Consider the following 254,369-nt stretch of genomic DNA (forward strand, 5'->3'; position numbering starts at 1 on the left):
ATGGTCTTTGTAATATTTCTCCACAATGAGCCTTGTTTATTACATGCGTTTTCTCAGTCTGTCTGGTACTAGTTGGACTAAAATACCAAAATCTATGTATCTATGCCCAAAAATTATACAATTCCTATTCGTGCTAATTTCAGTCATTTATAGTTCCTCTCCACTATGATACCTTTTAACCACTTTCATTATGGTAGAGAAACTACTTGGACTACTCTGTTTTTCCTTCCTCTGAACCAAATACGTCCATCTGAATAAGGTTTAACTTGAAGGACCAGTGTCTTGTTTTTAACCTACGTCAGGGATATCAGAAAGGTAATAGTAGAAATTAGCGGCAGGGTGGACAGTGTTCTCCGCTCCATGTCTATAAATGTATCATTCAGGCAACATCGGATGATATCTTAAAATCCTGTGCAGTTTTCTTGCTCATATAAATATCCGCGAAGAAATATATTATTACAGATGGTAAACTTAATATGTCACATTTGAGATCAGGCATTGGACTGATTGGCCTCCTAGAAAGGAAGATTCTCATATCAGAAATGCAGTACTCACAAAATGTTCAGTATAGATTGATAGTATGTCAATTGTTGGGTATTGCTGCAAATTTCTCAGTAAACGTCTATCGGTGGTAGTCGGTATCTGAGTAATCTATCTCCTGTAGTAACCTTCTAGTCATTCTCTATCTATGAATGAAATAACCTACATTGCAGGATTATCTTACGTCACTGGGCTCAGTTCATGAAACTCTACGTGTTGTTTCTACGGGTTTATAGTATTAGTAGTCACATGTGGTGCAGGATTTTCTGTACTTTTGTAGTTGTTTTGATACACTATTGTCAAAATAACAAAGAAACAAATAACAGAAATGACATCAAAAGCAAAACGAAGCTGAAGTAAAACCTGCACGTGTGAATAAAACCTTAATATTTTCATTTTTTCTTTATTCACTTTGCCCTTTTTGTTTAGTTCGAGTCCAACTTGCATCTTCTTCCCCATTCAAAAGTTATAGTGTAGCACATTTACATCTAACATTACTAATATTACTGCTACTACTAATTATTATTATTATTATTAATAATATTATTATCTCAAAATTGTATTATTGTATGTAATGCCTTGTTTTTAGCTTTCCCAGAACTATCATGATCTACTTACCCATACTAGACATCATCTTCCCCCACCCTACGTCATGTCTATGTATGCAAAGAAACTTCCATGCACATTCACTGTTATCCTAGTGATATTTATTTCTCTCAGATAACCACATATTGTAATAATTCACAGAAAGTTGATGGACAGGATTCTGAATAATGAGGTTTCTACTTATCACAGTTCAAGGTGTCAAGAGAAGAAACTCTATATGTCTATGTACGGAACTGATTTTCAGTCGCAGAAGTTTCTGCAACATAATTTGCCTTGTGTGACTGCACCCGTACTTGGTCTGATATATACGGCAACCAATGGAGTCTGCTGCATTTTCTTCTATATGCATAAAAAGAAGTCTCTGTATACGGATGTATTTTTGTATGGTGATATGCATGGCTCCATTGAAAAGCAATAAAATTCTTTTCGAGATCTGTTTTATACAGATCCCAAATTTGCACATGTGCACGAGGCCTTAGGCAAACCTTGGCTGGCATTAAAGCATAATATTCAATTTAGTAGAGTTGGGGGTGGGGAGGGGGGGGGGTTAAGAGAAAGTATTAACTATTATATTCATCAATGGGCCCATGCACACTTATGTTGCTTTCATAGAACACCAATTATTTATCACCACATAAATCGTTTCCTAAAGTACAAGAATAGATTATTTCTATTTGTAGTAAATGAAATATGGTTGTGCCAGAATGAAGTAAATGTGTAATAATAATCTGCGGAGAGCTGGCTGTTGTGCAGTTAGTGGCCGGCTGTGCTTCTTATTACCTATCAGTTTTGCTCCATCATTTCCTTTTGATTGTGGAAAAAACTTTGAATATTAATAGTAACTTTGCAAACTCAAGGAAAACACTTATGTTTTCTATTTTACAGGGTTTTTGGAAGCTAAGAAATATAAAAGATTGCCAATATGTAAATTTACTTAACTGTTACAGGGAAGTTTCATGATGATAAGTAGTAATAACAGTCATTTATTTTCTTCTTCAATGTTGTATTCTCCACGTCCAAAATGAACGGCATGATGGTTTTGGGCAGCCTGTTACTCTGTCCAAACAATATTTAGTATATTATTATTTTTTACAATACTGAAAGTAAATAATATATTATTGTAATCATCATCATTGCTATGTATTTATTTACAATATCTTGTCTTATTATTATTATTACTTCAATATTCAGTGTAATATAATATTGTATTATAATTAATATGATTATTCATTCATTTATTTTACAATATCAGCTCTATTATTATTACTACAATATTCAATGTATAATAATAGTAATAGTAATAATAATAATGATGATCTCTATTAATTTATTTATTTTACAATATTAGGTCTATTATTATTATTACTACAATATTCAATGTATTATAATAATAATAACAATAATATGAATAATAATCATAATAGTAATAATGATGATGTCTATTAGTTTATTTATTTTACAATATCAGGTCTATTATTGTTACTATTATTATTATTATTATTATTATTATTACCATATTCAATGTATAATAATAATAGTAATAATGATGTCTATTAATTTATTTATTTTACAATACCAGGTCTTTTATTGTTGTTATTAACATTATTATTAATAATATTTTGCTATATTAGGTGTACTATACTACTAATAATAATAATAATAATAACTTATTATTATTTATTTTATAATATCATATATATTGTTGTTTTATAAAAATGATTACAACATCAGGTCTATTATTATCATCATTATTATTATTATTATTATTATTATAACTGAATTCATTATTTTAACATATCAGAAGTAAATAATGTATTATTATTTATTTTACAATATTAAGAGTATTATTATTATTATCCTTCTTATTACTAATGTATTTAATTTACAATATCAAGAGTATTATTATTAGCATTATTTTTCTATATCATAATTACTTATAATATATTATTATTATTACTATCATTAATATTATATCTCTGTTGGCGTTAACCAACTAGAAAATGATCCAAGTATCAGCTGGTGGAACTGTGCGTAAACTAAAAATCACTTGTGCTGTGGGAATGTGGTTGTGATCCTGCTGAGATGAAGACCACATGTTCTTGATCCTTCACAACCATTACTGATCTACAGTTGTCACTAGAGGTAGGCATCCTGTGGTTTTCCAGCTGTGCCCCAGGCTGGCAGTGTATTGTTACCTTTACTACATGTCCTGTACTGCGCCTTCATTAACTCTAGTGGAAAATCAGTAACTTCTCATTGTCCCGCTTCAGTCCATGTACTTTCATTTTCTTTATTTTCCTTGTGATATCACTTATTCCAACCTCCAATACATACAAATATGTCACCAAAGACTATACTGAGAAGAAAACTAAAATCAATATATTTATAGAATGTCAATAGTAACATTTTCACTGGTTTGTAAGCATATTTCTAAATCACAAATCCGAAATAAAATACTAAATGTCTGATGTAGGTTTTTTTTTTTTTTAAGGATTTTCCCATTTTAAACTATGTGTCCCTTTTTGAATGTGAAGTTAGTTAAAATGCAGTGGGCAGTGTCTCTCTTTTTGTCATTGTACTACTTATATGTGAGTAATGTCTGTAGAATTTATCTTTGGAGATTAGATTTCTATCTATCTATCTATCTATCTATCTATCTATCTATCTATCTATCTATCTATCTATCTATCTATCCATCTATCTATCTCAAATAACAAATACTGTATATTAAGATTCTTAACAGTTCTATATGCCTGAAATATATCCTTAATATTTCATGCTTCCTATCATACATATGTGAAGTAGTCTTTGTTACACTTGTATCTTTAACATTGTAAGTATATTTTGTTAAATAATAATAATGTTCTGTAAGTAATGTATAAAATCTCAATTACTACTTATGTCTAAAATTCCCTCTATTTCCAATTTAATTCACTATAAATCAGTGTGGCAATAACATATTTGAGGCAGTTGTAATACGGCCCCCTTTTAGGATCTATTTTATGGACACAAAATCCCTGGAGATTCTGTTGATCTGAACTTTAGATCACGGAGGTCTGGGTATTGGGGATATAATAAAGACCCTAAAATGTGAGCAGAATCTGAACACCTGAAGTTGGCCTTAGTCTAGGTTCACAGTTGCATTTGTTTTTAAAAAATTTGATACTGTATTTTTTTTTTTTTTAAACTGACCCTTTGATGGATTTATTATTTTCTATGGGATATAAACAAATGTAAGAAATAATTCAGCCTGCATCAGTTCAATCAGGGTCTTGTCTGCTTTGAAGAATGGTATAGTGCATACACAGAAGATATTTTGATAAGCCTCTTCTAGACATCCCTACTTGTAACAGACCATGACATGTAGCATTCTGTATAGCTTGCAGTTTTATAGGTTGACTTTTGTGAGGGACTATGTTAGGCCCTGTTATTGCAGAGCCAGCAAAGAGTTAAGAGAACTGTGTATTTTAGATTTTAGGGATTATTGGGGAATGAAAAGCAGCTTTTTACCAAAATCCCGTTAATGGTTTGGCAGTGCGTGTGTTTGGACAAGGTGTTTACCTCCTGCTCTAGTGCTTCTCTGACAGTCCCAATCATTAACCCCTGCACTGCAATGTAGTATAAATGTACTGTACTGTAAATGTGGGAGCTTAAGGGTGTGTTCACATCAGCGTCGGGCTTCTGTTCATCGGTTCTGTTCCACCTTTCCATCAGAGGAACTGAGGAACAGAAATCCAAATGGAAACCATAGCTTCCGTTTGCATTACCATTGAGTTCAATGGTAATGCTTCCATTGCAGTTTGTTTCCATTTGTTTATGTTCCTAAGGGCACGTTCAGACGTGGCAGAATTTTTCCGCTGCAAATGTTGGTGCAGATTCGGGGCAATTATGCAACGAATCTGCACCAACATTTGCATATTTGATAGGTAATTCAGACGTTGCAGAAATCACAGCGGGCTTACCACAGATTTCAATTTTTGCATTGCAAAGCCTGAAATCCGCAGTGAAATTCCACTTCTTCTCCGCAATGTAATTTGCATGCTGTGGAGGGAAAATTCTGCACCGCAGCCTGATTTCTGCACAGTTAGGGCGGGTTCACACATGGCGGAATTGCACTTAAATTCCGCTGCGGACACTCCGCAGCGTTAATCCGCAGCGGAGCCGTTTCTACATTGACTTTCACTTTAATTTAGCAGTGTTCGTTTACACGATGCGTACAATTCCGCTGCGGAGCATAGGCTGCGGAGCGGAATTTGGTGTCCGCAGCATGCTCTGTCTGTTGCGGAGCAGTGGCGGACTCATGGCGGAATTTCTCCATTGACTTCAATGGAGATTCAAAGTTCCGCAATGAAGTCCGCAGCTGTCATGCACATGTCATGTGTGCTGCGGATGCGTCTTGCTTTTTTTACTTGACATTTCTTCATTCTGGCTGGACCTATGTATTTCTAGGTCTACAGCCAGACTGAGGAAGTCAATGGGGCTCCCGTAATGACGGGAGCGTTGCTAGGAGACGTCAGTAAATAGTCACTGTCCAGGGTGCTGAAAGAGTTAAGCGATCGGCAGTAACTGTTTCTGCACCCGGGACAGTGACTACCGATCCCAATATACATGTATCTGTAAAAAAAAATGAAGTTCGTACTTACCGAGAACTCCCTGTTTCTGTCTCCAGTCCGGCCTCCCAGGATGACGTTTCAGTGTAAGTGACGGCTGCAGCCAATCACAGGCCAAGCACAGGCTGCAGCGGTCACATGGACTGGCGCGTCATCCAGGGAGGTCGGGCTGGATGCCGAAGGAGGGACGCGTCATAAAGACAACGGGCGGTAAGTATGAATTTCTTTTACTTTCACTAGGGAAAGTGCTGTCCCTTCTCTCTATCCTGCACTGATAGGGAGAAGGGAAGCACTTTTCCCGCAGTCCGCAGCAGCTAGTCCGCATCAATTTTCTGCACATTTTGTGCAGATCCGCAGCCGTAATCCGCAACCCGGATTAGGTGCGGCATTGATGCGGACAGTTGCGGAGGAATTCCGCCATGTGTGGTCATGCCCTTATTTTCTTCAACGTCTGAACTAAGTTTCCTAAAAATGTATAGAAACAAATGTAAAAAACGGCTGCTGCAAAATTTCACTGCGGACTGTCCGCAACGTCTGAATGTGCCCTTAAAGTTTCCGTTTTTTTTGCGGAAATAATAGCGTAGTCGACTAAGTCTAAAAATGTGTTTGACACTTTAGTTTGTACAATTATTTTTGTCACATCATTTTTGATAGTATTATGAATTAGAGTTTTACAAACTGTAGTTATTTTTGGAATGGGCTGTGAAATGGAATTGTCAGATCATGACATCGTTATACTCTGAATTGTTACAGTCTCTATTTGATTGAAAGCTTTAGGCCGGGTTCTCACGTAGCGTAAACACTGCAGAATTTGTGTAACAGAATTCTGTGCGAAAATTCCCCAGCGTTTACAGTAGCAGCAAAGTGGATGAGAATCTCAGCCACACGCTGCGGAAATAAATCCCAGAAAAGTTGTGCAGAAAGTGTTCTGCGGTGTGACTTTCAAATCCACAGCACGTTAATTTATGCTGCGTATTCTGTGCGGAGATGCTGCGCGTTTGGCTCATAGACTTTCAGTAGGGAGCATAAATTCTGCACTAAAAATCACAAGTTGAGTTGTGTTGCAGTCTGTAAAGCTATTCTGCAGAGGAATCGCAGTGAATACCGCAGACAATCCGCAGAAAAACCGCACTATTTACTAGGTATTTCTGTGACTGATTTATCTGCAGTTGATTTGAGATTCCGCTGCAGATTTTCTGTTGTGTATAATGTGTGCGGGAATATACCCTAAAGATAAGGCATTCTAATATAGAATCTTCATGTCTTTGTATTCTGAAACGTTAAGGTGAATTGATTTGTTACAGGTCAATAAAAGTCTTATTAATATAGAATAAAGCTGTGCGCAACTACAAACATTGCAATATATATGCATTTGTCAACTCAGTAGAGTTGAGTTTGTCATTAGGCATAATGTGCTTTATATCATGATGTTCAGTGGTTTTCTGGTTTTCCATAAAATGACAGGTAAATCATAGAAACTTATTATGTGAACAGAGCCTATCAGGAGTACAGTTATTTTTTACTACAAAAATAGTGAAGTCTGCAACGCTATTCTTGACATAAAAAATAGTAGAAACCTAGCAGACTTCAATTCATGTCAAATGGCCTTATGAAAAAGAAAACGTCATCGTTGTCATGGCTCCATTATGAACAGAAGCAACTACACTAATGTGAACAGAGCCTTGTGAGTTATCATGATGAACATTCACATGCTTACAAACTTAACACATTTCAATTGAATAGGGAAATTCACATGTAAATGCACATACAAAAATGAGCATAGATCTATGATGAAAAAATCATGTGGATACCTGGTGCCATTTTTCTGCAAACATCAGCATCATCTGAACATAGCCTAAAAAAGGTAAATTCAGATCTGTAACAACCATATATCTTAATATACATTTATAATATATATTAAAAAAATCCTCTTTAGATTTGTGAGATATACCAGCTCTTGCTACAGCCAGCTCTAGTGTGATGTTTCAGTACTTACTCCCTCTCGATCTTTTAAATTGGTTGGCATAGATGCGGCATATTAGTAAGTAGATGGGTTCATGGTTGTATAAACAAATACCATATTGCTGCATACAGAATTTCTGACTTTATCAGTCTTCCCCATCCAAAATAAAAAACAATTGTGAGGAACATGACATTTTCTGCTTGCTTAGACAAAAAATGTGCAACAATGTTATAATGAGATACAAAATATCTGCAAAATACAAGTATCAATCGCATCGTGGAGAGGTGTTTTTATAATAGAGATCTGTGTAAATTAAAATAGAAATACACAGTCCCCTAGTGGTAAAAATGAAGAACTACAGATGGTTGCTGTCATTACGAATAACAGACGAAAACTAATGATTGTTACAAGATGAATGATAAAACAGCTCAGAGAAGGACAAAACCAGCTAATCTCATACTATATAATACACTCCGTAGTAGCGTAAAGAAGCTCACTCACTAAATTTTACCTGATAACAATAACTTTCCATATAACAAGTACGAGAGATATTTAAAGTGCACTTCCAGAGAGAAATTAATCTTTCCTGTGCTCCTAAACCTTACATTTAGGGCAGGTTTGGAAGTGGCGTATTTCTGTAGATAGTGTCTGCATCAATGCCGCACATAATCTGCATTGCAGATTCCTTTGCGCCTTTGCCTAAAATGTGAAGCAAAATGCGGTGGATTAGTCGTTGCACAATCAGGGGGAAGAGTACATCCTGCTCTCTTTTAAAACATTCCATCTCAGTCTGGCTATAGACCTCGAAACACATAGGTCCAGCCAGAATGATGAAAGATCCTGTTCGTGAAAGCAATCCGCAACGCAACACACATAACATCTGCGGATTTCATTGCATAATTTTGCAACTCCATTGAAGTCAATGGCGAAATTAGGCCACAAGTACGCATCAAGTCCGCAACAGCCAGTGTATGCTGCGGACACAGAATTCCGCACCGCAGCCTATGGTCCGCAGCGGAGTTGTCCGCAATGTCTGCAAGAAGATAACTAAAAAGGTGTGGAAACCAATGGACAGACTGTCTGCTGCGGATTTCCAGTACGGACTGTCCGCAGCGGAATTCCACCACGTGTGAACATTCCCTTAAGCTACGTTCACACAGCTGCGTAAAGGTATTGTGGGCAGTTGGGGTGACGTTTCATCCCATGTGACCCCTGCAGCCTGTGATTTAATGCAGCCTGTGATTTGCTGCAGCGGTCACATGGGTTGAAACGTCATCACTGGAGGCAGGCCTGGACGAAGTAGCACAGAATTCTGGGTAAGTATAATTTTTTTTTTTTCCTGAGTTGCGATTTTTGCGGCGGAATTTGTTCAAATCTCATCCACTCTGCTGCTACTGTATTATGCTGCAGATTTTTTGCAACGTAATCAGCAGTATATACGTTATGTGTGAACTCACCCTAACTATGTGCAGACTTTTTCTTGTCAGATTAGCTGTTCATGTTAGTGACATCTCATACTTTCAAAACCTGATACAAGACAAAACTATCAGCCATATTAGTCTCTTATGTTGCTTACATCTCTGTCCTACAGTCCAAAGTGTGTGTGTGTGTGTGTGTGTGTGTGTGTGTGTGTGTGTGCACGCGCGCGCACGCGTCCCCTATTACTAATATCAGCTCTCCCTGGCAATCAATCACTATGAGACACCATTTCCATCCCATCCTTCTCATTGAGCAAAGACATGCCTGATGTGATCATGTAAGTAGCTGCATAGTATTAAAAAGTCCCTACTAATTTCTAGAGGTAAGATTTTGCTTATTGTAATTTTCTCAATGTTTGTAATAAGCCTAAACTTTGTGCCAAAGCAAGACACCATAAATATGAATGCAAAAAACAAACAAAGGATGCAGACACAGGTGCTGCTGCCCATAGAAGTCTATAGAGAGGTGAAGGGGGACTGGAGGAGGGAGTAGAGAGAGAAGACACAGATTATGATGCCCATATAAGTCTATGGAGAGGGGAGGGAGAGCAGGAGCAGAGAGGGGAGACACAGATGCTGCTGCCCATAGAAGTCTATGGAGGGGGGAGCATCGGCAGAAGGATGAGACACAGGCTGCTGGTAAGAGTGTGTGTGTGTGTGTGTGTGTGTGTGTGTGTGTGTGTGTGTGTGTGTGTGTGTGTGTATATATATATATAATGATAGAGATAGTTAAGCAGAATCGTCTCTTCTCTATGTGTGCAGTGTTTAGAAGACATGATAGCATTTAGGTTCCGCCCACTAGCTCAGAGACCACTGAGTATAAGAAATAGAGCCTGTAGAGGGGAAAACTGCTAAAAAAAAAATGCAGAATACAAGTCATATAATGGCCAGAAATAGTGTTAACCTTATGTACACACACAACAGCTTATTCTGAAAAGTCACCTGAAAAGTTAGGTACATTTTAAACACATAATCATCTTGACGTAAGTTGTATACGCCAGTTTATTTGCGCAAATTGAGCCAGAAATCTAACACTTTTAGCTTATTAAATCTCCCCCAATGTTTTTATAAATGAATAGAATGTAATTGTTTTGACTGTATTTCTATATTTTAGGCTATTTGAGCCAAGGTCTCATGCACACAGTAGAGCCATATGCATGGTTACTGTATTGAGGAACACAGAGCCCCTGTGTCTCCATACTATGGAGATGCAAGCACTTTTATTTGCCACCAAGTGGAGGAATATGGACGGTCAAAATGGCCATTAAGTAATTTATTTTTCTTTCTCAAAAAACACCCCAGAAAACACGATTGTCATAAAATTTGCCAATAGCCTCCAACCCTGTACATTACTGTTCAATTTTTCTTTTTATTCTATACTTTTGTGCACCATACAGACACTTTAAATTTTACATCTTTCCTTTGTTAAAACCAACAAGCCGTTTTGGAAGGTATAACAGCATCTGGAGTTGGTAGCTTGTCTCCGATTGAAGGCATTATGAATGCTGGTTAGTACAATTGATTTTAACCCCTTCCCTCTTTGGCCACTTTTGACCTTCCTGACAGAGCCTCATTTTTCAAATCTGACATGTTTCACTTTATGTGGTAATAACTTAGGAATTATTTTACCCATCCAAGTGATTCTGAGATTGTTTTCTCGACGAAATGTTCCCCTCTGATCTGCACAACTACATTTTTTTTATTTCCTGACATATGGAAGCCTTAACAAATTTTATTTTTTCATAGACGTAGTGGTACGAGGGCTGTTTTTCTTTTGCGGGACGAGCTGTACTTATTATTCGTACCATTTTGGGGTACATGCGACTTTTTGATCACTTTTTATCCTATTTTTTGAGAGGCCAGGTGACCAAAAAACTGCAATTCTGGCATAGTATTTTTAGGGTTTTATAGGGGTTCACCACACGTTGTAAACTGCATGTTAACTTTATTGTGCGAGTCAGTACGATTCCGGCGATACCTAATTTATAGAACTTTTTTATGTTTTACAACTTTTTGCACAATACAATTACTTTTGTAAAAATAATGTATTTTTTCTGTCGCCATGTTGTGATACCATAACTTTTACATTTTTTCGTCTACGGAGCTGTATGAGGGCTTGGTTTTTTGCTATAGTTTTTATAGGCACCATTTTTGGATACATGCAACTTTTTTATCACTTTTTCTTTTAATTTTTGTAGGGCAAAGTGACCAAAAAACAGAAACTTTGGCATTATTTTTTACAGGCTTTTTTTTTACGCCGTTCACCGCGTGGAATAAATAACATAATAATTTTATCGTTTAGGCCGTTACGGTCGCGGCGATACCAAATATGTATGGTTTATTTATTTTTTTCAATAATAAAGGACTTGATAAGGGAAAAAGGGCGATTGTGTATTATTTTATTATTTAAAACTTTTATTATATTTTTTACAACTTTTTTTTTCACTTTTTTTTAACTTTACTTTAGTCCCACTAGGGGACTTGAAGGTCCAACTGACAGATTTTTTTTTCTAACACATTGCACTATCTACATAGTATTAGATATGTTAGTCATCCTCTGACAGCAAGCCGATTAGGCTTCGCCTCCAAGCGGGGCCTAATCGGCTTCCGTAATGGCAAACAGAAGGCCATTGTTAGGTCTCCTGGTGTCATAATAGCAGTCGGCAGTCGTGTGATTGCAGGGCACAGCTGGCAATCTGCTAGCAACCACAAAGATGCAGCGATCGCTGCATCTGAGGGGTTAATGGAAGGATCGGAGCTAGCTCCAGTTCCTGCCGTTACAAGTGGATGTCAGCTGTAACATACAGCTGATATTCACCGCTGATGATGCCGGCTCATCTCCTGAGCCGGCGCCATCTTGCAGGGAGCTACGGAAGCCTTTCAGGCCCCCCGCCTCCGGGCCAGGGCTGGAAGTTTTCCGTGCTAGGCACACCAGGAGGCCAGTATTAGTCCTCCGGTTGCCTTTACCGCCACCGACACCCCAGCGATTTCATTGCTGCAAACACCTTAAATGTAGCGATCTCTTTTGATGGCTGCATTTAAGGGGTTAATGGCAGGGATCGAAACTAACTTCGGTCCCCGCCGTTACAGCAGGATGTCAGCTGTCAGACACAGCTGACATCCGGGGACGATGGCACCGACTCCGCTTCTGAGCCGGTGCCATGCATTTGTCGTAAGTATACGTCATTTTGCGGGAAGCACTGGCTTTCCATGTCGTATACTTACGACAAATGTCGGGAAGGGGTTAATGATAGTCTATAGACACAATGGACATATACATCAGGATAATTCTCCTATGTATAAGCCGAAGGTAGAGCCCAAACCTAATGTATGTGAACCATGCTTTAGGCCCCATGCACACGACCGTAGATTTGGTCCATAATTGCGGACCATGATTACAATCGGCAATTATGGACCGATTAATTTCTATTCACCACGGACACCTTCCCGTATATTTGCGGTAGGGAATCCGGGCCGTAGAAAGCCTCCGCAAAAGATAGGACATGTCCTATCTTCTGCTTTTTACGGACCATGCTCCCATACTTCATAGGGGAGCACGGGATGAAAATGCGGGTGGCTGTCCGCAAAATCTTCCTAAGTAACAAGCAAAGTGAGTTTGACTTATTTTAGGACACTTCAGTCAACATCTGGCCATTAATTGGCAATCAGCATCAGGAGATTATTTTAACCCAGTTCCACTTCTCTTTGTGTCCCAGCGTCACATCGTTTAATGTTAAGAAGTTGGATGGGTTGGTGGTGAATGACCTTTGGGTACACTGATGGCTATGGGAGAATTTTTGGGTTGGTGCATGTTTGTTTGACGTAAAGTTGCTGAGTGAGATCCAGGCCACATCTGATGAACTTTCCAAGAATCTTTTGTTCTTAGAGACTTGTGGAAGTTCCTTAAAATTAACTTCCTGCTTCCGGAAGAACAAGAGTAAATGGACAAGAAAAAAAGAAGAGAGGATGTGGGGATGCAAAGGGGGGTGGAGAGAAGACAATGACGAAGAAAGAACACATGCAAAGATAACAACATTTTACAGCAAAAAGCAATTATTGCTCATTGAGAGTCTAAAATAAGGTTTGTCACAGCATGGCTAATGCTCCAGCACGGAGTAATTCAATGAAGGCTGCGGTGTCCCCTCCACAAATATTTATATTTTACATCACATTCTGCTGCCCAGCAAAGGACCATAAATGGATGTCAAACAATACATCAGTATGAGAGTACGATGAGTTTCTGCCACTGAAAAGCAGCAAAAGACACATGGAACGAGAACTGTTGAGTTCTTACATAACATAATAATATTGGGGGGTCATATATAAAAAGTGTTTTCATGTCAAATATGGAAACAGATAAAAAAAAAAAAAAAGCAGAAACATCTTAAATGTGTGACACATACACAAAGATCTATCACCAGGGGAGTATAGCGGGTGACAGAGGTGTAACCAGGGCCGTATTTGCCACTAGGCACTGGGGTGCAGTGCCTAGGGCATCCAGCAGGGGGACCCCCAGCGATAAGGAGAACAGGGGATCAAAAGTCCCCCGAAGTGCTCCATGAGAAGCAAGGGACATCCGGGGCCTGTGTCCGGGTGGTCCATAGAAATTAAGGGAGCGCCGGTCGCGCTTGTGCGCATGCGTAACCGGTGCTCCATTTATTTCTATGGAGCTGCCGGACACATAAGCCGGACACACACCCTGGATGTCCCTTGCTTCTCATGGAGAACTTAGGGGGACTTTCGGTTCCCTGTTCTCCTTATCGCTGGATATCCCAGCGGTCGGACCCCCAGCAATCACACATGAATTCCCTATCCTGTGGATAGGGATACATGTGCTTTGTGGGACAACCCCTTTAAGTTAACTTGTGACCTGACCGACCAGCGGTTAGGTCACTCAAACGGCAGAGGGGGTGCGCTTCACCAGCGCTCCTCAGGCTGTAAGACACGCCATCTGTTAATTGATTAGCCAGAGCTGCTCACGTGAGCAGCTGTGGCCAATGTGAGAACAGTGGGCATGTCTTAGACAGGAAAGGAAATGTTCTGTCTAATGTAATGTACTGTCTTCAATTGTATCCACATCCTAAGGAAGCGGAAACAATTGAAAGCGGTGATGAGGCACAGGAACCATTAGTTCCCTTCTTCACCATTTGCCGTCGTTCCGCTGGAGCAGGCCTGATCAGAAACGAAATCCTTCAGAAGGCCTTCATCAACTGAAACTTTATTCCTGAGCCCGCCGACGCTAGTAACTCCTAGCGCGGGGACTCCTTTGTATCTGAAGGAGTCCCCGCATTAGGTTTATAGTGGCGGACGCACCCGAGATGCGCCAAAATTCTTGGGTGATCCTGCGCCACTTACAAGGCTCAGTAAACTAAGCAGTGACAGCTGTCATTGGTTAGTTTACACTGTCACTGGATACTGGACACTGTCAGACAGCCGCCATTACTAAGGCAGTAGTAATAAAGTAAAAAAAAACACACACAAAAAAAAAATATATTATTGAAATAAAAACCCCCCACACAACCCTCGTTAACCAATTTATTGAAAAATAAAAACGCAGTCATCTAAGTAGTCCTCGAATCCAACGTAGTCCAATGACCGAACCTGTAAAAAACAATAGTAACACTAATAAGTTAAAAAGCAAAACCATTATTACACTTATCTTCCTGGGTCTGTGACAGTAAACTAAGCAGTGACAGCTCTAAGCTGTCATTGGCTGTTTATATCACATGGTCCCAGGTTACCTCAGTTCATTGGCCTACTTTTAAAATTAGGACTATGTACTGATGTAACCGGCGGGGCGTAATTTGCTCCAGTCGGGAAGGGGGGGGCCGATGCAGGGGTGTTTTGGTTTTTGCACAGTGACCTGATCAATAATAGGGGAAATGGGCCCCAGTGTTCATGTGGGGGGCAGGAGAGGGAATGTTAATGGGGTAGCAATGAGCATTTATTTTAGGGTAAGTTCACACGTAGAGTAAACACTCCGGATTTTAAAATCTGCAGTGTAACAGCAAAGTGGATGAGTTTTGAACAAATCTCATCCACACGCTGCATAAAAAACCCACCGATAAACCGTTCATAAATTGACCAGCGGTGCGTTTTTTTAATCTGCAGCATTTCAATTTATGCTGCGGGATCGCCAGTTTTCTGTTGCAGGTTTTCCCCATTGAATTAATTTGGGGGAATACCCGCAACAATTAGCACATGTTATGATGTTTGCAGTGGAAAAGTTGCTTTATCAGGGTCGTCAGCACTAAAAGTGCGTAGGGCAGCACCAACTCCAAATACGGCCTAGTGTGTAACTCAAGCTCCTGGACCCCAATGTATAATTTGTATCAGGGCCCTCTACCTACCAGGTGCCATTTATAAGACTGGTGTAGCAGAATGACCTTTGGGTCCCGTCAGACACCACGGCCCGGTGTGTGACTGCTAACTCTGCACCTTTTAAGGTACAGTCTCACACGGCAGATTTTGTTGCAGAAATTTCTGCCACTGAAGATCAATTTCATTCCTTTAAGTGGAACTTGAAAAAATCCCTAAATTTGCTGTAGAAATATCCTCATTCAGATAAATAAAAATGATTTTCAGTGGCAGAAATTTCTGCAACAAAATCTGACTTAAGTCCCTGACAGGTGCAGCGGGTGCAAATATTCCCCCGATGCCTCAGGCACCTCGGCTACTAAACGAGACACCAGTGCTATAAATGAAACGTAATAATTGAGGGACCCTGTTATAGGAATGAGTATAGCCAGAAAAGACCCCACTGGTTGACAGCACGGGTAGAGGCAAGAGGTGAGTGTTCTATTTTGGGGTAGCGGGAGCTTCTTTTGTTTATTCAGGGGGCACAGCATGGGACAATCTTTTATTCAAAGGCACAGTGTGGGGCATATTTTTCTAATCAGGGGGCACAGTGTGGGGTATTTTCTTATTTAGGGGACATAGTTTGTTGGACATTATTTTATTCAGAGGGCACAGTGTGTGGAAGAATTATATTTAGGGAGTACAGAGTGTAGCACTATTATTTTCAAGGGCACAGTGTGTGGAGCTCTATATTTATGGGGCACAACATGTGGAGCTATTATATTTAGGGGTACAGTGAGGGAAGCTACTATATTTAGGAGGCACAGTTGTAGCACTATTATATTTAGGGGGCACAGTGTGTGGCACAATTATATTCAGGGGGAAGTGTAAGGTATGTGCAGCAAAAGAAATGAACCGAAGACATCTGGATGGAAAGCTTTGCAGAGATGCGTTGTGGTTGGGAGAAGTTGTAATGGTGGTCTTGGTTAAATGGAGAAGAAAAGAATAGAGAATGACTCCAATCAGAGAAGACGCCACCTGTAAGTCAAAGGATGTAATGTTTATTCTTCTTCTGACTGTGTCTGATCAATACTCAAGTCATTTGTATGGTTTGCAGTGAGATGAAAAGTGCAACTGCACATTTAAAAAACTTTTAATATGTCATAGAGACATAAAACAAGTTTTGATCAATGAGGGTCTGGGTGCTGAGATCCCCACAATCGCTGAAGAGAAGGTGCAAAAAAACTCCTTGACAGGCTGAAGATGGGTTCACATAGAACGTCTATGAGCCCATCTTCAGCCTTACGAGGAGCGCTGATTACAGACGAAGTTGCAGGGCGCTCAGCTGAGCACTTCTGCACCTTCCTTTCAGTGACGGTAGTGGTCTCAGAACCCGGACCCTCACTGATCAAAACATCTGATATGTCTCCGTGACATATCAAAAGTTTTTTTATAGTGCAGATACGCTTTAAGGTCATACTGGGAGGTGTCGTTTCACAGGTTGCAAACTTATATGGCAGGGGTTAACCTGACTTTGATCTCTGTACTATAGGGTTGTGTATATACATAATGAGCTAGATTTTGGTACTGTATTTATGTTATAAGCTAGGTTCTGGCACATTATCTATGATTTAAGCTTGATTCTGAGACTGCATCTGTACTTTAGACTCTTGTATTTGGGGTGGGCAGGTGGCACACATCTGTGGTACTGAATGTGCACATATAAGTCTATAAATAGCCTAGAAGGGGGCACACAAGTGTGAAGAATTTATAGAAAATGACTGTTAAATACATATATAATTATTTACATTCCACGCTAATATATAGAGTATTTGGAATATTGTAATTATTTTATTTAGTACTGATGTAGGACTTTGATGGGCATTTTTTCTTTTTCTTTTTAAATAAACAGGTCAGTCAGTTTGTTTGGTGTAACTTTATTAAAAATTTGTTTTACTTTTTTAAATACAGCTGCTTTGTATTCTGCATACAGAGCAGCAGTATGTAGCGCCAAATCTTGTTCACGTCAGGTCTCCGGGACTGAAAGGTTCAGTGACAGTGGGTCCTGCTTGTCTCTGACACACAGGATCCACCTGATATCCATCACATCTAAGTTATCCATCACATCCGCGGGACTGACGGATTCAGGTCATAGTGAAAGATACAGCTGCTCTGTATAGAGAATACAGAGCAGCCGTATCTCAAAAAGTAAAACTCATTTTTAATAAAAACGAATTATAGTCACACCAAACACACTGACTGGCCTGTTTATTAGAAAAAAAAATGCCCCTCAAAGGTGTACATAGCCTTTAAGTAATAAGGCCAATAAAAAAAGTGATGAGAAATTTACATACATATGCTCAAAGTGAGAATTTCATTTAGCCACAGTAGGACTATGCCTGTCACATTCTTGTGCGTTATTTTAATGTGCAATCTTAATTGGTTTTCTACTGTAAATAAATAAAAAGATACATAAAAATATACACTCTTTTATTAACTCCAGTGAATGACATACGATCAAGGTTTCTTCCTACATCATTTTTTCATTTTACTGCTCAATTTATCCTAAAATCATGGATAATCAACATTTTCAAGGTCATATTGGAAAACAGATAAATTTTTTTTTTTATGAACACTAGAAAAAAGTCCCCTATTTTTACGGACTGTCCAGGAATTTACGGTTGGTAAATATAAAGTACAGGACCGGTTCCAATCCCGAACAATTTCTAACCATGCAGTGACATTATATTATTAGTCACTAGAGGGCAGCAGACACCATACACTTACTTTGTGAGGAGTTGTCATACTAACAAGTATTACCTGGTCATCTGCCACCTCGTGGACTCAAGTACACAGTACAGTACTGGTTAAAACGAAAAATGACTTCAAGTAAGAACATTTCTGTCATACCTGCAATAAATAATGATGTATCATTGTAAAATCTTTCCCATCAGCCTCTGATTGTTCTGTGGAGAAGTAGAGACATAAATCAAAGCTGTAATTGTCGTAGACATTGTTGTAATATCAGGAATAAAATACATTAGTTATAAATAGGATTAACATGAACATAACAAATAATAGACTTCGTATAAGAATAGTATCATAATAGTGTCAAATACTGAAAGTAGTTTCCTGTCACATCAAAGTACCCATTTCACATTGAGGCGATGTCCACACGTTGAGGATTCTGTCAAAATTTACTCCAATTGTAAGTGAATGGGGTATTTTATGCCCCACTCACGAGCTCCAGAAAAAAACGTACATAATAATCAATAAATTATTTTAAAATCCACAGCATATTTATTATTGATAATTTATTCCGGGTTGAAATGGCCCAGATTAGTTTAATTGAATTATAATGGAGTTAATTCGCATGCCAATCCAGGCCAAAAATCCGCATTTCAGCTGCAGATTTATGTCGCAGATCATTGTGAAAATCCAAAGCGGATTTGCCTAGTGCAAATCAGTGCCATGTGAACATACCCTAAGGATTGCGCACCATGTTTAGGACATTGAAATCCTTTGGCAAGAAACTGCAGCAAGAAGCTAACTATATAGTTTTTGTCTATACAGAGCAGCCTGTATGATATACATTATACCATTCTTAGTTTGGGCATACAGCAGACCCTGGGGTGAGCACTTGGGTACTGTATCACCATAGCACTGTATATGGTAACCATAAAACCAAATACATCCACATACAGTGCCTTGCAAATGTATTCACCCCTTTGGAGTTTTTCCTGTTTTGTTGCATTGCAACCTGGATTTAAGGGGAACACTGAAAAGTTGTGTGTGCATATTTGATTTAATCAGGCCCTTCGAGTGGAATTTACATTGGCATATGATGTGTCACATGATATCAGTATAAATACACCTGTTCTGAAAGACACCTGAGTATACAACACCAGTAAGCAACATGAAGACCAAGGAGCTCTCCAAACAGGTCAGAGATAAAGATGTGGAGAAGTATAGATCAGGGTTGTTACAACAGCAGCCGGTTTGCAGAACCAGGGAGAAGAGTGATGCCGACCCATTTCATCCTGTGTTCAATTGTAGGACTTGGATAAAATTGAGTATGCTGTCGGGTGCCATACCACTCAACAACTTCTCTGTGATCCAGAAGACATGATAACATCATTGCACTGCCTGTGTAGTGCCACAGGGACCTGACAAGAAGAGGCCAGGCCTGGCCGGCATCAGTAGAAGACAACATAGCAACAGGACACAGGAAAAGATTCCACAGCACTGGACCACAGAAGGGGTGCACGCCTCCACTGGACCTGGTCCACGGTCCTCAATATCGGGCAAACAGAAATAGACAGTGAGGCAGCACTTCCAAAAATATCAGCTTTTAATCACCCGTGCAACGTTTCAGTCCAGCATGCTTGAGAAAGGTCCTGCTGGACTGAAACGTCGCACGGGTGATTAAAAGCTGATATTTTTGGAAGTGCTGCCTCACTGTCTATTTCTGTTTGCAACATAGCAACAGGGACTGGTGAGTATTATTTACTGTGGGGATGAGCGGCACTCTTATTTTCAGGAATATGTGTGGTTCGATTGTCAGGAAGCACTATATATGGCATTAATTTTCTCAGGGGGCACAATGGGCAGCACTCTTATTTTAAGGATGCAATATCTGTTGAACTATTTACAGGAGCACTATGTGTGGCACAAATATTTCCGGGGCAGTATGGGTGTCACTGTTTTCATTGGACACAGTATGCGCCATTATTATATTAAGGGGCATAGCGTGTGGCGATATTAGATTTAGGGGTACAGGGTGTAGTACTATGATGATATTGTATAGCTATAGAGGGAAAGGATGTGCTGCAAGAGAAAGGAGCTAAAAACTTCTCAGGTAGGTAAATTCTGAAGAGAAGGGTCGTGGCCACGAGAAGTTGTCATAACACTTTTAACTGCGTCTGATCAGTAATGTAATCACTCGTACGTCTGAAGCAAAATAACACATGGTACCATTCTTGTTCGTGAAACAACCCCCAGCATGCTCTTACCATTGCCCAGGTCATGCATGGAGCTGTAGTTTCACATGGTACAAACTAGGGCTGGGCAATTAATAACAAAATAATCGAAATCGAAATTCAGCGCAATAAGGCCCCATGCACACGAACGTGCTTTTGCGGCCGCATTTCCCCCGAAAATCCACAAAATTGCGGCCCCATTCATTCCTATGGGCCCATGCACACGACTGTGGTTTCCACGGTCCGTGCATGGCCCAGGAGCCTGGACCGTAGAGAGAACGGACATGTCTTATTACGGCCATGTTCTGCGGTCTAGGCTCATAGGAAATAATGCGGGCGGCTCGCGGGTGTCACTCCGCGGTTGGCCGACCCGAAAATCACGGCCGTGCACATGGCTACGGTCGTGTGCATGAGGCCTTAATCTACGTCATCTTGCGAATTTCGGTTTTATCAATTATTTTCTCCTTCTTCAGGACACAGATACAGTTTAACCCAATGGGAGAGCAGGGGACTGTAAGGTCCCTGCTCTCCCATTCACTATGTATCGCCGGACGTAAGGCAGTGACATCATCGAACCTGTCTGCGCCGAGCTGCACAGACCAGAGGAGCAGAGGGATCTCCTCCACTCGTCGTTAGAACGGGGTTAGGTGAGTATATATATTATTATTTTTATCAAGCACTATTGGGGGCAGCTGTGGGGGGCATTATACAGCATGGGTGCAGCTATGGGGGACTATATACTGTGTGGGGTGCAACTATGGGGGCAGTTATGGGGGCATTATACTGTGTGAGGGCAGCTATAGGGGCATTATACTGTGTGGAAGTCAGTTATGGGGGCATTATACTATGCAGAGGCAGCTATGGGGGCATTATACTATGCAGAGGCAGCTATGGGGGCATTATACTGTGGGGAGGGCAGTTATGGGGGCATTATACTGTGGGGAGGGCAGTTTTGGGGGGCATTATACAGTGTGGAGGACAGTTATGGGGGCATTATATAGTCTGTGGGGGCAGCTATGGGGGCATTATACTCTGTGGGGGCAGCTATGGGGGCATTATAATGTGTGGGGGCAACTATATGGGTATTATACTGTGTGGAGGCTGTTATAGGGGCATTATACTGTGTGGGGAGCACTATGGAGGCAATATACTGTGTAAGGGCAGTGTCAGGAGGTATATTATATACAGTAGTATACAGCAGGCTCAGGGGATAAATATTAATTGAATGGCGTAGGATGCAAATAGGGGGCGTGCCATGCAAAAGGGTGTGTGGCCTAAATAATTGTTAAATAATCGTAATCGAGGATACATATTCAATTAATCGTGGTTTTGATTTAGGTCATAATTGCCCAGCCCTAGTACAAACTTATTTGCCATGGTTTCACCTGACGGCAATTTATCTCTGCACTACGCTTAGTACTAGTTCTGTATTTATGTACTTAGCTTGGTTCTGATTCTAATGATCTTAGAAAACGTATAGGATATTACTGCTACATACAATAATATTAGTGGGGAACTTGAATCCCACCCCTGGACCCCCCCCCCCACCCCCATTTAAGTCTGTGGAGAGAAACAGCACATGCTCATCCTGTTCCCCATATGAGAATGGGGACTAACTGGCTCTGGTTATAAGACAAGTTTAACTGTCGTTATATGGAGTTATGATCTGTACTTATGGACGAGGTTTACACTTATTTTTTTTTCCCAAAATGCAAAATACGCCACATCTCAAGTCTCCCTGAAATTGATTCATAGAAGTAGGCAAACATGATTTGAATTAGACCAAGTCTGTGCCCCGCTATTAAATTACTTTAATTTGCTTAATAAATGACTCTTTTGAATATTTGTATCTTTTTTTGCCTAAATTAAGAAAAAAAAATCATTATTAAGCATCCCCCGCAACTTTACAGAATTAATGAGATTAACTAATTATATGTATTCTTAGCCATATTGATAGGACCCTAACAATCCCAAAAATTAAGGCGTTCAGTGTCCCTTTCCCATTGGAGAATTGTGTCCATATATACTGGGTTACCCTTCATTATTGCCAGGTTGAGAGGGTAGGCAGTGCAGGCACCTGCCTTGGGTACCGTTAAACTTTAAGCATAGAGCAGGCAGCATTTATTTAACAAAAATGTATTAATTCAAAAATATATGAAATAAAAAATCTTTGTGATATTTTCTGTATATATATTCATGGCTAATCATATCAACATGCTAATATATATCTATAATGGAGAAAAAAAAACTTTAATAGTGGAGTCTGATAGTGATTACTGCAGCCTACAGGATACTAGGAGACACAGCAATAGTCACATGTACATTCCAGGATGAAGAATGGGGAGATGAACTGCGGAATGATCTGCACTTAGGTATATACAAAAATATACCAACAAGTCAGAAGGACTGAAAATAAAGAAAAATTGTGTGTCCGTGGCCGTATGCAGCATGCTTCACACATGGGTGAACTGAAGAATAATCTGCACTAAGATATGTGCAAAAATACAAAAAAAAGTAAAATCAGTTATAGAAGAACTTTGTAAATAAGGAAAAATTGTGTACCCCTGTCCATACAGTATACAGCCTGCGTCACACATGATGGACCTGTCACACTTTGTGGGGCTCTGGACTTGAACTTTGGCCTTATACACTCCAATATTATATAAAAGAATACATGCTATAAAATGAATAACGCACTCCCAACTTTTTTTTTTTTAAATTGATCCTCCTTGGCAGCAAGGAGAAAAATGTGCACACTCCTGGTGGAAACCAGTAGTCCTTCCCAGGGAGGTCAAAACTTGTCTAGGGGGTTTTCACATTAATTAAATGTAAAAAAATTCTGAACCACACGTACCCAAAGTTGTTAAACATTTAGAGACCTTGGATGGAATATTCCCACTGCTAATCGTCTTCTACATTCATAAGGGAATGTTCAGACGTGGCGCAATTTTTCCACTGCAAACGTTGCTGCAAATACGCAACGAATCTGCAGCAACATTTGCATATTTGACAGGTAATTCAGACGTTGCAGAAAACACAGCGGACTTGCCGCAGATTTCTGTTTTTGCATTGCAAAGGCTGAAATCCGCAGTGAAGTTCCGCTTCTTCTCCGCAACGTCATGAGCATGCTGCGGAGAGAAAATTCTGCACCGCAGCCTAAATTCCGCACTGTTATTTTCCGCAATGTCTGAACTAACTTTCCTAAAAATGTATAGGAACCAATGTAAAAAACGGCTGCTGCGGATTTCCACTGCGGACGGTCCGCAGCGGAAATCCACAGCAGTTCTAACCATGTCTGTATGTGCCCTAAGGCTATAACAAGTCAAGCAGCTTGTTTTGCTTACACTGGTAGATTTTTCCACATGGCAATGTTTATATAGAAATGATGGCTACATGTTTGCAATTTTTTCTTTCTTCACACAGAAGTGACCGAAACAGTGATCTCCGAGCCAAGGCAGACGATGCCCCCAAACTAGGAGATATTTGCATTACATATCGGACTCACAGTAAACGGCTATTCCAGTTTCCACAAATAAAGGTTATTCTTTGTATAATCGAAGGTTATCCAATCGTCAAATATACTTTCTGTATAAATTCCTCAGTGTTCAAGATTTCTACTTGCCGTAATTTAACCCCTTCAGGATCGAGCCTATTTTGGTCTTCAGGACCACAGGATTTTTTTTTTTTTTTTTTTAGTTTTTGCATCGCTGCATTTTAAGAGCCAAAACTTGTTTCTTTTTCCGTCTACCCATTGGTATGAGGGCTTGTTTTTTGCAGAATAATAGCACCAATGGCACCATTTTGGGGTACATATAACTTATTGACTAACTCTTATTAACTCTTTCTGGGTAAAATGAAAGGATGGTGGGAAGAAAAACGGATCTATTACGGCGCTGCTGTGTGGTCCAAGTCAGTGGAGAAACGAGTAGTCTCTTGTAATATTAATGAATATTTATTGCGGTAGCAACGCGTTTCGACACCGAACTGGCGTCTTCATCAGGCATAAAATTGTTTTAAAACAAGTCAGTATAAATACACAACACTGAGTAGTGATTGGCCCAATTCAGATGGAGCAGAAGTTGAAAAAACCGCCAAAAACTTTGGGGGACAAAGTTCAAGATGAGAATAGGTAAATAACAGAGAAGACAATGTGTAATGAGGTTAAGCAATAAAAACAAATGGTACGTGAGTAAATACACAGTTAAAATGTACAGCGTGGAATATGCTAAAAAATGCTAAAAAGTAATAGGTGTCACATCTGGATTAGCGGCACTAATGGGAGCGCACCCCTTTATTGAAAAATAGGGATGGACATAACAACGGTATAATAACATTAGGACGGCCGGTGTTGTGTGTTTTTTGTTATTTTTTGTTATTTTTCTCTCTCTGATTTGAATATTGTGATAGTGTGTCAGTTTCAGTTTTTTAATGTGTGAGTCGTTGCCAAGGAGATCGTGTAAACTACGGTGGCCGGGAAGGACCAAAATTAGGAGGTGAGGCGCAAGTGGTGGAACGCATGGTGGCCCGCACGTTGACACGCAAAACACGGGGGTTCGCGTGGATGTACATAGGAAGGAGATAAGATCCGTTGCTGAGGACATGTAGGTAAGGCAAAGCATGTATAATAATACAGTAATATATATATATGTATTTAGAAGGATAATTTGGTGGGTGTTGTGAAGATATGTTACTTCAGTTGTTTGATTTTTAAAAGACGAGATCATCGTACGTTTCACTGATAATGTGTTTGCATCAAGTAAATTGGCTAGAGGATCAAGAATGCATGAGGGATGGTTGATGTTGGTAGGGTTAGTCCAAAGCTGACTCCGAAATGTCGTTCAGGCCCCTTGGATGTAGTGTATCCATTTTGAAGATCCAAAAATTTCCCCGTTGTTTTAGTTTGTTGAACCTATTTGGAACATCTGGATGGATATGTTCTATTGGAGTAATACTGATTAAATTAAATTGGCATTTGTGCATCTGAGCAAAGTGGCGGGATACACTGTGTTTCAAGAAGCCGGTGTTAACATTGAAACGGTGGTTATTGACCCGGGTTCGCAGGCATTGGGGGGTCCTGCCAATGTATTGTAGTTGGCATGGGCATTCAATAAGATAAATGACGTATGAACTGCCGCAATTGAGGAATGTTCTGATTGGGAAAGATTCGTTGGTGGCTGTGGATGTGTATGTGTGTTTTTTGTTACCAATGATATTACAGCATAGGCAACGCGAGCGACCACATTTATAGGACCCTTTCAGATCGGAGAGGAAATGTGTATTTGATGCTACTTGTTTCTTGATTCTACTGGGGGCTAGAATGTTTTTAAGGGTTAGGGACCGCCTAAAAGTGATACTGGGTTTGGCCGGAATCACGTCTTTCAGAAAGGGGTCACTCTTGATGATGTGCCAATGTTTAGCTAAAATCGCCCTGATAGTTTTGTTTCCTTTGTTATACGTGGTGATGAAATTGGTGTTGAAGTTTTTAACGGGCCCGGAGTTTTTGGGGGGCGGATTTAAGCAGGAGTTTTGTGTTAATTCAGTGGCCTTAATTCTTGCACCTTCTATTAGTTTTACAGGGAAGTGTTTGTCGATGAAACGTTTTTCTAGTACATTGCACTCTTTTTGATAGAGGTTATCTGTGCTGCAGTTTTTCCTGATTCTCCTAAACTGGCCAAAAGGTATGTTTATAAGCCACGGGCGGTAGTGGGCGCTTCTAAAATCGATATAGCTATTAACATCTACTTGTTTGAAGTGGGTTTGTGTAATGAATTGGTTGCTATCACTGTCATGGCTGATTGTGATTATATCGATTTTAGAAGCGCCCACTACCGCTCGTGGCTTATGTACTAGAAAAACGTTTCATCGACAAACACTTCCCTGTAAAACTAATAGAAGGTGCAAGAATTAAGGCCAGTATCACTTTTAGGCGGTCCCTAACCCTTAAAAACATTCTAGCCCCCAGTAGAATCAAGAAACAAGTAGCATCAAATACACATTTCCTCTCCGATCTGAAAGGGTCCTATAAATGTGGTCGCTCGCGTTGCCCATGCTGTAATATCATTGGTAACAAAAAACACACATACACATCCACAGCCACCAACGAATCTTTCCCAATCAGAACATTCCTCAATTGCGGTAGTTCATACGTCATTTATCTTATTGAATGCCCATGCCAACTACAATACATTGGCAGGACCACCCAATGCCTGCGAACCCGGGCCAATTTAATTTAATCAGTATTACTCCAATAGAACATATCCATCCAGATGTTCCAAATAGGTTCAACAAACTAAAACAACGGGAAAATTTTTGGATCTTCAAAATGGATACACTACATCCAAGGGGCCTGAACGACATTTCGGAGTCAGCTTTGGACTAACCCTACCAACATCAACCATCCCTCATGCATTCTTGATCCTCTAGCCAATTTACTTGATGCAAACACATTATCAGTGAAACGTACGATGATCTCGTCTTTTAAAAATCAAACAACTGAAGTAACATATCTTCACAACACCCACCAAATTATCCTTCTAAATACATATATATATATTACTGTATTATTATACATGCTTTCCCTTACCTACATGTCCTCAGCAACGGATCTTATCTCCTTCCTATGTACATCCACGCGAACCCCCGTGTTTTGCGTGTCAACGTGCGGGCCACCATGCGTTCCACCACTTGCGCCTCACCTCCTAATTTTGGTCCTTCCCGGCCACCGTAGTTTACACGATCTCCTTGGCAACGACTCACACATTAAAAAACTGAAACTGACACACTATCACAATATTCAAATCAGAGAGAGAAAAATAACAAAAAATAACAAAAAACACACAACACCGGCCGTCCTAATGTTATTATACCGTTGTTATGTCCATCCCTATTTTTCAATAAAGGGGTGCGCTCCCATTAGTGCCGCTAATCCAGATGTGACACCTATTACCTTTTAGCATTTTTTAGCATATTCCACGCTGTACATTTTAACTGTGTATTTACTCACGTACCATTTGTTTTTATTGCTTAACCTCATTACACATTGTCTTCTCTGTTATTTACCTATTCTCATCTTGAACTTTGACCCCCAAAGTTTTTGGCGGTTTTTTCAACTTCTGCTCCATCTGAATTGGGCCAATCACTACTCAGTGTTGTGTATTTATATTGACTTGTTTTAAAACAATTTTATGCCTGATGAAGACGCTAGTTCGGCGTCGAAACGCGTTGCTACCGCAATAAATATTCATTAATATTACAAGAGACTACTCGTTTCTCCACTGACTTGGACCACACAGCAGCGCCGTAATAGATCCGTTTTTCTTCCCACCATCCTACTACACATCAGCGGTTACCCTTGGAAACCGGTTTGGATCTGGCAGCAGCACCCGTGGTTATATCCGCTTTTACCCTACGGCAATCTGGTGAGCATGGTCTTTTATTCCTCCATCAGCCTACCATACTGAATTACACTATGTGGCGCCGTGGTCTTTTCTCTATACCCCGCCCTGGGTAAAATGAAAGCAATTTTTTGAATTATAAATTTTGCGCAGTTCACCATGTGGGATAAATAAGATGTTACCTTTCTTCTATGGCTCGATACATTTTTTATGTTTTACTGCTTTCGCCCAATAAAAGCTCATTTAATGAAGAAAAATTTGTTTTTATATCACTGCATTCCAAGACCTTTTTAGCCATATAAGGGCTTGTTTCTCTGAGTCATATTTTTTAATAGAACAATTTTGGGGTAACATAGTTTTTGGGGAGAAAAAGAAAAAAAGCAACTTCACCATTGTTTGTTGTGCGTACTTTTATACTGTTCACCGGTTTAAATAATGTAATAACTCTCTTGAGTTATTACGATTCTGGCAAAGCCATAAAAATTTATTTTTTCTTTCCTTTTTTACACTTTTGCAAAATAAAACTAATGGTTTGTCTGTAGCAAACTAACAGGCAGGGCCGGCTCCAGGTTTATGTGGGCCCTTGGGCGACACAGACTTAGCGGGCCCCTTTACGGGGAAGTCATGGCGGCAGTAAAATGCCAAAAATCGTCAATTTGTGTCCCCATGTAATTGCAGTATATCGTGATTTTCACAGGCTTCTGTTAAGCCGTGCCAGGGACACGGCTTAACAGAGGCAGACAAAAGTCAGCCCTTGGGGCCCTCATTAGGCCCCCGGGCTGCGATGACAACCATTGGCACCCCCCGATCGCGGTGTGGGGGCGCTGATCAGCTGTCAGAGGGGGGCCGCCCCCCTCTCTATAATGCCTCAGGTGCTGCGGTCACAATTGACAACAGCATTTGAGGGGTTAAACGGCCAAGAACAGCACGATCGCTGTTCCCGGCTGTTAGTCTGGGCTGTCAGCTGGAAAACACAGCTGACACCCGCAAGGTATGGAGGACGCTCAGCCGATGAGAACCCTCCATACTTCCTTATGACACTTATCACGTACATGTACGTGTACGTGATAATGCGTCAAGGGGTTAAATAGGCCACACCCATCTGCCAGCGGAAAATGGAAGAGATCATCAGGAAATTAACTCCTGTGTTCTCTGCAAGATTTCAAAATTTTTTGACATCTTGGCTTCAGGAACATGGTAAAAATTCCTGCAGATTGACAAACATGTGAGTAAGATTATCTCCTGTTTACTTTCATCATTCATTTTTCGGTTTAGTGTTCCTTTAAGGGCTTATTCAGATGAACGGGATATACGTCCGTGCAACGCGCGTGATTTTCACGCGCGTCGCACGGACCTATATTAGTCTATGGGGCAGTGCAGACAGTTGCGTGATTTTTCCGCAGCGTGAGTCCGCTGCAAAAAAGTCACGACATGTCCGTTCTTTGGGAGTTTTTCGCGCATCACGCACCCATTGAAGTCAATGGGTGCGTGAAAACCACGCATGGCACACGGAAGCACGTTTGTGATTCACACAACAGCAGTGAAAAGTATGAATGAAAACAGAAAAGCACCACTTGCTTTTCTGTTTACAAACATACAGAGTGTCATAATGATGGCGGCTGTGCGAAAATCACGCAGCCGCGAATCATATGGTGATGACACACAGAGCTGTTAAGTGCCTTTTGCGCACGCAAAACGCCGCGTTTTTTGCGTGCGCAAAACGCACACGCTCGTGTGAATCCGGCCTCACTATGGTGCCTATACTGGATTAGTGGAGTTTACAGTTTAGGTAGTTTATATATACTTCTTTATAATTCTCCCTTTGGGACCCACTACTGTTTTTTATAAAAAAAAAAAAAAAAAGGAGTACAAACTGCATCAAAGAGCCCTTTGTAAACCTGGTCTAAATGAGAGAAGGGGAAAAATAAAAGCAAAACTATTGTAGCCCTTTGAAAATAGTAGAAAATATAAGTAAATATTTGGTAAACAGCGTTTATTCAGCAGCCATCATTGAGTCTACAAGGGACATTCCTGATGAAATCTGTCACTTTTTCATTTCCAAGTCATGTTTTTACAGCTGTTCCTACATTAAAATAGACGTATGTCATCATCTTCCAAAAGACAAGCTGAATTCAGTCATGGGCAGTAAATTGCAAAATAATTAGAAATAAACTGTATTTGTGTTAGAGCCAAGTGATTGAGCTAAGACTGATATAAATATACATGATAGATATGTTATGAATGTTTTCAACCTTTGATTAACATAATAACATACCTCCCAACTGTCCCGGTCTTCAAAATGTCCCGCTGGGCGCTGCATCAAAACAGCTGATCGCTGCGGACTGCAGCATCGATCAGAAGAAGGCAGGAGTCTTGCGGCGGTGTTCTCACTGGGATCGATGCCGGCCCGGGAGTGGACCAGTCCAGTCACCTGACCTCACCGGTCAGGTGACTGGACTGGTCCACTCCCGGGCTGGCATCGACACCAGTGCGAACGCTGCTGCAAGACTCCTGCCTTCTTCTGACGGTGAGTGCATGTGAGGAGGAGGAGGAGGGTCTTTTTTTGCTCCCTGTAGGAGTCGGAATCCCCAATCCCCGGCCGGGGATGGGGATTCCGCTACAGGAGAAGTGAGTGACTACAGGGGCGTAGCTAAAGGCTCATTGGCCCCGATGCAAAAATTCTTACTGGGCCCCCCCCCCTGCAAACTTCTCATGGCCGACGGTCCACAGCTTTCAGCTGCATCGCTGGGTCTCCTAAGTGACCCAACAATGCAGCACTAGCAGCCGGGGGCGTCACTAAGGCTGGGTTCACACACCCTATTTACGGACGTAATTCGGGCGTTTTAGCATTGAATTACGTCCGAAAATGCGGCTCAAAAGCGTTGGCAAACATCTGCCCATTCATTTGAATGGGTCTTACGATGTTCTGTGCCGACGGTCATTTTTTTTTACGCGCCGCTGTCAAAAGGCGGCGCGTAAAAAAGACGCCCGCGTCAAAGAAGTGCCTGTCACTTCTTCAGACGTAAATGGAGCCGTTTTCCATGGACTCCATAGAGAAACAGCTCCAATTACGTCCGTAATGGACGCAGCGAAAGACGCCTGCACATGCAATTACGGCTGAAATTACGGTGCTGTTTTCTCCTGAAAACAGCACTGTAATTTCAGCCGTAACAGACGCTGCCGTGTGAACATACCCTCAGGGCTTAAAATGTCAGGGGAAATAGCCCCAATACATATGTGTCCACCCCCAAAAAAAATGTGTGTATAAGAGACAGCATAGCATATCTATAGCACTACGACCCTATAAACTATGGATAGGATTAGATACAGTGGCTCAGCAGACAGTATCACACATGATAGAATTAGATACAGTGGCCCAGCAGACAGTATCACACATGATAGGATTAGATACAGTGGCTCAGCAGACAGTACCACACATGATAGGATTAGATACAGTGGCTCAGAAGGCAGTATCACACATGATAGGATTAGATACAGTGGCTCAGCAGACAGTATCACACATGATCGGATTAGATATAGGGCCCAGCAGACAGTATTACACAAGATACGATTAGATGCAGGGCCCAGCAGACAGTATCACACATGATTGGATTAGATACAGGGCCCAGCTCGCTGACATTGCGGCTCCAGCGCTGGACCCAGGATAGGTAAGAATAATAATTTTGCTTCTTTATGTATTAATGATTATTTTTGTGTGTTTGTGTTTTTTTTACAGGTTCGGTTGTTGGACTTCGGATTCGAGGACTTCAATGATGGCGTTTTTTTTATTCTCAATAAAATGGTTAATGAGGGTTGTGTTTTTATATTTCAATAAAATATATTTTCTATGTGCTTGTATCTTTTTAAACTTTATTATCACCGCCTTAGTAATGGCCGCTGGCTGATTGACAACCTCCATTACTAAGGCGAGGCTTAATGTTAGCCGGTGCAGATGCTACACTTACCCCCATTATTACCCCGGTACCCACCGCCACCAGGAGTACTGGGAAGAGCCGGGTACGAACCAGTACCCGACCATCTGTAGTGACGGGCAGGCACCAGGGTGGCCGCAGGCTGGTAGTATTAGGCTGGGGAAGGCCAAAAACAGTGGCCCTTCCCACCCTTGTAATGCTGCCTGCTGCTGCTGTGTTGTATCTGGCTGGTTATGAAAATTATTATTATTTTTTTTAAATGACGTGGGGTCCCCCCCATTTTTCATAACCAGCCAGATACAATAAAGCAGCAGCAGCCTAGCATCACCAGGGTAGGAAGGGCCACTGTTTTTGGCCTTTCCCCTCCTGATAATACCAGCCTGCGGCCACCCCAGTGGCCGACCATCACTACAGATGGTCAGGTACTGGATCGTACCCGGCTCTTCCCAGCACCCCTGGTGGCGGTGGGTACCGGGGTAATAAAGGGTGTTAGTGTTAGCCTCTGCATCGGCTAACACTAAGCCCCGCCTTAGCAATGGATGCTGTCAATCAGCCGGCGGCCATTACTAAGGCGGTAGTAATATAGTTTAAAAAAAAACACAAAGACATAGAAAAAATATTTTATTGAAATAAAAAAAAAAAACACACAGCCCTCATTAACCGTTTTATTGATAATAAAAAAAAAGCTGTCATCGAAGTAGTCCTGGAATCCGATGTAGTCCAACGACCGAACCTGTAAGAAAACACACAAAAAATGATTAGTAACACGTGTGTTAGGCTTAGATACAGGGCCCATGTGTGATACTGTCTGTGGGACCCTGTATCTAAGCCTACCACAACGTAGGCTTAGATACAGGGTCCAGCAGACAGTAATCTTATACAGTATAAGATTACTGTGTGCTGGGGCCCTGATTGGCTTAGATACAGGGCCCAGCAGACAGGATCACGCATGGGCCATGTATCTAAGCCTACCATGTGATTGGCTTAGATACAGGGCCCAGCAGACAGGATCACGCATGGGCCATGTATCTAAGCCTACCATGTGATTGGCACAGGGCCCAGCAGACAGGATCACACAATCTGTGATCCTGTCTCATGGGCCCCCTAAGCCTGCTACATCGTAGGCTTAGGGGTTGTGCAGTCCCTAAACATTGATGGCCTATCCTCAGGATAGGCCATCAATAGCTGATGTGTCTCTCGGGACCTGCAAATCAGCTGTTTTGAAGGGGCCGCAGCACTCGTACGAGAGCTGCTTCCCCTTCATTTCACTACTCGCCCACACTGTGAATCGCCGACACGGATTCACAGTGTGACCGGAATGAAGTGACAGGAATGAAGGGGTATAACAAAGAAACAAACACGGCGCCACATAGTGTGAGTAAGCCCAATCAGACAGTCAGAGTGTAACGAATGGATGCTTACCACAGCTGGATATGTCAATCACTTTGAAATGGATGTAAATCGTAGAGAGTGCTGCTGCCGAAATCCCAAACGGTTACACCAATGGGTAACCGTGCAATATTGGTAATTTTGAGGTAGAAAGAAGAGGGATGTAACCACGGCGCTGCTACTCAATAAGGATGCAGAAATTGGTATGGCCTGAGGAAGATGCCGGTGCGGCATTGAAACGCGTAGCCTTCTTACTAATAAATACTATTACCAATTTCTGCATCCTTATTGAGTAGCAGCGCCGTGGTTACATCCCTCTTCTTTCTACCTCAAAATTACCAGGAATGAAGGGGAGCAGCTCTCGTACGAGTGCTGCGGCCCCTTCAAAACAGCTGATTGGCGGGTCCCGGGAGTCGGACCCCGCCAGTCAGGGCTAACCTTACCTTCCTCTTCGGCCGCGGTGGGAGTTCTGTCGTCTCGATGCTGTGCGCGGCGCACAGCGCTTGACGTCAGGACCTCCGCTGCGATCCGGAACCAGGAAGGTAAGTAAAGTATGTTACTATAGTAACAGGGGCCCGCGGCCCGAGTTACTATAGTAACTTTTTATTGATGTGGTGCGGGGGGCCGTGGGCCCCCCTGGCTTCGGGGCCCGGTCGCAATTGCGACCGCTGCGACCCCTATAGCTACGCCAGTGAGTGACTACACTATCCATATATGGACACAGCGACGTCACTCACTTCTGAAGCGGAATCCCCGACCCTATGGCCGGGAATTCCGCTACAGAAGTGAGTGACTACACTGTCCATATATGGATACAGTGACGTCACTCACTTCTGAAGCGGAATCCCCGACCCTGTGTCCATATATGGACATTGAAGTCAGTGACTTCTCCTGGAAGGGGGGGGGGTGCAATTTACAGGGGGCTGTGTGGCATTACCTTCAGTGGGCTGGGTGGCATTACCTGAAGAGGGCAGCGTGGCATTACCTGCAGAGGGCTGGGTGGCATTACCTGCAGAGGGCTGGGTGGCATTACATACAGGGGGCTGGGTGGCATTACCTGCAGAGGACTGGGTGGCATTACATACAGGGGGCTGAGTGGCATTACCTGCAGAGGGCTGGGTGGCATTACCTGCCGGGGGCAGGGTGGCATTACCTGCAGAGGGCTGGTTGGCATTACATACAGGGGGCTGGGTAGCATTACCTGCAGGGGGCTGGGTGGCAATACATACAGGGGGCTGGGTGGCATTACCTTCAGGGGGCTGGGTGGCATTACCTACAGAGGGCTGGGTGGCATTACCTACCAGGGGGGCTGTGGCATTATCGTCAGAGGGAAGTGTGTGGCAACAAATTTAAATGAAATTCATCCGATTTTAAAACGGACAGGGAAAAAAACGGATGCAAAACGGGTCAAAAACGGCCGTTAAAAACGGCCCGGAACGACACTCGGACCCTGTCGTGTGAATAAGGCCTATGGGGCTGTGTGTTGCGCTACGTACAGGGGGGCTGTGTCTGGAGCTATCTACAGGGGGGCTGTGTGTGGAGCTATCTACAGGGGGCTGTATCAGGCGCTATCTACAGGGGGGCTGTGTCTGGAACTACAGTGAAGGAAATAAGTATTTGATCCCTTGCTGATTTTGTACGTTTGCCCACTGTCAAAGACATGAACAGTCCCGGACCGAACTCAGTGCAGGGAGCGGGGCTCCTAGCATCATAGTTATGTACGATGCTAGGAGTCCCTGCCTCTCCGTGGAACTACTGTCCCGTACTGAAAACATGATTACAGTACGGGACTCCTAGCATCGTACATAACTATGATGCTAGGAGCCCGGCTCCCTGCACTGAGTTCGGTCCGGGACTTCCGGCCGAAATACGTCTGTCCATTACGGACGTTAATGTGCTCGTGTGAACCCAGCCTAAGAGTTCAGCCTCCTCCAGACCAGTTACACGCTCCAAATCAACTTGGTGCCTGCATTAAAGACAGCTGTCTTAAATGGTCACCTGTATAAAAGACTCCTGTCCACAGACTCAATTAATCAGACTGACTCTAACCTCTACAACATGAGCTTTCTAAGGATGTCAGGGACAAGATCATAGACCTGCACAAGGCTGGAATGGGCTACAAAACCATAAGTAAGACGCTGGGTGAGAAGGAGACAACTGTTGGTGCAATAGTAAGAAAATGGAAGATATACAAAATGCCTGTCAATCGACATCGATCTGGGGCTCCATGCAAAATCTCATCTCGTGGGGTATCCTTGATCCTGAGGAAGGTGAGAGCTCAGCCGAAAACAACACTTGGGGAACTTGTTAATGATCTCAAGGCAGCTGGGAGCACAGTCACCAAGAAAACCATTGGTAACACATTACGCCGTAATGGATTAAAATCCTACAGTGCCCGCAAGGTCCCCCTGCTCAAGAAGGCACATGTAGAGGCCCGTCTGAAGTTTGCAAATGAACATCTAGATGATTCTGAGAGTGATTGGGAGAAGGTGCTGTGGTCAGATGAGACTAAAATTGAGCTCTTTGGCATTAACTCAACTCGCCGTGTTTGGAGGAAGAGAAATGCTGCCTATGACCCAAAGAACACCGTCCCCACTGTCAAGCATGGAGGTGGAAACATTATGTTTTGGGGGTGTTTCTCTGCTAAGGGCACATGACTACATCACCGCATCAATGGGAGAATGGATGGAGCCATGTACCGTCAAATCCTGAGTGACAACCTCCTTCCCTCCACCAGGACATTAAAAATGTCTCGTGGCTGGGTCTTCCCGCACGACAATGACCCGAAACATACAGCCAAGGCAACAAAGGAGTGGCTCAAAAAGAAGCACATTAAGGTCATGGAGTGGCCTAGCCAGTCTCCAGACCTTAATCCCATCGAAAACTTATGGAGGGAGCTGAAGATCCGAGTTGCCAAGCGACAGCCTCGAAATCGTAATGATTTACAGATGATCTGCAAAGAAGAGTGGGCCAAAATTCCATCTAACATGTGTGCAAACCTCATCATCAACTACAAAAAACGTCTGACTGCTGTGCTTGCCAACAAGGGTTTTGCCACCAAGTATTAAGACTTGTTTGCAAAAGGGAACAAATACTTATTTCTCTGTGCACAATGCAAATAAATATATATAATTTTGAAAATGTGATTTTCTGTTTTTTTTTAAATATAATCTATCTCTCAATGGTAAAATTAACCTAGCCTAAAAATTCTAGACTGTTCATGTCTTTGACAGTGGGCAAACTTACAAAATCAGCAAGGGATCAAATACTTATTTCCTTCAATGTATCTACAGGGGGGCTGTATCTGGAGCTATGTACAGGGGGGGCTGTATCTGGAGCTATCTACAGGGGGTCTGTATCTGGCGCTATCTACAGGGGTGCTGTATTTGGAGATATCTACAGGGGGGCTGTGTGTCGCACTATCTACAGGTGGGCTGTGTGTGGCGCTATCTACAGGGGTGCTGTGTCTGCGCTATCTACAGGGGGGCTGTATCTGGAGCTATCTACAGGGGGGCTGTATCTGGAGCTATCTACAGGGGGGCTGTATCTGGAACTATCTACAGGGCGGCTGTGTGTCGCGCTATGTACGAGGGGGCTGTGTGTGGAGCAATCTACAGGGGGGCTGTGTGTGGCGCTATGTACAGAAGGGCTGTATCTGGAGCTATCTACAGGGGAGCTGTGTGTGGCACTATCTACAGGGGGCTGTGTGTGGAGCTATGTACAGTGGGGCTGTGTGTGGAGCTATGTACAGGGGGACTGTGTGTGGAGCAATCTACAGGGGGGCTGTGTGTGTGGAGCTATGTATAGGGGGCTGTGTGTGGAGCGATCTACAGGGGGGCTGTATCTAGAGCTATCTACAGGGGGGCTGTATCTGGCGCTATGTACAGGGGGGCTGTGTGTGGCGCTATGTAAAGGGGGGCTGTGTCTGGCGCTATGTACAGGGGGCTGTGTGTGGAGCTATCTACAGGGGGCTGTATCTGGCACTATGTATAGGGGAGATGTATCTGGAGCTATCTACAGGGGGGCTGTGTCTGGAGCTATCTACAGGGGGCTGTGTCTGGCGCTATCTACAGGGAGGGATGTGTGTGGAGCTATGTACAGGGGGGCTGTATTTGGAGATATCTACAGGGGGGCTGTGTGTCGCACTATCTACAGGGGGGCTGTGTCTGCGCTATCTACAGGGGGGCTGTATCTGGAGCTATCTACAGGGGGGCTGTATCTGGAACTATCTACAGGGCGGCTGTGTGTGGCGCTATGTACAGGGGGGCTGTGTGTGGAGCAATCTACAGGGGGGCTGTGTGTGGCGCTATGTACAGGGGGGCTGTATCTGGAGCTATCTACAGGGGAGCTGTGTGTGGCACTATCTACAGGGGGGCTGTGTGTGGAGCTATGTACAGTGGGGCTGTGTGTGGAGCTATGTACAGGGGGACTGTGTGTGGAGCTATCTATAGGGGGGCTGTGTGTGGAGCTATCTACAGGGGAGGCTATATCTGGCGCTATGTACAGGGGGATGTGTGTGGAGCTATCTACAGGGGGGCTGTGTGTGTGGAGCTATGTATAGGGGGCTGTGTGTGGAGCGATCTACAGGGGGGGCTGTATCTAGAGCTATCTACAGGGGGGCTGTATCTGGCGCTATGTACAGGGGGGCTGTGTGTGGCGCTATGTAAAGGGGGGCTTTGTCTGGCGCTATGTACAGGGGGCTGTGTGTGGAGCTATCTACAGGGGGGCTGTATCTGGCACTATGTATAGGGGAGCTGTATCTGGAGCTATCTACAGGGGGGCTGTGTCTGGAGCTATCTACAGGGGGCTGTGTCTGGCGCTATCTACAGGGAGGGATGTGTGTGGAGCTATGTACAGGGGGGCTGTATTTGGAGATATCTACAGGGGGGCTGTGTGTCGCACTATCTACAGGGGGGCTGTGTCTGCGCTATCTACAGGGGGGCTGTATCTGGAGCTATCTACAGGGGGGCTGTATCTGGAGCTATCTACAGGGGGGCTGTATCTGGAACTATCTACAGGGTGGCTGTGTGTGGCGCTATGTACGAGGGGGCTGTGTGTGGAGCAATCTACAGGGGGGCTGTGTGTGGGGCTATGTACAGGGGGGCTGTATCTGGAGCTATCTACAGGGGAGCTGTGTGTGGCACTATCTACAGGGGGGCTGTGTGTGGAGCTATGTACAGTGGGGCTGTGTGTGGAGCTATGTACAGGGGGACTGTGTGTGGAGCTATCTACAGGGGGGCTGTGTGTGGAGCTATCTACAGGGGAGGCTATATCTGGCGCTATGTACAGGGGGCTGTGTGTGGAGCAATCTACAGGGGGGCTGTGTGTGTGGAGCTATGTATAGGGGGCTGTGTGTGGAGCGATTTACAGGGGGGCTGTATCTAGAACTATCTACAGGGGGCTGTATCTGGCGCTATGTACAGGGGGCTGTGTGTGGAGCTATCTACAGGGGGGCTGTGTGTGGAGCTATCTACAGGGGAGGCTATATCTGGCGCTATGTACAGGGGGCTGTGTGTGGAGCAATCTACAGGGGGGCTGTGTGTGTGGAGCTATGTATAGGGGGCTGTGTGTGGAGCGATTTACAGGGGGGCTGTATCTAGAGCTATCTACAGGGGGCTGTATCTGGCGCTATGTACAGGGGGCTGTGTGTGGCGCTATGTACAGGGGGGCTGTGTCTGGCGCTATGTACAGGGGGCTGTGTGTGGAGCCATCTACAGGGGGGCTGTATCTGGCACTATGTATAGGGGAGCTGTATCTGGAGCTATCTACAGGGGGGCTGTGTCTGGAGCTATCTACAGGGGGCTGTGTCTGGCGCTATCTACAGGGAGGGATGTGTGTGGAGCTATGTACAGGGGGGCTGTGTGTGGAGCTATGTACAGGGGGGCTGTATCTGGCGCTATGTAAAGGGGGGCTGTATCTGGAGCTATCTACAGGGGGGCTGTGTGTGGCACTATCTACAGGGGGGCTGTGTGTGGAGCAATCTACAGGGGGGCTCTGGTGGATGATTTTTCCATTGACCGGTAGCAGAGTTACACAACTGAAAGAAAAAAAAATCCCCATCATGTAACTCTTCTACCTGTCAATTGAAAAGTCATCCACCACAGGGTCTCCCTCTTTCATTGTTCTCAGCCTTTTGGTTTGTCCTGCAGTTGCTGCCGCCGTGATGAGCAAATATTATACCCAAGACAGGAAAAGTAAGATAAAGACGACATAACCGGATCCATAATATCTGTGATATCCAGACAGTCTAGAGATCCGCAGTGAGAATGTGCGCGCGTTATTTGCAGAAGGATCTGGCCGCGATTTGATGTGTTGATGCCGGATATTGGGCGTGGTTAGGGGCGTGGCTTAAAATGTCCCTCTTTTCCGAATTCAAAAGTTGGGAGGTATGATAATAATCTTTATTTATATAGCACCAACATATTCCGCAGCACTTTACAATTCAGAGGGAACATGTACAGACAAAATCAGACGTGACAAAACTAACAATTCAAACAAGAGGAGGGAGGGCCCTGCTCGCAAGAGCTTACAATCGATAAGCATAGCTATTATTAGTTACCCTGCCCGGCTCCAGTGTCATTCTCTCTATAGTGCTCTGTATATGGCGCTCACTTAATAGCAGGGGATTTGAACCCCACATACTCACTGCCTAGGTCTTATTCTGCCTTGTGCCGGCCTCTTGCCCTGAGGTACTGTATTTCTGAATAACCTGACTGATCTATTGCTTTATTCCAGGTTCCTGTAATCTCCCTGGGCATGACGCTACAGCTGTCAATCCCATCATTTGGCTACATTTGTGACTTTAGCTTTTGTCTACTCCCTGGTACTGCTGTTTTCTGACCTTTGGCTTTGACCTCTAGCTATGCAGTGATCTTTGCCTTCACCTGCTGGTTCTTGTAGTGGAGTTACCAATCAGACTGTTTTACTGTGTGATCTATATTAAGATCTGCTCTTTATATATGGAAACAGTCAACAAGTAGTAGCTGCTGATGACAGATCTTATTATGTTTATTAGGGCATGTCCATATGTAATGGAATTGCTGCGTATTTTCCGTCCGGAATTGCGGATGGAAAATACGCAGCAGAATACAGTAGCAGCAAAGTGGGTGAGATTTAATATATCTCATTCACACACTGCGTAAAATTTCTGAGCAGAAATTCACCTGTGGTGCGTATTTTTTGTACCGCAGCATGTCAACTCCCATAGAACTGAATAGTAGTTACGGAAACAGTGTAGCTCACATGCTACGCTGGTCCGTAACTGCCATTCACCACTATGGGAGTTACAGAAACAGCGTAGCTCAGCGAGTTACGCTGTTTCTGTAACTCCCGACCACGTAATCAGGAAGTGTCCAGGAGTTAGCATGAGCACAAAAAGCTAGAACGGGGTTTTGGGTGCACCATTCTAGAGATAGGTGGCAGTTATGGAGCAGCGTAGCGTAGGGTGGGACCCACATCTATCTGACATTTATGACATATCCTGTGGATATACAGCAGAAAAAGAAATGGCGACAGCACACTGCGAACACTAATGCCACCTAAACCACTAAATAAATATGCATTACTGCTAAATCTACTTATAATAGGGAGGTTCTTAGTGCACATTTTGATCAAAAAGTGTTTGCCCACCTGCCACGACAAGGCGACTTCTGTAAGGTGGGGACCTACTCTGCACATACACCAAGAACTGGGACTAAGCCTACATATATACAGGGGCGTAGCTATGGGGGCAGGTGGGGCATGTGCCCCGAGCGCAACTTAGAGGGGGCGCCAGCGCCACCTCCTCCTGCACTATAATTGTACCTGTGTCTATAGGACACAGGTTCAATTAGAAGCAATGAATGACCGGGTACGTTCTGTGCCCGGCTATTCAGCGCTTTTGTACCAGTGAAGCGACTGGTACCTTTTGTACCAGTGAAGCTTCCGTCGCTGAAAGGTGCTGAATGACAGGCAAAGTCATCCTGCCCAGCCAATCAGCGCCTTTCATAGACGCTTCGTTCAACCCCCAGGAGACCTGCGCAGAAGAGAGCAGGTCTCCATTGCTGTCGGCCGGCGTGGGAAAGAGATTAAGGTGAGTTTGAATATTTTATTTTTTTATTGTAATAAAAAAGTGTGTGGCTGTATCTACAGGGGAGACTTTATCTATGGGGGGGTGTCTATCTACAGGGGGGGCTATATACTGGGGTGGGCTATCTATAGAGCACCATATACAGGGGTGGGCTATATCTACAGGGGGGCTATATACAGGGGTGGGCTATATCTACAGGGGGACTTTAGACAGGGGTGGGTTATCTGTGAAACACTATATACAGGGGTGGACTATATGTGGAACACTATATACAGGGGTGGGCTATATCTACAGGGGGGCTATATACAGGGGTGGGCTTTCTGTGGAGCACTATAGGGGGAGCTATTTGTGGGATACTATATACAGGGGTGGGCTATATCTACAGGGGGACTATATACAGGGGTGGGCTATATCTACTGGGGTGAGCGATCTATGAAGCACTATATACAGGGGTGGGCTATATCTACAGGGGGGCTATATACAGGGGTGGGCTATCTGTGGAGCACTATATACAGGGGTGGGCTATATCTACAGGGGGGCTATATACAGGGGTGGGCTATCTGTTCAGCACTATATACAGGGGTGGGCTATATCTACAGGGGGGCTATATACAGGGGTGGGCTATATGTGGAGCACTATATACAGGGGTAGGCTATATCTACAGGGGGCTATATACAGGGTTGGGCTATACGTGGAGCACTATGTACAGGGCTGGGCTATATCTACAGGGGCTATATACAGGGGTGGGCTATCTGTAGAGCACTATAGGGGGAGCTATTTATGGGACACTATATACAGGGGTGGGCTATATGGGGGCGCTATCTACAGGGGGCTCTATGGTGGCACTATCTACAGGGGGCTCTATGGCAGACACTATCTACAGGGGGCACAGTGTGTGTGTGTGTGTGTGTGGGACACGGTGTATGGTGCTATTATAATTAGAGGTGCAGTGTATGGCGCTATTATATTTAGGGGCGTAGTGTGTGGTATAATGATAACTTTATCTTTATTTATAGGTTTAGAAATGTTGGAAAAGTGAGAAGCTGAAGACATCTGAGCGGCAAACTGCAGAAATGGGCTGTGACCGAGAGAAGTCATCATAGAGGTCTGGACCGGATGGAGAAATAGAACTAGAATCTGAGACGTCACCGGTGAGTCACTTAATGTAAATGTTCATTCTGCCTCTAATCAGCACTGTAGTCACTGTATGATCTGCAGCGAGATGATGGGTGGTATGATTATGATATGATTTATTTTTTGTAAAACAGCAACACCCAGCATATCCTTACCATTGTTCGGGCCATGCTGGGAGCTGTAGTTTTACGCCGTACAAACATGCACAGCAGGGGTTGCACTAAATTGAGCTGTATTTGTGCTGGTGCTGTATATATGTATTGAGCTTGGTTCTGGGGCTGTATTTATATACTGAGCTTGGCTCTGGTGTTGTATTTATGTACTGAGCACTATTCTGGTGTTGTGTATAGAACTATATTGCTTGTAAAATGTACAAATGTTTTTATGCTCGAGTTACATAAAAAGAAATGTGGAAAAGAAATGACACGTTATTGATTGGTAGAGAAAACAAACACGGCGAGGGGGAAGGAGATGTCGGGAAAGAGGTTGGGGGGGGGGGGGCGCCAAACTGAATCTTTGCCCCAGGTGCTGGAGAACCTATCTACGCCTCTGCATATATATCTGGGGATGGTAGGAACCAGCATTAAACTAATTAAAATCACCCAGGGCAGAATGGGAGGAGTGCAAGAACAAAAATGGAGGCAGTCACTAACCCCACATATATGGATCACATAAACACAACAAAAATTTGAACAGCACATTCCAACAAAATGATACAAAACGTGTATGCAGGTGCAAGAACACCTGTGACTGCAAATATACAGCAGAAAAAGAAATGGCGACATAAATGTACCTCATGGGAAAACCCCTTTAACCCCTTCCCACACCTTGACATAACCACACGTCAAGGTGAGCAGTAACTTTGCGCACCTTGACGTGCAGCTACGTCTGTACTTTGACAGTTAACCGCCGCGCGGCGCTTCACCGCAGCGGCGGTTAACCATGCACGGTGTCTGCGCTGAATTCCTTGTTGCCGATCGGCGGCCCATCAATGCTGATTTCGGCAGTTAACCCCTTAGATACGGCGGTGGATTGCGATCGCCGCATTTAAGGATTTAGAGCAAATCGTCATCCTCCACATGAAATCATGGGGGCTGACGATGGTTGCCATGGCAACCGGAAGCCAGACAATGGCCTTCGGGCTGCCATGTACCCTAAAATGGTACCAATGAAAACTACAGATTGTCCCGCAACAAATAAGCCCTCTCACAGCTCCGGTGGAGAAAAAATAAAGAAGTTCTGGCTCCCAGAATATGGGGATGCAAAATGTGCAGTGTTCCAAAAGCGGATAAGATCGGGCGCCATTTATCAGTGCGACACTGGCCACACATCTGCGGATTATTATTTATTTACCCCATTATTATACCCTCTTATTATACCCTGATGTACTCCGCACAGATTACATATGCCCCCACATTATAAACTGAAATACAAGTAAAACCCCAAACAGAACAACTACCAAGCAAAATCTGCGCTCCAAAAGCCAAATGGCGCTCCCTCCCTTCTGAGCCCTACAGCGTGCCCAAACAGCAGTTTACGTCCACAGATATGGCATCGCCATACCCGGGAGAACCCGCTTAATATTTTATGAGGTATTTGTCTTCAGTGTCACAAACTGAGCACAACATATTATGCACTAAAATGGCATATCAGTGGAATAATTGTATGGAGTCGCAGAAAATATTTAAGTTGTTGTTTTTACTGCACGGTGAAAGAAGTAAAAACAAAACCCAAAAAACAATGTAGGAATCGCAGTTTTTCCCAGTTTCAGCCAGCTAAGAATTTTATTTCAGTTTCCCAGTACATTAAATGGAACTTTAAATGGTATCAATAGAAAATACAACTCCTCCCGCAAGAAATAAGCACTCACACGGCTCTATTGACGGAAAAATAAAAGTTATGTCTCTTGGAAAGCGGGGAGTGAAAAACGAAAATAAAAAAAGCAAAAAATGGATCAGTCCAGAAAGGGTTAATTCATTTCTAATAAAAAAAAATTATGACCACATGTGGGGTGTTACCGTACTCGGGAGAAATTGCTTTAAAAATGTTGGGGTGCTTTTTCCTCCTTTATGAAAATTAAAAAATGCAACATTTTAGTGGAAATAATGTTGATATTCATTTTCACGGCCTAATTGTAATAAATTCTGCAAAAGACCTGTGGGGTCTAAATGCTCACTATACCTCTAGATCAGGGGTCTCAAGCACGCGGCTCTGCTCCGGGACTCTGTCGAATTCCCTGACATCGCTGTCCATATATGGACAGTGTTCTCAGGGTCTTCCCCAGAGCAGAGTCCCGGGCAGAGCGCTAGTGCGGGCTCTGCTCCGGGACTCTGTGGAATCCCCTGACATCGCTGTCCACATATGGACATTGTTGTCAGGGTCTTCCCCAGAGCGAAGTTCCGGGCTGAGCGCTAGTGCAGACTGTGCTCCGGGGCTCTGTGGAATCCCCTGACATCGCTGTCCTCATATGGACAGTGTTGTCAGGGTCTTCCCCAGAGCAGAGCGCTAGTATAGGCTCTGCTCCGGGACTCTGTGGAATCTTCTGACATCGCTGTGCACATATGAACAGCGATGTCTGGGGCTTCCCCAGAGCCGGAGTCCTGTGCAGAGCGCTAGTATAGACTCTGCTCCGGGACTCTGGTGAAGCCTCTGACATCGTTGTCCATACATCAAGAGTGATGTCAGGGGCTTCCCCAGAGCAGGAGTCCCAGTGATGTCAGGAGCACAGCTGGAGTCCCAGGAAGAGCCTACTAGGGCTCTGCCCGGGACTCCAACTCTGGGGTTGCCCCTGACATGCATGTCCATATATGGACAGTGATGTCAGGAGCAGAGCTGGAATCCCAGGCAAAGTGCTAGAAGTGGCTCTGCTCCGGGACCCCAGCTCTGGGCAAGCCACCGACATCACTGTCCATATATGGACACTGATGTCAGTGGCATCCCCAGAGTTCCGGCGCAGAGCCTATACTACTGCTCTGTTCTGGGACACCGGCTCTGGGGTTGCCCCTGATATCACATTCCGGTCCAGGAGGATCCCCTGACGTCACTGTGTATGGACAGTGCCGTCAGGGGCTCCAACAGCAGAGGAATCCCGGCAACACTCTGGCTGGGGATTCCACTCCTAGAGGGAGCCCCAATGGAGCTATCTACTTGGGGTGTGTGTGGCATTATCTGCAGAGGGCACTGTGGTAGCATCTACAGAGGGCACTGTGGCAGCATCTACAGAGGGCACTATGGCATTATCTACAAGTGGGTGTGTGGCAGTATCTACAGAGGACACTGTGGCATTATCTAGGGGTGTTGCATTATCTACAGAGGGCACTGTGGCATTATCTACAGAGGGCACTGTGGCAGTATCTACAGACGGCACTGTGGCAGTATCTACAGACGGCACTGTGGCAGTATCTACAGACGGCACTGTGGCATTATCTACAGAGGGCACAGTGGCAGTATCTACAGAGGGAACTGGCATTATCTACAGAGGGCACTGTGGCAGTATCTACAGAGGGCACTGTGGCATTATCTACAGAGGGCACAGTGGCAGTATCTACAGAGGGAACTGGCATTATCTACAGAGGGCACTGTAGCAGTATCTACAGAGGGCACTGGCATTATCTACAGAGGGCACTGTGGCAGTATCTACAGAGGGCACTGTGGCATTATCTACAGAGGGCACTGGCATTATCTACAGAGGGCACTGTGGCAGTATCTATAGAGGGCATTGTGACATTATCTACAAAGGACTCTGTGGAACTATCGAAAAAGGGGCAGCCCAATGTTGACGTGTGTCTGCCAAATGCTGCCAACTGAGCCGCCGGACTGCATTTAGCGAAACTTAAACTGGAAAACTGGATTGTTTTTTCCAAATCCTTTTATTTTTCCGTTTTCCAAAACACAAATATAATGGTGCAGACATATGCAGCACTGACATCGGCCCACAGGCCAGTATATGTAGTTGCAATGAGTGCAAAGAAACACAAAAAACAAGAACGTACAGCTGAAATCGATATTGATGAAGAAGATCTTGTATGTATCCTGAACCAGCAGCCATGCATAATGACCCATATGAGAACAGGATAGAGATAGAGAGAAGCGAAAGAGAAGAGGGGACAGAAGGGAAAAAGGAAGGAGAGAGAACTGACCTTACACATTGAGCCTAGGGATTATGCTCAGGAGGCCATGATGGTCCTGTACTCCACAGACGATTGAAATCGAATCCAATCATGCCATGTTTTGCGGAATTTAGCGTGGGACCCTCTGATCCATGCCGTGAGGTCCTCCATTCTCATAATCTCCTGGATCTTGCTGAACCACATGCCCACCGACGGAGGGCAAGATTGTCTCCACAGCGCGGGGATGCATGCTCTAGCTGCATTCACCAGATGGCGAACCACTGAGCGTCGGTACGTAGATAATGGAACATCACACAGATGCAGCAGGAAAAGGGCCGGAGAGCGCGGACGGGGGAAATCGGTAAATTTGGAGGAGATGCGCCACACCTCAGACCAGAAATCTGTCAACTGCGGGCAATCCCAAAAGATGCGTAAAATTGTACCCACATCGTCTCCACATCTCCGAAAACTGGATTGTTGAAATAAGCACGTGGAGAATTCTCTCAAATTTTAAACCTAGCGGTATTATTATAGTAATGACTGGCGTAGCTATAGGGGTCGCAGCCGTCGCAATTGCGACCGGGCCCCGAAGCCAGGGGGGCCCACAGCTCCCCCTCACCACATCAATAAAAAGTTACTATAGTAAATCGGGCCGCGGGCCCCTGTTACTATAGTAACAGACTGTACTTACCTTCCTGGTTCCGGATCGCAGCGCAGGTCCTGACGTCAAGCGCTGTGCATCGAGAGGACAGAAGTTCCGCCGCGGCTGAAGAGGAAGGTAAGATTAGTTGCCCTGACTGGCGGGGTCCGACTCCCGGGACCCGCCAATCAGCTGTTTTGAAGGGGCCGCAGCACTCGTTCGAGAGCTGCATTCCCTTCATTCCGGTCACACTGTGAATCGGTGTCGGCGATTCACAGTGTGAGCGAGTAGTTAATGAGGGCTGTGTGGGTTTTTTTTATTTCAATAAAATATTTTTTCTATGTCTTTGTGGTTTTTTTAAACTATATCACTACCGCCTTAGTAATGGCCGCCGGCTGATTGACAGCGTCCATTACTAAGGCGGGGCTTAGTGTTAGCCGCTGCAGAGGCTAACACTAACCCCCTTTATTACCCCGTTACCCACCGCCACCAGGGGTGCTGGGAAGAGCCGGGTAACATCCAGTACTTGACCATCTGTAGTGATGGTCGGCCACTGGGGTGGCCACAGGCTAGTATTATCAGGAGAGGAAAGGCCAAAAACAGTGGCCTTTCCCACCCTGGTGATGCTAGGCTGCTGCTGCTTTATTGTATCTGGCTGGTTATGAAAAATGGGGGGGACCCCACGTCATTTAAAAAAAATGAAATAAAAAATAATCGGAAAGAACGATGTCGGGTCCCCCCCCAATTTTCATAACCAGCCAGATACAACACAGCAGTAGCAGGCAGCATTACCAGGGTGGTAGGGGCCACTGTTTTGGCCTTCCCCAGCCTAATACTACCAGCCTGCGGCCACCCCGGTGCCTGCCCGTCACTGCAGATGGTCGGGTCCTGGTTCGTACCCGGCTCTTCCCAGTACCCCTGGCGGCGGTGGGTACCGGGTAATAATGGGGGTTAGTGTTGGCCTCTGCACCGGCTAACACTAAGCCCCGCCTTAGTAATGGAGGTTGTCAATCAGCCAGCGGCCATTACTAAGGCGGTGATAATAAAGTTTAAAAAGATACAAGCACATATAAAAAATATTTTATTGAAATAAAAAAACACAATCCTCATTAACCATTTTATTGAGAATAAAAAAAAACGCCGTCATTGAAGTCCTCGTATCCGAAGTCCAACAACCGAACCTGTAAAAAAACACAAACACACAAAAATAATCCGTAACACATAAAGAAGCAAAATTATTATTCTTACCTTTCCTGGGTCCAGCGCTGGAGCCGCAATGTCAGCGAGCTGAGTCCTGTATCTAATCCTATCATGTGTGATACTGTCTGCTGAGTCCTGTATCTAATCCGATCATGTGTGATACTGTCTGCTGGGCCCTATATCTAATCAAATCATGTGTGATACTGCCTGCTGAGCCACTGTATCTAATCCTATCATGTGTGATACTGTCTGCTGGGCCACTGCATCTAATCCTATCATGTGTGATACTGTCTGCTCAGCCACTGTATCTAATCCTATCATGTGTGATACTGTCTGCTGAGCTACTGTATCTAATCCTATCATGTGTGATACTGTCTGCTGAGCCAATGTATCTAATCCTATCCATAGTTTATAGGGTCGTAGTGCTATAGATATGCTATGCTGTCTCCTATATACACATTTTTTTTTGGGCGGACACATATGTATTGGGGCTATTTCCCCTGACATTTTAAGCCCTTAGTGACGCCCCCGGCTGCTATTGCTGCATTGTGGGGTCACTTAGGAGACCCAGCGATGCAGCTGAAAGCTGCGGACCGTCGGCCATGAGAAGTTTGCGGGGCGGGGGGGGGGGGCCCAATAAGAACTTTTGTATCGGGGCCCATGAGCCTTTAGCTACGCCCCTGATAGTAATGTATTATTATTATTATTATAGTAATATAGTGTTATAGTAGTTCAAATAACTAATTGATTAACAATAATTTTGTATTGTATAAAATTTGAAAGTAATGCGGCCCGTCAACTTCCCATTTTTTCTATATGTGGCCCACTTACCTGGCCGAGTTTGAGACCCCTGCTCTAGATAGATCCCTTAAAGGGAATGTGTTGCCAGAAAAACATGTTGTTTTTTTTTAAATTAAACATTTAGTGTGTGGGTGATTAAACATTGTTCAAATTTTTTTTATTTTTTTCACGAGTCAGGAAATATTATAAATTAATTCTAATTTATAATACTACCCATTTTTGGTCACTAGATGGAGCTATTCCCAAAATTGCAGCATTGCAACATTGGGTTAAAAGCCCTCGCTCTAGTGAGCTCTCAGCATCCCCCCCTCCTTTATCCTGGCTAGTGCCGGGATAAACGAGGGGTTTGAACGGTGTAACCTCCTACACTGTGTGTCGCCATTTTTTTAGCTAACACACCGTGTAGTAGGTTTACATACAGTAGTAAACACACACAAACACGAACATACATTGAAATCTCTTACCTGCTCCTGCCGCCGCGGCTCCCTCCGGCCCGTCCGCTCCGTTTGCTGCCGCTGGTCCAAGTGCACAAATCCGGAAGCCGCGACCGGAAGTAGTAATATTACTGTCCGGCCGCGACTTCCGGTCCACAGGAAAATGGCGCCGGACGGCGCCAATTTCGAATTGGACTGTGTGGGAGCGGCGCATGCGCAGTTCCCACACAGACGCCGTACACTGAAGTCAATGGGACGGGAGCCGTTCGCAGTGCCTGTGGGACTGTGGCTGCCGTATTCCATGTCTGTATGTGTCGTTAATCGACACAGACAGAAATGGAACAAAAAATGGCAGCCCCCATAGGGAAGAAAAAGTGTAAAAATAAGAAAAAGTAAAACACAAACACACAAATGAATATAAACGTTTTTAATAAAGCACTAACATCTTTAACATATAAAAAAATAATTTGTGATGACACTGTTCCTTTAAGTGGTGTAGTTTCCCAAATGGGGTCACTTTGGGGGTTTCCACTGTTTTGGTCCCTCAGGGACTTTGCAAATGAGAGATGACACCATTTCAGCTAAATTTGAGCTCCAAAAGCCAAATTGCACTCCTTCCCTTCTATGCCCTACCGTGTGTCCAAACAGCAGTTTATTACCACATATGGAGTATTTCCAAAATTGGGAGAAATTGCTTTACAAATGCTGGGGTGTTTTTTCTCCTTTATTCCTTGTAAAAATTTAACATTTCTATGTTTTTTCAGAAAAAAAGAAAATTTTCATCTTCACAGACTAATTCAAATACATTTAGCATTTTTGGGGTAAAAATGCTAACTATACCCCTAGATAAATCCCCGGAGGGTTGTAGTTTTCAAGATGGGGGTCATTTTTGGGGGGCTTCCATTGTTTTGGCACCACAAGACCTCTTCAAACCTGTCATGGTGCCTAAAATATATTTTAAAAAAAAGGAGGCCCCAAAATCCAATAGGTTCTCCTTTGATTCTGGGGCTTGTGTTTCAGACCATTAGGACACTAGAGCCACATGTGGGATATTTCTAAAAACTGCAGAATCTGGGCAATATATATTGAATTGCATTTCTCGGGTAAAACCTTTAAAAATTATTACAAATGAATTTTGGCAAAAAAAAAAATAGACATTTGTAAATTCCCCCTCTACTTTGCTTTAATTCCTGAGAAACGCCTATGGGATTAAAACACTTTCTGAATGTTGTTTTGAATACTTTGAGGGGTGCAGTTTTCAAATGGGGTGATTTATGGGGGCTTTCTAATATATAAGGCCCTCAAAGCCGGAAAAAATGGCCTTTTGAAATTTTCTTGAAAATATGAGAAATTGCTGCTAAAGTTCTAAGCCTTGTAACTTCCTAGAAAAATAAAAGAATGTTCAAAAAATGATACAAACATAAAGTACACATATGGGATATATGAAATAGTGACTATTTTTGTGTGGTATTACTGTCTGACTTACAAGCAGATACATTTAAATTTAGAAAAACGAAAATTTTTGCAAATTTTCTCTCAATTTTGGTGTTTTTCACACATAAATATTGAATTTATCGACCACATTTTTTTTACTAACATAAAGTATAATATGTCATGAGAAAACAGTCCCAGAATCACTTGAATAGGTAAAAGCATTCCCAAGTTATTACTCCATGTCAGATTTGAAAAAATCGGCTTCGTCCTCAAAGCCAAAACAGGCTCAGTCTTGAAGGGGTTAATAATACCACCATACAGTGACTGAAATAACACCAACAAACAGTGATTGAATAATACCACCATACAGCAACAGAATACTACTGCCATAGGGTATGTCCACACGTAGTGTAAACACTGCAGATTTTCCACAACGGATTACATTGCGGAAAATCCACAGTGTAATACAGTGTAATACAGTAGCAGCAGAGTGGATGAGCACACGCTGTCAATTTATGCCTCAGAATCGCTTCTCTTCTGATGTCGGTTTTCGACTGCGCTTTTGATTCCTTCAAAAACTACGGAACCCTGTCACAACGGTTACAAACGGAAACCTTTAGCAACGTTTCCGTCACCATTGATATCAATGGTGATGCAAACAGAAGCTTTGGTTTGAGTTTGCCTTTCCGTTGAGGGGTTAACCCAACGGAAACCTTCGACGGAAGGGCAACGGTGATGTGAACACAGCCTAAGGCCTGATTTACACGAGCGTGTGCGTTTTGCGCACGCAAAAAACGCAGCGTTTTGCGTGCGCAAAAGGCACTTAACAGCTGCGTGTGTCATCAGCGCATGATGCGCAGCTGCGAGATTTTCGCGCAGCCGCCATCATTATAACACTCCGTTTGGATGTTTGTAAACAGAAAAGCACGTGGTGCTTTTCTGTTTACATTCAGAGAATGACAGCTGTTGCGCGAACCACGCAGTTCGCACGGAAGTGCTTCCGTGCGACCTGCGTGGTTTTCACGCACCCATTGACTTCAATGGGTGCGTGATGCGCAAAAAACGCAGAAATATAGAACATGTCGTGAGTTTTACGCAGCAGAGTCACGCTGCGCAAAACCCACGGACTGTCTGCACTGCCCCATAGCCTAATATAGGTGCGTACGATGCATTTTTTTCATGCGTTTTGGCTGCGTTTGTTTTATTTTGTGTCATTCGGTACATGTTTTTTCGTGTTTATGAAGTCCTATAGAGAAGCTTATGGGAAAAAACTTCAAAAAAACACACCCAAGGCATGCTTGCCGCGTTTTAAAAAAAAACCATTACTGACCATAAAAATGGCACAAACCAAAACGCTTTGTATGTAGTGCATTTTATATTTTACTATAGACTTTAACACAATAACGACCGCCAATACACCTTTTCACGGCGCTGTGACATAAGCCTGGCACTGGTGTCCTGTGTCGGCTAAAGCAGCTGTCGAGCTGTCTAAAGGCAGCCGGGCACCTGCTCTAACGGGCGGGATCGATTTCAACATCGATCTCACCCGTTTAACCCCTTAGATGCTGCGCTCAATAGTATTGCAGTGTATTATAAAAGCGATCAGAGGATCGAATAGTGAGGTCGCCTAGTGGGACTAAAAAATAAAGTTATCAAAAAGTTTAATAAAGTTAATAGTAAATAAAAATCCCAAATAAAAAAAATATGAAAACTCACTTTTTCCCTTATAAAAACTCTTTAACCCCTTAGTGACCAGCCTCTTTTAGGCCTTAATGACCAAGCTATTTTATTCGTTTTTCTATAGTCGCATTCAAAGAGCTATAACTTTTTTATTTTTTCGTATACATAGCTGTATGAGGACTTGTTTTTTGCGGGATTAGTTGTGCTTTTTAATAGCACCATTTTTGGGTACATATAAGTTTTTTATTAACTTTTATTAACTTTTTTTGGGGGGATTATAAAAAAAAACTGAAATTCCGCCATTGTTCTATGCGTTTTTAAATTGATGCCGTTCACTGTGCAGCGTAAATAACATGTTATCTTTATTCTATGGGTCGGTACGATTACGACGATACCACATATGTAGAGGTTTTTTATGTTTTACGACTTTTGCACAATAAAAACACTTTTGAACTAAAATGATTTGTTTTTGCATCGTCGCTTTCCAAGAGCCGTAACTTTTTTATTTTTCCATCAATGTAGTGATTTTTTGGGCTTGTTTTCTGCGGGACAAGACGTAGTTTGGATTGGTACTGTTTTGGGGTGCATGGCACTTATTGATTCATTTTTATTATGACTTTTTTGGGGGGCAATAGAAAAAAATTGCAATTTCGCCATTGTTTATTGCGTTTTTTTTTACGGTGTTCACCTTGCCGTTTAAATTACATATTAACTTTATTAATGGAGTCATTACGGTCGCGGCGATACCACATATGTGTACTTTTATTTATTTTTTACACTTTTACTAAATAAAACAACTTTTTATGTAAAAAAATGGTTTTATTTATTTTTTTACTGTACTTTTTATTAATCATCTTTATTTCACATTTATGACTTATTTCACTAGTCCCACTTGGGGACTTTACTGTGCGATCTTCAGATCGCTGCTATAATGCTTTGGTATACTTCGTATACCAGAGCATTATTGCCTGTCCGTGTAAGGCTGGGTTCACACGACCTATTTTCAGACGTAAACGAAGCATATTATGCCTCGTTTTACCCCTGAAAATAGGGCTACAATACGTCGGCAAACATCTGCCAATTCATTTGAATGGGTTTGCCGACGTACTGTGCAGACGACCTGTCAGTTACGCGTCGTCGTTTGACGGCTGTCAAACGACGACGCGCAAAATGACTGCCTCGGCAAAGAAGTGCAGGACACTTCTTTGCAACGTAATTTGAGCCGTTCTTTATTGAATTCAATGAAGAGCAGCTCAAGATTAGGGGCGTCAAATACGCCTCGCAAAATGCGAGGAGGAGCTTTTACGTCTGAAACGACGCAGCTGTTTTCTACTGAAAACAGTCTGTCTTTTCAGACGTAAAGGCCACTTCTCGTGTGCACATACCCTAAATCTGACAGCCAATCTATTAGGATGTGCCTCCGGAGCGTCCTAACAGGCATATGTCCAGGGCAGACCTAGGGGCTTTTATCAAGCCCCCAGCTCCCATGACACCCCATCGGAGACCCGCGATTGCATTTGCGGGCCGCCGATGGGTGACAGAGGGAGCGCACTCCCTCTCTAAACAAGTTAAATGGCGCGGTCGCTATTGACTTCGATCGCGGGCGACAGCTGAGCCCCGGCTCCAGCCTGCACGGGAAACCCGTGCAGGACTTAGACTAGGCGAACGTGAAAAGGCGTCAGTTAATAACAGTTAATCAATTGATTCTATGTACTCAAAATGGTGCTATTAAAAATTACAACTTGTCCCACAAAAAACAAGACCTTATATAGCTATGTCGATGCAAAAATAAAAAAGTTATAGCTCTTGGAATGTGACGATGGAAAAAACGTAAAAAAATGGCTTGGTCAGTAAGGTTTAAAATAGGCTGGTCATTAAAGGGTTAATGTAACATCTGGACGCACCAAAAAAGGCTGCAAATAAAAACAAAAAAAGTGACAAAACACTGTCTGTGAATACAGCCTAAGGCTGGGTTCACACGAGCACATTAACGTCCGTAATGGACGGACGTATTTCGGCCGCAAGTCCCGGACCGAACTCAGTGCAGGGAGCCGGACTCCTAGCATCATAGTGATGTACGATGCTAGGAGTCCCTGTCTCGTTGCGGGACAACCGTCCCGTACTGTAATCATGTTTTCAGTACGGGACAGTACTTCCACGCAGAGGCAGGGACTCCTAGCGTCGTACATAACTATGATGCTAGGAGCCCGGCTCCCTGCCGTGTGTTCGGTCCGGGACTTCCGGCCGAAATACGTCCGTCCATTACGGACGTTAATGTGCTCATGTGAACCCAGCCTTAGGCCTCATGCACATGACCGTGCATTACAGTCCGCACACTATCCGCAATTACGGAGCCACAATTGCGGATAGTATAGGACACATTCTATTCTTTGGGCCAACGCACACGACAGTGGTTTCCACGGTTCAGGCATTGGCCGGAAGCCCGGACCGCGAAACCATAGGACAAGTCATTTTATGAGCTGCATTTGCGGTCCGGGGTACTTAAAGTCAATGCACATCTTGTATGTGCGCGGTCTGTGATTGCGGACGGCCCGCCTATGACAATTCTGCAGCCGTCCGTGCCTATGACAATTCTGCAGCCGTCCGTGCCTATGACAATTCTGCAGCCGTCCGTGCCTATGACAAGTCTGCAGCCGTCCGTGCCTATGACAATTCTGCAGCCGTCCGTTCCTATGACAAGTCTGCAGCCGTCCGTGCCTATGACAATTCTGCAGCCGTCCGTGCCTATGACAATTCTGCAGCCGTCCGTGCCCGTAATCACGCATCCCCGCGCACGGCCGTGTGCATGAAGCCTTAGTGTTATTTTGTGCCAAAAAAGGCACAAATACGTTGATAAATACGGGCCTAATCTTCTGGGAAAGCGGAGCGTCAGAAAAACGGCAGTGAATTACAGCGTCACTCGAGTCCAGCTTTCCCACAGCCCTGAGCTGACTCTCCTCATGTATTTTACAGCTTCACTCGAGTCCAGCTTCCCCACAGCCCTGAGCTGACTCTCCTCATGTATGCATTGATATGGGAGCGGTGGAAGGTGTCACTGATTACTCCATTCAGGAGTCTGGGACAGCTGAGTGAACCCCTGTGATAATGGCCTTATTAACATATTAATTCTCACCAAACTTTTTGAGAGAGAGAAAGTCACTAAAAATACAAACTGGACACCTGAAGCTTTACTGTAGCAGCGTTTTGACTATTTACTCCTCCGTGACAAGAAGTGACGAGCTGCACGCGCCATGGAGTGACTATGGAGGCTGCTGAAAGAAGAAGTGCCGCACCACAGCAGGAAGAGGAACAATGGTGGAGCAGGAAGAAATAGCCTGACAAGACCGGAGCAAAGAGGGTGAGAAGGGGAGGGGCGGGGGCGCGCAGTTTGGAGTGTGAGCGGGGGCGCGCATTTCGAAGAAGGTGTGAAGGAGCGCGCATGGCGAGGAGAATGGGCGGCGCGCGGGGTGGGGGACGCGCATAGACGCTTGAGCTCCGGTCTCCGCAGCTGCCGGTAAGTACATAGCCGGGATCACCGCAGTACGAGGCTCCCGGGCTTTCTGCATGTTCATGGTTAGGAATGTGTGAATTATCAGTCGGGAAGTAATGTCTATATTTCACGCCCCTTCATGTGGGTCAGTGTCCGACTCTTTCTATCAGCACCTTTATCTGTGATTGTAAGAGCCAACCAGTGCCAAGCTGCCCTGCCGTCATGTGATCCGAGCTGCTGGGACTTGTAGTTCCTGGCAGGGTCTGTCAGCTATACTTGTCATGGACTTCTATTACATTGCAGCTATAGATCTGTTTACACATGTCCTATAGGGATCTACATTCCTCCTGCCTCCCGTGTACTGGGAATGATCACTCCTATCATTGTGTCTGAATTCTAGGATAAGGGTTTGTCCAGAGATTTCCGCTGATATTGATGTGTCTCTAGAGACATTGTATATTCTACCATCATAAGCTGTCAGCATCAGCCACACTTATGGGTTGGTTACTTTGTAACCAGTGAGAATTGATGATAATAAAAAAAAAAAAAAATCTTTTTTTTTTTTTTAATGATAAAACCATTTCTGTCCTGGCCGGCATTGGGGTACGTGACACTTCAGCGCTCTCCATATATATTTAGTGCTTACTTTATTTTCAGAGGGCACAACGTTTCCCCCTTATTACCCCTAATACTCTTAGGCTGTGTTCACACGCTTAATAAAATACAGAGCTGCTTTCAAGGGGTAACCGCTCCTGATTTTCAGCCGTTTTTTAAGCAACTAGCTTTTTTTGCGTTTTTTTTTTTTTACGGCCGTTTTTGGAGCTGTTGTATAGAGTCCATGAAAAATGGCTCCAAAAACGGCTCAAGAAGTGACATGCACTTCTTTTTACTCGGCCGTTTTTAAAAACTGCGGCGCAAAAAACGCTCCGTGGGAACGGAATGTAGTTTTTCCCATTGAAATCAATGGGCAGATGTTTAGAGGCGTTCAGCCCTCGCGTTTTTAGCCTCTTTTCGGGGCGTTTACGGCTTGAAAATAGGTCGTGTGAACATAGCCTTAGAGTGGCAGGACGGGCATGTTGGAGATCTGCAGGCAGACCTCCTGTGGTTCACGCTGTATACTGTGGCGCTCTGGCTGTATACTGTGGCGCTCTGGCTGTATACTGTGGCGCTCTGGCTGTATACTGTGGCGCTCTGGCTGTATACTGTGGCGCTCTGGCTGTATACTGTGGCGCTCTGGCTGTATACTGTGGCGCTCTGGCTGTATACTGTGGCGCTCTGGCTGTATACTGTGGCGCTCTGGCTGTATACTGTGGCGCTCTGGCTGTATACTGTGGCGCTCTGGCTGTATACTGTGGCGCTCTGGCTGTATACTGTGGCCCTCTGGCTGTATACTTTTACACGTGTAACTTTTTTTTATATATCTATAGTCTATTCCCCTGTCGCTGATCCTGGTTGACATGCGGCACTCCTTGTCGTGGCATTCGCAAAGAAGTCACATATGACCACAGCAGCCAATTATGGCCAGGCCCAGTGACGTCCTGTCCGCGCCGCTGCGGTCATGTGACCTCTTAGCCTACCAGCACATCTCTAAGGCTGAATGCCCACGTAGCGCAAACTCTGTGGCATTTCCGTGAGGGAGTTCTGTTCGGTAATTCCACAGCATTGACAGTAGCAGCAAAGTGAATGATTTAGCAAATCTCAGCCACATTCTGTGGGGGAAAAAAAGCAGAAAAATCGTTCAACTGTTCTGTGGTGCGACTTTCAGTTCCGCAGCGTGACAATTCTGAGCGGCGATGCTGCGTTTTTGGCCCACAGGCATGAATAGGGAGCATGGATTCCATGCTAAAATGAGCAAGTTAAGAATTGTACGGTGTTTACGTAGTAAAAAACGCAGGAAATCCAGAGGTGCACATACAGCATGTTGTGTTTTTTGCAGTGGAAAAGCAGCAATTCCACTCAGAAAAAAAGTCTATAGTTACCCGGATCCCTCTGCGTCCAGTCCGGCCTTCGTTAATGACGTTTCATCCCACGTGACTTCTGCAGCCAATCACAGGCTGCACTGGTCACATGTTATGAAAAGTAATTCCAGGAGACCGGGCTGCAGGACGTCAGAGGGACGCGTCACCGTGGCTGCGGGTAAGGGTATGTTCACACGGCCTATTTACTGACGTAATTAACGCCTCTAATTACGCCTGAAAAGACGGCTCCAATACGTCTGCAAAAATCTGCCCATTGATTTCAATGGGTTTTACGATGTTCTGTTCAGACAAGGTGTAATTTTACATGTCGCTATCAAAAGACGGCGTGTAAAAAGACGCCCGCCTCAAAGAAGTGCATATCACTTCTTGGGACGTAATTGGAGCCGTTTTTCATTGACTCCATTGAAAAACAGCTTCAATTACGTCTGTAAAAGATGCCGCGAAAAACGCGAGTACTTGCAAAAACGTCTGAAATTCAGGAGCTGTTTTCTCTTGAAAACAGCCCCGTAATGTCAGACGTATTTTGCGCTGTCGTGTGAACATACCCTAAGTATAAGCATTTTTTTTTCCACTTCTGTTTTCTGCAGTGGAAATTACGGCCGGAAAACTGCGCCACAATTTGGTGCGGTTTTTCGGCCGGAATTCCGTGTGGCTGCCAGGCAGGATACCCTGTGTACTTGTACGAAAAAATGTCATGCTTACCCGTAGCCATGGCGATACGTCCCTCTGACGTCCTGCAGCCCGGCCTCCTGGGATGACGTTACATCCCATGTCATATGTGGTGTAACGTTATCCCAGGAGGCCGGCCTGGATGAAGAAGCACAGAATCCTGGGTAAGTATAAGGTTTTTTTTTTTTCTAAATTGCGATTTTTGCGGTGAAACATCTGCTATTTTTTGCGGGTTATATCTCCTCATTGAATGCAATGGGTAAAACCCGCAACTAGAAAGCTTATTTACGCAGCATCTGTTCAAATCTCATCCACTCTGCTGGTACTGTATTGTGCTGCAGATTTCCCTGCAACGAAATCCATCGCGGAAAATCCGCAGTATTTACGCTATGGCCTATGGGTGTATTCACACGGTGTGGTTTTGTTGTGTTTATTTGCTGCGTGGCGGAAAACTGCCCCGAAAAAATGCACGTGTTTTACCATAATTTGCCGCAGTTTTGCAGTTAGCACAGAAACCACAGGAAATCGCGGTAAAAATGCATGCGGTTTTTGGTTCGGCCCTCGGCCGCGTGCAAATAACGTTGCAAAACCGCAACATGTGAATACACCCTAACTGAGTATTTCTTTCTAAAATAATAATAGTTCGGACAACATAGATTTCTGGGAGTTAAAGAGCCGGCCGTGCAATCACCACCCACACAGACACAGGATAATGGTCAGTCATTGTTTTGGGCCTGCCCAGATCCTGGCAGTGGTCTTTGTCAGTAATAAATCCTGTGTCACACAGGATGAGGTGGTGTTACCAAGTGCTTGTCATCCTCCTCCCTTCCTCTGCTCGCTCCTGCCGTCTTACTTCCTCTTCACACTTCTTCTTTTTCAATAAACACAAGTCCTGGTGTCATTTGTGGAAAGAGATCATTGAAGAAAGTGTCGCTTTGCCAGTATAGTAACAAAAACGAATACGAATTGTGCAGAAATAGACCAAAAGTCAAATTGCCCACGGTGGATACTGCTTTCCAGTATAATGGGGTACACCTCCGGGCAAGACCCCCCCCCCCTTCTATTTGCCACAGCAATGAGCCACTGCCTCAGTGTCTCCCTCTGGAGGGCTGCTGGCATAATGATTTTTAGCGGGCATCTTGCAGCGGTTCAGTGGTGTGGCTAGCTGATCGTGGATAGCCCACGTGGACCTGCTCAAGAAAAAGAATAACCGATTAAAACTTCTTCATACATAAATATTTGGCATTTTAAAATACATGAAAAAAGCTCATTTTAAAATGCTGGTTATTCAGATGTCACATTTGGCTGCACAAAACGCAAATAAAATTGGCATGAAAAACGCTTCGTGTGAAATCAGCCTTTAAGCCACACCACCTTTTCACTGAGGTTGAGTTCACACAGGGCGGATGTGCTGCGTAAAGGTGCACAGCGTAACCGCCCTGGTGGCCGCAGGAAATTCCGGGCGAAAAACCACACTAAATTGTGGTACAGTTTTTCTTCCGGAATGTCCGCTTCGTAAAACTGCTGCATTTAGCAGGCCGGCCTCCTGGGAAGAAGTTTTATCCCAGCAGACCGCTACAGCCTGTGATTGGCTGCGGCAGTCTCTTGGGATGAAACGTCATCCCAGGAGGCTTGCTTGGCGGAAGAAACACAGATTTATGGGTAAGTACAATGTTTTTTTCTCTTCTGAGTTGCGTTTTTTTTGTGGCGGAAGCACTGCGATTCCGCCGCAAAAGAAAAGCAACAACTGCAATTTGTTGTGGGCTTTACCTTCCCATTGAATTCAATGGGGAAAATCCGCAACAAATAAGCAACGTTTACGCTAATAAAATTGACATGCTGCAGAATAAAATTCCGCACCACATGTTAATTTCTGAGCGTTTTTTTCTGCCCGGCATTTAGGCAGTGGGTGGATGAGATTTTTTCTATCTCATCCACTTTGCTGCTACTGTATAATGCTGCGGATTTACACAACGTGTGAACTGACCCAAAATGTGCCAACGTGTGCCAAATTGTGGTGCAAAATACTTCCATAAGGGTATGGCCACACAGAGCGGCCCTGACACGGTCAACGACCGCGCTGGCACTATGTAGGAGCGGCTGTCAAATACCTCGTTAAGGATATTCCGGTTACAGGCGCTTGCGCACTGCCGTTCCATTAGTTCTCTATGGGAGCGCCGGAGATAGCCGATTGCAGTGTTCGGCTTTTTCCAGCGCTGCTATAGAGAATGAATAGGGGGTAAGTTGTTGTAATTTGCAAAACCGTGCGGCCATAAAGTGTGTATTAATTCATGGCATATACAAAATTGCACCGGCAAAAAAAATAAAATAATTCCCAACTACCCTTAGATAATTATTTTAAACTTTTATTATGCTATTAAAGCGGACAAACGAACCACATATGTTTAAAAGATAAACGTGCATGCTCCTGCAAGGGTGACACCGTGGGACAATGCCCACATAGTGTGTGTTGCACAGTATTCAAGATGGCCGGCGGCTGCAGAACGCCAAGCCCGATCACAAGCCCTTGATTGCAGAAGCTAGTAGCAAAGCATGCAATTTAAAAAGTTGTTCAGAGCCCCCCATTAATTCATGGCCGCACGATTTTGCAGATAAAGGGACGGTTTACCCGCGTTAACATGCGGCCACTAACGGGCTGTTTGACAGCCGCACCGAACATGGTGCCGGCGCGGTTGTTAGCCATGTTGTGACCGTGTCAGGGCCGCTCCGTGTGGCCCTACCCTTAAACTTAGCTAACCGAGAGGTGGTATAAGGAAGAGAGGTGTGTCTAAGGCTTCGTTCACATCTGCGTCAGGGCTCCGTTCACGCGTTCCGTTGGAGCCTTCCGTCAGAACGGAACCCTGACTGAAACAAACAGAAACCATAGGTTTCCGTTTGCATCACCATTGATTTCAAGAGTGACGGAACCGGTTTCCGTTTGTTTCAGTCAGGGTTCCGTTCTGACGGAAAGCTCCAACGGAACGCGTGAACGAAGCCCTGACACAAATGTGAACGAAGCCTAATGTGTCTTGCAATGTGTTCCAAATTTATCATACAGCATTCACCACTGTGATACATTTGCCGCATCTGCTGACTGCCTGGTCTAAGTTTACGCCGTCTAAATGTTAGCAATATTAGCGGGTAATGGTGGGGGTTTGAGCACTGTGACCCCCACCAATCGCTAAAACGAAGCAGCAGAAGAGCTCGTGTGAGCGCTGAGCCGCTTTGTTCTGTTCGGCTTTTTCCGTAAATCGAAGTATCGGAGTACAGACTCAATAGAAAGTACACCGCTATATCTGATTTCTGGAAAAAGCCGAACAAAACGAAGCGGCTCAGCGCTCACGAGTGCTTCTGCCGCTTCGGTTTAATGATTGGTGGGGGTTTGTGCTCAAAACTTCTGACATGTCAGAAGTTTGTTGAACATTTAGTTACCCTTTAAATCTTCCCTAATGTGATGCAATGCTATCTTATGTGTGATATGTTAGCCACAATAGGAGTAAGTAGAGGGAGGGTCTTCAATTGTGCGATAATCGCCAACAATTCAACATTGTTAGGTTTTTTTTAAACATTTGTGTAGTTGCGGAGAGAGTTCTAATAAAAGATGCTCCAGAATTGTTATTTTATGGGAAATGCAAGTATTTATTGGCCCTGTTCACACAGAATTTTTTTGCTGGCAGGCAAAAAATACAGAGAAAAACGCTCATAAACGAGCGCCCCGGGTTTTTTCTGCCTCCCATTGATTTTAATGGGAGGTCAGAGGCGGAAACCGCGGCGAGAGAGAACATGCTGCATTTTTTTTTATCCATGAGCGACCAAAAGCCGCCTGGGTAAAGAAACGCCTCTGCCTCCCATTGAAATCAATGGGGGCGATTTCGGCTGTATTTTGGAGCTGATTCAGATGCAGTTTCCGCATCAAATCAGCACCAAAATACTCTGTGAACTGATGCTTCAGGTCAGTTCACACAGAGTTTTTGACGCGGAAACTGCGTTTGAAAACACGCTAAAAAAACAGCCCAAAATGCCTCCCATTGATTTCAATGGCAATCGAAGAAGTTTTTTTTCCCCGCAAGTGGAAAAAAACGTCCTGCGGGAAAAAGAAGCGACATGCCATATCTTCTGGCGTTTACATCTCTGACCTCCCTTTGACATCAGTGGGAGGCAGAGAAAGCGTACTTCGCAGCGTTTTTGCCCACCGGCGCTCAATGGCCGCGGGCAAAAAAGGCCACGAAAAACGCGGCAAACGCCGTGCAGGTAGATCAAAATTTTCTGCCTGCAAAAAACTCTGTGAACCCAGCGTTAGGCCCCATGCACACAAACGTATTTTTTTCCTCGCGTAAATACTGGCATAAATACGGGTCCTTGGTCACACGTATTCGACCCGTATTCCATCAGTATTTACGGACCCCTGCCCGTAAATACGGGTCCGTTGTCACCAGTATTCCATCCGTATTTACTGGCCCGTTTTCTCTGCACTAATCGGCAGCCCCTTCTCTCTATCAGTGATGGATAGAGAAAAGGGGCAGCCCTTTCGGGCAGAGTTTCCGCAGCGATTGAAAGTAAAAGAAGTTCATACGTACCCCGGCCGTTGTCTTGGTGACGCGTCCCTCTTTTGACATCCAGTCCGACCTCCCTGGATGACGCGGCAGTCCATGTGGCCGCTGCAGCCTGTGATTGGCTGCAGCGATCACATGGGATGAAACGTCATCCCGGGAGGCCGGACTGGAGGAAGAAGCAGGGAGTTCTGGGTAAGTTAACTTTTAATACTGTTCACTCCAGCGGTAGTCACTGTCCTGGGTGCTGAAAGAGTTACTGCCGATCAGTTAACTCTTTCAGCACCCTGGACAGTGACTATCCCCTGACATCGCCTAGCAACGCTCCCGTAATTATGGGTGCACACACGTAGCTACCCGTAATTACGGGAGCCCCATAGACTTCTATGGGCCTGTCCGTACCGTAATTACGGCCTGAAATAGGACATGTTCCATATTTTTAACGGCCCGGGCACCTTCCCGTAAGCAAACGCGAAGGCAGCCGTGGCCAATAGAAGTCTATGGGCCCGTAATTACCACCCGTAATTCCGGACGTTGTTACGTTCGTGTGCATGGGGACTTAGCTGGGGGAGGAGTGTCGCCCGCATATCGCGGGTCGTGCACATGGCCGCGGCCATTATTGGCTATGAGCCTGGGCCATGCACGGACCGTGGAAACCACGGTCGCGTGCATGGCCCCATAGGAATGAATGGGGCCGCAAATCTCCCGTAGATTTTCGGGGGAATTGCGGCCACAAAAGCACGTTCGTGTGCATGGGGCCTTATACAATCAGGATTGCAGTGCCCTGTTTCCTTACGTCTTTCATTCCCTATTATTTATTCTTACAGATTTGTTTTCATTATTCAATAATAGACCTGCCATTACTAATGATTTTTACCAGTGTATTCTTATGATGTTGCTGTGATAATACTGGTTATACAGGCATGTAAAGCTCTTATAAAATAGTGGTTCACCTGGTGCATGATGTGCCCGATAAGCAGTGTACACAAGTAGCCAGTGCTAGGAGATTAGTGGCCGCTTATCTTTGCTCTGCTTGTGTGGTTGGGTTGTTTGTTTGCCTCCTAGATGATGGAAAGGTTTTGTGTACAGTGCCAACTGGCTGCATGAGTCAGGCGGGTATTAATTATCAGTGTGGCAGCATTCGTCAAGGGTGGCATGTAGTACTTTATTGTTTCCATTTTATGTCCTTTAGTCTAGGTTCACACTGTGCATTTTTGTAGCGTTTTTAGCATGCGGTAGATAAACTTCCATGTCTCTCAATGGGATTTAATCAACCAAATCAAAAAAATGCATGCTAAAAACGCACACAGTGTGAACCCAGCCTAAAGGTTTCATTCAGATGTTGCAGTTAAAACTGCATGCGATTTGGTGTGTTTTTCAGCGCTCCTGCACCTCAACGGCAACATCTGGATTCACATTGTGCATTTTTGTTTTTTCTTGCACTATCTATAAGTTCCAAAGAACGCATTTTTTTAAAATTGCGATAACTTCCTGCGTGTTTTTATGAAGCGCATTAGCTGTAAGACTATGACCAATTAATTGTAAACCAGGTTACAGCTGAAACGCTCTGTAAAAACGCACGGGTAGTTACTCCAATGTATAAATTATCAGACTTCCTGGCGGAACAGAATATATGAAAACACATGGACTTGCTGCACGATATACCGTTAGGCCTCTGCTCACGTAGCGCAGTTGCTGTGGCTTTTCTGTCTGTATTTGCGGGCAGCAAATCCCCAACGTATAAGGCGATGTTCAAATACTAAAGTAAAAATGGCTGTAAAATACGGAGCTGTTTTCAAGGGAAAAACCGCCTCTGATTCTCAGCCATTTTTTAAGCAACTAGCGTTTTGATGCGTTTTCTACAGCCGTTTTTTGGAGCTGTTTTTCTATTGACCCAATAAAAAACGGCTCCAAAAACGGCTCAAGAAGTGACATGCACTTCTTTTTACAAGGCTTTTTTTACGGGCAGTTTTTAAAAACGGCTGCATAAAAAAAACGCCCCGTCGGAGCGAACCTCCATTTTTTCCCATTGAAATCAATGGGCAGATGTTTGGAGGTGTTTAGCTTCCGTATTATTTAACCGTTTTGTTTCAAGCGGATCCGTGTATCCGTTGTGACATTCGTGTGGTTTCCGTTGTCCCTCAGCGTCCGCTCCGTCGCCAAGCAACAGCAGGGTGTGCTAAAGTTCCTTGCATTTAACACATAAGATGGGGTTTAATGGACCGTTCTCCCGTTTTATATGATACGTTAAAACCCATCTTATGTGTTAAATGCAGGGAACTTTAGCACGCCCTGCTGTTGCTTGGCGACGGATCCGTGAAAATTGGACGGCACACATATGCCTTCCGTGTGCCATCCGTTTTTTGGATGGAGCCACAGACTTCAATGGGCCCCACGGTCACTGAATGACGGACAAAAGTAGGACGTGCTCTACTTTTGACGGAACGGATGAACAAAACCGGCAAAACAACGGAAGTGTGCATGGCCCCATAGAAATGAATGTGTCAGTTAAAAAAACGGATGGCACCCTGAAGAAAATAACTGAAGTGGGCGTTACAGTAGCAGCAAAGTGAATGAGATTTTAAAAAATCTCATCTACGCTGAGGAAAATGTATGTGCAATAATGTAGCTTTTAATCCGCAGTGTGTCACTTTATGCGCAAGAAAGATTGCGTACTTGTTGCAGATTTTCCCCATTGAGTTCAATTGGTAAGTAAAAATCTGCAGCAAATGTCGCAATTATCACTGCTGAATTACTGTGTATTTGCAGCAAAAATTTTCAAGTAGAAAATAAACAAAAAATCATTTTTCATTGAAAAATATGGTTGTTTTTTTTGTATTTTTTAAATCCTTGCTGCTGTCCACATTGGCAAATCCGGATGAAAATCAGTATGTATGTCAAACATAGGCAAAAAACCATAATGTGAATATAGCCTAACTTTTATGACCTGCCAAAATGATGCTCCATAAAAGTTAGAGGGGCTGTCGTGGTACAACCCCTTTAAACATTTGCAGTCTAAAATAAGGACTCTGTCCAGATGTATAGAACGTGTGCTTGACATGTCATCCTATAAATGGGCAGGACTGATGATCGTGGACTTTTGGATTGACAGGGATAAGGTTTGCCACTCCACAAGGGGCGGATACGCTGCATAAAAGCCTGCAGCGTATCCGCCCTGTGCACCACCTGGCATTCCGGACGAAAAACCGCAACAAACTATGGTGTCGATTTCCGCCCGGGAATGTCCGCTGTGGAAAACTGCAGAACTTAGCCGGCCTGCTAGCGGCGGTCATCCCAGGAGGCCGGCCCTCTGACATCATCCAGGCCGGCCTCCTGGGATGACGTTTCATTCCATCTGACTGCCGCTGCAGCCTGTGATTGGCTGCAGCAGTCACATGGGATGATACATCCTCAAAGGAGGTTGGCCTGTAGGAAGAAACACAGACTCCTGGGCAAGTATAAGGGTATGTTCACATGGCTTATTTTCAGCTCCTATTTTCAGACGTTTTTTGCTAAGCGTGTGAACATACCCTTCGATTAATTTTTTTTGTGGCAGAGTCGCTGCGAACCCGCTGCAAAAACCACAATAACTTCTATTTGTTGGAGGTGTTACCTCCCCATTGAATTCAATGGGGAAAACCTGCAACAAATAAGCAGCGTTTACACTAATACAATTGTCATGCTGCAGAATAAAATTCCAACTGCGGGTCAATTTCTGAGTCTTTTTTTCCACTATTTTATCTCATCCACTTTGCTGCTACTGTATTTTCTGGAGATTATCCGCAACTAATTCCGTTGCGGAAAATCCACATTATTTACGCAACGTTTGAACTGACTCAAACTGAGTTTTGTATAAGGGACATAATGAGTTTTCGGAGGCCACATATGTTTGTGCACAGCTACAAGCTCCCGAAATGCACAACACTTTGTGGTTTATGATGTGCACTGGTTTAATGTTACTGTGTCTTCCCAGTTCTTGTTATAAAATGATTACCGTCATCTTGTAGTTTGTCAGCCCACGCGGGCATTCATAAAGTTAATGTTTATTGTATTTCATATGTACATTGCCCTGGAATTAATGGCTTTAACCCCATGGCGACATCCAACCTACAGTTACGTCAGTGCATCCAAGTTGTTAGCGCATTTCAAAGTAACTGTATCAGAAGCTGAGCCCGCACCTTCACCAGCCGGGGTCCGCTGTATACTACAGCTGACACTCTGCTGTAATGGCTGGTATCGGAGCTTCTATCCCAACCGTTTAAACCCTTAGATTCCGCGGTCAACCGGGTTAGAACGTCATCGCCCCCACCTCCCCCCACAACGCGATCGCGGTGTGCCAAATTGCCTCCGCTTCTCCAATCTACGGCAGCCTAGTGGGATAAAAAGAAAAAAAAAGTAGGAAAACAAGTTCTAGAAAAATAAGAACATTTTAATTTCAAGATCAAAAATCGCCTTTTTTCTCATAAGTTTTTATTATAGGATAAAAATAAAAACCATAAAAAAAACACATATTTAGTAGTGTCTATAACAACCTGAACTATAAGGCCTCATGCCCACTTCAGTTATTTTCTTCAGGGTGCCATTTGTTTTTTTTAATGGGTATCACGTTCATTTTTATGGGGCCATGCACATTTCCGTTGTTTTAATGGAACCGTGTGGCCGTTCCGACAAAAATATAACAGGCTCTACTTTTGTCAGTTTTTGACAGAACAAACCCGGGCATTCCATTCATTTGGTCTGTTGAAACAATGGACTGTTGTTTCAGTCAGGGTTCCGTTCTTTCGGCTAGCTCCGACGGAACGCCAGAACGGAGCCCTGACACGGATGTGAACGAAGCCTTACTTTAATAAAATCTATGAAACAGCTGTAGGTCAAAATGCTCACAATACTCCCTAGATCAGGGGTCTCAAGCCCGCGGGCCGCTGGCGGCCCCTGGGGCAGTCATCTGTGGCCCGCGGGACACAGAGCCGCTAGTACAGGCTCTGCTCCGGGACTATGTGGAATTCCCTGACATCGGTGTCCACATACAGTGAAGGAAATAAGTATTTGATCCCTTGCTGATTTTGTACGTTTGCCCACTGTCAAAGTCATGAACAGTCTAGAATTTTTAGGCTAGGTTAATTTTACCAGTGAGAGATTGATTTTCAGTTTTTTTTTTTTTTAATATAATCTATCTCTCACTGGTAAAATTAACCTAGCCTAAAAATTCTAGACTGTTCATGTCTTTGACAGTGGGCAAACTTACAAAATCAGCAAGGGATCAAATACTTATTTCCTTCACTGTATGGACAGCGATGTCTGGGGCTTCCTCAGAGCTGGAGTCCCATGCAGAGCGCTAGTATCGGCTCTGCTTCGGCACTCTGGGGAATACCCTGACATCGCTGTCCTCATCTTGACAGCGATGTCTGGGGCTTCCCCAGAGCCTGAGTCCCGTGCAGAGCACTAGTATAGGCTCTGCTCTGGGACTCTGTGGAATTCCCTGACATCGCTGTCCATACAGACAGGAGTCCCAGTGATGTCAGGAGCACAGCTGGAGTCCCAGGAAGAGCCTACTAGCGCTCTGCCCGGGACTTCAGCTCTGGGGTTGCCCCTGATATCACATTCCCGTCCAGGAGAATCCCCTGACGTCACAGTGTATGGACAGTGACGTCAGGGGCTCCAACAGCAGAGGAATCCCCAGCCAAAGCGTCGGCAACGCTCTGGTTGGGGATTCCACTCCTAGAGGGAGCGCCAATGTAGCTAGCTACTTGGGGTGTTTGTGGCAGCATCTGCGAAGGGCACTGTGGCAGCATATCTACAGAGGGCACTGTGGCAGCATCTACAAGTGGGTGTGCGGCAGTATCTAGGGGTGTGTTGCATTATCTGCAGAGGGCACTGTGGCACTTTCTACAGAGGGCAGTGAACTGAAAATCGACAATGTTACAAGTAGAGTGAAGAATTTTTTCATTTTCCCAAAAGATCAAGGAGAAAAAGGACTAACATTTGTAAAGCAGTTTCTCCTGAGTAAGACAATACCCCATATGTGGTCATAAACTGCTTAGACCGTTATTAACACCAATTATAGGCATCAATGAAAGAATCCATCTTACACCGCTGTCCCTGCAGATGGCGCCACGCAGCCCCCCTGCAGATGGCGCCACGCAGCCCCCCTGCAGATGGCGCCACGCAGCCCCCCTGCAGATGGCGCCACGCAGCCCCCCTGCAGATGGCGCCACGCAGCCCCCCTGCAGATGGCGCCACGCAGCCCCCCTGCAGATGGCGCCACGCAGCCCCCCTGCAGATGGCGCCACGCAGCCCCCCTGCAGATGGCGCCACGCAGCCCCCCTGCAGATGGCGCCACGCAGCCCCCCTGCAGATGGCGCCACGCAGCCCCCCTGCAGATGGCGCCACGCAGCCCCCCTGCAGATGGCGCCACGCAGCCCCCCTGCAGATGGCGCCACGCAGCCCCCTGCAGATGGCGCCACGCAGCCCCCCTGCAGATGGCGCCACACAGCAATTCCCTGTATATTACCACACAGCCCCCTCAAAAAAAAAAAAGATTGTGCTTACCTTGCCCTGCTCCAGCGACGGACGTAGTACTACACTGCCTCTCGGGCGGGACACATGCGCGGACCGGTGTGATGACTCCTGCCCACGCAGGGAGTCCTCACAGTGCCTTATAGGCTGCAGGCCTAATGTGGCCTGCAGCCAATAGTATTCATTTGTATCTGCGTCCTGAGGACGCACATTCAAGTGAATGTGGCTGTAGCTAGCACCGGAGCCCCCTCCGGTGTTAGCGACGCCACTGCATCCGCTCGGGACAGTGTCTGGGCTTTAAACGTTAGTGATCGGGCGTACTGTGGAAGGTGCGCGGCCACGCAGCTACTCGCATTATAGGGAACACTGGTCACCAGTAGTTTCCTTTTCCTGACTGATAACTCAGCAGCTCTGCAGTGTCAGTTAGGGTCTGTTCACATCTGGGTTGGGGTGACGTTCCATCGGTGGTTTCTGTCAGAACGGGACCCTGAGCAGACACAAACTGACACCGACGGAAACCAGAGGTTTCCGTTTCAATCATCATTGATTTCAATGGTGACTGAGCCGGTGCCCGTGGTTTCCGTTGGTCTCTTTTGTGCACTGGACCCGTCGTTTTGCCGGAAGCAGTAGTATAGTCGACTACGCTATTGCTTCCAGCAAAACGACAGGTCCGGTGCACAACAGACACAAACGGAAACCATGGGCACCGGATCCGTCACCATTGAAATCAATAGTGACGGAAACCAGTTTGTGTCTACTCAGGGTCCCGTTCTGACGGAAATCTCCAACGGAACGTCAGAACGGGACCCCAATGCAGATGTGAACAGATTTGTTTATTTTTTTCTGCTTGCTTACAGAAAGGAAACCACTTGTGACCGCTAAGAACCTGTTCACCTCTCTCTTTTTCCTTCCGTCAGAAGTATATGTCGGGAGGAGTCCTGACTTATACCTCCGACGGAAGGCACCGATGTATCCCACTGTATAGGAATAATGTGGGATATGTCACCCACACTCTCCGGGCACAGCGCTACTTTAACCCCTTAATGGCCAGCCTGTTTTGGACCTTAATGACCAAGCTATTTTTTACGTTTTTCAATAGTCGCATTCCAAGAGCTATAACCTTTTTATTTTTGCGTCGACATAGCTGTATAAGGTCTTGTTTTTTGCGGGACAAGTTGTATTTTTTAATAGCACCATTTTTAGGTACATATTATTTATTGATTAACTTTTTTTTGGGGGGGGAATAGAAAAAAAACAGAAATTTCGCCACTCTTTTTTTCGTCCTAAATCTACGCCGTTTACCGTGTGGTATAAATAACACAATAACTTTATTCAGCGGGTTGTTACGATTGCAACGATACCAAATTTGTATAGTTTTTGTATGTTTTACTACTTTTACACAGTAAAAACGCTTTTTTTTCAAAATTATTTGTTTTTGTGTCTCCATATTTGAAGAGCCGTAACGTTTTTATTTTTTCGCCGATGCGGTTGTATGAGGGCTTTTTTTTTGCGGGACGACTTGTAGTTTTTATTGGTACCATTTTGGAGTAGATGCGACTTTTTGATCACGTTTTATCACATTTTTTTAAAGTCAGTATTCACAGAAAACAGCAGTTTTTCCATAGTTTTTTATTACATTTTTTACGCCGTTCACCGTGCGGGTTAAATAATGTAATAGATTTATAGTCGGGGTCGTTACGGACGCGGCGATACCAAATATGTGTAACTTTGTAACTTTATTTTGTTTTTTTAATAGTAAAGCATTTTGTAAGGGGAAAAGCTGGGTTTTTCATTTTTTTCACATTTTTTTTTTTTTAATTAACTTAATTAAACTTTTTTTTCACTTTTTTACTAGTCCCACTAGGGGACTATAATATGCGATTCTGCGATCGCATTTATAATACACTGCAATACTTTTGTATTGCAGTGTATTACTGCCTGTCCGTTTAACACGGACAGGCATCTGCTAGGTCATGCCTGCGGCATGATCTAGCAGGCATTCACTCCAGGCAGACCTGGGGGCCTTTTATTAGACCCCCGGCTGCCATTAGAGACACAGACACTCGGCGATCGTATCGCCGGGTGTCGGTGGGGGAGAGAGGGAGCTCCCTCCCTCTCTCCAAAACCACTCAGATGCGGTGCTCGCTATTGAGCACCGCATCTGAGGGGTTAAACGTGTGAGATCGATACTAATATCGATCTCACACGGCAGAGCAGGGACGCTCCCAGCCCTCAGCTACCTCTGGCAGCCGAGAGCAGGGAGATTTGACATCTCCCTGCTCTGTAAACTTATTCCGATGCCGCGACGTAAAAAGTCTATAGCATCGGAATAAGGCCCGTTAGTGACCGACGTAGAAACACGATGGGCCGGTCACTAATGGGTTAAGCTTATATGGACAGTGATGTCAGGGGCTTTCAGCTATGGAGTCCCGGAGCTTTCATCTATGGAGTTCCCGGCCTGACCATCGGCAACACTCTGCCTGGTGATTCCGCTCCTGGAGGAGCCCATGACGCCGCTGTCCATATATGGACCGTGACGTTAGGGGCTTTCAGATGCTGGAATCTAGATACTGGATTTTATTTCAGATTACTATCATTGGATAACTATGGCAGTACTAGTTGATATTGAGACTTCTATACAGAACAGTAATACCCTGTGGTACTGAATGTATTCAGTACCATCTCAGGTTTGTATCTTGGGGGTGCTTGAGGGGTATATGGCCACCAACAAATCCCTCTGCCTTGTCCAGGGTATTTAGATACAGGGAAGCAAAAATAAATATAAACAAACCCTTTGTCGCTGGTGGAGGAAAGCCTAGTTACGACTATGACCAGTATATGCATGTTTTCTGTGAAGTCAGCAGAGCATTCACCTCATCTACATGTTGAGACTTCTATATACATGGGACGTGTACCGTATATATCATGTGCACACTGCCGGCTCTGCACTGCCACTGCAGATCATTCTAACTAAATTTAACCCCTTGCTGAGCTCTGAGTGTGTGGTATGGAGATTAGGAAAGATCATAAACCCCGGATTGTATGTAATGGGTTATAATGCGTTATAACCTGTGTGTGACTGGAGCTTTCTAAATGTGGCAATCCTTGTTGGTTTCTCTAGGCAGGAAGAGTGTGAAGATTTGGCAAACACTACTGATGACAACATAGTAGAAACTGCGGGGGGGAATTTTATAGTTTCAGCCTCTCACCTACAGTTCATTGGCGGAATAGTAGTTAAACTGTTTCCATGTTACCTGGAGCAGCGATGTAGACAAAATGATGTTATCTGGGAACGTTGTGAAAAGCTGCAAATTCCTCACATTCCAGTTTTCTCTGCCAGGTTCTGTGTAAAGAAATCACAGACAGGCGTCTCCTCCACCCAGGGCCCAGATCAGTGTGAAGCTGACTGAAATAACATCATGGTTTATCTGTAGCGGGCTTGAAGAGTCTGTCATTTATGTAGCACCAACATATTCCGCACTGCTGCGCTGCTTTGTGGCGACTGTTGGGGTATGTTCACACGCAGTGACCAAAAACGTCAGAAAATACGGAGCGGTTTTCAAGCGAAAACAGCTCTTGATTTTCAGACGTTTTTGTAGCAACTCGCGTTTTTCACAGAGTTTTTTTACGGACGTTTTTGGAGCTGTTTTTCAATGGAGTCAATGAAAAACGCCTCCAGAAGCGTCCCAAGAAGTGTCCTGCACTTCTTTTGATGAGCCGTCATTTTACGCGCCGTATTTTGACAGACGTGTATAATAAAGGCTTGTAAAACGCCCGAATTACGTCTGAAAACAGTGAGTGTGAACTTACCCTAAAAGAGGTTATCTGGGATGTGAATTTTCTTTATTAGGGGCTGGAATTGAAATAAACTAAAAAAGCAATACTTACCTATCCTTGCCCCCATCACTACAGCAGCACCCCTCACGTAGCATGTAACCACTGTAGCCAATCAGAGGGCTCAGCAGGGCTCACTGGTGACGAATCGTATTTCTGGCACAATGCCAGAAATACAACATATGCGTGTAAACAACTATCGGGAATACCGCCGGAGCATCCGCACTGGGTCGCCAGGGCAAGGATAGGTAAGTATTGATTTTTTTGTTTGTTTATTTATTTCATTTCCAGTGGGTATGTTAGTGTAGCGATTGATAACAGATTGAGGGTGTGTTCCTTGGTCAGAGACCAAATAAAATTGTGTGTGTGTGTGTGTATATATATATATATATATATATATATATATATATATATATATATATATATATATATATATATATATATATATATATATATATATATATATATATTTGTGTAACTCCAGCAGACTTTGTCATGGATTTTCTTGTGCATTTCCAGGCTGATCGAGCAGCATATTAGGCCCCCTTCACATCAGGAAAGATTCCGACGTACTTGCTAAACGTATCTAGGGCTCCATTACCCCAGCTGAGCCTAAAAGAGTGTCCATCGGGCTGGTATATGTAGTTATACCTTCTTTTTAGGTATGGAATAGCATAGTACTACACTATTTCATCTCACAAAAACAAAAAAAGTATACCACGTGGTATACTATGGGTGGTGTATTGCATACGTCACCGACATCTGTTTAACGTGTATGTTTTGCGCTTTTCAATACTTTTTTCATGACGTATATGTTTGACGGATGCCATAATAGTGTATAGGTGACAGATGCCTGTGACGGACTCTTTACTGTGGCTTTGGTCACCCATAGACTATGATGGTATCAGTTTAACGGATAGTCATGAACTCTCATGACCCTTTTCATGCCTTAGCCGTTAAACCATACCATTATAGTTAATTAGGGACAGTTGCCACTGTTAGGCATGCCTCACAGCCTACATTTAACACATTGGGATGTTTTCCCGACATATATGTTAAATGTTGGCCAAAAAGTGATGTGAATCGGGCCTTATTTATGTTGTGTGTTTACCCAGCCTAATACATCTATGACTTATGGGTTATGTTAGGCAAGTTTTCACCCTTTTTGGTGTTTTTCCTGATTTTGTTTCATTACAACCTTGAATTAAAATAGATTTTTGGGTGGTTTGTACCATTTGATTTACATAACATCATGACTACCACTTTGAAAGTGCAAAATATTTTTTATTGTGACACAAACAATAATTAATAAAAAGAAAATGTTCAACGTGCATAAGTATTCACCCCATAAAGACAATATTTTGTAGAGTCACCTTTTGCTGCAATTACAGATACAAGTCTCTTGGGGTCCTGCATGTCCCTATAAGGGCCTGTTGACTGCGCTATTGATTCTGTCAATAAAACGGAACCCTTTTACAACGATGAAAAATCGAAACCATTAGCAAAGTATCCGTCACCATTGAGATCAATGGGGATGCAAATGGAAGCTATGGTTTCAGTTTGCCTTTCCGTTGAGCGGTTCCCCCGATGGAAAGCTCAGATGGAACCCCTCGACGGAAAAACAACGCTGATGTGAACAGGCGGTAAGTTTAGTTCATCTACACACTGGGATTTTTGCCCATTCTTCCAGACAAAACTGCTCCAACTCCTTTAAGTTAGATGGCTGCGTTGGTGTACAGCGTCTTTAAGTCATGCCACGGATTCTCAAGTGGATTGAGGTCTGGACTTTGACTAGGTCTTTCTAAGACATGTAAATGTTTCCCCTTTTAAACCTCTCCAGTGTAGCTTTATCCATATGTTTAGGGTCATTGTCCAGCTAGGTGAACCTCCATCCCAGTCTTAAATCTATGGAAACAAGCGGGTTTTCCTCAAGAATTGCCCTGTATCTACTGCCATCCATCTTTCCCTCAATCCTGACCAGTTTTCCAGTCCTTGCCAATGAAATGCATGATGCTGCCACCACCATGCTTCACTGCGGCAATGGTGATCTTGGGGTGTTGGGTTTGTGCCACACATAGCATTTCCTGTGATGACCAAAAAGTAAAATTTTGGTCTCCTCTTACTAGAGAACCTTCTTCCATGTGTTTGGTGAGTCTGGCACATGCTGTTTGGCAAACTCAAAATGTGTTCTCTTATGTTAATCCTTAAGCAATGGCTTTTTCTGACCACTCTTCCATAAAGCCCCATTTTGGGGATTATATGGCTTATAGTGATACTGTGGACAGATACTTCCATCTCTGCTGTGGATCTTTGGAGCTTTTTCAGTGTTATTCTTGGTGTCTTTGTCTCTGATTAATGCCCTCCATGCTCGGTCTATGAGTTTCGGTGGGTGATCTTCTCTCGTCAGGTCTGTAGTTGTACCATATTCTTTCCGTTTTGTTATAATGGATTTAATGCTGCTCCGTGGAAAGTTCAAAGTTTGGGATATTTTTGATAACCCAACCCTGATCTATACTTCTCCACATCTTTGTCTCTGACCAGTTTGGAGAGCTCCTTGGTCTTCATGTTGCTTATTGGTGTTGTAGATTCGGGGGGCCTCTCAGGACAGGCCTATTTATACTGATATCATGGGACTGACTTAGTGACGCTTATTCAACGAATTGTCACTTCTGAAGTTCATTGGTTTGACCAGAGCTTATTTAGAGGTTTCTTAACAAAGGGGGTGAATACATATGCACTCGGAACTTTTCAAGTTTTTTGTTTTATTTTTTTATATTTTTAAACCAGGTATATTTTTTTTCATTTTACTGTAACAATTTGGACTATTTTGTCAGGTCCATTACATAAACAAATTTAAAATCCATTTTAATTCCAGTTTGTAATGCAACAAAACAGTGAAAATACAGAGTGGGAAGAATACTTTTGCAAGTCGCTGTATATCCCTTACTCCATAGCTCTGCATAGCCGGGCAGGTACTCTGCTCATCCACCTCTATGGGACTTGTGATGGTAGCCGGCATTATCATGAACGTATAGAACTAAAAATGGATGTAAATAATATTTGCTTGACAGAGGAGCTCACTTACATACTTCTGGTAATAGGTGAGGCCTCGGTGGTCTTCAGAGATCAGACCCTTATGATTTGGAGTTCAGATCTTTCCCCTCATGAGTTGACGCTGCGGTAATGGTGGCTGTAGACCTGTGTATGAGACATGGGACTGATATTAAGGATTGTTGCTTTTGTAAAATATTCACTTCTTTTCTCCAGCAGCTGAAAAGACAATGCAGCCTTTAAATATCCTGTCTGTCCACTGACCTCTGCCAGCGCTGCCACCTGCTCCGCCTGCTGCTCCTCACACTGTCACACTGACCTAGTGACTATGTGAGAATGATCTGTCCGCCTGCCATCCTTTATAACCTAAGCCCCGAGTGGTGTCATAATACCATTACAACAAAAGGCGATCGCTTAGTTGGCAGAGTGGCAAAGTACAAGGCTGCGGAGCAACGGGCTCTCCCCATTCAGGTGAGAGGTTCATGTATGATTGGGGTTCAGTCTGGTAACCACTATTTCTTACTAATTGCTCAGATGTTCTATGAAGATGAAGAAATGACTGTTTCTGACTTTTTCACTTGGTTTTGCTGCTGCTCTAAGATAAGTTTCCTATAAGTGCTTCTATGCACCAGGGCACTGCATGCATAAGGCTTTGTTCACATCCGCATAAGGACTCCGCTTTCAGTCTGAGCTGATCCCTGACTGACACAAACTGAAACCAAAGGTTTCCGTTTCCATCACCATTGATTTCAATGGTGACGGATCCGGTGCCAATGGTTTCAGTTTGTCTCCGTTGTGCAAGGGTTGACGGGATGAATAGCGTAGTCTACTATTCATATAATTTATTTTTATTTTCTTACGGCAAAACCGCAGCGTATTACAGTACTAGCATAGTCAATGAGATTCCAGGGAATCTCATGTCCATGCTGCAGTATTTTTCGGGACGTGAATTGACCCGCGTATTTTCGAAACCGCAGCATGTCAAATTATCTCACAATTCCGCTTGCCAATTCTATCTATAGTTCTACAGGAATTCGCAGCATCAAAACGGAGAACCGCACTGAAAAACGCACCTTCAGGTGTGGTTTTTTTTCCTGAGAATTTCTTGCGGTTTTGCTGCGTATTTTCCGTAGCAACATACGCAACTTGTTCACGTAGACTTAGGCTTTGCTCTTGCTTTTGGCTAAAAAATAATATGTGAAAACTCCCAGGCTGTGTCCCTGTGGGTGCATGGTTACCTTCCTTTGAATTTGATGTAATCCTGGAATTTTATGGGAGTTTTCACTCTGCCCTGGAGCCAACACGGATCTCCCTTTATGGCAGGTTTGATTGACAGGTCGTAAAGTGTACTGTAGGAAAACACCTTGAGGCGCAGAATAAAGAATCTGCGTGTATCTATTGTATCATCCCTGCTGAATGTGGAAATACACCATTGGATATCTAGTTCTTGACAACCAAACTGAATATGCTGGAAACAATGCTTGGTGATTACTGTTGACATCTTGCTTGAGATTTTACATCGAAGGCTTCATTCACACCACGTTTGATGTGTATGTTCTCCAAATGTATCCATAGACTGTAATGGGCCTGACATATGGGACAAGTATCCTCTTAGCATAGGTTTATGTGGCATGTAGTTTTTTTTAAACACACACACACACACACACACACACACACACACACACACACACACACACACACACACACCCACCCCTCGTGAATATTTTTTTTTCTTTTACAATGGGTGGAGTATACAGCTGCATCGGTCGGGTTTGAATGATCGGAATATGTATCGATAGATTTTCCTTAGGATATATGCCAAATGTGTGAACATAGTCTCTAAGGTTGACCATACACTTTAGACAGCTGTCGACTTCCCCCATACTCATGCACGTTCGGTTCGACCAAGCGTGCATGTGTTATTCAGTGGGGAGGAGGGAACAAAAGGATCGGGCATGTTAAAAATTAACCCTTCTCTCCCCTGACATCAGAGGAGAGTTAGGATGCTGCCATACACATTGGATGGTCCGCCCGTCCCGCCAAAATCGGCAGATTCGCCGACGTACGTCTAATATGTATCAAAGTTGTAGACCAAGATTTATTACACAAATGATGTTGCTCTATGTATTTATTAACCAGTAGTCTAATGAATATGTTGTCCGGGCATCCAGTCTGCTTGCAGGGTGGTTTCATGGGTCCATTTTGCATACCCTGTGTCATTGGTCATCTGGTATGTTTTGGCACAGCCCTGGGTTAGGGTAACAGGAAATTTAAGTTTTAGTACCTTATACTGTAGATTTTTGTCACACTGTTTATAACTTCTTGTAATAGATTTCACAATGAGTATAGTGGAATATATAAGAATTTCTCTATTGGTTTATAACCACAACATATTTTCCTTCGACCTCCTCCTCCCTATGTATGTGGGAAAAAAGGATGTTTTATAAAATGAATTCACACCGCGCTCCATCTCTGTCAAACGAGATTAGATAGAAGCGGAATTTGTGGTTGGCCAATGACTGTGAACACAGGTGGAAAAGCCAGTTTCACGTAAGTTTATTTGTAAATGTGCATATTATGGGTCCGCAAATCTACTGTATTAGACCCTGTTCACATCTGCGTTGGAGGCCCTATTATTGCCCTTCATCGTAGATCCGGCAAAGATTACCAGAAACAATAGCGCGGCATGCTGTACTATTTCAGATAAAACCATGGACACCCCAACAAAGTCGATGGAATTCATTAAAGTCAATGGGTTCCGTCATCGGCCGCTGGTGGTATCCGTGGTGCAACGGAACCGTTGCTTACGTTTATCCCTTGTTCTGCTCCTCTGATGGAGCAGAACAACGGAAACCCACGATACAGATGTGGACAGAGCCTTACAGATCATGTTGTACCCATATGTCATCAGTATTAGGGTATGTGCACACGTAGTGTTTTCAGGCATATTTTGGGGCGTTTATGCCTTGAAAAACGCCTGAAAAAACGGAAGCAGAACACCTACAAACATCTGCCCATTGTTTTCAATGGGAAATACAGCGTTCTGTTCCGACAGGGCATTTTTTTTTTACGACTCGTTTTCTAAAAACGGCACGTAAAACGACGCCTGCGAAAAAGAAGTGCATGTCACTTCTTGGGACGTTTGACTCTATAGAAAAACAGCTCCTAAAACTGCCGTAAAAAACTCAGTGAAAATCGCGAGTGGCTTAAAAAACGTCTGAAAATCAGGAGCCGTTTTCCCTTGAAAACGGCTCCGTATTTTCAGAAGTTTTTTAATTTGGGTGCGCACATATCCTTATTACTGGTGTGTATTTGAAATACGGATGCAATACTGATGACCTACTATAACTTACGCTTCCAGATTTCGAACACCCTCCATAAAGTGCAATGGAAGTTTTCCATCTGTAAAACAAATGACAGGGGGGCATGTTTTGTTTTTAAAATACATTTCTATTTTACACTCCCATATGGGAATTAACCCATAGAATAACATTGGCTCCGTATAACGCACCAAAATATATGGATGTAATGCTAAAGCAATAGGCTCCTATGTTTGTGCATGTGGCATATATTGTCTGCAGATTCCCATCCCCCATTAGTCAGGGGCTTTATTTGCACATGAATACAGAGGAATGAAGTGATCTCAGGGAGAATCCTCAGGCCGCTCGGTGTGAAATGTTTTCTTGACATATGTCCACCACCTACTTCAAAAATGATCCAGATGGCGTATACGTAGCAGGCTCACATGGATTCATAGGGTCAGCCACATTCCTTGATCAGTCACAAGCCACACCAAAATAATGAAGCAGTTCACAAAGGACAAGGGGGCATTTGTTGCATATGGAGGAAAGCTGGTTTTATCATCAGGGGAAGGGGTTCTTTACAGTAATTGTGGGAAAGCTATTGCAAGGCTCTATTCATGCTTCCGATATACAGTGGACGTGTCCATAGGGTCCCGTTGACTCGACGCATGATAAAAGCGTGTCCTCTTGGTATGCGCCGGGTGGTATTTATCAGCATACACTGTTATTTGTTTTTTACTGTAATAAACCGCATAGTCGACTAAGTTATTCAATACAAAGGCGTCCCGCAAAAAAGTGTAATGTGCAGTATTTGCTTCTTTCAAAAATAGGAGTCCTACAGGGGCATACGTCGGAGGTTTCCGGCAAGAGTATTTCCTGACTCCTACTCAGATCTGTGAAAACGGACGAAAATAGGACGTCCTATACATGCGTTCATGTGACGGTCGATAAAAAAGTCAGTGACACGGACGATTTGAACGTTTGTGTGAATAAAGCCTGGCATACAATGGACAGCGTAGGTTTTTGCAATTCAGTCTGTTGTTGCAAAGTTGCTGATTTGACTTTTTTTCTACTTCCTTTCAGAAATATCGTGTCCTTTGCATTTTTACTGCTTACTTTATGAATATTGGATCAGACGTCACACCAGTCGTCACTGCTCACGTGTGGTTGGTTTATTTAAGATAGAGGCACCCAAGTGTTGACATACTAGAAGAGCGCTAATGGGGATAGATGTTAACCGCTCGGCAGCAGGGACTCCATCACTTTCCCCTTTACACAAGGAAATCAATGCAAGGCTGTCCGAGCAGAATTGTCCCTTTTACTTATCGTTCCTCCTCCTCCTCCTGTGTCTCTAATTCCTCTTACAGTAAACATTTTAACATGGATGATCTACACAGGGGAAATATCAATAAAATTATTTTTTCCCCTTTTAAGTGCTGTCTTCATAATAGTAGTAGTAATAAAAAAAATTGGAGTCCCCCCTACTCATCTCCTTCTATATGGCCACGTTTTATTGAAGTTTCCAAAACGACGCTCCCTTCTCTTCTAGGCAGAGATCTCTCCTTTAGGCCTAATGCACGCGAACGTGTTTTTTTGTTCGTGTGCTAGCCATTCATTTTATGGTCCGTATTTGACTCACGGAGGACACACAGATGCACTACTGAAGGTTTTTGTGGACAAATGGACCACAACGGAATCCGTGGTTTTGCAGACCGCAAAATCACCACGGTCGAGTACTTGTTTGTTACTTCCCCAATTAAAATGCGCTGCGGAATATGTTGGCGCTACATGATTAAAGTTTCATTATTATGGACCAATGTGAATGACCAGCCTTCTTAAATCTGATATAGTTTGTCTGTGATCTGACCTGTCCTGCATAGATTTTGTTTATTTCTATTTTTTGTTCCCATCATTTTTATTCAGACCTGCATTGCTTTTTCTCATGGCCACAAACAGGAAACAGCGTAGCCGTCCCTCAATATAAACATTTATATTACTTATTTTAGCGCTCTATATCTTGTAGCTGAATCGCCTGTTACTTTTTGTAGCTTTGAACAAACAGACACTTTGATATTATTCATTTTGCAGTGTGCCTTGTATGTCATTTTTACATGTAAGTCTGCAGGAAATATTGCTGTGCGCATTTTTGTTTCTGCGTCTGTGGCACATTGTGGAATAGGATAAGGATTGCGTCACCTCTTAGGGAAAAATCCGAACTATGCAGAATCCGATCAGGATCGCTGTATACAGAGATTCCATTTACACTGATGACATCATAGACCACCCCCTTTAATCTTAAGAGCTATTGCGGCGATCAGCTGGTTGGCACAGGTTCGGCTCCCAAGCGCCCCCGATTAAGTGCTGATTTTGCTTGAAGATAATTCTGCCGGCTATGTATCTTCTCTGCAGCAAAAATGTAGTATTACATGGTGGCCATTCAGATGAATGCCATTCATGTAATACTTAAGCAGCTTGAGCCCACAAGAGCGCTGTGGCCCATAGTCTGGGGTCCCGAGTAGTAAACCGCCCTCTATAATGTTCATATGCCACATTAAGTGCAATTTGAGCAAAGGCAAATGATTTCTTTTAATAACATCTCACCCCTGGGCTTAATAGCTCGTGGTGAAGACCCCCTAGCCATAATGTTGTACGTGCGCCGTACTGTTAAAGTTGTGGGCACACGCTGGGGGGTAGCCTGAAATCCATGGCATAAACCACATTCATTATGCTATACTTAAATTAAAATCGTGACAATCCCTCTCCTGAGACCTGAGTAATGATTGACCATGGTCGTGAGATGTTTGTTGGCGGGATCTACTGACAATCTAATGTCTATGGGCACAGCCTGACTGTCTTCTCCAGGATAAGCAATGCCCAAGGTCTGTGAACCACTTATCTCCCTCCCTCCATTCTTAGGAAAAACATGCTCATTGTCAAGCTTTTTTTTTTTTTTTCCAATCTACCAATGAGCTGCTAATGTTAGGGACTGGTTAACTCTGTGATCCCTGCACGTTGCCCACGTGGCTTGGCAGCATGGCGCAGGCCTTCTTCATTATAGTTCTAGCACAGAGCCTTTAGGTTTATACATGCACCGATGCAATGGATCAATTGCCCAAAATAACTAGTCAGATCACCTCTTTCATGTTCCTACACAGGCTAGAAAATTGGGAGCAGGATTCTGATAGAGTAGACTTTAGTATCTCTCCATTATTTTCCTGATATATCTTCGGCGTCATCGTGTGTATGGCAGAAATAAATGTACATTTTGATCATACTATTTTATTATCTTATAAATTGATATCACCCGCATTACATGAAGCACAGGAATCTGCTGCTATTCTCTGGAAGATTTTGTGGGTCAGACACCCTGCACGAGAGAAGCATGTAAAGAGAATTTATCTATTCACTGCGTTGTCTCTGACTGCAGCATGCTGGCAAGAGGACAGGGTGGCACAGACACCGCACCATGCAAAGTGCCTGGCACCTGCCATGAAATCTTGTCATTCAACCTTTTTACCCCAAGCAGATGTTCAGCCCAGCGAGCTGATTTTTATATTTTTTTCATAGAACTTGCTTTCATTTTTTTTCTAGTTTAGAATTTCTTCATTCTTTTAAACCAATTAAAAATTAATAAGAGACACTACAGAGGGCTGTATAGCGCCCACTATTTCATACGTGCCCCCACTACAGATGTCAGGGAGGGGTGAGGGGGTCATTTCATTCTTGTGCCCAAAAAGTATACCAGGTATATATTGTGTGAAGGAAATATTGCCACACACACACGTCATACTTGCCGAAATGTTAATTTGATAGCTTTTCCTAATTTTATAATTCAATTTTTTTTTTTTAAATGCACCATTTCACATTCAATAAAATGTCCTGTTTATTTAGTCGTCCTCTCTAGATTCACTAATCCTTTAATAAATAAAACCCTCGTATTTCCTGTTTATGGAGTTGACTTTGTTTGCCATTTACAAACTACAGTGATGACTGTCAAATAATATTTTTTGGGGACATCCACACAAGGCAGAATACTGCACCAACTCCACAATTGCAGTAAGGCTACGTGCATGCGTTGCAGACTTTGATTAAGAAAATTCACATAAAACCCGTAGGTAAACGCAGGTTATTTCTGCAGGTAAAATCCCCCTAATACAGTAGCAGCATAGTGGATGAGGTTTAACAAATCTCATCCACGCGCTGCGTACAAATTCAGAGCCGAAATTGACTTGGAAACTTATCTCCAAGTGTACCCTTTAAAGGTTTTGTGCCGCCATTAAATATGTTCATTGTATAGAATATAAAAAATGAACCATGTTTGCCATTTACATGCTGTAATAAAAATAACCCAGAGAAGAATTATGAAATCTACTTGCACAGTATATCGCCATCTGGTGCTCAAAGTGTATAGCCGTGTGCACATCCACCTAATGAGAAAAATCCTGGTGGACACGCATGATCAGTTACTCTCCCCGCAGCCCATTCTCTTTGCTCATTGCAGAGAAGCCAATAGAAATCTCATTTGGCCCTGCTTGTCAGGGAAGGAGCAGGAGCCCAGACAGTAGTATGGCAGAATAGCAGAGGAGACTTTTTCAGCAGGGAAAGTAAGAAGTGACTATATTGTCAGCCTCCAGAGGGGAAGGTGACTGATTCTGCTTAGAACCCCTCCCCCAGCAGCACAGATTAGCATCAGCACCAAGTGGGACACCGGGAAGCAAACAATTCTGAAAAGGTATTTTTTTTTTTAATGCTAGAAACACTGCAAATCACTTTCAATCTGCTATTAACAGCATTTCATGACGTTTGGTGTGAAATTGATTGATGGTATAACCCCTTTAAGCGGACACATTGTCTAGAAATATTGGTTCAATTGGCCATTTACACATACAAATTTAAATTGATATTGGTCAAATATTAGGCCAAAATCTGTGTGTATTCTCAGCTGTAAATACGTTTTAGGCCTCATGCACACTGTAGAGCGTTGTGCAGGGGGCTGTATGGAGGCGCACTGATTCCCTTCGGCTCCGTTCTTGCTTTTTAGGGGAGAACAGCTCTGTAATAGTGTTGAATGGTGCATGCCATGATTAATCTGTCGGATTTATATGGAGGTACAGAAGGGCCCCACAAAAGTTCTTGAGCCATACTGCAGCTCCATACAAGTGGAATGTCTTGCAGATATGTTCATGTGCATGGTTATTTATAGACAGCGTTCAGTATTTTCCCTACTGTACAATGTCCGTTTTGGTTTTTTTTTAGTGGAGAAAAGTCTGTGGCATTCTTTTGCTTTTTTTTTTTTTTTTTTTTTACTCTGATGGCAGTAGGTGCCTCCAGCTGTCTGAATGGTTCCCTCCCAAAACTGCCTGGTCTTAGCCTGTGCCGGAGACGACAGTACTTGGACATCAGCCAAGAAAAGCGCAGTCTTCCAGCGTGAACTTGTATTCTACACCTTGAAGAGCAGAACTGCAGAACAAAATCTAGTGGGGACAATTTACTAAAATAGACCCGAATTCTAGCACAAATTGCACCAAAAATAAAATGACGTAAATGGGGTCTGCCAAACGAATTCTGCGTCTCAGACTCCCTTATGCTGACCTCAACAGATTTGAAATAGTCAAAGTGGGCTGACAGGTGTGTAATGTGTGTAAATTTATTACAGACGTGCTCAATTCTTTGGCAAAAAATGTTGGTGTATATGTGCAAAAGCCATATGGCAACGTAATGCGTCTAACATGGCTAGTGAACTGCGCCAAATATTATGCCACGTCTCATCTTGATACATTTTGCATAATTTAAAGACTTGACGTTCATTCATCCTATGATACGATTGTACATCTCCCCAATTGTCTTCAAGAGTTGTAGGGTGACACCCGTGACAGCATTTTCTCCCCCGTGTATTGTTTGGCAAGGTAACTGCAGTTCAGGTCCCATTATGTCGCTTTGTTCACACATTGTGGTCATATTCTGTGTTTGTTTGTTTTGTTTTTTTAAATGTATTATTTGACACAAGTCACAAAACTGCGTTCCTTCTTTTTTTATTTTTTTTTCTATTGCTGCAGTTTACACAAAATGGAAGCAAAAAAAAGGCAATATGACCGCAACATTTAAATACACCATTGGAGAGCGCGTTTAATAGCCACTAACCTATATGTACATGTCTTTCTGTGGTTATGGCTTACCCACAGACATATACAGTCTACTATTAGTCCCTAAGGTGTTAAACACAGACGACTTTGACGTTTATGGTAGGATTACTGTTATAGTATAGTGTGTGTGTGTGTATGTATGTGTGTGTGTATGTATATATATATATATATATATGTGTGTGTCAGCAGATGTAACACGTTTTCATGTTTACATTCAATAGTTGACGAGGAATACTGACCGCACTGCTTGGTCTCTCGGATTAACACAAGTCCCACCACCATGCACGAGCCTCTGTTGATGCAGCTGTATTGATAGACAACGGGTGGTGCCCTGTGGTATATAGGGGCAGATCCTTTAAAATGAATGTGTGAAGAGAAAAATGCACGGCACTCGCCACTTAGTAAAGTAATTTCTTCTTCTTTATTGGCATAAATCTGTAATGGGATATGGAGTTCTAGGCTAACACAACACATCCCATTACTGATTCATGCCAATAAAGAAGAAGAAATCATTTTACTAAGTGGCGAGGGCCGTGGATTTTTCTCTTCGACAGTCATGTATATATTGTCAGGACTCTGATCCTGATAGAGGTATGGTGACTCTTGCAGTTTGTATAACCGCTGCATTCCCTTCCCGTTCTAGCCGTTTTATGGGTAACTGGAACTTTTAACTCATTTTTGTGCCTATACGTCTAACATAGACTCAAAAACAGGGTGCAATAGTATCTGATGTTACTGAATTAGTGTGACATATTCATGTCTGGTCGCCATGAAATCCATTATTACAAAGGCTTCGTTCACATCTGTGTTGTGTTCTGCTCCATTACTGAAAATACAGGAAACACCAGATCCGGCGCCTGACTTAGAAGGGATTTTGCCATCTCGGACATTAATGACCTCTCCACAAAATATGCCATAAATGTCCGATAGATGCAGGTCCCACCTCTGGGTCCTGCACCGATCTCTAGAACAGGGCCCCTGGAATCCTATTCTACCTTGCTCGGCTCCCGCTCCCTCCCGTCCACTTCCTGGTGAGGTGGTCGGGAGTTCCAGAAACAGCCCAATTTGCTGACCTACAAGGTCTCCATAACTCCCAGAGAAGAGAATGGATGTTTTGGAAACATTGTAGTACGGCGAACTACGCTGTTTCCATAACTCTGGACCCCTTCATGAGTAAGTGGCTGGGGAGCAGCGGGAGCCGAGCAAGATAGAGCGGGGTTCAGGGGACCCCATCCCAGAGATTAGGTGCAGGTCCTATGCATATGCCATAAATGTCCAAGATGGGAAAACCGCTCTAATGGATTCCATTAGGTTTTCGTTATGGTGTCCATTTTTTCACCTGATAAAATAGCGTAGCATGCTGTGCTATTTTGTCTGCGTTTTTATGACTGGATCTGTAAATGAGGCTCCTAACAGGGCTCTGGCGCAGATGTGAACACCGCCCTACAGGTGTGTTTATATGACCGCACCAGGCGACTATTTACTGGTCATATTATAATAAAAGCAGCAACATTACTCATGCGTTGTCGTCCAGATTTGTGATTCTTGTTTTTTGCACAGCAGCGGGCCAGCAGCTGGCAGGAGACATCTGAATTGCTGCAGTCAGACTCCTAATAATCTAATGTTTGTTTTTAATGAACGTAGACGACTTGTTTCCTCCAAAACCGAATATACGGAAGTGACAGATGAAAACATTGTGGTGACTGCGTCTCTGCGGTGTTAGGTGATAACACAATCTGTGCTGTTCTAATCTGTTGGGTACGTTTTGCACATAACAGATCACTTGCACCTGCCCATTATTTTTAGGGCTCATTCAGACGAGCGTGTTCCTCGTCCGTGTGCTGTGCGTTGAAATCCCTCTCAGCACACGGACCCATGCAATTCAATGGGGCCATGCACATGTGTGTTGTTTTTCACACAGTGTGTGTTCGTTGCGTGAAACTCACTGCATGTCCTATATTAATGCGTTTTCAAGCACCTAGTCGCCTAATGAAGTCTATGGGTGCGTGAAAACCAGGGACAGCACACAGACGACATCCATGTGCTGTCCGTGTTTCACGCATCATATACACTGAAAAGCAGAGAAATAAAGAATTAAAAGAAAAAAGTGCTGGCAACAGATGTGAAAAACGCATGACACGCTTATGCCAATGCGCAACGCACAAGGACAAGAAATGTAGGAAAAAACGCTGCGTTTTTTTAAGTGCGCAAATCGGACACGCTTGTCCAAATGTAGCCTTACTATTTCCAACAAAGGGGAGTTTAGCAAAAGTGGCCAAAAGTCGCAAATTATGTTGAAAATAAACATAGGTACATGCAAGTAAAATCCGCACTTTATAGTGCATTTTTAGGTGCGTTTTTTAGATTTTGATGCGGAAACAGGTGCAGATTTTGTGCTGCGGATTTTGCTGCTTTTTTTTTTTTTTTTAAGTTGTCAAATACAATTCCGAGGTGGAAACGCAAGATAAATTTACGTACTGCAGATTTTAAAATCTGCACCGCAGGTCAATTTACATGCGGAAAAATTCTGAAACGTTTATATGACAGTATTTGATGTCTCATTTACTTTGCTGATACTGTATTAGGTCTTGTTCACACGGCGCTAAAAAAAAAAAACAACGTGTAAACGTGTAAAAAAAACAAAACCGCTAGCGTTCTTGTAAAGCACTTTTTAAAATACAGGTGTTTTTTGTCGCATTTTTATGCGGTTCCTGCATGTTTTTTGGCGCATAATTAGGGCTCCCATTGACTATGGGAATTAGGCGTGTTTTTTTTAAACGCGTAAAAAAAAGCATCGTATGCAATAACAATGCGCTTTCCTAGTGATGTCAACTGAAAATCGCTGCATTATCCGTTATATTACAGAGGTCTTCTCTAAAAAGCATTCCTTCTGGGGGAGAATGTTTTTTAATATGGTGCTGTCTAGAGCCCCACATGGCGGCACACGGAGTGACCACCTCTTCGTAGTATGGAGCCGTAGGGACTCCATGTCCACTGTGCAGGTTATGTGCACGTGGCTCTGTGCCTAAGGCCTTATGCACATGGTAAAGCCCAATGGAGTCCTTGCAGTACCCCTTAGGGTGCAGTCACACGTGGAGTCAAAATGCAACAGTAATTCTGCAGTAAATTCTGCAGCGGAATTTTGTGGCGTATTTGCTGCCTATGTGGGTTGCAGATTTTCCTGCAGAATTTCATATCGCATGGAAGTCCATTCATGAAATATCACACCCAATTTCTGAAACCCACACAAACGCTGCAGAAGTCATTTCCGAAGTGAAAAAATTCTGCAGAGAAATTTTAAACCATTCATGTATTTCTGATTCTGTCTCTACACCTAGGAATACATGGTATAAATTACAGCAGATTTTTTTCTGCTACAAAAATTTCACCAGATGTGACTGCAGACTCAAAGGGTAACTAAACGTTCAATAAACTTCTGACGTGTCATAGTGACCTGTCAGAAGTTTTGATCGCTGGGGGTCTGAGCACTGACACCCGCACCGATCGCTAAAATGAAGCGGCAGAAGCGCTTGTGTGAGCGATGAGCCGCTTTAGTTTCTGTTCGGCTTTTCCCCAAAAGCCGATGTAGCGGTGTACGGGCTCATAGACTTTCTATTGAGTCCATACACTCGACTTTCCGAGAGAAGCCGAACAGAAAGCAAGCGGCTCAGCGCTCACACGAGAGCTCCTCCCACTTCGGTTTAGTGATTGGGGGGGTCTCAGTGCTTGGACCCCTGCGATCAAAACTTCTGACGTGTCACTATGACACGTCAGAAGTTTATTGAACGTTTAGTTACCCGTTAAAGAGCATTAGGACCTCCATGTGCTGCACTAATGAGTTTTAAAAATGTTTATTTTCTCATACATTTTTAGAAGAAACAAATCTGTTATTGACTTTAATGGAGAAAAAAACCATGAAGTGAAGTGGAAACCTATTCTTGGGGTCTATTCACAAGGTATGGTCAAATCTTGGTTTATTGGTGTGATTACCACAATATTGCGTTGAAATTCAGCGATTTTGCCAAAACACTACGATAATTGCAGCAATAAACTGCAATTCGAGCGTGCCGTAGGAATAGACTCTTAGGCTATGTTCACACGTTTAGCAAAAAAAGTCTGAAAATGCGGAGCTGTTTTCAAGGGAAAACAGCCCCTGATTTTCAGACGTTTTTTAAGCAGCTCTCGTTTTTTACGACCGTTTGTGGAGCTGTTTTTTTTATAGAGTCCATGAAAACGGCTGAAGAAGTGACATGCGCTTCTTTTTCGCCATGGAACAGAATGCTGTTTTATCCATTGAAATCAATGGGCGGATGTTTGAAGGTGTTCTGCTTCCGATTTTTCGGCCCGAAAAACTTCCGAAAATAAGCTTTGTGAACATGCCCTTACTGTGATCCTCATGTCTGTATGTGTTTATACGTGTACATACATATTAATCTAGAGAGGGAAAGGAGGTGGAACGATTAGTTTGTGAGCTTTATGTTAAATAGTATTCGGTATCTTCCAAAAAATTATTGTATTTTTTTTTGTCGTCTGGTTCTATCAAATGTTTCTACACGTTAATGATGTCATTGCAGCATACTGTGAAGCGTGCAATTCTCAATCTGAATGGATCCATTAACTTTGATGGGTGACGGCTTGTTTACTGCGGAGTGCCTATGTGGAGAGGATGCTTTCTTTACAGGACTATGACATTGTCACTGTTTATGAATCGTGTCCTTGGAGTTTGACCAGAGCATAGGGTGTTTTTTTGTTTTCTTATTAAGTCAGCTCTTTTTCTGCTGTAAAAACTCCGTAGGACAAATTTTGTGTCATTTCGAGGCCGGTTTTGGCACCGATATTGGATTTGTACCACATTCTCCGCACATAGATGTTTGTGAAATTGGTGTTAGTACTAAATATGAGGGTACAATACACCTAGCAGTGGTGCATTATAACTGAATGACTATACTAGATCAGGGGAGGAATATATGTCCGTCTGCGAGACTTTCTGCAAGATCCTCTGGTAAATGCGGCCGAGAAATATTTTTCTGAGTGGGTCTTCTATATCTGATTCTAATGGTGTTTGGGATTTTTTTTTTCTGCAGGCGAGCAAGCCATGTTGCTATAATTTCTGTATTTTTTTTCCTTTTATAATGCTTTATGTACAGGGTATGTAGTTATCCTCTGCTTATAAGCCTATAGATCAGTTGAGGCACATATATCAATGTGCGTTAGGAAAATGGGACATGCTCCATATTTATAAAAACGGAAAACCTCACGGAACAGAAACAAATGGAAACCCAATTGCAGCGGAAGCATTACCCTTAAGATCAATGGTAATGCAAACGGGAGGTATGGTTCCTCTGGCGGAAAGGTCTATCGGAACCCATGAACGGAAGCCAGACGCTGATGTGAACAGGCCCTTATTACATCACACTATTTATGTACAAAATCCTGGCGTACATGTATGACAACCGTGAAGTGGTGTAAGAAGAAGTGTGTCTAGGGTGCTGTGAGTTGTTCCAAATGTACAATTTAATGTGCACTAGGAAATGCGCCAAATGACCCAAGCGGTTAGATTTTAGTTTTCTATGTTCTGAATGCAAAGCTGAACACTGAACTGGATCCTCTGATAATGTCCGGATTTCCAGACCATAAAAAAGTACTTGACTTGGAACATTCCATCCTCTCTCATTTTTAATGGCAGGAAGCCCTCCTGAGTCACTGTGCGTTGCCTCTATCTTCCAGGATGGTAGCCATTCATATTGCAGTCGTTTAGAAATGTTTGATATCCCATTTAGCAGTTTATAAATGCCATGTTTAATATTAAAATAGTATTTTTAACTTTTTTTTATTTTTTTTCTTCTCCAATATCAGCATCCAGTGGTGGGGACATCACTGTCTTGGTGATGTTAATAACTGGTTTCCTTTAGGGCACAATTTGCTGTGACAGGGGAAATGATTTCATAATGGGCAATGTCAGTGACATTTCCGTATGTGTCCCCATTAAGGCCTTAGAATGGGTGGTGACATCATAGGGGGGGGGGTTGTGATGTCACAAGGGGTGCGGTCCAAACAATTGAGTTCCAGGATCCACAGCTGTGCTGTCTGCACTCAGGGGCAACCTTGGTAACATCAACATTGATGACCCATTTGAGGGAGGTTTTCAGGGGCATGGACTGGTGGGTCCTCTGTACGGCACTAATTCATGTGAAATCACAAGGGTAGTGACATCCTAGGTGTTATGATGTCACTGTTGTGATGAAAGTCAGAGGTTGTAATGTGTAATGTCAGTGACCTTGCCAGACATGTCCCCCAGCAATGATGGAGCATCCCCTTTAAAGGGGTATTTCTACTTTAGCAAATGTTATTCTTTGTATAATGAAAAGTTCTACCACTTTCCAATATACTTTCTGTATCAATCCTTCATGGTGTTCAAGATCTCGGCTTGCTGTCATTTTATGAGAAGTAAACCGTCAAGGTTCTCCTACAGTGATGGCAAGCAGAGATCTAAACAACAGTAAGGAATTAATACAAAAAAAGCATATTGGGAAGTCGGGACAGAATCTACAAGCATTCTGCTGGCATGTGGTGTTTTAATGCCCCGTTCACATGCTCTGGAAAAAACCAGCGCAGAATAATTACTGCACCGTAGTCGTGTTTTTACTCTGCAGCATGTTCACTATTGACGCAGATTCTCCACTGAAAAGCAGCGGATTAGCTCCTTTTGAAGTTCAGTGGCGCTAATCCTTGTGTGGATTCGCATGTCAGTACATTGCAGAAATCCGAGTTTCAGCTGCGGATCATCTTTAAAATCCATGGCGGATTTGCTTAGTGCAAATCCTCACCGTGTGAACACGTCCTTTCCCTGCCTGTAAATGTTCAGAAACCTCCTAGTCCCCCATAAACTTACCGATATTACTTCAGTAAATAATACACCGGGCGGAGGGGCTGCATTTCTTTATCTCGTGTCTCTGAGACTGCATGCTGTGAGAGGGGAGGGGGAGGGCAGATGCCTGAAGACATTGAATTGCCTTTGGCTATCCGCAGGCATGGAGAGAGAGAGAATATGCGTTTTCAAAAGCCATGTAGAAGGATACAAAAAGACCCAAAAACTGCATTCACTGCAGCTGATGGAGATATTTCTAACAATAGATGCACGTTAATGAAAACGCATGCTGAATAAAGTATAAATATATACATTACATGAATAAATAGAATTAAAAAAATTATAAAGTTACGTCTTCATTCTGTATGTCAAGTAGTGTGAACCGTTGGCATGAAACGTGTGTAACTCCCTAAATATGGAGAACCCACCTATTGGTCGTTTCCCAGTTTACAGCAGCATGTAAATATTCGCACATGGTTAAACTTTCCATGACCAATTATATCAGCACAGGAAATTATAACGTTCTCTGTAGAGAAACAAATTCCAGGCTTTCCTTATTTAAACACGTGCGGACCGACATGGTTTATGCACGGTATTTACAGATTCCGCATTGAATCTGATCTTAAGTAAACTTGACCCTATTTTCTGTGATTTGTCCGCTTCAGCATTGCTAAAACATGGACTTATACACTTTGAAAATAATTAATATTATTAAATTGGTGCACTGCTACCCATAGACTGGTATAGGCCAATACTGGGCCTCCATGTTTCCTCGATATCGTATAGAGGTTTCTTCTCACAGATGTCGTGGCATATTCCAATGTACGCTTTCTAACAGAAGTATTGTTTCTCCTGCACTAAACAGCAGAGCATGTAGTGCCTATGAGTTGTTAATATGGATCTGTAGGGAATATGGACCACATGGTCCATTCACGCTTTGCTATGGTCCCTTATGGCACGGCTGGCAGGCAATGTGCCAAGAAACTCGCTTCTGCCACCTAACGGGGTTGTTTTAAAATGTTTTTATGGCCAGGCCACCAAAAAAACAAAACTTGACTTCTGGACTTCTCTAATTGGCACATCAAGGCAAGTACTTTTGTCTATCCCTTTATTCAAACGACTGTCAAGCAGGTGGAGAGGCATAAGAAAAGGAAGGGGTAGATCTTGGCTCAAATACGCGTTGACACTTCCTTCCTAACTTCCGATTTAGGAGCGATCTAAAAAGGTGACACTTGTTCATAGAGACCTGTAGATTGGACATCGGCTGCTTATTTAATAAGGGCCTCTTCTTCTTTTTTTTTTTTTTTTCTTTGATTCTCTAAAAATCCTCCTCGTTTTTCAGCTGGCATGTACGATCTGTGCAGACACAGCAAAACGAAGCGACAGATTGTGTGGGGAACAGAGCAGCATCTAGAAATGACGACTTTATAATGTATAATTTGACCATTTGTTTCTCGATCTTTTGAAAGTAGGTCAACAAGACTAGTGCCGGCACATTGTAGACTGTAAAGCTGCAAAGTCTTGGTATGGCCACGACCATTCAAACAAGATTGCCCGCTCTATGCTAATTTAATGATCAGCACAAGCCATGGATTGCTCAGAAAGCTAAACCAGCTGGCAGCCCAGCACCGACATGTGGGAGAATGTGATAAGGACATAAGCTGCTCTCTGTAAATATTTCCTAGTGTATTTTTTTTATTCGGCTGGCACAGATTGATAGAAAGCTGAGATTAGGACCTCTGTAAAAAACCTTTGCCATTTTTGGGTCACAATACTCTAGGACTCCCGTTTTCCAGGCTCTGGAGAATAAAATAAATAAAAATTAAAAAAAGGTCCTACTGGACCGTGTTGAGGAAGCAAATATTTTGACAAAATTTTTCTCTTCCCGGGACCCAGCTTGTGTCCTTGCTTTTCATCTTGACTTCCTGAAAGGGTGAGGGCCTCCTTCCCCGCTGCTTTGCTCAGTGTAGGACCACCCCATGAGCGGTACATGGGGAAGGGGAGGGCTTTGCGGTTATGTTTACTGAGTTAGCATGCATTGGTCCTAGCCCTGATTAATGACATGGCGTACATTAGGGGAGTGATTTACCGAGTGGGGACACGTGTTGGATGTATGTCCATCACAGAAAAAAACACAGGCCCCTGCGATTATGTGGCCGCTCACAGTACACTGCAAGTTAGGCCCCATGCACACGACCGTGCCCGCAATCACGGCCCGCCGCTGACTTGACAGCCGCATTTTCGGGCCGTGCTCCCATACAAAGTGCTCCCATACAAAGTGCTCCCATACAAAGAACGGACATGTTCCATAATTCCCGGAACATTTCCACGGCACCGACACCCTTCCGTAGTGCTACGGAAAGGTGTCAGTGTTCAATGAAAGTGAATGGCTCAGTTTTTGCGGACCGCAATTGTGGTCCGCAGAAACAGAGGCTTTTTGCTGTCGTGTGCATGGGGCCTTAGAGTGTATTTTCTGGTGGCATCTGCCAAGGTTTGCCAGGTGCTGATCTCCCTTCTGTTTTCCTGTTATCTTGACACATCATTTCAACCAATGTTGTCCTTTCCACTTTCCTCCCACAGTCTAAAACATACTGATGGCATTTGAACTGAAAATGTATCTAATGTAATACTATAGGAGAGATTTACCTCCATAATACAGCACTGGGTACACAATGGGCCCATCAATTTCTCTGGGTATCTTATTTGAGATGCATGTGGCACAGGTCCATGAGCTTATAAAGATTTAAAGGGCTTGTTTCCTCAGGTGCAACCCCTTTTAATATAAGGTGGCAACCAGGCTACTACAGGGAAGATGTAAAATTACATGTGGCCATTCAGATGAATGGACTTCCATATAATACACGTATGGCCCAAATCTGCTCGAGTGAGAGCTGCTCTCCCCTCTGGTTCATAGAGAGAGGCCATCTGTCCTAATAGGTCAAACACCGAAGACCTTTTCTACTTTATGCCTCTTAATAATTGTTTTTGTGTTTAAATAGGTCGGAAAATAATCTCGTTTAGAGACTGTAATAAATCCAGGAACATTTTCCAGTGGTTGATCTGTCTTTAAGTGGTGGTCTTTGCCAGACATAGACATGTTGTACTTAGAGTATTGATCATTTCACAGATCTATTGGGAACTGCGGGATGAAAGTGATTCCAATCAATGCTGTTTGTCCTAATAGGAAGTCATTTGGGCTCCTCAATAAAACAAGCTTCAGTGTTCGCTGCGCGACTAATGGAGCGGAAGCATTTGTACTAGAAGATATGCCACAGATCAGCTGTTTATTGTACAGAAATGAACAGTGAGATGCTGTGCGGAGCCCCAAGAAAGAGGAGTTCATTAGAGAAATCCTCGGCCTTATTGATGCTTGTGTTACTGAGCCATTAAGAAACTATTAAGGATATTTCGGTTAATAGTTGGCTATAAACCTGCTTTGTGTTAACTCCTTGAATGTTACATAGTTGATCTAGTAATGTCTGTGCATTTTGCTTCTGGCTTGTGCGCCAATGTATACAAGGAAAGAGCTTGAGAAATGAGTGGCGTAGCTGATATGGCATAGACTATAGCTATATAGTGCCACATAATTTCGTAATATTGCACCATTGGCATGAATGGCTTTAATCTTTACAAAAATTATCCTAATTTTATGGATATTGGTCTTTTTGCTTGTCTATGGAATGTGGTAACGGAGGCATAAGTTATGTTGGTCAAGGATTACATCTAAATATTGTGACGAATATTGGTAGGGGAATAGCTGCTGGGGCAAAACTGACTCCAAAAAATTAATTGTTTTAGATTTGTCTTGCAATAGAGTGGGGAACCTGCATGTGCGGTAACTCCATTGAATTCAATTGGAGTTATGATAACCTATTATGTAGATTTCAATTCATTACAATGGAGGGTGACTGCACATACATATCCTGTACACATTGGGAAAAGGGCAAAATTATTCTTATAGGGAACTTGTCAGGTCAAGCATGCAGTCCAATCTGCAGGCATTAAGTTATAAAGCAGGAGGAGCTGAGCAGTTTGACATATTTTTTGCGCCAAATGGTTCGGAATAACCTGTCATTAAATCCCTGCACAAAGTTGGCTAAAGCGTTCAGTGGGCGGTCTCAACCGTTGATTGACCGTTTTCCCTGCATTAGAGTGCATACAGGAATAGCTGCCAATCACTGATTAAGACCGCCCACTGGACTCTCACTACCACAGTGAGCAGGAATGTAAATCAATAAATGACAGGTTATCCTAAACCCTTTCCAACAAAACTATATATTAATTTTCTCCACTCTTTCTGCTCCCGCAGATAGGACTGCATATTTGATGTGACCGGTTCCTTTTAAGATCGATGAGTGTTCCAGTTACTTTTTGTTGCAACTGTAACCCTTTGGAATTACCTGGTTTTCTACATTTAATTGTACAATTCTACAATAAATGTGGTCTGATTGTTATCTTAGGCCTCATGCACACGACAGGGTTTCCCGGCCGTATGACAGCCGTTCAAAAAACGTCCGTCGCACGGCCACAGTAGGAATAATAGACCCCAAATGGGGCTATTCACACGACCATTTTCGTCCGTTCTCCCGGCTACCATAGAAGTCTATGTGCTCCAAGTGACGGCCGTGTCTTCCTTCGCTCGCTCTCTCCTTCTCCTCACAGTGCGAAGTGCATGTAAGGAGGAGGAGGGTATTTTTTTGCTCCCTGTAGGTGTGGAATCCCCAATCCCCGGCCACTGCTTCGGCAACGCTGTAGCCGGGGATTGTGGATTCCGCTTCAGGAGAAGTCCCTGACTTCACCGTGTCCATATATGGACACAGTGACGTCAGGGACTTCTGAAGCGGAATCGCTGGCGATGTGGCAGGGGATTCTGATCCAGGAGAAGTCCTTCACTTCACTGTCCATATATGGACTGTGAAGTGAGGGACTTCTCCTGGAGCTGTCATTACAGCAAAGTAGAGGGGTGGTGCCATCTATAGGGGGTGACTATGCACAAGGGGGCTGTGTGGCACTACCTACAGGGGTGCTTTGTGGCACTACCTACAGGGGTGCTTTGTGGCACTACCTACAGGGGGGCTGTGTGGCACTACCTACAGGAGGGCTGTGTGGCATTATGTTTTTATCGGCCGACACTCGGACCCTGTCGTGTGAATAGAGCCGAAGTTGCATTTATAGACAAACGCAATTTAACTAAATTAATAACTTACAAATAGTTGTACTGTTCATGTCTTTTTATTGAGCAAACATCCACAGGGCAGGGAGAAAGTTAGTGAATCCTTGAAATCCCCCTTTAGTGTTTTTGCATCACCAAACGTCTCCTCAGCTTGAGGTCATGTCTGCTGTCCTTACATGTTTGGATACAACTCTGAATTCATTCTTTTCTCAATGATCACTAGACCTCCAGGCCCTGAGTCAGGAAAGCAGCCCCAAACTATGATGCTCCCTCCACCAAGCTTCACAGTTGGGATGAGGTTTTGGTGTTGGTGTGCAGTGTTCTTTTTTTCCTCTACACATAGCGTTGTGTATTTGTCCTAAAAAGTTCCACTTTTGTCTCGTCTGTCCATACAATGTGTTCGCAGTAGCATTGTGGAACATCCAGGTGGTCTCGGGCAAACTTGAGATGAGCGGCAATGTTTATTTTTTCAGACAGCAGTGGCTTCCTTCATGGTGTTCTTCCATGAATGCCATACTTTGATAGTGTTTTTCTAATAGTGAACACATAAACAGAGGTTTTTGAAGTTTGTAGAGTTTTCAGTAGGTCTTTTGCTATTACCCTTCGGTTCTTTCTCATCTCTTTCAGAACTGCCCGTTGTGCTCTTGTAGTGATTTTAACAGGATACCCAGTCCTAGTGAGAGCAGCAAAAGTCCTGAATTTTCCTAATTTGTAGAGAATTTGTCTAACCGTGGATTGATGTACATCCAGGTCTCTAGCAATGCTTTGTAGTCTTTCCTATCTTCATGAATCTCTGTAGCACTTCTCGTGAGGTCTTCTGAAAGTTGTTTGCCTCGAGTCATCGTTCACACATGCCTCACATGTCTCGAGAAGAACAGATTGGTCAGTAACCAGGCTTTGAGTGCCTTTATTAAATTGGCAAAGTACCTGTGTAACCCACACTTAAAATCTTATATCCCTAACTGAAACACAGATTAGATCTTGGAGAAGTTAACACAAACATTCACTTAATTAATCTCCCTACATTATGGATGTTTATTCAATGTGCTAAAAAAATATCTATAAACAGTACAACTGTCGATGTGTTACTAGTTTATTTGGATTGTCTTTGTCTGTAATTGTTACTTTAGTTAAGAATCCGATCACAATTTATTAGTAATGAATGCAGAAATCCAGCTAAGGCCTTGTTCACATCTGCGTTGGAGGCTCCTTTAGGGGCCTCCGTCTCCGATCCGGCGGAGATTACCGGAGACTATAACGCAGCATGCTGCGCTATCGTCTCCGGTAAAATCACAGACACTCCGATGGAAAGCCTACGGAACCTACTAAAGTCAATGGGTTTCGTCGGCCGCCGGCGGTGTCCATTGTGTAACGGAACCATTTCTTCAATTATAGCCTTATTCCACTGAATTTTTCTTGCAACTGTATACCACCTGCATGATTCTGACCTCTCTAAGGCCTTACTCACATGAGTGTATTTCACGTCCGTGTTTCGTGCGTTAAACCAACGGATGGGACATATGCCTATGCAATTCAATGGGGCCTTTCAGACATTCAGTGTTTTTCACGCAGCGTGTCTGCTCTGTGAAACTCACTGCATGTCCTATTCTTGTGACGTTTTTTGTACATCACGCACCCATTGAAGTCAATGGGTGTGTAAAAAAAACCGGACAGCATGCAGACGTCATCCATGTGCTGTCCGTGTTTTTCACGCATCCGTTGCTAAAGAAATGATGAGGAAAAAATAAAACACCTACTTCTGGTTATTTTTGCGGACGTAAAAAACACATGACATACGTGCGTAAAAAAAAACGCAGACGTGCACCATACTAGGATGCCACACGGAACTGCAACGCAGGGAAAACGTGAGTTTTTTTACGTGCGCAAAACGGACACGTTCGTATGAAGAATGCCTAAAGGGAGCCTATCGTGAAAGTAAGCTCCTCTTTCAAATGACTTTACTTGTAACAATTACAGGAGTTGTCCAGAATTTAGAAAAACCAAATTTCGCATTGCAGCTCTGCCCCGTTAGCTTGAATTCAATTCAGACTTTTCTTTTTCGCACTTATTCACACATTTACCTCCGTGCAAAACCACTGAATTTTGTTGTCCACTACAAGGACATCTATTTGTAAAATGTTTGAGTTGAGTAATGTAGTAATAATCTAAAAGTCTAAAAAAACACAATTAATACCTGTGAATATTGTTTTTTTTATTAAATAAATAAATGCATATTGTAGTGTCCTTTTTAGGGGGGATTCACACGAGCGTGTATTCGGTCCGTGCGGGCCGCGTGGTTTTCACGCGCCACGCATCGACCAATACAAGTTTATAGGGCAGTACAGACAGTCCGTGCTTTTTGCGTAGCGTTTGTTCGCTGCGTACAAAACGCGACAGGTTCAATAACTCTGCGTATTTTGCGCATCACGCACCCATTGAAGTCAATGGGTGCGTGAAAACCACGCAGGTTGCACGGAAGCACTTCCGTGCGAACCGACTGAAACAGCGCACCAGCTGTCAAAAGGATGAATGTAAACAGAAAAGCACCACGTGCTTTTCTGTTTCCGAACATCCAAACGGAGTGTCTTTGAGATGAGCGAACCGAACTTCACCGTGTTCGGCCGAACTTGTTTTGACCGAACCTCACCGGGTTCGGCCGAACTTGTTTTGGCCGAACCCGGCAAAAAAATGTCCGGTACGCGACTTCAGGACATAGTCACTGTCCAAGGTGCTGAAAGAGTTAAACTGTTTCAGCACCATGGACAGTGACTACCGATCCCAAAAAACAAGAACCTGTAAAAAAAAAAAAACGAAGTTCTGACTTACCGATAACTTCCGGCTTCTTCCTCCAGTCTGACCTCCCGGGATGACAATTCAGTCCAAGTGACAGCTGCAGCCAATCACAGGCCAAGCACAGGCTGCAGCGGTCACATGGACTGCCGCGTCATCCAGGGAGGTGGGGCCCGATGTCAAGAGAGGCGCGTCACCAAGGACGCGTCACCAAGGCAACGGCCGGGAGGGCAGATCTCGGTAAGTACGAACTTTTTTCTTTTTTTTTTACAGGTTGCTGTATATTGTGTTCGGCATTCACTGTCGAGGGTGCTGAAAGAGTTAACTGCCGATCAGTTAGCTCTTTCAGCACCTTGGACAGTGACGGGCGTCGACTAGCCTCATCTCTATGATGGCGGCTGCGCGAAAATCACGCAGCCGCGCATCATACACGGATGACACACGCAGCTGTCAAATGTTTTTTGCGCGCGCAAAACGCTGCGTTGTTTGCGCGCGCAAAAACGCAACGTCCGTCTGTATCTGCCCTTAGAATTGAATCCGGTATTTCCCTTCATTGTTCAATTTGCTTTAAAAGAGCTGATCTAGTGTCAGGGTGTCGTGGGTTACTGCAAATTTGTACTTTATTTGTTCTAAGTAAACATTATTTTTCTGATGGTTTTATCCGTGGAAACAAATATTTGAGGAGATGTATTGTATATTGAGTGTACGAGTCGGCCTATTGGCTCAGTGAGACCTCATAACTGCATCCATGGTGGAATTTATAGGTCGTCTTGCAGCATTTGTTAGCCTAACCTGACTTTTAATTGCTCACTAAAAAAAAAAAATAGCTGTCCATGAAAAGGCATTTGATAGTGCTGTATTTTTTATTTTTCGTTGTTCACAGCATACTGGTATTTCTGAGCGGTTTTAAAAAGTAGTAGCCACTTTTTTTTATATATATATATATATATATATATATACAGTAACACGAAAATTGCTTGTTAAAGAGGCTCTGTCACCAGATTATAAGTGGCCTATCCCCTACATAATCTGATTGGCGCTGTAATGTAGATAACAGTGGTTTTTATTTTGAAAAACAATAATTTTTGAGCAAGTTATGAGCAATTTTAGATTTATGCTAATGAGTTTCTTAATGACCAACTGGGCGTGTTTTTACTTTGGTCAGCGTCATACCCTCCTTTGTACAACGCCCACTTGGTCAAAAGTAAAAACACGCCGAGTTGGTCATTTAAGAAATTTATTAGCATAAATCTAAAATGCTCGCTGTGACGTCACTTCCTGCCCCAGGTCCTGCATCGTGTCGGACGAGCGAGGACACATCGGCACCAGAGGCTACAGTTGATTCTGCAGCAGCATCAGCGTTTGCAGGAAAGTCGATGTAGCTACTTACCTGCAAACGCTGATGCTGCTGCAGAATCAACTGTAGCCTCTGGTGCCGATGTGGCCGACACGATGCAGGACCTGGGGCAGGAAGTGAGTGACGTCACAGCGTGATCTCGAGAAGAGAACACGGCTGTGTCTGCACTGCCAGAAGCTGGGCGTTCTGAAGAGAAGTGGATGATACTTCTCGTCAGAACGCCCAGCTAGTAAAAGTAGTAAACACGCCCCGATGTACGCACATAATACACGCCCAGTTGGACTTTTACTTTAAACACGCCCACTTGGACTTTTGCAAGCCTCATTTGCATAAATACAAAAATGGTCATAACTTGGCCAAAAATGCTCGTTTAAAAAAAATAACGTTACTGTAATCTACATTGCAGCGCCTATCTGCTGCAATAGCAGATAGGGGTTGCAAAATCTGGTGACAGAGCATCTTTAAGCAGTCAAATCACTAAAAATGTGGAAAAAATAAACTTTTTTTGTATTTTTTTTTAACATATTTATCTATATTATATATATATATATGTGTGTGTGTGTGTGTACATATATATATATATATATATATATATATATATATATATATATATATATATATATATATATATATATATATAAAATTAGTATGTATGTGTGAAGAAATGATTGCAGCCCTCCAATAGGTTGTCAAACAAGAATGTGGTTTATTGTTCCATGTAGGAGCGGAATTCCTCTGGCCAGGGATTCCGCTCCTATGGGGAGATCCTGATGTCTCTGTCCATATATATGGACAGTGATGCCAGTGGTTAACTCTAAAAGCGGTATCCCCTGCCACTGTTCATATATGGATAGTGATCCCAGGGGCTTCTCCAGTAGCGGAATCCCCGGCCAGAGGGGATTCCGATCCTAAAGTGAGCTTAGGTGGCACTATGTACAGAGGGTTTTGCGCTACCTACAGGGGGTTGTGTGTGGCATTATCTACAGTGGGGGGTGTATTCCAGGGCTCTCAAAGCCCTGGCAGACCTGAGTGTAGCACTGCTCACACTGAAGCAGCACTGCACTCATTAAACCCCGTTCCAGGCTGTCAACGTCTATATATGTGATTTACTGAACGGGGCACCAGCAGTTGGAAAGTATATATCCATATGGCAGTCATGAAGGGGTTAAGGTACGGTTAAAACCGCATAAAAAAATTGCATCAAAAACTACATGCGTTTTTTCTGCTCTTTGTGCATTTTTCAATGTGGTTGTGTTTTGTTTGTTTACCACAACAAAATTGAAAAATGCACGAAATCGTGGAAAAAACGCATACGGTTTTTGGTATGTGGTTTTAACCTCAACGGCAATGTCTGAAATTCATTGTTCACACACAGAGCGATTTGTGCTGCGTAAAAGCACACCGGTACCTACCCTGGTTCCCGCAGGGTATTCCGTCCGAAAAACCGCACCAAATTGTGGTGCAGTATTTCAGGTCGGATTATCTGCTGCGGAAACCACATGTAAAAAAAAAGTCTATACTTAGCCGTGGCGAGGCGTCTCTGTGATGTGCTACAGCCCGGCCTCCTGGGATGACGTTTCAACCTATGTGACCGCTGCAGCCTGTGATTGGCTGCAGCAGTAACGTGGGATGACACGTCATCCCTGGAGGCCGGGCTGGGCGCAGAGATTGAGACATCTGGGTAAGTATAATATATATTTTTTTTCATTAGGTGCGATTTTTGCAGTGGAATCGCAGCTTTACCGCCGCATCAATCGCAGCATCTGCTATTTGTTGGGATTATCCCCCTTGAATTCAATGGGGAAAACCAGCAACATAAAAGCAGAGATTTCACAGAATAAATTGACATGCTGCGAATTAAAAACCGCACCATCCACTCTCTTACTGTATTATGGTGCAGATTTTCCGCAATGAAATACGTTACGGAAAATCGGCCGTATTTATGCAACGTGTGAACCCGGCCTTAGGGTTAGATTGTGTGTCGGAGCCACTCAGCCGACCAGTCAGTCCAGCTCCCTGACAGATTTTGGACAGCGGCGTTCTACAGTTTCCATGTGAAGTGATAACATAGAAGCTGCAGCGCTAATACAAAGTAACATTTTTTTACGTATATTCAAAAAGTGCTTAGAATTAACATACACATACTTTACAATAAAAATAATTTTCTCTAAACGTTTTCATAGCCTCTAAGGGAGATTTAAAACATTTTCGAATGCGGAATTGCCTCGTTTTTTTCGGCAGGAAATAACGCAGCAGAATACAGTAGCAGCATAGTGGATGAGAGTAACAAATGTCATCCACACTCTGCGTAAAAATTCTGAGCAGAAATTGACCTGTGGTGCGTATTTTTGGGACTGCAGCATGTCCATTGCTGCTGTGGAAAGTGGCCAGAATTGCTACGTTTTCCAGAGGAGATGTCTCCATCTCCTAACATTGTGAAAAACGCTTCAAAATACGCAACATTTTCTGCCGTAAAAACCGCAGGAAATGGGGCGTTTTTGCCGCAGCAGAATGTCTGTTATTTCGCAGAACGTCACCCTAATTCACCTTTAAGGGGACTTGTGCTGTTCCTCTAGTTGCTGTCTGAAATGCTAGTACTGATTTGTCGTCTTCATCACTCAACAGTCCCTTTTTGTTCTTTCTATGTTGTCACAAGATCATAAGAGTAAGCGAACGGTCAAAAAACAATAATTAATTTTGTACCTGTTCATCCTGTCTTGTTATGGGAAACTTCTTGCTGTCAGTTTGTTCTGCCTATAGGACAGAAAAGAAGAGCAATAGCTCCTTAACCCCTTCAGGACCAAGCTCATTTTGGCCTTCAGGACCAGACCCATTTTTTCAAATCTGACATATTTCACTTTATGTGGTAATAACTCCGGAACGCTTTTACCTATCAAAGTGATTCTGAGATTGTTTTCTCGTGACACATTGGACTTTATGATAGTGGAAAAATGTGGTCGATAAATTCAATATTTACCAGTGAAAAACACCAAAATTTGGTGAAAAATTGCAAAAATTTGCATTTTTCTAAATGTAAATGTATCTGCTTGTAAGACAGGCAGTTATACCACACAAAATTGTTGCTAATTAACATCCCCCATATGTCTACTTTAGATTGGCATCGTTTTTTGAACATCCTTTTATTTTTCTAGGACGTTACAAGGCTTAGAACTTTAGCAGCAATTTCTCACATTTTCAAGAAAATTTCAAAAGGCTATTTTTACAGGGGCCAGTTCAGTTGTGAAGCGGCTTTTAGGGCCTTATATATTAGAAACCGCCAAAAAGTCACCCCATTTTAAAATCTTCACCCCTCAAAGTATTCAAAACAGCATTTAGAAAGTTTCTTAACCCTTTAAACGTTTCACAGGAATTAAAGCAACGTAGAGGTGAAATTTTCAAATTTCATTTTTTTTTTGCAGAAATTAATTTTTATTCTATTTTTTTTGTAACACAGAAGGTTTTACCAGAGAAATGCAACTCAATATCTATTGCCCAGATTCTGCAGTTTTTAGAAATATCCCACATGTGGCCCTAGTGTGGTAATGAACTGAAGCACCGGCCTCAGAAGCAAAGGAGCACCCAGTGGATTTTGGGCCTCCTTTTTATTAGAAAATATTTTAGGCTCCATGTCAGGTTTCAAGGGCTCTTTCAGTGCCAAAACAGTGGAAATCCACCAAAAGTGACCCCATTTTGGAAACTACACCCCTTGAGGAAATTATCTAGGGGTATAGTGAGCATTTTGACCCCGCAGGTTTTTTGCAGAAATTATTGGAAGTAGGCCGTGAAAATAAAAATCGTCATTCTTTCAAAGATTATGTAGGTTTAGCTAATTTTTTCTAATTTCCACGAGGACTAAAGGAGAAAAAGCACCACAACATTTGTAAAGCAATTTCTCCCGAGTAAAACAATACCCCACATGTGGTTATAAACGGATGTTTGGACACACGGCGGAGCTTAGAAGGGAAAGAGCGCCATTTGGCTTTTGGAGCTCAAATTTAGCAGGAATGGTTTGTGGAGGCCATGTCGCATTTGCAAAGCCCCTGAGGTACCAAAACAGTGAAAACGCCAAAAAAGTGACTCCATTGAGAAAACTACACCCCTTGAGGAATCCATCTAGGGGTGTAGTGAGCATTTTGCCCCCACAGGTGTTTCATAGATTTTATTAGAATTGGGCAGTGAAAATAAAAAAAATCCTTTTTCTTCAATAAGACGTAGCTTTAGCTCCAAATTTTTAATTTTCTCAACAAATAAAGGAAAAAAAGAACCCCAACGCTTGTAAAGCAACTTCTCTGGAGTACGGCAATACCCCACACGTGGTCGTAAAATGCTGTTTGGGCACACGGCAGGGCTCAGAAGGGAAGGAGCGCCATTTGCTTTTGGTGTACAGATTTTGCTGCATTTGGTTTCTGGTCGCTATGTTGCATTTGCAAAGTCCATGTGGGACCAAAACAGTGGATCCCCCCCAGAAGTGACGCCATTTTGGAAACAACACCCTCAAGGTATTCACCTAGGGGTGTAGTGAGCATGTTAACCCCACAGGTGTTTTGCAGAAATTCGTGTGCACACGATGTGGGAGAATGAAAATGGGAATTTTTCCTTAGATACGCCAATATGTGGTGCCCGGCTTGTGCCACCATAACAAGACAGCTCTCAATTATTATGCGGTGTTTCCCTGTTTTAGAATCACCCTACATGTGGCCCTAATCTTTTGCCTGGACATTCGACAGGGCTCAGGAGTGAAAGAGTACCATGTAAAATTGAGGCCTAATTTGGCGACTTATAAAGTATTGGTTCACAATTGCAGAGGCTTTGATGTGAAATAATAAATGAAACCCCTGAGAAGTGACCCCATTTTGGAAACTGCACCCCTCAAGGCATTTATTAAGAGGTGTAGTGAGCATTTTCACCCCACGTGTCTTTTCCATAAATGATTGCGCTGCGGAAGGTACAAATTAAATAGTTTCCCTAGATATGCCAATTCAGTGTCAAATGTCATGCCCAGCTTGTGCCACTTTTTTTTTTATATACACCGTTCACCGTACGTTATAAACTACATGTTACCTTTATTCTGCGGGTCAGTACGATTCCGGCGATACCTAATTTATAGAACTTTTTTATAACTTTTTGCACAATAAAATTACTTTTGGAAAGAGAATGTATTTTTTCTGTCGCCAAGTTGTGAGAGCCATAACTTTTACATTTTTTCGTCGATGGAGCTGTGTGAGGGCTTGTTTTTTTTGCGAGACGAGGTATAGATTTTATCGGTACCATTTTTGGATACATGCGACTTTTTGATCACTTTTTATTTCAATTTTTGGAAGACAGTGACCAAAAAAACAGTAATTATGGCAGTGTTTTTGAGGTTTTTTTTTACGGCGTTCACTGCGCTGGATAAATAACATAATATTTTTATAGTTCAGGTCGTTACGATCGCTGCGATACCAAATATGTATGGCTTTATTATTTTTTTCAATAATAAATGACTTATAAGGGAAAAAGGGCGATTGTGTTTTGTGTTATTATTTGAAACTTTTATTGTATGTTTTCCAACTTTTATTTTTACTTTTTTTACACTTTTTTTTACACTTTTCTTTAGTCCCACTAGGGGACTTGAATGTCCAACTATTTGTTTGATGTTCTAATACATTGCACTACCTATGTAGTGCAATGTATTGGAACTGTCAGTTGTTCACTGACAGCAAGCCGATTAGGCTCCGCCTCTGGGCGGGGCCTAATCAGCTTACGTAATGGCAGACAGGAGTCCATTGTTAGGGCTCCTGTTGCCATGGTAGCAGTCGCCAGCCTTGCCATCGCATGGCAAGGCTGCCGATTTTCTACAAACCTCTAGGATGCAGCGATCACAATGGATCGCTGCATCGAAGGGGTTAATGCCAGGAATCGGAGCTAGCTCCGGTTCCTGGCGATAGATCGGGGTGTCCGCTGTAACATACAGCGGACACCCACTGCTGATGACGCCGGCTCAGCTTCTGAGCCGGAAGCTGAGCCGGCGCCATCTTGCCGATGTTACCGGAAGCCTCCTGGGCCCCGCCGACGACGGGGCATAGGTGGATTCCGTTACAGGCTGATCGGGAGGTAAGCATTAGCCCTCCGATCGCCTTTGCAGCCACCGGCAACCCAGCGATCACGTTGCTGGGGTGCCGGTGGCTATAAACTCCTCACATGCTGCGATCTCTATTGAACGCAGCATGTGAGGGGTTAATCGGTCGGATCGGAGGCTAGCTCCGGTCCTGGCCGATACCTTAGGGTGCCAGCTGTAACATACAGCTGTCACCCGGTGGTGATGTCGCTGGCTCAGCTCCTGAGCCAGCTTCATCTCCATGACGTATATTTACGTGAAAAGGCGGTAAGCCACCGATTTTAATGACGTATATATACGTGATCCGGCGGGAAGGGGTTAACCAGCGCTTAAAAAGCCAGTATGCCGTCGCTTTTTATTTGTACCCTGGCAAATAGTGGAGGAAATGCACTGCAATGGCCCAATTAACTAAGTATATATAAACATACACCTAATTGCTTAATAGTTATGGAAATGTCACTCACGTATTTGCATGTATGCTTGTTTACCTTCCTTATAGGGCCCAATAATTTACCTGCTGAACCCCTCTCTCTCTGGAGCTGGACTTGCTGCTATGCGTAGTTGACCACAAGATGTTGAGAAGAATGGAGACCAGGAGCTCTATGTCCTGAAGAGAAGAGCCAGAAACAAATGCAAACTGTAAGTCTGATTATTGACTCTAATGCTTTTCTGTGATATGCAAAGATATTTAAAGGGACTGCTTTAGATACAACCTCCATATGCCCTAATGAAGAATATGCTGAAAGAGGGGGGTCATCTGCTCAAAACCCTATTTGTGAGCAAAGGGAACACGTCCAGAGCAGCTCTCCGATTTTGAGAACTGCTGCGTCCAATTAGTTTTATGACCACTGTATATTTCCTAATTTTCCATTTAACGAAGCTGCAGGGAAAATAGGCAGCTAGATAGCATCTACCGCCACAATAATATCTCATCACAGGGCTCCACCTCATAATCCGTTGAATTTAGGAGGACCCAAAAGCTAAGAGGGGTTTGTCCAAAACCAGACATCTTAAACAGGACACGGACCTCCATTGATGACATCTTCTGACATGTGATCCCCACTGATCGCTATAAGGAACCCCTTCCTTATAGCGATCAGTGGAGATCACATTTCAGAAGATGTTATCAATGGAGGTCTGTGTCTAAAGATGTTTAAAAGCGAAGTGGTGCACCTCTGATTGCTTTACCCCTTTGTCTTCTGACTTGGAGATCAGAAGACAAAGGGCAACATTTCTTGGGCTAGTGCTGTTGCCCTTTGTTCTAGCGATCAATGGGGGTCACAGGGCACAGACCTTCATCAATGACATCCTCTGGCGTGTCTCCGTGACATATCAGAAGATTTTTTAAAGTCTTTGTACTTTGATGTTGATGTGTATAGCTATCTGTGTTGTTTTATTAGGTGCTTTTTATCTGTTTTGTATGATTTGGCTAAATGTTTGCAGAACGTCACCTTTAAACACTTGAGGCAGTCATTTTGTTAACATTAAATGGGTCATCCAGAAGCTTGTCCATGTAATGACTCTTTGGAGCATGCTCCGTTCTAAAACAGAAGAAAGTAGTCAACTGCATATAACCAAAGATTCAGAGAAACACTGCAGAGGATTGACAGCAAATATATTAGTAAGTCCTCTAACTGATTGGTAGGCCGTGTTTGGTGTAAACCAGAAACCCCTTTTAACCCCTTCCCGCTCCTGGACGTACTATTACGTCATGGCAGCTGTATCGTTCGCGCTCCATGACGGAATAGTACGTCTCGGGAGTAACGGCCGTTTCGGCCGTCCTCCCGACACATACGGGAGCTGTGACAGCTGCTGTCTTGTTCAGCAGCTGTCACAGCTCCTACAGCGGGGACAGATCGCTGTGTCCCCGCTGATTAACCCCTTAAAAGCCGCGTTCTATAGAGATCTCGGCTTTTTAGGGGTTAAGCTGCCGATAGCGGCCGGCGATGGTGACTATGGCAACCGGACACCAAACAATGGCGTCCGGCTATGCCATAGACGGAAGCCTAGTGGGTCCTGACAACGTCAGGACCCACTATTCTTGCTGTGAGTGAGTAGCTGACAGTTCTAATACACTGCACTACGCATGTAGTGCAGTGTATTAGAATTGCGATCAGGGCCTCCTGCCCTCAAGTCCCCTAGTGGGACAAAGTAATACAGTAAAAAAAAAGTTAAAAGAAGTTGTGTAAAAATAAGAAAATAAAAGTTGTAAAAGTAAAAATCCCCCTTTTTCCCTTATCAGTCATTTATTATTAATAAAAATATATAAACAAACAAATAAACTATACATAATTGGTATCGCCGCGTCCGTAACGGCCTGAACTACAAAATTATTTCGTTATTTATCCCGCACGGTGAACGCCGTAAAGGAAAATAATAATAAACCGAACCACAATCACAATTGTTTGGTCACTTCACCTCCCAAAAAATGGAATAAAAAGAGATCAAAAAGTCGCATGTACCGAAAAATGGTACTGATCGAAACTACAGTTCGTTACGCAAAAAATAAGTCCTCGCACGGCTTTATTGATTGAAAAATAAAAACGTTATGCCTCTTAGAATAAGGTAACACAAAAAGTGAATGATTGTTTACAAAATGTATTTTATTGTGCAAACGCCATAAGACATAAAAAAAAACTATAAACATCTGGTATCGCCGTAATCGTATCGCCCCGCAGAATAAAGTGAATATGTCATTTATAGCGCACGGTGCACGCAGTAAAAAAAAAAGAATAAAATAAGAATAGTAGAATTGCTGTTTATTAGTCACCACGCCACCTAAAAATAGAATAAAAACTGATCAAAAAGCAGCATGCACCCCAAGAAAACTGCAATGCATTCCTCAAGGGGTCTAGTTTCCAAATTGGGGTCACTATTGGGGGGTTCCCAATGTTTTGGCACCACAAGACCTCTTCAAACCGGACATGGTGCCTAATAAAAGAGGCCTCAAAATCCACTAGGCGCTCCTTTGCTTCTGAGGCCGGTGCTTCAGTCCATTAGCACACTAGGGCCACATGTGGGATATTTCTCAAAACTGCAGAATCTGGGCAATAAATATTAAGTTGCTTTTCTCTGATAAATCCTTTTGTGTTATAAAAAAAATTATATCAAGAGGATTTTCTGACAAAAAAAAAAATGTAAATTTCACCTCTACTTTGCTCTAAATTTCTGTGAAACACCTAAAGGGTTCATAAACTTTCTACATGCTGTTGTGAATACTTTGAGGGGTCTAGTTTCTAAAATGGGGTGTTTGATAGGGGTTTCTAATATATGGGCCCCTCAAAGCAACTTCAGAACTGAACTGGAACCTAAAAAAATACATAAATGAGGCAATACTTCGCTTGTTACATTATACTGATAATGAGCCGTGCCCACCCCGAGATGACCCCAGTTTTGACCGTTTGTATAAACGGAGACCCCTATTAGACCGTTCCAGTGCCCGGTTTTCCCAAGCATTCACCCCCGAGAATTGTATTTCTATTGATGAGTCCCTGGTACATTTTAAAGGGAGGGTTCAATTCCGCGAGTACCTGCCGGGTAAGAGGGCAAGGTATGGCGTGAAGATGTATAAGCTGCGAGAGGGCATCCGTTTATACCTACAGGTTTAGGCTGTATAAAGGAAAGGCCACCCCCAAACCAGACTGCATCCTGGACTACAATAGGTACATGGGAGGTGTGGACTTGTCAGATCAAATCCTGAAGCCCTACAGCGCCATGCAGTGTGGTATAAGAAGCTGGCCGGGCACATCATACAGATGGCTTTGTACAATGCGTACGTGCTACGTCGATGTGCAGGCCAGACGGGAACTTTCCTGGAATTTCAAGAGGTGATTATCAAGAACCTAATCTTTAGGGACCAAGAAGGGGGGGCACCCAGTACTTCTGGAAGCGGGGCCACACGCATCGTACCAAGGCGGCAACACTTTCCAGGAGAAGTTCCCCAAACTGGCAAGAAGGGAAAAAGTCAAAAGAGGTGCAAAGTATAAGGGATGACACAATATATCAATGTGACACGTGCCCCGAATAACCAGAGCTCTGTATGAAAGTCAGTTTTAAAATTTATCATACATCCCTTGGTTTATAATTTACCCCAATTTTACTTACCCTGATGCACTCCGCACAGCTTATCCCCCCTCGTCTTTCCCCTCTGAGCCCTGCTGTGTGTCCAGGCAGCTGATAACAGCCACATGTAGGGTATTGCCATACCCGGGAGAACCCACATTACAGTTTATGGGGTGTAGGTCTCTGGTCAAAATGCTCACTACACCTCTAGATGAATGCCTTAAGGGTGTAGTTATTAAAACGGGGTCAGTTCTTACGGGTTTCAACTGTACTGGTACCTCAGGTGCTTCTGCATACATGACTTCGCACTAGAAAATCCCCAGTAGGCCAAATGGTGGTCCTTTCCTTCTGAGCCCTCCCATGGGCCCAAACGGCAGTTTATCACAACAAATGGGGTATTGCGGCACTCAGAACAAATTGCGCAACAGAATGGGGTATTTTGTTTCTTGTGAAAATAAGAAATTTTCAGCCAAAACTACATATTATTTGAAAAAAATAATTTTTGTTTTCATTCCCAGCCCAATTCAAATAAGTTCTGTGAAGAAACTATGGGGTCTAAAAGGTCACATTACCCATAAATGAATTCCTTGAGGGGTATAGTTTCCAAAATGGGGTCACTTCTGATGGGTTTCCGTTGCTTTGATACCTCTGGGGCTCTGCAAATGCGACATGGCACCCGAAAACCAAACCAGCAAAATCTGTACTCCAAAGAACACACAGCGCTCCTTCCCTTCTGAGGCCTACCATGGGCCCAAACGGCAGTTTATTGCCACAAATGGGGTATTGCTGCACTCAGGAGAAATTGGGCAACAAAATGGGTTATTTTGTTCCCTGTGAAAATAAGAAATTTTGATAAAAAAAATTACACCTTATTGGGAAAAATTTCATTTTTTAAATTGAAATACGTGCTGTGAAAAAACTGTGCGGTCAAAATGGTAACAACAACCATAAATGAATTCCTTGAGGGGTGTAGTTTCCAAAATGGGGTCACTATTGGGGGATTCCTACTGTTTTGGCACCTCAACACCTCTTCAAACCTGGCATGCTGCCTAAAATATATTCTAATAAAAAAGAGGACTTAAAATGCACTAGGTGCTTCTTTGCTTCTAGGGCTTGTGTTTTAGTCCACGAGCGCAGTAGGGCCACATGTGGGACATTTCTAACAACTGCAGAATCTGGACAATACATATTTAGTAGTGTTTCTCTGGTAAAACCTTCTGTGTTACAGAAAAAAAATGAATAAAATTGAAATTCAGCAAGAAAAATGAAATTTGCAAATTTCACCTCCACTGTGCTTTAATTCCTGTGAAATGCCTGAAGGGTTAAAAAACTTTCTAAATGCTGTTTTGAATACTTTGAGGGGTCTAGTTTTTAAAATGGGGTGTTTTATCAGTGTTTCTAATACATAGGCCCCACAAAGCCACTTCAGAACTCAAGAGGTACCTTAAAAAAAAGGCTTTTGAAATTTTCTTAAAAATATGAGAAATTGCTGTTTATGTTCTAAGCCTTGTAACGTCCAAGAAAAATAAAAGAATGTTCAAAAAACGATGCCAATCTAAAGTAGACATATGGGAAATGTGAACTAGTAACTATTTTGGGTGGTATAACCGTCTGTTTTACAAGCAAATGCATTTCAATTCTGAAAAATGCTATTTTTTTCAAAATTTTCTCTAAATTTTGCAATTTTTCACCAATAAACACTGAATATATCGACCAAATTTTACCACGAACATGAAGCCCAATGTGTCACGAGAAAACAGTCTCAGAATCGCTTTGGGTAGGTTTAAGCATTCCGACGTTATTACCACATAAAGTGAAATATGTCAGATTTGAAAAATGGGCTCTGAGCCTTAAGGCCAAAACTAGGCTGCGTCCTTAAGGGGTTAATCATCTTCTTGACAAGGGCGTGGATGCCATAGAGAAGCCGATGTAGCTGCTGTTGGGGCTCCTGCAAAGTGGGATTCAGGAGCAGCAGCAGCAGAGGGTCCCGTTTTGATTTCATAATATAAATAATTACTAACAAATGAATGGTTGGTAAAACAATAAAATTCCATGGAGCGTCTATGATTAAGAATATTGTCATTAAGTGACTAAGAAATGTTTTGCGTGCCGAGCTTTATTACATAAGATTATCAGGTATTCCTCAGACATTCTGTATCTTTTGTTTCCTCATGGCTCTGACAGGTAGGCAATGTCATGCCCTGTTTGTGTGTTCTGTCTGATGCTGATAAACTCTTCAGGTTCATGCACATTTACAATACATAGAAACAAGAATAAAATAAAATAATCTAGCTGTAATCCTTATCAGTTGTAAAGCAAATACAGCTCCATGCAACGGAGAATCATTTCCTGCAACTTTGACACCACTTGACACATTTCATAATATTGACCAATAACCAAAATATGATGGACATTTTCTATGCTATATTAAAGTGTCAGCTCTTCTGACATTTCTGTTTTGTAAATATTTGGATTTCCTACAAAATAGTAATTCTGGCGCATCCTTTCTTAGAACTCTGCACTGTGCCGTTCCTCTATTATTCCTCTTAGAAATGTATGAATAAATTGACAACAGGGAGTTATAAGTTGAGGGTGTGTCCTTAAACAGGCTGACACTGTCCAATCAGTGCTCACAGTCTGACTGTGAAGGGACACACCCCTTTGACAAGGAAAATGGTTATACCTAGTTGTCAATTTATTAATACATTTCTAGGAGGATTAACAGAAGAATGGCACAATGCAGAGTTCTAAGAAAAGACATCCCACGATTGTTGATTTATGGGGAATACAAGTTTTTTTTAGTAAAACGGATATGTCTCAATTTTTTTTCTACCAGCGTTACGGTTCTTGACACCTGACCACATGAAAACAATAATGTGGCTAAGCAGTAGATAAATGCCGCCATATGTATGAACATACAGTATGCATGCCAGTTATGTGTTCACATGTAGGTCAGACTGGAGTTGTCAGAGTCTTTTCTGCACTTTATCTTGTTTTACATCCTTTCAGCTGCTTGGTTTATGATTGTGGGTGTCCGGCTGCCCCGTGCTTCAGCTAGTGATTGGCCGCATTCCCTGTGAGTGACAGTCCTCCTGGTATTCAATCACTAGCTGGGGAGGGGGTTGCTGGAAGATCTATACAGTCCTGCTCCCGATCTCCTTCGTCAGATAGGACAACGCATGACAGGTGACCGATCCGTTTTAATACAATAGCGTTGTACGAACTGCTGAATGAAAACGTGACCGTGATTGTATTTGAGTAAATACACTGCCATATAAAGATTGATATTGATCGTGCCGTGCTTGCTACAAGCGGGTCTGAGATGGACTGATCAGTGGACTTGTTGGAAGGATTAGTAAAGCTAAGACATAACCAGCAGTAATGTCTTGGGGGTAGAAAAGGTGAGATTGATCCTGTATTTTCTGGCTGTGATAGAAGATCATAAAAGCTGTGTGTGCACCTTGAACAAATAATAGTGAGAATCGCATAGAAATAGTGTTGTGTAATGAGCTCAGAACTTCTGCCAAATCTGAGGGGCCCCTGCACTCATAGGTATGCTTGAAAACATGTTACCCCAAGTCTATTCCATGCACATCTAGAGGGACATGCTCAATTCTTACTGCAAGCAAAACCTATGCCTGTATGGATTCCTGCCTTCAGCCAGTTTTCCTAGCAGTGATGGATATAAAATGCCGTTTTATTTACATAAGGCTGTGATGTCACATATTAGATTTTCTTTAGAAAGGACAGATGTGGTCGTTCTTCTTTCACCGACAAGAATTCTATTTCCGAAATTTTTCTATGACCTGACCGTCCATTTGTGTTCATTCTGCGTCTGGCATAGAGAATATTTAGAGATATAACCGAGAGTAAAATCAACTTTCTTTTTTTTTTAAATTATAAAATTCTGGGAAATGAGGGTAGATATGATGGGATAATGCAGCGATCTGTGAACAGTGTAGTGTCTATTTCCAAGAACAGTTTTCATGGGCCAAATACAGGCCCGTATAGCAAAATACCAACATTTATATAGAGTTAAAAACAAAATAAAGATCCTCTTTAAGTAAGGCTTCTTTCACACTAGCGTTACTATCCGTTTACCTCTCTTCCGTTAGAGGAAGAGCAGATCGATACATTAAACGAAAAGCAATGGTTCCGTTAGAATTACCATTGGTTCAGTTTGTCTCCGTTCACTAGGTTTCCGTTTTTTTGAACGGAAACAAAAGTACAGTCTGCATAACTTTGTTTCCGCTCAAAAAAACGGAAACCTAGCGAACGGAGACAAACGGAACCAATGGTAATTCTATTACAACTGATACAAAAGAATTACTATTGAAATCAATGGTCATTCTAACGGAACCGTTGCTTTCCGTTTTTAATGTATCAATCTCTGATGGAAGAGAGGTAAACTGATAAGCTACGTTCACACTACCGTTACTAACTAAAAAGGGTAGTCCCTTCCTACTCTCCTATTAATACAAATGTTTTCTACTCCATTCCAAGCCTAGGAGTTTGAGTTTTGCTACTGTATTATACCAAATACTAATGCTGTAATATGAATTTCGAGGCGTTCCTTTCCAGTAAACCTTGTAATTGTGTATGGCTATGTTCACACGGAGTATTTTGCCGAGTTTTTTGACGCTGAAACCGCGTCGCAAAAACGGCCCGAGAACGCCTCCCATTGATTTCAATGGGAGGCGTCGGCGTCTTTTTCCCGCGAGCAGTAAAACTGCCTCGCGGGAAAAAGAAGCGACTTCAATGGGAGGCAGAGAAAGCGTATTTCGCGCTGTTTTATGCCCGCGGCGCTCAATGGCCGCGGGCGAAAAACGGCGTGAAAATCGGCGTGCAGGGAGAGGAAAATCTGCCTCAAAGTTCCAAACGGAATTTTGAGGCAGATATTCCTCCCCCAAAATACTCCATGTGAACATAGCCTTAGTTCGGTTTCCCGCGAGCATTGACTCTTTCAGCTAGTACCGTGTGGTGGCACGGAGCACAATTCTGCCTGTACCATATCTGTGTGTTCTGTAACGTGACCCGCAGGGATAAGTAGTTAATCATTAGCTCTACATATATGGAGAGCGTCACATCTCTCTTTATTTGCAGTGTTCCGGCCATTCTTGTCTTCCAGGACGGCACGTAATGTTCGGTGGACCTCCAGCTATTCATTTTAATGCTCTCATTTATTTTATATGGCAACTAAGCATTTTCAGTCTTTATAGATATCCAAAGGAGCTGCACACAAACCTTCTAGTGATGACTATAGGGACTGCAAATGTCGTAGTCCCCTAGCTGAGCGGCGAGGACCGCATTCTAACATGGTTACATGGTCGTGAAATCCCTAGTGAAATTATCTGGCCAATCATATAAAAACCCCAGTATGTATGAAAAAAATAAATATAACGATTTTGGGATTCACGAATATAAACATAAATCCTTTTGGAGGATAATCACCAGTAATAATAGCAGACCACCTCGCTTCTATTGAGCAGGTAAGGCAGTGCCAACACTCTACTGAGATATTTGGCACCCCTCTTGACATATTTTCATATGCTTTGATTTTTTTTAAGCCCTTAACCCCTTAATGACCTGCCTATTTCAGACCTTCATGACCAAGCTATTTTTTAAGTTTTTCCTTCATCGCATTCCAAGAGCTATAACTTTGTTATTTTTGCGTCGACATAGCTGTATAAGGTCTTGTTTTTTGCGGGACAAGTTGTATTTTTTAATAGCATCATTTTTGGGTACATATTATTTATTGATGAACTTTTATTAACTTTTTTTTTTTGGGGGGAACAGAAAAAAAACAAATTTCGCCACTCTTTTTTGCGTCCTAAATCTACGCCATTTACTGTGTGGTATAAATAGCACTAACTTTATTCAGCGTGTTGTTACGATTGCAACGATACCAAATTTGTATAGATTTTGTATGTTCCTACTTTTATTCAGCAAACACACTTTTTTTGCGCTCCATATTTGAAGAGCAATAACTTTTTTTATTGTTCCGCCGATGCAATTGTATGAGGGCTTTTTTTTTGAGGGACGACTTGTAGTTTTTATTGGTATCATTTTGGAGTAGATGTGACTTTTTGATCACTTTTTATCACATTTTTTTTAAGGCAGGATTCACAGAAAACAGCAATTTTGCCATTTGTTTTTTATATTGTTTTTTTACGGCGTTCACCGTGCGGGTTAAAATATTTGAAAAAAATGAAAAACACACTTTTTCCCCTTACAAAATGCATTACTATTAAAAAAACAAAATAAAGCAAAAAAGTTACACATACTTGGTATCGCCACGTCCGTATTGACCCAGACTATAAAGCTTTATAGTCGGGGTCCCTACGGACGCGGCGATACCAAGTATGTGTAACTTTTTTGCTTTATTTTGTTTTTTTTAATAGTAAAGCATTTTGTAAGGGGAAAAAGCGGGTTTTTCATTTTTTTTAATTAACTTTTATTAAACTTTTTTTTTCTACTTTTTTACTAGTCCCACTAGGGGACTTTCATATGTGATCCTCCGATCGCTTTTATAATTCACTGCAATACTTTTGTATTGCAGTGTATTACTGCTTGCCCGTTTAAAACGGACAGGCATCTGCTAGGCCATGCCTCTGGCATAGCCTAGCAGGCATTCACTACAGACAGACCTGGGGGCCTTTATTAGGCCCCCCAGCTGCCATCGGAGACACAGACACTCGGCGATCTTATCGCTGGGTGCCGGTGGGATGAGGGGGCTCCCTCCCACTCTCCAAAACCATTCAGATGTGGCGCTCGCTATTGAGCGCCGCATCTGAGGGGTTAAACGGGTGAGATTGATACTGATCTCGATCTCACCTGTTCGAGCAGGGACGCTCCCAGCCCTCAGCTACCTCTGGCAGCTGAGAGCAGGGACATTTAACGGCTCCCTGCTCTGTTTATTTAATCTTATGCAGCGCCGTGAAAAGGCGTATTGGCGGTCCCTTAACGGGTTAAATGACAATTGCTCTTCTGTTTCATTATTTTTATTAGAGTGAATCCACAAAATCCTTCAGAAATAACATAATCCAGTCAGCTTCTCCGCAGCCTGAAGTGGTTGATAACAGGGAACAGCAGATTCCGTGTAACTGCCCATCAAATGGAGAAAAGTCTATGAATGACGCACGATTATACTCCAAAATGGAAGTGTTGTCGTTCACTCACAGACTGCGGGTGTCAGTCACAGTGTGCCCCTAGACAACCTCGTCCTCAAAATGCATTCAGTATATTTTTCTATATTGCCATGGGCCCCAGTTTTGCCAGCCCTGGACTAAGTAGGAAAAAAATCTCATACGGCTAAGACACCATTCACATCATGTTTTGGCCTTCCATTGGAGGTATATGTCCGGAAGACTCCTGACATCTACCTCAGATGATAGGCCAAAAGGTATCCCAGTGTATGGCATACAGTGGGATAAATCACCTGTGGACCAGCGCTGGGGAAGTTACTGGAGTCACTGTCCATATATGAACAGGAACTTCCCTAGTGCTGGAGTCACTGGGCAGAGCAGAGACAACTACGTTATTCCATAATTTAAATAAATAATAATATACGGACGCATACCAGCCGGTACCATTCGCATATACCATACTTTTTTGTTTTTTTTTTGATGATAAAAAATAATTTTATTTCTTGGAGATGCCTGATGAAGACCTAGGTCCTAGGTTGAAACGTGTCGCTAGTTGATGTGTTGTATTATTTATTTAATTTGGTAAATTTTATCTCCAAGAAATTTATTTTTTTTCATTAAAAAAACTGTGAGTATTGTGGGGTTACTCTCCAACAACGGAACACTAAAGCTTTCTACAAGCCTCAGCGGAGCGCCACGAGAAGGAGTGATCCCCTTTTTTCCGAAACCCATTGGATTGTGTATGTCAGGAGCTTTCCCGACATATACACTAAACGTAGGGCTATAACGTGATGTGAAGGGGGCCTTAGGCCTCTCGCTGGCTTTTAATTTAGAGGTATTACCGTATTTATGACATAGAAATCTATATCTTTATGCCAAGGTAAAGCCTTTTTATTTTTGATGCTGAGCAGTACCATCATAGTGTACATACAGAAATAATACAGAACACAGAGGTGAAGACATTGTTATCCTTATGTCATGCAGGACTTTAAACAAAATCCTACTGCAGAAATGTCTGATCAGCTGCTGCCAGGTCATGTCTCACACCATCTCCAGAAAGGCGTTTGCTGTATTAGTATCTCCACAATGTCCTGCTGTTAATACCTCTGCTGTTTGTGTGTATAGCATGTCCCGGAGGAGGTGCCACACTCTGTACATTGTGCCGTTCCCATACATACCCCACCGCAGGGACTGCCGCTCACACTGAGCCGTATCTGTCTTGTCTCTGTATAACTGCAGTGTTATGCAGAAATGCTTTATTTCTAGGTTGTTTTTCTTAACCTCTTGACTGCCACATGACCCCTTCACAGTGAGAAGGACACCCTTGAAGTTACACAACCCTTTAAATGGCCATTCAGTTCTACGGCGTTTACTCTGTGCACACAGGGCCTCTTTGTTACCGCAAGGCCCACTGAAAAGGATATATAAAGAACCTAAAATATGCTCCGCAACTCTGTAATTCCCCTTGTCCTGTTGTTGTATATTCAGCTGGAATACTCCATTTAGCTCCGTCCTCTTAAACGCTGCGGAGGTGACTACCACCCATTCCATGCGGAGATAATTATAAGTTACATGGTACAAAACTGACTTTTCCAGTTCGGGAAATGGGGAAAAACATCATAGAAGAAATGACGGCTTTCTACATAGCTCCACTAAGTGCTTCGTACTGAGCGCTGGGAACTACTGGAGCAGAATGCACTATGGCAGCGGGCGCCCAGAAATGGCTTATTGATCTGTTGTGAAGTCTTTTTCCTTTTGTTTGTTTTTCTGCACTATGGATCGCAGCGTTAATAATAAATGAAGAACTCTCACATTGCTCATCTGCCAATTGTTATTTGGATTGAGTTTTTTCATCCTCCGTTCTAAGTTGTTTTATATGAAGGATTTATACTGTGCTTCCTGTATTTCTAAGGGACTTTCAACTGCTTCAAGTACTTCCTTTTTCGTTGGTTGTTGGCCTTTATTTTAGGAGTGAAGCGTGTGATCACTGCGGAGCAGAATTCTGCTCCAAATCTGAAATTTCATGATGAAAGTTTTTTTGTTTTTCTGCGGTATGCCTCTGCATAGAAAAGCGTAGTAGACTACGCTTTTTTTATACAGCAAAAAAAAAAAAAGTATACTGACCTATTCCAGCCCAGTGGAGGCCAAAAGGGCACTCTCTTGGCCTCAGTTGTGTGAATGTAGCCCTATGGATATATTTGGCATATATGCCATGGTTTTTTCCCGCTTTGTATATACCAACGTGATGTGAACAGAGTCTAATATCTTAAGCATAATATATTTCTGGGAACTCTGGCTGTAGCATGGTTATTATTACAAGTGCTTTAGCGGTTGCTACCTGGCTTTCCTAGACTTGTATATGGGAAATCTGCCAAGCTATGTATTATTGCTTTCCCTATTCCCACATAACTGCATAACTAGGCAGAAATGTTGAAGGTTAGTGTCAGCCATAATAATTATCACGCTTCTTTTCCAGATAGACCTACAAAACGACTGAATATATTTTTAACAGAAGATAAGTAGGAAACGTTCTTTTCGAAATGTTGTCTAAAACTTAAATTAAAGGGGTTTTTCCCACCATAGCTAATGATGGTATGTTGCTAGTATATGCCGTCACTTTCTGATTGGGGGGTACGACTGCCCCAACCCTTAGGGTATGTTCACACGGAGAAAATTTTGCAGAGGACCCCGTTGCAAAATTCCGCCTCCCATTCATTTTAATTGAATTCGGATGCTTCTTTTTCTCGCTAGCTGATATCTTCAATTAGCGGGAAAAAGAAGAGTCCTGCTCGATCTTCGGGGCAGATTCTGCCTGAACCTCCCATTGATGTCAATGGGAGGGAGGAATAGTCTTGCCAACGGCAAGAATAGTTCCTTGGCAGATTTTGCGGCAGGACCCACCACGCAAAATCCACCTTGTGAACTAGCCCTAACGATCCATAGTATGAAAGCGCAGCAACACTAGTTCCGTTTTTGGGAATGGAGCTATGTTATGCTTCCCTGCTCAGTTGGTGTACGGGAAAAATGTGAACCATGGTCCCGCCTTTTTCCAGGGATGGCGGGGTCCCGTATCCTAGCGATATGCCATAACATTATATAATAGGAATACCTCTTTAAGCACTATAAAACTACTGTTCACTCAAAAGGAACAATATTTTACTTATATGGGATATTTGATGTTCAGAATATGTCTGTATATGTTTATTTTATTTAGTTGCTATGAGACTTCTTGTTCACTGTTCATTGTTCATTTACAGAAGTTGCATAATTCCTATACTATTCCTCTATTTCTGGGTCTCTTAGGCTAGATTCACACTAGCGTTGCAAACCTCGGACGTGAAACCCTGCAGACTAGAGTCTATGGAGGGATGCGTGAAGTGCAAAAAAAATAGGGCATGGACCCTTCACGCGCTCCTTTGAAACAACGGCCGTGTAAATGGCCACATTGAATTACATAGGTCCGTGTGACGGCCAATCTGTCAACGTCAGTCACACGGACGTATTCAACGCTCATGTCAATAAAGCCTTAGGCCAGGGTTTTTAACACCACATTTTTATATCCTGTTTAAAAGTTACTGTTTTTCTTTGTTTTTTGGGGGGAAAAATTTACCATTAAAACCGGATACGTCAAGACACAAAAATGATTCAGGCGCCTTTTTTTTTCTGTCCTGTTGAAGAACTGGATCAACACTGATCCTGAAGAAGTACTGAATAAGTCAATGGCAACAGCATAGGAATCCTGTTTTATAAGTACCTTTTAATGTAATGTTGGAAAAAAACAAAACAAAAAATCCCCCCCAATAAACAGTACCTTTCAACTGGATGCAAAAGTGTGGTGTGACTGGGGCTTTATTATGGAGCTGTCCAATATATTCCAGTATTTGAGGATTCATGAGCATGTTTTCTGATTTGTGAAGGTCACACACTGGCTTTGTAATAGCTGACTCAATGCAGACAGAGGAGATTATATGTTCACCCTTTGCACATACTGTTCCTTTGAGAAATCATATGCATGGGCAGCAACCGGCAGAGGTTATTAACAGGCCTCTTTTCCTCTATGCACACCGCGTTTTGTACTCTCTTTAATAGCATCTGTTATTTTTTCTAAAAAAACACATATATTTAAAAACCAAATACAAATCTCATTTACATTCACATTTATGTAATATCTGGATGCTACCGTTTCAATCTGCGCAAAAAATATACTGAAAAAACTGGTTTGGCCTTTTAACCCCCAGCGATCATCTGTTTTGACAGCCACTGCAGGGAAAATGTAGTATCACATGGAGCCCATTCCAGTACATGGTCGCGTTAAAGAGGACCTGTCGCCACTCCGGACATGTCTGATTTAGTAAATAATTATACGCCCCATAATATAACACGAGTGTGGGAACGAATTTCTATTGTTAGAACAGCCCAAAATGCGCCACATTTATTAAGAGGCATTTGGTGCAACTTCAATGCACAAAAGTTTAGGACTGGCGTATAAAACGTGAGTCTTAAATCTCCCCTACAGTGTATTACTATCCTCGTCTATCTGCTTTTTTATATATTTTACACACGTTCCCATGCTTTGCCATGCCACTAGATTGTGTGGAGGGCGGTTCTCTGCAGCATCCCCTACTGGTTGGAAGCTATATTGCAGTGCTGTGCAATCACACCTGGTTTTCCATTTTTCTGATCTTTAATATAGAAAATAATTTGCCAGTTTAATAATATCCCTGTGAGCATTTCCTCAGGCCACACTATAACCTCTTCCCCATTATGTATCTTTATCTACATCCTAATTGCTGCACACAGTTCAGTTTCATCTGCATTTGGGTTTACCATTGTTCTACTCCGTCATAGGATCAGAACAATTCAAAATTTGATCCATCGCATGATGGAAACCAACGGCGTCCGACAGGACCCATTGACTTTTTTTTGTTAAAAGGTTTTCTTTATTAACTTTTTCTCAAAATACAAATGTACAGAAGCGCAACGATTGCGCACAAAAACATACATAGCATACTGACCAACCACACTAGTTGGCAATAACAATCATCATAGATAAAAATACAGTTACAATGCAAAAGCCAGCATGAAAACTTAACGGATCACAGGTACATATAAGTGTATTGCGAAGAAAGCAGGATCTACATTTGACCGTCGTCATTGCCAAGACATACAAAACAGACAACCAGGCACACTTCACTCACACCTGTCTATCAGACAGCAGTGTCCGAAATCTCCATCCATCTGGCCCATATCTTCCCGAATTTGTCAGGACACCTCTGCTAATGTTTAACTTCTGATATAATTGTATATACTTATTTATCAATTGCAACCAATGTTCTATACTAGGACACACCGTGGCCTTCCATTCCATAATTATAACCTTCCGCGCACAGAACAAAACAAATCGGAAAAAGATTTTGTCATAATAGCCTTGTACTAACTCATTCATAATGCCCAAAAGGCACACCTAAGGGGAGAGAACCTGGGGAAACTCAAAGTTATCATGCAGAAACTCTACAACCCTTGACCAGAATTGTGAAATCCTAGGGCAGGACCAGACACAGTGGAGGTACGTGCCAACATCCGACTGACACCTAAAACAACTGTCCGACCCAGAGGCCCCAATTCTCTTGAGGCTCTGTCACCAGATTTTCAAACCCCTATCTCCTATTGCAGCAGATCGGCGCTGCAATGTAGATAATAGTAACGTTTTTGTTTTTTCAAAAGCGAGCATTTTTGGCCAAGTTATGACCATTTTTATATTTATGCAAATGAGCCTTTCTTATGTCCAACTGGGCGTGTATTGTGTTCGTTACATCTGGGCGTTTTTACTTGTTTTACTAGCTGGGCGTTGTGAATAGAAGTGTATGATGCTGACGAATCAGCATCATCCACTTCTCTTCGTTATCACCCGGCTTCTGGCAGTGCAGACACACAGCGTGTTCTCGCGAGATCACGCTGTGATGTCACTCACTTCCTCCCACAGGAACGTCATCGCGTCGGATGAGCGAGGACACGCTGTGTGTCTGTGCACTGCCAGAAGCTGGGTGGTAACGAAGAGAAATGGATGATGCTGATTCGTCAGCATCATACACTTCTATTCACAACGCCCAGCTAGTAAAACAAGTAAAATCGCCCAGATGTAACGAACACAATACACGCCCAGTTGGACATAAAGGCTCATTTGCATAAATATAAAAATGGTCATAACTTGGCCAAAAATGCTCGTTTTTGAAAAAAAACAAAACGTTACTGTTATCTACATTGCAGCGCCGATCTGCTGCAATAGGAGATAGGGGTTTGAAAATCTGGTGACAGAGCCTCTTTAAGTCTAACTGGAGTATAGTAAATTCTGTGTAGAAACCGCGATTGTATTAAAAAGTCTCGAACTAACTACGGAATCAAAGAAGGAAAGCTCCTCCGACAAATCAGGGATATCTCTCTTCCACCCCAGGTACGCCCTATCAAAGGGGCATTTTACAGAGGACAGCAACAGGGCATACGTCTGAGTAAGGGTCTTAGGAAGGTCTGGGGTGCCGAGCAGGTCCTCCAATCCGGAAAACCCCAAAGCTGGCGTGACAGATCCAAACTGAGCCGAGCAGGCATGTCTCAACTGGAGATAATGATAAAAAACCTTCCTCGAGACCCCAAACCCCTCCTCTAGTTCAGAAAAGGAGACAAACCCACTGTCCACAGAGTATATTTGGCCTAAAAATCGAACCCCCACCTCAGCCCACATCATCGCTTCCGGCAGGGACACCAGGTGAGGCAGCCATGGATTGTTCCATAACGGAGTCCTAGGGGAAACAGAAGAATCCGTAGTATCTTTTAGTAAGAGTTGTGCCTTCTTCCCGACACAAAGTTTTAAACCTATATAAGAGATTGGTAAGACTCTCATAGGAAGTCATGAGTGCTCCAGCCAGTGCCGTGGCCGCATTACTTAAGTCGTTGTCAATCCACCAGTGAGCCAGTACCAGCTGCGAAGCCAAATAATATAAGTAAAGGTTGGGCACCGCCATCCCCCCCCACACTCCTTGGGGCCTGCAGAAGGCTGAGACTAAACTGGGGTGTGCCGCCTTGCCAGTAAAACCCACATTTTATAAGTGGTCAGAAACTTGTAAATAACTCATGAAAGAATAAAGTAACGTTAAAACCAAGCACACCATTGTTTTTCTTGTGAAATTCTCGATAAGTTTGATGTGTCACATGACCCTCTTCCCATTGAAAAAACTAAAGTTGGATACAAAATGGCTGACTTCAAAATGGCCGCCATGGTCAACACCCAGCTTGAAAAGTTTCCCCCCTCCCATATACTAATGTGCCACAAACAGGAAGTTAATATCACCAACCATTCCCATTTTATTTAGGTGTATCCATATAAATGGCCCACCCTGTATATGGAACAGAGGCACACGGGCGTTCTGACCTAGCCAAGTACGCAAGAAGCTTGCCATTTTTGTCACCAAACTCAAACACCCTTGCCTCCGTATGAAGCACCTGCTTTTTAGTTTGTTCGACCTGTATACGGTTTAGTTCCCTCTGGACCCCAGCCCACCGACTCTTCGTACCTGGACAAGGATCTGCAATATAGTCTCTCTCAGCTCTCTGACTCTCTTCTATCAGCGACCTCTCCTTCTCTCTGGACACTGCTCAACACCTTGCAACCCCTGCCATAAACGCACCCCTAAGAGTGGCTTTATATGCATCCCACACTACCAAAGGGTCTGGAAATGAGGAATTATGATCCCAATATGAGTCACGAGAGGCCGCCACCTCTGATCGAACCTCAGGAGAGGACAGCCAGGCCGGATGCAGTCTCCATATTTTGGAGTCAGCTGGGGGACCAACCGTAAATGACAAAATGAGAGCTGAGTGATCTGAGATGCCTCGTGGAGTGATAGCTATAGCCGTTACTGCGGGCAAAAGGTCCTGTGACACCAGAGCGAGGTCAATTCTAGAAAAGGTTTTATGGGCAGAGGAGTAATAGGAATATTTTTTTTCTAGCGGGTATTTCCAGCGCCACACATCTGTCAGATGTAGCATTGAGGACCAGGACTTGAGTTGAACAGAGGACTGATCTGGACCCCCAGTACGGTCCATAGATATGTCAGGGACTGCATTGAAGTCACCCATACACAACACTGGGCCAGCAGGGAACTCTGAGAGTTTCTGGGCTATCAAGTCCAATAGGGTGGGATCAAGGGGCGGGGGAACATACACATTTACTAAGGTAAAACAGGACCCGGGTGATAAACAGTGTATAGAACAGACACCCCCCTAGAATATGAGGAATGATATCCTCTAGCTATCCAGGCCGGTTTAAGGGCCAAATTTTTTTGTCCAGTTAAATGCGTCTCTTGTAAGCAGATAACATGAGGCGAGTGTTTCTAAAGGAAGTTGAACACAAGAGACCGTTTAAATTTTGAGTTAAGCCCACGGACATTCCAGCTCAAGACCTTAATTACAGCCATGGTACGCCTGAAGAGCAGAAAACAGCAGGATACCCATAGCTATTATATGATTGGAATGGAGAGGAGAAGAATACATACACATTCACACACACACACTCATGACACACCACATATAACACATAACCGTACATTGAAATGCAGTAAAACAAACCCCAACCGTCCCTGTCAAGCACCCGACGTCTAGTGCAGACCTGTACCCACTAACTGAACTACAACTGAGAACAGTGGTCCCTGACTAAGCTAACAGCTACAACAGCAGCACAGCCCTGAGACCTGACCCCACTAAGCGGGGAAAAGGAACAAAAGAAATAAAAATTAAACCGTGAAAGACAAGTGACAAAATGGTTAAGCAGTACATCAGTCATATCACATCATCTCTCCTAAGTAACAGTGTAAGTACAGCAGGTAATCAGCAACCCAATACCCATTGACTTTTTTTTTTTAAACTCGTTTTATTAAAAGTAACTGTCAGAGTCAAACCATCACATACATCAGTAGAACATTACACATTCAATAGTACATATGTCAGAAGAATCAATTTATACAAAGGGAATACTCGCAGGTATTCATCATAATAACCCATGGTTCGCAGACCACTCACACATACTACAGGATTCTCAATTCCAACCAACCCGGCTTTTATTACATTACATCATGAGAATAGAAATACTCCCACACTTCAATATTCTATCACCTCGCTCCAATCTTCTTATATTTCCTACCCTGGAGCACCTGGACATGTCATTCTTCCTAGTCTTTTACCCTCTCCCACCCCCCGCTTGTGCCAGATCAGCTGTCAGCCCTTGGACTGTGCAGTGAGTGAGACTCGATGAGCACCAACCATCCCAGATCAAATTAAATTTGGCCGCCTTGCCCCGGTGTTTGTACACTATTTTCTCAAATGGAAGCATGTCATTAACCATTTTGCGCCATTGCGCTACTGTCGGGGATCTATCCGCCATCCATCTCATGGCCACCGCCTTTCTTGCCATAAACAGTGTTTCTCTGAGGAAAATCTTCTCATATAATGACCATTGCTCCTCATTTAACAGTCCCAGTAAACACACCTCAGGCCTGCAAGTTATCGTCCTCCCCATCACTGCCATTAATAATGTAACCACCTCCTCCCAAAAGCAACGTATCCGATGACAACCCCACATTAAGTGTATAAAGTCTGCCCTCATCTCTCCACACCTATGACATTGTGAGGACTCCATTCTTCCCATACGATGCAGCTTTACAGGTGTTAAATAACATTGGTGTATGATGTACAGTTGCACTAGTTTATTATTTGCAGCTGGTGAAACCAGCAGATGGGAGCCCTGCGCTTCCCTCCATTCCTCTGCTGTGAGTTGTGGAATTAACGCACGCCACTTATCCTCCACCCCCAGGGGCTCCATTCGCATCTTAGCCTCCATTAGATAAGAATAAATTTGGGAGACAACGCCCCTTGTAAACGGCGTGTTCAGCCTCACCACTAGGTCACAGCTGGAATGAGTCACGGAGTTCACTGGGAATTGTGCTAATAGAGCATGGTACAGCTGTATGCAGTATAATTCATCCCCTGGCGGTATATTAAATGCCGCCCGAATCTCACTCACCGTCATTACCACCCCTTCTTCCGTTAGCAATTGTGATAGAGCGACTACCTCTCTAGCTGACCAGTAACTCTTCCCTACCAATCCGTGCAAATGGGAAAAGCTCGGATTATCCCATAGCGGGCTCTCCGCCACCACCCCCACATATCCCAGTATATCTTTAGCCTGTTGCCAGACTCGTCTCGCCAGCTTATGTAAGGGTAACAGGGAGCGGTGTCTAAAATCATGCGGCTCCAGTATCGGCCACAGATTTTTCAAACCCAGTACCCGAGCGAGATGATTCTCCGCATTAGTCTCTAGGGGGGGGGAGATCCATGAAATCAAGTATCTGAGCTGCCCCGCCAAATAATATAGAAAAACATCCGGTAACGCAGCCCCAGCCTCGTCTTTAGGTCTTTGTAAAATCGACAGCTTGAGCTTAGATCTCCCCCCCCCCCCACACAAACGGCGCGATCATTGAATTTATTAGTTTAAAGAGCTTTTTAGGCACCAACACATCCATGTGCTCCAACACATACAAGAACTTTGGCATCACTATCATTTTTATTAAATTAACGCGCCCTGCTACTGATAAAGGCAGGCCCTTCCACACCTGTAGTTTGTCCCTTAGATACGTGACCAAGGGTGCCACATTTATCCCATACGATTTAGAGCTATCTCTAGCAATATTAATCCCTAGGTATTTGAACTCTGATCTTACCGGCAGTCCGCCAAACTGGGTGCCCCATCCACAATTATCCTGTCTCAATGGCATCAGATACGATTTAGACCAGTTAATTAGTAGCCCTGAGTACCTTCCAAAATCGTTAATGAGGGAAATAGCCCTGGGTAGGGTTGCATTGGGGTTCGCCATGAACAACGCCATATCGTCCGCATATAATCCTATCCGGTCCTCTCTGTCTCCTATTCTAATTCCCATATATGCAGGATCCTTCCTGATGTTAATAGCCAATGGCTCAATGGCCAAAGCGAAGAGAAGTGGTGAAAGTGGGCACCCCTGCCTCGTGCCCCTATGGAGGCCAAAGGAAGGGGACAGGGCCCCATTCACCAACACCTGCGCTCGAGGAGCTTTATACAACAAGGAGACCCATTTAATAAATCTCTCCCCAAACCCAAATCTTCGCAACACTGCCAGCAGATAAGGCCATTCTACCGAGTCAAATGCTTTCGCCGCATCCAGAGATGCCACCGCCCAGTCCTGCTGCTCCTCCCATCCAATCTGCGTCACCACCTGTACCCGCCTAATATTTTCTGAGGTGGACTTGCCAGGTATAAAACCGCACTGGTCTGAATGGATGATCTCTTTTATCACTCTGCATAGTCTACTAGCTAACATCTTAGTCAAGATTTTGTAATCTACTGTCAGCAGCGAGATCGGTCTATATGAACTACATTCTTCCGGCTTTTTGTCTGGTTTTAGCAACACTATTATGGTGGCGTCACACATGGATTCCGGGAGAGCGGAATTCCTATAGCTGTGTTCAAGCAGGGCCAGTAATTGGGGGGCCAGCAGCTCTCCATATTGTAAATATACCTCCAGAGGAATACCATCCGGCCCTGAAGCCTTCCCCTTGGCCAACGAAGCCATTCCTTCCATAATCTCATCTAACGTAAATGGAGCCTCAAGCGATGCCATCCCCTCCGTTGTCAATGTGGGGAACCTCGTTCCATCCAAGTATCTCTCCATCTCCTCCATTCTATAATCAACTTTTGATGCATACAGCTGATCATAAAACTGTGTAAATTGCTCGAGAATCTCTCCCGGGGAGGTGTACATCTCATCTCCAGGCCCCGCAATGCCCATCACCGGGGGGGATCTAGAACTGTTCCGTACCATTTGTGCCAGGATTTTACCCGACTGGTTGCCCAATTCAAAATGTGATTGTTTGCTAAAAAATAAGCTACGCGATGTCTTATCCCTCAGGATCTGTAAATATTGCCTACCCAGATTCAGCCAAGCATTTCGGTTAACCGGCGTGGGATCCTGAACAAATACCCCTTCCGCCTGTGAACATTGATATGCCATATTCTCCTCCTGCATGGCGGCTGCCCGTTTTACATAGGATATGGAGGATCGGAGACACCCCCTTAAATAGGCCTTAAGAGTATCCCACACCAATGACCGATTCTCCATCTGAGCATGTGCTTCTATAAATATTGATAACTGATCCGGTATGCGATCATTCTGTTGGATGAGCTGAAGCCAAAACGGGTGTATCTTACCCATTCCCCTTCTGCCCACCTGCGGCCTTTTTAATGTCAATAAGATCGGACTATGATCCGAGATCCCCCTCGGTAAATGATCCACTGTTTCTATCTCCAGGAAAACCGCATGTGATCCAAATATATAGTCGATTCTGGACAATGCATTGTACTGCAGGGTGTGACATGTAAATTCTCTAACCCCTTCATGTGTCGCCCTCCATAGGTCTATCCATCCCATTTCTTTTGCCAACATGCTCAACTGAGTGGGTCTACACGGGCCTCTACTCCCATTCCCCTGCAGTCTATCCATATCTGGGTCCATAACCAAGTTGAGGTCCCCCATCATGATCACTCGAACCCCCGGGTATGCTGCTACAAATCGGACTGCCTCCTGAATTACTGCCAATGAGGCTGGTGGAGGATTATACACCCCCAGAATCACATATGGGCATTCATCCATAACCGCATGTAGAAAAATGTACCGCCCCTCCGGGTCTACATTGGATTGCAGCAATTTCCATCGAAGCTCTGCATGTACTAAGATGGCCACCCCTCTGGAGTGCGAAGTGTGCGAAGCATGACCCGCCCATTGTACCCAGGGCTTATTCAACTGCGCCACAGTGTCCGGTGTCATGTGTGTTTCCTGTAGACACGTTATATGTGGACGTTGTCCCCGAACAGCAGCAAATATCATATGTCTCTTTTCAGCAGACCCCATTCCCCGGACATTCCAGGACATTAACCGTAATCCTGCCATTTCATGTTGTTAACACTCATTGAAGCCCCATTGTCCTTGATTCTATCAACCATCTCCTGAGTAGCAATTATCCCATTCCCGTATGCATTCCCCTCCATGTCTCGTATGTGTGCAATATCAAAGCCTTGTTCTGTAGCAATGTGAGTTGACTCAATATCCTCCATAACATTTCCATAAACAAACATTGCTCAACAGGAGCTAACCTTTGTAGCCTATACTCTAGGGGGTAGTTTCTACGGCTAGCGTGTTTCTGCCGCAAATACACTATCTGTATGAGTGTAGCGCCCCCCCGAGCCAGCATCCCCAGGTACTTATAGACACATTCTTAATACCTGACGTATAATATCAGTCCCCCATATCTTCCAATTAGAACATATACGGATGTTACTATGGGGCTTGAACTGCCAACCTTATAACATGGGCCCCATGCCCCCCATAACAATTTGCAGATAATACAGTACATCATCACATCATTATCTTAGAAGGATACTTTCAGCTGGAACGTCTGTACTATAAGCAATATGGGGTATCCATGAGTTCCATATGTCAGACATAACTTCCATCCTGCACAGCCACAGCCCTCATCTTCGGGGAGATTGCCTATGCTTTCTCGTAATCCATTCTTCCGCCTCATTTGGATTCGTAAAAAATATGGCTCTGTCTCCATCCACAACCCGCAATCTAGCCGGATATGCCATCGAATAAGGAATCTGCAAGTCTCGTAGTCGGCGCTTGATAGGGACATAGGATGCCCTCTGTCTCTGCAAATCAGGAGAAAAATCCGGATATATGGACACAGAAGCATTTCCAAATCGAATCCCTCCGGCCTTCCGCGCTTCCATCAGCACCGTATCCCGATCTTTACAGTTCAGCATCCGAGCAAGCAGAGGTCTTGGGGGAGCACCCGGAGGTGGTAATCGTGCCGGGACCCTGTGCGCCCTTTCTACCGCATACGCCAGCGAGAATGGTGCATCCGGGAAGATTTCCTTCAGCCATTTTTCCACAAACTCTCCCGATCTCTGCCCCTCTGCCCTCTCCGGCAGCCCCACAATGCGGAGATTATTACGGCGCGATCTATTTTCCAGATCGTCGGCTTTCTGGCGCCACAAATCCACTTTACGGTGCAGATCCTGTATAGCCGCCGGCATATTAGCAGTGAGATCTTCCAAGGCCGAAATCCTGCCCTCTGTCTCCGTCACTCTTTCCCGCACATTTTGCAGGTCCTGCCTCAATAGGCCCACGTCCACTCTCACCTCATCTATCTTCGCCGTGAGTCTCGTACGTGTCTCAAGGATGGCTGTCAGGAGCTTATCCGATGCCTCCTGCAACGTGAGTCCCGCATCCCGTTCAGAGGGAGCTGATGTGGATGTCCCTGCCATTGCCGCGGCCTGCCCAGCAGAGCACTCGCCGGCGCCATCTTGGATTACCACGCGGGCATAGGATTTCAGTTTTTCCGCCGCATTCATCGCTTTAGGCGGGCTCATCTTTTTTTTGGAAGATGTCCTTCCCTTCCGACGTAGCTGGTAAGGAATTTTGGCAACTTTCACGGATTACAGTACCGTCAGGAGGATATAATGCAGGATGCCAGCCCGGAGCTATCGCCACACACGTCCTCTCACATCAGTAGCTGGCCACGCCCCCTCACCCATTGACTTTTTAATGGGTTTCATTGCCAGACCAAATTGAATATGCGACAGAGGCCCCCAATGGAGCCTCTGCTGCAGATGTGAACAGAACCTGATCGTTATATACCTGGGAAAAAAACAATTTTAATCCTTTTATGACCACCAATACACCTTTTCACAGCGATCATTAAGGGGCCTTATTCCAGGCTGCCGCCTTTTCACGGCAGCCTAATCTTACTCCTGCATGGTTGTCCCATGCAGGCTGGAGCAGGTGCTCGGCTGTCCGGTGACTACCGTTGGAGCAGGTGCCTGGCTGAGATCAAAATTTCCTTGAATTGCAACTGTTCAACCCTTTAGATGCCGCAGTCATTAGCGACCGCTGCATCTAAGAAGTTTACAGAGGGAGGGGGCTCTCCCTGTCACCCATCGGTGGCCTGCAAATGTGATCACGGGCCGCCAATGTGTTGCCATGGCAGCCGGGGGCCTGACAAAGGCTCCCAGGCCTGCCCTGGCTATATTCCTATTAGGCTGTGCCAGAGGCATGGCCTGATGGATGCCTGTCTGTTTTCTACTAACAGGCAGTAGTACTTTGGTGTATTAAGTATATGAAGCATTATATAAGAGATCGCACAGTGAAGTCCCTAGTGGGACTGAAAATATTTTTTAAATAAAAATTATTGCTAAATGCTACAATGAGAAGTGCAGGATGCTGATTGGTCACTGATTGGTCAGTGTCATACCCTCCTCTGTACAAGGCCCAGTTTGTAAAAAGTAAAAACACGCCCAGTTGTCTTTTGAGAAACTCATTAGCATAAATCTAAACTAGCTCATAACTTGCTCAAAAATGATCGTTTTTCAAAATAAAAACCACTGTTGTTATCTACATTACAGCACCGATCACATTATGTAGGAGACAGGGCACTTATAATCTGGTGACAGAGTCTCTTTAAAGAACAGGCTAAAACCATTTCCAGTGCAGTCCCAGCAATCTGTGACAATCTATAGTGTTTTGTAAGGAATGCAGTAATTCTTCTCTATTCCGGTGCTGAACGCAGGATGGAAATGCTTGCACAGATTTTGCTTTGAGCACCACTCATTAGGCACTTGGCAGTTGCAAATTCGACTCTTTCTTATAAAAAAAAATGTCATTATACGGAGGCCCAAGGTTCGTGTAATGCAGGAATTTTCAGCCTTCGGCTCTTCTAAACTGGCAGGTCATGTTGAGAGTTGTAGTTCCACAAGGGCTGGGGAGGCATACCACTGCTGACCCCTATCAGGAACGACCTCATGCCCGGGTACAGGCTCTCTGATGTCTCCTGGCTTCCTCTCCTTCAGTGACTCATTTCACACCAGCGGCTCGTGACTGCCCTCATTCTAGATAGAGTAGATTTCTTATTCAGCTTTTCTGCTCCCAAAAAAACATCCCTGTGAGTCACGTCTATTTTTGGTGCCTGGAAATCGTGTTCAGCAAAGATCTGCCCCTGCAAAATGCAATGACTGCATAGTGTTAAGGTCATGGGAGTCACTGTGCACCCCCAGTCCCCGTGGATGGATATCATTTATGTTTTATGGTACAGTCCGTGTCCGTTCTAGTGGAGAGACGTGATGGACTTGATGTTTTCAGGAAACTATTATAGATGCATAACAGAAGATCATATTGGTTGGTTCCATGAGTTCGGACCGTTACTATTTTTAAGGCTATGTTCACATGTTGTGTAAGTACTGCAGATTTTTTGCAACTGATTTCATTGCAGAAATTGCGCAGCGCATTGCAACATCAGCAGAGAGTCTCTTCCACATACTGCGTTAATAATCTGCCTAAAAAAACCTACATCAATTGACCTGCGGTGAGTTTTTTTAAAAAAATCTGCAGCATGTACATTTTTGCTTTGGAATTGCTGCTTATCTGTTTTGGGTTTTCCCCATTGAATTCAATGGGGAGATCAAACCCATAACAAACCGCAAATGTTGCAATTTTTGCGGCCGAAAAGCTGCGATTCCGTTGCAGAAATCGCAACAAACGCTTAACCCTACCCCGTTTTCTATACTTCTTCATCCAGTCCGTCCTCCCCAATCACAGGCTGCAGCGGTCACATGGGATGAAATGTCATCCCAGGAGGCCGGGCTGCACAGACAACCGAGGGATGCGTCGCCATGACTATGGAGAACCGGGTAAGCTTTTATTTTGTTTTTAACTGTTGTTTTCCGCAGTGGATAAATATAATGGTACCTAGACTAGTCACAACTGCTGACCTGACGCGTGTTTTACCCCCTGACGAAGCCTCAGAGAAACGCGTGTCGGGTCAGCAGTGGTGGTCCGGTCTTGGTCTCGTTTGTTATTCCGATCTACGTGTGTATATTCATTCCATGTCAGTCTTGTGTTTTACACTATATGATTGCAATGTGTATTTATTATTAACCGCTCACTATCATACTTTAGATATCAATTGTATATTTGCTGACTAGTCTAGTTAAGGTATGTTCACACGACTTATTTTCGGACGTTTTTCGGGCCGTAAACGTCCGAAAAATCTGAAACTGAACGCCTCCAAACATTTGGCCATTGATTTCAATGGGAAAAACGGCGTTCTATTGCAACAAGGCGTTTTTTTTCGACCCCCAGACGAAGGCTTCCGGGCCGAAACGCGCGTCGGGGTGGACACCAGTCACGTCATTATGGGTAAGAGATATGCATTCACTGTCTGTATAGTGTTACAACCATTCGTATCATGACATTCATGGAGCTGTAGTCTCTTAATTGTACCATTCATGGGCTTTTGTCCCAGTTACTTACATTGAGACATCTTACAGCATACTCCTCATTACTGCATACATTACCCAGCGGTTTTTAGTGTTTGATATTCGGCTGCTTGCACATTGATTATTATCAATACATTGTATTACAGCTGTGCCTTAGCCTATGTACACAGTGCCGCTCTCTACTCTTTTATTTCTGGTTGTCCATTTTTTTCATGTGGTAATCATCTCTATGTTATATATATCTGTTCATTTTAATTGATCTAATAAACTTTCATTGTTTTACTCATTGTTCTTGTGCTAGACTCCAATTTATAGGTTGTATTGTTCATTCAGCGGGTGCACCGTTATAACCATGTCCTTCTACGGGCCTGTGGCCCGGCTCCCTATAGAGCCCGCATATTCATTATTGAAAGGTCATAATCAAATTATCTTCTAGGGAGCCCTTTGGTGTCCTCCATTCAGGTATAGTAAGGCGTTTTTTTTACACGGCCGTTCTTTAAAACGGCCGCGTGAAAAAAGCCCTCGAATAAGAAGTGCAGGTCACTTCTTGAGCCGTTTTTGGAGCCGTTTTTCATTGACTTTGTAGATAAACCGCTCCAAAAACTGCTGAGAAAAACGAGATTAGGAGCTGCTTTCCCTTGAAAACCGCTCCGTATTTTCAGACGTTTTTTATTAAGTGTGTGAACATAGTGTTACTATTCTATTTATGTAGGACCTTGACACTGTACTTATTTGGATCATCCATTGCTCCATTGTTCTGACTTCATTTATTTCCTACGAGGGTTTTGTATCTCTTGTTATATCTATGTATTTTTATGGTATATCAATAAACCGTTTTTTGTATTTTTTCAATATATGGTCGTGATCTCTCCTGCGTTGGTTTATTATCTATTTCACTAGGACCATGTTACAATAAGGGGCTTTTGCTTGGTTTTTCTTTGTGTAGTATTGCGATACTCGATGCCAAAACGATACTTTGCCAACAATAATAAAAAAAAAAAGTCCTTCCGTTTTCTGATATAAAAATAAAATCTGCTTTTTCACTTATTAACGTGATGCACGAGGTATAATGAATTTTGAACCTCCATGTACCTCACATTAATAGTAATAAACCCCCTCCTGTTCCTCACAGTCAAAATTGGGTTAATGTGTGAGGTACATGATGGGGTTAGTTACTATCAATGTGAGGTACATGGAGGTTCAAAATTCATTATGCCTCACGTTAATAAGTGAAAGAAAACAGATTTTATTTTATAACCGCGTAAACATCATAAATTACGCTATAAATTTATTACTGTCACGACGATACAGAATATGTGTATTTTATGTATTGACTTTTATTTTAATATTTATTGTAAAAAAATGTTTTTTTTTAAATTTAACATTACTTTATTTTTTTTGTACTTCTTTTTTTTTTTTTTTTTTTAAACATTTGTGTACTGGCGTATATCTATATACTGATCGTACACAGGCAGTTGTTGGGACATACCTCAGTATACCCTAACAGGAAATATGGTCAGACAGGCCTGGGGTCCTTTTAATGGACCCTGGGCTGTCTGCCCACATATGGTATGTCCCTCAATCGCGTCACACGGATTTCCTGTGACACAATCCAAAGGGCAACCCCTCTCCTTGAATGCTGTGAATAGCAACGGAGATGAGCGGTTTCTCTAATCTCCGCCGTTAGAGCCGGGCTGCGGCTGTGTAATACAGCCATTGCCCCGCTCCTGACAACAAGTGTGCGCGCGGTCAGCATGAGGTGATGCGGCCGTTGCTGCACTGAGTGGTGGCGCAGGAACTTAAGACCGAACATGGGGGTGTTTTGTAGTGCGCCCGCCATGTTCTGTCTTCAGTGCCGGCCCTCATTAGTGCAGCGCCGGTCGCATCGCATCATGCTGACCGCGCGCACACTTGTCAAGACTCAGGAGCGTGGGCAATGGCTGTATTACGTAGCCGCTGCACCGCTCTAACGATATTCATGTCTTACTATAGTATATATCGAAACACATGAAATAACGGTATTGAACCCTTTGAGGGTGCATGGTATCGAAATCTGATCGAAATTTCGATGCATCGTGCAACCCTAGTATAGAGAGAGGTTTTGTGTTTTTTTCTTTTTATTTATTATTCATCTTTCTGTTGCTTGGTGACAAGTTACGTTGCCTATAGAAGCTGTCACCTATCCTGTAAATTGCTTCTGCTAGTTGTCAGCCGGCATCTGTTACCTGTTTTTTTTCTATAAAATAACTTGCCTTACAAATTGATAAACAGATGTCTTAGTCTTTTTGCACTCGAATTAAGAGGCATCGGCAGCATAAAAAGGCTTTTTATAAAGAGCACATAGTAACACGCAGGTCATGATTTTTTTTAATTTCGATTTAAACCAGGTTGACTGGTGTGCATGTTTACTGGGAGATGTTAAAATACGGATATCTTCTAAGGTTTTTTCCTATTGTACATATAAAAAACCTATGTACGGTTTCCCATCTCTATGTACATAGATAGGAGCCGGGCTCCTAGCATCATAGATATGTACGACGCTAGGAGTCCCTTCCTCGCTGCCGGACAACTGTCTCTTACTGAAAACATGATTACTGTACGGGACCGTTGTCCTGCAGCGAGGCAGTGACTCCTAGCGTCGTACATAACTATGATGCTGGGAGCCGGGCTCCCTGCACTGTGTTCGGTCCAGTACTTGCGGCCAAAATACGTCCATCAATTACGGACGTAATGACCTCGTGTGAACCCAGCCTTACACTTTACACCCACAGGAGCTTCCCATTCTAAATCCATAGGCATTAATATGGAGTTGATCTCCCCCTTTGCAGATTAAACAGCTTCCACTCTCCTGGGAAGACTTTTTTGCAAGATTTTGGAGTGTCTATAGGAATTTTTGCCCAGTTATCCCGAAAAACACCCAACCATGCTTTTATGAACCGTGCTTTGTGCACTGGGGCATATTCATGCTGGAACAGAAAAGGGCCGAACCCCAAACTGTTCCCACAAAATTCGAAGCATACAATTGTCTAAAATGACTTGGTTTACTGAAGCATTAAGATTTCTCTTCACTGGAACTAAGGGGCCTGGGCCAAAACCTGAAAAACAACCCCATAGCATTATCCTCCTCCACCAAACTTTACAGTTGGCACAATGCAGTCAGTCAGGTAACGTTCTCCTGGCATTCACCAAACCCAGACTCGTCCATCAGACTGCCAGATAGAGAAGCGTGATTCCTCACTCCTCAGAACACGTTTCCACTGCTCCATCCGACGCTTGGCATTGGGCTTGGTGATAAGACTTGCATGCAGCTGCTCGCTTAAGGAAATCCATGCCATGAAGCTCCCGGGGAACAGTTTTTGTGTTGATGTTAAAGGGGGTTGTCCCGTCCCGAAAAATTCATGGCCTATCCTAAGAATAGGCCATCAATATCTGATTGTCGGGGTCTGACTCCTGGCACCACTGCCGATCAGCTGTTTTGAAGGGGCCAAGGCACTCGTAGGACGGCAGCTTCCCCTTCATTTTCCTTTGTTGCAGCAAAGGAAATAAAGGGGAGCCGAGCTCGTATTCGCGCCTTGGCCCCTTCATAACAGCTGATCGGCGGGGGTGCTGGGAGTCAGACCCAGAGCAATCGGATATCGATGGCCTATCCTTAGGATACGCCACATTTTGGGACTGGACAACCCCTTTCACCAGAGGAGGTTTGGAGCTCTACAGTTATTGAGTCAGCAGAGCGTTGACTTTTATGCACTGTGAGCCTCAGCACTCGGCGACCCCGCTCTGTAACTTTACGTGGTCTGCCACTTTGTGGCTGAGTTGCTGTGGTTCCTAAACACTTCCACTTTACAATAATATCACTCGTAGTTGATCATGGATTATCTGGCAGAAAGAAATTTCACAAACTGATTGTTGCTCCGGTGGCCTCCTATTACAGTACTACGCTGGAATTCCTTGACCTCTTTAGATTGACCCATTCTTTCACAAGTGTTTGTAAAGGCGACTGCATGACTAGGTGCTGGATTTTCTACACCTGTGGCAATGGGACTGAATGAAACACCTGAATTCAATGACTAAGAGGTGTGTCCCAATACTTTTGTCCATATAATGTAGCTGACACGTATGCTAAACCCTTCATCATTTCAGGTGGCGTACACCTCATCATCGCTTTTTGTTCATTTATTTAGTATTGATCCCAGTAATCCAGCTGCAGGGAAGACATCTGATAAGATGCCAAATGTTTATTGGCTCCAGCTGAATGAGGACTTTGTGGGCTTCTTGTTTTGTTCTGTCTGATCATCGTTTGTGTCTTCCCGTCTGGCTACAATAAGAAAGCACTAGCTGCATTCACGACCAGTTGCTCTATAGGCTTTTACGTGAACCACAATTGGCAAGTACAGTACATCAAAGTCTACGGGCTTTGTTTTGCAGAGTGGATTTAGCATTTTATCATTTGCTTTAAATGACTCTAAGGGTATGTGCACACACACTAATTACGTCCGGAATTGACGGACATATTTCGGCCGCAAGTCCCGGACCGAACACAGTGCAAGGAGCCGGGCTCCTAGCATCATACTTATGTACGATGCTAGAAGTCCCTGCCTCGCTGCAGGACAACTGTCCCGTACTGTAATCATGATTACACTACGGGACAGTTGTCCTGCAGCGAGGCAGGGACTCCTAGCATTGTACATAAGTATGATGCTAGGAGCCCGGCTCCTTGCTCTGTATTCGGTCCGGGACTTGCGGCCGAAATACGTCCGTCAATTACGGACGTAATTAGTGTGTGTGCACATACCCTTAGCCCCTTAGTGACCGGGCCTGAAAAGACCTTAACCCCTTAAGGACGCAGCCACTTTTGGACCAAATGACACAGCCTCATTTTTTAAATCTGACGTGTCACTTTATGTGGTAATAACTCCGGAATGCTTTTACCTATCCAAGCGATTCTGAGATTGTTTTCTCGTGACATATTGTCTTTGTTAGTGAAAAAATGTGGTCGATAAATTCAATATTTTTTGTGAAAAACACCGAAATTTAGAGAAAATTTGCAAAAATTTGCATTTTTCAAAATTCATATGTATCTGCTTGTAAGACATTATACCACACAAAATAGTGACTAGTTAACATTTCCCATATGTCTACTTTATGTTGGCATCATTTTTTGAACATCCTTTTATTTTTCTAGGACGTTACAAGGCTTATACGTTTAGCAGTAATTTCACACATTTTCAAGAAAATTTCAAAAAAGCCTATTTTTTTTAGGGAACAGTTCAGATCTGAAGTAGCTTTGAGGGCCTTATATATTAGAAACCCCCACAAATCACCCCATTTTAAAAAATGCACCCCTTAACGTATTCAAAACAGCATTTAGAAAGTTTCTTAACCCTTTATGCTTTTCACAGGAATTAAAGCAAAGTGGAAGGGAAATTTGCAAATTTCATTTTTTTTGCAGAAATTCTATTTTAATCCATTTTTCCTGTAATACTGAAGGTTTTTACCAGAGAAACACAACTGAAAATGTATTTCCCTGATTCTGCAGTTTTTAGAAATATCCCACATGTGGCCCTAGTCTGCTACGGGCCTGAAACAAAAGGCCCCAGTGGAAAGGAGCACCTAGTGGATTTTTCGGCCTTCCTTTTCTTAAATTATATTTCAGGCACCATGTCAGGTTAGAAGAGGTCTTGTGGTGCAAAAACAAAGGAAACCCCCCAAAAGTGACTCCATTTGGGAAACTACACCCCTAGAGGAATTATTCTAGGGGTATAGTGAGCATTTTGGCCACACAGGTATTTCATAGATTTTATTAGAATTGGGCAGTGAAAATGAAAAATTACATTTTTTTTCCCACGAAGACGTAGCTTTAGGTCAAAATGTTTCATTTTCTCATCAAATAAAGGAGAAAAAGCACTGTAACATTTATAAAGCAACTCCTCCAGAGTACTGAAATACCCCATATGTGGTAATAAACCACTGTATGACTACACATCAGGGCTCAGAAGGGAAGGAGCGCCATTTGGCTTTTACAGAGCAGATTTTGCTGGATTGGTTTTTCTGCACCATGTCGCTTTTGCAAAGCCCCTTAGGTACCAGTACAGTGAAAACTACCCAAAAGTGACTCCATTTGGCAAACTACACTCATTGAGGAATTCATCTAGGGGGGTAGTGAGCATTTTGACCCCACAGGGGTGTCATAGATTTTATTAGAATTGGGCAGTGAAAATAAGATGTAGCATTAGTTCAACATTTTTCATTTTCTCAACAAATAAAGGAGAAAAAGCACCGTAACATTTGTAAAGCAACTTTTTCAGAGTAGGGAAATACCCCACACGTGGTCATAAACTGCTATTTGGACACACAGCAAGGCTCTAAAGGGAAGGAGCGCCATTTAGTATTTGGAGTGGAGATTTTACAAGATTCGTTTTTTGACACCATGTTGCATTGACCAGTACAGTGGTACCCCCGAAAAATTACCCCATTTTGGAAACTAGATCCCTCAAAGAATTTATCTAGGGGTGTAGTGAGCATTTTGACCGCACAAGTGTTTTGCAAAAATTGGTAAACTATAGATGTTGCAGATTGAAAATTGCTGTTTTCCACAGATATGCCATTTCAGTGCCCAATGTGTTGTGCCCAGCTTGTACCACCGTAGAGACACATCCCATAAATTGTTAAGCGGGTTCTCCAGAATACAGTAATACCCCATATGTGGTCATAAATTTCCGTTTGGGCACACTGCCAGGCTCAGTTGGACCACCATTTGGCTTTTGAAGCGCAGATTTTGCTTGGTGTTTTTAGTGGTATTTCAGCTTATAATGTGGGGGTATATGTAAACTGGGCGGAGTACATCAGGGTATATGTAAACTGGGCGGAGTACATCGGGGTATATGTAAACTGGGCGGAGTACATCAGGGTATATGTAAACTGGACGGAGTACATCAGGGTATATGTAAACTGGGCGGAGTACATTGGGGTATATGTAAACTGTGCGTAGTACATCAGGGTATATGTAAGCTGGGCGGAGTACATTGGGGTATATGTAAGCTGTGAGTAGTACATCAGGGTATATGTAATCTGTGCAGCGTACATCAGGGTATATGTAATCTGTGCAGCGTACATCAGGGTATATGTAATCTGTGCAGCGTACATCAGGGTATATGTAAACTGTGCAGAGTACATCAGGGTATATGTAAACTGCAGAGTACATCAGGGTATATGTAAACTGGGCGGAGTACATCAGGGTATATGTAAGCTGGGCGGAGTACATCAGGGTATATGTAAGCTGGGAGGAGTACATCAGGGTATATGTAAGCTGGGCGGAGTACATCAGGGTATATGTAAACTGGGCGGAGTGCATCAGGGCATAATAGGATGATGTAATAATGGGGTGAATGAATAATCCATGGATTGGTGTGGTACGCTTTGAACCAATCCTTTATGCACAGGCCGGGTTTTTGGGTATTATACAAAATATCTGCGCTCCGGTATTGCCTAATCTTTGACTTCTTTACTAGCCCTATAAGCAGCACAAGGCCCTAAAGTTTCCTCATCTCCACCTGTGGGGTCCAGCAAATGATGATGTGGGGTATTTAATTTTTTAGGTCCAGTAGAATTTCACTAGTCTGGGCCGTCATTTAGCATCATTGCGTTTTGAGAGTCATAACGTGTTATTTTTCCGGTGACGGAGCTGTGTGAGAGCTTGTTTTTTGTGGAACGAGCTGTAATTTTTATTGGTTCCATTTTGGGGTACATGTGATTTTTTTTTTTTTTTTTTTTTTTTTTTTTTTTTTAAATCACTATTTATAAAATTTTTGGGGAGATGAGGAAACCCAAAAAACGCAGTTTTGTTTTATTTTTTACAGTGTTCACCGTGCAGTATAAACAACATGTTAACTTTATTCTGCAGGTCGATACGATTACAGCGACACCAAATTTATATCGTTTTTTTACGTTTCACTACGATCACACAATAATAATACTCTTTTCTAAAAAAAAAACATGTTTTAGTGTCGCCATTTTCTGACAGCCATAACTTTATTTTTTAGTTGATATCGCTGCGGGAGGACTTACTTTATGTGTGACGAACTGTAGTTTCTATTGGTACCATTCTGCGTTACTTGCAACTTTTTGATCACTTTTTATTACTTTTTTCTTGAGACAAGATGACCAGAAAATAAAATGCTGTTGTTTTTTATCAAAAATTTTTACGGTGTTCACCGTGCGGTAAAAATAATGTGATCTTTTTATAGATCAGGCCGTTCCGAACGCAGCGATACCTATTATGTATAGTTTTTGGTTTTTTTCGTGTTTTCATTGTTTTTCTAATAATAAAGGAGTTGATCAGGGAAACAGGGCAAGTGTTTGTTTTTATTAGTTATATAGTTTATATATATATATATGTGTGTGTGTGTGTGTGTGTGTGTGTGTGTGTGTGCGCACATATATACATATATATTTACACACACACACACTTGCTGCTGCCCACGATATTTTTTTTGCTCGTAGTCTTGTCTTGTAATACATTTTTATAGTAGATCAGCATTGTATACTGAAAGCTTCCAAACACTTTGCACTTCTCCTTTTTGCCATTGACAAGCTGTCATCGGGAGAAATAGTAGTTGAAATGTATGAGAAGAACGAGCCGTGTCCTTGTAGGCTGCAGCTACTTGTAACAGGCAAGTGTTTGGTTTGTGGTTTGTATTTTCAAAGAGTCTTATTCAAGATCCTGCCTCTTGATCATGTTATAAATGATCTGCTCCGCAGGACTCCAGTGTTTGTTTTACCTCCTTCCTTTTTATTTTGCAATACCAGGAAGAAATGTTACATTTCCTGGAAATATGTGTTCTCTTTTATTCATGAATAGTGCATAAAACATCAAGGCAGTAGGTTTTAAGTCGTTTGCTAGAACTCCCAGGCTTTGACCAACCCAAGAACCCTTAACTTGCTGTAAGTAAATCTTGAGATATCAGTTTGTGATACTAGTATTTCCTTTTTCTCTTCTTCTTTTTTCCATAGTGCTCTTTATTGTGTTCATCACCCACTGCAAATACCAAACATACACATAGTGGTCATACTGTATAATATAATCTGGTGTCAAGGGTTGTGGTGTATGTGGACATTGAGTGCTCCTCTGAGATATTGTTGCTGCAGGGAAAATATTTTATTACAGGCAATACATTGAAATCAGTGGGCACATGTGAATCGGTGCTTGCAAGAGTAGAGAGCCATAGTTGGCAGTAGCCAATTAGGAATATTTTAAGTGGAGGGATTCCCTTCTATAACCTTGGGATAACCTGATGGCAGTTGTCGCTGGCAGCCTATCGCTAGGATATGCCACCAAGGTCCATTCAGTGGGGTTTGAACCGCTGTGATCCCAGCCGCTAACTAGAATAAAGTGGTCATTGCGCTAGGAAAGAAACGGGCCATGTTGGCTCCGCTCTGCTTTTTTTCATGAAGCCACATCATAGTAGCTGCCACTTTGTTCTAGCATTTGTTGGGCATCACAATGGTCGGACCCCACCAGTCTGACATTGATGACATAAATCTGTGATATACCACCAATGTTTTTGTTGAGACAACCCTTTTAATCAGGTAACTACAGGTGCTTGTAGACATAGACATATTTAAGGCCTCATGCGCACGGTCATAGCTGTGTGCAAGGTCCGTGATTACGGCACGGACGGCTGCGGACTGTCATTCATGGGCTGTCCGCAATTCACGGACTGTGCACACGTTGATTTCAATGAGCCCGGACCGCAAATCCAGACCGTATAATGACTTGCCCTATTTTTTTGCAGTCCGGGCTCTTGGCCTATGCACGGACCGTTGAAACTACGGTTGTGTGCATGGGCCTATAGAAATGAACGGGTCCGCAATTCATCCACATTTTTGCGGATGAATTGCGGATGCAAAGACCCGCATGAGGCCTAAGGGCCCATACACACGAAAATCCAGGGGAGAACTGCGGCCCCATTCATTCCTATGGGGCCATGCTCACGACCGTGGTTTCCACGGTCTGTGCATGGCCCAGGAGCCCGGACCGCAGAAAGAACGGACATGTCTTATTACGGCCGTGTTCTGCAGTCCAGGCTCATAGCAAATAATGGCTGCGGCCATGTGCACGGCCCGCGATTTGCGGGCGGCTTGTGGGTGACACTCCGCGATCGGCTGACCCTAAAATTACGGCCGTGCACATGGCTACGGTCGTGTGCATGATACCCAAGAGAAATATCACAGCAAATATAAATCTTCAATTTTTTTCCTTCTGTCAAACGGCTAAAAATTTTAATCCGTTTCTTTTTTAGTTATATCTCTTTCTCTGTAAAGCTGAATGACAACGAATATGGCTCCATTACAGCTCTCACAAGAGGTTGTCACCCAGCTTATCTGGATTGCTCAATAGCAAACATGCTATAGAGGAGTCCGAAACCAATATAACTAATAAATGGCTGAATAGAGTTTCTAAGGCTTCGTTCACATCTGCATTGGGGTCCCGTTCTGACGTTCCGTCTGAGCTTTCCGTCAGAACGAGACCCTGAACAGACGCAAACTGACTCAAATGGAAACCAGAAGTTTCCGTTTCCATCACCATTAATTTCAATGGTGACTGATTTGGTGCCCATGGTTTCCGTTTTGTCTCTGTTGTGCACCGGACCCGTCGTTTTGCCAGAAGCAATAGCGTAGTCGACTACAGAACGGGACCCCAACGCAGATGTGAACGAAGCCTAACAACTAGATCGAATAGGATGAAACCATCATGAGGTCTAGTTGTTGAATTTTTTTTGTGTGTTCGTTTGTTTTTGTTGTTTTTAACTCAAATACATTTTTGGCTGATATGACTTCTTCCACATGCACTGCTTTTTCTTAAAGGGGTTTTCTCACCACAGACATCCCCATCAGCGGATCACCACAGGTCTGGCTCCCGGCACTCTGGCAAACGGGTGATTTTTCCAGGGGAAGCTGCAGCTAGCCAAACACGTGGTAGTAAATTTAGTATTACATGGGACCCTCTCCATCAAGTCCATATACCCTAACAGGACATACGGACAGGGGTTATCCTGATGAAACACATTTAAAGCACATATTCAGATATAGTTGAGTGTCTTTTCTTTTCATTTAAATGAGAAGCGGGTTTTCTTATTTTTAGACTTGACACCCACCTGACGTACAATTTTTGTTTCTTTTAATCAGGCTGATAATTAGTTAGATAGTGAAATGTCACAGTCCTGTTCTGCAGGAACACTATAAATATCTGCTCCACAATAGAGAGGAAATGGGCAGTCACACGTCATATTCTAGATCGCATCTAATCATCATTTGGGCTGTTATGTGCCGCATTCTCCTGCAACCAATTAGCTTTGCTGACAAGCGGCGTCCAAATTGAGAAATCAGCGTGCCGTTTGATGTTTTGTGCTTTGATGCTGCAACAAAGGACCTGGATCTTGTGGTTTGAGTGGTTTTCCCTTCTCTGCCGGCTGTGTTAAGAAATGGAGAACTCTGCTGTCATAGACCCGAGTCTGCTCAAAAATCTCTAGAGTTCAACTAGACTGAACTGAAGCTTTGTACTTATGAGAGGCAGAAAATGAGCTCCGGGCCTGCGTACAACACCAAGGGCATTGCTGCCTCTTCATTATTATGAGAAAAGTGTCTTCTGTTATTAAAAATGAACTAATGATGGTTGGATTATTCACATGACTACGTATATATGTAATTATTAGCGCCTTAGTTTGGGGTATACACTAGTAGTTCGGGTCTTTCTCAGTTTTCCAAAACGGGGCAGACATACGATATGGGCAACTTGTGCATCTGCATGGGGGCCCACTGCTACCTTAGAAAAAATAATTGTGCTCCCTATTATTGATCGAACCATATGTTAGTGACTACATTCATTCCCATCCATGTCTCACTTAAAACAGACGTCACACGGGCGCATGTATTTGAATGGGGCCGTTCACACGGCCGTTGTTTCAATGGACCGTGTGAAGGGTCCGTTGAAAAGTAGAACATGTCTTACTTTTCTCTGTTTTTCACGGATCCATCATAATCTTTCACGTCCAAGTTTGCACTCGTTCGTGTGAATCTGGCCATACTGGTAGACTTAAACTCCCGGTGAGGGATTTTCTTGAGAGTCCTGAATAAGGTGGTTTATGGCTAGCACCCAGGAATTTTGTTCAATATAGATAAAGACATTGAAAAAAAAAAAACAACCACTAACAACAATTTTTAAGAATACACTATATGGAGAAAAGTATCGGGACACGCCTCTTCAAAAATCATTAAATTTAGGTGTTTCATTCAGTCCCGTTGCCACAGGTCTGTAAAATAAAGTTCCTAGTCATGCAGTCGCCTTTACATACACTTGTGAAGAATGAGTCGTTGTACAGAGATCACTGTATTCCAGCGTGGTACTGTAATAGGAGGCCACCATTCAGGAAGTTTCCCTCCTAGATATTTTGCGATCAACTAGGAGGTGTATTATAGCAAAGTGGAAGTGTTTAGGAACCACAGCAACTCAGCCACGAAGTGTCAGACCACGTAAAGTTACAGAGCTGAATCAGAGTGCTAAGGCGCATAAGTGCATTATAGTCGCTAACGCACTGCTGATAATAACTACAGTTATTAACATCCGCATACAAATTATGCGCCGGGAGCTTTATGGCATGGGTTTCCATGCCCGAGCAACTGCATGCCAGCCTTACATAACCAAGCACAATGCCAAGCATCGGATTTAGTGGTGTAAAGCATGCGGCCACTGGACTCTGGAGCAGTGGAAACGTGTTCTGTGGAGTGATGAATCACGCTTCTCTATCTGGCAGTCTGATGGACGAGTCTGGGTTTGGTGAATGCCAGGAGAACGTCACCTGCCTGACTGCATTGTGCCAACTGTAATGTTTGGTGGAGGAGGGATAATGGGGTTATTTTTCAGGTATTGGCCTAGGCCCCTTAGTTCAAGTGAAAGGAAATCTTAATTCTTCAGCAAACCAAGACATTTTGTACAATTGTAGCTTCCAACTTTGTGGGAACCGTTTGGGGAAGGCTCTTTTCTGTTCCAGCATGACTGTGCCCCAGTGCACAAAGTAAGGTCCATAAAGACATGGTAGGGTGAGTTTGGTGTGGAAGAACTTGACTGGACCGCACAGAACCCCGACCTGAACAGCATCGAAGACATTTGGGATGAGCTAGAACGGAGATTACGAGCCAGACCCTCATCCAACGTCAATGTCTGACCTCACAAATGCTCTTCTGGGTGAATGGGCAAAAATTCCTACAGACAAACTACAAAATCTTGTAGAAAGCCTTCCCAGGAGAGTGGAAGCTGTTTTATCTGAAAAGGGGGGTGGGGGCAACTCCATATCAATGAGTAGGGATGTAATAAAAAAAAGCTCCTGTAGGTGTAATGTTCAGGTGTCCCAATACTTTTGTCCATATAGCGTGTTTGAAAAAAAAAAAAAAGTTGATTTAGGTAATTTTCTGATTTTATACATTCCCTTTAAGAATTTTGTACCTTAAGGGGTATGGAATACTACTATGCCAAGGTGTTTTCATGCAATTTAGATGGCATAAAGTAGGCGCTCGCATGGTTTGGTCTACTAGCTAAGCGTTCTTCTAAATATTGTTTTGTATTGCTTTTTAATGTATTACTGTGCAACATGTCCACTTTTGTTTCTAGGACCTGACCGTGGTGAAGTAGATTTACGTGGATATGGTTAACTAGATCATGGGAACTTTCAGTGTCAGGGAAAAGTTCTACGTCTGAACCGAACAATGTTGTAAAGCTGGAACATCTCGAGCGTCTTCGTGTAATCTGATTTAACGTGGGTCATGTATTGTGTATATACAGTATCCATCATTGTATTGGAGTTTCTCTGTATGCGCCATGTCCTGCCAGTTCCCTGTGTGCCAGCCTCCAGTTACACATTGCTCTTCTTTTTATATTATTGTCGGAGTATTCAACGTAAATCCGGTCAGTACTGATCACCTGATGCTATAATACTTTTTCTGTAAGATTAGCCTTGAGATTTTGAAATGGGATTTAACGTTTTGTGTATTGTCAGCGAAAAGTGATGCTAATAAGTTTACAGATCCGTACTCCTATTATCCAAAAATGTTTGTGTCGTTTAGGTAATAGAATTGATGACCGTTCTGTGTCTACCTGTCGCTCTCCGTGGTGGCTGACGGGCTACTGTGTATATGTATATGCACAGCCTGTTAGTTACTGCGGAGAAGAGGTGGGGGTAGCACTGCCCTCATGAATACACGAGACTCATGACTAGGAGTCTACTGTATTCTTTAATTGCTCCTAAAATTTTTATGCCGTTTTGGATAATGTGAATATGTATCTGTAGCTGAAATATGTTCCCCTTACATACGGCAGCATATTCAACTGACCGGACAGTGACCGTAGCTCGAATAACCATGAGTTACAAGTGGATTCACTGCAATGGACCTGAGCTGCAATACCAGACACTGCCCATGAACAAGAGTGGCGCTGTTTCTGTAACAGATCAGCCATGTTTTTTTATAATTTCATACAACACCCTTTAATAACGTATTCCCTTCTTTGACGTGATGTAACTCAACGGACTATCATGAAATAGCCTCTCTATCATCTATACATTGCATTAAACTGGTTAAAGATCTGTGATACGGAAGTTTAGCGGGAGGCCGTATTTCTCATACCTTCTGGGAACCATACTTTGACGGTATCAGCATTGGGTATTGTATGATTGGAAGTGTTAGGCTATGTTCACACTGAGTATTTTGGGGGAGGAATATCTGCCTCAAAGTTCCAAACGGAATTTTGAGGCAGATATTCCTCACCCAAAATACTCCGTGTGAACAGCAATTATCGCGCCGTTTTTCGCCCGCGGCCATTGAGCGCCGCGGGCATAAAACACGCTTTCTCCTGCCTCCCATTGAAGTCAATGGGAGGTCGGAGGCGGAAGCGCCCAAAGATAGGGCATGTCGCTTCTTTTTCCCGCGAGGCAGTTTTACTGCTCGCGGGAAAAAGACGCCGACGCCTCCCATTGAAATCAATGGGAGGCGTTCTCGGGCCGTTTCTGCCGAGTTTTGCGACGCGGTTTCCGCGTCAAAAAACTCGGCAAAAGACCCCGTGTGAACATAGCCTAAGAAGGGTATTTTTGTTTTTGTAGCTGCCTCATGCTCTTGACGTGAGTCCTCACACTTTGCTGTTTCCGTTCAGTCAGGCAGCAGGTACTCGTTGCATGGGCAGGAGGATACTGTGCTTGCGCGGACCTGAAACGAGGCAGTGATTAATTCCGAGCAATCTGCATGGTATTCCCATAGGGATGCCCGTCACTTATTCACTGCGCAGCCTGCAGATGTTCTTGGCTGTGAAAATTTGGCGCTTCTTACCATGATGATCGTCCACTATAAGGGCAATGGATTGTAAGGTGACTTTTTAACACCTGATCTTCACCGCTATACAGTATCCCCAGTTGTCCCCTACAATGTATAATGTTGCACTTGTGAGATGAGGGTGAGGGGGGGGCTCTGGTTTCTATAGTGAATTCTATTTTTTCTCTTTCCTGTACTGCTGCAACGCTCCCATGGTCCTTACTTTTAATCTCACGTATTCGCTCACGAGCTGCCTCGGATTGTCTGAGCTTTGGCCCCGGCCCAGGATCACTCCTCGTCTTCTAGTCTAGGACAATGCCGGTTGTGTTCAGCTGACATGATCTCGTTTGTTGTCGTACACAATTAAGGGAAGTGATATTATTAGTATTGCCTCATGACTGTGTCACGCATTAACCCTTGCCACAGCAGCTAAGTTTAGCAGTTGTCTCTTTCTAGGGTGTTGCTGTAATCGGTTGTGCATTTTATTATGTTCAATGGAATTTTTGGATTTTAGCCTGTTAACATCAGCCAATTTCTCCAGCCTAGTGTCCGCTAACTATAAGTGAAGTACATATATTCCCAATGCATTCTTTCCCAGTTACCTAGCGCTTGAATAATCAATATATAAACTCCAAAAGCAGTTGTTAAAGGCTGAGTGATGTTTTTGAAACCAACATCCCCCCCCATGATTTACCCTGCAGGCAGCTCCATAACTATATGAACCATACAAAAAAATAGAGCTTGTAGCCAGAAATATAGAAGAATATACCAATTTTATTACACAAATATGACAAACACTTTAAAAAACATATAAAGACAAGACTCTAGTACAAACAATGTGGTGTTATAGAGCGAGACATGGAAATTGATGGATAACGTGTAAAGATAGAAAGTCTGTACTGCATAACCGCAAAATCTATTGTAGACCCAAAATGGGTTCTATACGGATTACCTCTAGTGACCATATTACGACTCGTAATTACGAGCACGGGCGGGCACGGCCGGCCGCTTTTGCGAGCCGTGCTGTCATTATAAAGTATAGCAGCACGGCCCGTAAAATAGAAAAATAGAACATGTTCTATTTTTTTAACGGCACGGGCACCTTCTCGTGAGATAACGAGAAGGTACCTGTGGCTAACACAAGTCTATGAGCACGTTATTGCGGGTCGTAATTACGACCCGCAATAACGGGTGTTTTTACGGTCGTGCATGAGGCCTAAGACAGCACATAGTGAATAACGCAGTGTCACTATGCGCTGACTAAATGAATGGAGAGAAGTGCATGATGCTGATTGGTCACTGAGTGAAAGAAGCTGGGCTGGAACAATCACACTGTAACAATGGGTTGGAACAATGAGAAGTGTATGACGCTGATTGGTCACTGATTGGTCAGCCTCATACACTCCTCTGTATAACGCCCACTTGGTCAAAAGTAAAAACACGCCCAGCTGTCTATTAAGAAACTAATTAGCATAAATCTAAAATAGGTCATAACTTGCTCAAAAAGGATTGTTTTTCAAAATAAAAACCACTGTTATCTACATTACAGCGCCGATCACATTATGTAGGAGATAGGGCGCTTATAATCTGGTGACAGAGCCTCTTTAAATATTTTTTGCTGTAATGGCTAAGGCTGCCTTCTGGCTGACACTTTCTCTTATCTCCACTTTCATCAGTCAATAATGTTTACAGGGCACTAGAGGTAATCCATATAGAACCCATTTTGGGTCTACAATAGATTTTGCGGTTATTCAGTACAGACTTTCTATCTTTACACGTTATCCAGCAATTTCCATGTCTCGCTCTATAACACCACATTGTTTGTACTAGAGTCTTGTCTTTATATGTTTTTTAAAGTGTTTGTCATATTTGTGTAATAAAATTGTTATATTCTTCTATATTTCTGGCTACATACTCTATATTTTGGTATGGTTTACCTAGCGCTTGTATGTAGAGTCCTCTGCTATTTGTTTGGCCATGTGTCTTGTTTAGACTTACAAATTTGTCTATTATGTAATGTTGAGTTGACACTTGCTTTTGCATACGATGCTACGTCATCTTGCTATATTCATCTGGAAATGATCCAAAGCGACCATCTTCAACTGGCGTCATCATTTCATTTACCCTGATGGATAAAAAATGTGTGATATCAAAAGAGCCCTGTTGGGAGATAGCTATGAGGAGCTAGTTCCTGTTGTCAACATAGGAATCACTGGACACCCATTATCAAACTGCTCTTGTTTGCCTGCTATTTAAAACCACTATGTAAACACTCTTCATTCATTGTTTTGCAACCATCTACAATAATTCTAAAGTAAATCGGATCCTTTGATAATCATAGTGGGAAACAGCATACTAATCTTGTATGGCAGCACCCCAAGTCCCCATGAATCCATATTACAGAACCATAGGCACTCTGTGTGCCACTGTATTGTGCCCTATTGAGCCCCACCCATATAGAGAGGACTGTGCAGTCCTTACTATTAGGGTATGTTCACACTAAGTTTTTTGACGCGGCTTTGACATCAATGGGAGGCAGAGAAAGCGTATTTCGCTGCGTTTTATGCCCGCAGCTCTCAATTGCCGCGGGCGAAAATCGGCGTGCAGGCAGAGGAAAATCTGCCTCAAACTTCCAAACGGAATTTTTAGGCAGATTTTCCGCCTGCAAAAAACTGTGTGAACCCGGCTTATAACTCTCCAGACTATCTATATGTACAATTTTTTTTTTAAGTGGAATTGAAACCAATCAAGACCTATTTAATTTTCCCTTTTGAAGTTTGGAAAATAAAGGCTGGACTCTGCCTTGGCAACATGGACACTTCTCAGGGACTGATTTGTTACAAGTACTTTTATGCTTTCCATTAATGTTAGTAATTGCTGAAAAATTATACATATTTATGCTGATGGTGCCAAAAAGTTTTTTTTTAAAAAAAGGGAGTTTGCCAAAGTGGGTGGGGCTTTACAATCTTTGTTTCGGATTGCAGTCAGAGCGGTGGTGGAAGGCTCCTTCTGCAGCCAGTTGTCTGACAGCCAGTTACAAGATTGTGAGGAGGAGGAGGGGGGAGTGTCTTCTGTGTATTTTCTATGTTTTTATTTTATTTTTTAAGACATGGCTTCTATGTTACCTGGATACATAGAAGCTTTATCTTGCGCTTAGACGGAATCCGTCAGTTCAGCGTGACTAACGGGTTCAGTGACAGTGGGTCCTGCGTGTCTCTGAGACACAGGATCCACTGGTTATCGATCACATCTAAGTTCATAATTTAGATGTGATGGATTATAGCTGGATCCTGTGTCTCAGAGACACTCAGGACCCACTGTCACTGAACCCGTTAGTCCCGCTGAACTGACTGATTCTGCTCTGAGTGCAAGATACAGCTTCTATGTATCCAGGATACATAGCTGTGTCTTAAAAAGTAAAAAAAATTGTAATAAAAACAAATAAAGGTGTTTTATATCCTCCAATTGCAGCAGAGAGATCACACCGTAGAAGCCGCTCTGAGACTGTCCGCAGCTGATTGGACCGTGTCAGAGCTCTGACTACCCCTGCCTTTTCATGTACTAAAACTCCCCACTGACAGTACAGGGGCTAATTTACATATCGGGCGCCAAATTTAAAGGCATCGATCTCTCCAGAACGGCTTAGACTGCACAACGATTTTAAAGTGCCCCAAGTTCTGTGCAGCAGCGCCTATAAGATGGTGCACTCAGCTGCACAGGTCTGGGGTAGTTAAAGGTTCTATTTAATGCATTGTCTGTAATTGAGAATATCTTCTACATATGGCGACGGAGCATCATACTGCGGCACTCGTCTTTGCCTTACGGTACCTCTCCATCTCTCCGATTTCATATGGTGACATCCGAGGTATTTCCTTTAAGACAGAAAAATAAACGTTTATATGAAATCTAAGGCAAATGAAGGTAAAGTAAAGGCCTTATGCATCTCTATGGGTGCTCTATTACGGCTCTGTGAAAATAGAAACGTAAAAGAGTTGTGTGCATAGGACCTAAGGCTGTGTATTAACATGTCACGGTTTTGCCAAGCCGCAGATGCAAAATGGTAGGAACATTTTTAACAAGACTATTTGCACAGTTTCTTCATTTATTATTTTAGATACATTGAATCAATAGAAAAAAAATTGGTTGCAATGTGTATATATTCTTTAAACCCAAACATTTACTGTATATTTCATCTGTAAGTATGTGTTCACTTAATGTGTAAAGTTGTTGGAGCATATGTTACACCGTGACGAATCGGATTCCATTTCAAAGTTCATTCTTTTGACTAGACTTGTAGCCATGTAAAGTAACGCCCCACATAATGACACTAATATTGTGTGTCTCCTTCCAGGGCCATGTTTCACAGGTAGTACCTCATCCTACAAAATGCCTCCCACTGTTTCGGATCCCATGGACATTTGGGCGGCCGATACACAGCTTCTTCCAAATGTGTCTGTGGATGTCTTACTCCCCACTGGAATCTATGTGCAGATGGTGGTGCCGCGGGATGCCTCCATATCACAGATTAAACAGGTAATTTCAAATTTTTCCCTAAAAGTTTAATACCGGTTTACCAGATTATTCACTGTATACTGAATGTAAAGCAAAACCATTAGTGCTATTCATCAAGAGAAGTTTCCCAATAGTATATTTGAGGAATTTGGTAGATCTTATTAGGGTTGGAATACATAGCTCAAACAACACATTAAAAGTGGCATTCAGATAATATACCACTGATGCCCAACTGGGGGTCTGTGGGCCACATGCCACCCTCCTGTGCCTGAGGTGTGGACCAGTTTCCCTAGTGGAAGGCAAATTCATATGATGCCTTCCCCAGAATTTGGTATGAGTGCTCCTGTACACAGAGTACTCTGCCAAACCATACAGAACAAAAGAGATACTGTTTCCTCCTATTTTTTGGTAGCACTGGTGTCTTTCCCATCTTTAAAAGTAATGATGTGTGTGTCCGTATTTTTTTCTTTGTCTAAACCTGTTATTAGATAAAAAAAAATATATGAAGCACACTGAAACAGCTGTGTAAAAGTCATGTGTGTATGCGTACGTGCCTATCCCTTGACCCCAGCCTTGGATGAATGTAATATTCTGCTCTTTGATGGTGTACATTGCAGCAGTGGCGGATTAAGTAGACCATAGGCCCAGGGCTGTTCCACAAACTTGGGCCCCCCTACCACACCGCCACTCTGCCGTGTCTATAGTGAACACTACCTTTCTGTGCAAGCATTGACAAATGGGTGTTCTGATTCCCCTTGTCAAAGGGCTGTGAACCTACATACTGACAGTCTCCAACCATCGCTAACAGTTTCACCCTGTGTAGGGACACATCCTGTTGACAATGGGAATGTTAACACGCATTTGTCTATTAGTCCTGTGTACACCAAAGACTTTATATGGAATACGAGGATTTTCTACAATAGACATGTCAGGAGAGGGGACAGATCCTCCATAGATCCAGTGACTCACAAGTGATGTCTTCTCTGATGGGAGTCATTCTCTTTTCTTCTCCATCTGACATAGACCGTTATGGCGAAATCTCCTGATGAGACATCTTTGCCCATCACTTTTGCAGCCATTTCCAGCCTCTATAGAAACACAAAAATTCAGACACCAATGCCCAGGCCCATACATTAAAAGGGTTGTCCGGGCATGGACCGGTTTCTCATACTGATGACTTAACCACATGCCGGAACAACCCCTTTTACTCAGACTAATAAATTCGGACCCCAGACTAGATCCTAGAATACATACAGACTCAAGACCTCCTAAACTATTGCAGTTCCCAGACGAGACCACCCTAAACAAATACAGAACCCAGAACAAGCACCCTAAATAAATACAGACACCAGACCCCTAAACACTGACCCCAGACCTGACCCCCTACACTAATAATGACACCAGACCTGACTATCTTAAAGCGAAACTAAACGTTCAACAAACTTTTGATTGGTGGGGGTCCGAGCACTGAGACCCCCACCAATCACTATAACAAAGTGGCAGAAGTGCTCATGTGAGCACTGAGCTGCTTCGTTTCTGTTCAGCTTTTCCCAGAAAGCCGGTGTAGCAGAGTACGGGCTCAGACTTTCTATTGAGTCTGTACCCCGCTACATTGATTTCCGGAAAAACCTGAACAGAAACTAAGCGGCTCAGTGCTCACATGAGCACTTCTGCCACTTTGTTATAGTGATTGGTGGGGGTCTCAGTGCCTATGACATGTCAGAAGTTTGAACGTTTAGTTACCCTTTAAGTAATACAGACCCCCAGACCAGACCCCCTAAACTAATACAGACACCAGACCCCTAAATACAGACCCCTTGAACTAATACAGACCCCTTGAACTAATACAGACCCTCTAAATATAGACCTCAGACCACTTAAACATTTCTTATACTTCCCCTCATACTTACCTAGCTGCTCACCTCCGTCTTCTTTCTGGAATCTTGCTGCTGTTCTAGGACCTGCGGCCATGTGACCAGCAGGTCTCTAACCAGTAACAAGAACTGCAGCGATAAGTTAATGTGACCTTATGTCGTAAGGTCCTTTTGCCGGACATACTCATCGCAGTTTTGTGCCGCGATCCGCGGCAAAGACGTGACAAAACTGAATGCTTTAATGATACGTAACTGTAATGTCGCGTTGAGCATCACTGCATTATACACTGTTGGTCAGAATGGGAGGCTTGTGTAGCTACATCTCATATTCTGTATACTTGGGCTGGGCCGTTCAATGGTGCCAGGTAGCAACTGCAAATGAGAATTTACTGCTGGTAATTTTATTAATGCCATTAGCTAGGAATGAATGTTTTCTGATTCCTTTAAATTGATGGCCTATTCTTCGATAAATATGAGATCGATGGGGGGCTGACTCTCGACATCTCCACCGATCAATTGTTTGAAGGGGCTTCAGCGTTTTGGCGAAAGTTACGTTCCCTACGCTGTTTACCAGTCACAGCTTCGTACTTTTAGTAGCGGCTGTGCCTGGTATTACAATTGACTACAGCTTCGATTTATTCAAGTGTATGTGAGTTGTAATACCAGGCACAGCATCCGAACAGCTGATAAACTGGGGTGCCGAATATTGATGGCTTATCCCAAGAATAGGCCATCAATTTTAAGGTACCAGAAAACCAATTTAAAGTGTAGCTAAACGTTCGACAAACTTCTGACATGTCATAGTGACATGTCAGAAGTTTGTATTGGTGGGGGTCCGAGCACCGAGACCCCTCCAATCGCTAGAACGAAGCAGCTGAAGTGCTCGTGTGAGGGCTCAGCCGCTTCGTGTCTGTTCGGCTTTTTCTGGAAATAAATGTATCAGTGTACGGACTCGATAGAAAGTCTATGAGCCCGTACTCTGATACATCGGTTTTCCGGAAAAAGCCGAACAGAAACGAAGCAGCTGAGCCCTCACACGAGCACTTCAGCTGCTTCGTTCTAGCGATTGGAGGGGGTCTCGGTGCTCGGATCCCCACCAATACAAACTTCTGACATGTCACTATGACATGTCAGAAGTTTGTCGAACGTTTAGCTATACTTTAAATTTGCTGTGCTCGTATATCTGAAACCACAAGAGAATGCCCACTATTTGCTAAAAGACTTTTAGAATAAAACACCTTGTAGAATAAACTTAACCATTAGTTTTTAGGAAATGTTATTCGTCAAGAAAAACAAATCCAGATTTTTGGATCCTTGAAGACCTGTGCATGGTCATTCAAACAGAACCTTAACATTGTTACTATATATGTCCTGTTCGTTTCACAGCTTGTGTGGGAGAAAGCGCAAAGTTATCCACTCTTCCATCTGCTCCTGGAAATTGACTCCTATATGTTCCAATGTGTCAACCAGACAGCGGTCCATGAAGAACTGGAGGATGAGAGCCGACGGCTCTGTGATGTACGACCCTTCCTGCCTGTCCTGAAGCTGGTGACAAGGAGCTGCAATCCCGCAGACAAGCTAGATTCCAAGATAGGAGTCTTGATCGGGAAAGGTAATGTGTGACCAGGCTTCACTTCTCGGCATTCTCCTCCTCACTGCCCTTCTCACTTAGTAGATCGGGTGAGGTCACAGTAGTCCTTATTGTGCTATGCTGGTTAGACGGGTCCACGCATCCCCTCCACTGTGCTGGATCTTGTGACATGATCATCTTCTCTATATTTAGCATATCTATAGATCTCTTCTATAAATAAAGTCATAAAATGTAACCTTTCAACTTCAATGTTTCTTATCAAGGTAGATTTTTACTTCTCTGTCTTCCTGGGGAAAACCCAGCAAAGACTGGAAAGCACCTACTGCTGGTAATGCTTTCTATTAATGTTCTGTTAAGTTCTACAGGCCCTACTGCATTTCTGATATCACTGAATTTTGCCCCTTTTTAGTTTGGTCATGATCTGTGTCTGCCTAGGTCACCACTGTCCAGTATGAAAAGTGGATTCGTTTAGTTTCACGGATTGTAGAATTATTATTATTTTAATTTTTCTTAAGAAAATACACATTGAAACGCTATTTTATTTTCAAACCGTCCATCTGTCTTTATTGGTGGTTCCGTAGACTATCTGGGAGAAAAGCAAGGAAGACAACAACAACATTTCTTGGGGATCAGACATTGTTCAGGTTGTTCCTAAACTTTAGACTGCAGTCATCCTTTAAAGTCAAGGACATCAAAGATGAATTAGCTCTAGTTAAAGGGATTAGCATGGTCTGCTTGTGGGAGGCCCCCGATGTGACCCCCTGCCATTCACTAGATAGGATACAGTGGCTCTAAGAAAGCAATGCCCCCTTTTGGCGCCTAATACTTAGTTACAACTTTTTAAGTAAACTGGTTGACATCTAGTATGACCATGAATTTTTAGTACGTTACAGAAAAAAAATACGCTATGTCCTGAAGGCCAAAATCAGCTGTGTCCTTAAAGAGACTCTGTCACCACACTATAAGTGCCCTATCTCCTACATAATGAGATTGGCGCTATAATGTAGGTGACAGCAGTGCTTTTTAATTAGAAAAATGATCTATTTTTACCACGTTAGGAGTGATTTTAGCTTTATGCTAATTAGTTTCTTAATGCCCAAGTGGGCGTGTTTTTACTTTAGACCAAGTGGGCTGACCAATCCGTGACCAATCAGCGTCATACACTTCTCTCCATTCATTTAGTCAGCGCATAGTGACACTGCGTTGTTCACTATGTGCTGTCTTATACCGACATATTAATGTTACTGAAGTGTTTAGACAGTGACTAGACATTCCTTCCAGCCAGGACGGGATGTCTATTCACAATCCCGGCACTTCGTTAACGTTTCTGTGGTATTTACAGCACAGCAAGCGTAATCTCGCGAGATCTCACTGTAAATGACAGGTTACAGGGAGATTACGCTTTGCTCTGCTGTAAGTACCAAACAAACGTTAACGAAGTGCCGGGATTGTGAATAGACATCCCGTCCTGGCTGGAAGGAATGTCTAGTCACTGTCTAAACACTTCAGTAACATTAATATGTCGGTATAAGACAGCACATAGTGAACAACGCAGTGTCACTATGTGCTGACTAAATGAATGGAGAGAAGTGCATGACGCTGATTGGTCAGCGTCATACACTCCTCTGTACAACGTCCACTTGGGCTAAAGTAAAAACGCCCAGATGTTACACACACAATACACGCCCACTTGTACTTAACTTTAAACACGCCCAGTTGTACTTAAGAGGCTCATTTGCATAAATATAAAAATGCTCATAACTTGGCCAAAAATGTTCGTTTTTTAAAAAAAACAAACGTTACTGTAATCTACATTGCAGCGCCGATCTGCTGCAATAGGAGATAGGGGTTTGAAAATCTGGTGACAGAGCCTCTTTAAGTTGTCCTCGAGAATTGTCCAAATTCTATTTAGCTATTTGTTTTTATATTCATCCTGAGTGACAAACAAATGTAAAATTGTGCTCCCACACGGGACGTCACCAAATTTCTAAGGGCCAGTTCACACAGCGTTTTGTGGCTCAATTAGCGGCAAAAAGGGCCGGGAGGCTTTTTTTCACTCAGTTTTGATGCCGAAACCACGTCTGAATCGGCGCCAGAAAAGGTCCGGGATGCGGAAGTGTTTTTTTCCTGTGGCGGCTTTTAGTCGCTCGTGGCGAAAAAAAGCGGTTCCGCCGCTGACCTCCCATTGATTTCAATGGGAGGCAGAAAAAACATTTTTGGCTGCGTTTTTTGCCCGCGGTGCTCAACGGCCGTGGGCGAAAACCGGGGCAAAGTGCAGGCAGGTCAAAATCTGTTTAAGGCAGATTTTTTTTCTGCCTGCAAATTCCTCCGAGTGAACAGGGGCCTAAATGGCAAATCTGCCTAGATACAAATGTCTCAATACCTCTAGAAACACATCTGCTGAAGAAATAGAGCAAGCATGTTGGGGTTAAAAAGTAAACGGAGAGTATGCACACAGGTGCAGGTTCCTAGTGGTTCCAGACCCTGGATTTCCAGAGATTTGAGCATCTGGGGACCTGATCTATTCATTCCTGCATGTGATCTCTCTCCCCCAAGTCCTGACAGCTCTGTGGCAGAGCTCTGTATTAAACCAAACCCAGAGCTGTGGATAACCAGCACCATCTCTCTCTCCGGCACACAGCGAGATCACGAGCTCATTTCCATGAAACTTGTTTTAAGTGATTTCAAACATCTGACAGCACCCTGAAGGTAGACAAGGGTGGGGGGCTGGACGGAGGAAATAGGCATTTATTAAAAACAAACTAGCGCATTGTGTACTGGGAGTTGGAGCTAAAGTCTCCTAATCAATACCATCTCTAATAGACATGTCAAATATAAAACTATACAAAGCAACCATATTACTAGAATTATTATGTTCTATACAACCCGGTCCTCTCAGCCAACTACTTATAGCAGATTAAGGACACGTTTAGACGTGGTGCAAAATTTCTGCTTCAGATTTGTAAAAAAGCCAGTTACTTGCTATGTACTGTACTTTTGTTGCAGATTTTTTGGTGGGGAATCATACGTTTTGGTCAGATCACAGTTTGTGCAAATATTTCCACAAAAGTGTGAATACACTCTTATAGGCATAATGCTCACGACCCATTCATTTATATGGCGCCATACACAAGACCGCGATGTTCACAGATCCGTGTGGGGATGACAAAAACTCGGGCTAGGGCTCGGCAATTAATTGAAAAAAAACAAAACGTAAATTTATTATAGATAACCGAGGTCATCTTGAGCGTCTTGTTCGCTTTTTTTTTTTTTCCCCCTGGCTTTAACAGTATCTGCATCCTCAGAAGATGCAGCTGAATCCTATGGTAGAGCAGGGAACAGTTAGTTCTCTGCTCTACTATTCATTGTGTGACATAGGCCGCTCATCGCAGACCGACGCAATGACCTAACTGCCTCGCGCCTGTCTGTGATGAGCCATGAGCGGCTCAGCGTATATTTTCAGAGTCCGCTGCACTTCTGCCATATACCGGAGTTTCAGGCAGCTTATTGGTCCACGGTGTCTTCAATGCCCGGCCCATATACTTTTTTAGCTTAAATGCCCGCACGCCATGGTAAACGGACAGTGCCCGCCCTAATGGTATATATACACGGATGATGGGGGTTAAATCCAGGGATGATGGTGGGCTGGTATATACAGGGGTGATGTGGGTCCCTCTATATTATCCCCATCATCCCTGTATATATCTTTGGGGTGGACACTGTTCGCTCGCCATGGCACGTGCGCATTGAGGCTAAACAAGTAAATGGGGTGGGCGTTGAGGACACCGTGGACCAATAAAACGCCGGTACATGGCAGAAGTCACGCAGAATCTAAAAATATGCGCCGAGCCACACAGACTGGAGGAGCAGAGGGATCTCCTTCACTCAATGTTGGAACGGGGTTAGGTGAGTATATATTTTATCTTTATTAGGCGCTATGGGGGCTTTATACTGCGTGGGGCCAGCTATATGGACATTATACTGTGTAAGGGGCAGTGTCGGAGGTATATTATATACAGTAGGATACAGCAGGCTCAATGGCGTGGCATGCAAAAGGGGTGTGGCCTAAAATTGTTTATTAATCGTAATTGAGGTTACATGTTCAATTAATCATGATTTTGATTTGGGTCCTACCCTAACATGTACTTGATAGCAGTTTTGCCTGAGTAATATGGTCTATGATTTCACAAGGTACTCCATAGTATTCTGAGTGATTTATTATTATTTATTTTTTTATAAATTGTAGGTCTCCATGAATTTGATGCTCTTAAGGATAATGAGGTCAAGGAATTTCGGAGTAAGATGAGGAAGATAAGTGAAGACAAGATCCAGTCCATGCTTAGTTTGACCTGGTTGGAATGGCTTAAATGCACTTTTCCTCCTGAACTCGAGTCTTCCATGCAGGATAACGTTCAAGACAAGTTGTCTGGTAGAAACTTGGTGGTGGCCATCCACTTTGAAAACTGTCAGGTACAATGAGGCTTTCTCCATCCTTTTTTTTGTGGCAATCCAAGTCATTTCATAAATTCCACAGCGAAGAACTGCTGAAAACCATTATATGGTGGACCATCTTGTTGGGAACCCTGATTATTCTTTGTTATTAAAGCTAGAAAAGTATGGCATACTGCAGCTCTGACATTTCTTATCTCTTCCCTTATACAAGGGCTAACATTCTGTTATGATCAAGATTTGTTTCCCAGAATGACATATAAATACATAAACTTTGTAAGTGCATCCACTTTTATTCCTTGAATGGTTTATGAACAATAGAAAATCCACTTGGATGTGTTCCAAAAAGAACTAAAAGGTGTTATGTGGGGACCAAAAATGATTAGCAATGTTGTCACTTTAGTATGTGAGTACGCTGCTAATATACTGTACACTCCGGTCAGGCTGATTTTTGAGATTTTCATAGTTTTATAGCGCTACTGGGGGACCGAAAGTCTAGTTGCGCAGCCCTCTTTGATGACGATATGACTCTTCATCGTGTGACCGTCTCTGCATTACTCTATGTACAAACAGTAGTACAGCAAGTACATAGCTTACAGCGGGGCCAGTCACATGACGAAGAGTCGTATCGTCATCAAAGAGGGCTGTGCAACTAGACATTCAGTCCCCCAGCAGCGCTATAAAATTCTATGAAAATCTCAGAATCAGTGCGACCGGAATGTATATTAGCAGTGTACTCACATACTGTAGTGAGTACACTGCTAATAATGTTTGGTTTCTCAATAATCCCTTTAAAATGAACAATTCTGACGTCTAGTCAACAAATGATGAAGGTCCCATAATAAGAATGGGAGGTGTAGTTCACCAGGTATATGTTGCACTCATGTTAAAAAATTGAATTTTTTGCCTGCACACTATTACTGCACTGGAAAAACAATACGCGCAAGTTCAAGCTCTGTAGAGAACAAGTGAGCTGTATTGAAATGGGTGAGGACTTATTTACGTCCCATAATATATTGTCTGTCGCCACCTCTTATTTGATTTATAACACTGGGTTCTCTGTACTGACGTCCTTGGTCCTTCAGCATTAAATGATTAGATCAACCCAAGTCCATTTTTGTGAAATTTAGCATTTGCCTGTTGTCCATAGTTCTGCTATTCTTTCATTGTCATATTTTTTTTTTTTTATCTATTCAGGATGTCTTCAGCTTCCAGGTATCTCCAAACCTAACCCCTATAAAATTGATTGAACTAGCGATTCGAAAGCGGTTAACCATTCATGGCCGTGAAGATGAAGACGTATATCCAGAAGATTACGTGCTCCAGGTCATTGGGAGACTGGAATATGTTTTTGGGGAATATCCTTTATTACAGTTCCAGGTGAGGGGTTACAGATGAAAGGTCTTTCCTTGAGCCAAACTAATAATGTGATGGTAAAGCAAGAAAATCAATATGAAAGATTGTTCAATGAACCACTTACATTAAAATGAGAACAATTCATTTAGAAGGGGGAAGGAGATTCTCTTGCAATCCGCTCATATCCATCATAAATCTGCAGTGTACACGATCATATTGCTGCAGCCCCTCTGTAGGTTAAATGAAGCATTACACATTTCTCCATCAGATTTTAATGCCCTAAAAGGGATTATTTAACTCACCCATGGCAGAGTGTGAAGGATATGTATAGATATCAATAGGCTGCAATATTATATATATTTAAATGGACACTGTGGTTTTGGAACATCTGCCATCTGGCTTTGTGCTATCGTCTCAGGACCGTCTCCAAACCATTTGCCTTAGAGAACATTGTAATTATTCAAAGGGATATTCAAGACCCTCTATTGTGCAATAAATGGGTTCTCCCATCAGGACAACCCTTATGCATATGTCTATGAGCCAGAGCAGAGAGCCTCTACCAGCAGTGGTCCTCAATCTGGCAGACTTGCATGGTCCATGTATTACCAGGACAACCAATCATCTAAGTGGTGTGATTGTAATACCACATTTTCCCTGCCCAGCTTCTTGGGAACCAGATCCAATCACTGCTGCGGATCCCATATGATAAGACTACCTCTTTAAACTTTTTGTATTTATACTTTATAATCTTTGACCTCATGCCCACCACCATATTGTGGATCTGTACAGTTTCTGAATTGTACGAAGCTGTAATGTGTGCCAATGGACTCCTGGCATATCATATTGCATCTAGGGGAGAATAACTCTGTAGCTGTCCACTTTAAATGTTTTGCAGATCAATATCTTGTACGTTATTCGTATACATGATAGCAGTCAATGACTTGATAAGTTGATGCATTAAACAGACTATACTTTGTCCATACAAGGAGGTATTATTTCATAGGCCTAGTGCAAGGTGTTGAATATAGCAACATGGCATTTGTTTCTTAGGCCTGATTCACACGAGCGCTGCGCATTTCGGTCGTGAAAAATTGCAGTTTGTCACGTCCAAGGTGCATCCGTGCTCAGCGCTGCGAGACGCGATGTCACGCATCCCCCATAGTTGAGAGTCGAGGGATGCGTGAAAAGATCGGACATGTCCTATTTTCGCACGGACCCTTCACACGGTCTGTTGAAACAACGGCTGTGTGAACGGCCACATTGAATTACATGGGTCCGTTGGACGGCCGTTTAACACGTTCGTGTGAATCAGGCCTTAAAAGCTATGTACACCTTTGACTATTTATAGAAAAAATGTCCTCAGTGTGTTTGGTGTAACTTTGTAATTAGTTTTTATTTTAAAAAAAGTTTTTTCTTTTGGTGATACAGCTGTTCTGTATTCTCTATACAGAACCGCTGTATCGTTCGTTTTTACGCTGAATCGCCCATCCCGCGGACCCTACCAGTTCAGTGTCGGCGGGTCCTGCGTGTCTGTGACACACCGGATCCACCTATAAAGGATCACATCTAATTAGATGTGATCGATTAGAGTGCGATATGTTCAATCCTTGGGAGACCGTTCTATAAAATAATCCAGTGCAGTCTTTGTAAATAAATTATTTGCACATATGTTTTTTCATTTCTTCGTTCATCCTTGGTCCAGTATATGCTTCACCAATATGTCTCCATCTCATTTCCAGTATATCACAAACTGTGTAGTGAATAAGACCCTCCCGCGGCTCATGCTAGTTGAGCGCTGTAATATTAAGAAGATGTTTGACCAAGAAATGAGCGCCATTGAACTAGCCGTGAAGAGGAAACCATCTTTGCCACCTTTACCATTGCCCCCCAAAACTCGTGGTGCCTCTGTGAGTAACCTGATGATTGTAATGTATTTATTTACTAAATAATAGACTTGTGACTTTTTTTTATTTTGTTTTTGTATATTTTCAGATTTAAATGTGTACACTTGGTTTGGGTAAATGAATTACATTTGAGTATCACTTGCATTTTGCTTTAAAGGCCCTGCAAATTAAAAGAGTTTGTCGTGCTGAGACAACCCCTTTAAGATCAGCTGATCACCATGGGTCTGGTTTCAAAAACTCTCAGCAATCCTGTGACACATCTATAGCTTGTTCCAGAGCCGCTGTTTATAAAGGCGCTCCGTTCTGAGTAATAGAGGGGAGTCCCATCTGGGAGTCCACTTTCTATGGCGTCCATATGCCCTAAAATTGCGTCCGGAAAGGGGTTGTCTTGATATGACAGTCCCTTTTAAACGTAAACTGATTAAGTGGCCGTCGCTCCCCTCTGGCACTTATGTCCGAATATAGTTGGTACATCCAGGTTTCTGACCACAGAAAATATATTTGCATGTATGTTAGCAAACCATAGAGATCGACCAAACCTTATGTATGCTTTATATTTATGACTACCTCTCCTTATTCACTGTAGCCACATATATGATCAATACAGTCATACCTTTATTGGAATAGTATAAGGATGATCTTGCCTAAAGGTTTATAGGGTCTTACAGTAATCTTTCAGCCTCTTAATGATCACATGCAGGTTGTGAGACATGGGAGTCAATTTGAGCCAATATATCCTGCCATGTCTGATTAATTGCCATGCGGGTGGAACGTTTTAGTCTGAACTAAAATAAGTTCTAAAATGATGAACTTTAAAGGGGTTTTCTGGTCTTTAGAAATTGTGTGCAGATGTCTGAACTGCAGTAAGATTAGTCACTTACTAATGTGCTGTCTGTAGCTGAAATGCCTCTGTAAGTAAGTCACATGACTATTCTCCTGTAGTTTATCTCCTGCTTTTCTGACCCTCAGTAGACTGAACATGTAGTTATCCCCCCCTCTCTCTAGTACAGGAGGTCACACATCACATGCTGGGCAGCAGATAGTGCAGAGTCTAGCAGCAGAACAGAAGAGCTGTGTCTATGTAGCAGACAGTGATTAATTACAGCACTACCTTACACCTTGTAATAGAGGGGCATGTAGGCAGCTGTGAATACAGTGAAACCTCTTCAAAAGACCATTTCTGTGTGAAGACACATCCCCTAGTGGACTCCCTAGAAGAGGAAAGGGAAATCATGGGTGCTGTAGTCCTTTACATGGTACTCGTGCTCAGAGCAAGCAAAACAAACAAACCCAGAGATACTGTACAGAGCTGAGCAACATGATGAAAATGAAAAATAACTACAGTACTTCTTAGCTATGGTGGCCTCACTCGGTGACTATTCAAAACCATACAGGTAGTTGTTTGTTTTTTATAATTTTGGAAAACCCCTTTAAATAGGAAGTGTGTTATCCTAGGTACATTTTATCTTTCTGCTTTATTCATAAAGGGAAGTGTTTTGTTACACATAGGTTGAGTTTATTATTACTCCATTGTACATTAATAGGTGAGAAATGCCACAGTATTGAATTAAATAGACTGTACAGAAGGATTTATCATATCTAAAAGCTTTTTTAATGATGATCTGACAATTCTTTTAACAGTTTAGGCTTCGTTCACATATCCGTTAGGGTTCCATTCTGACGGAAACCTCAGACGGAACGTCCGAATAGAGCCCTAGCGGATATGTGAACGAAGCCTTAGCTCTATATTCTTAAAGTGTATCTCTAATGTTGTTTCTTGCTGGAAATTTAAAACTGAAGTCGGCAGACGCGGCCTGCAGATTGGGCAGTACTATTGCTGAGGCACCGTATAAGTGCAGTTGCACACGACCAAGATCGGGCCGTGAAAAACGGCCCGAGTGTCGGCTGGATTTGCCGGCCTGACCACAGTACAGGTGAATGGGGCTCCTGGCATCATAGATATTTTATGATACTAGGAGTCCCTGCCTCCCCACGGAACTGCTGTTCCGTACTGTATAATTTTTAGAAGTTCTGTGAGGAGACTCCTAGCATTATAAATATCTATGATGGCAGGAGTCCCCTTCACCTGTAGTGCAGTCGGGCCGGGAAATCCAGCCGAATGAATTCTTGATTATATATAGATCTACGAGATCTAAACCTTTGTACCCTGCCATGACTGATGTTTTCATCTCCTAAGGTTAATGTTAATAGGAAATGGATTTTATTTACAAAAAAATGTGATTTATATTTTGACCTGTCATCTGACTGACAAACATCTTTGCATGTATGCTGACATCTTTCCCCTTATCCTGTTGCATCTCATTGGAGGTAATTTATCAGCCTTTCTACACCTGTTCTTTGGTGTAGAAAAGTCGCATTTTAAAAAGAGGCGCCAGTGCCTCTTTTTGGGGGAATTAAGTGTGGCTTAACAAAGGGGGTGGAGCCACCACAGCCTGACAAATTTTTATTACATATGAAAAGTTTGATGAAAGTGCACTTCTAGCAGGTCGTGGTGTGGGGGTGATGTTTGGAGCGGGCTCACCTGCTCCGTACACAGCGGGTGTCAGCTGTGTATTACAGCGGACACCTTGGACTAACGGTCAGGAACAGCGATCGCTAATAAAGTTTTTAATAGTGTAAAAAAATAAAAGTTTAAAAAACGCCCCTTTTCTCATTTTTCCTTTAAAGCAATTTAAAAAAAATAAACAAAATTGGTATCGACGCGTCCGTAATAGTCAGAACTATTACAATATACCATTATTTGACCTGCATGGTGAACGCCGTAAAAAATTTAACCGCCAGAGTCGCTGTTTTTTAGTCGCTTCATATCCCACAAAAAAATGAGCCCTCATACCTTTCAATCGACGGAAAAATAAAAAAGTTATGGCTCTCAGAATGTGGCGACAAAACACAAATGTTATTTTTAACAATTAGTTTCTTCCTTGTAATAGTAGGAAAACATTTAAAAAAATATGTAAATTTGGTATCCCTGTAATCGTATTGACTGGTAGAATGAAGTGAACATGCCATTTTTACCGTACGGTGAAACACGTAAAAATTAAACCCCTCAAAAGATTGAGGAATCAGTGTTTTTTTTTCAAGATTCCCAATACATTATATGGTACAATAAATGGTGCCGTGAAAAAAACGACTACTTGTTCCGCAAAAAACAATGGCTTTTGGAAGGTGGAAAAAAAAATGAAAACGAAAATCCAGAAAATGGCTGTGACGGGAAAGGGTTAAGTATTTTGAAGGCAGTTTTTAAAATGCAGGCCATTTTAAGGTGGATTTTTGAGGCGTGTTTTTTGTTTTTTTTCGTTGTGAACCTTGACCTGTAAAATCCGCTAGCGTTTTTTTTTTAACGAAAAAGCATCATAAACCGCGTCTAAACTAGAATCTGCTCCAAGATGAGCCATGATGACTTTTCTGTCATGAAAAAAATATCTGCCCCATTTAAATCAATTGGATGCACATTTGAGGTGTTTTTTTGCTCTGATTCCAACAGAGAAATGCGTCAAAATCAGTGAGAAAAAAACTTTGTGAACTTACCCTAAACGGTTGATTCTGACCTCCTGCACGCTTGTTTGGATAATTTTTTGCCACGTTTTTGACCACATTAGATTCATACGGCAAACAAAAACGCAGGAAGAAAAGGCTTAAAAAAAACACTGGCGTTTTGAAATCTGCCTCACAATTTCTGAAGGAATTTGGAGGCAGCTTTTTTCTGACAGACAAAAAAACGCTGTGTGAACGTCCGCTTGTATTATGTCCACGATTACTATAATGTGTTCGCAGTCATCCTCGGTTGACCCTGAGAACATGTCTTTTGATCAGGATACTTTAAGCAGCAGTTCCTCTCGCATTACGTAAAGCTGGTTGAGTTTTTAATAAATTTCACCAACGATTCACCTAAAAGGCTGGAATTCCATTGAACGCGTTTTTACCGCAGTTTGGGGCACTCCTCACGCGCTGCAGAATTTGTTGCAGATTTAATGCGTGCTGCAGAAGCAATACCATTCAGATGCATGGAACTGATTTTGAGAGCCAGATATGAGTCCAATAATATCTCTGTGCAAGAGGCCGCCTTGTGACTTTCATGTACTTCTAAATTGCTGTGAAAAATGCATGGCAAGGGCTTGTCCACACACAACGTAATTTCTGCAGCAATTCCGCTGAAAGTCAAAAGCTTTCCGCTGCGGCAAAAACGCACCATTTCCTGCGGTTTTTGCGGCAGAAAATGGTGCGTAAATTGCTGCGGTTTTCACAATGTTATCCTCTGAAAAACGCAGCAATTCTGCACAGTTTCCGCAGCAGGAATTGACAAGCTGCAGTCTGAACGTTACGCTCCGCAAGTCAATTTCGGCTCGGAAATTTTAAGCAGCGTCTGGATGAGATTTGTTAAACCTCATCCACTATGCTGCTCCTGCATTCTGCTGCGTTGTTTTGGGCCGAAATTCTGGCGGAAAAAAAAACACGGCAATTCTAAAGCGTGTGGATGAGTCCATCCATTTTCCCACGAATCGCTGTGCCTTTGCGATGTAGTTTTGGTCCGTGCGTCTCTTTTACAGGTGAACCACATGGTTTTATGCTTCACCTCTATGCGTTTTTTCAATTTCATCAGTAAATATTGTGTTTTTTAGAGGTGCTTCAACATTACACACCTGCATGCAACATTGAAAATTCTATGCCCAGCATGGCAAAACAGTTGGGGTATGTTCACATGGTTAGGAAAAAACGTCTACAAATACAGAGCTGTTTTCAAGGGAAAACCGCTCTTGATTTTCAGACGTTTTTAATTAGCGTTTTTTGCAGCGTTTTTTACGGCCGTTTTTGGAGCTGTTTTTCTATTGAGTCAATGAAAAACTTCTCCGTGTACTCCCGTACACTTCCTGATTAGGTGGTCGGGAGTTATGGAAACAGCCAAGCTCGCTGAGCTACGCTGTTTCCGTAAGTCCCATAGAAGTGAATGGGAGTTACGGAAACAACACAGTTTCCGTAACTTGGGAGCTACAGAAACTACTAGGCAGCAGGAGCCGAGTGAGGTAGAACAGGGTTTAGGGTGCCCCGTTCTAGGGAGAGGTGCAGGTCACAGAGGTGGGGCCCGCATCAATCAGACGTGGATATGCCATAAATGTCCCAGATGGGAAAACCCCTTTAAATATCTGATAACGTACGATCTTCAAAACACAAGAAGTGGTGCCTTAAGATGTTCTGTGTCTTACCCATTTATCATGCTCCATTAACTTAGGCCTTATTCACATGTGCGTCTCTGATTTGTGTCCGCAAAAAATGTTCAGTTTTTCATACATATGACTGTTCGTGTTGCGTCACTGTGGTTTGCGGGTCATTTGTTTTCTCGTCCTTCTCTCCAAACACATCCTGGATTTACTTTTTTTAATTTCTTTAGCAACTGATGCATGAAAAATGGACGTCACACGGATGTCTGTCTTGTGCTGTCCCTGTTTTTCATGCACCCGTAGACTTGAACGAGTCTGATCCTAAGTCACATAAACTTTCCTTATAGCTCCGTCTGGTTTCTCTTGTAGATGGTGACTAAGAGTGTATGGGATTTCAATGAGACCTACAAGATTACTCTGATAAAAGGGAGCAAACTGAACACCGAAGATACAGTAAGATTTATCTCATTTTATTCATTCATTACTGAACTAATAAACCTGGTGATTTTTTTTTTTTCATTTTTCTATTCTTTTTTTTATTCTTCCTGTGATATTTAAAGGAAACCTCCAGTTTTGTGTATTCATTTATATCTATTTTTTTTAATTTTATTATTAAAATATAAGTTACCCCGGTCACACACTTGCAAAATATCATGGTCACTTTTTTTCACGCTTCACGCATCCCCCCCCCCCGTAGACTTTAGTCTATGAGGGATGCGTGATATCGCATCCAGCAGCACAGAGCACGGATGCACCTCGAACGTTAAAAACAACCGTTTTTCACGTCAGAGATGCGCAACGCCGTGTGAATCTAGTCTAAGTAAATCATTAACATTAATAGCGAATGCCTGGTTTTGGAATTCATCTTACGTCCCTGCGTATTCAATAAATAAATCCGACACCTTTGACGATAACACTCCTGTTTTTGTAGTGCTAAGAGCGATTTATACTGTTAGGATAGAGAGATACTGAAGTTCTGCAGTGTCCCATAGTTCCCACTTTATACATTTCCCCTGGCAAAATGCGGCCACATATAAGAAAATGTTATTTATTTATTTTATTTTTTTATACCCAGCATTCCTAGTTGTCCGTTTTTGTTTTTTTTTGCAAAATAACATTTTATTGAAGTTTTACAGAAAGGAAAAATGCAAATGACAATGCGCATAGGCGCCACAGTACATCAAATAACCGAGTAAATGTTAGAATTCACAATAAGGAGGCTCGTATGTACATTACTTTATAACCAGATGAAACAAAACATATCATTCAAACTGAACCAGAAGGAAGTATGAGCATATTGGTGTAAATTCACGTCACTTGCACCAATGTCAAGGGGGCGGGGGTAGAGAGGATAGAACGGGAGGGGATAGAAAAGGAGAGAAAGGAAATGTGCACGGAGGGAGTCCTTCACAAATATCAGATCTAAAGTGAAGGTGTAGGAACTAGTTCCCTGCCAGAGTAACCCGCATCCTAGTCTGTACCCCATAAGTGTTGAAAGGAGCCATTTTTGCAAAATTCAAACCAGGGAGCCCAGATCCTCTGGTACTTGGCATGAGAGTGAAACTCAAGATACGAAAGCTCCTCCATTCTCGCCAGTTGGGCGCCTTTCCTAAGCCAATGACTTATAGGTGGCATAGCCTCAGTCTTCCAATACAACGGGATTAGGGAATTGGCCGCTGCGGTCCGTTTTATTTTTTATGCGATCCCCACCATGTTTATAAGAACAGCTTTGTGGTGCTGTCTCCTTAAAGGGTTTCTCTGGTTGTCAGGCGTTGAGCTTATTTAACTCCATGCCAAATGTGCGGACAATCTGTAGTGTGCCTGTGCAGTCCCTGAGCTCTTAGGTACCACACCTTATTTACATTCATATCCATACAGGATGTTCTATGGACGCATTGTATATATAGAGTTCAGCGTGCACAACTTGCCCATATAAGCTCCTGCGTAATTGCGTACATCACAACTTTGCTTTAAATTCAAGCTCTGTTCATATTTGCATCATGCCTACCGCCAGAGCAACGATAACTATGATGGCTCCATTTTTAAATGGAACCCAATGAATCCTGATAGATCCCATTGACAGGATCTGTCAGGGCTCCGGTAGCTTTGATTGCAAGATTGCAGTATTCTACTCGCCAGAACCCTGACGGAACAGGAAAACGGCAATATGAACCGGGCCTGACTGTCCTGAAGAGTGAAGATGTTATCAAAGACTCTCCTTTTGGATTGTAGACCTTTAACGTTGGCTGTTGTGTGTCCTCAGGTTGTGGTGCGGGCAGGCTTGTTTCATGGCACTGAACTGTTGAGCAAACCCACCATGAGCTCTGAAGTGGCAGGAAAAAATGACCACCTGTGGAATGAAATACTTGAATTTGACATTTATGTATGTGATCTACCACGAATGGCTCGTCTCTGCCTGGCTATCTATACCGTACTGGACAAGACCAAGACAAAGAAAGGCAACAAAACCTCTAACCCCAAGTACCAGACCATCAAGAAAGCTGGGAAAATGGTAATTTACTCTTCTATCCAGCTTCTGACCATAAAATACATTTCTTCTATTTTGAAAAGGTGCTTATTCATATCCGAGCATACTTCAACTTTGCATTCTCCAAAATATCTGATGTTACATTATCATGGGAGGCAATTATTATTATTGTTATTGTTTTTGTTTTTTTTAAATCTAATTCAGGTTACATTAAATTGCTTAATCAGTTGAAGGGGTTTCTTCAGGTTCAGCCCCTTTGATGCTGCAGGCAGGATCCTTCAAAGTTTGCCAGTCCCAATTTTCCAAGAAATTCTCCGTGTCATGAGAAGTGTAAAGCCCGGTATCCCCATACGAAGTGGCACACCCACTTTTCAATATTGAAAACGTACATAAACCATTTACCATTTGCCCAGAAAGCCGTCTTGATTTCATGAACCTGATCTGCTGACGTTGATGGCCCACTTCTTAAGTTGTTAAACTAACCTGTCCAGCGCTTCTTTCATGGTAGCAATTCAGACATCTTGCGCTGTCATAACCTCTAAAACCTAGGTTCGTTAACTTTAGTTTGGTAGCATATGCCATGTCTCAAGGGGTTATTAAGTCTCCTCATCTTGTGCTTTTAATGTACTTTGATGTAATTTATTGGAAGAGGGAACACTTGGCTTAGAAGCACGGCTAAACACTGGTCTAGGTCATATATGGCAACAGGTTTTGAAATACAGATTAAAGGGTAACTAAACATTCAACAAACTTCTGACATGTCATAGTGACATGTCAGAAGTTTTGATTGGTGGGGGTCCGAGCACTGAGGCCCCCACCAATCTCTAAAATGAAGCGGCAGAAATTCTCTTGTGAGCGCTCAGCCGCTTCGTTTCTGTTCGGCTTTTTGCGGAAAGCCGATGCATCGGAGTACGGGCTCATAGACTTTCTATTGAGCCCGTACTCCGCTACATTGATTTCCAGAAAAAGCTGAACAAAAATGAAGCAGCTCCGCACTCACATCAGCGCTTCTGCCGCTTCATTCTAGAGATTGGTGGGGGCCTCAGTGCTCGGACCCCCACCAATCAAAACTTCTGACATGTCACTATGACATGCCAGAAGTTTGTTAAACGTTTAGTTACCCTTTGTGTCCTGGTGCCTTTCGCAGACAAAAAATTAGCACATAATATAAAGGGGCGTTACACTGAACCTGTGGATGCCAAGTCAAGGATTCAAGTGATTCATTTGATCTTTCGATTAAATCAGGCTCGTCAACGATCAAATGATTCAAAATATAATGTAGCATTTTCCCCATTGACATTGCAGCATTTTTATAATGTGTTTTCCAGCGCCGTAGTGATGCAGGTTTGTGCCGCATTATTACCATAATGTTTATGTAGCCTACTGGGTTCCCATATACGCTGATCCAAATAAATGTATCTGTTTTCTTTGGGTACTATTACGTGGCCTCATCTGATATGTGTGCTAACATTACTGGTAACCGAAAGGGACATTTCTGTTATGATCGATATAACTGTTTGGAAATGAATGTGTTAGATAACTGGTATATAATGTGGGCTAGTTTTATTTATATTGGGACATTTTTTTTTATTGTAATGTTTTTTTGATAATCTGTGCCTTTCACAGCACTCTCCTGTGGCCTGGGTGAACACTATGGTGTTTGACTATAAGGGACAGCTGAAGTCCGGGGAACATGTGCTGCATGGCTGGTCATCATTTCCTGGTAAGTATGAGCTGTAACGGGAATATCTTCATGTTCTAGTTTGCACAACTAATTAACCTTCATGTCTCGTTTTCCTTCCAGATGAACTTGAAGAGATGTTGAACCCAATGGGAACCGTCCGAACCAATCCCTTCACTGAGAACGCCACAGCACTGCATATTAAATTCACGGCGTACTCGAAAGTCGGCATTTATTACCCTCCGTTTGACAAGGTAACGATTTTAGTTTTTGAATTTTCCGCTATGAGGAATTATCGATCCCCTTACTGTAAAAAGATCATTGAAGTCACTACATAGTTCTGTGTTCTATGTAAAAGTATATGGCGCATTATTCCCATTGTAATGAGCAAGTGATTTTGAATATTTTTTAATTAGCATTTCCCGAAGTAACAACCGTATATAGAAATCCTCGAGTTACCGTCTTCTGTGAAGCTGTTAAATATTCTGTCATTTCAAAGCTGGTTACAAAAACTTTGCACACGTGTACATCTTACTGCAAACCTGGTTCTCTACAAGGTAAGGCTAAGTTCACACTTGCGTTGTATAATCCGTTACTCTGATCTGTTTTTAGATCAGAATAATGGATAAAGACTGATCCATTAAAAATCCCATTGAAATAAATTAGATTTTTAATTGCATCCGTTTGCGTCCGTTATGTTAGTCATCTATTTTTTTTGACGGGGGTAAAAGTGCAAAGTACAGGACTTTTCTCCGTTAAAGAAAAAAAAAAAAAAAGGATGTGTAACGGACGGGTTATTTTGGGCATTGGTGTCCATGTAAAACGGATACAAACAGATTGTAATCCGTTGGTATCCATTATTTTGATTTCAATGGGATCCGTTTTTATCATTCTGATCTAAAAACGGATCAGAGTAACGGATTATACAATGCAAATGTGGACTTGGCCTAACTACAAACATGGTGCACTTTTTTTTGTACATCTACTCCTGCCATCTAGGAGTTTGTAAAAGTTGGGACATATGCCTATTCTTGCTGTGCTGATGGCCACATCTTGTCATTCATCTTACCCAGAAATCAGGGGGGCAGGTTTACTAGTCAAATTAAGCCAGAACTCCGGTGTACATGTGTGCGCCACATTTATTAACTGGTTTAGACCTTTTTTGTGCTACGTTTGACAAAGGGGCATGATTTAGCAGGAAAGGGCTGTGGTCTAGTGAAGATGGGGCATGGCCCAAAATGTACCATCGTGCGCCAAAATTTAGGTGAAAACTGGCGTAAACGAAGCCAACCAAGAGTTGGAATAAAGAGGAGAACCGTGTCTAACATGTCTACAGCATGCACCAATTTAGCGAGAATTTTACACAGTCTAAAAGTTAGACCGGATTAGTAAATCTGTCCCATTTTATCGAAGAAATGGCAGAATCAAGGCCCAAAGACAAAGGTTATAGTGCATTCACTCTCAACGATGGAATAACAGAATAGCAATAAAAGCAGGTGTATAGTACATAAGTACTACCTAGAGGTTGTGGGGGATCGTTGGGGTCCCGGAAGTTCAACCTTCACTAATCAGGAAGTGATGGCTTCTTCTCGCGACGTGCGATCATATACTAATAGTGCGGAAATCTCTTCATTGCTAAAAAATAGTTTTGTAATATACACTGATTAAGAGGTATGCGGAGTCTGGTATCACCAGCAATGAAGTACGGCTCTGGTGACGTGGGTAATTGAAGCATAAAACGCCACATTGCTTGGTGAGACTCTAATAGAACGTCTTCCATCCATAGAGTTACTTCAGATTATGCAGTGGCTATGTATGGTGTAATCTTGTAGAGCTGCATGTTCGTTCCTTTGTGAATTGTAATATTCTATGTTGTTACAATTAGCGCACTCCCCATCATCCATAAGCTGATCATACGCTAGAGATTTTGAACGGCTGAAAAGATCGATTTAGACCATTTTTCTGCCAAATGTTTGCGTGACCTGAACAAGCGTGACAGGAACAAGCGTGACAGACGCCAACCGAAGACAGATATCTGTGCAGTCCTTGGAAAATCGTTCATCGCAAACCACAGATCTGCACCCATCCATAAAAGCCCTGACCAGGCCATAGATCAAGGCAGAAACCGATTGGTTGATTTGTCGTTTTTAACTTACAAGTCATTCAGCAGACGGCCGTTTGAAATCCCTAACGTATGGCCGGCTTTACTTCTTTACTGTATTCTCCTCCTCCTACAGTACTGGAAAGGGAACAGCTGGGTTATAAGTTATGTCGCCCATTCACATATATATTAGTATGTTACAGGTATATATACTCACTGTCTAAACCAAAACATTTCTTTGAGTAGATACTTGAAAAAGCTGCAGAGATTGCTCGGCAAAGTGACAGCCTAAATATATCGGTGAGTTCCAGTTTTTAATGGGATATTGTCTGTGATATGCTGTAACTTTAGATTAGTACTCAACGTGTATACTGAACTCCCATCACAGATGTAATGTGAACAGAGCCTAAAGTAAAGCATAGTTTTTTTGAAGGTAAGGCTCTATTCACACAGGGTTCGAGTGTCGGCCGATAAAAATGGCCGTTTTGGTTAGTTTTTCTCGGCCGGTTTGAATCCGTTCCGGGCCGTGTTTCTGTTTTTAACGTCCGATTTTGACCGTCTTGCATCCGTTTTTTTCCCTGTCAGTTTTAAAGACGGATGAATCTCATTTGTAAATTTTTTTGCTCTGTAGATAATGCCACACACTGCCCTCTGTAGATACTGCCACAGCCCCCCTGTAGGTAATGCCAAACAGCCCCCTGTAGATAATGCCATACCGCTCCCTGTAGGTAGTTCTACACAGCACCCTTTTACGTAGCACTCCCCCATAAATGACACCCCCCCCCTACCTTTCTGTAGATAGCGCCACTGTAGGGGACCGTTCCAGGAGAAGTCTGTGACTTCAGGGACTTCTCCTGGAGCGGAAACACCAGCCACAGCGCCGGGGATCCCGCTTCAGAAGTCCCTGACGTCACTGTGTCTATATATGGACAGTGAAGTCAGGGACTTCTCCTGGAGCGGAATCCCCAATCCCCGGCCACAGCATTGCCGAAGCTGTGGCCGGGGATTGGGGATTCCGCTCCTACAGGGAGCAAAAAAATGCCCTCCTCCTCCTCACATGCACTTCGCACTGTGAAAAGGAGGAGGAGGGGAGAGCGACTGAAGACACGGCCGTCACTGGGAACACATTCAAGTGATGGCCGTGTATTAACCTGCCCCATAGACTTCTATAGGGGCTGGAAGAACGGCCGAAAATAGGACATGTCCGAAAATCGGTCATGTGAATAGCCCCATAGTCTATTGTTTCTACTGCGCCCGTGTGACAGCCGTTTTTTTGAATGGCCGTGAGACGGCCGGGAAACCCTGTCGTGTGAATAGGGCCTAACTATTTTTTCTGCACAGTTTATATATCTTCAATTCTGTAAAATGGTTTTAAAGGGTGACCATACACTTGTATGTAAGAAACCTTGGGCTGAAAGACCATAAATGTGTCTCCTATAATAAAAAAATCAAATACTCCTCTATCCGGTGCTGGGTATTGTTGATGGCACCGTGTAGCACAACACTAATTCATAAGGTGAAATGAAACTTGTGGCAAACACGAACTTCCGTTTCTAGTCTGGGTTACGGTTGATCTCTTGCACTGCACAATTGTCAATCTCACAGATTCTTACTTCCCTCTTTTTCTGGATCACACAATCATCCATCCCTGCACAAAGCTGTGTCGTCATCTGCATTCATTTCTACAGGTGACAGGCTAGAGCTATAGACCATGAGGATTCATACACTTTACGCTCCTAACATGCATAGTGATGTATGCAATAAATGGTATTATATCTCTACAAGTTTTATTCTGCCAATATTTACCAGCGAGCATTGCCCTAAAGACTCTCAAAGGAGAATCTGTTCCTACACACATCAACCTGTGCCCTACTCTGTACTGATGAGGAACACTGCCGTCTACAGATGGGGGTGTCTTAGGTTTGGCTGATAAACCAAGTCATGTTTTAATGTTTTTTAAAGGGTTGGATATTGACGTTACAGAAAAGCCTCCAATAGGTGGCAGAAAAGAGACCATTTTCTGAATTTTTGGATGAGAGCTAGGTTACATATCCAAGGGTTACGACCCATTACTGGGACCATACAGCAGAATAGATACTGGTCACCTAAACCCCCACATGCAGACACTGGATCTATTATGTTTAGAGGGTTGTGTTACAGTTTTATTTTTTGCTTAGTCTCCTGGTTGCAGATTTGTGTGGTGTTTAATGGTACACCAGAAAGTTAATAAATAACATGGCCTGGGGACCATTTCATCCCACTGAGTGCAGGAAACTTACAGCTCCTGCTGAGCTTTTCAGGCTATGGTTACATTTTAACTTTTACAATGACAAAGGGAAATTCTTTTTGAAAAAGATAAATAAATACAAAAAAGTAATAATGGTAGTCCAGAATCAAATGACTACGAGATAGCTGTTGCTCCATAGACACCCATTGGTAAAACATTATAGTTCCTGTGGCACAGCATTGGCATTACACATTTAAAGGTGCATTAAAAAATAGAATTGATAAACTCAAACCCCTAAAAGTTCCCTCAGCCCCGTATGGGTGGAATAGTACGCACCAGTTAGTGTTTTTTTTACAGATTGTAATGGGGCCCAAGATCTTCAAGTTGCCACCAAGTCCCTCCCCCTACAACTATGTTCCCATCATGCTTTGTGGCGGTGACAATATGTACTCGTCATTCTAAGGCCCAGTTCACACAGTTTTTTTTTTTGTTTGTTTTTTTACCGCTGATTTTGACTGGTTTTTTTTCAGCGCCAAAAAACGAATGAAACTACCCCTCATTGATTTCAATGGGAGACGGAGGCGTTTTTTTTCCACGGCTACTTTTAGCTGCTCACGGTAAAAAAAGCAGCATGCTCTTTCTCGATGCGTTTCCGGCTCTAACCTTCTAACCTCCAATTCAAATCAATGGGAGGCAGAGAAAGCGTTTTTTCGTAGCGTTTTTGCCCACGGCGCTTAATGGCCGTGAGCGAAAATCAATGCCAGAAATTGCAGGCAGGTCATAATCTGCAGTTTTTTTTGTTTTTTTTTTAAAATATATTTAATTTAGCATTGATAAGCGGCAGAACTACTTTTTTTCTAAAAGCGTATCTGGCATTATACTATGCTGCTCTATTTAAAGGCAGGTCCGCTGTACTATTAGCCCAAACGGCACAAACGAGTGTTTTATAAAAAATATACATATATGGTGCAAGTCTTACAAAGGTAATAGAACACTGCCACCTAGTGGAAGGTCTCATTAACCATGGTAGAATAAATGGTCAAGCTAAACCAAACCATGTAGTACCTATTTACTTATAATTACAGCTAGTGTAGGTCTTCTCAATGCAAAATGCTAATGTCTCTGATGACCACAAACCATCTAGAAGTACTCTTTATATAAAAAATAATAATATAGCAAACACATACTATCCTAATAGGTTTTTACACCAGGCCAGTTTTAGTATTTGATATTTACTCTTCATTCATAGGAAATAAGCTGAGATAATCATTAGAAATTATGTCCAAATTACAGGGGCGTGGAGGAAAGAAATTTAATATAGAGCTGAAGGAGATCATGGAGAGGGATCCACTGTGCCAGTTGTGTGAGAACGAGAAGGATTTGATTTGGACATTGCGGTACGACTGTCGGGAGAATTTTCCTTGCTCGCTCCCTAAATTATTACTGTCTGTCAAGTGGAACAAGTTGGAAGATGTTGCCCAGGTGAGTTTGGACCTGCACGGACCGCCAGTTTCTACTTTCTGACTATAGGTGAACGCTTTCTTTGGAATGTATTAGGTCTTCTATGTTTCCCGTGATTATGTTTATCCATCTTGGTCGTAGTCGTCTTTTTATTTTTTATTTCAAGGCTTCCTTACATAATCACTATGAAGAAAGAAGGAGCTCGTCTTATACCAGACACTAATGTTGTACGGCTTTTCTGACCTAAGCATACCAAACTAATATAGAGAAAAGTGTTGGTTGGAGTAAGTGCCTATTATAAACACTTGCTCGAACAGTGACGGAATTTAATAACTTGCTTTTAGTCCGCAATTCAAAAGTGATCTGATGTCTGACTATCCTGAATGGGGGTTCCAGTGTAAATTATTGTTAAATGGGTTGTCTGCTACAGGCCAGATCTTGTGTTATGTCCTATTAGAGCATGTTGGATAACTGAGGAGTGTTTCCCTAGGGGAAGGGTCCCAGCAGTGCAGTCAGCATGTCTGGAGGTTATCTACAAACAAGGCCTTGTACAAATAGGACAACACCTATATCTGCAGTGTGTGGTGACAGCAGTGCTTTTTATTAAAGAGACTCTGTCACCAGATTATAAATGCTCTATCTCCTACATAATCTGATCGGCGCTGTAATGTAGATAACAGTAACGTTTGTTTTTTTTAAAAAACAATCATTTTTGGCCAAGTTATATTTTATATTTATGCAAATGAGCCTTTCTAATGGACAACTGGGCGTGTTTTCTCTTATTTCCAACTGGGCGTGTATTGTGTGTGTAACATCTGGGCGTGTATTGTGTGTGTAACATCTGGGCGTGTTTACTTGTTTTACTAGCTGGGCGTTGTGAATAGAAGTGTTTGTCAGCATCATATGTCAGCATCATACACTTCTATTCACAACGCCCAGCTAGTAAAACAAGTAAAAACACGCCCATATGTTACACACACCATACACGCCCAGTTGGAAATAAGAGAAAACACGCCCAGTTGTCCATTAGAAAGGCTCATTTGCATAAATATAAAATATAACTTGGCCAAAAATGATTGTTTTTAAAAAAAAAACAATCGTTACTGTTATCTACATTGCAGCGCCGATCACATGCAATAGGAGATAGGGATTTGATAATCTGGTGACAGAGCCGCTTTAAAAAAAAGATCTATTTTCACCACGTTATTAGTGATTTTAGCTTTATGCTAATTAGTTTCTTAATGAACAACTGGGCGTGTTTTACTATTGACCAAATGAGCGTTGTACAGAGGAGTGTATGTAGACTGCGTTGTTGCTCCTTGTCATTAGAGTAGGGTTTTGGTTGGCTGTGTGAGATGACTGTGTAGTGGTTCTCGAAAGGTACTGAGGTAGCGACGTATACCACTGTATAGGCATACAGTGAGATACATTGTCCAAAGTGTCGGCAACGCTCTGGCCAGAAATTACGCTCTTGAAGGAGCCCCTGACATCACCGTCCATAAATGCACAGTGATGTCAGGGGCTTTTAACTACGGAGTCCCCGGCCAGATCATATGGACAGTAAGAACAGGGGCTTCTCTAGAGCTGGAGTCCCCGGCCAGAGCGCTACCCATGCATATGGCCAGGGAATCCGTAGTTGAAAACCCCTGATGTCACTGTCCATATACAAACTGACATTGGGGCTTCCTCAGGGCCGGAATCCCCAGGCCAAGTGTTACTTCACGCTTTTACTGGTGACTCTGGCCCTGGGGAAGCTCCCGAGGTATATGTGGCATCTGTCACACCTTAGGCTGGGTTCACACAGTGTTTTTTGACGCGGAAACCATGCCAAAAAACTTGTCAAAAAAGGCCCGAAAATGCCTCTCATTGATTTCAATGGGAGGCGGAGGCATCTTTTTCCCGTGAGCGGTAAAACCGTCTCGCGGGAGAAAAAAGGGACATGCCCTATCATCGGGCGTTTACGCCTCTGACCTCCCAATGACATCAATGGGAGGCAGAGAAAGGCCGCGGGCGAAAAACGCTGCGAAAATCGGCGTGCAGGGAGAGGAAAATCTGCCTCAAACTTCCAAATGCCTGCAAAAAACTCTGTGTGAACCCAGCCTTAGGCTCCCATGTTAAAAATAAATAAAATGAAATACATTTTAAAAAGTATAACTCGCGCCATATATTTTTTTGTGGGATCCCTCCGGATGGATTAGCGTAGTCTACTACATTATTCCATCCTCCAAAATAAAGTTATACCGATGTATACCAGCCCGACAGAGGCCAAAATGACACTCTCTTTTGGCCTATGTTCGACTAATTGAGCGATACGAACACGTTTAGCGTGTACGTCGGGAGCTTTCCTGATGTACATTCTAAACGTAGGGCTAAAATGTAATGTGAACCAGGCCTTAGTCACCTATCGGTAGCACTAGAAAAAACGGTTTACTTCCTCTGGAGGAGAGCTACTCTGCTTGTTTTTTTATAATTACATTGAAAACTGCCACCAAAAATCGAAGTCTTTTGGGGCTGCAAGTCCTTTGACTGACATCTGATGCCAGTAGTGGATGAATTTGACAAGTTGGGTTTTTCATGTTCAGTTCTATACTGACCCCTAATAAAGGGGCTGTCACTTATCGCATTCAACCAAGTCACACTGTCACCCTCATCCGTTTTCTTCTTTTGCTTATGATGATCTGGTTCCCCGATGGAATGGTCATATCACCTTGGACATCAAGAACCTCACTATTTGTGGCGAATTCTACTATGATAACTTGCACGTAACCAGTAATCCAGCCATTTACTAGGTCAGCCCAGACAGTGAAGTGCATCATGTTATCGTATTCCCCCACCCCTCGTAATCGTGGGGCATTGTTAAGGCACATGGCACTTTTTCTGTTTTTGCTTTTTAAGCTCTAGAATTTGTTGTCCGCAGAAACAAAGAAATTGGCATTTTACATGAAAAGAAAACACAGCTGGACTGGGCTTTAATAAGATGGTTTCCTGTCTGTGCTCCATGATTGGAGGTCGTGTGGGTGCAGAGCTGTTTTTAGACATCCTTTGGTCTCTGGGCGTCCTCCGGGCTCGCGTTTTGATGGCTGATTATCTCTGCTGGTCACAGAGCTCCTCTGTAGCCTTAACTTCCCTTCCAGATTTGCAGCAGTGGAATGTAAACATGTTGCAAGCTGTATTTTCGGAATTTCCTCACGCCTGTCAGGTCACTTAGACCTCTGCTTCCTTCCAAACCACGGCTTGCACACTTACTATCCGAAAGACGTAAGAAATCCTTCCCTCCAATCACAGTTTGCCTCCGCTTTGTACGGGGGATATACACGATGACCACAGGCATATAATCTGCCATTCCTTAGAAGCTTTTCAGTATATTTACGATTTATAGTTCACATACATTACTTTTGTTGGGTGGGATTAAGATGTTTGTAGCTCTCGGGTTGATAAGAAGAACAAGTTTTGGAGACGCTATTAAAACTTTTCCTGTAATAATGTTCATTCATACCGGTTATTGGATATCTAAATCAACTTATTGTCAGTTTTTTTTATTTGTTGAGCTTTTGCTACTGACCCTTTTAATTCTGGGTTTATACCCCCCCCTTCCTTAGACCCCCCCCCCAATCTGTACCACCTATTTTCCTGCTGCCCAGCGCCCCCCTCATCACCTCCCGCCCCCTCACCAATGATTGATGGCTGTTGTACACCGCGTTCCAAATTATTATGCAAATGTTATTTTTCGCTGATTTTCCTAAATAGTCATTTGAAATGACAGTCAGTATAATCTTCAAGTCATCAACCGTTGGAGTATAATGCGAATTTTATTGAACAAATCTCCTAATGATAACAGATTTTTTTTTAGAAGTAAAAAACTCAAAATGCACTGTTTCACATTATTCTGCACAACAAAGATCAAAACATTTTAAAGGTTGTAAAGAGAACTGAAATGGTAATTTGTTGAATTTGCAGCATCAGGAGGTCATATTTACAGAAATCCAAACCTCTTTTAATCCAAAAAGACTTAACAGGCCAAGTTACATGTTAACATAGGACCCCTTCTTTGATATCACCTTCACAATTCTTGCATCCATTGAGTATTTGGACAGTTTCTGCTTGAATATCTTTGCAGGATGTCAGAATAGCCTCCCAGAGCTTCTGTTTTGATGTGAACTGCCTCCCACCCTCATAGATATTTTGCTTGAGGATGCTCCAAAGGTTCTCAATAGGGTTGAGATCAGGGGAACATGGGGGCCACACCATGAGTTTCTCTCCTTTTTATGCCCATAGCAGCCAATGACACAGAGGTATTCTTTGCAGCATGAGATGGTGCATTGTCATGCATGAAGATAATTTTGCTACGGAAGGCACGGTTCTTCTTTTTGTACCAGAAGAAAGTGGTCAGTCATAAACTCTACGTACTTTGCAGAGGTCATTTTCACACCGTCAGGGACCCTAAAGGGGGTCTACCAGCGCTCTCCCCATGATTCCAGCCCAAAACATGACTCCGCCACCTCCTTGCTGACGTCGCAGCCTTGTTGGGACATGGTGGCCATTCACCAACCCTCCACTATTCCATCCATCTGGACCATCCAGGGTTGCACGGCACTCATCAATAAACTACTCAGTTTGAAAATTAGTCTTCATGTATTTCTGAGCCCACTGCAACCGTTTCTGCTTGTGATCGTTGTTTAGGGGTGGCCGAATAATAGCTTTATTCACACTTGCAAACCTCTGGAGGATCCTACACCTTGAGGTTCGCGGGACTCCAGAGGCATCAGCGGCTTCAAATATCTGTTTGCTGCTTTGCAATGGCATTTTAGCAGCTGCTCTCCTAATCCTATTAATTTGTCTGACAGAAACCTTCCTCATTATGCCTTTATCTGAACGAACCCGTCTGTGCTCTGAATCAGCCACGAATCTTTTCACAGTACGATGATGACGCTTAAGTTTTCTTGAAATATCCAATGTTTTCATACCTTGTCCAAGGTATTGCACTATTTCACGCTTTTCGGCAGCAGAGATATCCTTTTTCTTTCCCATATTGCTTGAAACCTGTGGCCTGCTTAATAATGTGGAACGTCCTTCTTAAGCAGTTTTCCTTTGATTGAGCACACCTGGCAAACTAATTATCACAGGTGTCAGAGATTGATTACAATGATCCAAAGAGCCCTTAGGGTATGTGCACACGAGAAGTGGCTTTTACGTCTGAAAAGACAGACTGTTTTCAGGAGAAAACAGCTGCCTCGTTTCAGACGTAAAAGCTCCTCCTCCGAATTTTTGGAGGCTTCTCTGACAGCCGTAAATTTTGAGCTGCGCTTCATTGAGTTCAATGAAGAACGGCTCAAATTACATCTGAAAGAAGTGTCCTGCACTTCTTTTGACGAGGCTGTATTTTTACTCGTCGTCGTTTGACAGCTGTCAAACGACGATGCGTAAATGACAGGTTGTCTGCACAGTACGTCGGCAAACCTATTCAAATGAATGGGCAGATGTTTGCCGACGTATTGTAGCCCTATTTTCAGACGTAAAACGAGGCATAATACGCCTCGTTTACGTCTGAAAATAGGTCGTGTGAACCCAGCCTTAGACACAATACCATCCATGAGTTTAATTGAAAAACTAATAATTAAATGTTTGACACTTAAATCCAATGTGCATAATAATTTGGAACACGGTGTATATGCCTCAGTGTCTATCAATCATTTGTGAGGGAGGAGCGGGGAAAAGGTGGAGGGAGTACTTTAAGAGGAGTTGTCAGGTCTTCTGAAATGTCTATTTTAGTAAAAGCTTGTATTTCACATGAAATAACCGTTCTGGAGCATTTTTCCTCAATGCTCTGTATTCTGTTATTTCTCCTGGAAATATATGAATACATTTACTATTAGGCCCTGTTCACACTGAGTTTTTCTGCAGGCAGAAAATCTGCCTCAAAATTCCTGAAGGAATTTTGAGGCAGATTTTGACCTGCCTGTAATTCTTGCTGCGATTTTCACTGCACTTTTCAGCCCCGGCCTTGGAGCGCCGCAGGTAAGAAAACGCTGCAAAAAATGCTTTCTCTGCCTCCCATTGATTTTAAGAGCCGGAATCGCGGCAAGAAAGAGCATGCTGCTTTTTTTTACCGCTAAATATCATCACGGAAAAAAACTCCTATTGAAGCGGTTTCTGATGTTTTTTTGCCGCTGATACCGACGCGGTTTCCATGTCGAATTCAGTATAAAAAAACAAACTGTGAACTGAGCCTAAAAGGCACTAATTGCCGTTTGGGGCCTAAATCCTCCTGATGGGTTGTTCAGGTTTTTATGCAGTTGTCAAAGCCAAAACCAGGAGTGGATTCAAATAAGGGAAATAATATCTGTCCTTTATACTTTCTCTCCCTTTATGATCCACGCCTGGTTTCGGCTTCAAAAACTGCATAAACCTGATCAAAACCTGCACATGTAAATACGCCCTAAAGAGGCATCTTATTCAGTTTGCGTTTTTCAATTTCAGACACGCTGACTTGAAGATCTATGGCAGTCTGTACATTATACCTTCACAAAGCAATAAATACAATTTCCACATGAGTCTAGTAGTCCAATAAAGCTGAATAAATGTAATAAATATCACACTCTCTGCAGAGAAAACGGCTTTGCCTTTTTGGTTGGGATAGCAGTGAACGGAGCCAGAATATTGTGCCCTATTTTAGATACTGTGTGATTCTATATCTAGATGTCCAGGTGCAATGAAAGGAAAGTGTGGTCATATTTTATACACAACAACTTCCTGACCGGTCTGTGATAAGACGTCCTGACAATGAACTGATAAACACGGAAGTTAAACGACGCTCTCGCAGGTCAATAAACATTTCTCTGGAAAATTCCCCCAGCTTCACGGTCAAACTGGACATAGTTCATTCAACATACTGTATATAGCAGGATACGTAGGCTGTAGTACACTATAGGGATAACTATTATTTACTTATCCATGTTATATGGCTCCAACATATTCTGCTGCGCTGAACAGTGATTGTCCTCATACACATCCGTCCCTGACCCCAATAGGGCTCACCATCTAATTTCACGATCTCCGACGCACACAATCACTAGGACCAATTTTATAGGAAGCCAATTAAATAGGCCCATCTTCTGTTTAACCCCTTCAGGACACAGCCAATTTTTTTCAAAACTGACGTGTTACTTTATGTGGTAAAATAACTCTGGAATGCTTTTACCTATCCAAGCGATTCTGAGATTGTTTTCTCATGACATATTGTACTTTATGTTAGTGGAAAAATTTGGTCGATAAATTCAGTATTTATTTGTGAAAAACACCAGGATTTGCAAAAATTTGCATTTTTCTCAATTTAAATGATAATTTGAACATCCTTTTATTTTTCTAGGATGTTACAAGACTTAGAAGTTTAGCAGTAACGTCTCACATTTTTAAGAACTTTTCCCAAACCAATTTTTTAGGGACCAGTCCAGTTCTGAAGTGGCTTTAAGGGCCTTATATATTAGTAATCCCATAAGTCACCCAATTTTAAAAACGGAACCTGTCAAAGTTCTCAAAATAGCATTTAGAAAGTTTCTTCGGAATTAAAGCAAAGTGGAGGTGAAATCTATCAATTTCATTTAGTTTTTTTTAGAAAATCCATTTTTGTCTGTAACACAGAAGGTTTTACCAGAAAAGCGCAATTTAATATTTATTGCCCAGATTCTACCTAGAGGATTTTGGGGCCTCCTTTTTATTAGAATATATTTTAGGGACCATGTCAGGTTTGAAAAGGTCTTGTGTGGCCAAAACAGTAGAAACCCCCCAAAAAGACACCATTTGACAAACTACAAGGAATTTATAGAAGGGTATAGTGAGCATTTTGACCCCACAGTTTTTTGCTGGATTTAGTGGGATTAGACAGTGAAAATGAAAATGTAAATTTTTTCCAATAAAACATAAAAATCATACATTTTTTACAAGGCATAAACGAGAAAAATCACCCCAACAATTGTAAACACTTCTGAGCACGGCAATAGCCCATATATGGTAATAATCTGCTGTTTGGGCACACGGCAGGGCTAAGGAGCGCTATTTGACTTTTAGAGCTTAAAGAGGCTCTGTCACCAGATTCTCAAATCCATATCTCCTATTGCATGTGATCGGCGCTGCAATGTAGATAACAGTAACGTGTTTTTTTTTTTAAAAAAACGTTCATTTTTGGCCAAGTTATGAGCGATTTTATATATATATGCAAATGAGCTTTGAACTGGACAACTGGGCGTTTTTTTTTTCGTTATGTCCAACTGGGCGTGTATTGTGTTTTTAACTGGGCGTGTTTACGTGTATGACGCTGACCAATCGGTGACCAGTCAGCGTCATACACTGCTCTCCATTCATTTACACAGCAGCGATGTGCAGCCACATACACAGAGATTAACCTTAATCAAGTGTCCTGATAATGAATACACATGAAATCCAGCCTGGACGTCATGTGTATTCAGAATCCTGACACTTCTGAATCTTTTCTGTGAGATTCCAGCAAGCCACGCGTAATCTCGCGAGATTACGGAGGTAAACGAGATTTCGTTTCCCTTGCTGGAAATCTCACAGAAAAGATTCAGAAGTGTCAGGATTCTGAATACACATGACGTCCAGGCTGGATTTCATGTGTATTCATTATCAGGACACTTGTGTATGTGGCTGCACATCGTTCTAGTAAGAACACTATGTGCTGTGTAAATGAATGGAGAGGAGTGTATGACGCTGACTGGTCACTGATTGGTCAGCGTCATACACGTAAACACGCCCAGTTAAAAACACAATACACGCCCAGTTGGACATAACGAAAAAAAACGCCCAGTTGTCCATTTCAAAGCTCATTTGCATATATATATATATATATATATATATATATATATATATATATATATATATATATATATATAATAGCTCATAACTTGGCCAAAAATGAAAGTTTTTAAAAAAAAAAACATACGCGTTACTGTTATCTACATTGCGGCGCCGATCACATGCAATAGGAGATAGGGATTTGAGAATCTGGTGACAGAGCCTCTTTAGGTTTTGCTGGAATTGTTTTCAGGGGTCATGTCAGATTTGTAAAGTGCTGAGGGACCAAAATAGTGGAAACACCCAAAAAGTTACCCCATTTGGGAAACTACACCCCTTAAGGAATCTATCTAGGGGTATAGTGCGCATTTAGACCCCAAAGGTCTTTTGCAGAATATATCAGAATTAGGCCATGAAAACTAATACCTACATTTTTTTTCCAATAAAAAGTTGAATTTTTTTCATTTTCACAAAGGATAAAGGAGAAAAAACACCAACATTTGTAAGGCAATTTGTCCCGAGTATGGCAATACCCCATATGTGGTAATAAACTGCTGTTTAGACACACGGCAGGGCTCAAAAAGGCAGGAGCGCTATTTGGCATGCAGATTTTGCTGGATTGCATTTTGGGCACCATGTCTCATTTGCAAAACCCCTGAGGTACCAGATAGTAAAATAGTAAAACAAACCCCTAAGTAGTGACCCCTATTTTGGAAACTACACTCTTTAGGGCATTTTAAGGGGTGTAGTGAGTATTTTGACCCCACAGGTGTTTTTTCACTAGAAATTAATGTGCAAAGTGAAAATTGCAATTTTCCACTGATATGCAAATTTAGTGCACAATATGTTGTGCCCAGTTTGTGCCACTAAAGACAAATACCTAATAAACTGTTACGCAGGTTCTCCCGGGTATGGCTATGCCATATATGTGGATGTCAACTGCTGTTTGGGCACACTGTAGGGCTCAGAAGGGAGGGAGTGGCATTTGGCTCTTGGAGTGCAAATTTTGCTTGGTAGTTCTGTTTTGGTATTTCCGTATATAATGTGGGGGCATATGTAAGCTGTGCAGAGAACATCAGGGCGTAATACGAGGGTATAATAATGCGGTAAATAAATATGAATCCGCAGATGTGTGGCCAGTGTCACATTGATAAATGGTGCCCAATCTTATCCGCTTTTGGAACACTGCACATAAGTATTTTTTTATTTTTTTTGCGACGTATCGGTGTAAGGGCTTATTTTTTGCTGGACAATCTGTCATTTTTTTTTTTTGTAAAATTTTGGGGTACATGCAAATTTTTTATCACTTTTTATTATGTTTTTTGAGAGGCATGGTAAACAAAAAACAGCAATTTTGCTATTTTTTTCCCCCTCTTTTTTACGGCGTTCACCGTGCGCTATAAATTATATATTTAATTTATTCTGAGGGTCGATGTGATTACGGCAATACCATATTTTTATAGTTTTATGTTTTACAGTGTTTGCACAATAAAACACAATAAAAGAGCCATAACTTTTTTTATTTTTCTATTTGGGAGGTGAAGTGACTAAAAAGTAGCGTTCTGGTATTGTTTTTATTATTTTTTATGGTGCTCACCGCGTGGGATTAATAGCATTATGTTTTTTATAGTTCAGGCCCTTACGGACGTGGCGATACCAATTTATGCATAGTATTTTATTTTTATTAATTTTTTATTATTTTCTTATAATAAAGGACTTGATAAGGGAAAGGGCAATTTTTAATTTTATTACTTGAAACGTTTTTATTTTTGTAAATTTTTTGTAACTTTTTTTTTTTTAGTCCCACTAGGGACTTGAATATCCAACTGTTCGATCGCTGGTATAATACCCTCCAATACTTATGTATTGCAGGGTATTCTACTTGTCCGTTTCACACTGACAGGCCGAGAATTATGTCCTGCCTCTAGCAGGACCTAATCGCCTTCTGTAGATGGCAGACCCGGAGGCCTTTATTAGGCCTCCGGTTGCCATAGCAACCATTGGTACCCCGCGATCACGTCGCAGGGTTTCGAGGGTGTTGTATCCCCTTAGATGCGGGGGTCGCGATTTACCGCCGAATTTAAGGGGTTAATCGGCGGGGACCACCGCTGTGATCTGACTCTGTCGTCTTCCCTCAGTACTAAGGCTGCTAGTAGCAGCCAGTACCGGTAGATTCTGGGCATAGGAGCATCACTGTGCGCTCCTTTAGAGAAAATGTAAATTAGCGGGCTGCAGGCACAAGGACCATGCTGCAGCCCGTTAATTTACGTGGGGTGGTCGGGAAGGGGTTAATGAATAGTCTGTGGCTCTAGTACTTTATAATGATTTCTAGGCCATAGTTCTGAGGATCTTAATACATTATATGGGTAACTTGGCTGTCGATTTATCACATCATGGCAATCTAGGTTTAAAGGGGTTGTCTGGTATAAGAACATTTTTATTTTTTATACATTAAAAAGTTATATAATTTTCCAATATACTTTAACTCTAAGGAGATATCTAGGTTAGAGCTCTAGCACCTCTTAGGGATATCTAAATTATATATTTTAGTACACCGTGGGAATATCTACCCTGTAGTGTTGGTTTATGATGGGCATATTGTTGCTGTAGATCTGGTTATCTAACATGTAGGTCTATTACATAATATTTAGTTCTCTGCGTTATTTCCAAAGTTGACTTGCTAGATTTTTCTAGATTTTTTTTTTATCATTTATTTTCTCATTACAGCTTCAGGCATTACTTCAGATTTGGTCTAAACTTCCCCCCAGGGACGCCCTAGAGCTGCTTGATTTCAACTATCCTGACCAGTATGTACGGGAATATGCGGTCAATTGTCTAAGGTCCATGAGGTAGGTCAATTCATAGATCCAGATGTATACATATATACTTACACTGGACAGTATCTTAATACGCTTACTGACGGGGCTACACATTTACAGCTGTTTACTTAGCCATTAACTGCCGGTTATAGCAAATCCAAGTCGCTTCCTTACATAGCCCTGTTTGCGGAAGCTGCTGGTCTATTAAATATACCGACCAGTGTAGACCATTGAGAAATATTTATGTATTTTACTGTGTAGAATTTTGGATATTTCCATTGATGACGCCATTATTGACTTCTTATATACGTATGAAGAGCCGGTTACCTGCATAGAAGCGCTATATCTGTCACATATCAGTTTCAAGTCAATACTTATAAGCTCAACACTAAGTTAATCATAATTTTTATTTCATTAATCCCTTGCCGCCGCAGCCATTTTTCGGTTTTTCATTATTGTTTTTTCTTCCCCATCTTTTTGTCGACATAGCCGTATGAGAGCTTTTTTGTTGTGGGACAAGTTGTAGTTTGTAACGCCACCATTTATTGTACCATATACTGTACTGAAAGCTGAAAATAAATGAAATTGTTTTGGGGTACAATAGAAAAAAAAACGCACGTTAGTATTTTCTGTGTTTACTTTTTTATGGCGTTTACTATGCGGTAAAAACTACACAATCACTTTATTCTGCGTGTCAATACGATTTATGGCGATACCAAATGTATATTTGAAAAAAAAAAAGGATTTGTTAAAAAAAACATTCTGAGTGACGCAACACTTTTATTTTTCAGTCGATGGCGCTGTGTTAGTGCTTGTTTTTTTGTGGGGAAAGCTGCTTTTATTGGTACCATTTTGGGTACCATACGACATTTTGTTCACTTTTTATTGCATTTTTCTGGAGCTAAAATACCTATAAAAATAAACAGCAACTCTGGTATGTTGTATTTTTATTTATTTTTTGTGTTTCCCCTGCAGGACCAATAATGTTACATTGTAAGGGGGGATTCACACGAGCGTGATTTGGCAGCGTGTAGGGCGCGTGGTTTTTGCGCGGCACGCAATGCCCTATAGAAGTCTATGGGGCAGTACACACAGTCCGTGTAATTTGGAGCAGCGTTTGTTCGCTGCGCAAAATACGCGACAGGTTCAATAACTCTGCGTATTTCACGCATCACGCACCTGTCGTGGAAATCCATCGCTCAAAATATATTAGACTGAAATTTATACGAGTCCCAACAGACTCTCAAGGCCAGACTCCATTAGTCAGAATCCTAATTAGGATATTTCACCGATATATATCGAGAGACGAGAAGAAAACACACAGACGCTGCTGATATGTTCAAAATTCTCATCTGAAGGATTTATTACCAAACTCAAACTGTTAAACTGAAATTCAGAAGGGGTGTCGGCTTTAGGTAAACCAATCAGAGACAATGTAACAATATTTGTTATTCAGTAAAAAGCATACAATAAAATACATCATTATAATTCTTCACACATTATGTTTACAGGTTTCTTATCTCTCTTTTGGACAGAATGCCCTCGTGGAGATGGGGGGAGACCTTCCCTCACGCATACTTGCCATCCCCCCATCTCACTCCCATCTCACTCCCTGTCCATCTTCGCATGGGAACCAAGGTCAAAGATAAAACATACGAAATCAACATTACTTGTATTAAAGGAACAATGACTTTTCTATTCACTACAATAAAACCAAGATGGGAACTCCAGACAAGATGGCTGCTGCACGAAACTAAATCATTTAAACATTATCATCACTTTCACATAATACATATCTTAGTAATTCGGCCTCCTGCTTGATAATTCACAATGTAATTTCATACAGAGAATATAAGCAAATAAATCATCCTTCACAAACCTCCCTTTTTCTCATATTAAATTACAGAAATTATATATTATGATTATGAAACTCAAACAATATATCAATAGGGCCACAACTAATATGATGCCATCACCAATGTCCGGTTAGGGTATGGGGTCCCACCAGTGTATCGACAAGTCATGTACATCATCGTCCTCTTCTTCTCCTGTCTTCTGATTAGAACACTTGATACTGCTGACGGATTCACTCAGGTCTTTGGTCTTTACTTGGAATTTTGCTGATGTCATCACGACTTGATTTGGTCCTTTTCATCTGTCAGACACCGTCTCTTTTAGTTTACGTCACCGGGCTATACACAACACCTCATGCTGTGAGCCTGGTGTGAGATCCCACGTAGGCGGATTAGTGGGGTGTTATTGTGACCCCACAAACCCTCCGCTCATCTGTCTTCTTACTTGTCTGGGCGGCTGCTTGGAATTGTGACACTGCCGTCAGTTCATGACAAACGCGTTGTACTGGCTCGGGCTGCTCCTGCCGCACCTCAGTAATGGAGTTCATCGTATTAAAAATCTTTTAGTTCATGTTTACTGCCACTTGCTCGGGGACCCCAACCCTTGTCAATTGTTACTAATCTGGTGATAACATCTACGTAACAATGTCAGGCCCTTAAACTAAATCAAACAAACACCTTTTATATAAGAAAAACGTCTCTGTTCCAATGGACAGGGCACCTAGAAGATGTGTAATTATTGGGTACATTTCATTTGCACTTGGTGTCACGCTTTCCAGCAGGATTTGTACCTTGATCTGATCTGATTGCCTGGAACATTTCCAGCTCACCAAAATATACACAGATTCAACATGTTTATCTGACAAATGTCGCAAACCAATTTTCCTTACTCTAATTTGTATTGCATGGGGAGGCCTCTCAAGGTCTGTTCTCTTCGTGGGAGGCGGGTATGATAAGGTTGGCACCGGTCTACCAGGACTGTTCTGTAGGCAAATCAAACAGCTCTAACAGAATTTAGCAGCAACAGCTGTAAAGCCTGGGACATACCAATTAGATCTCACCAAATCGATCCTTGCAGTCTTGGGGCCTATGTGAGGTCATACACCATCAATGCAAAAGCCATCAAGAGTGCCTTGGGTCTTACCGATTCACGTTCCCTTATCCGTCCACATTCTGTTAGAATCTGGTTCTCACGCCTTCCGCTCCCAGTTGGACTCTTCCTGTGGAGAACAAACTTTTTCATTGTATAAACATTAATTGATCTTAATCAAATAATTAATTTGAAGAAAAACATTAACAAATAACATCTTTACATCAAACGTTCACATTGAGCAATAACTAGAAGTGATACATGCAAACTCATTTTTCTTCTTTTTATATATATATATATATATATATATATATATATATATATATATATACATTTATATATACACCCACACACAAACACTGCACAGAATTTTCCTTTCACAATAACAATGACAAAAAACAAATAACTAAAAATATTTTCAAATGGGAATATTCCACTTCTGTACCTTTTATCTGACGCATGACTCTAATAGTCCAATGCTAAAGCTGGTCCAGAACTTTACATAAAACTTAACTTCAATATTTAATATTCCCACAACACTTCTTAAATACAATTGTTAAACAAACTAACTTTGGAATAACATCTGGAGAACTGCTGATATCTTATTGTACAAACATCAGGTCAATACTTGGGATAACATTGTTCCCCTGTCACTTACACACAACGTCTGCAGTGGGGAAAATACAGGCCGGGCTTCAGGCCCCCATGAGAACAGATCTACACACACGAGCACATTGTCATACACTTCTACCTCGGGTAGTTGTATGTTCTGCAGTCGCTGGGACTGTTAATCTGGCCGGGCTGCACTTTTCACAGGTACCTTTGCTGTTTTACCTATGTCATGCCGTGCGCACATCATGCCGGCTGCTACAAACCTAGCGGTGGCATTATTGTATCCAGGGACAAGCCAATTTACTGATACCTGGCTGCATATACCCTTGTTGTCAGTTCTGTTTTCTCTTGCTCTCTCAATTGGCTTACCCAATGATCCAATAAAGTTCCTACTACCAATGGGCCCATAATTGTGGGCGATGCCAAAAGCGTACCTAGAGTCAGTGTAAATGTCGGCCGTCTTACCTTCTGCCAGGTTACAGCCTCAGCGAGCACCTCCAACTCCGCTCCTTGAGATGAACAAGAAGGTGAGAGTGGTTTCTGGGTAATTTACCTTGTGCCTCGTATCCTGTTCTACACATGCTGTATATGATAAAGTATGTCTACATTACAAATTTACATTGGAAACCCATGTCACATATAGATAGAACATTTCAAAAGGGTGGAGTTTTATTGTTCCACATTTATCTGATGATCCAGAACACTTGTAAATCCCACCCACCAGGTCCTGTAAATACCTGATTAATACAAAAACAAACAAAATATGTTACTGAAATCTGGCATAAAAGAAACAATATTCAAACAATTTTTTTTGTTTTGCCTTCTCCCCATCTAAATCTGTACAGACTCATCTGTGAGTGACGTCACCTCTGCCTCCTGTGTAAATTGGCTGGAGGGGGATCTGGAACCATCTACACAGAAAAACCTCAAAATATAAATTACTGTCATACACATTTAATCTGGGTTACTCCTTGAAGCTCATACACATTTAATCTGGGTTACGCCTTGAAACTCATACACATTTTGTAGATCTCCTAGAACCAAATTCATTAATTCAAAACAAAATAAAACACAAAACAAAACTACCTGATCAGTCCCTTCACCATTCCCTCCTATTTGGACTCTGCGAAAATAATGTAGCAGGGTTCAAAACTACATATCAACATAATGAAATTAGACACTCTATCGGGGTGGCACTAGTTTAACCCCCTGTAATACACAACAGCCTGGAACAAAAAAAAAAGATTACTTTCTCCTGACAAAAATACATTTTATCTTTAAAATGACCTGCAACAATTTACCTGCAAAACATCTCACATTTTCAAAAATAACATTTAGGCAGCACCATAGCACGTGCCTCATGTGTGAAAACAAAAACAAGACAAATGTCATTAGTTATTCAATAACACAGAAAATAATATATCTGGTAATATTAATTACTGCAAACCAATAAGCTGTACATAAGAATAGGGAACAGAGGGGGCACATACATGTTCAAGACCCCGTGTCTCACAATATCTGTAGTTTAATACATTTGAATTAACATTAAAACATTCCAACATTAAATCTTATCACATTATAACACATTAATCTGTAGTATAGCTTTTATCTTTTTACAAACAGATCCAGCCGGCTGTAATATTTTTCTCGCTTGGTGTAGTTACAGACGACTGCGCTGCGCGAAAATAAAACACGTTCCATAAAAAAAATGAAAAAAAAAGTAGAACTGATTTTAACCCCATACACAAAACACTAACATTTTTAGACATTACTGCTGTTAAAAATAGGAAACATACAATATAGTTCTGCTTTTATTGTGGCCATTAGTTTCAAACTTCAGACATGTTACATTACACACATCACACAGATGTCTCATCACATCACACATGTTACATTACACACATCACACTGATGTTTCATCACATCACACATGTTCACATTGCACTCCCCCCGTTCTGACCCACGTTAGTCACTGCAATGTACCTGGCTGCTCCATTTTCTTCACTCTTCCAATGAAAATTTACACCTGTATTTAAATTGTTCTTTCTCACATGCAAACATCCTTCTTACGGCTGCCAGCCTTTTCAACAATTTTTTTCAGTGTGTTATTTTGCCTTCACATACTTTATAATTAAAGCCCCAGCTCCTTTTGCTCATTCTAATGTTGGCCGGGACCAGTGCCCCAAAGCATCTTTGTCCAACTTCCTCCTGACCCCATGGTCGGAGAGCAGTAGGGTGATTTCCGGTAAATCCCCCACCTCCAGGCAAACAGGCCACGTTTGCCGACAGATATCTCAGACCAGTCTATCTCCTAGACTGTCTTACCAATACGATATCAAAAGTCGTTCCTCCAGACATTCTAGCAGCAGGATCCTCTGATCCCTCACTGTATTGAACATCAAGAACAGACAAAATGCTGCCAATCAACAATTACAAGAGCAAATTCTTCAACACAATCGACATTCATGAACCTCCATTGATTCAAGCAGGAGTTGGTCACTTCACTTATGCAGAACACTTGCTGCCGGGGGGTGTCTTTCGGTTCATAGAGCCCATGATGTAGCATATATCCCAAACTCTTTCCTCTAGCACTTTGCAATGGTTTCACATGCAAATTATATTTAGTAACATAAATATATTATCCTCCCCGCTCAGCCGTTCACTCTGTGGGTTGTAGTTTAGGGGGCTGTTATCTATGTTGGTGATAATTTCTTTACGGGCTATGGGTCTGAGCCAATACCAATGTTCTTCACTGTAATTACTACTACGACACAGGTGGCACCTTTGATAAGTGTCAGGGTCATTCATTGAATACAGGATGTTATATTACAACGGTATTCAATCCAGCGGTCTGATGTTATACTACTACAGACTTAATTACTTGGATGTTATTTTACATCAAAGTGTATATGCCGGATAATCATGTGCCAGAAATCAGTCTGTACTGATTCCCACCTTATGCCAGTCTGGCAATGCATACAACTGGTTTTTGGACCCTTACACACAATATCACTGGCTGGCAATACATTAGGAAAATATAAATGATTTTCTAATACAGTATTCAAAGTTTTCCCTATTGCACTGGGTAATGGTATTGAGTGCAAATTCAATATAGACACAATTGCTTCTCCTTGCACTGGATTCTACATTATCAGGACTTAACCATTGAAGCCCCTGTGGTACTACATGATATTACTCACAACTATCTCACCTACAAACAGTCAATACCTCCCAACTATAATCCCAGACAAACGGGTAACAGAACAACTATTAATCCTCAACAATTTTACACAACTAAATAACAAATAACGCTACAACAAAGCAGCAAGCAGAAGTTTTGTTTTTTCCTCACAGTCCAAAACAACTCTTTGCATTTCAAATACTTCACATGTGAGTTACGACTTCTCTTTGCCATGCACTACGTCACTGCATTCCAAAGGCTTCTCACAATTTTTCCTGGTTAACTATGTATTTGCTGGCAAAAATTCTCTCATGTCTTTCATATCAACAGTTTAAGATCACGTACACACCTGTAATCCTTCATCACACAAAAAGCTTCAACATACCTTTTTGGATCCATCTTTCAACCCACTGACTAAGGAGTCTCGTCCATAGAAGTGACGTTCTGACAGCTGGATTCCAAGGCTTACGCAATACATGTGTGAATGGTGTAAGAATAAGCTCCTTACCTACCGCGGTTTTTTGTAATTCACAGATGCAAAGCCAGACCTCTCCAGTGACAGCTTATCAGACGTGCAATCTTCCTGGGTTTTATCGGCACCATTACTGTCGTGGAAATCCATCGCTCAAAATATATTAGACTGAAATTTATACGAGTCCCAACAGACTCTCAAGGCCAGACTCCATTAGTCAGAATCCTAATTAGGATATTTCACCGATATATATCGAGAGACGAGAAGAAAACACACAGACGCTGCTGATATGTTCAAAATTCTCATCTGAAGGATTTATTACCAAACTCAAACTGTTAAACTGAAATTCAGAAGGGGTGTCGGCTTTAGGTAAACCAATCAGAGACAATGTAACAATATTTGTTATTCAGTAAAAAGCATACAATAAAATACATCATTATAATTCTTCACACATTATGTTTACAGGTTTCTTATCTCTCTTTTGGACAGAATGCCCTCGTGGAGATGGGGGGAGACCTTCCCTCACGCATACTTGCCATCCCCCCATCTCACTCCCATCTCACTCCCTGTCCATCTTCGCATGGGAACCAAGGTCAAAGATAAAACATACGAAATCAACATTACTTGTATTAAAGGAACAATGACTTTTCTATTCACTACAATAAAACCAAGATGGGAACTCCAGACAAGATGGCTGCTGCACGAAACTAAATCATTTAAACATTATCATCACTTTCACATAATACATATCTTAGTAATTCGGCCTCCTGCTTGATAATTCACAATGTAATTTCATACAGAGAATATAAGCAAATAAATCATCCTTCACACACCCATTGAAGTCAATGGGTGCGTGAAAACCACGCATGTCGCACGGAAGCACTTCCGTGCGAACTGCGTGTTTGCGCAACAGCTGTCAAAAGGATGAATGGAAACAGAAAAGCACCACGTGCTTTTCTGTTTCCAAGCATCCAAACGGAGTGTCTTTGCGAGGAGCGAACCCCGACAACCGAAGCTAACTTCACCGGGTTCGGCCAAACTCGTTTTGGCCGAACCCGGCCAAAAAATTTCCGGTCCGCGACGTCGGGAGACATTCACTGTGCATGGTGCTGAAAGAGTTAAACTGTTTCAGCACCATGGACAGTGACTTGTGATCCCAAAATACATGAACCTGTAAAAAAAAAACGAAGTTCTAACTTACCGATTACTCCTGTCTCCTTCCTGCAGTCCGACCTCCCGGGATGACACTTCAGTTCAAGTGACAGCTCCAGCCAATCACAGGCCAAGCACAGGCTGCAGCCAAGCACAGGCTGCAGCGGTCACTTGGACTGCCGCGTCATCCAGGGAGGTGGGGCCCGATGTCAAGAGAGGCGCGTCACCATGGACGCGTCACCAAGGACGCGTCACCAAGGCAACGGCCGGGAAGTTCTCGGTAAATAGGAACTTTATCTTTTTTTTTACATGTTTTTCGCTGTTGTGTTCGGCATTCACTGTCGAGGGTGCTGAAAGATTTAGCTCTTTCAGCACCTTGGACAGTGACGGGCATCGACAAGCCTCATCTCTATGATGAAAATCACGCAGCCGCGCATCAGACACGCATGACACACGCAGCTGTCAAATGGTTTTTGCGCTCGCAAAACGCCGCGTTGTTTGCGTGCGCAAAAACGCAACGTTCGTGTGAATCTGCCCTAACAGTACAAACTTTTACAGATGCGGCAATATCAATTATTTTTACATCACCTAAGGGGGAAAATGAGAATATTTTTTTTTTTTTTTTTTTTTTTTTTTAAACCTTTACTATTTTTTTCTTTTGTACATTCCTAAAAGCGAGTCCCTAGTGGACTAGAACAAGTGGTCATTAGATTGATTCTACAATACATTGCAATACAATTTGTATAGAAGATAGTAATTTGAGGCACTCACCGTTTGTGGCAATAAAACTTGTTTATTGATGACGATCTCGGTCTATTTGGTGTGGAATCAGCCTACGGCTGTTTCGCGCTACACGCGCTTTGTCAAGGCCCTTGCGTCACTTCCTCTTTGCTCCTTATATATCTTGCTCTATATGAGCTTACATAATAACCTTTATAATAAAGGTACACAATATTAAACAGCAAATTATACAATATAACAGAAATATACTGTGCACATCAAATACAAAAGAAGTTTAAACAATGTTTATATTAAGAAGGAACGAAGCTAGTTACGGTCATTAAGACCGAGCGGTCCGCGGATAGGGGGGTGTACGCTCCACATACATGAACTGATAACCTTCAAGACACTATACGTAGTCTTTTTAATTTATTGCCCATGTGAGAGATTTTATATAGGCAAAACTATCCGTCCAATGCAAAAAAAGATTCGGCAAACATGTTCGCTCCCTAGAAAAGGGAAAAGCATGTCCGAGATTGATGCAACATATGGATGAATGCCTAAGTAATGATTTCTGAGGCATGCGTTCTGCAGGTGGTGTTCAGATTAAATCAGTCCCCTCAGGGGGAGATAGACTCCAAACTTTATTGCGAAAAGAGGCAGAGATTACTTTAAAAACAGAGGCACTAGGACCGCTCGGTCTTATTGACCGTAACGATCTTGTTCCTTCTTAATATAAACATTGTTTAAACTTCTTTTGTATTTGATGTGCGCAGTATATTTCTGTTATATTGTACAATATGTTGTTTAATATTGTGTACCTTTTTGCTTCCTTTATTATAAAGGTTATTATGTAAGCTCATATAGAGCAAGATATATAAGGAGCAAAGAGGAAGTGACGCAAGGGCCTTGACAAAGCGCGCGAAACAGCCGTAGGTTCATTCCACGCCAAATAGACCGAGATCGGTATCGACAAATAAGTAATTACAATAAATACAAATTATACAGCGTGCTGTTTCTGTCTGAGCACCCTGTGGGCGACAATTTGAAAGCTGACTCCACAGTTTTATGCCGGAAAGGATCTCTATGCGGGGGGCAACATTGTGTCTGAATTAGGGCAGTGCCAGCCTTCTTTCCTTCCTTTTATTTTGAAAATACACTGCAATACGTTTGCATTGTAGTGTGTGATTTTTACCAGCTGGTAGACCTGGGAGCCTTCATTAGGTCCCAAGGCTGCCACGACAACCATTGGCACAGCACGATCAAATCGCTGGGGACCGATGGAGGTACATGAGGGGCTCCCTCCCTTTTTCTAATGGCTCTCCCTTTTTCTAATGGCTCTCCCTTTTTCTAATGGCTTAGATGCCACAGTCGCTATTTACCGCGGCATGTAAGTGGGTTAATGCCTGGGATTGGAGTTATCTCCGATCCTAGGCGTTGGTGCAGGGTGTCAGCTATAATAAACAGTTGACACCTGCAGCATATGGAGCGGGCCCAGCCTGTGAGCATCCTCCATACCCCTGCAAGCGACTATAACGTAGAGTCAAATATCGGTAAAGGTTTAAAGGGAAGGTTTAGAAATGCAATCAAAAGTCTGAGCAGTTGTAAGTAAAGCCACTGCATTACTTTTGATAGGTACAGATTCTTTGAATTTTGCAGGTTTTTATTGTGGCCAACGGTACCAGCATTTAAGTTGACCTTCAGCTGCTGTCAGCATTCACTGTTGTTAAAAAGTGAGACTGTCAGGAGTAAAAAATAGAACTTTAAATGTCAAGTCCTAGATCTCCGAAGGACTGAATCTGCATGTTAAGTGAATAGATGTAGTCTCCATGTTCTGATGTTGACATTCACTTGTGCTGTGAATTGCTGAGCTTCCACTTTCCTCTGTTACCAGTGATGAGGAGTTATCCCAGTACTTGCTACAGCTGGTCCAAGTTCTCAAGTACGAGCCTTTTCTGGATTGTGCGCTCTCCCGTTTCTTGCTGGAGCGGGCCCTGGCTAATCGCAGAATTGGACAGTTTCTCTTTTGGCATCTCAGGTTGGTTTATGTCTACATACAATGCTATTATTACCTATTGCCTCACAGTCATCGTAAAATGATAGATTGGAGTGTAAAATCATCATTAATATTGGGCAGACATCATTATTTATTGTATTTTTCATTTCTGCCGCAGTTATGTAACCCCGTACACTTTGAATAGGTAATGTGCTGCACAAAGTAATTTATAACATTTTAAACGTTTAGGTGGCTGCTACCTCTCTGCTACTTTCTAGCTGCACCCCTTCCAATTCACATCACACCCTGTTTCTGTGCTATGAGCAAAAGGTATCATTTAAAAAAAAAAATTAGTATTAGTGGATGATAAATGGTAAGCTATGAGCAGTCTTATACCTTGTAATATTCGTATTATGACAGAAGTAAACTATTTCCAATAGCTGGAAAATGTTAAATAAACCTTGCATAATAGTGGGGTATAATAGGTTTTCCGCTTTGGATAATTCCTTTTCGTTAGAAGGGTCCCCTGACGTTAAGCTGCTTGCAGGGTGTCTTCAACCCTTAGAAGTCAGTTGTAATCTCTGGGCTAGAAGCAAGTCTTAATTTTGCCTGCAGCACCACCACAGGAGAAATTAAGCATTACATGTTGCCCAATGAAATCAATCAATGGGTCCTCCATAGAGAGAGAGATGCTCTTTGTAGCTGCTCCCAGCTCTGGCTACTAGATGAAGAACTTGAATGAGGGACCCCCTACTCTATTACCTAAGAATATCTTAACAGGTTATTTGAAAAAGGGTTTTCTGAACCACACAAATACAAAAGTATAAATAGCGGTTTACCCTAAAATTTTAGCTTTTCCTAAATGAGCCAATAAAACATATAGGCATTCTTCTGTATGGGCTTCTGTGGGCCGGTGTTACCTCTGCCTCTAGTCATTCATGTGTCCTCCTCTGAAGAGAAGATGAGAAGTTACCTCTAAGATGCATGTTCCTTACAATTTCCAATATAAATCTAGTATAAGATGTGGAAACAGACGTAGTTATTCTAGTGGCCTGGGAAGGAAACACAGCGGCTGTTCTTCATTTTCTCTTCATTTATAAGAAAACCGTTTTTTTTTTTTGTTTGTTTGTTTTTTTTAGAATCACCATTACATCCAGTGACATTACAGTTATTAAAGGAAATGGTCTCATTTGCTCAGATGGGATTATTTTACACTAAAGGCTGTATGATTTCTAAACATACTTATTCTATGAATTACTGACAATATAACCAGGATAAACACATCTTGAAGCATCATCCTGGTTGCCATGCATTACAACCGGTTTTTCTACATAGAGTCCCATCTTATCCTAAGATCACTTGTTCGTCTTCGTCCCTACAGCCCCTTCGGCCACCTACCATGTGCCATTTTTAATATCCGTGTCTTCGCACGTGTTGACTGCTTTTTCTGCACCCCCTTATGCCCTGTCTCAGTTACTAGATTTTCCTCTTCTCACTCAGGGAAAGGGATGAAATAGAGCCTCATATATAACCTATGTGGAGATAGAAATAGAGAATCTATATGGTACAGTGCTCTATGGATATGATGGTGACCGGCTTAATATCAGATCTTACACTTGCTCTTCTCTTTTTGATGTTCCTGACTGTAGGGCTGAAATTCACATCCCTTCTGTGTCCGTGCAGTTTGGTTTGCTGCTGGAAGCTTATTGCCGGGGCAGCGTCGCCCACATGAAGGTGCTGTCCAAACAGGTAACCGCCACAAAGTGCATGATGACTGCTGCATGTATAAGAGAGGGAAACGGATGGTAAATCTGACTCCCGGACTGTGTATCAGGCTACTAACGGCTGATTCACACAACCCGAAGAAAAAAAACAACGTATTGCATCAACATAAAATGGGCATATTTTTCTTATACGTAAGCAGGTTTGTATTGGATCCGTTTTTTTACATCCATACTCTTAGTAATCATCAAAAATGCAATCTTCTATTCTCCCAACCATAATACGGATCTAAATTGGATGTTTTTTTTTCAGATCCGTATAATGGATGCGATTTATTTTGGGCTTTTATTGACTTCTATGTGGAAATATCATCCACAAATCGGCGGTCGTTGTTTTTTGTTTTTTTTTCATGGTGTCCGGCTGTTTGTCTCCGTGCAGAAAAACGTTCATGTCAATTTGACCATTTGCTATTATAGGGTCAGTGTGCAGACAGTATTGCGTTTGTTGTAGACTAGGCTACTACACAGAGACTTAAAAAAAAAACTGTCATGCGAATTGGCCCTAAATTCAATGTTCTTTATCTCCTCTGATCTTTCAAGAAAGTCTTTGTGTACTTTATATATTGATATTGATTGCTTTTTATGATGAAACATTGGCACTTTAATTAAGACTGGTTTCCTGGATGTTCTTTTTCCCTTCAAACAAGTTTTATATATTTTTATATATTTACATATTTTTCCATGACTGTCCAATAATCCAGAAGATTTGATAATCTGGCGTAGTTTAGTTAACTGAAATTACATTTGTACTTGATAAAAAACATGTTCCTACCCTAGAATTATAACTACTTTGCAGCCGCTGTCTGCATCCCCATCACGCACGGTTTGTTACATCGTGGGGCTGCATCTCCACCAGACACCAATGTAAGGCGCTGTTCTGTACAGAATACAGCGGGGACCAAGCATGCCTGTTCCCTGCTGCTAAATTGACCGGCCCCTGTATGTCACGTCTCGTATACTGGTAAGGGACTAGTGGCTCCTTCACCATAGAATAGGTATACGGGATGTCACTAGAGCAAGAACTATAGATTACGTCACTGGTCACGTGACGCGTGGCCACATCTAGAAACGGGGGCACTATTCTAAAAGTAAGTAAATTACAAAGTTGATTTTGCATCCAACCTAAAATCAATATAAGCTGGTAAGTTTTTGAAATGAATTGGCTGAATTGTTTCTTCAGTGATTTCAGATGTCATTTTGCTCTTTTCTTAGGTTGAGGCTCTAAACAAGCTGCGCACATTAAACGGTCTCATCAAGCTGAATGCAGTGAAACAAAGCAAGGTGAAGAACAAGGAGACCATGCTCGCCTGTTTAAAGCAAAATGCATACAGGGATGCCCTCAGTGATATTCAGTCACCCCTCAACCCCAGCGTCACCCTCTCTGAACTCGTGTAAGTCCCCACTTTTTTCTAGTATAGAAGGTTTATGGGGCGGCTTTTAAGTAGACTCCAAAAGTAAGCTGGAGGGTTAAACATGCAGAGTCACTAATCCGTTCTGGGGCAGTTCTTAAAGGGGTTGTCCAGAATTAGAAAACCGTGGCTGCTTTCTTGCAGAAACCGCAACACAACCCATGAGCTGGCGTGGTGCTGTTTCTGGAAAAAAGCTGCTATGTTTTTCTTATCCTGTACAGACCCTTTAATCTTTGGTTTAGAACAGAGGTCTCCAACCGTTGACTCTCCTGTCCTGTCCTCTCCCGTCCTTCCCTGTACGTTGTAATTTTACAACTACAAGAACGCCACTGGTTAGGGTACACTAATTTAGACTAACCCTCGCATAACTATTTGCATGGATTTGTGCCAGAACTTTGCTCTCCGAATTAGCAATAATAGAGCTTAGTACCATTGTCAACATTGTACCCCTCTTAATGGGCAGTTTCCCTGGTGAGGTGGTGCGGACGGTTTACATAAAGGAATTTTGCTAAATTAGACAGGGCTTTCCTTTATACTACTGACGTGTGTTATACTTTCTGCTCACATCACTTTTCTCTTCTATGGACAGTATTGAGAAGTGCAAGTACATGGACTCCAAGATGAAACCTCTCTGGATCGTATACAACAATAAAGGCTTTGGAGGGGACTACACAGGAATCATCTTCAAAAATGGAGATGGTGAGCTTCAGTTGTATACAGTATAATCGCTATACATAGTAGTACATCTATACAGTATGTGTACATGTGTATTATTATTTATTGATGAAACCATGCACAGACATCACTGTCAGCCTGTTAGCTTTTTTTGTGTAGAGAGGAGTAAATTATTAGAGTTTAGGTGTTTCTCTGATTTGGTCGGATATTTGATATTCAATCCTGACATAGAATGCATTTATTTAATATGCTGAGGTCGACTCCTCTGGTAGGGTGCTTTCACCGAATGGCACAGTATTTTTTGTGCTTGGCAAAACCTGTAGAAGTCGTGCGGCCAAAACAAGATGGTGCCACTCGGCACCTCTTAAAGCACCCGTACAGGGGCGTAACTAGGAAAGACTGGGCCCCATAGCAAACTTTTGACTGGGCCACCCCTCTAGGTGCAACACGCAGCCCCCCTTATAGATAGTGCCCCCTGTAGATTGTGCCATAGAGCCCCCCAGTAGACCGTGCTATACAGCCCCCCCTGTAGACAGTGTCACACCCCAACTCCCTCTTGTAGATAGTGCCATACAGCCCCCCTGTAGATATCGCCATAAATCCCCCCTGTAGATCGCGCTATACAGCTCCCCGTGTATATAGTGCCACGAAGCCCCCTCCATTGTATATAGTGCCACACAGCCCCCCTTTAGTAGTGCCACATAGACCCCTGTAGATAGTGCCACACACAGCCCCCCTTAGTAGTGCCACACACAGCCCCCCCTTAGTAGTGCCACACACAGCTCCCCTTAGTAGTGCCACACACAGCCCCCTCTTAGTAGTGCCACACACAGCCCCCCCTTAGTAGTGCCACACACAGCCCCCCCTTAGTAGTGCCACACACAGTCCCCCCTTAGTAGTGCCACACACAGCCCCCCCTTAGTAGTGCCACACACAGCCCCCCCTTAGTAGTGCCACACACAGCCCCCCCTTAGTAGTGCCGCACAGCCCCCCTTAGTAGTTCCGCACAGCCCCCCTTAGTAGTGCCGCACAGCCCCCCTTAGTAGTGCCGCACAGCCCCCCTTAGTAGTGCCGCACAGCCCCCCTTAGTAGTGCCGCACAGCCCCCCTTAGTAGTGCCGCACAGCCCCCCTTAGTAGTGCCGCACAGCCCCCCTTAGTAGTGCCGCACAGCCCCCCTTAGTAGTGCCGCACAGCCCCCCTTAGTAGTGCCGCACAGCCCCCTTAGTAGTGCCGCACAGCCCCCTTAGTAGTGCCGCACAGCCCCCCTTAGTAGTGCCGCACAGCCCCCCTTAGTAGTGCCGCACAGCCCCCGTTTGTAGTGTCACACACAGACCCCTGTAGCCAGTGCCACACACATACCCCTGTAGATTGCGCCACACGGCCCTCCCCCTTGTAAATAGGGCCATACATACCCCCCCTAGTAGATAGTGCCACATAGCCCCCTAAGTAGTGCCACACAGCTTCCCCATTGTGTATAGTGCCACCCTGCTGCCCCTTGCATATAGTGCCATAATGCTCCCCCCCCCTTGTATATAGTGCCACCCTGCTTCCCCCTTGTATATAATGCCACCCTGCGTCCCCTCCTTGTATATAGTGCCACACAGCCACCCCAAAGAAAAATATATATTGTCCTTGCCTTGCCTCGTTCACATGACGGACGGAGCGCTGCACAGGCTCCAGTCAGAACACATCCGCTGACCAGCGTGTTGCAGTGACGTCATAACGCCGTAGATATCGCCATAAAGCCCCCCTGTAGATCGCGCTATACAGCTCCCCGTGTATATAGTGCCACGAAGCCCCCTCCATTGTATATAGTGCCACACAGCCCCCCTTTAGTAGTGCCACATAGACCCCTGTAGATAGTGCCACACACAGCCCCCCTTAGTAGTGCCACACACAGCCCCCCTTAGTAGTGCCACACACAGCCCCCCTTAGTAGTGCCACACACAGCCTCCCCTTAGTAGTGCCACACACAGCCCCCTCTTAGTAGTGCCACACACAGCCCCCCCTTAGTAGTGCCACACACAGCCCCCCCTTAGTAGTGCCACACACAGCCACCCCTTAGTAGTGCCACACACAGCCCCCCCTTAGTAGTGCCACACACAGCCCCCCCTTAGTAGTGCCACACACAGCCCCCCCTTAGTAGTGCCACACACAGCCCCCCCTTAGTAGTGCCGCACAGGCCCCCCTTAGTAGTGCCGCACAGGCCCCCCTTAGTAGTGCCGCACAGGCCCCCCTTAGTAGTGCCGCACAGGCCCCCCTTAGTAGTGCCGCACAGCCCCCCTTAGTAGTGCCGCACAGCCCCCCTTAGTAGTGCCGCTCAGCCCCCCTTAGTAGTGCCGCACAGCCCCCTTAGTAGTGCCGCACAGCCCCCCTTAGTAGTGCCGCACAGCCCCCGTTTGTAGTGTCACACACAGACCCCTGTAGCCAGTGCCACACACATACCCCTGTAGATTGCGCCACACGGCCCTCCCCCTTGTAAATAGGGCCATACATACCCCCCCTAGTAGATAGTGCCACATAGCCCCCTAAGTAGTGCCACACAGCTTCCCCATTGTGTATAGTGCCACCCTGCTGCCCCTTGCATATAGTGCCATAATGCTCCCCCCCCCCCCTTGTATATAGTGCCACCCTGCTCCCCCCTTGTATATAATGCCACCCTGCGTCCCCTCCTTGTATATAGTGCCACACAGCCACCCCAAAGAAAAATATATATTGTCCTTGCCTTGCCTCGTTCACATGACGGACGGAGCGCTGCACAGGCTCCAGTCAGAACACATCCGCTGACCAGCGTGTTGCAGTGACGTCATAACGCCGGTCAGCTCAGGGAGTCTTCCCAGCGCCTTATAGTCTGCAGGCCTAAAGTGGGCTGCAGCCTATAATATTCATTTGGATCTACGTCCAGAGGACGCAGATACAAGTGAATGTGGCTGTCGCTAGCAGCGGAGCCTGGGCCGCCCGGCCCATAAATGTTAGGGGCCTGGCAGTGCGGGCCCCTGTAGTGTTGGCAGGTGGCACGTGCCCCCTCATGCTTCTACAGCGGCAGTTATGCCACTGCACCCATATACTCAAAAATAATACTTCATTTCACACTGGTGCCATGAAGGAGGAGATTATCAAGGTATTACAATAGACAGTAGTTAACAGATCAGCTGGCATCAGGCTACAATCATTTGGATTAAATTATGAAGAACATTATCATCAAAAATACACATATGATGTCCAACATTCTTATTTATATGTATCATTAGGGGATTTATATCTCTTTGGTAATGCTCTGTTCTGTGGGGGCATGATTGACAACTGCTATAATTTTTGAAATACCAGTAAAAGGTAAATTTTTAGTTCCTGTTATGACGTTGTGTGTGGCGAAAAGATCCATTTTACCTGTTTGTCGTCTTGTACAGATTTGCGTCAGGATATGCTTGCTCTCCAGTTACTGCGTCTGATGGACATGCTGTGGAAAGAGTCTGGGCTGGATCTCCGGTAAGCTACTTCCTTAAAGGGGTTGTCCACTACCGGACAACTGATGACCTATCCACCGGATAGGTCATCAGTACATGATCTCTGGGGGTCCGACACCTGGACTGCACCGTTAAGCCACTCCGGCTGCCTCCGGGCATCGGACGTCCATGCCAGAAGCAGATATCTCCAGTCATGGAATAGCGGCCGAGCTGCCGTACTACAGCTCCGCTCCTATTCAAGTGAATAGTATCAGTTCTGCAGTACGACCACTATGCAATGTACGGCGCCAACTGGCTTCGTACATTGCATAATGAGCCATAACATCTGGTGCCTGCAGGCTACCGGAGCAGCTGATCGGTGCAGGGTTCGGGTGTTGGACCCGCACAGGTGATATACGGATAATCTATTTGGTCGATAGGTCATCTGTTGTCCGGTAGTGGACAACCCCTTTAAAGGTCTATAAATTTGCATGCTGTGTAGAACAGACAAATGTCATGTTCAAATGTGTTTATATTGAATACAAAGATGCATGGCCTAATGAATCTGGGCTGTGTGAACTATGTACTGCATGTTTTGTCCATCGGAGGAAGAGTTATTGATTTGAGGTTTGGGGAAGTCTTATGGCCTGTTCACACTTGAGTGTTTTTAAAAGGCAGAAAAATCTTCCTAAAGGAATTTTGAGGCAGATTTTGACCTGCCTGCAAATTCTTGCCTGCCTGCGTTATTCGCTCGCGGCCATTGAGCGCCATGGGCAAAAAAACGCAGCGAAAAATGCTTTCTCTGCCTCCCATTGATGTCAATGGGAGGTCAGAGGCGGAACTGTGGCATGAAAGTGCCGTGGGCAGCTAAAAACCGCTGCGGAAAAAAACTCCTCCACCTTCGGCTATTTTTGTGCCGCTGATTCCAATGCGGTTTTCGCGTCAAAATAGGCGTGTAAAAAAAACTCTGTGTGAACTGGGCCGAATAACTAGGGGGCGACGTAATCAACTTTTTCCTTATGTTTTCTTTGAGTGCATCCCATACATTAAAGTTATCACACAACTTTTCTTGACCTCTTCCTGAGAACTGTGTACATCTGTAGTATTCACTGTGGTCTGACAATGAGATCCCACACATTATGCTGCTGTCCTTGCACACAGAGCACTTTCCTAATCTACAATGACCTGACAGGTGAGAAGTATCTTCGCTCAATTGATCCTTCTCACCCCCACATGTATGACTTGTCCTCCCGTTGACTCCTGTCAGACTGCTCTTGACAAGGATGTTTTTATACTCCCCTCCTGCTTCTCTTGGGATCTCGGCTGTCAGCGCTTGGCCTCTGGAAGGGAAGTTACTGGCCTTACGCCCACAACCTCCATAGTATGTGCGCGACAAAAAACTGGAATAAGGCCAAGTGACCCAATGACCCTGGCAACACTTAGCACTGAGTTGTTACCTCTGCAGAGGACTGTCTGACGCTAGCTGCACTGACAGTCCTGCGCTTTGTTCTCAGAATATTATTCCCTGGAAGGACTCTTGGCAAACTATCATCTTCTTCCGTTCTGCCTACCATGAACGGCCACATCGACACCAGTCTCAAGTTTAGTGTGTGAAAGTTTAGCATAAGCCGTAACTTCTTATTTATATAGCATTATAATTCCATCGATACCCGTTCTTAACGCAGGGGATAGAGGAGGGATTGTGTTCAGAATGTAACCTGTACAGCCTCAAGTGTCTGCCACCATTGAGATTACTCCGTGTTCACTTACATGTATCAGAACAATGCTCTGATTATTTCCAAACCCCCTTCTCCTTGTGAACTTGCTATGGGCAGATTAAAAAATGTATAATAAAACGATTTCAAGACTTATCAAGTTCGTTCAATATGATGATCAGTGAGACAGCGCCCTCTACTGGTGTCGCATAGAATGTATTGTTAGATTCTTTATGTGCACACAAATTACAAACTTTCAACTAAGAACATCCAAATAGTTGCACTGTTCATGTCTTTTATTGAGCACATGGAGTAAACATCCCCAGTACAGAGAGAAAGTTAGTGAACTCTGAATTTAATAACCTGTAGATCCACCTTCAGCAGCAATCACCTTCACCGAACCTTTCCTGTGGCTGCAAATAAGTTTTGTACAAGATTGAGGTGGAATTTTGGACCATTCCCCCTGCAAATGTGTTTCAGTTCATCAATATTTCTGGGATGCCTTGCGTGTACACTCTTCAGGTCATGCCAGAGCATCTCAAGAGGGTTAAAGGGGTTACCCGGGAGTTTTCAAATTGTACAGGGGGGCAGGGGAGGGTATAAAATAATAAACTAACAGGTACTGACTCTTTGAAATGCCCCCTGCCTCAACGCTGACATCCAGTTTGCCGCTGCTCCAGCAGCGGTCCTGTGCCGTTTATGGCAGCATCACTGCTGAGGCTGGCAATTGACTGCAGTAACATGTGACCAAAGCGATAGCGAAGGAACCAGTTTGGGGGTAAACGGGTTGTCATCACTGAAGCGGGGGGCATTTTCAAAGGGTGAGTACCTGTTAGTTTATTATTTTATACCTCCCCCTGCCCTCTTACAAAATTTGAAAACTCCCGGACTTGCATTTTGGAAGGGCGTAGTCAATGTCGTCAGCTTTTTCAACCATTTACTTGAGTGTTTTGGGTCGTTGTCTTGTTGCATCACCTAATGTCTCTTTAGCTTGAGGTCATGTCTGATACCCATATAGTCTCCTGCAAAATGTTCGGATACACCTTTGAATTTATTGTTCCCTCAATGATCGCAAGGCATCCAGTCCCTGAGGCAGCAGAACCGCCCCAAACCATGATGCGCCCTCCACCCTGCTTCACAGTTAGGATGATGTTTTGGTGTTTGTTGAGCAGTGTTCTTTTTCCTCTAAACCTAGGGTTGTGTATTTGTACTAAAAAGTTCCACTCTTGTCTCATCTGTCCATAGAACATTTTTCCAGAAGCATTGTGGAACATCCAGGTAGTCTCAGGCAAATGCGAGATGGGCCTCAATGTCCTTTTTTTTTTTTTTTTTTTAATTCCTTCCTTGAACACCATTCTTTCAGTGTTTTAATAATAGTGGACAAATGAACAGAGATTTTTACAGTTTGTAGAGTCTCCAGTAGGGCTTTTGCTATCACCCTTGGGTTCTTTCTCACCTCTTTCAGGATTTCCCATTGTGCTCTTGGAGTGATCTTAACCGGACACCCAGTCCGAGGGAGAGAAGCAAAATTCCTGAATTTTCTCCATTTCTAGACCATTTGTCTAACCGTGGATTGATGTACACCCAGGTTTTTGGCAATGCTTTTGTAGACCTTCAGCTTCATGAATGTGTGTAACGCGTCTTCTGAAAGTTGTTTGCTGTGAGGCATGGTTCACACTAACCAGTCTTTCTTCAGAAGAACAGATTTGTTAGTAACCAGGCTTTGTGTGCCTTTATTTAATGAGCGATGTACTTGTCAAACTCACACAACCAATTTCATCTCCTTAATTAAAACACCTTTTTCCAATAAGCTCTTGGAGATGTCATTAACTCAGAGGTTCACTTACTTTTTCTCTCTGCACTATGGAAGTTAACTCAATGTGTTCAATAAAATCCATGAATTGTACAACTAGTTGTGTTTTATTAGTTTAGTTGGATTGTGTTCGTCTATAACTGTGACTTGGATAACAATCCGACCACATTTTATTAGTATTCAATGCAGAAATCCCAGTAATTACAAAAGGCTTCCTTACATTTTCTGCAATTGTATTCCACTCAATACTGCATGCACGCTATGTGCAGTAAACAGAGATTCAGACCTTCATATAATTGTTTCTAGTAGTAGTACGAGTAGTAGTATTATTATAGTTAGTAGTAGTATTATTTCAGTACTAATACAATTTTGTGTTTCAGGATAATTCCTTATGGATGCTTGGCAACAGGCGATAGATGCGGCATGATAGAAGTGGTGTCTGCAGCAGAGACTATTGCAGATATCCAGCTTGACTGCAGTAATTTAGCAGCAGCTGCTGCCTTCAACAAGGACGCTCTGCTAAACTGGATCAAAGAATACAATGCAGGGTACATTTATTTTAATTTTATTTTTTTGCTCTTCATTGCTCTGCATACTCAGTCATTGCACTATATATTCAGTGTGTTTAATACTCCTATAAATTTCTAACAATATCATCCATAATTGTGTAAATTCAACCTTCTAAACCTCATCAAACTTTTCTTGCCCTTCTGTATAGAGATGATCTGGAGCGAGCTATTGAGGAGTTCACTCTTTCCTGCGCTGGCTACTGTGTAGCTACTTATGTACTTGGGATTGGTGACAGGCACAATGACAACATAATGGTCAGAAAAACAGGACAGGTACGAAATTGTAATCTTCTCTCGTTGAAATAATTTGTGGCTGTGTGACCTATGACGTGCATATTGGCAAGCATTCTTGGGCCATGCCTTGCTTCTGTAGTACATGTAGAAACACTTGTGTTTTAGATCTACTTTAGACCCTTAGGCTATGTTCACACGGAGTATTTTGGGGGAGGAATATCTGCCTCAAAATTCCGTTTGGAACTTTGAGGCAGATATTCCTCTCCCTGCACGCCGATTTTCGCCCGCGGCCATTGAGCGCCGCGGGCATAAAACAGCGAGATATACGCTTTCTCTTGCCTCCCATTGAAGTCAATGGGAGGTCCGAGGCGGAAGCGCCCGAAGATGGGGCATGTCGCTTCTTTTTCCCGCGAGGCAGTTTTACTGCTCGCGGGAAAAAGACGCCGACGCCTCCCATTGAAATCAATGGGAGGCGTTCTCGGGCCGTTTCTGCCGAGTTTTGCGACGCGGTTTCCGCGTCAAAAAACTCGGCAAAATACCCCGTGTGAACATAGCCTTAGAGCGATGCTATTAGAAGTATGATAATGATATCACAATAAAGACATAATCAACACTGATATCTCTGTACAGGGTCATAAATAAAGTGATGTCACAGCACAGTGGTGATGGACAAAGTGAAGTAATAGAACAGGAACAATAGTTTAGTGATCTCACAATGCAGGAATGATCCACACGGTGATCATAGTAACAATGTGTCACAATTCAGGGATAATGCACCACATGATGTCACAATACGGGAATAACAAACAGTGTTGTCACAGTACTTGGATAATAAACATTGTGAAGTTATAGGAATATAATACACAGTAATGTCACAGTGTGCGAATAATGCGCATAGTGATGTCACAGCTAAAAGCTGAGGCGCACAGTGATGTCACAACAAGAGATAATCAACACTGCATCATAATACAAGGATAATGCACTAAGTGATAGCACAGGTATAATAAACAGCATCATAATACATGGATAATGCACACATTGATGTCACAGTACACGGACCGTTCTTCACAGCGCGATCGTGGTCATGTGCAAGCGCACTTCGAATGCTTTGACACTATTGGGACGCAGCTTTCTGCAGATGAAACATTCTCCCATTGATACAGTGTTTTTTTAAAGGAAGATCTGTCCTCTTATGGATCATTACTTTTTTTCTTGTTGCCTTTAGATGTAGTTAGGGAAGCCTGTCTGTAGACTGCTCTGCCCACCTACATGAGGAGTTTGCATCTCCGGGGGGCCACAATATGGACTCTCTCACCCTAGATAAGGAGCGAGATGTGGAAAGTCAACACTGATGCTTTCCAGGAACTGCAATAATGTGGAATTACTGCAAATGTTATTCATCTCATTCTTTCTAAACTGCTTTATTTTTACATAACAAGGCAGTAGAAGGAATTAAAATATCTGAAAAGACAAATTCACAAAGCAGAGAACTCATCTAAGGCCTAAATAACAAGTTCAGTGTGATCCTTCGAATCTGGATGAACAAGACCCACCAGATGTTGCGCTATCCAACATGATTTAAGATTATCAGACAGATATAGAAAAGATTAGGAGATCAATTCATTTGCCCTGCAAATCATTTTGTATTGTGTTCTTTCAGCTGTTCCACATTGATTTTGGTCACATTCTGGGGAACTTCAAGTCCAAGTTCAAAATTAAGAGGGAGCGCGGACCCTTTATTCTTACGTATGACTTCATCCATGTCATCCAGCAAGGGAAGCCAGGAAACACGGAAAAATTTGGCAGGTAAATTTCTTCTGAAACATGCAAGGATATAGGAATCTCTTGACCCTTGGGTTTATGTTGTACTACTGCAACCCTCCTGCTTGTTCCATTGTTGACTATGACAGACAAGGAATTTTTACTTCGAGGCACCTGCTGAGTGGGAACATGCCTCAAAATGAAAAAAAGAGGTCAATCGTGCATTACAATTGGTCTAACATCACGTACCTTCTCTTATTCTTGTTGCTTCCATGCAGGTTTCGGCAGTGCTGTGAGGATGCTTACCTGATCCTGCGCAGGAATGGAAACCTCATCATTACACTCTTTGCACTCATGCTGACCGCTGGACTCCCGGAACTTAGTTCTGTAAAAGATATTCAGTATGTCAAGGTAATATGAACAGAGTGTTAATTCACACTACAGAGCTTAGTCATGTGCTTACTCTTAATGAAATGGATATTGATAAACATACAGTTGGGCATCTGTACACTACCACAATGGATTTAAAACATAGCAATGAAGATTGTGATCGACGTGTAGACTTTCAGCTTAAAGGGTAAGTAAACTTTTGAAAAACTTTCACCGAATGAGCGCTTTGCCACTTTGTTTCTGATCGACTTTCCTCGGAAGGGCGAGCGAGCGTTGTAGACTCATAGACTTTCTATTGACCTCGTACACCGCTCTGAGGAAAGCTAATCAGAAACGAAAATGCAAAGTGCTCATTCGAGCGCTTCAGCCACTTCGTTTTAGGGATGGTTGGGGGTCTCACTGCTCAGACCCCACCGATAAAAACTTCTGACTCATCACTTTGACTTGTCAAAAGTTTTTCAAAAGTTTAGTTACACTTTAATTTAAGGGGTTTAACAGAAATATTGCATTAACCGTTAGGAATTACATTCACTTTGTACATAGTCCCTCCATTGTCAGTCTCAAAAGTAACTGGAACTGTACCCTCCTTATTTCATGATAAATTAAGGATAAAAGGTCTGAAGTTGATTCCAATTTTGAATTTGGATTCGGTAGCTGTTCATGTGAACTCTAAATATACATTTAAAAAAGGGTGTCCATGCAAGTGAAGGAGGCCATCATAAAGGCTGAGAAACAGAATAAAGCTATCGGAGAGATAGCAGGAACCTTATGAGTGGCTAAATCAACAATTTTGTACATTCTTAAAAAGAAGGAATGCTCTGGTGAGCGCAGCAACACCTAAAGGCCTGGAAGACAACTAAAGTGGATGATCGGAAGAATTCTTTCCTTTGTACAAAAAAACTCCTTCACAACGACTAGCTAAGTCAAGAACCTCTTGAGAAGATAGTTGTATCATTGCCAAAGCCTATAATCAAGAGACTCCTTCATGAATATTAATCCAGAGGGTTTATTTCAAAATGTAAAACACTGGTAACACGCAAGAACAGAAAGGCCAGATTAGACTTCGCTAGAAAACTTTTAAAAAAGCCGTCCAGTTCTGGAACATGATTCTCTGAACAGATAAAATCAAGATGAACTTGTACCCGAACAATGGGAAGAGAACAGTAGAAGGAAAGGAAGGGCTCATGATATATCAACACCTATCACACATGGTGGAGGCTGTGTTATGGCATGGTCATGTATGGCTGCCAATAGAACTGGGTCACTGGTGTTTACTGATGATGTGACTGTGGATTGAAGTAGTAGGATGAATTCTGAAGTGTATAGGGCGAGACTTTCTGCTCAGGTTCATTTAAATTCTGCAGGAATGATAGGATGGTGTTTCACAGTACAGATGCATAATGACACGAAACATACAACGAAAGCAACGCAAGAGCTTTTTAAGGCAAATAAGTAGAATATTCTTCAATGGCCGATTCAGTTCCCTGACCTCAACCCTATTCATAATGCTTACTGAAGACAAAAGTGAAGGCAGAAAGACCCACAAGCAAGCAGCAACTGATGGCGGCTGCAGTAGACAAAGCCTCTCAAGGGAGGAAACGCAGTATTGGATGTCCATGGGTTCCAGACTTTAGGCAGTCATTGACTGCGAAGGATCCTTATATGTATGTTAGTTTGTCCAAGTACTTTTGGTTCTGTGAAAATGGAAGAACCATGTACGAAATGACTAATTCCTAAACGGCTAATGCAATATTTTTGCTAAACCTCTTGATTAAAGCTGAAAGTCTCCACTTCAATCACATCTTCATTGCTTTGTTTCAAATCCATTGCGGTGGTTTACAGAGGCTAAATGATGAAAATGTGTCACTGTTTAAATCCTTTTAGACCCAACTGTATATGGAGCAGACACAAAGCAACAGGCTGTCATCACTCCTAAGAACCACATCTCTTGTAGCTTCTGTTATAACTCCGATTGTTTGCGATTCGTCATCACTTCTCCGGACGTACATTTATACGCTTGGGTTTTGATCTGAACTTGTTCAGGTTTAGTGTTTTTAGAATCTTGGTCCTTCTCAAATTTGCCATAGAAATTTCCCAATTACTTGAAGAACATTACGAATATAAGGCCGAAAGCTGATTCCCTTATTAACTAAACATATAAAACTTAAGGTGCCACCTTGGAACTGCTCATAATAGGGAATTGCTTTGTCAGGAACTTCCTAATATTTATACTTTGCCATTCGCACAATTGTTAAATAGTAATTTGATGATAGATCATAAAATTCCCTTTGTACACGTGGTGTTGGCTGCATTCGGTCTGAGGTTAAAGTAGATTGTCCTAAATGACTGAATATTACCAGGATCATTGAAGGCATAGGTGACATCTATTTATGCCTGCCTCTTAACATTAGTCCTTTTCTTTGAAAATGTCTGGGCTGTAAAAAAAATAAATCTGTCCCTTCATTTTTGGTGGAATGGTCACATTCTTTTATCCGATAAAACTGACATTCTGTTGAAAATTTGATCTATCTTGTTGTATTCTTTAGTCTATAATCTGACATTTATGGTAGCTAATTCAATGTTCTAATTAAGCATTTATCAGACACTTATCCAAGGTCTGAGGTGATAAAAAATAACTATCTATGTTTGTTGGCTGTGATCAGGGAGAATTGCAGTCACACAACCGAATGGTCATACACCAGGTGGTGCGTTTTTATCGGTCTATGTTCAGCTTAAGATGTATGGGCACTGGCATTCATTATCAGAAAAGAGAATTGGTTTCCTTGGATTTTTAGTGGCTGATCCTGTTTTGATTACCACTGGGATGAGCAGCACCAGAGGAGTCCAGATCTGCTGACCCATCCTCCGTTCACACAAATAATATCCCTGTTATATAAGCAGGTTACTGGAGGCAATTACTTCAATGTTTGCCTGTGGCCAGCGTTAGTCATTGGCGCATATGGTAGAGGTGCTATAGGGGGTGCAGAGGTTGCACCACATCGGGGCCTCGTAATCTGAGAGGGCAGAGCGGTCCCTCTACCTCGTAAGCAAAATAATCTACTCACTAAACTCTTCCCCCTCCAATCTATACTTCATTCAGCAGCCAGGCTCATCTTTCTGACCAACCGCTACACCAACGCCTCTACCCTGTGCCAGTCACTGCACTGGTTGCCCATTCACTTTAGAATTAAATGTAAATGTTTTACTCTCGCCCACAAAACTCTCCACAGTGCTGCACTTTTTAACATCTCATATCTGTGCTCTGCGTTCTGCCAACAATCTTAGATTAACATCCACCATAATCCGAACCTCCCACTCCCATCTATAAGATTTTTCTCGTGCTGCACCAGTTCTCTGGAATTCCACTGTCCCAGACAATCAGGTTAATTCCCAACATCCACAGTTTAAACATGCCCTAAAAAAAATTTTTAGACAGGCCTATAACATTCCCTAATCTGACTCCTTTCCTTGACCCCCTATTACATTAGTCATCAAAACCTGGCCTCTCATTCAGCAGTCTCCCCTACTCTCCTTGCACCCTAATACACTTCATGTCTGTCACACACAGATCCTGGCTGGTGACCGGCTCATGCAGCTTTTTGTTACTACCCCATGTGTATAAAAGATGGCCGGACCATTGTACTTAAGCGTTTTTTACATTTTGGGTTACCCCTATTTTCTTATAGATTGCAAGATCTTGTGATCAGCACACTCCCCCCACTTGTCTGATTTATTAATTTAGTTTTGTCACTATGTAATGTCTGATATTGTGTGTATATGCTCCCTCTGAATTTTAAAGTGCTGCGGAATATGTTGGCGCTATATAAATAAAGATTATTATTGCAAAAAAAATACACTTGTATTATAAACTGGGGGCCTGTTAGAGATTTTGCAATGGGGACCAGGAGGTTCAAGTTATGCCGCTGTCATATTGATATTGTCTAGACTCTGGTACCTCACTCAGACAAGTGAAAACTTGATATATAATGGATGATTACTATATAATATTTCTATTATTACCCTCAAACTTCATGTAGTGAGTATAGATGCATACAAGAACTTCTCATGTAGCTAGCTTTGTATCGGTAGATGTCCAATGACATTTTGTATTTGTTATATATGTATATATGTGTGTCATTTTTATGGTTTTTTTTTTATGTATACTTCATTGATATTTTTCATTCCGATTTTTCAGGACTCCTTGGCTCTGGGAAAGACAGAGGAGGACGCACTTAAGCAGTTCCGACAGAAGTTTGATGAGGCTCTAAAGGAGAGTTGGTCAACCAAAGTCAACTGGATGGCGCACACTGTGCGTAAGGATTACAAGTCCTAGCAGCGTAGTGATGACCTGTTCTTTTTCTGTAATGGCCTCGCTTCACATTTGTATCCTGGTACTGGAAAAATGCCACTGTACTATGGAACAGTTGGCCAGCAGCTACCATGGAGAAATGGTGCCTATATTTGTAATGTCAGCTTCGGTTGTCATAGCTCACCCTGACTGAGGGAAACTACTAAAGACCAGCTGGTCAGAAAGGACTAAATGTGAGAAGATGTACTCAATACGAAGACGGTAATGCCAATAATTGTATAGTAGAGCTTGGTGCGGTCACTTCTGATGGACATAAAAGGGATATGACAATGATTGCTTGGCTAACAAGACTTGAGACATAGAATCTCCTTGCACCCGAGCAAGGCTATGGTTTTGCACACGTTGAGTTTTGATATCCTACTTGAGCCCTTTTTTTTATAATCTATTTTTTTAATTGACTTGGTTTTTTGTTTTTTTTTATGAGATTGTGCCACCCGCCTGGCTCAGCCCTTACAAATAGTCCCAGATCATTTTTATTTTACGTCTTTTATTATTTTGTTCAGTACGTGGTAACTGTCAGCTCTGCACTGCCGTGTCTTCATTGAAGGTCGAAAACCTATGGGATTACAGTGTGAGGTGCTTAACAATGAGTGATTATAAAGGTCTTCCGATCGTTCTTCCATTTCCATAGGGGTCTATAGAAATTTGTTGGATCCATTTCTCAGTATTTTGGTATTTTTGCTCATTTTTTAATTATTTTCTTGGCAGAATTATCACTACATATTGCTATCGTTTGGATGCTGTCCCGCCTTACTACACGGAAATCTATATCCCTTTGTGCCATTGTGGGAGACAGTACCGTGGGTATAGACCCTGCCAATCGGGGCTGGCACCACACAATATTAGCTATTCCTGTGCAGGCTATACTTGACCTGGGGAACCAGTGTTAAATTCGTGACTACTGTAGGAAAACACAGAAATGCTTTTTAATGGTAAGGCTGGGGCCATTTTAACATTGCTGAGAAAGTCATTGGACAAGCAGACTAGCATGCTGCTATGAATTCCATCCACCCAGGGCTACATTTCTGCACGATCTTATCTCTATTGTTTGCATTTTTGCAGCATTCGTTTCCACATTGTTGCAATGCAGCCATAAAGCAATAGGTGCTGCAATGCTTCACAATGTCACAACCCGGCGAAATGGTGGGCGATCTCATCACTCCAACCCCAGTAGCAACATCTACCTGTGATGAAAGTTGCTGCACAGTCCCAGATATCGAGATATAGTTTTAGTCTAGCCTAATGTGCTTGAATTTGGGTTCCTTTTCAAAGACGGGAGACTGAGAAGATCAAGCGATACTTGATATGAATATGCAATGCAAAAGACTGAAGTCATATCTGCTGCCAATTGTTCAAAGTGTATGTTTATTGTGTCTGCGAGAATCGAGACTAAATGCAATGTGACTGACTACCAGTAAGATAAGTAAGGCCGAATATAATAAAGAGAGATTTATTTATTCCAACTTTTTTTTTTTTTTTAAAGGAGAAGAGACTATTTTATTATGATTGGACGGTTGTCACATGACTCCAATATTTATTTAAAGCTTGAGAATTGCAGCCTTGCTGTGATTTTCCAAGTGATCGAATGTTCTATTTTGTACAGAATATGTACCTGGCAGCCGCCTCGTTCATGCCGTGCCCTCACAGGAGGCTCCGTGACGCTGCCTGCTTCTGTTGCACATATGTCTTACACTGGAAAACAAGTCTGTGTACATAGGATGGAATATTCCACTGTTTTAATGAGAATGTATCCGCGTTGATTTTACACTGTAAGCAGGACAAAAATCTAATTCAGATTATGAATAAACATAACCTATGTTCTGTCGCCAGAGTCTGATGTGTGTTACCTTTTTTTTTTTAATGGTTTTCAGCCGTTCACTTGATATTGACACATTGTCATTTTCTTTGTTCGATCTACAAGTCAGGGAGGCTAGAACGTAATCAGCCAGAACAGTTTTTTTGTTTTTTTTTATTAGGTCTACGTCCTACACAATTTCTCCCACAAGTCTCACTTTCAATACATAAAAAGCATGCATCGTGCAATATTTATTGTTTCTGAATTATCCCCACAACGCTGTTGTTTTTTAGGGGAGTAATTAGGAGGGAAACCGGGGCGCGTCTACCATTTATGGGAGGGGGATGTTGACCCAGCCGAACAATATCTCAACTAGGTCACTCGGTAAGAAAGCAGCTGATGCAGCAGCCGCCTGGCCCACTTACAAATCTCTGATAAGTAGGCCGGGCGGCTGTTTGATTAGCTGCTTTCTACTAGCTTCTAGGGTGGCCTCTGTGAGGGTGGTATCGCTTTGGTCGGTCTTGCACTGCAGCAGCTCCTGCTTGCTGTGTTCCTTTAGCCTCTTGTAGAGTTTGTGCGGAACCTGTAAGGGTGTGTGGAGACCTCCTGGAGCCCAAAGGCGTACTTCTTGGCTATGTTTTCTCAGCAGTTCTACTATTATAACAGTGCTTGTTGGTGTGCTCCGAGTCCTCCAGCACTCCTATGTAGAGCCTCACCAGCTCCAGCAAGTCCAGCCTTTCAAATACCGAAAAGTTAAATAATCGCGCCTTCATTATTAGGCCTCCTATGAGCCAGAGCAGAGTTCTGCCTGGAGCTCTGCACTCAGCCCCACAGAGGCACACAAACAACAGAATTGGGCTACCTCCATGCACATCATCATGAAGCCAAGGAAGGAGAGGATTTGGCATAATGTAGCCAGGGGAGCAGGCAGTGCCCTCGGACACCCGGTGCAAGTAGGAGGCCTGTAACGTCTTCCATTTGACTATATAGTGAAGCAGGCACAGAGGGGTTGTCTAGCAGCTGCCATCAGGTGTAGCGGCCTGTTCTTCTGACTGGATTAATGTTGTAGTGTTACCCCTGCCTTCTCCATACAGTGATGCTGGCACTGTCCCCAGCTATGTTTCCTCCCCTCTTCCCTTCTGCCTCTTCATCCCCCCCCCTCCCCTCTACATAGAGTTGTCAGAGGTACAATTTGGGAAGATCTCCCGACGAATACCTCTGCTGGAAATATGCAACAGGGGGCTAGGTCAGCCATAGGTTCCTATTGTATTAAAAAAAATAAGTACAACATGTTTTTTTTTTCCTTACTGACTATCATTTTATGGAATAGTATAGTCTACTATGCTTTTCCATACTTTTTTTTTTCTTTTCTTTTTTTTTCTTCAGTATAACGGTTTGGTGGAGGCCACAAGGACACTTGAGTTAAGCCCTGTAGACATGCTAGGAGCTTCCCCGTCGTACACCCTAAGCTTGCAGGAACTAAACTGACACAGCTGCCTCTGCGTAAAAAAAGAAAAACCAAGAAAACAACCGTTGATGCAGCAGTCGTAGTAGTCACGAGATGTCACATCTGTTGTGCCAGCCTGGTGCTGTGGCTGTTTACGTTTAACGTGTACGTCAGGAAATCTCCCGACACACACGTTAAATGTGTGCATAGAACTCACTTAGCCCCGATGGAGGCCAAAAGAGCCTTCGTCGGGTTGGTATACGTCAGTAGTGTACGTTGTTAGACTACGCTTTTCCATTTTGCCGGATCCCGCAAATACAGTATACTACGTGGTATACTTATATATATCTCATATACCACTGTATGGCATCCGTCACAGACCTCCATTAAACCTATGCGTCCGGAAGCTTAAGTGACGTAACTGTCCAAATATGGAGATTATTGCTGCACTGTAGGCACGCACAGTTGCCCTATCCCCCATGACGGCAAGAACTTTACGGGCGGAGTGACAGCCAAATATAGACAGTGACGTCTAGCTTCCCCAGGAACATAGTCTCCGGCCAGAGCGCAAGCGACGCTCTGTCCGGGGACTCCAGCATCGCAAAGCTACTGACATCACAGTCTATATTCCATAGAGAAGTCTACCAAACAAAAGACAACTTCAGTGCAGGTACAGTACTTACATCAATACATATGGTGGTCACCCAGTCAAGAAGACCAGTGGTTGCTATGCAGTCTGAAGATAACCTGCTGAAACACACGTTTTTTCTATACAGGTATTTATGGACATATTTAATCAGATCTGACGGAGTTCAGGTACTTTGGAGGTTTTTCTGCTGCCCCCCTGAAGGATCGTAAAGCAATAGAGCAAAGGTGAGTGTACCCCAAGAAAGCAATTGCACAACAACTCTGGTCCTTTAGGTAGGCCTCATTCTTTTGTTGACATAGTGCTGCATCCAAATTCACAATGTGATTTATTACTAGTTAAGGTTGGATTTTCACACTACGTTTTATCAGGTTTTTTCGTCTTTTTTTATTTTTCCCAACTAGAATTGTGGACTGTCAATCTGCATACAGGTGAGGTTTCATGTGGATACCACATGATGGAACAACGCAGTGTTCTTTAAAGCCCCCATTGTATCAATAGGAAACGTCAAGCAGATCGTCTGATTATTGTGGCATCTCATGCTTCCTATGCCAAGTCAACAGATCGTAGCCCCAGTCTAAATACTGTTGGTACTACTATGTCAGGTTGGGTGTGTGGACCCACTGGGCTGTACCGCCTTAACGGTTTGGCAGCTAGCCAACAGGTCAAAGTTTAAGTTCAAATTGGTGTAACTTCGGACAGCAGCAAGACAGGCTCGGATGAGACTTTGGCAGCAGGCAGACACCAGGCGTGGTGTAACAGGACAGGCGTAGTACTTAGCGCAACTTGACTCCTACGGCACTTGGTTCTGGATAGCACGTGACAGGCTAAAGGTAGCAGGAACGGGAACACTGGGAACTAGGAAACACTAAGGGACCATTTGCAGAGACAAACATAGGTAAATGACGAAAACGCTCAGGCAATGCAGGAAGGGGCTGGGCCCCTCTTATAGTCTAGGGTGCTCATGGGCTAATTTGGTCTTTAATTGACAAAAGGTACCCTCCCCACAGGTTTGCAGAAATGTTCCCTGCTGATCTGGAGATTCCTGTTGGTCTTCGTGCTGCCCGCTCCTATAGTATTCTGGTGACCACAGGTGCTTGCCAGCGGTTGTCATGACCCACCTGGAAGCCCATACAGGAACACTGTAATTCTCTGGTCATCAAGCAAAAGCTGGATTTTCAGCTTGTGGAATTGTAGTTTGAGCCTAGCATCAGTAACAGGAGAACATTTTGAATTCTGCAGAAAGTCAATCCCCCAAAAGTCATCTCCTGGGAGACGTATTTTAGAAATTGACATTAATAGGGTACTGTAAGCAGGGACCCACACTGATTCTGGGAGTAAACGACTCGAAATACACCTGAAAAAACGGTAGCTGAACGCCTACAAACATTTGCCCATTGAAATCAATGGCAAAAATGGCGTTCTGTTCAGACGGGGCGTTTTTTTTAATGCCGCTGTTTTAAAAATGTCACTTTTTGAGCCCTCTTTGGGGCTGGTTTTCATTGTCAATAGAAAAACAGCAGCAAAAACGGCTCCAAAAAACGCCTCACAAAACGTTTTCAGCTTCAAAAACGGCTGAAAAATCAGTAATTTTCAGCCGTTTTTACTTGAGCGTATGAACATACCCTAACCCAGGGGTCTCAAGCACGCAGCCCGCGGGCCGCATGCGGCCCCTGGGGCTGTCATCTGCGGCCCGCGGGACACAGAGCCGCTAGTATCGGCTCTGCTCCGAGACTCTGGAATTCCCTGACATCGCTGTCCACATATGAACAGCGATGTCTGGGGCTTCCCCAGAGCCGGAGTCCCGAGCAGAGCGCTGGTGTCAGCTCTGCTCCGGGACTCTGTGGAATTCCCTGACATCGCTGTCCACATATGAACAGCGATGTCTGGGGCTTCCCCAGAGCCGGAGTCCCAGGCAGAGCGCTAGTACAGGCTCTGCTCCGGGACTCTGTGGAATTCCCTGACATCGCTGCCCATATATGGACAGTGTGTCAGGGTCTTGCCCAGAGTGGAGCAGAGCGCTGGTGTCGGCTCTGCTCCTGGACTCTGTGGAATTCCCTGACATCGCTGTCCACATATGAACAGCGATGTCTGGGGCTTCCCCAGAGTCGGAGTCCCAGGCAGAGCGCTAGTACAGGCTCTGTACAGGCTCTGCTCCGGGACTCTGTGGAATTCCCTGACATCGCTGCCCATATGTGGACAGTGTGTCAGGGTCTTCCCCAGAGCGGAGTCCCGGGCAGAGCGCTATTATCGGCTCTGCTCCTGGACTCTGGGGAAGCCTCTGACATCGCTGTCCATACATCGACAATGATGTCAGGGGATTCCCCAGAGCAGGAGTCCCAGTGATGTCAGGAGCACACCTGGAGTCCCAGGAAGAGCCTACTAGCGCTCTGCCTGAGACTCCAGCTCTGGGCAAGCCCCTGACATCACTGGGGCAGCCTCTACAGAGGGCACTGTGGCAGCCTCTACAGAGGGCACTGTGGCAGCCTCTACAGAGGGCACTGTGGCAGCCTCTACAGAGGGCACTGTGGCAGCCTCTACAGAGGGCACTGTGGCAGCCTCTAGAAGTGGGTGTGTAACAGTATCTGAAGAGGACACTGGCATTATCTAGGGATGTGTTGCATTATCTACAGAGGGCACTGTGGCCTTATCTACAGAGGGCACTGTGGCCTTATCTAGGGGTGTGTTGCATTATCCACAGAGGGCACTGCGGCAGCATCCACAGAGGGCACTGCGGCAGCATCCACAGAGGGCACTGCGGCAGCATCCACAGAGGGCACTGCGGCACTATCTAAAAAGGGGCTGCCCAATCTTGACATGTGTGCTAACTGAGCCGCCGGACTGCATTTGGCGACACTTAAACTGGAAAGCTGGATTGTTGAAATAAGCACGTGAAGAAATATCTCAAATTTTAAACCTAGCGCTATTATTATAGTAATGTAGTATTATTATTTTAGTAATCTAGTGTTATAGTAGTTCAAATAACTAATTGATTAACAATAATTTTGTATTGTATCAAATTTGAAAGTAATGCGGCCCGTCAACTTCCCATTTTTTCTATATGCGGCCCACTTACCCGGCCGAGTTTGAGACCCCTGCCCTAACCCCTATCTTTCACTGGAAATCTCCAAAGAGTGCTGAATGGTGTCGGATGATCTAAAAAGTAACCTAGACCATTTCTGCTGCATCCCAGAGATGGTAGTGTCACAATTTGACAAAGGAATGTGGATCCATCCTGACTTGTGTTCACACTTGTGGTGATTTAATTGTGCGACCATAAGTGGCCTAATAAAGTGACAACTGAGTTTATATTTTGTTATGGATGATGCCTTCTCTTTGTGGTAATGATTACAGTATATTTTTTGATGACTACTAGTGCATAGTTGGCAAGAGTCCCGATTTTTGCTGGATAGTCCCACCAACCTGACCACAAAGGTGTGGGGTTTATGCTAATGTGCTCCTAAAGGGCACATTCTTGGCAGCTCAGGGATAGGGCTAAAAAATTTCCACAATTTTTGTTTTTTAAATGTTGGGAAGTATGCTAATGTTAACCCCTACCCACCTTAAGACGTACTATTACGCCCTATTTGAGGTCTTGTAACTGCAATCGTATGACCTGGTGATCATGCAGGCACAGAAGCTAAGTATTTCAAAGTATTATATATGCGATCAAGTGATCATAGCTTCCGGTAACCTAGTGGGTCTAAAAAAAAAAGTTAAATAAAAAGTGCAATAAAACCAAATATGCTCCCCTCATAAAAACAAACCACATTCTCCAATAAAAAAATATTTTATTGGTATAAAATAGTTCACCATAAAAAAAAATAGGAGTGCAGGCAAATTTTCCGTTTCTTTTCTCACCCCCCCCCCCCAAAAAAAAATCAATAAAAGTTAATACAGTATATGTACCCTAAAATGGTGCCATTAAATAGTACAACTCGTCCCACAAAAAACAAGCCCTCATACGGCTGCGTTGACTCAGTTGTAGTAAAGATTTTTGTTCACATAACGCATGCTTTTATTGTGCCAAAGTAGTAAAACATATTTAAAAAAAGTGTAACTAGACTTTTAAGAGAAACTTTTGACATATCATAGTGACATATCAGAAGATTTGATCGTTAGGGTTCCGAGCACGGAGACCCCCACCGACTGCTAAAACGAAGCGGCAGAAGCGCTTGGGTGAGTGCTGTGCAGCTTTGTTTCTGATCCGCTTTCCTTGGAATTCCAAGGGAGCGGTGTGTGTACACCTCTCGCTTCGCTTTCCAAGCGCTTCTGCAGCTTCATTTTAGCGATCGGTGGGGTCTCATTGCTTGAACCCCCACGATCAAAACTTCTGACATGTCAGTATGACTTGTCAAAAGTTTTTTAATTTTTTATTTACCCTTGAAGTTTTATTATAAAGGTAATGTCGTTTATACCGTGTACTAAGCAGTGTTAACAAAAAAATCACAATGGTGGAATTGCTGTTTTTTTCTCTATTCACCACCCCACAAACGTGAATAAAAGTTAAAAAATTATATGTGCTTGAAAATGGTGTCATTGAAAAACAACTACTACATGCGGGGTGGTACAGTTGCCGTGGATGGTGCCCAAAATGTCCTATTATAGTTAATAGGACCCATGCACAAGCCCAGTCAGATTCCTAATGGTCCGCTCTAGCAAGTCACATACTGTGCCACCTAGCCTGCTGCTGTTAAATGCATTGCATTAGGCCCCGGACCCCCAGCACATAAGGTGACGCTAGTCAGTGTCTAGAAGTTCTGTGGAGTTCACTGCTGGCTCTGCCTCACTCTCTGCCTTTCAGTGTCCTGCTCCTGCTGGCTCCCATGGGTGGGGACTCTCATAGAGCACTGTAAGTCATTCACTTACAGCTTCTACACAGCTGTGTGGTTCTAATCTATTGTTCTTCAAACTGTGGCAGGTACTCAGACTCCGCGCACATCATGGCTTTACCGTGTTTTTTTTTTTTTTGCAATTTGCCATGAATGTCGGAAAAACTGCGGTAAAGCCATGGTGTGCGGAGACAGTTTTATGTTCACATGTGGCGGATACGCAGCAGATTTTCCATCCGCTGTGTATTACAGTAGCCGCAATGTGGATACGATTCTAAAAAATCATCTACCCCAAAAATTTTGTGCGGTGCAAATTTAAAGGACGGGTGTCGCGAAAAAAAAATTTTATATATCAATTCGCTTTTTGTGTTTTATTAAAATAAATTTTATTTATTTGTGTGTTTGTTTTATTTTTATTTTTTTTCTACGTTTTTCTTCTCTATGGGGGCTGCCATTTTTTTTTCATCTCTGTATGTGTCGATTAATACGGCACATGCATCCCCATAGAGAATGCGAACGGGAGCCGTTCCATTCACTATGGTGTACGCCATCTGTGTGGGAACGGCGCATGCGCCGCTCCCACACAGTCCAAATGGAAGGTCTTCGACCGAGCGACAAGCCGCGGCCGGACAGTAAGAGACTACTTCCGGTCGCGGCTTCCGGACGTGTTCAGAAGCGATCGGAGGGAGCGGACGGACCAGAGGGAGCAGCGGCAGGAGCAGGTAAATTATTTCTGTGTTTTAGTGTGTAATTACCACTGTATATAAGCCTACTACACGGTGTATTCGCTCAAAAAATGGCGGCACACAGTGTAGGAGGTTTGAATATGCAATCCCCTCCTTTCTCCTGGCACTAGCCAGGATAAAGGAGGGGGATTGTTTGAGGCCGCTAGAGCGAGTGTGTCTTCTAAAATTTTGCAGCATAAAGCAATGTGGTTGCTTTACCACATGCCAATGCTCCAATTTTGGGAATTGCTCCCTCTAGTGACCAGCACATGGAAATGTTATAAATTAGAATCTAATTTCTAATATTTCCTGACCTGTTGAAAAAATTAGAACAATGTCTAATCGTGTATTTACTAACTGTTTAACTAAAAAAAAATAATAATTTTCTAGCGACACATTCCCGTTAACATTTGCGGCATGTGAATTTATGTTGAGGAATTTTACCACTGATTTCACCCTTTGCAAATCAGGGTGAAATCCGCAATAAAATCTGCTTGTAAAACGGATTCACTGCAGAATTTGCATTAAAGTTGGACGTATCCTAAGTGTTCAGCAAAGCTCCACCCCTTCCTTCCTACTCTTGATGCAATATGAGCAGAGCTTTCTGAAGAAAATGGCTTCCGTCACCAACATCCTGACTCAGAGGAGGGAGCTGTTCACGCCTAGCGGAATTGCTGTGAACAGAGATGAGTGAATTTACCGAATTAAGTCTCGGGTCTGATTCTATCGAACTGGCCGTCAAGTTCGAATAAATTTGTTGCAAATTGCTGCGATTGCCCTGAAAGTCATGTATGAAACTCTGAGGTATTCTAGGGCTGTATCCAACCTCTTTTTCATATCTTTAACGCCAAGACAGCATTAGTAATGTCAAATTGACAGCAACATATATAGCTATAGGTAAACGGATGGCAGCTGCTGGTGACAAGCATCCTGTTTCAAAACACACTGCACTGTTGGAATTTTATGCTTTTTAAATTTAAAAAACTTTCCAAAAATTATCTGTTTCAGAAGTCCGCAGCACGCGATCAGCACCAGGACTAATATTGAAGAAGATTTGTAAAGTGATAAAGGTTGGGGATTCACAAATTAATGTAAGCATTGTATAGCCGCAGCAGCACTCACAGCAGTAGCTGCCAATGTCTGCCTAATAACTAACATTAGCCCCAATACCCCTGAAGACGCTACGTCGGTAGCGAAACATGTCGGGGGGGCTCTTTTGAATTTTAATCAATGGTCTTGCTGATCTCTTAGAATTTAACTGACAGCATTGGTGTTGCGGACTGCAGTCGCAAGCACCCTGCTTCCTTTGAGTCTTGATACATTGCACTATGCTGATCCCTATCAGCAATGGACCAGAAATTTTAACCTTCATGTAGTCTGTCCATGGTTGCATATACCTAATAAAAATTTTGTTATTTTATTCTTGTTAGTTGGGAAACAAGGGCTTTGATTGCCGGCAGGCACTCTATGTATTGAACCTCTTGCGCCCACCAACTATTGGGGTCCATCCCTTAGTAATTGCCTAATAACTAACACACTGACATCATACCTCCCAACAGTGCCACATTCCGGGCGGTAGTCCTTCTGTCTAGGGCAGCATGTGGCATGTCCCGGTTACAAATGTATCTGCATACTCGGGAAGCAAAAACAGTTGAATCAAATGGTGGAGCATCACCATTTACTACGTTACGTCAGCTGTGAGCAGCATGGAAAACAGTGTCATCACGACTGTCTGCACCGAGCACCACAATGCACAGACCGGAGGAGACCTGCTGAGGCATCTCCTGCACTCATGGAGATAGGTGAGTATTTATTTTATTACTCTATTTGAGTGGTGTAAAGCACGTTGCCACTGGACTCTGGAACAATGAAAATGTGTTATATTGAGTGCCGAATCACGCTTCTGTATCTGGCAGTCTAATGGACAAGTCTGGGTTTGGCGAATGCCAGGAGAACATTACCTACCTGACTACATTGTGCCAACTGTCAAGTTTGGTGGAGGAGGGATAATGCTATTATTCTTATTTCCAGTGAAGGGAAATCTTAATGCTTTAGCATACCAAGACATTTTGGAAAATTGTAGCTTCCATCTTTGTGAGAACAGTTTGGAGAAGGCCCTTTTCTGTTATAGTATGACTGTGCCCCAGTATAAAAAGCAAGGTCCATGAAAGCCCGGACAGAGCCCAGACCTCAACCCCATCGGACACCTTTGGGATGAACTAGAACGGAGATTGCGAGCCAGGCCCTTTAGTTCAACATCAGTGTCTAATTTTACGAAGTCTCTTCTGGATGAATGGGCAAAAATCTCTAAAATCACTCACTTCAAAATCTTGCAGAAAGCTTGCCTAGAAGAGGGAAAGCAGTTTTAGCTGTGAAAGGGGGGTCCAACTCCATATTAATGCCTATGGATTTAAAAAGGGATGTCATAAAATCTCCTGTAGGTCTAATGTGTAGGTGTAGGTGTACTAATACTTTTGTCCATATAGTGTAAATGTGTATGTATGGGTAGGTGTACTTACATATCCAGTCTGATCACTGGGACCTCTACTGACTGTGAGAACAGGGGACCATTTATGCCAGTCACTAGTTTACAAGTGGGGGTGGGTGTGGCACTATATACAAGGGGGACTGTGGCACTATATATACACAAGGGGGGGGGGCTCTGCGGCACTATATATACACACAAGGGAGTTGCACTATAGAAGGGAGGGGGGCTGTGTGGCACTATATATAAGGAGGGAGGACTGTGGCATTGTCACGATCTGTGAGTATGTGGACCCACTGGGCCGTAACGCCGCATTGGTACAGCAGCTGTCCAAACGGTAAAAAGTCAATGTCTATAGTTCGGATAAAGGCTGGTGCCTGTGGCAATTCAGACCGTACTGATGGTTAAGGCTCGGATGGAATTCTGGCAGTGGGCAGACAACCGGTGCGGTGAAACACAGCGGGTTTAGCAGGCCACACAACACGATTCCAACTCTGTACAGCACAGGAACACGGTAGCACGGGATACAGGTAGCAGGAAAGGGAACACTGGGAACTGGAGAACACTCAAGGGACCATTTGCAAAGACTGACACGGGAAGGTACAAACAACGCTCAGGCAATGAAGGAAGGGGCAGGGCCCTTACAGTCCAGGATGATCTGGGAGCAATCGGCTCAATCTCACACGTGTGCGCTCTGTCTCTTTAAGGCTGGACTGAGCGCGCGCGCACCCTAGTGGTCACTGCAGGACAGGAAGGCCGCATGTGCTGGCATCTCTGGAGAGAAGGGCGTTGGCAGGATGCTAAGAGTTTGTGGTCAGTGACTGTGGGCGTTACAGGCGCTATCTACAGGGGGCAGAATGGGGGCACAGTTACTGATGGGGCACTTTTATTGTGTCGATCACTGAGGGATCATTATTACCATCTGGGGCACTGTAGATTACGAGTTTGTTTAGAGGATGAGGTATAGGTGGGGTGGGTGCTTGAAAAGCAAGAAACCAACATGTCTGTGAATCAAATTCTGCAGAGACGTTTTGTGGCTGGAATAAGTCATCACACTGGTCTGGGCCAGATGGAGAAAAAAAGGGAAAGTGAACGACTCTAATCAGAGAAAACATCACCTGTGAGTCACTAGATATAAATGTGCTGTAATCACTTATATCATCTGCAGAGCTCCTGTGTATAACTGGCACCTACCACTACATGGTGGTAATATTGGTCTTTGTATAGTGCTTTTTATTCAGTAAGGCTATGTTCACACGGGGTCTTTTGCCGAGTTTATTGACGCGGAAACCGCGTCGCAAAACTCGGCAGAAACGGCCCGAGAACGCCTCCCATTGATTTCAATGGGAGGCGTCGGCGTCTTTTTCCCGCGAGCAGTAAAACTGCCTCGCGGGAAAAAGAAGCGACATGCCCTATCTTCGGGCGCTTCCGCGTCCGACCTCCCATTGACTTCAATGGGAGGCAGGAGAAAGCGTGTTTTATGCCCGCGGCGCTCAATGGCCGCGGGCGAAAAACGGCGCGATAGTTGCTATTCACACGGAGTATTTTGGGGGAGGAATATCTGTCTCAAAATTCCGTTTGGAGCTTTGAGGCAGATATTCCTCCCCCAAAATACTCCGTGTGAACATAGCCTAACAGTATGGGGGTATTAGTCAGTCCCTATGTGGGTATGGTGTGGAGGGATTATACAGTAACAGTATAGGGGTATTATTTCATATGGTAGTGGTATGATTTAATAACTGTATATGTATATAGATATTTTTTTTGTGTTAAGGGGGACGTATGCTTTGGGTCTTGCAACACTCCTGGATGCGCTAGAAATCAGTGATGCAGTTCTCTGCACGCCGCCTTCTGAATTAACTGCATTATTGATACGGTACGGGTGTATTCAATCTGGGTCAGCGTTCCATTGATGACTTATGTCAGACCTTTCAGTCAGGGGAACCCATGTACGCAAACCAAACGGAAACCATAGCTTCCGTTTGCATTACCATTGATTTCAATGGTAACGCTTCCTTTGCAAATGGTTTCCATTTGTCGCCGTTCTGTAAGGATTCTGTTTTTTGGACGGAATAAATAGCGCTGACGACTACGCTATTGTTTCCGCATTAAAAATCTGAAACCTTACGGAACGGAGACAAACGGAAACCATTTGCAATGGAAACATTACCATTGAAATCAATGGTAATGCAAACTGAAGCTATAGTTTCCGTTTGGTTTGTGTACATGTTTCCCTGACGGAAAGGTCTGACCAAAGCCATCAATGGAACCCCCAACGCAGATGTGAACAGGCCCTAATTCAGGATTTGGGGCCCCACTTTTAACCTTGCACAGGGCCACACTTTGTCTAAAACCGGCCCTGGTTCCACCTAGGGTTGTGTCTCCAATCAACCCTAGGTGCTGGAGTTTTCCCGGCTTCTGTGGACAGACACTGACTCACAAAATGACCATTGTGGCCACAGTACAGACTAAGTTCTACAGAGTGCATGCGCTGTTTCTCCTGGTCGGACAATTTGAGTCTGTCCAACTGCATGGGCTTTTCAGGTGGAACAACTGAAGAAGGCAGTAGGGATCTCTGGAACTTGGGAGCCAGTCTATAGGCCCTTTTCTTCCGGTGGGCATCCTGGGCACGTTCCTGGATTCTCAAGTTGATCCGAGTTGCCACTAGAATAAGGGCATCCAGGGTGGATGAGAGGTCACGAGCCGCCAGCTCATCCTTGATTTGGGGAGACAGTCCTTGCCAGAAAGTAGCTACCAAGGCCTCATTGTTCCAGGCAAGTTGACTGAATAGCATACTCTCCTACCGTCCATTCCCCTTGAAGGAGAGGCAGCTGCGGAAGACGTCCGACCCAGTTCCTCAAATACAGTGCGCAAAGTCTCTAAGGACAATCATAAGTCAGAGCATTCCGGACCCTCACGTTCCCAGATGGGGTCAGCCGATGCCAGAGCTTTGACAGAAAGGAGAGAGACAATGAAAGTGACCTTGGTAACATCAGAGGGGAAAAGATGAGCGGGCAATTTTAGATGAGTCTCGCATTGGTTAATAAAGCCTCTACAGGTCTTAGCGAGGTGGTAGAGGCAGAGAGATTCCGGGTCCAGTACTGACAGGAGGAGCAGGAGGTGGTGGTGGTGGTATAGAAGAAGCAGCCGCAGAAGGAAGATCCAAGCGATTGACAATCAAATTTACTGCCTGGAGGAGCTGATCCTGTCAAGCTCGGAGGTCACGCATGTCTGCTTGCATCAATTGGATCGCTGTCTTCGGTTGACCAGCGGGATCCATGGCCTAAGCATACTGTCACGGCTGTGGGGTATGTCGACTCACTAGGCCGCTCTGCCATAGCGAAGTAGCAGCTGGCTTAACAATAGTCAGTGGAAGTCTCTAGGATAAGAGTACCTGGGTTGGAAGTGTGACAGACACTGGGTACAGATGACACTTGGCGTGGCAGATGACACGTGGCACAGAGATTGAACTCTACTCCAACAATAGACTTCCCTCTGGAACAAACACAATTACTGGTGGGCTGTGTGGATACAAGAACACAGTATACAGGATACAACTAAGGGACCATTTGCAATAACGAACATGGGTAGACACAACGACGCTCCTCTTCCTCCGGCATCTCTGAGCATGCGTAGTTTCTACACTGACAGGGTTTACTATGCATGCTCACTCCTGCACTATCACAGGGTCTTCGTGTAGCGCGTAAAAGAGGTAAACAAAGTGAAGGCTGTATACAGACGTTTACAGCACGGAACGAAACAGATCACTATGAAAAGGTATTTTGGGGGGTTTATTTATGGATAAATAAAGCGTGCAGACTATTTAAACACTTTTTAGATCTCGGAAAACCCCTTTAGGCAGAAGGTTTTTAGTTTTTAGAAGTTACATTGATAAACCAACACTGAGCAATGACAGTCAATTACATACTGATTATTAGACAGTTTATTCTCATATTTCAGTGAGTAATAAAGTCTTTGTTCTATAACAAATGATTTTTATATTCAGTTCTCACAATGCTTTAAAGCTTTTTAAACTACATCGTCTATGTTATGGCTTGGGCACAATTGGATACTCCCAGACAAACTTTGGGAATGTGTTCCTACTTCCTATTCCTGAGCTTCAATCATGTTCTTAGAGGCAATAAGCATGGATAATTGAGCTGTCAAATGTGTGTCCAGGTCCTAATACAGATGTTAAAGGGTATGTCCAACTTTTCCGTCATTTTCTTTTCTTACTTAAATAGGCTCACCATTTACAGCACAGCAAGCGTAATCTCGCGAGATCACGTTTGCTGTGCTGTAAGTCCCACACAAACATTACCGAAGTGTTGAGATTGTGTATAGACATCGCGTCCTGTACAACACCCACTTGGTCAAAAAGTAAAAACACGCCCAGTTGTCTATTAGGAAAGTCATTAGCATAAATCTAAAATAGGTCATAACCGTAATCCGTCAAAATTGATCGTTTTTCTAAAGAAAAAACTTCTGTAATCTACATTACAGCGCCGATCACATTATGTAGGAGATAGGGCACTTATAATGTGGTGACAGAGCCTCTTTAACATCTAAGTCTCAAATAAGGAATGGAGGAACTTTGCTAATTAATCTCGGTGAATTAAAAATATCCTACCATTTTGTGTATACAGCTACTATGCAGCCATAAATGATCCTGCAGTCATGTATTAAACCCTGCTTCTTTATAACCTACTCTTTGTTAATGAGATTCATTTTCTCTCACCGATAACCGCTTGCATAGCCATGTCAATGTGAGAGAAGGAGAGATAGGCACAGTGGCTAGAGCATTGAGGAGAAGGATCATTTTTCACAGGAAACGCTCACTGAGCTCTGAACCTGCAGCTGTGCAAGCAGATATGTCAGAGAAAGCAATACAAATAGAAAAATATCAATACAGAAATCAGCCAACAACATAGTGCAACTCAAGCTTGTAGGTACACAAACATATCTAAAAATATGTTTGTTTTTTTTTTTACTCTGAAAGCCGAGCGACCGGTGTACGGACTCAGACTTTCTATTGAGCTTGAGGAAAGCCGATCAGAAACAAAGCAGCACAGCGCTCGCCCGAGAGCTTCTGCAGCTTTGTTTTAGCAATCCCCACCGATCAAAACTGCAGCTTTGTTTAGCAATCCCCACCGATCAAAACTTCTGACATAACATGTTTTAGTTACAATTTAAACCAAAAAGCCTTATTTATCGAGCTCTCCAACAATTTCTATCAATATGATTTTCAGTAATCATAGTGATCTAGTAGACTGTGTGCAACAAACAGGGAATTTGCATGCAAAGTGTCACATTTACTACAAATGACAATCTCACACTTGGGACACATGGTCTTGGAACGCCCTGGCTGACGGCAGCATGATTCTTCATGGGAGACTTTTGGTTCTTTAGGTCCAGCTCTTCTCATTGGCTCCTTTTTGTCTTCTGGTACACGTTTCTTCACTCTGAAGGAAAGATTTGTTGTAGGATTTACTAACAACAGGATTAAACCACTTCAGTGTATATTTTATGACTGAATCCTGTGACCCCTTGTCGTGCATACAAATTCTCAAAGACTCATTCTTCTCTCAAGTCTACGTTTCCATAACTCCCATTAATATAAATGCAATAATAAGGGTGCATGTGGATTGATTCCCCCCCCCCCATTGAAAATGTGAACCTGTTTCATTAACATATCTGTAAATAACATTTTCCAGGATCCCCACTAATGTGATGTTCTGACATGTCAGAAGATGCTTTAGCAGAAACCCTTAGGGTATGTTCACACACAAACTCAAAAACATCTGAAAATACGGAGCTGTTTTCAAGGGAAAAAAAACAGTTCCTGATTTTCAGACGTTTTTCGCGGAGTTCCAAAAACATCCCAAGAAGTGACCTGCACTTCTTTTTTGCGGCTCTTTTTATACACGGCCGTTTTTCAAAACTGCTTCATAAAAAAACGGCCCATCGGAACAAAACACTGTTTCTCCCATTGAAATCAATGGGCAGATGTTTGGAGGCGTTCTGCTTCCGATTTTTCAGCCGTTTACGGCCCAAAAACGGCCGAAAACGTGAACATACGCTGATTCTAACTGAATAATCCACACTAGGAGGTGATTCAGATCAGGTAGCGGGGATGTGTCTCAATTGCGGCAGAAATCCTATAAGAGTAACAGGCTAGAAGGCTAAAAAAAGATTACTAGAGGTTGTACATTTTCCCTTACAAATGGCTGGTTGCCATCAATATCTGATCGGTAGGGATACGACTCCCGGCACCCCCACCGATCAGCTGTTTTGCAGGGGCCGCAGTGCTCCTTCATTCCTTATCTGCTCGTACTGTGAATCGCCAACACACTTGTTGCGGGGGTTCACAGTATTACAGGCTTCTCCCATATATGAGAAGGCTGTAATGCTATGAATCGCGGCTACAACTCTGTAAAGGAAATGAAGGGGAAGCAGCGCTCGTACAAGCGTTGTGGCCCCTTCAAAACGGCAGATTGGCGGGGGTGCTGGGTGTCAGACCCTGACCAATCAGATATTGATGGCCTATCCTTAGGAGAGGCAATACATTTTTTGTGATTGGACAAATAATTTTTAACTGGACATTTTGTTAGTCCCCCTAGGGGACTTGAACCAGCAATCATAAGATCACTGGTACAATACACTGCAATATTAATGTATTGCAGTATATTGTAATTTTTACAGGCACCTGTAACAGCGCGATCGCTGTTCCTGTCCGTTCGTCCCAGGGGTCAGCTGTAATACACAGCTGACACCCGCAGTGTATGGCGCGGGTGTAGCGTGTGAGCCCACTCCATACATCACCCCCCGCGCCACGACATGCTTTTAAGTTGTGGTGCGTGAAGGGATTAATGCGCAGTGGATCGTGCGAAGTGAAAATTAACATTTTCCACTGATATGCCATTTTAGTGCATAATATGTTGTGCGGTGTAGGGTGTACGGTGTAGGGTTCAGAAGTGAGGGAGCGCCATTTGGCTTTTGGAGAGAGAGATTTTGCTAGGTAGCTGTTCTGTTTGGATTTTATTGGTATTTCAACTTATAATGTGGGGTTATATATAAGCTGTGCAGAGTACATCAGGGTATCTGTAAGCTGTGCGGAGTACATCAGGGTATCTGTAAGCTGTGCGGACTACATCAGGGTATATGTAAGCTGTGCGGAGTACATCAGGGTATATGTAAGCTGTGCGGAGTACATCAGGGTATATGTAAGCTGTGCGGAGTACATCAGGGTATATGTAAGCTGTGCGGAGTACATCAGGGTATATGTAAGCTGTGCGGAGTACATCAGGGTATATGTAAGCTGTGCGGAGTACATCAGGGTATATGTAAGCTGTGCGGAGTACATCAGGGTATATGTAAGCTGTGCGGAGTACATCAGGGTATATGTAAGCTGTGCGGAGTACATCAGGGTATATGTAAGCTGTGCGGAGTACATCAGGGTATATGTAAGCTGTGCGGAGTACATCAGGGTATATGTAAGCTGTGCGGAGTACATCAGGGTATATGTAAGCTGTGCGGAGTACATCAGGGTATATGTAAGCTGTGCGGAGTACATCAGGGTATATGTAAGCTGTGCGGAGTACATCAGGGTATATGTAAGCTGTGCGGAGTACATCAGGGTATATGTAAGCTGTGCGGAGTACATCAGGGTATATGTAAGCTGTGCGGAGTACATCAGGGTATATGTAAGCTGTGCGGAGTACATCAGGGTATATGTAAGCTGTGCGGAGTACATCAGGGTATATGTAAGCTGTGCGGAGTACATCAGGGTATATGTAAGCTGTGCGGAGTACATCAGGGTATATGTAAGCTGTGCGGAGTACATCAGGGTATATGTAAGCTGTGCGGAGTACATCAGGGTATATGTAAGCTGTGCGGAGTACATCAGGGTATATGTAAGCTGTGCGGAGTACATCAGGGTATATGTAAGCTGTGCGGAGTACATCAGGGTATATGTAAGCTGTGCGGAGTACATCAGGGTATATGTAAGCTGTGCGGAGTACATCAGGGTATATGTAAGCTGTGCGGAGTACATCAGGGTATATGTAAGCTGTGCGGAGTACATCAGGGTATATGTAAGCTGTGCGGAGTACATCAGGGTATATGTAAGCTGTGCGGAGTACATCAGGGTATATGTAAGCTGTGCGGAGTACATCAGGGTATATGTAAGCTGTGCGGAGTACATCAGGGTATATGTAAGCTGTGCGGAGTACATCAGGGTATATGTAAGCTGTGCGGAGTACATCAGGGTATATGTAAGCTGTGCGGAGTACATCAGGGTATATGTAAGCTGTGCGGAGTACATCAGGGTATATGTAAGCTGTGCGGAGTACATCAGGGTATATGTAAGCTGTGCGGAGTACATCAGGGTATATGTAAGCTGTGCGGAGTACATCAGGGTATATGTAAGCTGTGCGGAGTACATCAGGGTATATGTAAGCTGTGCGTAGTACATCAGGGTATATGTAAGCTGTGCTTAGTACATCAGGGTATATGTAATCTGTGCAGAGTACATCAGGGTATATGTAAGCTGGGCAGAGTACATCAGGGTATATGTAAGCTGTGCAGAGTACACCTCCTGACGAAGGTTGCGAAACGCGCGTCGAGGTGCTCGGTGTCCAGGTGTACATTTTCCTTCACTATGTCCTCTGCAGGTATAGTCTAATTTTAATACCTTTTGTAGTCGATTTTCTTCCACTGACTTAGTGCTCCATGTTTTACCCACATCATTGCACTTTTGCGACTAGAGTGACCTGTCATTGCAGTATTATTCATATCAGTCCCTTGGTGTTCTGATGCTGCTATTGCATGTATATACATACATTGTTTTCCTATTTACTTTTAGGGCACATGCTTTTCTGTATGAGGACCTCTTATTGATATTATCATATTTACCATCTTTTTGAATACTCATCAGATCACACCTGGCATATATTTTATGATATTTTAATAGTCTATAGTATATACTTGGGAGGGGGGTTATTTTTTGTAGCTTTATTGTTGTATTTATGTGTAATAAACTATTGATTATAATAAATAAAATATTTTGATAAAATAATATTATATCAAGATTTTTTCTTTTTTGGTTTAATGAATATGGATATATGATATCTTGAGTGTGATATATTGGCGAAGTAAATATATATATAGGTTATAATATATGTAAGCTGGGCAGAGTACATCAGGGTATATGTAAGCTGTGCGGAGTACATCAGGGTATATGTAAGCTGTGCAGAGTGCATCAGGGTATATGTAAGCTGGGCAGAGTACATCAGGGTATATGTAAGCTGGGCAGAGTACATCAGGGTATATGTAAGCTGGGCAGAGTACATCAGGGTATATGTAAGCTGGGCAGAGTACATCAGGGTATATGTAAGCTGTGCAGAGTACATCAGGGTATATGTAAGCTGTGCAGAGTACATCAGGGTATATGTAAGCTGTGCAGAGTACATCAGGGTATATGTAAGCTGTGCAGAGTACATCAGGGTATATGTAAGCTGTGCGGAGTACATCAGGGTATATGTAAGCTGTACGGAGTACATCAGGGTATATGTAAGCTGTGCGGGTACATCAGGCTATATGTAAGCTGTGCAGAGTACATCAGGGTATATGTAAGCTGTGCGGAGTACATCAGGGTATATGTAAGCTGTGCGGAGTACATCAGGGTATATGTAAACTGGGCGGAGTACATCAGGGTATATGTAAGCTGGGCGGAGTACATCAGAGTATATGTAAGCTGGGCGGAGTACATCAGGGTATATGTAAGCTGGGCGGAGTACAACAGGGTATATGTAAGCTGGGCGGAGTACATCAGGGTATATGTAAGCTGTGCGGAGTACATCAGGGTATATGTAAGCTGGGCGGAGTACATCAGGGTATATGTAAGCTGGGCGGAGTACATCAGGGTATATGTAAGATGTTCGGAGTGCATCAGGGCATAATAAGAGGGTATAATAATGCGGTAAATATATGGCAGATATGTGGCCAGTGTCGCACTGATAAATGGTGCCTAATCTTATCTCTTTTTGGAACACTCTGCACATTCTGCATCGCCATATTCTGAGAGCCAGAACTTTTTTATTTTTTCTCTACCGGAGCTGTGTGAGGGCTTATTTGTTGCGGCACAATCTGTAGTTTTCATTGGTACCATTTTGGGGTACATGCGATTTTTTTCCAAGAACCATTAATTCTGACAATGTTTTTTATTCTATATTTTTACTGCATTCACCGTGGGCTATAAATTAAAATTTTACTTTATTCTGCGGGTCGATACAATTACGGTGATACCATATGTATATAATTTATTTTTTGGTTTTTTTTGGAGCATTTGCGCAATAAAATCACTTTTTTTTATAAAATTTGTTTTTTGTGTCTCCATATTCTGAGAGCCATAACTTTTTTTATTTTTCTGTCAAACATGCTGTGTAAGGGTTTGTTTTTTTGCAGGACGGGTTGTCGTTTTTATTGGTACTATTTTGGGGTACGTGTGACTTTTTGATCATTTTTTATTCTATATTTTGGGAGGGGTGGATACCAAAAAATAGCGATTCTGTCATTGTATTTTACTTATTTTTTTTGCTGTGTTCACTGTGCGGGAAAAATAATATTAGTTTTATCGTTTCGGTTGTTACGAACGCGGTGATACGAAATATGTGTACTTTTTTTTTAACATTTTCATTTTTTTCCTATAATAAAAGTCTTATTATAGGAAAAAAAAGCATTTTTTGTTTTTTTAACTTAGAACTTTTACACTTTTATAAAATAGTTTTATTAACTTTCTTTAAACTTTTTTTTTTGTCCCGCTAGGGGACTTGAAGACTTGCAGTTCTGATTGCTGCTAGAATACATTACACTACCTACGTAGTGTAATGTATTCTAACTGTCAGTTTGACGCTGACCGTGACCTAATAGGAAGCCTATGAGGACCTGCCGGAGGCTGACCCTCATAGGCTTCCGTACATGGCAGAGCCGAAGGCCATTGTTTAGCCTCCGGTTGCCATGCCAACCATCGGCAGCCCCCTAAAACCGCATTGCGGGGGCTGCCAATTTGCTATAAACCCCCTAAATGGCAACAGGGAGAGCAGGGCAGACACCCTGCACAGTTAACTGTTAAACTCCAGACGTAACTACACGTCAAGGTGCGCTAACTAACTGCTCGCCTTGACGTGCAGTTATGCCAAGGTGCTAGAAGGGGTTAATATAAATGAGCACTGTGTAATGCTTAATTTTCCTTATGGTGGCGCTGCAGGGAAGTTCAACAATTATTGCCAATTTTCCCTACAGATTACAGCCGAGGGACAGTTTGGGACCAGCTTATTGTTAGGCCGGATTCACACGAGCGTGTGCATTTTGCATGCGCAAAAAACTCAGCGTTCCGTGTTTCATCAGTGCATGGTGCATGGCTGCGTGATTTTCACGCATATGCCATCCTTATGACACGCGGTTTTGCTTTTATTTTTCCTTCATTTCTTTATCTACAGTTGCGCGAATCACGAGCGACACACGGAAGTGCTTCCATGTGCCGTGCACGATTTTCACGCACCCATTGACTTCAATGGGTGCGTGATGCGCGAAAAACGGCCAAGTATAGGACATGTCATGAGTTTTACGCAGTGGACATACGTTGCGTGAAAATCACGGACTGTCTGAACGGACTGTCATAGATCCGTGCGACGCGCGTGAAAATCACGCTCGTAAAACACGTTCGTGTGAATAAGGCCTTAGGGGAACAACTCGGAGGTAGGGAATGGGGGGGGGGCACTGCAGAGCAGCCGTATCAAAACAGCTGATCACTGCTGACAGGCACCCTGTATGCTGGACAGCTGCAGCAGCGTTACGAGAAGGCAGGAGGTGTTGCGGCAGGGTTCTGATTGGGGTCGGTGCTAGCCCGGTAGTGGACCAGTCCAATCACCTGACGTGACGTCAGTAACATGAGGTCACGTAACTGGACTGGTCCACTCCCTGGCTGGCCCCGACCCCAGTCAGAACGCTTGCTTCCTCCTAACGGTGGGTAAACTCAGTAAGAGCAGAGAGTGGTAGCGGTAGGCCACTGGCGGCAGTGTGGCACGAAGTAAAATAGGGGAGGGGTTCAGTGGCACGAAGTACAAGGGCAGGAGGGGGTTGTGTGGCACTAAGTACAAGGGGGTAGGGGGGTTGTGTGGCACTAAGTACAAGGGAGGGCTGTGTGCAATATCTACAAGAGGGGCTGTGTGTGGCACTATCTAAAGGGGCTGAGTGGTGCTATCTTCAAGGGGGGGCTTTGTGTGGCACTAAAGGGGGCTTTGTGGTGCTATCTACAAGGGGGGGCTGTGTGTGTAGCTATCTACAGGGGGTTGTGTGGTGTTATCTACAAGGGGGGGCTGTGTGTGGCACCATCTACAGGGGGCTGTGGCGTTATCTACAAGAGAGGGAGAAAGGGGCTGTGTCTGGAGCTATCTAGAAGGGGGCTGTGTGTGGCACTATCTACAAGGGTGTTGTGTTTGGTGCTATCTACAAGGGGGGGCTGTGTGGCACTATGTACAGGGGGGCTGTGTGTGGCACCATCTACAGGGGGCTGTATGGTGCTATCTACAAGACAGCTGTGTGTGACACTATGTATAAGGGGGCTGTGTGTGGCGCTATCTACATGAGTGGGGCTCTGTGTGGCGCTATCTACAAGGGGGCTGTGTGGCGCTGTCTACAAGAGGGGGGCTGTGTGGTGCTATCTACAAGGGGGGCTGTGTGTGGCCTCTTTAATTTATTTTCTTTAAACTTATTGTTATGGTAACTCCCTTATAGAACAATATCGCTTGTAAAATGTAGAAATGGTTTTATGCTTGCGTTACATTAAAAACATTGTGAAAAAAAATGACACCTCATTGATTGGTAGAGAGAGCAAACATGGCGAGGAGGATGTCGGGAAAGAAGTTGGGGGGGGGGGGGGCTCCAATCTGAATCTTTCCCCCTGGGTGCTGGAGAACCTTGCTACGCCTCTGCATTCTAACACGTACAGATTGTTCAGTGCTCTCAACTCCTTTAGGCCTTTCAATATGGCAGTATCATTAGATGTCACCTTTTCAACAAGTCATTTCATTTTATTCCAAGTCAAGTGCTGTTATTGTAGAGTGGGGACCTCTAGGAGTAGTAACGCCTCAGCAGGAAAACTGTATGAGACCTTCAAGTGCTGGAATATACTAGGAGTACATCTTCTCACCAAAGCTCTAGTACCTGTTGGTTTATCAGAAATAATGGTCTAGGGCTGGTTTTCATGGTCTAAAGTTCTAGTGAAGAGAACTTTTATATTCAATAAATCAATGTGAAACCTTACTTGCACTGTACTGTACTTTGTTGTGAAGTTTTCACGCTAAAAATCCAAATTGAATCCCCACCTTTTATCATCATGCTGTTTTTAGGTCGAAAATTCTGTGCTGGTTAATTTCTTAACTCCTTAATGACCAAGCATTCTTTTTCATTTTCTCATCGTCGCAATTCAAGGGTTATAACTTTTTTACTTTTCCGTTGACATAGCTGTATGAGGCTTTTTTTTTTTGTGGAACGAATTGTATTTCTTAATTGCACCCTTTTTATTATTCGTTAAATATTAAATATTATTTTTTGAGTACATATAATATATGAATTCATTTTATTAACTTTTTGTGGGGGGGGGGGATTGAAAAAAAAAACATTCAATGCCGCGTAAATAACATGCTACCTTTTATTCTATGGGTTGGTATGATTACGAAGATACCATATATGTATAGGTTTTTTTATGTTTAACTGCTTTTGCATTACCGTATTCCAAGAGCCGGAACTTTTGTATTTTTTAATAGATGTATCCAGGGCTGGACAGCCCATCTGTCAATTCTGGCAAATGCCTGATAAGAAAGTGTCCGCAATGGCCCAATCAACTCTTCCTCCCTGGCAGCCGGCTTCCCCAGAGCAGCTTGTAGTGTACGCTCTGCACTACACAAAGATGTTTGTGTAATGCAGCAAATACACTGTGCTGCGGCAGTTTGGGGCAGACATCACCATACAGCCTCCTTTCTTCCAAGCAACATGAAGAAGCAGCAGACAATCCTCTGCGGATCCTGGGTTGCTCAGTGAGTTATGCTCAGTGCTAATAGAAGGCAGGGAAGGAGAGGCTGTGTGTACTGTGGGTTGGGGGCAGGGGCATACACAAAATATATATGGCCCATATAAGTTAGGATGGGCCTTATCCCTGACTGAGAGTTTCGACAAATATAGTCGTTTTTTATTAAGTTAATGTTCACCGCAATATTACATCAGATCTTTATAGGGAGAGCCCTGTTATTACCAATGCAGCATATGAGTGGTATGCCGGTATCTCTCCCTTATTCAGTGAGTAACAGATTGTGGTGCACTCGCTGTTGATAAATATGGCTTAAACTAAAAACGTCAGGTCCTTCGTCAGGTTTATTTTTTTTTATTTTTTACATTAAATTAGAGGAAAAATTAGAAAATATGTTTATTTGAACTTTTACTATTTTATTTTTTATTTATTTTCATTATTGAAAACTTAATATATATATTTTTTTTTTACATTTTTCACTATTCCCCTAGGGGATTTGAACCAGCGACATATTGCTGGTACAATACACTGCAATACTAATGTATTGCAGTGTATTGTAATTTTTACAGGCTCCTGTTAAACCCTGCCTTAACAAGAGACTAAGAAAGGCAGATCTGGGGGCCTTCATTAGGCCACTGAGCTGCCATGACAACCATCCAGCACCCTGTGATCAGGGGGGCCAATGGTCTGTTGGTGGGGGTCGCCCTCTCTTTCTAACGGCTTAGATTCCGCGGGTCATATTGACTACGGCATCTAAGTGGTTAAATGGCTAGGAACAGCACGATTGCTGTTCCTGGCCATTGGAGCGAGGTGTCAGCAGTAATACACAGCTGACACCCATAGCATATGGAGGGTGCTCAGAGTGTGAGCCTGCTGCATACTTTAGCCCCCGCACCATGACTTGCAATTATGTCATGGTGTGTTAAGGGGTTAATAATCATGACTCGGCTTGTTTCTTAACTACGTTTTCTGTCTGCTGCCTTCCTATTTATCGTATTGATAGTACTCCACCAGCTCCAACCTCTGCCTTTCTGACCACGACTTCCATCTACTGCTTAGTTACCATGTATGGGTGTATGTTCACGTCAGCCGTTCCTAAGGGAGACTACCCTGGTGGTAGCGACCTGGGGATTCCTAGCAGCAATGACCGCATCTCCGTACGGAGGTTAAAGTGTGAACACCTGGGAATTCCGTAGACTGCTCCCTGGATTAGCCCCATGCCAAATCCCTTGGCAACACAGAGGGTCCACACCGTTCACTGCTGGCTCAATGACAATAACATTCCGGCTACCTGCAGCCACCACCAGAGGGAGCTCAGAAGCTCACTGCATACTGTAGTTCAATGCAGAACAGTTAGCTCCTAAGCCCCCCACCTCCATTGGTGGCTGCAGGCTGTCAGCATGTTATGTTTTAAATCTATGTCTATGCAGGGGAAGTGGAGATCAGAATTGGAAAACCAAAGCTCCTTATGCTTTCAAAGTATATTAAGAAATGAATCAGCACAGACATGTTCAAAATGGTGTTCAGGTGTTTCAGTACTTCTCTTACTAGCTCATTATTCGCTGACGATGACCAAAATGATTGTCTAACAACAGTAGTCTAATCCCATAATAACAGTATGACACGAAGCAGTAAAATGCATCTTTAAGATCTGGAACTAATACTTGTGATTCTTCAATGATCCACAGATTGCGGCAATGGAAGACACTTTCTTCTTGAGGATCCACTCTTGTTTCTTTCTTGCACTCCTACCCAGGGATATATTTGCCTCCTTGTCCCTCTCCAGATGCTTCTTATTCTGATTGCTCATGTCCAGGGCTGTCAGCAGAAGCAAAGCATCATTCAGTACGAGTGCATGGTCCCACTGACCTCAGTCTAGTACGAGTAATGACAGCCGCTCCCCACTCTTTAACTGCTCCCGGCATCCTGGCCAGCACCGCTTCTTTCCTGGCAGCCTACCACTCCGCCACCGCTCTGTACTGGGTCCTAGTGCGCACACGCACTGACACTCACTTTCTTAAGGGGCCAGCGAGCGCCAAATTATTCTACTAAGCCTTTCCTGGCTATAAAGGGTCCTCCCCTTCCTTCTTTGCCCTAGCAATTAGGTTTTTCCTATCGTGTATAGTGAATTATCTGCTGTATCGTTTGTTGGATTTCCCATGATTGACCTATACCTGTACCTATTGCCCATCATTGTCTGCCACCTTCCCTGACCTTTTGCTAAGTGATCTGCTTCGAACCTTGCCACCTCCCCTGACCTTTTGCTATACCTGACCCTGCTAATTTACACTTCACCTGTTACATTGGTCGTCACCAAGGGAGACTACTCTGGGGGTTGCGACCTGGGATTCCTCTGCCGTGAAGTCCAGATCCCTGTACAGGGGTTAAAGGATGAATACCAGGGGTTCCCTTAGGCTCCGATACCCGGTTTAGCCCTACGTCAAATCCCTTAATGACAAAGTGTGTTGACATCACCCTCTGCTGGCCCCATGATAGATTTTCCTACAGGTCCCATGCCATGAGTTTAGACAAATATAACTGCTTTTTCTTACGACAATGCACATTACCAGTAATCATGTGCGCCCTCTATTACAGTACGATAATCCACCCATCTATTTATTTATGGGATAATGTACCCCCTACTGTAAATGATAAGAATCTTACAACTTACAAGTCCCCAAGAAGTTCCCTGACCATATAAAAGCACAAGACCACAGGCTGAGTACTTGTATCCAGGTGAAGGAACTTGGAGGTGACTTTTACAATTCCTTATAGTAGGGGGTACATTACTCCTTATAATACACATGTCAGCTGCTGAAGAACTCCTTTTTAATAGGTAAGGAGGAGATTCCTGTCCACCATCCATTGATTCATTTTTAAAAGAAGGTCTGGAGGATTTGATGTGCGTGTTAGGATGTTCTGCAGCAGCTGGGGCACAGAAATGTACAGTATAATACACACTACAGTGACTTTACAGGACCTGTACAGCCATTACATGTTGGCCGGTGGTTGGAACAGGAGAAGGAACTTCCTGTAAAACAATCTGTGACAGACCGCTGCTGCAGAAAGAGATAAGCAGTGTCCATGAAACGCTACTCATCTCTTTATAATCGCCATGTTGTGAGACCAGAATGTGATGTGTATATAAATATTATGTAGTCGTGTCAATGGAAAATGTTCTTTCTTGTGTATTATATAATCCACCCTGAACATATCTCTCTACTACAGTAACAGTCTATCCTAGTCAGGCTCCTCTGTTACATACAGTATATACACAATCTGCCCTGTACAAGTCACTCTACCACTACAGTACAGAAATCTGCCCCAGCCATTTCCTTCTATCACAGTATAATAATCTGTCCTACGCTGTCCCACTATTAAGACTACAACAATCTGCCCTGACCATCTTCTTCTATTACATTACCATATTCTACCCCAGCCACCTCCCTCTATACAGTAATCTGCCCTATTCCTTTATACAATGATGTCCTAAGCAAGTACGTCTACAATTATCAGTTCTGAAGCGCTGAAATCACTCAAATGCAAGAAAATTACTTAATATTTCTACCTAAATAAATCTGAAATAACTGCCAAGAAGCCATTAGTTTCAAACCTCTATGAAGCTCAATCAATAATCTGGTTTTCCTATATTTCCCATTAACTTGGTTACACCGCAGCTACTTTGTAGTCCTGAAATATCTTCCCCATTGTAGATTAATGGTAAACTGTCAATAAGGTCAGTAGTTCAAGGAAACACAACTAGAAAACTCATGTTCCTCACTGACCACTGAGGTCACCAAATAAATATTGGCCACTTGTCAGTAACAGTCCTGTAATAAGTCCTAGAAGCACAAACCTTCCTTGTGGATGACCTGTTCAGTCTCCTCTGTTAGGGTGGACACAGTGGTCAGATGTGACTGGCAGCAGGTTCTCCAGTGAAGATATAGCAGTGCCCAGAGAGCTGCCAGCACATCCTCCTGTGCTCCTCACTGATCACTCTTCATTTCCTTGTTTTCATCTTCTAGTTCAGATATAATTGCCCATTCAGTCTTTTTAATTGAATTACCCCCCTAAGTAGGAATGTGTAATTTACTAATTGTATTTTGGCCAGGATGGATTCTCCTCCAGCCCAGGCTCCTGCTACTTGTTGCCCCCACGTTCTGCTGCTTACATTGTAATGGCTTAATGTCA

At 43.1% G+C, this 254,369-nt stretch overlaps 1 protein-coding gene across 2 annotated transcripts; it reads left to right on the forward strand.

Moving 5' to 3' along the window:
* Positions 1 to 56,113: 56,113 nt before the first annotated feature.
* PIK3CB (phosphatidylinositol-4,5-bisphosphate 3-kinase catalytic subunit beta) lies at positions 56,114 to 225,981 on the forward strand. Of its 2 annotated transcripts, XM_075861286.1 has the most exons (24): positions 56,114 to 56,202; positions 109,007 to 109,146; positions 156,830 to 157,011; positions 160,251 to 160,476; positions 164,702 to 164,925; positions 166,102 to 166,284; positions 168,000 to 168,167; positions 173,711 to 173,794; positions 175,605 to 175,853; positions 177,456 to 177,552; positions 177,634 to 177,764; positions 179,858 to 179,911; positions 183,132 to 183,320; positions 194,835 to 194,956; positions 205,901 to 206,044; positions 207,652 to 207,751; positions 208,996 to 209,174; positions 209,782 to 209,891; positions 213,276 to 213,354; positions 217,220 to 217,387; positions 217,558 to 217,681; positions 219,303 to 219,448; positions 219,682 to 219,814; positions 223,989 to 225,981. In XM_075861286.1, exons 3-24 carry the CDS (start codon positions 156,865 to 156,867, stop codon positions 224,124 to 224,126), a joined length of 3,195 nt encoding a protein of 1,064 aa, XP_075717401.1. In that variant the 5' UTR covers positions 56,114 to 56,202; positions 109,007 to 109,146; positions 156,830 to 156,864; the 3' UTR covers positions 224,127 to 225,981. The 2 variants fall into 2 exon arrangements, with proteins under 2 accessions (XP_075717401.1, XP_075717400.1); XM_075861285.1 differs by lacking the exons at positions 56,114 to 56,202; positions 109,007 to 109,146 and adding an exon at positions 135,925 to 136,082.
* The last annotated feature ends 28,388 nt before the right edge of the window (positions 225,982 to 254,369 follow it).

The sequence above is a fragment of the Rhinoderma darwinii genome, chromosome 4 (assembly GCF_050947455.1).
Source record: "Rhinoderma darwinii isolate aRhiDar2 chromosome 4, aRhiDar2.hap1, whole genome shotgun sequence".
Classification (NCBI taxonomy): Eukaryota; Metazoa; Chordata; class Amphibia; order Anura; family Rhinodermatidae; genus Rhinoderma; species Rhinoderma darwinii.

Coding starts and splice junctions, on each gene's coding strand:
- PIK3CB (XM_075861285.1), top strand. Junction 166,285..167,999: donor ATCCTTTATTACAGTTCCAG/GTGAGGGGTTAC, acceptor TCTCATTTCCAG/TATATCACAAACTGTGTAGT. Junction 194,957..205,900: donor AATTGTCTAAGGTCCATGAG/GTAGGTCAATTC, acceptor CTCTGTTACCAG/TGATGAGGAGTTATCCCAGT.